We start from the raw sequence: 281,069 nt of genomic DNA, 5'->3' as shown, positions 1-281,069 counted from the left end.
CAACTTAAGCTCAGCTAGGTCTGGAGATGTTGCGTACCTAATTTGAACTTGATCGGGCGAACGCTGTGGGAGGAGTTAATTTTAGGCGGGAAAAATCTAAACCAAAATGGCCGACTTCCTGTTGGGTTGAGGTCATGAGGTCAAGAGGCTTTTTTGCATATGTGGGTATAATACATATGTGTACCGAATTTTGTGAGCATAGGACAAAGTTAGCAAAATTCCCTATGGGCATTTTTGGACTTTGTAGGGGGCGCTATTCCGCCATTCTGCGTCGACCATGTGCGACCACCCAAAAATATCGAATTTCGGATGAGGCCGGACGTCCGTGCAAAAGTATAAGCATTTTCGCATTTGGGAAAGGGGCGAAATTGGGGCAAGAAATGTCGGAAGAATAATAATAATAATAATAATAATAATTTCAATAGGGCTTTCGCCAGGCGACTTGCAGTCGCCGCTCGGGCCATAATTAGAGCTCAAAGAAGCCAAATTTAAATGCCTTCAATGGTGTCTCCTGCTGTGTTGATGTGTATATGACAATAAAAGGTCTTGAATCTTGACTTTTGACTGAAATACATATTTCACAACACAGAACACATCATCTGATCACTAAGGAAATTTAATAAAATGTTAAACCTATGTATCAAAAACCAAGTAGCCTCAAGCACTCATCTAAAAACTGAAAATACACAGTCTACTTACTTTACAATTATCACAATCGTCTGGGAAGACTCAACATATTGCCTCTTTTTGTTTAAATGTATAACTAGATGCCCAGTAAACAGCCCAGTAGACATCTTGAGCTCAAGTCACTAGCAAAATATTAGTTTTGATCATTTGGTATCGAGAATCATCTATTACACAATCACTGTTAAAGTCAAGCCCACAGTCGAACAGCTTCCCAAATCTATCTGCCTTGCCCTCGTCTTTGCCCAGGCAGAGACTGGAGGGGGTGAGGGTATAACATAAATAGAAGGAAACTGAAATCCCTGCTCAAGTTATATATAAGATCAGGTCTACAAATTATGTGCTGAAGTTCTCACGGAAATATTGAGGGTGGGCCTAGGTGAGTTTTCTAACTAGAGCTAAAAAAACAAACTTGCAAGACCAAATCGGAGAAAAAATGTATCTGTCTGATACAATCACCAAGACTGGACTAAGATGAGGCCTGGTTGAGTTAAGAGTACATAAATAGTACATAGTATGTAAGTAGCTATTACAGCTATTACATTATTTAACTAGCAGTAACCCATGTTCCCACAGTAGTGCATTGCATTTCCATCTTCAGATAAATATTGACAAATCATTAAATTATATTATTCAATTCAATTCAATTAAATATGTATGATTTTTATACATTCATCTGTATAAGCATATACTGCATATAGCCTAGTGCTGAGAATCTAAGAGGAAAAAATCCCAATACAATCCCACATGCATACAAAAAATAAACAAAAACTCAGAACCATCTGCAGAGCACACAAACATACACGTGGGTATACTTCTGATTCTGATGCAAATCATTGTCCTATAGGAAAATTGATCTTGTAACCCAAGACATATTCCACATGCGGACACTTGTGCCACACCAATCACACACATCAAATTATATCAGTTAATTTCCACTGAATTCTAAGAGTCGAAGAGCTTGAGTCACTTAAAAAATCAAAAATAAATAAATAAATTAAAAGTAATATATTTGACTCCTCCTCAGTAGAAAACAGCATTGCATAATTTGAATTTTTTCCATGTATAAGCTCCAATGTAAACACTGAAAAATGTAAATATTTCTCTGCCTATTTACTTAGTTAATTCATGTGATTGGCTCTTGATTTTTTTCTTCTTGTCTGTGCTGGTTGATAGAAGAACGGTTGGGCTTAAGATATAGCTGCAGCTGAGCTCTCATGCTGTGGACACATTGAGCCTTTCTCTCCATGATCTCCTCCAGCTTGTGGACGTACTCCCCAAATGCCTGTAAGACAGACAGACAGACAGACAGTGAGGACAGACACATTTTGTTTTAAAAATTTGATAATCCTTTACTTACAGAAGCATTTCAAGAAAGTTCATTTTAATTGAAATAATTAATTATAATTGTATTAATTTAAAATGAACAGGAGGAGGATGCATTAACAATTCAGCAAATGACTGGATTGGATTTATTCTGACCATATCAGGTTGTTGGTACAGAAGTGTCCCCTCTTTACGATATAAAGCTTCCATCTCTTCCAGCTGCTCCCAGTGGGCCTGGACAACACGCCATCTAGATTATTAGTTGTTGTAGTAATAGTAGTTGTTGAGCATCAGTAAAATGTATGTAAATGTAAAGTATCACTTTAATTAAGATGCTTGTATTATTGAAGAAGTACTTACTGGGCATGATCCAAGTCTTCCAGTGTAGACAGATGGATTATGGGTCCAATTTTCTGATTACAGGTTCTCTTTTGACTATTTGATTCTGTAAGTCTACTACTTTGGAGTGAGATGCTTGAGCTGTTGGGATGATCTGAACGTACTGACTGACACTGGTTTGGCACTGAGCTCACTGACTGTGGTAAAAAAACTGAAGAGGCAGGTTTAGTGTTCATTTTTATGGCACCGCTGTGTGGACCGGGTGAACCAGTATTCCCAGAGTGCTGGAAAAAGGGTGAGTTACGCTGAATCACAGGAGTTTGCATAGAGGCACGTGGAGAGGCTTTAAGTGGAGATTCAGAGGCTTTGTGTGGCTGTGTTTGGGATTTCCGACTGTTCTCTTGGTCTTCTGTGGAGGTCAGCATAACCTCAGGGATAGCAGGCTCCATCACACCTGGACAGGATTAAAAAACTGTTCACATACCCATTTTTAGTCATTAATTTGTAAACACACACAGGACACACACTTACCTATTCCACAGTAACTATCTTTTCTTTGCTTAGTGTGATTAGCCGCTGTCATGATGTCAGAGGTGGTTGGTAGCTCCAAAAGAGACAAACGAAATTTGACATCTTCGTCTTTCAGAACTTTCCCCTCCATCTCTGTACACGTGAGACGCTCTTTTTCCACTTCCCTTTCGTAACCTTCCCTCTCATTCTCAAGTGGGCAGAATGAGTTGTTGCTTTGTTCACCTTGAAGAAATGAGGCTGTGGAAGCCTGTTGATCCACGTCAAGCAGTGACATGCTGAGGGGGTCCATAATGTAGCTTAGAGAAGTTTCCTCTTTAGGTAAAACTGACATTTTGGCTTTGACCTCTGTTTGGTTATGTACCTGAACACCGGTCAGATTTTCAGATAATTTGTTAAGGGGCTCGACAGGTGTTTTACTTCCATTCTGTGTGATGAAAGTAGCGAGATGTAGTGTGGCCAATCGACCATTTGAAAAGTTATTAGCAGCAAAACGTGGTTCCGTCTCTCTGCTGCTGCTGCTTAATGGTGCTCCTTGATGGGCATTTTGCAATGGTGGATGCATGATGTTGGTGGTGTGTTTTGACACCAGGGAGAGATCACAGAATTTTTTTGGGGTCAGGTGTGCATTAGTATGTTCACAGGCTGGGGAAAGGGGTCGTTCCGCTGGAGCTCGCTGATGGGGTGACTCCTCAGGAGGGTAATTGAAGAAGCTCTCATTAGTGCTGTGGGCAGACACTAAACCATAGCCATCCCTCTCCTCAGTGCTCCACACTGAGGCGTCCATTCCTTCCTGTCCCACTTCTCTCCTATCTTCTGAATCACAGTTGTTAGACACTTCTTCCTCTACATGAGGCACCATTGCACCTGCCATCCGGTCTGCCAGTTCTGTCTCTGTTGTTGCCACCCAAGCCCACCTCATCTCTCCTCTTTCCATCCCAGCTGGCCTTGTATCTTCTCTCCTGAATCTTACCTCCTCTTTACCTGTTGATTCCAGTGACCTCCTCTTCTCACTGTTACCTCTGTCTTGACCAAATCTTGCCTCTGGTCCTTCCCAAGATTCTCTCCGATCACCACTTGAGTCACCATGGCCATCCTCAACTTTAGTTTCATTGTAGTTTGGAGAGATTTCAGTTTGTAAGTGAGTCTGTCCACCTCCACAGGGAAAAAGCAACTGTTCTCTGTTACTAGCTGCTTTAACCTCAACCCTGGCTCTGTATGTATGTAAAACCTCCTCCAAACCATGACGCATTTGGGGAGAAATTGAGACGTAGGAAGAGTTTCCGAGAGAAGAAGAGGAAGAGGCCGGGACAAAAGAAGAGAGAGAGGGCTGGTTAGAGGAAGACAGACTTGTAGAGGGTGAGAAGACATCAACAGAGGAAGAGGTGGATGAAGGTAAAAACTGCTGCAGCTGCTGGTGATACTGTCTCAGATGCCTCTCCTTGTCCTTATCCCTTTCTTTAACCTTCTGAAAATCTCTTCCACTTGTCCTCTCCACTTCAACATATGTGTCTCTCTTGCTTTTCTCTTGTCCCCTATGTTCTCTCCATCTCCTCTCCTCCTCCCCTCTTCCCCCTTTCAAAGTTATTTGCTGTTTCCCTTTCCCTCTGTGGTAGAAACCAGTTTCCCTCTGAGTAAAAGACAAATGACCGTCATGGGCTACCCTCTCGCTCGGCACCACCAACGAGTGCTGCTGTCCATCTTTTGGTTGTCCCAACACCAGCCCTGCTGCTGTGTTTTGGTCGCCAACTGAGTAAACGTCAGTTCTTCCATACCTCTCTTCACCTGCTCTCCTCCTATCATCCCTCTCACCTGCTCTCTCCCTTTTCTGCCTCTTATCACCTATTCCAAGCGAACCTCTCACTGGTGTAATCTCTTCAAGTCCAATCCCATTTCTTGCCCTTGGACTTGTTTCCTCTCCCCATCTACTGTTCTTGGGTGTTGAGCAGAGAATTGTCGCAGGTGAGGTGGGGCCAAAAGCGTCTCTTTGTCTTCCTAACTTTGGCTTTTTAGGTGGGCTTTTTCCTCGGGTGCCAACACTGCTGCTTCCGCTGCTGCTGTTGTTGTTGGACAGGTTACGTTTGGGGGAGGGTATTGTCTTGCCTCTTCTTCCTCCTCTTAATCTTTGCTGTCCCCTCAACTCCTTCACACTATGGATAATAAAGTACACACATCATCTCAAATAGCAGTCTGATCATGCTCTCTACAGGCCCTGACAAGACTATGAAAAGAAAAAAAACGTTTTTGTCGTACTGTACACCTGCATTGGTTCAGTTGTTGACGCTAGGAGTAAGATGAAAATAGAGACTTGGCATATTTAAAGCTGAATTCAGAGCAGAACCACCTGCAACTGGATCAGTTGTTGACGCTAGTAGTAAGATGAAAATAGAAACTTGGCATATTTAAAGCTGAATTCAGAGCAGAACCAATAGCATTCAGTAGTCTGTAAAAGTTCCAGTAACTAATTACCATCATGTCCCATTACATTTACACATACACTACTGCACACATACTTACCGGTCGGCATATCTCAGAGTATTAAGTGTGTGTTCTGTTGCTAAGTGACCCGGAGAAATGTTGGCAATCATACATGTCATTGAGTCACCAACAAACGAGTCTTTCAAGACCTAGAATGAAAACACAGGAGAGTGAGTGTTGATCAAACATTTGCACGTGTGCACACTTGTATCATTAGTGCACACAAGAACCAAAGAAAAAATAATTTTATCTTATTTAGTCTTAGTACCTGAGTAAGTTTGCTTTGTCTGAAAGGAGTGTGCGACTGCTCTTGATCAAGGGACCTGATACATTCTTTAAGCTAAGAAAAAAGTTAGATAAATTAGAAAGCATGTGAAATGTGACTATATTCTGTCAAATGTATTTGATTTTAGCATGTGTATGTGTGTGCAGCTTACAGCCAGCAGACTCTGGTTGATCTCAGCTCCTTCCATACGACTTTGTCTGTCTGGTTCTTTGGTATCTGATGCCCTCTCACTTCCTGCCAAGTCCACAAACCATATTCTACACACACAAACACAGATACACACCGTTCTTAGTTCAGTGATTTTATCAAATATACTAAGCAATAACACACAGTAGTGTCTGTGTCAGAAAAGACAAGACATTCAGGATGTGTACACACCATAATAAGCTCACAATGTAAAAACAGATCAAATCTCATCACTCACCTGCCAGTTATCTGCTGGTTTGGGCCTCTGAGCTGAATCTGAAGCAAGGCATGGGAACGAGAGGAGAGTGGATTCACTCCACTCATCCCCTGAGTGCGCTCCTCTGTGCCCTGTGTAATCACCTTGAAGGGCAATGACAAAGTAAGATGAGGGAGACAAGGGAGAGACAGACTGAGATTTAGACAGAGGTCCAGAGATATGCCATACTTTATAGTAAAAATCAAAGTATTTAAGGTACTCAAGAGTCTGCTGGTGCAACTGTGAGAATGCAAGCACAGAATTACCCCACATGAGGTAGTGTTGAAATTAAACTTACATGCATATATATATTTATTACTGCATTCTACTGAATACTTAAGTACAACAAAAATAAATTCAAATGTATTAGAGATAAGGTTTCATTCTAGGAATTATCTGCAAATGTTCAAACTCAAATAAGAAAAAAGAAGATTTTTTTGTCCTCTGCCACAACTTTAATAGCCAGCTATGATACTTAATTTCTTTTTTTCCAAACTGCAGATATCTCACTTTGGAATTAAAGTCTTCATATTTACCATAAGTGCTACAAAAGTGCCAATCAGAACACCAGCTCTGGACCACAAAGCATGGACATGAGGCCATTTTTAAAGAAAGAGTCAAACCTCCAGCAGTGAGCTGACTGAGTTCACTCTGACATGACGCAGCCCTGCAATGTGAACCACCTTCTGGCCATCTTCCCTGGCAAATAACCTGCAGAATCAAATATTCAAATATTAAGAAAGAGGACATTATAGTTTATATTGAGGATAATGTTACCAAATAATAAATTATTATGAGAACACTTGGGGATAAAGGAAATAAATTACTAAGATACAAAACAACTTCCCTAACTTTCTAAATTTCAAGTATGAAGTATAAAGTGGTGGTGATATAACAACTGACAATATAATGAGGAATAACTTAACATTTCAAACTAATTGCCTGTAAAATACATTATTTATATGTTGTTTTTTTCAATTACTATAGAATTATTATATCATCTCCTCCTCAACAATTATTAGGATGCTTTAACACAACACACCTTTTCCTGTGGTCCAACAGGTCATACAGCTGACCACAGTAGATTTCAAAGAAACTGACATACACCAGCAAGGGTGAGGGTGTGTGTGTGGTGGTTAGGTGAGCAAAAATGTCCTGAACCGCCAGTGCATACAATCCAGGTCTCCCAGACGATGAGCCCAACATGGTGTGAGTCTTTCCTGCACCTGTCTGGCCATATGCAAAGCAGGTGGCCTGGCCTCTATGGACACACACACAACATCAAATATAGATAGTTAGCAGTACAGCTCTGTGCAAACACAAGTCAGCATGTACTTCATGCCCTAATACACACATTAATACACATACATACATACATAAGCATGCACATTTAACCAGTCACTGTGTTATACTATAATGTCATTGCTGTGAAATATGTAATGGTTAAGTAGACAGTGTTGATAGTCATTCACAGCATTACATTTTTTCTCATTAATAATATGAATAACAATAATAATAATACAGTAGGTGTTCCTCGAAACAAGTCCATTCTGGTTTTAGAGATCCCTTCGTAACCCACTTCCAAAGTAAGAAATACATAATTCTTATTTTGTGCAAAAACACATTTTTAAGTTTGGCTGGAGTTAATGTAAGGCTTCATCAGTCTGTGTTAGATAAATAAAATGATTACTCTTAAAAGTTATTGTCTTTTGGTGCGAAAATCCTTCTTAACATTTCCACAGACGCTGAGCTGTGATGGAGCGATAGTAATATGTGGGAATTTAGTATTAAAAAAGCAAATTAACTAACTTTAGCAGATACCCACTTGATTTGTCTAACTCAGATGGTCGCAGCCTTATATTAGCTTCACCTGAAGTTTAGAATGTGTTTTTACCCCCCATCTTTAACATTAGTATTGCATTAAGAAGGTATCGCTTCACAGCCAGTATGGACAACAATTACTGCAACCAAAGGCATACAATGTACATATGGGCATGTGACTGTTTTTTTAAGACAGAAAAAATGCAATATCCTGTGTTATTCTTTAAATGAAACAGACTAAGTTGTTGCATTATTAGTTGCACCTGTGCTCGTCTTGCTATGATGAGCCAAAATATCATAAGTGTGTCCAAGATGGGGGAAACATCAATCAAGCACATAAACACAACAGCTTTGATCGGATTTCTGCTGATTGTACTGTGTATGCTTATCTGGATTCTGTTAGAAAGGATGGTAGTGACAGCATACACACATCTATACTGTAACTAAATCACTTCTACCCTACCCATTGAGCATGTGCTGCACCAGAGGATATGCTGTTCGCTGATACACATCCTCGTTAGAGCTCTCCTCCCCAAAAACCTGGTCAAAGTAGAATCTGTGCTGTAGGGAGAAGATGTGAAATAAACCAAAAAAATCAGATAAATGTCATATTCATCTGGTAAAGTGACCTTCCAACCTTAGATGGTCCTACACTGTGCATATTGGGGATAGCTTGAGAATGACATGACTCCTCTGAACATATTATATCTACCTGTAGTATGTACTGTGAGAGATCCACAGCTTCTTTGCTCTCATGAACAATCACACACTCTCCTCCAGGAGTTGTCACAACGTCGGCCTCTCCTCTCCTGCTCTCTGCACGTGTCAGAGGTCTTTTTCTCACGCACACACTGATCCGCTTTTCCCCTGCTTGCCTGCAACACACACAAACACAAACACACACATGTAAATCATCGACCAGGAGACAATATTTATATAGAAACTTTATGCAAACTTCAACCTATAAAGAGAAAGAATTATTTTTAAAAAACACCACAATTATTAAACAGGTGTACATATATAGGATAAATTATATTATGTCTTTCATGTTTTTTTAATTTAATATACTGTGACTGTCTTCACTAAGGTACTAATATCCAAGGAGGGAGCTGTATGGACAATATAAACCACTGCCACTTACTTTGTGTTTGAAGTAGAAGGGGGACTCCGTAATGGTAGGCCGTAGTTGTAGCCAGCTGTTCTTTTTGATTCATAAACAGGTGTTGGCTTAACCATGTGTTCAAAAGCCCAATTAATACCTGTAAAGAGTTTTCCCTTCCTGCAGATTACTTTCCTATCTTTGTGCCCGACTGTTTTTATGTCAAAACTCTTTGATGCAACTGTTGCAGGCCTGGGTATTGGTTTGTGAAATGAGTCATACTTTGGTGACAATCTAGTGTGGAAGTTATGTATAGAACTTCCCCCTGTGACGTTTGGATTGATGTTTCCTCCTGTGTGATGGTCAGATGGTCGATTCCGGACATCTGGCCTGTGGTCGTTGTACCTCCTTTGGCAGCCACATACCACAGCACTTGCAGAGTGAAGCTCGCATTGCACAGGTATGGAGGCTGAGGCTTTGCCGTGGACCGGGGCATCATTTCTGTTATAAGTTGCAGAAATATGAGCAGTGCCTATAGGACGAGGATTTGGCTTCTGCTGATGATCAATACTTTCACAACTGAAATCAAGTCGTCTGCGTACACTTGATGGTTTGGAAAGAGTGGCTGCATTCAGCTTACACACAGCAGCACCCTTCTCATCCTCATCCTCATCCTCATCTATAGTTTCATCACAATCTTCATAACCATCATACGTAAAACTACCATCCGCAACAGCGTTGTCTACATCACCACCATTAGCATCATAATCATCATCATCATCCTCCTTATCAAATCCAAGGCTCTCCAGGTCAAGAGTTTTGACCAACTGGATCAATTGGAAGAGTCGAGTCCTGTCCTCCATGGTGCGGATTCCCAGGATCGGGTAGTCCTCCATGGTCAGTGCTGAAAGGTGAGCCGCACGACGGACGCCTATGGAGGTAAAACTGAAAGGACAGGAGGCAGAGGGTGACAGATAGTCAAAGGAGGAGACGTGTGAGTTTGGATGTCCTGTGAGTGTGTGTGTGCGTGTGTGTGTGTGTGTGTGTGTGTGCTTACCGTGCATAATGACCCTGTAGCCCAATTGCTCGCAGACACTCATACAGGCAAAGTGTCATTTCCTCCACTTCCCTTTCTCTCTCTCTGTCTTTCACCTGTCTCCACCTACTCTGGGAGAAGCAGTCTCTCTATCAGTTGGTCACATAAAGCGCATACATGCAAGAAATGAATGCACAACTATAGTGTAATTCTACGAGGAAAGGCTAAACCAGAATTTTTTTAAATCAAACTTGAATCCACTCTACACAAGCTTCTTATTTCCAAGTGAGTGTGTCCTTGCTGTTTTCCCTTCCTCTGTGATATCTATCAGAGACTAACGGCCAAAGGTTGGTCACTGTGTCACTACTACCACACTGCACTGCTGTGGCAGTAAGCAAAGCATAGGACACTGGTATGATGCTGAAATTTGACACTCAGCCAGGATGGATCAGGGAGCAGCACAGTGAAGTCATGTCCCACATTTCTGTTTCGAAGCAAATATGATAAATATAGCGTACATAGGCATGCAACTGTTGCTTCTTTGGATTCTACAGCAGATTGACTGACAGCTGCAGTGGCCCTGCCCTGGAATTCAAGTGAGAGTCTCTTCATATACACACAATGATGGAGCTGATAATTATTAGGAAACAATGCACTGCTTTAACTCATCTTGATGTTAGAGGTCTACATTCCCTCCAGGCTGAGCCACAGTCCCTAACAGTGTGCACGTGTGGGATTTTATGCTGCAAATTGAATTACATGAAGACAGCCTGCAGCACAGTTGGTTGGGCTGTTGGTTGAACAAACCCACACCCGAAAATTAACAAATTACCTGCAGGTTAAAGTTAAGTTTTCCAAAAAGGTAAGAGCTGAAACAGTGGCGGACTTCACCATTAGGAAAGATGCCAATGGTCCTCAACTGAAGGGGCCTGAAAAGCTATAAATGGATTATGATTTTTAGATATGAAAAATATTGAATTGTGTCACTATTTTAACTCATTGTGCCCCAATGTAACTTACAAAAGGCCCACAAAGCCCCCATATATGCAACTATAGCCTATACTTCTTGTTCAGAGGAAAACACTGTGCCATTAAATTTACCTGACAGCAATGTTAGTGGTTACATTGCAGAGTTGCAGATATCACTCAAAATACGATATATTCATTTAGCTATCCAGCATGATATAAAATAGAAAGAACAGCTCCAGCCTGAACAGAGGATAAGTCAATTTAAGTATAGGCTGTTGGGCTGATAAATCCTCTCTTTCACTCTTCACTTTTAAAATTTGAATGCAAGACTTTTAAAGTACTTTTACTGTGTGGTATTAATCAATTTACAATTAATAGTTACAAATTGTATTGTAGAAAAAAAGTTTTGAGTAGCCTACTTTTTTCTTCTGCCACTGCCAATTACCAACACTCCTAGTTACAGATAAGATGGAAATAAAGCCAGACAGTGTTTGTCTGCAGGTCCACAAATCAATAAATCCGCCGCTGAGCAGTAAACCTACCAGTTGAACTCCAGTGGGACTTCATAGTAAGAAAAGGACGAACACGGCGGTTTAACAAAACAAAATGAACTGAAATGAAATGCATTAATTTTTCACAGAGTTGCTCGCTGGAGTAGTATCACTATTTCCGTACACAGAGTCCGTCTCCATGGCAACGAAACAGGTTAGAGTGGGAGTTGCAGGTTCAGGACTGTCAGACCCACTGCTGCCAAAACACCAAGAAATACTGACCAGACTCCTTTACTGCTTATAGACGGACAGCCGGTGACAAAACGCTCAGTTCAGCACGAAGGAGAGGATAGTGTTAATCCCTCAGGGAGCTTAATGTCCACCAACAAACCCACTAAGACAAAAAGCCTTTAAAACATTTGTCCCACTGGTTTTGCATGGAGAGCTTAGAAATGAGACCACTGTATTATATTGTACAGACTGTTGTATTGTATGGATACAAACATGCTTTGTACAATACATTGATTACAATTTTTTTTAAATGATGTAAGCTTTCAGTCAGAAATCAGCATAGAGTAGATAGATTATTAAATATTAAACAATTTCATAAACAATAAGATACCTAGGAAAAATAGAAATATTTACATTAGAATGTTCAAATTGTATAAAGATGGATATTTAATTAAATTATTCATTTAATTATTCTGTCATTCAAACATAAGTTTTTAAAATAAATTGTACCCCTTAGCATCTAGCCCTACCATAATCCATGACACAGGATGGTATATTACCATGACTGTATATTATATATAACTGAATACTGAGTACACTTTGGCACAGCTTCTGTATGCATTTTTTTTTTTAAGAAAAAAAAAGTTAAAGTCCCCCTCCACTCTATAGATTTTGGCATTTTTAAGGGAGGGAGAAGATGGAAATGCCATTTAAAATATTTTTAACACCATAATTAGCCTGTTTTTTCTGGGGGGGAAGAGGGGAGGGGGGCCCTATTCGACATCGATTATCGTTCGAAGAAGAGTATAGATTAATGTCTGTAGGTGATCTTTAAGCAGTAAAGGAAAAGGAGGGGACGGAATCTCGTTCCTCGGTGCGTGTTTCAGTGCGGACAACAGTGGACGTAACACACAACATTACTGTAGCTCTTCCCATATCTCTTCCTCATACCGTAGCTTCCAGGGCCAAATCATGGCTTGCCTGTAACGCTGACTGAGTTTGGTTTGATTTGAATCATTTGTAACATCCAGATGAACACAGGCAGTCAGTTTGATGCAGACAAAGTGATACAACATTAGCGAAATATCTCAGCTACATTTAGCATCATCAGCAAGTTGTCAGGATACCAGACTCATCCCGTGAAAGATCACCATGGCAACTGGCTACACAACTTGGACATGACTTTCAGGGTCAGAGATGTGACCAGACTACATAAAAGGTAGGCTGATCTAAGATTTTAAGTGGAGAGGTAATTATGAGCGTGCAGGAGCTGAATGAAAGAGGAACTCCTCCTCCTGTGTGAAGTACTGATGATGGTGATGTTTTGATTTCATGCTGTCTTTATTTGTCTTTATTATCATCATGTGCAGAATATTGATTGGATGCATTAAGAGACGCAGTTTGTAAATTACCAGAATGCATTTTCCTTTACTCCTTTGCCTCACTTTTTTAGATGATCATCCATGCAGCATGCCATGTGTATCTAAAAGTGGAGGAAATTTAATAATCTGTTGTTGAAAACATCTGGGACACTTAAGAGCAACATCCAGCTCAATCTGTATCAGTGCATTCCTGGCCCAGTGACACTGATATAAAATGATTATCAGTTGGGATGGGAAAATCACAATCTAGCAAATACTGTTCTGTAGGTTTTAAATAAGATTGTTAACCTACAAGAATAATTTCCTTCACTTAATTCTTAAGTCACTTAACTTAATTAATTTCCCAATGTAGTTCCAAGTTTTTTTTAAAGTTGTGTGGATATGAGGAAATTGGAGGAAAAGTGACCAAACCTGTACCTCTTCATGTGTATTGTGGTCTTTCATAGGAAGGTGAATTAAGTCTAATAGGTCTGCATACAAATATACATCTATTTTGCTATTAATGATGTTGAAGTATAATCTTCTTCAATACCAGGAAACCTGCTGTAAGAAGTGATCAACATGTCCTCTGAGGAGGAGACTTCTCAGACTTCCTCCTCTTCCTCATCTCCCCCTCCCTCCTCCTCACCACTCCCTGCCTCCCACTTCATCGGGAAGAAGGAGGACATTGTCAAATCCGGCCGTGTGACCAAGCTGTTGAATGGATGCAGAGATGTATTGGTCCTGTACCACATGGGGAAGCTTCATGCAATGGACATGCGCTGTTACCGTAAGCTCTCTCTGTGTGTGTGTGTGTGTGTGTGTGTGTGTGTGTGTGTGTGTGGTGTTTGTGTGTGTGCGAAAGTGTGTGTCTGTGTGCGTGCGTTTGTGCATGTGTGTGTGTGTGTGTGTGTGTGTGTGTATTTTGGCATAATCAAAAAACCATAGAGCTGCAACAATTAGTCGATTAATTGATTATCTGTAAACTAAAAAATTAATAATTGGTAATTAAAATAATTATCCCTTACAGCCCTAATAATTGTGATTCTAAACGCTGTCCTAATACTTTTGTTTTGTTTTTTGTTTTTTCTGTTGGACGTTAGGGAAAACGATGACATTCCCATTTCTTGTAGCTGTAGAAAATTTACTCTCTGTAATGGATGTTTGAAAGACTGATTAAGAAACATGGCTGTGATGTTTTCGTACTGACAGATGCAGGTGGTGCAATAGAAAATGGAGACATTGAGGTGAGCTGCTGTTTACTTCAGATTTTTGGATAAGATGACAAAAGAAGACTTTCTTCTGTAGGAATCCTGTGACTGCCACTGAAACTTCTGTTATATTATCTTTGTCCTTCATGCTGTGACACCGACAGGAGTTTAACGGCCGGCAGTGCATCGTGTGTCCGTGGCACAAGTACAAGATCACACTGGCAGAAGGGGAAGGGCTTTACCAAGCTGTGGATGATCCTACAGCCAAACCACTGAGAACACACTGGCACTCCAAGGGTGTCAAACAAAGGATTCACAAGGTGACAGAGGTCAACGGGGATGTATACGTAACGCTGAATGACTCCAGTGAGGCCATTGAGTCAGACCACTACCAGACTGAGAGATACAGGACTGTCTTTCTAAAGGCTCAGCCAAAACCCAAGCCCAAGAAATAACCAAACACTCAAACATTTAGAGTTATTTGATTAATTAACCAAAAATATTGATTGCTGATAATTGTGATCTTACTCCGATGACACAGTTTGTTTTCATAAGGCCAGAACTCAGGGCATTACTGCAGGCATGGAGCAGGCCAGCAGGTATACATTTTATACAATTCTGGCATTACTGAAATTATTCTAAAATATTTTTGTTTTTCTACAGAATATTCAGGTTTAAATGATTAAATAATGTACAAATATGCTGTTCATTTTTGTATAAATTATGATTTTTTTTTTTACCTCCCATCATCCTGGTAAATTATATTTGGAATATTATTATGTTGCTTCTGAACATAATGTAACACAAGTTAAAGAGAATAACACCACAACTGTCTACTGTAAAAGTAGTAAGTAAAAACAATGAACTGATTAATCAATCAAGAGAGAATTCTGCCAAACTATGTTTACAGTCTTTTAATCATTTTAAGACATTGATCAGGGAAGGGATCTTTTTCCAGCTCCTGGTGTGAGGTGTGAAATGTGAGATTTAATCCTGTTCTCTTTATTTTATTATCAATTAAAGGTTGTTGAGTTTGAGCTGGACAAAATTAATTTGAAGACGATACTTCAGAAGAAGACATTATGATGGTAATGTCTCATACTTTTTGACATTTTATAAACAAATTAAGAAAAATAAGTGTCAGATGGAGCCGTAATTTAAAAACATCATATTTAATTACAGCAGTATTTATGTTTTTAATCGGTAGAATACAAAACATGAACACAAAGACAATACTAACCCAAACAGGTGGAATCTGATTATTTAGTTATTTTTTTACCTTTTTTTTTAATAAAAAAAAAACAAAAAACTTTTTACATGTTCTTCATATGTGCCACCCTTCCTGTGACTGGGATAGTATCTGTGTGAAATTGTAATAAATATTTCTTTCATTTCAAAGACAGAGACAAAAAAAATGTAAAATTCAGATCAAACATTCCTGCTAATGTTCAGAAACATCACTTTCTAACGATGGAAGGAGTTGGGATACTGGAGACATGTTGAATATCCAGACCAAAACTACATCCATGTGTGTGAACTGCTGTTACACACTCCTACAGCAGGTGGCGACACTGAGACTAACGTTAGTTTGTGGTCCGCCAGTAACGAAGAAGATTCCGGTCGGTGGTTGCCAAACTCTCGCGAGGTTTATTTCAAGTGATTATTTTTATCCAAACCGTGATCTTTCCCTAACCCTGACCAAATGTGTTTGTGCCTAAACCTAGCCAGACCTTAACCACAACGATGCCACATCATAAAACATTATTTTTCTAGTTAATGACAAACAAGAAACACCGCGTACAGGTCTCGCGAGAGTTTGTCGGATGCTGTATGCTGTGGATAATAGAAACATGAGTAAGTCAACAGTTAGCTGAAGTAAACTCGTGAATCTCGCTGGTTTTACAAAACTTTACGATGTCAGAGTATCTTGAGTAAAAGCCAGTTCACAAAGTAGTGTAAAGTTTCAGATGAAATATGGAAGCGAACAGAAGATAAACCTCCAGCCTTCAGTGTGTGGTCTCTGCTCGTTTCACATTGACGTTAGTAAGTCCTGTCGGGATGGCATCAGGTATGTCTTTGTCTTAAATCATGAGATATAGTTTTATTCACAGTGTGCACGTCAATGGCAGAGCTGCCAATATGTTCTTAAAATGTGTCCAATGTGTGTGCAGAGGATGAAATCAATCTCCTGGTGGTCGTCGTGGATGTGAACCCGATATGGTGGGGACAGCAAGCTCAACGTGAGCCAGAGGTAGTCCTGTTCACTTACAGGTTATTGTGTCTGACTCTTGGATGGTTTCTAATTGCTACCCTCTTCTCTACGCACAGTTCACCCTGTCCAAGTGTCTGGATGCAGTCATGGTGATGGGTAACTCCCACATGGCCATGAACAGGACGAACAAACTGGCTGTCATCGCTAGCCACTGTCAAGACAGGTAATTTCATAGTTCAGCTTCCAGGAAACTGAACTTAAAAGCCCCTTCCACTCAAAAATATATGTTTCTTCTTGATCCTGCAGTTGGATGTTTGGGTTTCACAGTGCTGAATGATATATATTTAGTTTGACACTAGAAAGCTGTTTTCACATCCATGAGCTGATTAAGGAAAGTTTCTCTGTGCTCACCTTAAATCTGAGACGTGTACGAAGACAATTTGTGACACAAAAACTGAGAATTGAGGACTTTTCAGTGAAGTAGGTGACATTTTGTATCTAGCAAAATGAACATTTGTGAAAAAGATTTGTAGATTTTAGATAGAAATATAATTTTAAGAATTTTGTACAAGGTTGAACTTTTTTCAGGAAGAAATCATGTAAGAGAAATTATTATACAAAGTTACAGTTTTACACGTCTTAAACATGTCTGGACAGGGCACCCTGATGTTTTTGGTTTGTGACTCATCATAAAAGAGTGTCTGGTTGGGGACCCTCGTCATATTTCAGCTGAGAGTGATTTCCTTTTTAAACTCCTCAGATGTTTTAACGTTAATATGTCAAAAGATTAATTATTTCACAAAAAAACGAAAAGATCCGGTCCTTAGTCCAAAAAATGAATACATATACTTAAATATATTTGTATGGAAGAACTTTTTTCTTCTTTCCTGTTCCATTAATGAACGACATGCCAGATTTATCTTGTGACCATTTGAAGGGGACCTGACCCTGAGGTTGGGAACCCCTGGACAACTGAATGCAGGACTTTTACTTGCAGTGGAGTATTTTTTCATCATTGTACTGGTGTCTCTACTTAAGGAAAGGATCTGAATACGTCTTCCAATGCTGTCAGTGTCCAGGATTGATTGTCTTCCTGAATCTAATATTTTGTAAGTTATGTTATATTTTTACGTCACTGCTTACATGCAAATCTCTCCCATTTACCTGGTTTCAGTCAGTTTCTGTATCCCAGTAAGAGCTGGAGAGGCGGGGACGGTGGGGAGGATGCATCCTCCAGTGGGGATGGAAAGTATGAACTTCTGTCAGTTGCCAACAACCTCATTGCAGAGGAGATGAGGAACATTATGTCAAAAAGTAGGTACAGGTCAATTTTTATGTGGGTAAAATGAACACAGGATATATTGTGAAGATTTTACTGCCCTATCATCAATAATACTTTTCACAACTCTTGAAATAAGCTTTCTCAACATACTGATAGCAAATCAAGTTGGAATAAAACTACTTAATTGCTGTCTTAGTAGTGACTGTATTGTATTTTTAGCTTTATTTTTGATTTATTTTACACTGTTGGTTATTCCTTGAAGTGAATTATGCCTCATATGTCATTACAGCTGAAGTGAGGGGAAATTCGACGGATACTTTGTTGGCTGGATCCCTCGCCAAAGCTCTCTGCTGTATCCTTTCAATAAAAATAGCAAATAACAGTTTTACCATATATAGCATGTACAAGCTTAGAATAAGTAAAGATACTAATAGTAGGATGTATTCACAATAATTAATGACTGCAGTAACATTAGAAGGACAAACTAAACAGACATTATGTTGCAGGAGCAAATGTTTCGCTTATTCTTACATGTACAGTTTCATATAGTCATCTACAGTTTGTAATATTTAGAGCGTCTCGACGTGTTGTATCCAGCTTTATATGATGAAGTTTATATACTGTAGTTGTTGAGAAATGGGGTGCACTTGATCTGTTTGTACTAAATGTGTTGGATGATGCGAATGCTATTCTGTTAGTAAAACTTTCTCCGAGTGGGTAATGGATTTTTTATTTTTCTTTTGCAAGGTTAGTTCAAATAAATGACTGCAGATTTTTTCTTTTGTCTGAACGAAGTAATGAGTGCAGCAGATCACTGAGCTGTTTTCCAAATTTCCCTTTAACTTTCAATATTCAGATATTCACAGGGTCTCAAAGGACATGGAAGGTAATTTTGTTAATATTTAGCTTAATATTGCTCTTCGATAAGTACTGTTGTTTTCTTTTCAATGCATATTAATTTATTCTTTTTCTTTTCTAGTTGGACGGGAGATAAAATCAAGAATACTGGTAATCTCTAAATGGTCTAATTTTATGAGTGTTTTGCTTTTATTCACGTGATTTTAAACACCATCCGTATTTCATTTTACTGGATAGGTGATAAAAGCGGCAGAGGATTGTGCCCTCCAATACATGAACTTCATGAATGTGATTTTTGCAGCCCAGAAGCAGGTAAATCATGTGTTTTTTCCACTTTTCTTTCACCTGTACAGTATGTTTAGTTTTTTGTTTGTTTTCTAAATCACCGTTTTCTGTTTTACAGAACATCCTGATAGATGCCTGCGTGCTGGATTCAGAATCGGGTCTCCTGCAGCAGGTACATTTTACAGCATGTACAGCTTTGATGTCCTACTCTGTATGTACCCATGTGTTTTACATCCAGCTGTTTTTTGTTTTTTTTCCAGGCTTGCGATATAACAGGAGGATTGTACCTGAAGATACCAAAGAAGATCGCCCTGGCACAATATCTTTTGGTGAGAGTGCAGCAAATCAAACATGGCTGAGATTATTGTATCTTAATGTTGTAACTGTTGTCACAGTGACGGTGATGATTGTGTTTTCTGAACAGTGGGTGTTCCTGCCCGATTCTGACCAGCGTTCACAGCTGTTGCTGCCACCGCCTGTGCACGTGGACTACAGAGCGGCATGCTTCTGCCATCGTAACCTCATCGAAATAGGTTATGTCTGCTCAGTTTGTTTGTCAAGTAAGCGCTCAGATCCCAAAAAAATCTTCATATTACTCTCAAAAGATGCATTTATGTTTTGTGGTGACACTATCTTGTCTTCTCTTCAAAGTATTCTGCAACTTCAGCCCCATCTGTACAACTTGCGAGTGAGTTTTAAAAAAAAGACTAAATCCCAAAGTTTCTCTGAACACTGTTGGTATACTTCTGAAATTTTACCATGTTTTTTTCTTCACAGGACTGTTTTCAAAATCCCACTACCACATATGGTCAAGGCCAAAAAGAAAAAACTCAAGACATCTACATGATTTCTGCAGAGATTATACCAACGTAGTTCTTTTCCTCTCTTGTGTTACAGATTATACCATTTTTGTTAGGCAGAGATTTGTAACATATTTCATTTACATCCTTTGAGGCAATTGGACCAAATGCTACTACTGAACTGATGTCACATTTATACCTGTTATTCTGGTATTTTGTTTTTATAGAAACAATCGTGTCTTCCTGAGTAATTTGATCAAAAGAATATGCAAATATTTAACATATAAAACATAAACATTTGGTCTGATTTCATAACATTTGTTTGCATGTCTTAATTGATGTGACTGAATTCACATTATATTAACAACTGGCAAACACTGACTTTTAGCAGGCTATGATGTTGAGTAATGAAGAGTCCCCACTTGAAAGAAACATATTTTGTACATTTTTTAAAAATAAAACTTTTTGAAATGTGTTTGGAAAATGTAACAAATGACATTTTTAGACATGTTGGTCATATACAGCTTTTTGGCATATCAGCTTAGCAGACAGGTCTACATAATGTAGATAGAAGTTCAAATTCTCTCTTCAGGCAATCATTGATGTGTAGAAGTGGGAATATTTTACTTAATGAGTACAGTGAGTCGTATGTGAAAGAATCATTCACTCAAAACAAATATTTTAATTGCATGTCACATGAACATCAAGTGAATCAATTATTTTCCAAAGTTTCCAGTGACTTATGTGTCTGTTTTTTCGTGCTACTCTTGAACCAAAATTACCAATTGCGCACAATATGTAGAAAAACTCATTCATTGCAACAACATTGGCGAAGTACATTCATGCTTCAACAATTAAAGTTGATTGTTTCAACAAGTAGGAATCTATTCAGCATATCCAGTAGAAAGGTTAGTACACTCAGCACGACTTCTGTAACAGAAGTGCTCCGACACTTTTTCATATATCCCAAACTAAAGACTGCCCCTGTATGAAGGAAATAGTTGTAGTTTTGATTAAGATATTGAAATTTCTGCAGTGTGTACAAAGTCAGTTAATTTCTTTGAAGCCATCAAGAGAAAACAAAAGTGGGAAAGGGCTTTCCCAATGCTGTGCAGAGTCATGGCGATCATCGAGGGATTGGAACAATGTTGCATCTGAAAAAGAAGAACGAGAGACTTGTGACTGATTTGAACCACTCTATACCTGCCTCCAACAATAGACAGCAATCTGAACCCTGCATTTTAAAGGTGTAGGAGTATTTTAGCAGTATCATGGCAACTTGTCGAAGTAATTCATGTGCACTGAGAGAAACGTTTACTCTGCTTTACTTGTAGCTTCTAAGCAATTTTGTTCCTGAAGGCTTCACAACTTTCTATGCATCTAAATACCAGCTACTCTATTAGACCTTCAACTGATGAATCTGTGCTAATCCAAACGTGTGACTGATTCTGTTGATGGCACTCACCCCAGCAGACCTCTGCCAGACCATCGCTGTGGAGTCAAGCTCATCTGAGCTCTCTGACCATCCCGGATCAATGCGACACGCAATGGTTTCTGTAGAAAGAAATGGCATTACAGAGATAGAAGGCACATAAGGCTGGGCAATATGATTATAGGAACATCCCTCGACGGCCAGAAGACCTTCAAACCACAAGAAAAAAATCTTTGCTGTTATGGAAAAATCTTAAAATAAATAAAGAGGAGCCAATTTTTAGCTGTAATCTCAAGGATTTTATTAGTCATTCTGGAAGATTTCTGTGTTAATTTAGACAACAAACTATCAGAAAAAAATAATAAAAACCACAACACATAAAATGCCCAATCAAAAAAGCAGCTGTGGATGACTTCATTAGCTTACCCCTTCACTGTGTTGTACCACAGAGGCAATGTTCTGCAGGTTCTGAAAGTTGTCTGTGTTCACAGAACCAAACTCAATTAGTTCATCTCCAACTCGCAGGCCCTTTGGAGAGAAACACAGCAGAAACTACGATCACAAGACAGAAACAGCTACTCTCTAAGTCTTAATGTCAAAATAGTTGAAGTTGGTCATATCTGGATATGAGAGCGTAGTTCACACCACTCACAGCTCCACAGGCGGGTGATCCTTGTGTGACAGTATCCACCCGTGCGAAGGGAGAAGGCAGGGTGACCTGCTGCTCCATCGCCTCTTCCTGGGCTTCGGCCTCATCCTGTTCATGCTTGGCTTTCTCTCGAGCATGCAACCCGTGTAGGGCTTCCTCTATTTCCAGCATGATGGCCTTGTGATCATTCTGCAGGCCTGAAAGACACAATCAAGCCATTACCTTAAAAATGTGTGGATTGAGACAAATTATGAAAAAGGTTATTCTCAAACTGAGAAATGCTGCAACACAGCTGCAACAATTAGACATCTTGTCAATCGACAGAAACTTAATAGCAAAAAGTCTAATAACTGATTTATGGTTTAACTTATTATTTACAGATCCCCTCCAGACATGTTTAAAGAAACAAAAATACCCCAAAATATATAAAATGATTGGAATAATAATTTGTCTGATAATGGTTTATACACAAAAAAGTTCAATACACACACATTAGTTAAAGATCATTAAAATCTACCCCTTATATGTATACTATAAAATAGGCAAAGTAATTGTATGTATCATAAATAATAAGTTTAACTGAAAATCAGAGGGTAGAGCGTTTGTCCCGACAGGACACGGCTCCTCCAGTTCACATGTGGATGTGTCCTTGCGCAAGGTACTTAACCCCAAATTGCTCCCGTGAATCAATGTGTGTGAATGGTTACTCTCCCTCTTGAGCAGGTTGGCACCCTGTATGGTAGCCCCTGTCATCAAAAACGCTTTGAGTGGTCAAAAAGACTAGAAAAGTGCTATATAAGTACAGTCCATTTACCAAATATTGTTGATTTCTACTGAACACTGTATTTTTTGCTGTTTTGTGTCATGTTACAGATGTAAACAAGGGATAGAAAATGAAGAGAATAAGCAGCATATACATTATAAATGAGTCAAGTTCCAGCTCTACACTGATAATTAACATACATAAAAATGATATCATTATCAATTAAAATATACTTATAGTCAATACTTGGCCAGTGGTGTGGAATGGCACCGTCCTGTATTTCCCAGTCAAGTATGTTTTACAGTATATTTACTATAAGATGCAGGAATTACCTTAAAGTTGTTTTATCTCAACATTTACAGTACTGTATATTGGTGTGGATATGGTAGATATTACCATTGATGGATAAACTATAGTGTAACTAACAGAAACAAAACCATAATCCTCATTATTTGCCTCAATGATCCTGGAACAAGGACTGGAAAATGTGCCCCCAAAACATCCTCTCACACAAACTGGTCACAGAAAACACCAGAAACAACAAATACTGTACTGTTACTAACAGGAAATGTTGTGTCTCGCTGCCCTGATCTGGTATAAGTTAACATCTGCTCTGGGGAAGCCCTCTGCGTCAACCAGGGGACCTTCAACTCCGACACCTTGCTGTAAACGTCATGTAAACACACAGTTAGTGACTGTAAGTTAGCCTCTGGTTAGCTTAGCGCTGCATGTGTCGCTTACTGGTTATCTGACAAACTTACGTCTTCCAAAACGTCGTAATACGCCTTTATCTGCTCTTCAATGTCATCTTTCTTTTTAATGAGGGTTTTTACATCCTCCATCGTTGTTTCCGAGTTTCCAGCACTGTTCTGACTGTTATCCCCTGTCATCCTCATGTTTGCACATCCGGTTGGTGTTTATGGTGTAACGGTGAATTATGTCACCCCGGCTGATTTAGGGCCTAATGGAGAATCTTCTTCTTCTTTCTCTATCACTTTAACTGCAGTTTTGTCGTATCTACGGGCTCTACTGCCACCAAGTGGTCGATAAAAGAAGACACCATCCTTTAAGAAATGTCAATGTCATGCAGTCACCAAATAATTCACAGCCCTTCTTTTGATTTTAAGATGGTCTTTTTTCGAGCCAAGCAGTTTTGGCTTTTGTTAACTCTTTCCCCTTCTGCATGTCACATTTACACATTTAAAGTTAAGTATGTCTTAAAACAATAGTCAGGTTCCCAAATGAAAAAAAGTTTTTCTTGCCATAATCATTCCTCCTGGTCATACTGACCGGTTCTTCATATTGCACTTATAAGGTAAGTGAAAATCTACAAGCCTCTTTATGTGCAAAAAAAAATATTTAAAAGTATGAAGCTAATATGAAGCTTCTGTTGTCCAAATTGTTAAATAAAATAGTTATATTTCAACATTAGTCTTTTTAGTGCCAGAGTCCCTTTTTTTGTTGAAATCACTGAAACACAAAGAGGGTATTTAATGCTAAATAGACTAAATGTGGCAGATATCCACTTGATATGACTAACTCACACTGCTGAAGTCTCATATAAGCTTTACATAAACTTTTAAATGCATTTTAGGCCAACATTTAAAAAAAGGATTTTGATGGGGATCTTTTCATAGCCGGTAAGAGCAGGAGGAATGATTACAGTGAGGGAAACCTATTTCAGGGTTCATTAGAGCACCTGATTGTTGTTTTAAGAGACTTACAAAAATGTGAACCTAACCTTTAAGTAAAACAATTACAGGCTGTGTTCCGAGTATTAAATTCATCCATGGAAAAAAACAACAAACCCATGTATAAAAGTAACTATTACTGAATTACTTACTTATTACTTAAGCAGTGGAAGAGCACTCCCAGTATAAAATCATTATAAGAATATTCACTGTTACAAAGCAGGAGTGACCAACCAAACTTTTACATTCCAATATTAAATATGATCATTCGTTCCTGTCTCCTGAAAATTAATGAAAAAAAAACACAAACACACAATATTAAATCATATATTTAATCTTTAATATAATATTGAATACAATCTTTTATCATAACATAAACTCCTTTAATTTCTTCAAAGATGTCAATAAAACATGTACCTACTCCACACTAATACAGGTGGTAAAATAAATACAATTGTTTTGCACCAGTTATTTCCTCCTCATACAGACAGTGAAGGCAACGTAGAACTCAAAAAACCTGATTTAACTAAATACACCCTGTGACTTGTAGTGGTCTAAGTGGATCAACTGCGATCTAACACTTTCTCCCCTAGCATATGTATTCATTTCACAGCAGTTTATTTAAAGGCACATTGACATACACTAAAAGAAAAAGCTTTTAAATAAGCACCCTTAAAGTGTTAGACAATATCTTTAAGTGCTGTGTAACCTGAGTGCTTAAATATGACTTCTGATCAATATTTGTGCATACATTACTGTTAATTGGAATGTGTGTGTAATGACCTTCATCCTCAAATAGGAAACAAGTGCAAATTATTATGTTAAAGCCATTAAAAGCCCCCATGCTATCAATGGAAAAAGTGTCCTTTATCAATATTTCCTTCATGTTCAAATGGCTTACAAATTCCCAGCTTTCTATGGTTAAAACTTGTGTGAATGTGGCACTGGAATACACATGTGTTTCTTCTGCAACCTATAAACGTTAGTGCTGAGGATTTTAAAAAGTCAAGTACCAGATTAGATGTTTCTTTTTAAATAGCTAACATTCTGTAACTTCAGGACCTGCATGTTTATCTGAAAGCAGCAGCACCATCTGGTCTTCAGTGTCATCCCCCTGTTGCTCTGTGTCATGAGATGAAGATGAGTGCTCTGAGTGCTCTGCTTGAGCGGTTATCTCCTTCTGCACCAGAGCAAACTGGGCTGTGGCCTCATCCAGTTGGGAATTAACTGTTTGCACCCACTTTTGTAGCTGCACATTGAGAGCATCCACTCCTTGATCCAGCTTCTCTTGTCTGCCCTGCAGCTCCTCTAATAGGTGTTGTGTTTCAGTGGTAACTTTCAGCCTCTTGCTTCGTGCAAAGGGAGCTGGCTGACGCAGCATGTAGCCGTCAAACTCTTCTGGACTGAGGTTGAGTGCTGGTCCATCCAGTTTCTCAATGAAGGCCACTGCACAAGACTAAAACAGAGGACAGTGGCATGAGTGCATCATTGTTTTATTGTATGCCAAACAAGTAAATTTAACTACACTTGCAATGAACTGACCAAATTTGTGAAATAGTAGCCGCTCTCTCCCGCCATTAGACTGTGAGGGAGACCAAAACGAATCACATATTGCATGTTGGAGTGTAGACGAGGCGGATTGGCCTTCAGCACCACATAAATCAGGCCTGACAGGAAGTCATCAGCATTAGCGGGCTCACTGCTGGAGCTGGAGAGCGCTTCGAAGACATGCTGACTACATTTGGACACACATGCCAGTTTGTCCTGAGGCGCTCGTTTGGCATCCATCTCAATTATGGCTGTTGAAAAAAATAGGTGTTACAAACAAGCAAGAAATTTGACTTAATTTCCCTCATGAGATGAAATAGAGAAATACTGAATCACCTGTTATAGCTGGAAGAAAGGGGTCACCTGTAACTGTGGTGTTTTTTTCAGGAAAGGGTACACTCAGCATCTGCGGAGTAACCCAGTTTAATGAACTGCAAAGAAAAAGACATCAGTCAGCGTCCATCAGGAGTTTCCATCAGAGGTTTCAATTTAAAGCAACACTGGTAACTTGGACATGAATCTCACCGTATCCTCCTCTGAAGAGCCAGGTCTTTCTGTTCATCGTCACAGCTGTCATGACAGAAAACCCATTTATGCAACCGTGTCATTATCAACTTCTCCACGTGCTCCATTATCTGAGTGACCTGTGCCTCGGAAAAACCTAAATATAAAAACAATTCAAAAGTCATTTCATATTCTTGTACTGGTAGAATAAATGGCCCGAGAAGTGCTGAACCGATGTGTACTCACTGCTAAAATATTCAGCGAAGGACTGGTAGAAATCCTGCACAAGATCTGACTGTTTCTGTACCGGCAGATCCTGTAAAGATAATGAGACTCTAATCAGAGTAGCTCTGCCATGCAAGATCAAAGAGATGTTATGAAAACGGTCATTGAATAACCTTATTAAACTCTATTAAACAGATATATACATGGTAAGCCTCCATTGTTTTGAGGAAAGCTGTACATCGGGACTGCAAGCGCTGGGAGGGTGGGCTCCGAAGTATCTTCAGGAAACCAGTAAAGTCTCCAGGCTCAAGGCTCTGGAAGGCTTTTAACACATTTGCATGGCTTTCAGAAGACTCTAGAGGGGGGAAAGAAGTTAAGTGTTGATTATCAACATCACAGACAACCAGGGCCAATCTCTGGCAGCAGAAGCTCCATGTTGGTTGTAGTTGGGGTTAGGCTTAGAGTTTTGTTATTTTTCCCAATTACCAGCTAGTTAATGTTGCTCTGTTTTTAAGGCTTTGTTATCTTTTCTCTGTCAAGAACGTTTTGCTCTTAATATGCCTGGAATCTGACCCAAATTTGGTAAAATAGCTGATGAGATTTTTACTCTAAGGCACAAAAAACATTCCAAATACCAATGGGCCATCAGAAACTATTGCATTAAGAAACACTCTAAAAAGATAACTTTTTCAATGAATGTATTTGAGAGCACAGAATCAAAGCACACAGAACTACCACAAGTACCTTGACGTTTGGGAGGTGATGGGCTACCCCAAAAGAGCCTCCTCATAGTGTTAATTCGACGGCTCTTTTCTGTACTTTTCTTCTCCTCAAATTTGGAGAAGGTGAGAGGAGTTCCATCATTGCTTGGTCTGCGAGAAACAACAACATTAGATATTCAAAACTAAACCCTGTTTTAACCTGAAAGACTAAACACACCAGACCACCATGGTAATATATCAAACCATGGTCAAAATGTCATTATACCTGGAAAAAAATGTTAAAACCTAAACACTTTGAGTGATTGCTAAACTGTGTGTTCACAGTTGGCTACAAGACGCCAATTCTGCCTTTGTCTGGGGTGCTCGTGCAGTGTGTGGTGGCTGACTGTCGTATATTGCACCTTTAAATGTCTGTATGAGTGTGACTGTGCCCAAATCCATGAAAAAATGCCTTTTCTGTATTTCTCTATGCATTTGGTTGTTTTTAGAATAGCTAGACTGCTTAAATCTGCATTCCTGCCTGTCATTGGTAGTGATGTGATACCATGATGCACTATTTTCAAATGGTCTTCTGTGGATCCTCTTTGAATTTTGTAAAATATATCGCTGTTTTCTTTTTCCTTCTTTTGTCCGTCATTGATTCTTTTAATAATGTAAAGTGCATTGAGACACCCTGGTGTGATTTTGCCCTTCAATAAACTTCGACTTACCTTGAACTTGTATCTTGTCTCTCGGCTCCATCTGGACGGGCTCTCTCTCTCCAGCACTTGGAGCAGAAACCTTGCCATGCAGGGTTTCCATAATACCCACAGGCGTTCTTGCAGAGCAGCTCCTCCTGAGAAACTCTGATTCCTCTTTGCTTGTCTGTCCACATTGTAGAGCTCTTATTATATTACTCCCAACTGTTGGATATAACATTAATATATCAGGACAGAGAAAGAAAAATCAGTTTTCAGTGCAACTCTAACTCTGATTCAATGTATGAGTGTTCAAAGGAAACCATGTCTGTCTTGTGTTTGTGGCTGCAGGAAACTAAGTCTCACGTGCTTGGTGTTCGCTACTGAAAAGCCTGGTTGTCCTAAACATGGCACATAACCTCAGGCATCTTTACTTGGCTATAGTCATACATCACACAGACATCAGACTTGCACCACACAGTGCTTCACATTAAAACCCAGAATACTCCTCTCAAATACTCTTGAGCTTCATGATTTCAAAAAGTGTGGCCTTTAAGAGGATGAAAGCTGCTGAAGTTGTGTCTCTGAGTCAACGCTACGTATTTAGCCAAATGTTATTTAACTTGTCCATCAATGTATGTGCAGAGTTTGACACTTGGAGTCCGTTTTCACATTAATCTGCTGTAGAAGGAAAGTGTCTCTGAGCTCACTTTAAATCAGAGTTTAAAGTGTGTATGTGTGAGCATTATTTAGGGACTAGTTTGGAGCCAATAATGATTCAATATGCAACTTCATGAAACTCCAGCATTCATAAACAACAATCAACTTTTCAGTGAAGAAGACATCTTTTATCCAGCAGTTACATTTTTGAACTGAAAAATATTGTAGATTCATAGTTACTGGATTTCTCAATGAAAGAGAAGATACAATTAGGGATGTGTAGGTAATTTAACTTTTAATTTAAAAAAACAAAACATATTATTAATATTATAATAACTAATATGTATTCCAAGAAGAATATTTTTTTAAATACAGGAGGGTATCTTTAAATTTAAGATATCATCAACATTGTTTGAAGGAAAACTGTAGTGTTTAACAAAACACTACAGTGTTTTTGTCATTATGTTTTCCATGCAATGTTTCTGTAATGTGTCTTTCTTGTTCTGTACACACATCTATTGCATAGCATATATGTCTGTGCTGGGGGAAGCAGCCCTCCTCTGTTACTCTTCTTGAAGTTTCGTCCATTTTTTCCCCGCTTTGGTGACTTTGTACTCCTTCAAATCGAAGGTCTAAAGGACAGAGGATGTTGTATTGCTGTATAGACTGTAAAACCCTCCTTAGGCAGATAATTTGTGATACTGGGCTACACAAATAAAACTGCTTTGACTGCAGTTTAGATAGTTTATGTATGTATTCTTATAAAATGACAAGTGCTTACGTAAATTGTATATCGACTCACAGTTACATCAACACAACTTTAACCCTCACATACTGTTCATATTCAGACTCTTCACCGTATCCCCTTTTAATTATTCTCTACCAAATTCTTGCACAACAAATCACTCATGAATACGTCATCAGTCATATATATTAAGCAAGATTAATCCTTAATGAGGCTTTCAGTGACATGAGAAAGTTTATTATTCATTTTTTACACTAATCGTTTATGGAGAAAAAACATGAACTATATTAAATGTGAAGAATGCAACAGTATGTTTTGGAATTTTTGAATAAATATGGGTCAAAACCTCTAAAAATAAGATGTATCAGATGCACTCAAATATATTCAGGAGAAGACATCAAATTTCAGGCTAAAATTAAGAAGTATTTATAGTGCATTTACTGCTTTCAAATGTAAAAATTGGTCAAATTTGACCCTGAACAGTATGTGAGAGTGCTTGTTTCTTTCTACTCCTTATCCTTCATTACAGGTTTTATGTTGATAGCCAGTAAGGTAATAAAATAAAAGGAGAAGCTGAGCTCACAGGTAAGATATGCTCACAGGTTTATGAGAGCTCAGCGTTGGCTAATTACCGCTGTTAGCTACTTAATAGTTTAGTCAGCTGAGCGGATTGGAGACAGCAACCGCCGCTAAAGTAAGCTATCTTATTTCGGTTTAATGTATTAACTTTTCGACTTATGTCGGAGTTTAACAGGTAATTTTCATATGGATGATAAAAGCGTCTCCTCACCTGTCAGCTGGTGAAATCATAACTTGCCGCTTCCTTATCGATGTGCTATTTTTCCTCTTTCTGCTGTCTTAATCGTCACAAACTCCTCCCTACGACAATCCTTCACACGTCGCTAAATGAGATGTAGTGAAAAAAGAAAGCGCGGAGGTGAAAATGTGAGACAAACTATAAAAAAACATTAAAGGTTGACGACATGAAGTCCAGTCAGCTGCCGAGATCAGCTGCTGTCAAAGCTGTGCAACCGGAAAAACCTTCCGTTCACGAAATCCTTCTTTTCCCTCCTCTTTTAGTGTTAATGTCATAATGGCCCATTACTGTCACCTACTGGACTGGAGTATCTTCCAGAAAAAAATAATGCTCTCTTTTATTCCTGTTACTCTTAACAGGGGCGGATCTAGGAATTGACACCGGTCTGGGACTAAGCCCAGAGCACCCAGATCCAGGGACAATTTTTATTTATTTTTGGATGGTTCACATGTGCATAATTTAATTGTACTGCATTGTATCAGTACTGCAAACATTAGTGGTAGTAGTTAGTAGTAGTAGTTTGGTCCTTATTAACTATTTTCCAAAGAGAATGCACATATAAATAAATAGATAACAATAAGGCACTACATCAAAAGGAATAAAATATTACATAATTGTTTTTAACTATATTTCACTCAGTAGCACTGCCTCAACTTCAGATGTTTCATTCTTAATCACATTTCTGAAAAACTCACTCAGATTTAATCAGCAGCTGGTTGAAGTTACTGGGGAAAAAAATAGATTCTGGCTTTTGAGAAAAGATTCGGGGCTGCAGTCCCAAAAGCCCCCCACCCCCACCCCAGTTCTGCCCCTGACTCTTAAGGAATTATTTAGAAGAGTGCGTAGTTGTCATGATGTCTTTTCGTCATTGTGTCTCTCACCACTTAATACTGATATTAATTCCCTTATTTCTTTATGATATCTGTTGTAATTACACGTTTGTCAGTCTGGTTTATTACAGTGTGTACACATTGCAGCAGGGTGCTTGTATTTCCTGTTAAAGTTGGAACCAGTTAGTGATGTTTCCAAAGACAAGGTGTTGTCCAAAAGTATCCTGGCAAAATGTAAGCCAATTTAATAGAACAATAGAACTGCCTGTGTTACTTGTTACTGCCCAGGAAGTGCTCAATAAAAGTACTTTAGTTTATAGCCTGCTGTACTTTAGTATTGATTACTAAAACAAATTTAGAACTACTCGACTCATCGCCCAATGCATTATATTTAATGGGATCTTTATATCTTAACATGTTAAATCTCTTTTTTTTTCAAGTGCAGCCAAATCATTAAATCTATTTAAAAGATCCTTCGCTCCTACAGCCATCATGCTGTCTAATTCTTCAATTATTTACAGGAGAGCTAACAGACTAATTGAATTTCCCCTCGGGGATAAATAAAGTAATTTTCAATTTGAATTTGAATTTGAATGATCATCTATGCTTTTAGTTTGAAAATCCTGATGGTCCTCCAATAGCAACAGTAACTAGGCAACGGCACGCTTCAGCAGCAGAAGCTACAGAAGTCGTGTTTTTTTTCATTCAGAATAGATAATAATTTAAGATTAAAAAGATGATTTTTACACCAAAACGTACAGTTTGTACACTCTTTAATGTGGAGAAGTAGATAATAGCTGCATTGTGGTCGTTTGTTTTCGGTTGTTTTAACGCTATTTGTCAACTTCCTTAGCCTACTCTTACAGGCTGCACCTTTGGCCTTTAGCGGTGAGTTCAAGCGGGCCAAGTGGTGTACAATCAACCCGCAGGTATGATTAATGATGAAGAGGAGGAAATGAGTCAGATGGAGAGCACAAAGGTCAGAGAAGATGGTCAGAAAAGTGACTCTGATAGACTGAAACTGACGGGAGAGTCTCAAGTCTACACTGCAACCAGAGAAACACTTTTCCCAAAGAAGGCAGCTCACACTAGAGCACATGCACTGGCAAGTAGATGCTGTTGAATGTGTGTATATGTACACTTGCAATCAAGAGGGTTTTAATGAGAAATGTTCACCTCAAACAAGAAGTCCTATGATTAAATTAAGATTCATTGACTCATGAAAGCACTGCCAATTTGCTCTGCACGCAGTCTCTAGAGTGGGTCTTCGGGATGAATCCTGCTCTTCCTGTCTTCAGTCTGCAAGACCACGATCAGCTGGTGGTCCTCTATGCTGGAGCTCATGTTGGGATCATATACAATCACACCTCAAACTCTCAGCACATACTTCAGGTCAGTTTTCGACTTCTTGTGGAATATGAAGTTTAAAAAAAAAAGACAGTGTCCTTTCCGTGCTATGAATGATCTGGGCAGCTATGGATAATTTTTGATAGTATTGTCATATGCAGGTTGCACTGTTGGTTATAAATATACTCTTCAATACTGTCAGGGTCACTCCAGCTCCATTTCATGCATGTGTGTGAGTGAAGACAGACGCTGGATTGCAACAGCAGATCACGGCCCGGAAAGCACAGTGATGATATGGGATTCCTACTCTGGGTAGTTCTTGATTCGATATGTATGAATATTTTCACATATCAATTTTTGCTCCTGACGGTAACCACATGTATGATGAATATTCCAGTATTCCTGTGCACACATTGTTCGATTGCCACCCTGAGGGGGGTGTCATTGTGATGGCATTTTCAAAGGACACAAAATATCTGGTATCCATCGGGGGTGGAGAAGTTCAAGTGAGGATGACAGCATCATTTTATTTCTGTTGTTTTGTGTCTTGTCTAGATTGTGAAACGTACAGATTAGGATACAAACAGAGAACAAATTATGATTTCCACTAGCAGCACTTTCTGTTCTTGTACCATTGATGATAAATAGGGAACACATGTTCACAGGACTCACTCTGATTTTGAAATAGTGATACTTTTTTCTCTAAAATGAAGGTACAGAGTGTAATACCAGCAAATGCTGTGTGACTTTCCTTCATTTGAATGAAGATGACATGACAAATGACATTATATTATTAGAGTTAGGGTTGAAACACAACTTTACATTAAATATTTATACCAAATGGTCAATGTGTTTTACTAGATATGACAAAGTTCACAAAAACAACTTAGATAAATTCTGTGAAACTAAACATTTGACAATCTTGTCTTTCTTGAGTAACTTTTCCATCTATTCATGTCTTACATTATATAGAGTATACTGTATATGAGTAGATTTTGCAGTGATCAGAATGATTTCTTTGCAGCATGTGAGTGTTTGGGATTGGACAAACGACACAGAAAAGCCTTTGTGGTTTACTGAACTCAATCCTGAACATGGTTTTCAAGTAAGTCGAATTTGTTTTCTTTTTTTTCAACCTTACTTTACGGATATGACACTCAGGTGATCAAATGTTCAAACGCTGCATTGTTTTTTTCAGGATTATATCATTTTTAATCAAAATGATAGCACGCAGCTGCTCAGCAACAGTAAAAGCCAAGTTTTACTTTACAGCACCGTAAGTGCCACTGGTCCTTTTTTATTGAAGTCGTAATTCAGTATTTCAGTAAAATGCTTTTTTACTTTATATGTTGCAATAATCATTTGGTGTGTTTTTAGGCCCAGGGAAGTTTGCAGTACTTTCCCCTGAAGATTAACAAGGTAAAGATGACCATCAAGATCAAGATTTTGGAGGAGATGTCAGAGATGTTTCTGTCTATTATGGCAATGAGTGTTTTGATAAATATTTTTACACTTACATATTTATTGTTTACCACTGCAGTTCTATAACACAGCCCCCTCTGGAATTAGTGCAGCTGAATTACCTCGCCCTTCTCCTGGCCATTCTCACACTGCCGACATAGGTGGCGGGTCATTCAGCCAGTCCGTTTTTCACTGGAAAGAGCCTGAGGTCCTAACAGCCACCGCAGCAGGTGGCATTGTGGTGTGGCAATTGATGAAAGACTTGGCTGCGAACAAAAGCCTGACCAAAGATAAAGTCCAGGTCATTTCCCTCCAGGAAGAACCAATCACTGTGCTCACCGTAACTGACAGGTAGCCAGAGCCAGAAATATTAAACGTTGTTATCTTTTGTTGTCTTTTATTTACTTTGCATGTGTTTTGTTTGATGTCACAGCTGTATCGTAACTGGCGACACCCGAGGACATATCAACTTTTACGACGGAAACTTCATGCTTCTGACTTGGTACAGAGATTTCAACCTTGATGCTATTGTTTCCATTTCCTTTTCCAAAGAGTGCACAGAAGGATATCTGGAGGATTGTACTGTCGAGGAAAAACCATCAATTATCAGGTAAAAGAATTACACTTGTTTTGCTTGTGAAAAAACAAGTAACCTAGAAAACTGCATTTTAGCCAAGCTGACCTTTCTGTTTCTACAGGAACTTTGTTGTGTCAACAGCCAGCTCCACAGTAGTACATGTAAATGCTCAGAAAGGTGTCCCTCAGATCCTGATGTGTGAGAATTGTGAGCCTCTACATGCAGTGGCCTGCCACCCCAAAAAGCCAGATGTGGTCATGGGAAATCAAAGTGGCATTTTAAAAGTGTGGGACTATAACCAAAAACTGACCATCTGCAGCAGAGCCTTTGAAACAGAGAAACAGATTCAGTGTGTCACGTTTGACCCTCAAGGTGAGTCAGTATTCTCAGCCCTCAACACGGTATCAAACAAACACATTTATTTGTTGTTTTTGCAACAAACAAGTTTGAGTTGTCGGCTAAAACTGCATTTAGCTAGTTTAACCCAACTGCTGCATGAATGTGGAATTTGTTATTACATCATGTACTGTAAAGAGCCCCCTTTTTGTATCTGAACAGGTCTGTACCTGGCTGTCGGCTTTGGCAGTGGAGCTGTTCACATACTGGATTCAACAACTTTACAAAGTCATCCAGAAGAATGTTTCCATTACACTAAAGACGCCATCCAACACATCACTTTCTCCTCAGACTCAAACTATCTCGCTACTGCGGTGAGCAAATTCTGGGTGTGGTTTGACCAGATTTGATTGACAGTGACACACGACCCATTAATAGTCTTCGGATCCTGATCAAATGTTGCTAAATTCTGATTGGTGGAAGGACATACGTGACATACATGAGCTCCACCCATTGCAAACTAGTAAGAAGAGCACAGAGAAAAATAGAAATACAGACATGTAGGATCCCATTACTCATAGTAACAAGAGGACTGAGGAAATCTTTTCAGGGCTTTAAAGCTGTGATTATCGGGGGATGAGCAGTGACGTATACATACAAAGAGATTTTGTGACATTAATGCAGTAAATCTTAATTATTACCAACAGCACTGATCATTTTTCGTCTTTGTGTGTCCAAGTATCAAGTTCATTCAGCACTAAATAGGTTTGATGCTATGATTACGGATTGCAAATCTACTTCTACGCTTGAACATTTTCACAACTTCCAGTATGACGTGTACCTTTTCTTTCATTGTTCTGACCTAATTGTTAGGATGCCGGAAAAGCAGTGACGGTGTTCCGCTTGCAGACTAATGAGGACTCATTGCCTCGTTGGACATATCTGGGCAGGTACCGCTCCCACTACAAACCCATCAAAGACCTTCTTTTCGGGGTGCACTTGGACAGCACCCAACCCAGACTTCTTTCTCTGGGCATGGACCGCCGACTGGTTAGTCTGTTTGTCAACATTGTGGGCCTCTGGACTAGTTTGGTGTTTTGTAATGTTGTTTATTATACCAGATATTTAGCACCCACCTCTCTCTGCACGTGTGGGACTGAATAATAGGTGGAGTATGACCTGGAAAAGAGTGAAGTTAACCAGCTCCTCATTTTAAGTTCGGAGCGTGTTGAGCAAAGCGCTGTGCCAACGTGCATGGCCTGGTATCCACCCCTCACTGCAGAGCAATTTCTTCTCATTGCGTCAGATCAATACAAGATGAAACTTTTAAACAGCACTACCAAGATGTGCAGGTATGTGAAATACTGTAACAAGATTATATTTTTTGTGAAATGTATTCTTCTTACAGTTATTATTGTGTTTAAAACAGAAAGACTCTCCTTGGCCCAACATATGGAACTCCCATTAAGAAAGTAGCGGTTCTTCCTGTTTCTGAAGACCGTGAGACAAGCTCGTATTACATGGCGTTTATCACAGACGACAAGGTCAGAGCTAGAGTTTCTTTGTAATCTTTTATAAAATAAGCTGCTTTATAAATATCAAAATGAAGCTCTGTGTTTCAAAGTACTAATTAATTACTCGTTATTTAGATAACTTGGTAATCCTACTCCATTAGACAGGCCCCTGGACTATCTTGAAATGTAGTCCTTTTTTGAGCATGTTGGTGTTTTGGTACAACAGAATCAGATCAGTGACATTACCACTAAGAGTGTGTTGTACTTCCTGCAGGTGGGCCTCCAGATTCTGCCTCTGGATGGGAACCCTTACAAGTCCAACGCTTTGATCTGCCATCCGTACGGGGTGTCTGCGTTTGCCTGCTCCTATGACGGCCAATTTGTTTTTACGGCAGGTGGATCTGACTGCACTGTCCTGTCATGGGAAACAAGCTTCAAGTAAGTTGTAATGGTACCAACCTGAGGACTGGAGGAAATGCATGAGAGATGAAATCACATTTCATTGAGTCAATCCTTGTTCTTGGTATGATACCTGCAGTGCGTTGGAGGCAGTGGCATCCTTGGGAGGAAAGGACATGGCACCCTTTTACACTCTTTTAGAGGAAGGCAGAGATGGCAAGTTCTACAGAGTGAGTTCATGTGGCACAAATCTAAAACTCAGTAGAGAACTAGAAATAGTGGGTGGGTTTACTGTTTTGTACAAGGGATGCTTTTGTGGAAAGATATAACAACCAACATATGAAATATTTTCTGTGTGACAGTATTGTTTATTTTCACATATTTACTGTATTTTTGGATTAAAGAAGCCCACAGGATTAAGATGAAGCTTTTCCGTCCTTAGGAGATGGAGGACTTCTTCTATTACTGCCAGATCCGTCATCAAGGCATCGACTCAATGGAGAAACGACAAGTGTCTACCAAAATTCCTCTAACAGAGGTTCCCTCCTTCATGAGGGCGTTGGCTTACTTCCCTACTGAACAAGAAGTACAATAAATGTCATTTTATCTGGCATTAAAACATTGCAGAAATTATGATTTTACACCTCAGGACTGTGATAACAGATCACTGTATTGTTTTTTTTACTAGATTGAAGACATGCAAAATGAGGTCAAGTTCAGCAAATACGCTGAAACAGGAAAATATGTGACTGACATTGACCTGGAGGAGTTTATCAGGCTGTATGTCAACCACCGGCCAGCCTTCGGAATCTCCAGCTATGAGCTTAGGCAAGCTTTTCACGTCCTCTGTGACCGCAATAATTCACGTCAGCACGTTCTGCAGAGACATGAGCTGCTGGAGCTTCTACAGGTTCGAGGTATGTTTCAGGCTTCTCAGTCAGACAAGGTTTAGTCAGCTGGGATTTCTAATTTTTCCACATTCATTTTTTTTTTCTCTGTTATTTTTATACTTCATTGTCAGCTTGTCACAAAGTTCAACTTGTGAAGCATTTTAATGTGGTCTTTGACAGGGGAACCCATGACAGAGGATGAAGTGGCCGAATGCTTCACTTCACTTCTTGGCCTCAGCGAAGCAAAAGAAGAAAGGGAAAGTTCTGACATCTATAAAACTGAAAGTATGTATCAGAAAAACTCGAGAATTCACATATCTGCTTCATAAACATCATTACTTTTCGATGTGTGTGTATGTGTGTGTGTGTGTCCAGGTTCGGAATATTCTCTAGAGAGTGCGATCCCAGATGAGATCTCAGTGGAGACATTTACAGGTTACATCCTGGGCTTTCCATTGTCAGCACAGCAGGGCGGCAGGTCCTCCTCTCCAGAGTGAACAATGAACTGACTACTCAACTCTGCTGAGCTGAGTTGTGTTGGCAATAAGCGTTTGACTCACAGAGATGCTGTAATTTTATGTCCCTGCAGGTGAAATATTACGAATGAAGTGGCACGATTCAATAAAATGCTACATCCATGTCTTCAGGTGTGCTCCATCTTACATATAAAATGCAGTCATTTAAACCGCTTACACATACAGAATATTTGTAGATGAACAAATCAAACGGTAAATACACAAGTTGCATACAATACACTAGTGGTAGGCAAATAGCAGCCCGTGGACAAAATCTGTCCCTCCAGCAAAAATATATTGGCCCCCTGATGGAAGCTGAAGTTTTTGCTCTCATAGTTTACATCAGTATCATCTTTATCCTGTATTGAGTTTCTATATTTTTCATTGTATGGACAGCTAATCAATAGCAGTGTGGACTGAGTTCAGATGTCAGTACGGTTGCACCTCAATGCACTGTGCTGTGTTGTTTTTCCCCTCTTGGTATTTATATGTTTTTATCAATTTTTTTTTTTTAGATATTTGAGAATAATAAGTTGTCTCAGACTTTTAGATCCTACTGTATATCTTCATCCTTTCATGTTGCTCTGCTGTGGGCTGGGAGGAACTTTTTTTTTTTAAGCATGCAAGTAAACAAGAAACTGACAATATACTAAATGTTAAATGATAATGTTGAGAGTGGGTCGACCTGTCGCTGCAGGTTTATTTTGAGTCCTGTGGTGGGTGGGGCTCCAGCTGACCAATCAGAGACACTTTCACACAGGAACTTCCTGCTCCGGACAGAGCAGCTTGCTGGGACGGGCTTCAGCAGTTTTTTTTTGTCAGCTGGTCCCTGCGAGTACGTCAACTACCTAACAAGACAACAACAAGTACACTTGGGCCATTAATTACGATCAGCCCCTTTCAGATGGGTGCGCAGAGGGCTCCGACTCCGCGGCAGCACCCTGACAAACTCAAACCAGCAGTCTTTGTGCAAGCCTCATGAAAGGGACAGTTTGATTGTCCTAGCTCGCTGGCTAACATTAGCTACTCGTCTGCTGAGTTAACGACCGGGGAGATGTCTTTTCGGCCAAAATACCGTCGCCCACCGGCGAGCATAAAGCAGGGGCATGACGACGACTCTGACACGGAGGAGCCTCACCTGGGTCCGAGGAGGACGGACGGGCTGGAGACTCAGATCATACACAGCGGACATTTCATGGTGTCGTCGCCCCACATCGAGCACCCCCCGAAGAAAGGCTACGACTTCGACACCGTCAATAAGCAGACATGTCAAACTTATCATTTTGGCAAGGCGAGCATGTCGCACTTCTCCATCGATGCTTCATTGACCAAACTCTTTGAGTGCATGACCCTCGCGTACAGGTAAGTTACAGGTTAACACACCTCACAGCCCCCCTTCATTTTTCACTTTATCTCTTCCCTTTGTTCAATAGCCAAATCTATTCTACAGAATCGATACTGTCTATTCAGATCATTAGTGTCAGAAATGGGACAAACTGCTGTGAAATTAGAGTCACGAGTCTGCTCTCCATGCGACTTCCTGCTTTATCACATGTATGATTTGTTTAGTGTTAGTGGTTGAAGAAGTAGTCCCTATCCCCTGTACTTAAACTCAACTATCAACACAGTAATAACACTATATTACAAGTCAAGTGCTGTATTTATAAGTATGATCAAAAGGGGCCCTGTCTTTATTACATATGATACATACATGCTGTTAATAATCAATGTAAAAGCAGCATTTTGCTGTTGCAGCTGTACAAATTGGTTTTAATTATAACTACTTTATCTAAAGTTTGGTCCAGTGGTTACTAACCTAGGGGTTGGGGCATTTCTGCTTCAGAAATCTTTAGAGCCACTACAATTAATCGACTAATCAAGCCAACTATTTTGATAATCAATTAATCATTTTGATTCTTTTTGTTTTAAATTCCAGCTTCTCAAATGTGAATATTTTGCTGGTTTCTTTAGTCGTCTTTGAACGTAAACTGAACATGTTTGTGTTGATGACTGTTGATCAGAAAAAAACACGACATGTCATCTTGAGCTTTGGGAAACCTTTTTCTTACACTTTATAGACCAAACAACCAATCAGATAATCAAGTAAATAATCAACAGATTAATCGATAATGAAAATGATTGTTAGTTGCAGCTTTACAGACCTCTGTTCATTATTTTGGACCTTTGTCTAATCTTCACACCATTTGTGGAACTGCAAACTACTCATAACTCACAAAAAGGTTGGAAACAGGTTTAAAAGTACAGTATTTCCCCCGTGGTTTCATTAAATTGTTTTTATTTTTTCTCTTTTAAATGCCAATTACTTTGTGATATGTGCATTTTGCTGCTTTGTGAAGCACTTTGAAACTTGTTCATGTGGTACTCTATTGAGACATTATGAGCTCTGAGGACAGGAGGACCAGATGAACTCACATCACATTGTCACTGCCCTTGAATACAAGCTCTTTGTTCTGAGCTGGAGTGGAAAAATCTCAATCAGAAATCAGGGACAACAAACAGTAATCTTTCAGTGGTACTGAGCCAACATAAACCACCCAACAAGGAGTGCTTTAACTTGTCGAATCTGCCATGGTCTGTGCAAGCCTGAAAATTTAACAGGCAGATCTGACACCGTTCTTTCTTTCATTCTTGAGTGATGAATACGTTTTGTGTGTTGAGGGAACATCGCTCCAGGCTTGTTCAGTAACTTTTGAAAAACACGGCCATGATACATAGATGACATAATATTCTTGCTGAGCCGCTGTAGGTCAGGTGGTAGAGCAGGTCTGTGGTTAATGACAGGGTGGGTGCAGGTTGATTCCTTAGCAAATAAATATGTAAATACATTCTACAGGTTGACAATGAGTTCTTGTTCCCTGGATATCCGCTGACTTCATCTCTGAGTGAAGGTGAAGGGTGAGAGCAGATGGGTGTAGTGATATCTTTCTTTCTCTAGACCAGCCGTTTTCAGAACATGAGTGTTTGTAAAAGAGCTGTCATATATTCCATTTCCCATATTTACACTTCATTATTTCTGAGACTCGGGATATCTGAATGATTATCAAATTATCAAATCCACTGGACCAAATTATTGGATCCACTGGATTTACTTATTTGTCAAAATAAATGTCAAATTACCAACGCTCAAAGAAATGTTTTCAAAACTTTTACTTAATGGGCTACACAACAGCATTAACAAAGTATTTATTCTTTATGTAAAACAGAGAGAAACAAGAAATACTGTGCAGTTTTAACTTTAAAAAAATCATAGTTGGATTTGATTAATTCTGTAGATCTGGAAGTTTCAGCACTACACATGGCCCATAGTTCAACATAATGTCACCACCTAACATGCCACCATTATCCTATTTATGGTATAAATGTCTTGTATTCTCCAGACTATACCACTCGTAAAGGGTAAGTTCAAAATTTTCTTAAAACAACAGTCAGGTGATCATATCCACTCACTGTTCATACTGAACATTAAATGATGCCTTCATAATGTAATTAAAGCCACCAAGCAAAAAGGGATTTAAAAGCACATCTGGAGCTAATATGAGTCTTCAGCCATCTGAGTTAGTCAAATAAAGTGACTATCTTCCACATTTGCAGTCTTTTAGTAAAAAAAAAAAATCCTTCTCTGAGTCATACGGACAGTGTTTCCCCGTTCTGCTGCAGTGAAAGTATAGTAACAAAAAGAGGGACTCTAGCACTAAAACATTTAAATATATTTAATTGATTTGACTAATTTGGATGACTGAAGTTTCATGTAAACATTTAAATAGATTTTTGCATGGAAGGAGGACTGTAGATTTTGTCCCCCATCACCTACATTCACTTACTTCATAATGCACTTACACATATTGATATGTTTAGACAGATTTAAAAGGATTGTAATTGTTAAGCTATGAACCAAAAGGTGCAAGTTTGCTGTTGATGCTAGCCAGACATCAAGAGGCAGGCTGAAACAAACCATGCTGGGCTCACATTCCCTGTGGTTCTCTGTTTACAGCTGAAGTGTCACTGTAGCGTTGGTGGGGAGCCAGCTGCTCAGAGGATTCCCTCTGACTTTGCAAATGGCACCAACTTGGACTGATCCAAGAGCCTTATAATAGAACAGGAAAGTACTACTATCAGTTACTGCTGTTGTCATTCATCCAGAGTGGAGAACTGATTGTATTTATTTGTTTCCCCTATAAAACTACCTATCTAGTCCTTTAAACAGCTTACACATTCAGAAAGTAAGCACAGGGGAAAAAACAGCAAAAGACAGGAAGGACAGACTGTAAAGAAGACAGGAAAGATGGAAAGAGGAGAAACTGTGAGCTAACCCCTTTGGATTGTGATAAACATGACCTGACCACAACAGAGTGGGAAGAAAGATTAGACTTCCCCCTTGATGGTCATAATTATCCATTCCTCTGATGTCGCCTTGTTTCACATGTAGCAGGACAGGTGTGTGTTTTTCAATGGTATGTTATTTGACTTGAGATTGACCTTGACCGGCTCCTTCTTGTTTTCCTTGCTTACTGTATTTCTTGATGTGCCCACGTTGATCAAGGTGACCTGTACCTTTTTGTTTTCCCTTTTTTGGTTATATTATGTGTTGTATAAACTTATTTTTTCAGGATAGAATTGCCTCTCCTCATGTCAAGGGATCTCACCAATTCAGTCAGTAAAATAAAACAAACTTATTCTGAGCAAAAATAGTTAATTTTTTATTATTTATACTTTTATGTCATTTGTATTTATATATAATTTGTACAATTAAGACTTGGTATCAGTTTGTGTTAGTATGTCAAAATCAAGGTGACATTTTAAACACGTGTTATTAAAGCTTGGCCAAATAATTGATAATAAAATAGAAATGGTGTCGTGTTACAGTGAGAGGTGTTGATTTTATTTAGGATGTGGGGATCCTTCCCTTCAACATGTTCCCTCTCTAACACTTTCATTTTTTTCTTGTAGATCAGACAGCTTTTTATCTCTTTCCTTTTTCTTATGTGATGTGTAGGCAATAAGCTTTCCTCTGATCACTGATTTAGCAGCATCCCACAAAACACTTGGCGATACTTCCCCATTATTGTTGTTATCCATGTAATCTTTAAATTCCTTCTGTACATAGTTCTTACATTTGTTATCATTCAAGATACTTGTATTAAGTCGCCAAAACGTGTTTTTCTTTTTATTGTCTAGCTGCAGGGTTAGATAAATAGGCGAATGGTCAGAGACATCTCGAATCCCTATACTGCATTCCTTGAGTCTGTGTCTCTCTGAGTGAAAAGATAGTCAATTCTTGAGTGCACTCTGTGACTTGCTGAATAAAATGTGTACTGTCTTTCTGTTGAGTGGAGCTCCCTCCATACATCAATCATCCTGAATTACTCTAGTGTTGGGAGCAGGTCTCTTTAATGTGTTAGAGGAGTTAGCTTACATTGTAGCTGGGTATGGAATCAGTTTTTGATCCTAAACGAGTAAGGATGTCAGCAACAGACTCCTTCTGCTGATAATGCAAAGAAGATCACTATGATGGTAAATTGACTGCATTTATATATAGCACCTTTCTAGTCCTCCAACCACCCAAAACTCTTTGCACTACATGCTAACAGTCACCCACTCACACACACTGATGGCACGGTCTCCAGGATCAATTTGATCTACATGTATCTGACTTGTTTCTCATTTGAAATTGTTTCACCGTTTTATTGTCTTTTCAGTGGCAAGTTGGTATCTCCCAAATGGAAAAACTTCAAAGGGCTAAAGCTGCTTTGGAGAGACAAGATCCGCCTCAACAACGCCATATGGAGAGCCTGGTATATGCAGTGTAAGAGTCCCATGCTGTCCTTTGTTTGATATCCATATTCTCAGAGTGTAAGCTGTGTTGTTTAGTAGTTTGTTTAGCGTGACTCCAATTTAACACTACCTTGTCCACCTACATCTTCCCTTCTTCAGGACCAGGCACATACTGGCACAGTGCTGGTCACTTGCAGCAGTAGTAAATGATTGTTTACATGCCATAAGCAGTTTTGTGACAGTGACTGATGGTATTTTTCATTCATGTCACACAAACTGGGTCAAGCTTTCCACGAGCTATGAGCTGAGTTACGACCGCTCACCTAAAGCCATTCACATTGTTGTAGTCTGTAGACGTGATGGAAACAATTGAATATCTACTGTAGGATTTGCAAAAGTAAGACAACAAAAGTGAAATAAATCACCTTTATAAAAAATTTAAAAAAAAAAAAAAAAAAAAAAAAGCAATGTTTGTGTTGTAAATGTCATGTATGAAAAAAATTGTATTTTGTTTTATTGTATTTTTTTTTTAATTTAAGTGTGAATGACTTTGAGGTTTTTTTTATTCTTAGATGTGGAGAAAAGGGAGAATCCTGTTTGTCATTTTGTGACCCCCCTCGATGGACATATCGACTCAGACGTTAATCGTCCTGCTGAGGTAAACATAGAAAAATACCATCATTATGTGGATTTGAAAACAGAAACACTGAGTTTTTGTTGTCTCTCTTGTAACCAAACTCCTACCATGAATCATTTTTTATGTCCAGTTTCTGATACGACATTTAGACCGACACAGTGACACAGGTCCAACACCTGTACAGACGCAGGTCAGACACTGCTTCGCTTTGGTGATCTACCGCTGCTGCCTGGATTTGAAACCAATTAAATGATAGCAGTGTTTAAATGTAGTTTAACCAACCAGTCCACACCTTTACTAGAAAAGATTAAACAGCTCTTATCCATCAGATTTACTTGTCTTTCTTTAACATCTGAAGAAAAATGTGAGAGAGAAAAGAAAGTGCACATGCGTGAGCGATGGAAAGAGTGTGCAGATGTACAGACAGAGAGGTGAAGATGAAACTTTACTTTTATCTGGTAATTATTCAGTCATTGTAGGTTTATCACTGCACGCTGAAGTCTCTGCTAACAGTGAGAAGCACTCTCAACATGTGTTCGAGTTACGTTATACGCATACTCGTCTGCTGTCTGAAAGAGGTATCAGACACATGTTTGGTCATCAAATGATTAAGTTTCCCTCGTTTCTTTCTTTTGGCCTTCTGTGCGTCTTTGTTCGACTTTGGTGTATTTCACATTTCCCTTCCTTCTTCTGCAGGCTGTTGCCACAGAGGGAAAATGCTGGAAAAGAAGAATTGAAATTGTCATAAGAGAATATCATAAGTGGAGGACATACTTTAAGAAAAGGGTAGAGTATAGTGCATTATTTCATAAATATGTTTTATACTGCACATTTCTAAGATGTACCCTGTTCGTTTGATCATATAATATGTTATTCACTATTTTGCAGTTACAGAAGCACAAGGATGATGACCTCTCAAGCTTGCTTAAGGTAAACAAAGTGAAAATGCATCATGCTCAACCCACCATAGTGCTGTTAGTGTCAACATTACTATCAACTTCTGATAATCAATCAGATGTTGATTCAAATGGACTCAGCTCATGCCAACATTCACTCTATTAACACTTTTTAACTTGATTTTTGACCGCTTGCATCTAATTTAGTTTCTAACTGACAGACACATAATAAATATTAATAAGGTGTTTTAGTAAGACTAGTGCATGTGTTGTCATATCATTCAAGTTTTGGTTTTGCTGCCATCATTTGAGTTTATTGCCATCCCATGTTGGCTGTACTCAAAACTGCATGCATTTTATGTCATTAACTGGCTTGGTTGCTTGCATTTTGAACACTCAAAGGGGCCAGAGGAGCAGTTATCGCTGTTTGGGGAAGTCTCTCCAGACATGCTCCGTGTCTCCTTTTATCAGGATGAAGAGATTGTTGCACGCCGCGTGCCTCGTAGACATAATGAAACACCCGCCCCTATGGAGATGGACCCCCTCTTTGACATGGACGTTCTGATGTCTGAGTTTTCAGACACATTGTTCTCCACATTGGCCTCGCACCAGCCCATACCCTGGCCCAATCCGAGGGAGATTGGTGAGAAAATCATTGGCTGTCTATTTTATGAAATCAGTAGACACATTTTAATTAAGTATTTTCCACTCACTTAAAGCTTGATCTAATAATGTTTTTTAATTGAAATCTTACTTTTCTGTTGTGTATGAATCTTCAGCTATGCTGGAAGCTGATTCACTGTCATATATCTGTCAAAATGCTCGCATGTCTTCCCCCTGCCATCCCTACTTCTGCCTCTTTACCTTCCACAGCTCATGCAGGGAACGCAGACATGATCCAACCAGGACTCATCCCCTTACAACCCAACCTGGACTTCATGGACTCATTTGATCCACTGCAAGGTAACAGTAAGGCATCACCAGTAGCTGCAGTAGCACTGCACACACACTAATGGTGCACATGTTACGGGAGTCAAGCCCACATGTTCTAGTAACTCTGCTACAGCTGTTGGCTTGTGCCTAACACAACAGTAGTGTGGTTTATACTAACCTCTAGCTAACATAGAGACTCTTGTTTCAGACTTATTTCACAGCCTCCGTCAGCCCGTCTTCCCCTCTGTTTCCCCCACTGCATCATCTGTCACCCCTCTACCCAGCAGCAGCTCTCAGTCACAGGTAAACACCGAGCTCAGGCTCAGCCCCTAACACACACCACCATGCGGAGAGTTTGTTGTTTTCCAGAGATTTAAGACTCATCTTTTTTTCTTTTGTCAGTTGTGAGGATTTCCACCACATCATCTACCATCTTTCTGTCTAAATGTAGTTACACAATTTTTTTTTTTTTACATAAAATAATATTACTAAACTATATTTGCATAGCACCTTGCTGCTCAAACTTGCTTAACATTGAAGCGATATCCTTTTCAAAATCAAACACTCATAATACGGTTAAATATTCCTCTTCTGTTTCACATTGTCTTCCTCTATCAACCTCATCCAGAAGTAATTAATTGAGCCACGTTTTGCTGAAAGTGTGTTTCAGAGTTTCTTCTAAGTCCATAAACACAGGACATAGTCCTCGACAGACTAGTAGGTACAAATTGTTTATTTTGGAGCCCTCATTAGGAAATATTTTGGCACCATGTTATCTTAATTATGGGGAGATATTTACACTTTAAAATCTTATTAAATCTGTACTTCATTTCACTGGAAGCCATTACAGGAACTGAAGAACAGGAGTGGTGTGACCTCCTCTGTTTGCTTCAGTTGAAACTGCATCATTATCTTCTGTATGAGTTGTAACAATGTCGTTTTTATTCTATAAAACCTCTTGAAAACTATGCAGACATATTCTAAAAAGAAATGCACGTTGTATCTGTTGAATGGAAAGACTATAAAAAGAGAACAGATATGCAGCTAGTTAGATAAACATGTTCACAGTTTTGTCACATTCATTAAAGAGTCACATTAGGAAAACGTGTTTTTTCATGTGTGCAAGTTGGTTTCTTTTGTAAAATAAGTTTTAATCAATGTCCAATTAATCCACATTGGGCAGCCATATTTGAAGGAATAGTGTATCCATCTTTTTAATCGTTATTGCTGATGAATAAATTATTTTGAAGAATTTCCAGCTAATATAAACTTATGTAGAACTGCCTCTCCGCTGTTAATGGTCCATTTTCCACCAGAAGAAAGAAAGGACTAAGTGAGTTTGTTCCCTTTTCCTTTGTCATCCCTCAGCAGGCCCAGTTAATGTCTTCCATGCAGCTCACAAGCAACCACATCTCCCCTCCTGGCCCCTTGCCCATCCCCTCTCCCATGGCCAGTCAAAACAGTGGAACAGGTGGTGGTGGTGGTGATGCTGCCTATGTACAAAACTACATGCCTCTGTTTTCTGGGCACGTGGCGGCCAGTGATCAAGCAGTAGTTTCCTCAGTCCCTCAGACATTATCCCATGATCCGCTGGCACAGTGCCTCCCAGGTCAGAACATGGTCTCAGCAGCACCCATGGTTCCCTCACCCTTGGACAACACAGCAGCTCTGGATGAGACTGTAGCACCATCTGTGATCACACACACAGCATCCTCCATTGTCACACCCAGCTCTGCTGCCACCACCTTCACCCACGGCTCAGATTATAACTCCATATCCGCACAGCCTCCTCCACCTCCTCCGTCCCAACTCCAGTCCTTAGCTCCACTGCCTGCCAGCTCTGTCCAGCACCCTCAGACGTTTGTCCTGCCTCGCCCCTTTCAGACATCCAGTGCCAACAAAAACCGCCCTATGCAAAGGATTGCTCCTGCTAACCCCGTCTCCTCCTCCCACCTCATCCTCACAGGTCTGTTGTTTCTGTTTTCCACATCAAACTATTGATTCAGCTTTTTTTCTCCTTTTTTTTTTATTGTGCATTTAACACCTTTTGACCTTGCAGTGGAGCTGTGTCACTTTTTACCACAAGATAGCACTCAAGCCTTTCTTATATACAAGTCAAATAGTCAAGCTGATTTCCCAAGATGTTGAGGACAAACACACACATCTGAGTCACTGTAGCTTATACTAGTGCTGATGTATGTGGCAAACACAGCAATGAAGATTTCTAATAGAAATGCTCTTATTGTGCTTTTAAGGTTTTTTTCTTCATTAAATACAATATTTAATTTTGTTCAACAAGTTAGTGAGTTAAAATGTCCGTATTTCTGAACCTCAAAACAGTTATTATACTACTTCTTTTATATAGCATAAAGCTAATGTTAGGTTGACACAATCTACAACAATTGGTTGAATATTCTACCTAAATGTTACCATAACATCTTATCTTTGTAAATCTCATATAACCTGGCCTCAAGATGTTACAGAGTGCAATTTTTGACCTGGTCCTAAAGATGAATCATGTCAGAGTTTCCCACTGAGCTTATTCGCTTCATAAATGAAAACCAAAGAGGAAGAAATCGCACTGAAGACGTGGCTGATGTGTCAAACATGACAACTCACACATGGATGCACATCAAACTCCGAATGCTGCCCCTCACTGTCAATGTTCACCTTCTCAGCCCCTTTCCCAGGTCATGGTAATGCTGTGATAGTTACACCAACGGCGATAAAAGCAGAAGTGGGCCCGAACAGAATGGTGATAACTCCGCATCTGGCAGGGGTATGTTCTCAGCTCAGCCAGTGTCTCTTCTTCTTACATACAGTCTTTCAGCCATAGTGGGTCTTGAAATAACCAAACTGCAAGTAGAAAATTACATCACAGCAACTTTTAGATTTCAACGTAAGTATAAGTTGTTTTTAGGGCTGCAGCTAACTATGATTATTTTCATTATCAATTAATCTGTTGATTATCTTCTTATTTAATCCATTAGTTGATTGATTGATAACATTTCATAAAATGGTGAAATATGTCAATTACTGCTTCCCAAAGGCCAAGATGACCTCCTCAAATGTCTTATTTTATCACATCCAACAGTCCACAATCCAAAGATGTTTAGTTTACTTTAAAATACGAAAGACAATGTGAAATTATTTTCTTAAAAAAATGATTCCAAATGATTAATAGATTATCAAAATAGTTTAATTAAGTAATTGTTGCAGTTCTAGTTCTTTTTTTGTTTTAATATGAGAAATTAAAAGACAAGAAATTAAACTTCTTGCTGCAAACCTCAGGTCAAGAGTCAGTCGATCTTTAAAACCTTTTTTTTCTTTTTTCTTGTGTCAGTCTTCTGGATTTCACGTCATGTCTCAGACGCAGAAGTCTCCCCAGCCGATTGTCCCCAAAGAAAAGCGCAAAAACCAGAAACCCTCCTCGAGCGTCGGTGAGAGTTCACACTACCTAGATGGAGCCTCATTACTACAAAATCCACCACTTCTTCACATGTTTTTGTTTTTCCTCCTCAGGTCACAATCAGTCAGGATCGAGTCAAGGGTCACCGTGTGCATTAGATCAAGTTCCTAGTCCCCAGTCACTGATCAGCAGCAGTAGTACACCTCTGGTAAAGAATGAGCAAAATCAGGTTTGTGTCTGTGCGTGTGCGTGCGTGTGTTCATACTGTTTAACATCACTCCATTTCTTTTTTTTATACATGCTATACATGAGGCATATACGCTCATCTGCCACCTTATTTCGGTACACCTTGCTAATACGAGGTTGGATCCTCCTTTGCCTTCAAAACTGCTTTAATTATTCTTGGATTTGATTCAACAAGGTGCTGGAAGCATTCCCCAGAGATGTTGGTCCATATTGATATGATAGCATCAAGCAGCTGCTCCAGATTTGTTGGCTGTGAATCTCTTGTTCCAACACATCCCAAAGGTGCTCTAATACAGTGGTTCCCAAACTTTTTCTTGAGGGACCCATATTTTTACCATTGTAAACTTTGGTGTGATAGCAGATGTTATCCCAGAGAGACTGGATGCAGAAATCAAAACATATATTGGTTATACTGCCTATTTTTAAATCCAATTTTAAATGTAGTTTATAAATACATTTTAGTTGAGTTGAGTAGGCTATATATTATGTTATATCTGTGACAGAATTAAAGATCAAAAGAACGGCATTATAAGAAGGTGGAAGCCATTTGATAGTTACTGAACTTAGGAGTGGCATTTTTGTCAGTTACTGGCTCTTGTGTCTCAACAGCAGCTGTGAGATCAGTGGCCATTATCATTCTCATTTTTCTGTTTCCTATTATGATCTATCATTCATTTTATCAAACTCTTTACCGCAATAATTTTCATCATTATGAGTCTGCCCATAATTTGCGCGGATTTCACTGATAAATTAATAAATGACTATTCTTGGCTTTTTTACTCACAAAGCTCTTATTGCCCTTACAGCAACGTAACGAGTTTACTTGTTGTGTCAACTCTCCACTTGTTAGTCTCTCTGCTGCGCTGCACACACAAGGATGACTGCAGGCCTGCTGCCTCTTCTCTCTTATGCTTCACATTTCTCCATCAGCTCCCTGTTTACGTTGCTAGCTAACCTCAGTGTATAGCCTACTGCAGGAGGGATGTTCACATTACACACATCCTTATCCTCGTGATATATTTAACACATTAAAATTATTACACCCCTTAAAATCAAGAGGACCTCACGAACCCCAGTGGATCTTTGACACCCCCCTCCCCCCCGGAGTCACTGCTCTAATGGATTGAGATTTGCTGGCTGTGGAGGCCATTTCAGCACAGTGATGTCATTTTCATGTTTACAAAACCAGTTGGCCATTCACCTTTGACGCCTGCCATCAACAAAGCATTTTCGCCCAGAGAACTGCCACTTTAAATGTTCTCTTTTTTTGGACCATTCTCTGTAAGCCCTACATATGATGTGCTTGAAAATCCCAGTAGATCATCAGTTTCTGAAATATTCAAACCAGTCCATCTGGCATCAACAAACAGGCCACGTTCAAAGTCACTTAAATCCCCCTTCTTCCCCATTTTGTTGCTTGATTTCAACTTCGGAAGATCGTCTTGACCATGTCTACATGCCTAGATGCCATGAGTTGCTGCCACATGATTGGCTGGTTAAATATTTGTGTAAACAAACAGTTGAACAGGGGGGTATTCCAGAAAGGAGGCTCAGCAAACTCTGAGTCTAACCCTGAATTCTGAGTTGACTTACTCTGAGTACCCAGTTCCAGAACAGCTGATCTGAAAAAGAGAAAAAAAGATCGAGTTACGTCACCTCACTGGAAGTGGCGATCCTCCTGCAGGCTTGTGGCGAATATGATCATATATTTCACTAAAAGTAACACAGCTGCAGACGCTAAGGAAAGAGAAGCAGCATGGGAGAAAATTGCTGCCCGAGTCAGTGCTAAGGTTTGAATGCACTTCTACACTGACTTAACATTCCTCACTTAAAATTGTAGCATACAGGTGAAAAAGTGGTGTTACATAATTGGAAGCAGCTAAAAATGAAATACAAAAACATAATTCAGAAAAGTAAGGCACAATTTGCTTGGCCATGATTGTACCTCACTTCGATTTTTATTCATAATTGACGAAGGCTAATAAACAAAGTAAGTTCTGTTACTATGGTGACTGACTCTGAGTTTCAGTTACCTCTCTTTCTGGAACGGATAACACAGACTTTCCCTCATTTCAGGGTTAACTTACTCTGAGTTTTCACATAACCCGCTTTCTGGAATACCCCCCAGGTGTACATACTAAACTGGCAGATGAGTGTAAACAGAAAGCTACAAGAAAGGTTTAAATATGACAGATCAAATTAATGCCTGGACAAATGTAAACCCCCAAATGTGATAACTTATGACATGTAATATTTCCACCACTGTTGTGTAACAGAGCCGGAGATCAACGCACATATCTGCTGAGCAGAAGAGACGATCAAACATAAACATTGGCTTTAAAACACTCTGCAACCTGGTTCCCACACTTAAGTCCCAATCAAATGTAAGTCTGCCTACCAGTGTTTCTTCATAAAACATCACTATTTATTGCTTTTTTTGTTCAAAACATTCCCCTTATATTTCATATCCATGTGCATTTAGATCAGTAATGCAGTCACATTACAGAAGACAGTAGAGCACATTGGGAAGCTCCAGCAGGAAAGGCAGCAGATGCAGGAAGAGGTCAAGAGACTGCGAGAAGAGATAGAGGAGCTCAACACCTCCATAAAGTACGGCAACACACTATATTCTCTTATCACTCTGCTGATACACAGAAGATGCACAGACACTTGCTGCATTATATCTCAACTGTTTCTTTTTTCTGTCACTGTTTAATCACAGCCTGTGTCAGGAACAGCTGCCTGCAACAGGAGTGCCCAGCACACGGCATCGCTTTGATCACATGCAAGAGAAGTTCAATGAATATATCAAGAGCCGCACTCTCCAGAACTGGAAGTTCTGGATCGTATCCTTCAATGCAAGAGCTTTGACTGAAAACAGCGTCAGTGTTAAAACAACACAAGTGGCTTTGTTGTTAAAGATACAGGCTGAGTGACAGATCCTTGAGTTGGATGCTTATCACATGTCAATATGCTGACAGGATGCATTTTACAACTGCAGCTTTACACAGCATCCTGCATAGTAATAGTACAGAGTATTGCATAAACATCCTTCTTTGATGTGGGATGTGTCTCTGATCAGCACATTAAGATAGGACTGAAGCATAATAACATCCTGTCATTAGACTTCATAGAAAGCAGAAGCTACACAACTGAAGCATTTTTAAAGCTTTCCCTCTGCTCTCAAGTAAAGTCAAGCTACTGTTAGTTCAGACTGTAAAGACAGACTTATTCAAACAATTCACTTGCCACAATGCCTAAAGGATTTAAACATGAACATAAAACTAATTTTCCACTGTGAGAATTTTACCAGTCACACTGTTGGTTATCTGACAAATTATATATATAAAGTAGAAGCAGAATATCTCGCATTTGTCTACACACAGAGCAACTCCTGCAATCAGCAATGTTTTAGTAGCCATGTGTTCAGTCAGTTAGCCTAGAGTTCAAAATTCAAGCTGTTATGTAATGCCTTTGTCCCGCTCTGTGTAACTAATCCTTGACAGTCGTCCACTCCAGTTCAGCATCATTATCAAGCCTCTCTTTGAATCATTCAACGGGATGGTGTTAACAACGAGCAGAGCAGAGCTGTGTCAGACCACACTGCAATGGTTCGATCGCCACTGTTCCCTCCCAGTGCTCAGACCCAGTAAGTAAAAACACTTTTTCTTTTACACATCCAGTACAAACACACACACACACCGGTGGCACACAGGTGTTGAACGTCATCAGCCTATTTACTATGAGGTTGCAACAGAAAGGATCAGTAGTTGAGGATCCTCTACACATAGCAGAAGAAGGAAATTCTGTCCTGAGTGACTGTCCCCTCTTATCTGTCACTATCTTTTCACTAGCTTTTCTTCTTTCATAAGCGAAAGCATGACATGACAGGAAATTCAAGTCTCTACTGTTTTTTTTGGTTTTTAAAAAAAAATAATACATGAAATTACCCTACCTTCAATCTTATAGGTAAGAACTTCATCGACAACACTTTCCAGTTTCTTATTCATCTCCTACTTGGTAAAAAAAAAAAACGCTGTTTTTCCAGACTTGGTATGATGCACTTGGTGGCTCAGATAATGTTGATTGACGTCAAAAGACTTTTATCTTTCGGTCACAATTATAGCAGTTCCTAGAAGGTTGAGACTGCCACTGTCGCTGCAAATTCAAATAATTTGTCAAAGTGTCCTGTAGTCATATCATCAGTTGTGAGGCAGTTGTTCAAATTCCCCTGAGGCATTGTTCTCAGCATCATACACACGGTCATTATGCATTCTGGAAAACCATGTTATTTTTTTCCACTTTTAAATTTTTTCTAGTCTGCTAAAACTATGCTGTTTAATACCTTTTTACTAACGTACTACCTTTTTTTTCCAATGACAATGAGAAAATGTCTGTATCATTTGAAAGGTATCACTCCTATTGACAAAATCACAGGGAATGATCACAGGATTCAGTTTGTCTTTCAACTCATCGTGTTGGTTTTAAGGCTCTGCCTCGATTCTGGTTCTAGCAGGCAACTATTTTCAAAGAAGCTGCTCCGGTAAACCGACTGTATGCTTCCTGTTCAGCAGCCAATGTCAGACAGAAATAGTTAGTGAAGCATTTAGCGGCTAAATAGCCAGATATTTCCATCAGCAGTTGGTGGACAACAAAATAGAGCTAAAAGGAGAGTGAATATTGAACTTACATTTGCCAGGTGACCAGAAATGTCAAAAAATTCCTGAAGCTGCCCTGTATTTGCTGGATGGTGGTTGTTTGCTCACACGTTCATCATATCAGCTTAATTTAAAATAAATTACTGGAGGTTTAATGCAATAAAGTAGTAAAGTTTCTCGTTTTCTTTTCATTGAATGGGAATAAGGTCCAGAGCTGGGCTTATTTTTAAAACATCTTTCTTGATGGTGCATTCAGGAGCTTGTAGGAGGGTAGAAAAAGAGCTGTGTTATGTTTTATAATAAGTCCATGCCGCTTTCACATAAGTCCTACTGCCCACCCAGACAGTACAAGTAGTTGAGATGTTGTACTAAACTCCAAAATTACAATCGACTTGAAAAACTGTGAGTCAGGTACTGTGCAGGCCGACTGTGTAGCTGTTAACTTTACAATGCTGTGTTGTACAGTCAGGTAATGGTCAAAAAACTGTGCTTCACTGTTTTTCAGTGGTGCTGAGTACGCTCCGTCAGCTGAGCACAACCACGTCCATTCTTAGTGACCCGTCCCTGCTACCTGAAGAAGCCATCCAGGCTGTCACGTACACAGACTCATAGCCTCGCTTGCAGAGGAGGTGGGGTGTTCTGAGAGCCTCCGCACCAACATCATCATGAACCTTCCAACAGCAATCGTCCAAATGACATATCACTACTCTACCTTATAGCTATTCAACAAGGTTGCTACATCTTCTACGGATCCACAACTTCCTCGGGGATAATAAGTGAAAGAAATGCAGGCTACAACTGGCTTACATTCACTTTGTATGTACGAGTGTCATGCATTTGTTCTGTTCCACACTGATTCTTTGGGATTGATGCACACTGAGAGCCCTTCCTTTGATTTTAGAAGCTTTTTATCATATTATATTGGAATGACATCAACAATGCAACCCTAGGTGATAAACTTGTGAATTCTTTATTGAAAGGTGGCACTTGTTTGCTTTTTGAACAACAGTATGTATTTCAATTGAAATTACTTTTATAATACAAAAACACGACTGTGTTGAAAAAGGGAAATATTGAGTAATTGATCATTTTGTGTCCTCTCTCAGATGTATATAAGTGTACGGACATGATGCTTTTTATCACCAGGAGATGAATGTGGGATTTTTAGGACTATAGCTAGCAGTATAGTGGTCTTTATTGTATTTTCCACCCCTCATTTACTCAGGTGATTGCTATTTTTGCCAGTGAACAATAGTGGTTTCCTGGTGGCCTTCTGTCCATGCCGAACACCTTCCTTCATTCTTGGCTTGCTCTGCCCATTTCTAGTGAGTTTGACTGCAAATTGTACTAGAAAGCAGTCATCGTTGTTACACACATTGGTTTCTACTGGGCAGGTCGCAGCAGCATGGAGCGATTTTACTTACAGCCCTCATAGGGAGCATAACTGAAAAAAGCAGTACAGATTATTCACATGTACGGTGTTAAAAGATCTTAGCTGAATGCACAGTAGCTGTAGGAGTATTTTCTGTTCTTTGTTGGTCACTCAGGGCTGCGCTGGTGAGCGTATTTATTTACCATTCAGCTAATAACAAATCAAGTCAGGATCCTTCTCAGCAGGAAAACATGTTGGCTGTAACATCACATAGTTTGATTTACTAATGTTTCTGGGGGGGGTTTTCTGCTGGTGGTTACATTAATTTACAGTGTGTGGTGATAGATGCAGAAGAAAATACACTGAAACAGACCAAAAGCCATATATGATTGTGTTACTGACATCATCTGTCAAGTGCTTGAGAATTAGACTCTTGTCAGCCTTAAGGTCAAAGAAGTGCCGGTGATCTCTGCAGGCTGATTAGTCTTTGTCTTTTTCTTTTTTGTTTTAAATTCATGGTTCAGCACTCCTCAGTCAGACATGGATTTTGTGACCTGTGTTTTTACTTTCTGTTCTGCAGCGCAACTGAGTTTACTCTTTGACTTTTACGGGAGAAAAAGGAACCATTGATAGTTGTTATTTGATAAATGAGCAGCGTTTTGTGTGCCGTCATGGTGGTTTTTTACTTTTTCTACAAGATATAAAAATCATTTTATCACTTAAGAGTTACCTGTGCACGTAAAACTGCTCAATTTGAAGTAAGGTGGGGATGGCAGTCATAAGAAATTTTACACTTGTAGCCTATTTGTATTGTTGACTTAAAATAGGCCAATGTGATGGATGATGCATGAAGTTCAGAGGTCATATTCACCCAAAATGATGTTACAGCTACTGTAAGATAATGAAAATCCAGCTCTGAATGCAGCAGCAAGGATGATTTTATGATTATGATTTTTTCCCCCCTTTAAACTGAAAATTGAGACATGATTTAACTTATGAAAGACAGCCCTCTGTTCCACTCCAGCTTGGCATTTGTGTGGTGATTGTGTTGTTTGTTTGTTTTTTCCTCATCCAGATTTTAAAGTGTTATTGTCATACCAGGTTGGATTTCTAACTTGTTTGCAGTTTTCTGTTAAGGCGTTTTGTTCTGGATGGTTGTACAGAATATCATTGCAGATTGGATCTGCTCCCCCCAAATTTAGTGTTGTGTTTAATTTGTGTTAAAAAAAGTAAAGATATTTTCTTATGCTGCATCTGAGTGTTTTTTTTCCTCTAAAGTTCCCAAATGTCTTTATGCAACAAACTTCATGATTGCCTTAAATGGTTGTGAAACATAATAAAAAGAACACAAATGAAAAGTGTGACTTCTTATGTAATGAATCACTTTTTTTCTACTTTCTAAATATATAATTATCATATGCAGTATGCAGCACTGTAAAAGGTTTCCCCATATAGATATTTTATATCTGGATAATTTTGGTATTTATGGAAATAACAACCCTAAATACAAAAGTTAGATACAATCAAAAATACTAAAAAGTAAATTGTAAAGAGTAGAAACAATTTTTAATATATAAATATTAATTAAATAAAGAATCCAATTATCACAAATTATAACATATTGCTAATCAAAAAACACAGGAATAAAAGTAAATTGCACAAATCCTGTATCACATAAATACACAAGTAGAACAACCTATAAATTGTGTTATAATTTGGTAGTGTGACTCATTTTACTTTTTGCATCATTAGGCTTCCATAGCTGCACTAGATTCCTCCACACCCCTACTAATAATTAATATCACTTGCTTCTCAGATACTGATAATTATTGTACTCTAAAGTATCTTCCACTCTCACCCAATTCTCTCACCCATGTAAAACTGGGTTACAGTAATGTGTTGGGTTTTTTTAAAAATAACTTACTACAAAATGTGTGAAACCAGTGAATACAACATCCACTGAAATTAAAACTCTGCTTTGCTGAGCTGTTGTTCCAGAAGCTGCAGGAGACGCTTGGCATACTCATAGCTGCACATGTCCTGCTCAGATGGGGGAATATTGCAGTCTTGTTTGGCTTTGGAGCCGCCGATCACGTTCTCCATATCCCACATCATCTGGCTGATTAACTTCAGATCATCCTTCAGCTGCAGGTTCAGCTTGGACACCTTCAGCATGAGGCAACGGAAGGATGAGAGCTGGTAGGCGGTGAGGGGCTGCCGCTCTGGCCCGACCAGCTCCGTGGTGTTCAGGGGAAGGCAGGACGAGGTTTCAGGGATCTCTCTAGATGTAGTCTGCAGGACAGAGACTTGATCAGTAGGTGTCCACATCAATGAGTAATGGTGTACAGTAGCTACATTTACTTAGGTTGAGTGTTTCCATGTTATGATATACTTTACTCCATTTGTGGTTACTTTGTAAAGTCAGATTTTATAAACAAAACGTCATTGCTTTATAAAATATGAGTCAATGAACTCCACCCTAACCAAATAATAAGTAATAATACATTTCATTTGTACCACACTTTTCATTCATAATGAAGTGCTGCAGGATAAATAACATATATAATAAGTGTTAAGATGAAAAAGCCTTCCTGAATAGAGTCTTTTGGAAAAGAGTCTGTGCTGCCTTCATTACTTGTTAATGCATAAATAATAATGATCAAATAATAGAATGATTCAAGCTTGATTTCACTTTTGATGTTTAAGGACATTTTGTCACTAACTCGTCTGCACTTTTAATAAAATACACTATGATTGCAGCACTGTTAATTGTAATTAAGTCTCTGGTGTGCATATGCTACTTTTACTCAAGTAAATGATCTAAATAAGTCTTCCACCAATGAAGGCACCTGGGTGACTCAAGAGCACCATTAAAAAGCCAAAATCCTGACTGTAAAAATGATGATGCTCCCTAAAGTGGCAAAGTAAAACCAGACCCAGATTGTGTAAAAGATAAATAATCATAAACTAATTCCTCCCCAAAAAGTACCCTCGACTAATCAACAATCAAAGCATTAAAAAAGATTTTAGAGAGCACTAAATGCAAACTTTTCCCTCCTGATCTAATGAGCTAATCATTAATAAATAGATTTAATGAAGCGCCGGAAAGCTTACCAAGTTTCTCACTGCCCTTGTTGTCTCGTCGAGCAACTCCTGTCTGGATTCATTTAACACACTGCTTCTTTTAGATCTGCAGGCTGCTTGTGCAATGGGCAGGCACAAAAAGAGGAGGACTACAGCAGTGACATGAAGGGAGGTAACCATACAGGGGAGATGAATTAGATTAGGACAGAGAGAGAGAGAGAGAGAGAGCCATTGCCATTGCTAAGAGAGAAAGAGAATCTCCTGTAAATATTTGAATGATTACATCTGAAAACATATTGTATTTTAGTATTTTAGTTTTGATAATTGCATATATTATTTATTTCCAATCATCTGTCAATTTTAAGAATTTTCTGTGCTGTTTGGTAATATAGGTATCAATAAAGCTTAGTTGAATTTGAATTTGAAATTGAGAGAGAGAGTGAGACAGAGAGAGAGATGACAGAGATGAGAGGCCAGAGCAGCAGACATCACTGTATAAAGTTTTAGTGTTGTGTGCTAATTTAGCCCACAGAAGAATACTTACCAGCAAGACAATCCATGACAGCTGGGCGTTTTCTTTTAGTTCTTTTAGTCTGCAACAGGCTGTCTGATGTGACCCTTTCTCTGATCCATGTTTCAAGGGTCACTTTTATTTGAGGACTCCCAAGATAATATCAGTTCTATTATTTCCCTGTGGGTGAGCTACGTAGCTGTCACAGAATCATTTTGGAGGTCCCCTCTTAGCAATGTGTGACTTAAACCTACACGTCCCGTAAATCATAAATCTGATTAAATCTTCACAACTCAAATAGGTGTCAAAATCCAACACTTAGGCGGCTTCATATGATTTTATCTTTTGTGATAACTCATATTGCCTGCATAAGAAAAATAAATTACTGCTGTGTGTATTTACTCATGGTGTCAATATGGCCAAAATAGTATTTGGCTATATGATGATTTAGTAAACATAATAAACCATCATAAGTAGTAGTTTTGACAATGTAAATATGAAAATGTGTACAGGTGCCTCCACTTTCTATGAGCTCACATTAATATAAATGTATTAGTACAAATCATCCATAATTTCCTTTTCCCCCCGCAGATGAAGACACTATCAATTTTAAATAACAACAAACATAATGTTTGTTTCTGGTAAATGTAAATGTTGACTTACTTTGCACAAATCACAAGTTCGACAACAAAATAATATGATTTTTTCCCAAACAATATGAGTTGTTTCCTTTTACATTGCATCGATAACAAGTCATTTTTATATCAAATATTTGCTCTGGATTATATTTTGTCCAGTTTTATTAATTTACTCAAACATACCTCACATCTTGTGTTCTTGCAGTAAAATAATAAACATTGACAGAATCCAAGTTTTAAAAGAAAGCTACTGTAAGTGGTTTGAAAGGGATTGTTTTAATTACTGCTGGTTTATGTGAAAAGTATAATATCTCTGAATGGAAGAAACAATGAAGAAGAACATCATTTAATATACACTACCGGTCAAAAGTTTTAGAACACCCCAATTTCTATTGAAAAAATGTTTTCAAGCTTACCATCATGGTCTTTTTTCCTAAGGTAGTTCTGGCATAGCTTGGACTTGTGTTTTGGGTCATTATCTTGCTGTAGGATGAACCATACCAGAGGGTTCTGCATGGCGCTGCAGAATGCTGTGGTAGCCGACCCTGGATCCAGAAGAACAGCCTCAGACCATCATGCTTCCTCCTCCATGTTTGACAGTTAATGTCTTACACTGAGGAACCATCCTTTTGCCTACTCGACGGCGTACAAAACTCCTGCGTGATGAACAGAATATTTTAAATGTTGATTCATCAGTCCATAACACCTTCTTCCAGTCTTCAGTAGTCCATTGGTGGTGTTTCATGGCCCAGGCAAGCCTCTTCTTCTTATTCTGACGTCTTAGCAATGGCTTTCTCTCGACCTGTCAAACCTGCAGCTCGTAGTCTTCTCTTCACAGCTGAAACTGAGACTTACTTACTACGACCACAATGAAGCTGTGCTTGAAGCTGTTGTCCTGTGAGCCGCCTATCACATGAGCTGTTAATTCTCAGAAACTTGTCTTCTGACTCTGTTGTGGCTTTGGGTCTGCCAGACCTCTTCCTTTCAGAGTTTCACCCAGTTTCTGAGTAAAACTGTACTCACTGACACCTTGACTTTCTTCGCAATTTCTCTGTAGGAAAGACCTACATTTTTAAGGGTTTTTGTATAATTTTCAGTTTTGGGTAACCTACCTTTTTTTTAACCTCTGGCAGTTCACCACTTACCTTTGTACCATTTCAAGCTATTCATTGGACTTGAACTGCTTGAATTTTGTTCCAAACAATATGAGTTGTTTCCTTTTACATTGCATCGATAACAAGTCATTTTTATATCAAATATTTGCTCTGGATTATATTTTGTCGTCCAGTTTTATTCATTTACTCAAACATACCTCACATCTTGTGTTCTTGCAGTAAAATAATAAACATTGACAGAATCCAAGTTTTAAAAGAAAGCTACTGTAAGTGGTTTGAAAGGGATTTTTTTAATTATTGCTGGTTTATGTGAAAGTATAATATCTCAGAATGGAAGAAACAATTAGGAAGAACATAATTTAATATAAATAAAAATAAATACTTGAAATTGTATAAATAAATGTAGAAACCCTTAAATAAAAGACAAATAAATAAATAAATACATAAGTAAATAAATAAATAGTTGTCAAAAGCAGTTTTTTTCTTGTTAGTTTTTTTTAGCCACAGAAGGCTTCTGTGCCTAAGAAGCTCTTCACCCATCGCCTGGTGAAGTAAAGGATTTTGAGGCCGATGACTTTCCTTTCATAGTCGTCTGAAGTTGTGACATTTCTGTGGTAACATCTTGTTTGCTGACTCATGACCATCCGCCGAAGAACCGCATTGAAGTGTTGATAAAACACATTGGTGTTCTTGATGATTTCCTCATTGTGATTCAGAGCCAGACTCTTGACGATATCCGGGAGATGGTTGTTCAGGTAGTCAGAGATGGAGCAGAAGGAGGCCTGGATATCTTCAGCATCATCGCATTTCATGGTCACATTTATTCCCTCAATGGGCTGTAAACTGCCTGAACTGTATTTCACCGGTGGTTGACTGTTAAAGATGTGCTCAACCTAGAGAGAGGAGGTCAAAGTCATTGATCCACGTCAGATCGTAGGCTGCCATCTATTTTCGAACTGTTATATCACATTAATTGGCTTTTACTTATGAATACATATTATATGAAATTAAATTTTCAAGTATGATGTGTTTACTTACATAAGCCTTTTCTGCTTGCCATAAATTACACCGTGGTAACACCATTGCTTCCCTTATTTTATTACAAGATCCAAATGGTATGGAGGTCACAAAGGAGATGTGCATCATCACAATAGAGGAAAGCAAGAGCTCTACAAAAAAATGATACATCAAAAAATATGATGCGGTCATCTGCACAACACGTCGACCAGAAGCATGTTCCATCCTGGCTGGAGTCAACACAACAGAGAACACTTTTTATACTGACAGAGAATAATGATGACATTGTTGCTATAAAGCTCACATTTTAATGAGCTTGCATTCAAACTTTTCAGGCAGCCACCATTAGGAAGCAATGCGTTGGTAACAAAGTTAAATGTCCAATTCACATATTTTCAGTAATTCCTGAAGTGAAAACATACTTATTTTTGTAATTGTTATTACACAGAGACGCTGAGAGTCACTTCAACAGATTTTCTTAATTTCTTCACTCTTTTTAGACTAAAGAATAATACAAAATGATATAACTTTCTTTTAAAAGTGGCTTACCTTTACCCAGAGACATGGTTGCTTTTTGTTTGTTTGCTGCAGAGTTAATGCCCCTAGACTAGCATTCGCTGTGCTTATATTTATTTTTTTTGGGTGGTGGATGACGCTTTTGTGGCTTTATCGTCCACAAAAATCTATCATCCACAAAATCTATTTTCCAGTTGTAGGGCACCCTGTACCACAATATACGTTTATTGTAGGAGGCCAACTGCCATCTTATGTTTATCACTGATAAACGCAGAATTTTGAAACCACGTTACAGATTGCAGATCAGATTTACTCTGGAAAGTACTGCAATGATGCCATCAAATACTCTTGAGAGTGTAATATTGAACACACAGATTATCTTACCGTTCTATGCCCATACCGTTCTATCTTGCATTTCCAGTGACCTGTAAAGACATTACTCATGTCTAAATGTTGCTGTTGTGTCATGTGGATGTGATTGCTGCTTCTAAAATGTTTAAATAACTTTCAATTAAAAGAATATAAAAGATGCTAAGGCAGACTACAAGAGGAAGCTAGAGAGCCACCTCTCGGACAACAACCCACAACAGGTATGGCAGGGCATACAGAGCATCACCAACTACAGAGGCCATGAGGTGACATCCAGTAACCCAAGTGTGTCACTAGCAGAGGAGCTGAACAGCTTTTTTGCATGCTTCGAGACACAACAGCACACAGCCTCTCCATCGCAGCCTGCACCAGGCCCAGCCCCCCCTCACTGTTGTGTAGCATGATGTGAGAAGGGCGCTCAGGGCAGTGAACCCCAGGAAAGCTACAGGCCCAGATTGGCATGCTGGGGAAGGTGCTCAGGAGGAACAATCTGGATGGTAAGCTGCTGGATACCTTCTACAGATGCTGCATCGAGAGCCTGCTGACATACTGCATATCAGTGTGGTACGGCAGCTGCACTGAGGCAGACAGGAAAAGGCTGCAAAGGGTGGTAAAGTCGGCTCAGAAAATCATTGGCCGCCCTCTCCCCTCCATGAGTGACATTTACAACACACAATGCCTGAACAGGGCGAGAATTATCACCATGGACACTACACACCCCAGTCACCAACTGTTTGACCTCCTGCCCTCGGGGAGGTGATACAGATGTATCAAATCAAGGACAAACAGACTCAAAAACAGCTTCTTCCCCCAAAGCCATAACCTTGCTGAACACAAACATGTACTAACCCTCTGTTGCTGCAACCTCAATATTCATTTATTTATTATTTATATTATTACACTGTTTTTACTCAGGTTTTATTCAACTGTACAATTGTATGTGTGAATGGACTGAATGCGGTTTATGTATGTTTTCATGTGCACTTTAAGGCATTGCCTCTATGTTGTACTACCTGTATAATGACAATAAATTTGATTCTGATTTTGATTCTGAATTAACTTTACACTGTGTTTACACCTCTGAGAGACTTTTGCCATAGATAACACACCGCAGGACATTTCCTCCACAATGTGCGAGAGGCTTTAGATTCAGTGAAAATCAACAATTGTTCTCGTACTACTGCAGCTGAGCAGGGAAATACTGTTCATTGAGACACAAAGTGTGATATTTTTACAAAAAAGTATGTGACTCTGGAAGATATCCACTTTATTTGACGAACTCAGACGGCCAAAATGTTTGCTTAAAACAAGGACACTGGATTTTTGCCCTCCACACTGTAAGCTTATTTAGATGGAATTATTTGAATGGTCAGTATTAACAGGAGGAATCATTGTAGCGAGGAAAACATCTTTCAATGTTTATATGGGCACCTGACTAACTAGAAAAATTGTGAACCTGTCCTTTAAGGGCTGCACTATCTTCAGTTTATCTGGTCAGTCAGACATTACAGAGTGGCAGCACAAAAAAAGTTTTTGTGTTATTAGAAGTTGTTGAAAACACATTGATTGTCGAGGATTTACAGTGATGAGTCAATCCCTGCTGCAAAAGTCTGGTAAGAGTTACTGAAATCGGGGGTTTTACAATTATATTGTAAAATTGTTAATCCAATGTAGAGTAGCTTATCTCAAAGTACAGTGTTACTGTCTCGTGTTGCATCCACAGTACCACAGGTCACAGGTTTCATGTGGCATTGCCCACAAAGACACCATTTCTCTGATGCGTCCCCACAACTGAAACAGCTGTTGCCAGGCAACTGACAACCATTTGTAAACAAACACCAAGGGCCTTTTCCCCCCTGCCAGGCTGACTGAAGAAAAACTGACCATACATGCATGACATACACTAGATATTGTTGACAGACATGAGTTCAAACACACTTTCTGCTGTGTTGGAAAAGCATATTCGTCGTCTGTGTCTGAATGACTTTCCTTGTGGACATGGCAGCTGGGTGAGTTCATTTAAGGTTGCAGTGTCTACTAGATAATCTTAAATTGTAAATATAATGTATGTTAAGTGGTTTAAAGCATCACCTCTCATTACTGCAGAGCTTTTTTTAAAATTACATTAATAAACATAGTGCTTTTGTGTTTAGAGAAAGACGAAAGACAGTACAGATGGAGCAGATACAGAGGGCACAGACGTCCTCCTGGATCTGCTGAGCTGCCCTCACTCTCCATGGAGGCATGATGATGACCATGAGTCATGGAGCCCACAAGCTCCAGCCCTGAGACAACTGGCTGTGGTCACACCTGAGTCTCTGCACAGTGACTTTGTTTACAATTACTTCAGCACACTGCGCATCGTAGACAAGGGTGTGAGTGTACAGATTTTTCGTTCCTACGTCCAAATGTTGAACTTTTTAATTTGATTCTCTACTCTCACCTGACCGAATTCCAAGCGTTTTGCTATAACTCTAACATAAACTCTCTGATTTAATTATAACATCCCCAAAATATTACTCATTATAATCACCATCCTCAATGTCCCCAAAAAAAAAAATCAAATCAAATCAAAAAAATCTAATATTACATATTAAAGACTGAAAGTGTTTTTTGTTATAATCCCACAAGTAGATCACATTTTCATTTTTTCTGGGTCTCCTCTGGTAGCTGGGTAGCTCTAATGCCAAATTATGGCTCTGCACCTAAACTTCAATAAATGAGTGCTGCTTTCTTAAAATTGCATTTTTTATATAACATAATTTTACTGGAGTTACAGCACATGGGAAATAAAAAAAATAAAAAAAGAAAGCTAAAGATTGCTTTCAACCAAAGATCCTTATGGCTTCAAATTGACAAGGACCTTATCAAAAGCCTCCTCTATGTCGAGGTTGACCATTCTCACAGGGAGATTCTGTTTACGAGTCTGTGTTGTCTGTTTGAATTGGATTTAAAGTTCACCATACATCCTCAATTCCAATATCCAATATCTAACATCAAATATACATATATTTTTTGAGAATTTTTTCATCAGAAGTGCGTCATAACTAATATTATGACCACATATGGTTTCTGTATTTGTTACCTTATATTCATCAAGAAACTCAAATGAACTAACTAAATCATTGTCTTATTACATAATTAATTAAATTTTCCTCCCTTTACTTCGAGGTTTGATTGAGGAAACTTGTATTTGAGCTTTTGTCATTGTGTTCAGGTGTCGGTCATCGACGATGGCCTGTTGAAGTTCTCAAAGTTGCAGGAGTTGGTACTGAGTGCCAACAAAATCTATGATGTCCCTGCAGAAAAACTTCCCAGCACTTTGAAGGTGAGTCACAGTCCTGCATCAGCTTTACATAAAGGTTTATCAGATTAAATGAAATTTTTCAAAAGCTTGTCATTAAAGGGTAATTCAAAATTGAATCATGAACAGTAGGAAACACCGCTATGACACAGATGATGCTGTGATACAGTGATGATGAACTGTTTGATGGCAAATATGTTCCTTTCAAAGGTTTTGGAGCTACGTGCCAACCAATTGCGTGCACTCAACAGTTTAACCAATCGCCCGTCTCCTCAACTGCAGTACCTCGGCATCGGCTCAAACAGCCTGGGTTCTAACGAAGACGTCACTCATCTTACAGGAAGACACTGGTTAGTTCAGGCACACATGCACAGGAAGTCTTTTTAACATGGTAAACCAAAACCAGATCAGACGAAAACTCGAATTTGCAGTTGTGCAATTTTTATGGTTTTTTAAGGCAAGACAGTAACATCACACAAATTGCAATGTTTTGTTGCAGATTTTTTTTACATAATTTTACACATTTTACAGATCTGAAGGCAGTTTGTCTATTTTTCAATGCTGACATTTACTGATGCAACAGGAGGGTCAGATAGGGATGAAACAGTGATGACTGCAGTCGTCACATCACCTTTTGGCAAGGCTGGATTAGTACCCCCAAGGGCCCCTGGGCACTGAAGCTCATGTCCCCAAAACAACATTCATTTTATTCCGATTCGATAACGCTGCTGTCTGGTGTCTGGAACCCTATAACTCCATATTTTGCTTTGGACATACTTGGTTTCTGACAGTGACCATAATTATCAACATCAAGAGAGTGGGTCAAGCCTTGTGTCATATTTCTGTAGAGCCTGACAAAAAAAACTAAAAAAGCGCACACTTTTTTTGCCCCATCATTGAGGGCCCCTTTCTACTCAAGAGCCGCTGGGCATTTGCCCACATTGCCCGTATGTTAGATCCGGCCATACCTTTTGATCTCACCCGTACTAAATGTGGTTTCTGCTCTGCATTAACATTAAAAATACTATAGATACTATATACTAGATATGAGATTATACATCTTTTTTTATTTTAATGAGGACAAAATAATTTGAGTTCTTTGATGAATATAAGATATAAAGTGATAGATACAGAAACCATATGTGGTCATAATGTTAGTGAGCCAAGATGTCTTTCTTAAGCTTTCCTTCTTTATCATCAATAAGAAAATAACTGTAAATTAACACACAGTTTTACACATGAAATCGTCAACATTTTATTCTTCACAAGTAGTGTGACTCAGCCTGTGTAATGTCTTCTGTGACTCAGGAGGGAGCTTCCCAAATTTAAAAAAAGAAAAAGAAAAGTGATGTTGAGGTTGACATCTAACAAAAATAACAAGCAAAAGAAGATGTGTGCATTCTCATCATGAGAAATGTAGGGGTTTTTGGAGAATTATACATACTGAGGGACTAAAATTCATGATATCTCAACCTCTACTACTTCAATTTTGGCCATATTAAAATAAAAATTCTCCTGTCAGTAAGCCTACATCTAATAATTAGGGCCCGAGCGGCGACTGCAAGTCGCCTGGCGAAAGCCCTATTGAAATTGTAATGTTTATTATTATTATTAGGGCCCGAGCGGCGACTGCAAGTCGCCTGGCGAAAGCCCTATTGAAATTGTAATGTTTATTATTATTATTATTATTCTTCCGACATTTCTTGCCCCAATTTCGCCCTTTTCCCAAATGCGAAAATGCTTATACTTTTGCACGGACGTCCGGCCTCATCCGAAATTCGATATTTTTGGGTGGTCGCACATGGTCCACGCAGAATGGCGGAATAGCGCCCCCTACAAAGTCCAAAAATGCCCATAGGGAATTTTGCTAACTTTGTCCTATGCTCACAAAATTCGGTACACATATGTATTATACCCACATATGCAAAAAAGCCTCTTGACCTCATGACCTCAACCCAACAGGAAGTCGGCCATTTTGGTTTAGATTTTTCCCGCCTAAAATTAACTCCTCCCACAGCGTTCGCCCGATCAAATTCAAATTAGGTACGCAACATCTCCAGACCTAGCTGAGCTTAAGTTGTGCTCTGCGCATCCGTAGGTCAAAGGGCGTGTCTGCCAGGGCTCAACTAACTTTGGCGTGCTCGCCATGTACATACGAGTGGCTCTCACGCCCACATACTTCATCCAATCAGCTTCAAACTTGCTGGACATGATGATGGCTCCGCCCTGAACGTCCCGATACATTAACTTCCCACGTAACTCATAGCGCCCCCTGGTGGTAACAGGAAGTGAACTTAAATTCATGAAAAATACATAGTTGACCCCATCAACTTCATTCCACTTCTAAAACATGCAGAACCAGTTGGTGAAGCTACATTATGAAGACTGTGAAGCTACGAGTAATGGCGTCCGTGTGGCGACGTGGCGACCATCAATTCCTCGCCATGAAAATACGTTTGGCTTTTTGATGGCTTTATTGAACTCGTATCATCATGAAAATTGGTACACAGGTCCAGGGTGCCGACCTCAACGTCTCCATTCGCTCATAGGCGATCTCACTCGTGTCGCCCCCTAGTGGAAACAGGAAGTGCCATATTTTACATCATCATTGTGCGATTTCCACAAAACTTCACATGTGTAATCACTGTCCCACCCTGAACGCAACCGCTTGTGTTTTGTTACACTCTACTGCCCCCTGGTGGATGAACCATCAACCTCTCATAACTCCTTCATGCTTTGTCCAATTCACTCCAAACTTCACATGACTGATGAGTGGCCGCCCTGAACACACCAGACCACACCAGACCATATGTGTAACTACCTGTGACTGCCCCCTACTGGATGAATGAAACATTGCATTTTTGGCCTCCTTCCAGGTTTTTTCTCACTTTCTGCTTCACGCCACAGCCCCGCCATGCCAAATATCAATGAATGCTATTTGCACCCCAGTACAATTAGAAGTGGATGCTATTTGTACCCCAGTACAATTAGAAGTGGATGCTATTTGTACCCCAGTACAATTAGGAGTGCATGCTACTGGACTGAGTGTCGGAGGGGAGCGTCTGGTGATGTGGAAGACTCCCGTATCCCACCGGGACAGCGGGATAAATGTACGTCGCTGTTCTATTCTGTATATTATATAATAATTTCTATCCGGTGAGATCTATCACTTCCCAGCGTGAAAAAATGTCCCGTGTGACGTATGAGCGTGAGAGCAGCTTGAAATGCTTGTCTAACGGCCAAGGCCTGAGACTTCAGAGGTCTGAAATCCAGGGTATCCACGGCAACCATAGACTTATCTGTCAAGATTTGATTTCCATCATATAACAACCTGAAGGTTGTAAATTCAGATATTTTCGGGTTGTATGCATTTACTTAACACAGTTATGAAAATGCAGCAGAGTTTTTCCGCTGAAAACATTATCAATATATAACTGCTGCTGCAAAGACTCGAACCTGAGTCCCCTGCACTAATGACGGACACGTTGCCCATTCACTTCGGTTCTACGTAGTGACGTCACAGCCACGTTTTGCTATTACGGAAAATAGATATTGGTGACAAATTATTTCTAACTGACAAACTGATGCTTGTATGCATTCACTGAGGAAAGATTATGAAAATATAATACAACTTTCCCGCCAAAAATATCTTAAGAAAAAACATTAGAGATGAAACCTTTCTAAATTCGCCCTTTTCTGTTGGCGTGGAAGATGAATGTCCGCTATGTTTTCACGTTGTTATACGTCTAGGGTGCAAATAGTTCAGCAGTGTGGCCGAGGCTATTTGTACCAGGGGTGCAAATTGACACTCCGATTTCTTTTTTAATTAGAACATTTTAAATTGTTGTTGATTCAACAGTCGTTCGGCTAGTCAATTAACCAACTAATCTCTTCAGCTCTACTTGTGAGTTATCAAACTATGTGGGAGTGGAATACAAAAGATAACCCTAACCCTAATCCTATCCAACCCTAACCCTAACCCTAACTCTGCAGTTGCTCATAACATAAGAGCAGCTCTTTTTTTTAACATATATTTTTGCTTTGTTGTCTGTAGGTTTATTTGTACATAAAAAGATAGAATCCATCATCATTATTGTTTCTTCAGAAGTTATCAGATTTTCATTCTGCTGTCCGGTAAAACCAGTGACTCCCTCTGACCTCAGGCCGCAGCTGATATGTCTGGATCTGAGCAACTGTGAGTTTCAGTCCCAGGAAGCCCTCCTGAACGCTTTGAGCACACTCCCGTGCCTCAGGACATTGGTGCTGGAGGGAAACCCCCTCACTCTTGTGCCCTCCTACCCAGGCTTTACTGTGGACAGTCTCCCACAGCTCTCTTGTCTGGATGCCTCATGGATCTCCCCCAAGGAGAGACATCGTTTTAGAGGCTTGGCCAAGATGAGTGGTGAGACTTCAGACTGTCATTTAGTATTTCTAAATCCTCTGAACCTGGGCTCCTGTAGCTCAAAGGAAGCAGTTTTTCCCCTTTTTATTCACATTATGAGTTTATAGTTTACAATATCAGGATTTTTTTCCTTTTGTACAGATCTGATAGCGGACTGGGCATCAGCCACAGTGAGCATGGGCAGGATGAGAGGAATCCCAGACCCAATGATGAGTGTGGATGAAAACGCTCCTGACTTTCCTGTCATCACCTACAGCTATTTTGTCACATATGTGTTCTTGAGTCATCAAAGACCTGTTAACCAGGTAACATAAGGGAGGATAGGGTTGGTAGTCACACCGTTTACTTTTTTGAATCCCTAAAAAACTTAATACTTAATAGATTCCCTTTCAATGTGCAAAGGAAGTCCTACGTGTCAGGTAGGAATAAAATTACTTTACTCTCATTAAACTTATTCTGGTGTGAAGATGTGAACTTTCAAATACGTCTCACGACCATCCCCAATCGTGGTGTTGGTAGTCACACACCATAGGGTTTGTCGTCCTAATGTTATTTTAAAGGGAACAAATAAAAAATGGAGGCAATCTTAAAAATGAATTTAAAAGTTTGATTTTCATGTTGAATGTTTATAAATGTGACAACCAACCCCGAAGAGAATGTGACGTGTTTTGCTGCTGTTTAACTGAAGGAAATTTATCTTGAAATAAATCGATACCATGTAGTATCGAAACATCTCCCGTCAATGCAATCGATCCTTTTTGCACCCAGAGCTAGAAAATATGACTATTTCTATGGACTTGCCCACAGCCAATTAACGTAAGCGTTCTTCAATTTAATGCAGCATGTGATAGGCCCATTGCAGTTCAGCAGCCAAGATGCCACCTAAACACTCTAAAGTGTGGCCACACCACCTGTTATGCCACATAAAAGCAAGTGCACAAAATGTGTAATGGGCTTCGAATGAAGTACTCAATCAGTATCGGTATCACTTTAAGGGAACCCTGATTGGTACTGTTATCGTAATTTTTTAAAGGTTCCCCAGCCGTAGCGCCCTCTAAGGAGCGACATCTAATGACCAACAACCAACCCTGTTCTCCCTTATCTCTGTTTTTGGCATGGTGTTGTCTCTTTTCAGTTTTATTTTGTAAATGATTATAATATCATCTGCATGTCTGAACCTGTAAAACACTTAAAGGTTAGGTTCACATTCCAAGTCTGTCTTAAAGAAATGCTCACATGCTCATTTGTACACCTCAAGAGTGATTTGTCACTGCAATTGTTCCTCATGTTTGTACTGGCCACCATGAAGCCATGAAGATATTTCTTCATGGCCAGAGACACGTTCAGAGGTCACATAAATTATCCAAAAAACTATTAACCCAGGAATTAATGCATTGGAAAAAAACAGTATAGTGAGAAAAAGAGATGATCATTTAAAAAAAATAATGGGAAAATAATATCCAGAAAACTGAAAACAGAACTGAGTAAACTGTTCAGATATGAACACATTTGCCCATCTTTTAAATCCACATCTTTTTTTAATTCTTTTTTTTTTGTGGTGCTGTTCACAGAAAGTCAACAGCGAGTCTAAATTAGACTCAGCAGCCACAGAAGATGTCTCCAGTGATGTTGAGTTGCAGTCAAACGAGAACTGTGAAAGAGAAACGTCTGCATCAGAAACTCGAGACTTGGTGGTATATCTTGAGGAAACCCGCCCGGATATTGCACAAGGTAATCACACTTTCCCTAATTTGACCTGCACTGAGTTCAGGGCTGGAATAGATAGATTAAAAGCTACTGCCGTTGTGGTGTAAAAGAATCTGAAAACAATGTCGAGTGTGATGTCTGGATTAATTCAATGCAGTAATCTGTCGTGTACAACTGAGATAAACTTTTCCTTATCAGTTTCTGCAGAATTTATACAACCACACGCCTTCAGAGAAATGCACGGTCAGAACAGCCAGTGGAAGGGCTGAATGACTAATAATAATGATGATAATTCTACATTTAATTTGTACCAGACTTTTCATTCATTGTGAAACTGTGTGTAACAATATTATTAACATAGAATGCAACACATAAAGAAAATAGTAAGAGTTAAGGTGAAAAGTCTTTCCTGGATATAAAGGTATTTAGGGTCCATGATGACCTCAGATAGTTAGGAAGGCTGTTCCACAAGTGTGGTGCATCAGAGGAGAGGACTCACACTGGTGTTCCAGAGGAGCAAACTGCTGGCAGATCTGAGGATGGAGGTGAAGGTTTTTGGTGTGATAAATTCCTGTAGGTGGGAAGGTGCATATCCGTTGATGGATGTGTATGTGAGTAGCAGGACTTTGTAATGAAGCCTGAATGAGCCAGGGAGCCAGATTGGTGTTGTATGTTTGTGCCTTCACACTCAAATCAGGCTACCAAATCAAACCTAATACCCAGATTAGTGAGTGAGGAGAAATGGGGTACTGGCTGTCAAAGGTGAGATGGGGTATGAGGGGGATGACTGAATCTGGCGCCAATAATAATAATAAGGAGAGCTTCTGTTTTGCTGCTGTTTAACTGAAGGAAATGTGTACTCATTCAGGCCTTTATCTCCTTAAGACATGTGCTGGGGCTAGACGTGGCTGCAGGAGGGCTAGACGGATCATTTATTCAGCACTATCATGTGCCAAACACTTTGCTTAACTCATTACTCCATCTGTGGTTTGTTTGTGTATATTCTCTCAACAGATATGTTTCTGATGTGGCAGAAGCCTGAAATATATTTTCCTGTTTCTTTGATATTTCCTTTTCTAGAGTCGAGACACAGCACATCAAAGCTACCGTGGTCAGAGTGCATGGACTTCAGTGACACACAAACATTCATTGTTAGCGATCTGCAGAGCTTTAAGAAATTCCTCAATCAAGGATTTTACCTTAGGATAGTGGAGGAAAAGGTAACAGAAGCATTTTTTTGAGTGGGGAAAGGTCTGGAAGCAAAACAAAAAAAAAACGCCATTTTTAAAAAACATTTGACATCTACCATAGGTCCTGTCATGGCCTGCAGCTGCTGAGGACGTCCCAGTGGCCAAACCCAACAAAAATGTCAAAGAGAAGAAAGGGGGGAAAGGGAAAGAAGTGAGCTTATCATGTTGTTCTCACATAATTCTTTCATGAGCTGGTGGCAAAAAGGCTGAGGAGAGGCCCAGAACATTTTTAAATAATGAGTTAATGGACTTATAGTAATATGCAGATATGCAGTAATATCATATCATTACATTCATTGCTATAATTGAGCTCATTTATTTGTAACCTGTTAATTGTTTAGCTGTTAAATTTTTAAGTCTTTCACCTGTCGATCTTGTGTCTGGTCTTGTTTGGACTCACCAGAGCCTGTCATATCTGCTTTGTGTCAGTGTTGAAAATCTGCATCAAAACATAATCATCTCCTGTGTGTAATATCTTTAGTCTCCAGTCAAATCTGGCTCCACCAAAGACAAATCTAAAGACAAAAAGAAGAAATCTGTACCAGAGCTGGTCCACGATGCCCCCATCAGGAGAATCCTCGGCTCTGTCCACGTCGCCCTGCAAAGCCTAGTAAAAGGGGGTCAAAAGGTGGATGTTCTGTGTGACTTTGGTACACTGCACACGGAGCCCGAGGTGGATGCTACGCCAACACTTGAAAAGGCAAGTTTGAAGGTGTCCACTCAGCCACAGTGTTGCTGAGAGCATTTCAGTGGGATTTCTGTTCAGGAACAGGAAAAACTGATAGCAACCTATGAGACAACCAACAGTAACTTCTCAAACTGACATGGGGACTTGTTTCATGTAAGATATGTTTTTCCTCTTGAAGACAATCAAAGAAGACAAGAAGAAGGAGGAAAAGGAATCAAAGCGGATAGGAGGCAGCAGTACTGGACAGAAGAGCACAGCAGCTTCAAAAGGTTATTTAGATCATCTACTGAGTAAAGAGATTAATGGGAAAATGATTTTGACAGAAATAAATAAGGTAAAATAAAACTAGAATTGTATTATACTGAGGCTGGCCTCATTATACAGAACATGTGGTCTGTATGTAGTAGGGAACATTATTGAAGAAGACCTAAAGTGGGTGGCACTATTTTTTTTAAATTTCTGCATCATCTAATGCAAAAAAAAAAGATACAAAATCAGAAATACTTTTTTGATCCTCGAGCGGAACTACTTTATATTACAGTTGCTCATATTTTAGAAGAGAAATATATATAAGCATAGAGAAATTATGAGAAAAATAAGAAAATCAAATATGTCAAATATACAATATGATACCACCACATAAAGACGAAATACATCACGTAGGACAATAAACAGGCAACATTGAACAAAGGTAGCAATAAACAACAGGTAAAAAAAAAGGCAATCACATCTGAAGGCAGTATAATATAGGAGGAAAGCACAGCACTATAATAAACATCAATGCAGTTGTATGATACAACATCAACATATTCACGGACACCAACATTACCACAAACCTCAATTCATCCACCAATATAATCCTCAACATCCTCAACATATGTGCATTATACTACAATATATACGAGTGTAAATAATAAGGCTAAAATAAAATGGGATCTATAAATGTGTTAAAAAGCAAGAATAGTATGACTACATATATTAGTTGAAATATAGAGTATAAATGCAGTATTAATGTAGTATGAATATAAATATACAACAGAGTATTGCACAGTTAAATTATTGCCCAGAATGATGGTTTTGCTTTGATTGATCTGTCACTAACTTCCTGAACCCTGTTTGGTGTTGTGCTCTGCAGGCAAAGGAAAAGGAAGAAAGGAGCGCGAGCTGGATGTCCACATAGACGACACTGCGTCCATCCGACTGGAGCCAGTGACTGTGGAGTTGATTGTGGAGCTGGAGAAATGGCAGTCTGCATCTGAAGCCAAAAAGCTCTCACATTATATCTCCTGAAAGAAACCAACAACACTTTGTGTTTGATCTTAAAGCAAAAATGACCAGCTAAACGAGGCTTACTTACTTATTTTCAGTTTGACCTTTGACCTTTAAACTGACCTGACCAGGTTAGGTTTTCCAGGCTTCATTTAAACTCCAGATTAACCAGTGTCCTCTCCTGCATTCCTTTCATCATCCTAAATGTATCCCAGTCCGACATTGCCTCTAGTTAATACTACATTTTTATCGTTCTACAGTATCTGCACAGTATTCAAGCCAACATGTGCTTCTAAATGCATTGAGACGTTTAAGTTGTTTAAAATATGAAAAGACACCATTTTAATGTTCATACTATTTGCTTTCAGTCAGTGTTGGGGAGTAACTAGTTACATGTAACAGCGATATGTCATTTAATTACAAACTAATCCGTTACAGTTACTGAGCAAAAAATGTTGATGATTACAAAGGGGATTACATCTTTAAGATTTTGCTAAGGAGAGTTTTTTCCTCACTTTTAAAATATTTAACATGTTACTGAATACATAAAGTATTTTGCTGTTTTTAATTCTTTGAAAACAAAATATTTTTATATTTTGTAAATAAATCATGACGTGGGCGTATTTGGAGCTCACGTGGGCTTAAATTGTGTCACAGTACTAATTAAGCCCATGCCAGACTTTTGACTTTTTTCATAAAATCTCTTTATTTCATATTCCAACATCTACATGAACTAATGAAAACATTTTCAAATGAGGGATAAATCTTGCTTTATAAGAAATTAGATTTTGGTGGGCTTAATGCTTATGCTTACCCCAACAGTTGAAAACATTTGTTAAAAAAATTAGAAAAGTAATCAAAAAGTAATCAAATGTAATAAATTACATTACTTTGATGAAGTAATTGAAATAGTTACATTACTTATTACATTTCAAATAGGGTAACTAGTAATATATTACATTTCCAAAGTAACCTTCCCAATCCTGATTATAGATCAGTGGTTCTCTAAGTGGGGTTCAGGGGCTTTCCAGCTGTCCTTGATGGGGATCCAGGCAGTCCCCAGCAAAAAGAGGAGGAATTTATCTTCATTTAAATTCAATCCAAAAGTAACACAGATAGAATGAAATGGTCATGTTTCCTATACACTCCATGTTATAAAACATCTAAAAGCAAAAGTCTTATCAGATGGGAGTCTGTGGACCCTGCTTAGTTTATTTTGTGATGTAAATATAATTAGAGATAGAACTGACAAAATGGGGGGGAAATTAGGCCAACAACAAAAAGTGTTTGCACCACATGGAGGCTAATAGTAACCTGTACAAACCAAGCAGCATGACTTCTTGTCTTGCTGTATGTTAGTTTGCACAAAATTTATGATACAGAAATAAATTTGCTGACAGAAAATGACACCGTTACGAGCAGAGCCAATGTAAATGTGATAATACGTCATATGTTGTATCTGTGCTGATATGCGGCAGTGAACATCAGGTTTCGATTTACTTTGTCATTTTCATTGTGAATTAATCTGATCTGTGCTTGATGTCATGGAAATTGAGAATGCCATATGATTCACTGTCAACCAGATTGTGGTACAAATTTAATTGGTTTTAAAATTTGCAACAAACTGAAATACAACACATGAATGGGTTTGGGATGGGTTCTGTTCATCTCATCTGGAGGTCCTGTTTTAGAGCGGACCTCTAAAACTATAAATTAAAAATTATACATTATTTTATGTGACTCTGTGCTCATATGTTGCATGTTCTTGATAACTTTGCGTTTACTCGACCAACCATAAACTGACCGATACACATTAATACTTGGAGCAGGCAGCGGCAGAGTTGGGAACACTGGTTGGCTGGTATCTGTGTAAAATATGATGAAGGTGTAGTATGTAGCCTGTTGATTGTACATGAAGGCAACAGAGTACAATCCTGATGCACACATTGTGTAATGAGCTGAATCCAACTAAACAATCAACACAGATGTTTGATATTTATACATAAATTTCATTTATTTTATACAGATATTCAAAACATTTGAAATGCCTAAGTATTTCGTTGTTTCATACAGAAATGATTACGTAATTTCAAAGAAACTTTCTGGAAAGGCCATTTCACTGGAACTGAGGGCTTACAGTAAGTGTGAAGTGCTTTACGTTTAACTGCTTCTTTCTTACCTTTTATCCAGCAATCCCACCATGAAGGCCATAAAAAAGTTCCCATTAAAGCCAAACAGCACAAGGTTTCAGTGCTCCACTCCAGGCAAGAGTGGGCAAATCTCTCCCCTGCGATTACCCTTCACAAAATTACACACATACTATCAAACCGTTAAAGAGTACATAGTATTTCCAGGCATAAAAAAATAAACTATAGCTCACCAATTTTTTGCGCAAACTGACATTTGTTTTTCAATCAAGTAATTTACAGTTTCAAATAAACACCTTTTATGATACTATATTATCTTTGTAACCCTCCTCGACAAGCTGTGCAAACAATGTTATGATATTGATAAATTAAATGATCTGAAGAAGACTGATGATACGTCCACCTACAGTATTTTCTCATACACACAAACCCAGGATATCACACATTTCCTGCGAAGTCACTTACAAATACAAACTTTTTATTCTTCCTCTGGATGTCTGAATATTTTGGAGAGAAATTCTGAGGAGAACATCCTCCTATAAGAGCGCTTAAGGGCTGGCATGGACGATAAAGACGCTTGAAACAAAACGAGCACACAAAATGCACACATACAAACAGAAACCCCAAAAAGCACAGCGTCATCTGACATGATGTGCAAATACAGTGATTGTGTGAACGAGAGGGTTGGAAAGGCTTCAAAAGGTCTGGTCGTCATTACAGGAATCGGTCCAGTGGCCAAAGACCTCGCAGATGTCGCAGTAGGGCCGCTCTTCGCCCTTACTGCCGTGGTAGGTGGTGTGTGGGGGGGAGTCGGGCATCTGCATTTGTGTGGGACAGTCCTCTGTGTCGTGGAGGTCGAAGCAGTCGCAGATGTCGCAGAACAGCCTTGGGGGAGCCTTCTTCTTCGAGGGCTCCTTGTCGAGACTACAAACAAACAAACAAATAAATAAATAAATAGAAAGCAGCAGGCAACGCAGTAGGTGAACTTAGACTGCACGACAACAATAATCCTGTAGGGTTACTGCATGTCATGCTGTGTCTGAAATAAAATTCTTGGTCACAAGCTGTGTCAGACTGTATCAATCTGAGGCTGTCAGATTGGGAGCTGAACGCAAAGTCAATCCTAGTGTTACAACGTAAAGTATGTGAAAGCAGAGGTGCGTTATCAGCTCGCATCATTCAACTTTGCTGCTCTGAAAATACAAAATCACACTAAATTATTTTTCATTTCATCTCCATCATTTTAACTTTTGTGTGTCATGGATGTAATCAAGAGAGTGAGTGCATTTTTAAACTATATTTAAAAAAAATTGTACCTATGAATCACCACGCTGGTCTGTGTGTTCTGTGTCATTTCATGCCGCATTCTGATTGGTGTTTGTGGACCCATGTCTACAAACACATATACGTAGCAGCAATCCTGGTCAATGAGTGACCTGGGTGTTTTGTCTAATATTTGTGGAAGTTTTCATTGTTTATTGTATTTTGTATGTGTTTGCTGCTGGCTGTACCACAATTTGCTCCTCTGGGATAATAAAGCTGACCTTGTCCTTGTCCTTGACCCCCATTGTGAGCATTTCATCCTAAATTTCTGACGCTGTCATAATTTTGCCTGAGGCGGTCATTTGTTGCCATAGCTCCACATGGCTCATTGCTGCATGTGCCACAGTGAGATCTAGGATTACAGTTTTGGATTGACGACCAAAAGTTTTGTCATGTTTCTCTCACGATTGTTGACTTCTGTCTCAGACAACTTAAAGTTCAAAGTCTGTAAGAGGGCCTTCAAGACGAAGTCTGCCGCGTAAGGGACTCACCTATCGTAGTTATCCAGCTCGCCTGGATTATTCCCGTTGAGAGCGGCAGCTGCCATTTTCTCCAATTTGTCCTTGAGTTCCTCATTCTTCCTCTGAAGGTCAACAATGACTGAATTCAGGAACTCGATCTGTAAGAGTAACACAAAAAGTATCATCAATGCGGTCGTTGGCGAACGATCACGCATCAACATTTATTTTTATTAACTGACAGTGTCGTCCCTTTGAGTGTTATTCATTGTGTTGTTTTGAAGCCTCGGCACTATGACAGCAACCAAAGCAAATATAAACTGTGCTTTGCCATGTCCTCAAATAATACAATCTGTTAACCATGAAGGTGAATCACCACAGTGAGATGTCAGCCAAAGCAAAATCCTCAGAATGAGTCACTAGAAACGTCTGTAAAATACCGACAAATGAGTAAAAAGTATTCCTTTACAGATCTGAAGTCTGTTAAGCATCTATGATAAGTGTACCTGACATTTTAGTGCAATTTACTGAAATCCTATATTCTCAAATCAGGCCTCTTTAGTTTAGTTTTGACACCAACTATCATGAGTTCCCACTCGACGACACATAACAGCCACAGTGATAGACAAACATGCACAAGTGAAGCTGATGAAAAACATTAACAAACCGCTGCCTGATGGTTGTGTAGCATTGCCAACATCAGAGACAGGGTAGAGGAGAGGAGTTGGGATTTAAACAAGAGAAGGAAAAAAAAATTGAGATTCAAATTAGGACCCACCTACTGCCAGACAGACACATTCAAGTCATCACTGACACAGAAATTACAGTATAACATTTTATAATCAACAGAGGCAGAAAGTGATTGTGCTAAGTGAAGGTTGTGAGACTGATGACACATGATATCATCCCACTGTGAAATTGCTCAACACAACTGATGCGTGTGAGAACTGAAATGTAAGATGTCAAAAAAATGCTTTTAAAGGAAGATTCAAATCAATTTAGACTCATTTCACCTCTGTAAAAACATTATACTGTTAACACCTATATGAATCAACAGCAAACTGTGTTACTCGGAGTACAGTGCTAGATCAGTATGTTTGATAATGTCTCAGTAAGCAGCACAGTCATTTCACAAACAGCATTCAGTAAGGCTGTTTCTGTACGACTGCCCAAATATGAAGGAAGTGTCTGTGAGTCAAAGCAAATTTTAAAGCAGAAAGTTGCATGGGCCAGGGTAAGGAAGCAGCTTTACACTGAACGTATGAACGGCAAGAAAACCCAACAAGAAACAACCAGAAACAACCCTGACCTATAACTGGTTTTATTCAGATTGAGAGCAAATATGCACCCACCTGACTCTCTGCAGTCTCCTTATCCTCTCTTAGTTGGTCCAAAACTGCATCACCTGGAAACAACATCAAGTACAAGATTATATGAATGTCTAAATATCTGTTTAATTGGACTTTCTGAGGTCGGTGCTACCATAACAATAGCTGCGGTCACAGATTGAGCCCGTTGTTACCTAAGGACTTGCTGATGGCGTCAGGCCCTGCAGCATGGTCCTTCTCCAGTTTCTGAAGACGCTCCTGTAGATGAGCCTTGTCCTGCTCCAAGGCCTGAATTGTACCCTGCAATGTCATAGCTGAGGCATTTTTCTCACGCAGTGCAGTCAGCTGTGAGGAAAAAGACATCAGTGGGTAACCGGGTCACTCAGAGAAACAAGGTCACATGGGTAATCTGGGAATGCATTTAATGCTAATCTATGGTATCTCTGGTACAATTTGAACATTCACTAGCCATTTGGACGATAGACAAAAAAGTTTTTTTGAACCCCGTACTGTACTGCACGAGCAGAAATTCAAGCCAGGTGGTAATTTAATCTGTAAATCAAGATCTGAGTGTACACAGACCTCAGTGTGTGACCGAATTAAAACTAGTTTAAGATGATGAAAGGATGGCTGGTGTCTTAAACATAAAAGAAGAAATGTGTCACTAGGTTTGTTGCTGTATGAGTTACCTGAATTTCCCTAATGTGGATGAATACAGTATCTATCTATTTATCTATAATCAGGAGGTCACAATCAGAGTCAAAGTTGCACTGTCAGGTTTCGCAGGATTTAATGACATCCTGTTACTGTTCAAAATAAGAAATGTCTTGACAAAGTCCTTTTAGAGTACTATGGAGAGCAAACGATGCTAAAATCTACATATGGGCTTTCCAGACATATGAAATGCTATGGGTGGGAAACACCTCTTACACATTATATCATATTACATATTACATATTACACTCATATTATATCACTCATGCTGACTGGAAAGAAACGGCGTGATCATATCAGTCCTGTCCTTGCATCTTTGCACTGGTTGCCTGTTCATTTTAGGATCCAGTTCAAGGTTTTATTAATTGTTTTTAAGTGTTTAAATGGTCTGGCACCATCTTATTTATCAGAGCTTGTACAGCCTCACAGTACTTCCAGAGCACTTAGGTCGGCAAACCAGCTGCTCCTGGCAGTACCTCGGTCCAGACTTTGTACTCGTGGGGACAGAGCCTTCTCAGTGGCGGCCCCAAAGCTGTGGAACAGCCTACCTATCCAGGTTAGAGCTGCACAGTCTGTTGAGCACTTTAAGACACTGCTGAAAACCCATCTTTTCTCCTTGGCGTTCAGCCAGAGCTAGGCGAGAATCCTTGGCTTTTATTTTATTTTATTGTATTTTTATCTTTACTTTTACTCTTTTTTTAAATTGAGCTCTTATTATTCCTTTACTGTTTTATTTATTATTATATTTGTGTATGATTATATTGTATTTTAATAACTATACAGCACTTTGGTTCAACTGAGGTTGTTTTTAAATGTGCTTTATAAATAAAGTTTGACTTGACTCAGAATCTGTTAAATTACCAGAAGAAAACAGCATTGAGATTTTGACCTGAGGGTGCATCTCAATCTTTCTGTGCACTCAGCATCTGCTGGCTGGGCAGCGTTCATATTGTGCACTCTCTCCAGTTTTAACAAAAAGCTGCCATACATGCTGACAGTGCGGGTACCATCATGCATTTGAGTCTTACCTCACTCCTCATGTTTTCCACCTCCTGGTCCTTCTCTGAGATTAAGGCACTGTTTTTATGGATGGACTGTTGGAGGGCGGCCTTCTCCTTGTCCAACTGCTCCTTCAAGGTGCTCTCACTGTAAGATAAACAATACTGACTCAGCCTCAGAAGTAAAGTGTGCAATCCAGGATGAGAAAAACTGACACTAATTTACCAAAATGTTTCTCAAAAGATTTCCAATAAATAATTATATAATATAAAACATGCCGAATCAGCAGTGAAAGCACATATTAAAAGGTTTAGCAAGTGGGTAAAATGTATGTGTGCCTTTCCTTAATGTTTCTTATCATCTGCCACCATAGTTAATAAATGAGTGCTATTACAGGCTGTTGACATACAGCACATAATGTTAATCGTGGAAAGTACCTGAAAGCATTATTTGGCAGGCTTTGAAGGAATAGAAAAGTATTACATATTTTACTTAATTATTTGTCACACAGGTGAAAGAATGAATCAGTTTTTGTTCTCTGTGCTTATTCAGACAACAGGATTTAAAAAAAAAACCTCACACAGTAGTGGTGGATTTTCCAGATTTCTGAGGAACTGCCTGAATCATAAAATGATACTTTATTCTCTTACCTTTGCTTCAACTCTTCCAACTGTTTTTTGAGTTTTGAGCGCTCATCCTTGATCTAGAAAAAAAAAGAAGTTTAAATTCAATCATGTTCAGCAGATTAATAGCTCATAATCAAAATATTCAGATGCTTTTTAAGTAAAGTTTTGCACCTTCACAAGATCACTCTGGCCTTTGTGTTTGCTGTCGAGGTCCTGGGTCAGCTTGTTGTTCTCATCCTGCATCTTCTGCAGCGACTGCGACTTCACAGAAACTGCTTCTTTAAGCTTCTCACTGAGTTCACACACACAAATGTTAGAATCATTTAACAAATTCAGAGTTATGGTAACACTCTGATGACTTCATGCTATTTAGTTATTAACAGCTAAAACTGAGGAAGACTCACATTTCCTGACACAGACTCTTGGTCCTCTCAGTTTCTGTGCAAAGCTGCTCTTTGGATACATTCAGATCATCTTGGTGCTGGGAATTCTCTTTTTTCAATGCGTCGAGCTAAATGAATAGACATATTTACAATTTCAAGACATTCACCCAAGTTTCCACTTTATTCTGTTTCTCTCTCTCTCTCCATCTCTTACCTGTGTCTCCATCTCCTGCTTGGAATGCCGCAGCTCCTCCAGCAGAGCCTGGGCTTCAGTTTTCTCCTGCAGCAAACTGGATTTCTCTTTTGTCAGCTGCTCGAGAACTTCAGCAGTCTTGCCTGAAGCCTCTGAAGCCTAAACCGTGTATGAGCAGGAATATTTGTTAAGAGTTGTTTTATATTAAGAGCAGTAACTGGTTGGTGGACATCAACACCTGATGACCTCAAACAACCAGAATAAGACATTTGCAGGTCATTTTATGAAGCTATTCATAATGCATCATTTGACCACAACCAATGATCTAATTTTAACGTTACTTAATAAATTAAGTGCATGCCTGATGAATTAACCATCTTAATTATTGATAATCAATTATCCAAATTTCAGTTCTTTTAATTTTCAAGTACATTCCTATTAAGAAATAACAACTATTCAACTAAAGAGGAAATTATTAGTACGTAGTCTACAATACTCTACAACCTGTGGCCTCAGAACGGATACAGATAAGGATTTCCCATTCGCTTATGCAACAAGTCAGATAAGAAACAAAGGGTTAAGCTGTCTATGTAGGACTTTCTCAAATCATACCACTGCCGAAATGAATCTTAAATGATGATAGTAACAATCTGTTGCTATGTAAACGCTAGCTTGTGTCAAGATATTTCTTATTTCTGTTCATACTATTTTTGAAGGGTAATTTGCAGGCTGTTCAAAGAGATTTTGCATGACGTCAAACCCAAAAACCTCAAAATTGAACCAAATGAAATACAGATTGGAGGAGTAATTTCTAATAATTTTTGTTTCCACTTGCCATCGTAAAACTAAACTAACAGCAATGTGTTGAGAAATTCCCACATCTAGCTTTTTTAAGTCTGTTCATCATTCAACATTCAAATGAAATATAAAACACCATCAGATGGTGTTAGTGCCTCATGTTAGATCACGTTATAAGCCCACAGGAGAGCAAGTAAAGGCTGGGAACTAAAAGGTAGTCATCAGCGGTTAGTAAATGGAAGATGAAAGTTAGGCACAAAAATAAAAGTAAAGGGGAAAGGAAGACGAACGTGCAAGCATGCAGTGAGAAGGTGACATAGCCCCAGCCACTCTACAATGTGTGTCAGTGATTACTATTGGAGGAATACCTCAAGCTGCTTAGAAATAGCTTTGTTTAGTTGGGACTCGAGCTGCCTGACTCGCTGGGTAGCTTCATCTCTCTCCACCTGCAGGGCACCCTTCTGAGCTGTTAACTGTGAGACGCTGGAGGAAATCTCTTCTTTCACGACGGCAGAAGCTGATACCTCTGCGACAGCACTCTTGTACTGCTTTTCCAAATGTTCTTTATCAGTTTTTAGGGTCTTCACATCAACCTCTAGTTGTTGCTGGCTAGCCTTTAACTTCTCTAAATCTCCAAGGAGGTTCGACTTCTCTGCGAGCCAATTTTCTCGGCCAGTGTTGAGAGAAGAAACGTCTTGTTCTAATTTACCCTGTCCAGCTAAAAGATCGTCCTTCTCTGTGGTCAGGACGGTCATTTGTTTGCCCATCTCCTCAAGTTTAGATAATAGTTGTTCTTTATCTTCGGACAGCCGACTGGTTTCTTGCTCTCGCTGCTTCAATTGTGCGCCAAGTGCGTCCATATTTACCACAAAAGACTTGTTTTTCTCATCGGCATTCTTGAGGTTCGAAGAAATCTCCTCATTTTCTTGTTTAAGTTTGGACAATGTGTTTTGCAGATCTTCAATTTGCTTGGAGAGAACGTCCTTGTCAGAAATAACTTTATTCATTTCACTAGACTCAGCCTGTAGCTGGCTCTGAAGAAGGACCTTGGCCTCCAACACTGACTCACTCTGGCATTTTAAGTTCTGGAGCTCCTGAAGCAGCTTCTTATTCTCTGTCTGCAAGTACTGCATGTTTTTGTCAGATTCAGCCTGCAATGATTGCAAACGCTGACTATCTTTTGTAAGTTTATCTACCTGTTGAACAAGTTCTAAATTAGCTTTCTCAAAATCCATGTTTAGTTTACTTTGCTCTTGAACAAGCTCACTCTTTCCTTTTTCAAGAATTTTAATATCAGAGTTATGCTTTTGCAGTTCATTTTGTAGATCAGCCTTTTCTCGTTTTAAAGAGTTCATCTCGGCTTCAACTACGTCTTTCTGGCTTTTTGTTTCCTCTAGAATTGCTGTTAAATTAGACTTCTCTTGAATAAGGTCGGCATTAGATCTGGAGTAACTGTCCAACTGGTCTTTAGTTGTTCGGATATCGCTAGCTAGCTTATCTCGCTCAAGAGAAAGAGCATTTTTCTCAGAAGTGGCTTTCGTGTGCTTATCTTCTAACTCTCCCTTCTCCCCCACCAAACGCTCATAATCCATCCTCTGCTGTTCTAGTGCCGATTCCAGACTCATCTTTTCTTTTCGTATAGCATGGAGAGCCATCTCAGTTTCAGAACTCTGCTGCCGAAAAGCTTGCTTCTCTTGCTCAAAAGATGACAACATGTCTTTTAGTTTCTCATTGGACTGAGACAGCTGTTCTGTTGAGACTTTAAGCTTCTCCTTTAATTCTTCTATTTCTTTGATGAGCTCCTCTTTCTCATTACAGACCTTTCTTTGATTCGCGAGTAAGTCATCTTTCTCCTGCAGAAGGTGAAGCCTCTCAGAATCAGTCACCTGATTGCTCGTCTTGAACTCGTCCAGCATCTTGGCCAGGCTCAGTTTTGAGGCTTTAAGTTCTTCACATTCACGGACTGAACTCTCCAAGTCTTTCTTGGTGACACTGAGCTTATTCTGGAGCTCCTCCTTCACTGTCTCAAGGCTCTTTTTATCCGAGATGGCAGCATTGATTTCAGAGGACATTTCAGCCTGGTCTTTAGTTAACGTCTCTGTGAGGGTCTGCAGCTGGGTATTCTTCATCGTGAGATCTTCTTTCTCCAAGTTCAACGATTTAAGTTTGGCCTGCAACTCAGCATTTTTTGCATCAAGAGACTTTTTGGCATTTCTTGCAGCGTCTCTCTCTAAAATTAAATTGTCCTTCTCACATGTGAGCTTAGACTTGCTTTCATTGAGGTCCTCTTCAAGCCTGTTCTTTTCTATGCAGGAATTTTCATAATCCTTGAGTAGTTGCTTCTTTTTAGCCTCAATCTGCTGGATGTCCTGCTTGTGCTTGAGAAGCATGTCATTCTGCTCTGCATTATGTCTCTGAAGCTCCTCAATTTGGGCCTTGTGTTCGCCTTTAGCATGCTTCAGGTTTTTGTTTTCATTCTGCACATCCTGAAGATCCGTTTTAAGCTTCTCCAGCTCCTTGTTCAATGAGGTTTTTTCTTCACCTGAATGCTTGTTTTTGGTGAGTAGTTCCTCTTGATGTTTTGAAAGCTTATCTCTGGTTACTAGCAGTTCTTCATTCTGGACTAAAAGCTCCTTGTGACTTGTCTCAAGAGCAAAAAGCTTGCTCTGCACATCTGAGAGCTGTTTCTCCAGTTTGCATTTCTCAGCTTTAATATCCTCACTTTCCTTACACATGTGCTCCAGATCTATATTTTGCTTTTCCAGTTTTTTGGACAAATGTTCAACCTCATGCTTGTAGGAGTCAAGCTCAGCAGAAAGACACTGGGAAAATAAAGTTGAAAGAAAAAAAAGGAGGGGAATATATATACAGGGAAAAGTAAGAATGAATCCAAAATAAACCAAGCAGATATGGTCATAGGTGATATGCAACTGGAAAGATTGAGCTGAAGAGGCATTAAAATGGCAAAAGGTTACACCACAAGCTTACACCACAATGACTGAGGACATTTTCACTTCAGCTCTTACTTGACTTAGATAAAAGTGTTAATTACATTAATAACAATTTTGGCTGGCATATGAACAAAGAAAGTGGCTGCTGGCTGTCAGAGTGTATGATGTAGTGGCAGATTGACTGTATGTCATGGTGAAAAGAAGACAATAACCTGCAGCGTCGTATATACTGTTATTGTGGGGAATCACATTGTAAAAGTTTTTCTCTATGTATTGTTGTAGGACACACTCTACTTAGTCTCAATAGGTAACTGAACATCTGTAACACTGATTTTATCCAACTTTAATCTTTAAATTGTAAATTACTTTACATTTAATCCACGACAAACTGGATAAACTACATTTTTACTATTAAGGATGTCATCATCTTTTCCAATAACCATTTATCATCTCAAATTTAATTCCAAGAGATACATTTATCAGGTGCACCCCTGCAAGCTTGTAATCCACGACACATTAGCCCTAATGTCAGGGGGAAATGAACTATTTTTCACAAATAATCTATATTATGGTAACTAAGAGTGAAAATGTTGCAAATGTACAGAAACCACTGATGTTACATAAAGACAAAAGAGGTTACCCAGTTACATATGATCAGGTATAACTTTTTTTAAAGCTTGATTTCACATTTTGTTTTTGTGTACAAACTGAAGTTTTTGACATCCGGCTAGTTTAGGTTAGAGATTGAATTTTTTGGTATTAGCTTCTCGTCTACAAAAAGCATGGGTGATGATCTTATATGAGCAAATATTAGTAAAATCAGGAGTACATAAAATAACATTTTACATCAAATTTGAAAAACATGTACCTCTGCAGGTTTATTCTCACCTGAACCTGTTCCTTGTATGGCTGCAGCTCAGACACCTGCTTCTGCAGCTCCTGGGTTTTGTCCTTGGAGGCCGACAGTTCCTGCTTAAACTTGTCAACCTGACCCTGCAGCACCTCAAGTTCCTTCCCATGAAGCTCTGAGGCCTGGGAGAGAGCTTTCTCCTGTGAGGTCTTCAGTTCCTCAGTCAGAGTCTCACCCTTTTGCACAGTCTTCTCCTAGAAAAGGAGAGTCACCAAGTGATAAAAAGACACACTTCCTCTGATGTATAAACCCTGTCTGACCCATCTTAATGTCAATAAAACTATTTCTCTGAATTAGACATATGATTCTAATACATAAACCAATTATTTGTGACTACCTTATGCTACTAACCAAGGCAGCGATCTTCTCCTGAAGGCTACTTATTTGAGACTGATGTGTATCTCTGGTCTCTTTCAGCTCCTGGTTCTTGCGGGATGTATCCTGTTGAAGTTTTTCGTTCAAGTCCGCCACCTTCTCCTTCTCCTCTGCAAGGTGACTCTGGAGCTCCTCAAGCCTCCTGAGCGATAATGGAAAAAAAGAGTGACAGGTTAGATACTTAAAAACAAGTAGATCACAGAATATAATAAAACAAAAGCAACGGATGTGTAAAAGTGATTATAAAACATAAATAAGTGCAGTAATTAAGTTATAAAAGGAGTAGAGTATAACAAAGTGTGGTACCTTGCTTTCTGCATGAGGTCTTCATTCATTTTGGTAAGCTGCACTGAACTATCACCAGATGCCTTCATCATGTCTGAAATATCATTTTCCAACTTGCTTTTGTCATTTGCAAGCTGTTCAAGCTTTTCATCTGCAGCCTTCAGCTTCCTCTCCAGCCCTTAGTAAAGTCAAGTAAAGTGTGTTCATGGTCATGAGATGACAGCAATTTTCTTACAGAACATTTAGCACATAGAAGACTGCAGTTCTCACCATTAAGCTGACTTCTAAGAGACTCTGATTCTGTGGTCAGCGATGTGCACTGCTCTTCCTTCTTACTGAGCTTCTCAAGAGTTTCTGCAAAAAGAAAAATGCTACACATTACAGCCTAAAAGTCAAAAATTCTAGGAGATGATGGGACAAAATGGTAGGAAAAATGTTTTACTTATTGAAAAAAGAATAATTGCTGAAATTATTTACCTTGCATTGTTTTTCCTGATTTAGTCTGCTCCTCTGTGCTTTCGGACAACTTTTGTTTCTGTAGGAGAAAAAAAACTTTTTGTTAAAGTCTAAAGACGATTGCTTAATGTTTCCATAGGTTGTACAGTGTTTGCATCATATGTAGTGATGTTTGAGACCAACAGACACATCAACAGATATGTGCTTAAATTAGAGTCATTGTAGATCCTGTGTATAACTATCTGTGTTGGACGATAAGTAACAAAGAATTGCAGTAGAGAAATGTTTAAAAGATAAGTTTAAAGTAAGTTAAGTCATTACTTTATAATCTAGTTTGTAAAATGTTTTGCTCAGTGCATCCTTGACACAATCTACTGAAAAAACTGATTGATGAAATAGTCATCAAATGTTAATGTTGACCTGACCTTGTCCACTTCTGAAATTAAGTAATAAGCCTCACCAGGCCTCCAAGCTCCTGCTCAAGGGAATCCTTCTCCTGCTTTACAGTGGTCAAACTCTGCTGTAGGGAGACGACTTCTTGCTGTTGACCCTCCAACAGAGAGTTCAATTCACCAACCTACAGCACATATCAAGTAAAAAAGTACAAAAGAGCAAAAGCAAACAGCAAAGAAATTTGGGTAAACACATCAAAACAAAACATTAACAAAACAAAAAACAATGGCAAAGAATTATTGTCTGAAAATGCAAAACACCATTCTGATAAAAACATGAGACACAATCAAATGTGGTATTACAATAGTCAGAGAGAGAATAAGAACCCACCTCGGTACCCTGTGAGTTTTCATGGCTCTGAACCTCCTCTAACTGAGTCTTCAGGGTCACAAACTCCTGGTTACTTTGTGCCACTTGGCTGCGCAGAGCCACCAGTTCTACCATCTGCTCTTTGGTTTTTTCATCCTTGTCTTGGGCCTGTTGTGCCAACGTTGCTTGTTTCTCCTCAAGCTCTTTAACCATCATTTCAGCAGCATGAAGCTTTCCGAGGACATCCTCCATCTCCACAAGATGTTGCTCCTCAGCTCTTTCAACACTGGACCGTAGTGACTCCTCCAGTCGCTCCTTGTCGTCAGTCAAAGAAGAAAATTGTGCCTTCAGTGCCTGCGTTTCCTGAATCCAAGCTTTAGTGTCAGATTCATGTTTGGCACCGGCCTCCTCTAGAGCCAACTGGTGATCCAACTTCAGCCTCTCGAGTGCACTTTTGGTTTCTACAAGCTCTGTTGCCTGCTCACCTGCGCCCTGACTGAAGGACAGCTTCAGCTCCTCCATGGCTTGCCGATGAGAGAAAATGGCAGACTCCAACTTGGAACGCCACTGTTCAATAGTTTCAGTGTTCTCTTTCTCAGCCTGGCTTAAGCGCATCTGCAGCTGCTCGTTATCACCGGAGAGCCTAATGGATGAGGCCTGAAGCTGGGCAACTGCCTCACTGTGGGTCTTCTCTTGAGTCTCCAGCTTTTCCTTGTATTTCACCAGCTCTTCTTGTTGCTTAGTGTCTTGGGAAGCCAACTGATCCCTCAGAGAGTTTATCTCTTCCAGAAGGGGGGACAGATTAGAGTTTGAGTCCTCAGAACCCTGCTGGGTCCCAAGACGTAGCTGCAGGTCAGCTACCTCTCTGGTTCGCAGGGAAAGGTCCTTCTCAAGCTCCATAATTCGGGATCTTTCTGACACAGTAGCAACCTTTAAAAGCAGAAATCTTATATTCAAAATTGTGTCCCAATCTGACATAACTGAACCAGAGACTTAAGAATACTTGGACTGATATAGAGCCAATCAAAAACTAAATGGTAAACTGTGCTGCAACAATAGATAAAGCACTTGGTAATGGTAAAACTTACAAAAACTCAAGTAATGTATTAGGACAGAAGAACTGTTCAATTTGATTGCTTAATGAGAGGAGATGGTTTCCAAAAAAGGCATTATACTGAACTCTTGTGGCTATAAAGGGTATGATTAAATAATGGACGTGAACACTGAAAGCATGTATGGAGCTGTAGGAGTGTATAAGACATTTTCCACCATTCATTTACCTATAACTAATTAAAAAAAACCTATGGAGCACTGACATGTTTGTACTAATTTACAGCAATTAAGTTCTCAAAGATTAATCTTTTTTTGCTGTTTTGACTTATTCACGGTAATTAACTGTTAAGACAGAAGAATCTTTCAATAAATATTATCATTTTCTTGATAAATGATTTGTCAAAACAGCAAATCAGCCTATTGAAACTTAAGAACTATATTTTTTACTGATACCCCTTATGACTACTCTAGGGGAACACAAAATAAGCAGGGACACCAAATAAGAAGGACAAATGGATGCTGGGAAGGATTGGGGAAGTAGAACAAAGGATAACCGAGAAAAGGATTAGCTGGGGACGAGGGAAAAGTTTGTCTGTCTGGTTAAGCAGTGATACCAGTAAAGCAAGAGTGAGTTCAGGTTGGGTAACTTATTGGAAAAATGCGCAATTAAGGGAGCTGTCGGGCAAGACAGCTGAAAGTTGCATGTGGTTGTTTTCTGACAGTGATGAAAGAATATTATTCTTCTAAATGTAAAACTATTTGAAACAGCTCAATTTAAAGGTTGAGGTGAGGTTAACATTTCAGGAGAATTTCAGGAGAAAAACGGTTACAAAATCATTCTCTAGCTCAATTTAATCTAATTTTATTGATGATGGAATATTTGATTTCATTTCTTTATTGTAAAAGGAGGAGTATATTTTTTCATGTGAAGCCAGAAAATGCATTTGTGGGGTTCATTTACCACCAGCCAATACAAAGCAAAGCTTCAGTTACTACTCGGGACTTCTCTGCACCCTTTTCGGCTACTATCCCCGCCCAAGCCCCCTTTACCAACGCAGCATGCTGCAGAGCAGAATTCATTACCCTAGTGTCTTCTAACTCTCTTTGGAGTTTCTCAGCTTTGGTCTTTTCAAAGAGCAGGCTCTGTTCAAGCTCCTTAATGTGGACATGCTCCAGTCTGGTCTGCGTCTGTTAGTAAACAAGGGGGAGAGGAAGAGAACACACCAGTGCCACCATCACATGCTAGCCCAACGCAGACAGAGAGGGAAGGAGACAGGAGAGAGGATGGAGGGGTTTGGACCATGATGATAGTGTTGTGTGTGTGTGTGTGTGTGTGTGTGTGTGTGTGTGTGTGTGTGTGTGTGTGTGTGTATATAGGTGTGTCTTTGTGTATGAGTTTATGGGGATGGGGGTTGGGGTGGGAGGGTATTGAGGGGATGGGTAAGTAGAGATGGGAAGACACCCCATGCAGAACTTTCAGGCTGCGTCATAAACAGTTGCACACAGGGATTCTTGTGAAAGATCGGTGGGAAATACAAGACAAGCAGCAATAGAGGGGGGACACGTGTTATGGATGTGCAGAATGAGTATGTTGATGGAGGCAGTTTAGAGATAAACATGCAAAATTGACACCTGGTGAACAAAGCATATTGATTGTTATGATACACAGAAAATGTGATAATGTGTGTCAAGCCAGCAAGAAAATTAAGTAGAAATGACTTCATCACATCATGTAGAGAAAGCAGTGCTGATTGTTTCCTGACACACATACTTCATTCTGTAACATAAAGTCAGTGCATTAAATCATACAAAAGATATTTAATGTTGTACAATTTCCATTTTGATGTAACAACAAAGAATGAAAGAATTTAATTAAAAAAGACTTAATTTTATTTAAACTGTGAATCTTTGTTGTCCTTTTCGGATCTATTACACAGGACTTACTTAGGGACAGTAATGTCATACTGGTGACCTCATGTAGCCTGTAGCATTATCAATACCCACACTGCGTTTTCTCTTTAGTGATAAGGCCATTCACACTGTATAATGTAAGTACTGTATCAGAAACCACCAGTTATCAGACCACCATGTGCAGGATTTGTGACCAACTTAACAAAAATCAATCAGTAACACAGAAGCATGTGTGGCTCAAGAAACAGAAAGTTCCCTTTTTACTTCTTGGTAGTGTGTGCTATGAATAAGGGTTTTATGACAATTTATGACAAACTTCCTGGCACAGTTTTGTGTCCTAGTCTTACATATTGCCAAAAGTATTTTGTTTGTTATGAAAGTTTCATTTTAAAAAGGGGAATTCCACCAATTTTAAACATTTAGCAAGCAACATGTGTCAGGTTTGTCCACATTAGGTAGACACAATGTGACAAACGTAACCATTATGTCTAAACTGAATAATACTACCTATAAAAAGTGATGAATTAAGCATGATGGAAGTAATTATAAAACTATAACAAACACATTTTAGGGCTCACTGTATATTTTCTGGAAACTGTGAATATGTGTTTACTCAGACACTGTAACATTAAAAATAAGAGACTTTTAGCTTATTGTTACCTGAGTGTGCTATTCTAAAAATTACATTTGAGTTATTGTTAAGTTAAGTGATATTCCCCCTGTAGTTGACGTGGGCGGACTACATTCAGGTATGTGATAGGGAGGTGGAATGACAGGGGAGCATCTCCAGTGGTTCCATGCTGAGCACTGGACCGACATGAAAGACGAGGACGAGAAGGAAGAAGAAGCAATAATGTCACATCACTGAACAGGGAGGCACTGAGGGTTATAGCACAACAGTACACCTTCAACAGCTTGAAGTCAACAAAGTATTTTTGAGTTTGACCTGTTTGGAGTGTTGTTTGTTGGTGTATTTCAAGCTGCATGCACGTTTTTAATATATCCACAGCTGTGAGTAAGTAATAAACTGTTAGTATACAAGCTTTTGAAAAAAAGATAAAGGGGTATTCTAACCCTGTATTTTAAAGACCTATTTTGAGATTGGATGCCTTCAGGGTAATTGAGACGGCCCCCTGTGAAGCACTGTGGAATAAATGACAAATCCTTTGATCAGATATGTACACAGATACCACTGAGCCCCAGTATTTTGCATATCTTACTTGGGATGAGAACCTGACTCACTTGAGAAAAAGACAATGAATAATCGCAGCCTACTGTATTACATTATTATGTGAGGGAAGAAGCAAAATACTGACACTTTCTTAACAGTCCCCTTAGCTTTTATAATAATCTATGACAATAAAATCTTGTCATATGAAGTAAAGATTAAACACATTATGTTCATAATATAGTGTTTCATTAGGCTAACACTAGTACAACAACATTAATATGTCATTCAACCAGACAGTTTTAGTTATCTCAGGGATATCAGGCCTGGGTACTTCTACATTTGTGGTTTGGACATAGCCTGGCTTTGTCATGTAAGCCAGAGCTTTCATGCACCATTGTGTGCATTTGACAACTCATCGCCCTAATGCAAAATGAAGCCTGAATCAAACAGTCCATGCAAACATATCTACTGAGACTGTAGAGTCTGTATCTTCTACTGATAACACGAACGAAAGAGAATGCAAATGCTACATCATTGCTGGACTCAACTGTAGCTCTGTGACGAGGAATGCTCATTAACAAGTGACACGAGCTCAGAAGAGAAACTGATGTAAACAAAGAAGTCTAATTCATTTTAAAGTCACTGATAAAAACAAGGTTAATGTGAAGTGAATGTCTGACATAGAACCAGGGTGCAGGGCGTTTGCGGCACCTGTATCCACATTTAATATTTAAATCAATGTAACAAATGTTACACACACCTGCCAACTTTTTGTTTCAACAGAAATATGCAATGTCTGATTTGCAGTCTGCTTTGACTTTATTTATGATCAATGTTTTGTTTTTCAAATGTTAATTTAATAAAATGTGTTATATGTATGATAATAATGTAGCTCTGTGTTGTGTATTTACCTCCAGGTCTCCTTTGGTAATACAAGCTTCTTCTACACGGAACTGAAGGTCCTCCACCTTCCTGTTCAACAGAGGAAAAAGTGTCATGTTTGTTTTTTTTTGGTTCAACTTAACTGGGGAACAAACGACCTTTACACTATAATATTCAACAGAAGCGTTAAGCCACCTGAGGCACACCACTTTTCTTACAACTTTATAAGACTAATTGTACAGCATTGTAATCTTAGCTGCCACTTTATCATTTACGGTCTCAACAAACCGATGAGCTGGAACGAACACAACAGTTACTGGCATATTGTCAGGGGTGACTTTGTGTCTTTGTCCTTACCTACGCTCCTCCTCAAGTTGATTCAGCAGCTCTACTTTATCTTTGTCTGCAGCTTCTACCAAGGCACGTAACTGATCCATCTTAGACTCCATCTTTAACAAAAAGGTCAGACATTGGACAAAATTGTCTATTTAAAGAGAATAAACTTGCAACTAAGCAGAAGAGATGAGGTTACACTTCAATAAATAAAACATTAAAAAAAATAAAAAGGCGTGGGGGTTGTTATTATTTATAGTTATCAGAATTATATTTTTCGCCTCAGCAATCACAAGATCAGCTCTAGTGTTATTTTTATGTGACATCTGTATAAATGTGTTGCATATACTAATATAATTGATTATTAAGCTTGACTAGTGAAACCAAAAGATCAAGTTTTCACTCAATGTAAATGATTCTAAATGTAAACACTGCAAATTACACTGGAAATGATTCAGTCAACTTCCACTTTATGATCAACAGGAGGCTCATGAGTGATATTAATGAACCAGTGGGTGAGCTGACCTGCTCCTGGTCATCCCTGAGCAGGGTAATTTCTTGCTGCATATCTCCAGCATGGCTAGTAGCCTTGGCAACCTCAGCTTTCTCCATGTCCCTCTCTGCCATAAGTTGCTCAATGTGCTGTTGCTTCTCCTTCAGCGCTTCCTGCAGGGCTGTGGTGCCTGAAATCTTACGATTATACCGTGATGATGTCTCTGTTAGCTATGGACAGAAAGAAGAGGGGTATAGTCTGTAAGGCTTCACATTAAAAGACAGATGACTCACAGCCCTGTCTAGGGAACTGTGACAAAGTGTGTTCATATCTCACCAGGCCTGTGCGGCTAGGCTTGGCGCTGACAGAGGAGGCCACAGAGCTCATGGTACTGATGGAGGAGGCACTGGGGCTTCGCTTCAGCCCTGATGGTGTAGCAACTACTTTCCGAACCGTTGTCTTTGCTTTGGCTGGTGTGGTGGAAGGGAAGCCAATTCGTGTGACTTTGTGCACTGGAGCAAATAATCCATACTTGGGTTGACACTGAAAATATCTGGGGACAGATAATTGAATACAATTATACTACTGGAAGTCATGTGGCTGACAGGTTGAAAAACTTTCCTTGTAGTTAGTTACAGATCTGGTGGTGTTTGTACCTTGTGCCTGCCACTGCCCCATCATTCTTTCCTAAGGGCTCATCAAGTTCCACACCACACCACTCGCCTTTGGCGAAATCTGTTTCTCCGAGGAAACGTACCACTCCTGCCTTTGTACCACCAACCTGAGAAGAAACAGCTAAATATTAGCCAGTATTCAATCCCCTAAACAGATAAGAGAGGCCTACGTAGTAATCAGCTTTGCGTGGTAATAAAACCACGCAAAGATAATTCCATCAAAGCAACAGAAACAAACATGTGCTGGCCTCAAACTGGATGAGACCAAACTGTTAACATGTGAAAATCAACATCTTTTTTTCTTACAATTACTTAAAAGCACAGCTGTTTACATAGTACTAAATATGGTAATGGTGAGCACATTTCCTCTGCAGCCCAATAGTGAGTGACACTTCCTCATTACATAATGTTTTACACAGCCTCCCAACGAAGGAAAGGGAGAAAAAAAGGGAATTTGTCAGGAGGGGTGAGCAAAGTGAGTAATGAGACTCATGTTGATACTAATTTTGTCACCTAAGTAGCAAAGGCTGGATTATGTGTCACTGTCACTGTGTTGAAAGTGTCTTCCTTTTGAGATAACATAAAGCTTACCAGTACACGGTCACCCATTTTCAGTTCCCTTTCCCCTTTTTTGACTGATCCGGTCTCTGAGAGGTTGGACACAGATTCACTGTTTGTGCGTGCGAGGTTGGAAGATGGTGTCACTGGTGTAGTTGGTGTAGCTGGTGTAGCTGGTGTAGTGGACGAAGCCTTCTTGGCTGTGGTAGTTGAGGGTAACGTTGATTTTTTGGCGGGAGTATGGGAGGCCACGCTACTAACTGAAGGGGTGGGTGAGGAAGCGCGGGATGGCGGTGCCGTTTGAGTTCCATTGGCCTCCCCTTCTGTGCGAGACAACTTGGATGGGCGAGTAAATATTCCTCGCAGGGCTTCGCACTGAAAGTAGCGCACACCTGCCACTGAGCCATCATTCTTCCCAATCGGCTCATCTAGAACAATCCCTGCCCACTGTCCAGGGGCAAACTGTGCCTCTCCCAAAAACTGTATGTAGCCTGGCTTATTCCCGTTCACCCATACTCTCTCCCCGACCTGGAAGTCCTCCCCGGCGCTCTGTCCATCTCCTCCACTGGCACTTGCAGCTGATTTGTCGGCCGCAGCAGCTTTAGCTTTAGAAAGGGAAAGAGAACGAGACTTTTTAAAAATCCATTGTGGTAACTGAGTCGTATGAGGAAGACAAATGTTTGGCAAAACATTGAAATATTGTGGTATTCAATTCTATGAGTTTAATCTTTCCTGTTTAAATGTCTTTAATATTAAACCTATGAAATAAATAATTATAATTAGAGTTACCTAACCTTGAATTTAGAAGATTGTGACAAAACAGTGACAATACGACGGCTAGTATGACACATCCAGGCTAAATAAAAATGTCTTTAACACTATTCCCATGCAATTTTGAGGGTTGTTGTTTCCTGAAACTGGCTCATTTAGTATCAAATTCACTAGAGGACAATGAATTAAGACTGGGTGTAGACAGGGTTTCACATGGTGTACAGCATCGTGTTTGATCTTAGTAAGACTGAATTAAAGTGACACAGTTATGAGAGCTAGGTGGCAATTTAATTTGACTGTTTATCATGTTTCCATATAATTGTAACGTGTCATATTTCCCTTATTGATAAATTCACAGATCACCATTCTAAAACATAAATACTATCTGAAAAAAATATCTTAAATACTTGAGATAAGATATATATTTAGATATATCGCATCACCCAATATAGTTGTAATAATCTGTCTCGCCGTTTCTGTCATCAGATGACATAATGATGCATTACTCACGAGGAGTTTAATTAACCTTGGTTTGTCACATCCACAGCAGTTTGTGTTAGACATGACCTTTTCTTTTCAGCGATACATTTTCAGCTCGACATTACCAAAACAAGAGGTTCCTAATTTCAAGGAATGTGAGAACTATGTTTTCATATCAGTTGTTAATACAAATCAAATTTAGCTAGCAAGCAGGGGTGTAACGAAATAAAAGCAGAAGCAACTCCGTCCGCTACAGAGTGCCGACGGGGAAAAACAAGCTGAAAAATGTAGACATGGAGAGAATCTCACCTGTACTGGGGTTGGTCTTGGGTGCTCCGGTCCCAGGCCTGGCTATCTTGCTGGGACCTTTGATCCCGCTGGACTTGGCTGTGCTCATGTTTCCTCCTGTGTTCTGTGAGACCCACAAGGCTTATGTCCGTCAGTGGGTGCAGACTGACCCCAGACCATCAAAACAACTGGTTGCAGCTCTGTGACAGCAAAGTTGTTCTCTCCGCACCAGAAAATAAATAAAAAACTAACTAAAAATATTAAACAAAAACAAAACAAAAACCAGGAAAAGGGAGGAGGGAGAAAAAAGTGGTGCTCACAAAAAGGACCCTGTGTGGAGAAAGTGACAGAAAAAAGAGAAAAAAACATTACTTGACTTCATTAATCTGCTTTGGGTGCCACTGACAGCAATAATTCAGCGAACTAATAAATAGCGAGCACAGATATGTCTTGAAGGCGTGCTCTTTGACTTTGTTCGGGGTGCTGTGTTAATGGAGACATTTTGTTTCTGTTATGACAACAAGCTCCTCAGCACAGACCGGTTCACCGTCAGACCTAAAAATACCCTGTCAAAGGCCAGACGATATGCAGTCATGCTACTGCCATCATGAACTTCTGAAGAGTTCATCATCTGCGACCTTGTCCACACACACACACAGACAAGCTCTCTCTCAATATAAAATTGTGACATATAAAAATCATGCAAGTCTGGTTGGAAGCTTTTTCTAAAACGGGATTACTGCAGAAACACGACGACCACCAGCAGGAGCAGATTATCCTGTTTGTAGATAATCTCACCACAGATTGGCTGAACGCACGATTTAAACACGGTCCTCTTCCTGTTGTTTGTAGGCTGACAATATGACTGACCTTGAGTTTCAGGCTAAGGGACTTACAGGTTTTTATTAGAGGCTGCATCAGACAAACAGGACCTCTGCAGAGCAGGTGCAAAGAAACACTACGACACAAAATCTGATGCTTGATTGAGCAACTTTACCACGGCAGGCAGACTACAGACAACCCAGAGCGAGGGTGATCCACTTTGTCAACATGATCCTACAAATAGTGGTTATCAGGAGGGCCTGGAAATATCATGTGTGTGATTATAAAGAAGGCTGAAAAGTCTCAATCATGAAGTCATATTGTAATCTTACATTTGGCAGTATGTGATTAACACAGACATAAATAATATGGAAACTACATACATTCAGTATTAATGAATTGTATTATTTATCATATTTAGGACAGATTTAGGACAGATTTAGGGTCAATGATTTGTGCAAATCAAATATATATTTGTAATTTGCTTCAGCTCCTCAGTTTTGGAATAAAAAGGGTAAATTAATGTAACTGTTAATTATGACCATAGACCGTATAAATAACATATAGGAAACGTCGGAGATAGTAAAAAAAAAAAAAAAAAGTTTCATTTGAACAATCAGTGTTAAAGAAATGAAGGATCCTGAGGCAAACAAACAATATGTTTTGAATGTTCTGAGCTGGATTAGATTTAAGTCCATAAAATGTCCTTCAATGTGAGAGAAACCTATAAAACGTTGCCTCCTCACTTCTCCGACATTAAACTCTTTTGAGTCAGTTTAAAGTCAGCCAAGATGCTTGACCTTAGTCGGGGTATGAATCTAATATAGAGCATGTTCAACGGCGCCACACAAACATACCTTCCATTTCTGAAAAGGCCTTAGAGCTACGGCACGTAAGCTCACCAAACAACCGAGAGGACACGCTCTCTCCCTCTCACTCTCTCCAAGATATTTCTCAGCAGAGAGAAAGAAGGGTGGCCGTCAGTGGGCTGCGACCTAGTTTAAAAGCCGTGCTCCAGTTTTCACCCACAGTGCCTTTGAATGACACTGATTGGTGCCCTCGGGTCAGGGAACATCTAGAGTGGGAAAGTACTGTGATGGGTGGACGCCTTCAGGGTGGAAGTTAAAGTCACAGATAAAGAGGCTGTATGAGAAGTGATGTGTAAATCTTCAACTTTAAAAATGTCACAGATGTTATCAACATTTAGGCTCATGGGGTTTTAATCGACCCTTAAGTGTTATATGATGAAAAATATTAAGCGTGAATTGGCGCGTTCTTACAGAAAACATGTTTGAAAATCACGTTGCTGTACTGCGACCGTCTTGTGAGTATTAACTGAGGATGTTTCAGCTTTGACTGGCGAGCTGATGCAGTCAGCTGAAAATGATCCACTTAGTCTGGAGACTTTCCCACTGCAGTAATGTTAATCTTTTGCCACTGACTCTCACCCTAATCTGTAGCTAGGAAGAAGGCCAAATACCAATGTTTAGCATGAGGGTAAGAACATTTAATCTAGTGCTGCATCAAAAAGTAAAATTCTGGACTAGAATAAACTTATCCAGTGCTCAGCTACGCCATGTAGTCCGACTCGTTTTTTTCTGCTGTGAATAAACAAATTGTAGCCTAAAAAACAGAACTGAGATTCAGCTTACTTCTCAAATAACAGCAGAGAAATAATTAACTTCCATGTGTAGTGACTGATTTCTGCAGCAAAGTTTTTCCGAGCAACATGTAGGAACAGTCCTGAAACAGTCCTAATGAAGATGAGCTTCATCTTTGTCATCAAGTGCATTTGCAAACAACTGCATGCAAAATAAATCAGTATCAGTCTGTAGACAGATGTAGCTGACTTAGAGGATAACTTGCTGACTAAAGTAGTGCACAAAACACTTATAATGAAAGAGAGACGTAAGCTGACTTTGCAGTAACAGCAGAAACTCTCCGTCCATTTCAGCCTCCCAAATATTTGTTAACTGATGATACAGTGTCAGTGATTACACAAGACGGTGCGTTTTCATTCCACATTGTCTTTCAGAGGCTAATATTAGCTGCTGGCATCAAGAGTACTGAACCAAATGTGAATAGGTTTCCTTTGAATGTTTTTACAGCAGGTCCAGCTGTGACTGACGGTCTATATGTGAAGCCTTGGTGAATCCTTCTCAATCTCTGCCCCACACCAGTAGCAAGCAGGACGTTTTTTTATGGGATCTGTGAGGCTGTAACAATACCTTCACAACCTAGTGGGAGGAAGAGGTACACCTTTACATCTTGAGAAGTTTGAATTCACTGATTTATCCTACACTCCTTTCCTCTTGCTTCTGACATCACAGCGCCAAGGAGAGCTGTGCTTCTTCCTTCATGAGGAAACATCTGCTGGGATGATTACGTAGGCTCCCGCTAGCACCAACGGAGGAAGGTGGAGAAAAGCACCAACTGGACACTAACAAACACATAATATGATCCAGCAGAATCCTGCGTCCTCTGTGTCTATGAATACAGTTTAGTGTGTTTTAAAGTTAACAAACCTCACACATTTAACCCAGAGGCATTATATGTCCACACCTACCCTGTCCTACACTGATCTATCAAATTTGAGACATATCTGAGTAAAATTAACCCTCACATACTGATCTACACCCTCGCATTATGTTCCCGGTCTAAGAATTCTCTCATAAAAAGTGTCTATACCAAATTTTGAACCACAGATCTATTTAGAAAGCATCAATAGTCGATCTGACTGATCAATAAATGAGTGATTAAACCTTGATTAATGTTTCAGAGAGCAGAGAGAGTGTATTTTTTGGGGTTTTACACCACTCATTTTTGGAGAGAAACACCTACTATCAAACAATATCATGTCCTATTTTACCTAAGATATGAAAATATAACATAGCAATAATGATTTAAATGTATTTTATGAAGAATTGTATTGAACTGTGGGGTTTATTGTATAACTATTAGAGCCATCTGTCTTCACTACTACATCATAAAAAGAAATCCTCATAACTACTATCTTATTAAAACTATTAACTATTCAATTAACTAAAAGCCATGTCACTAGATAAGGGTCAAATTTGACCTTTGACCTAGAACAGCCTCAATGGACAAACATTTGTAGCAGCTATACTGAAGTATAACATTTTAAAATATTTTCATTTTTGTGCATCACATTTCTGGGAAAAGACATTTGGGATGTTTTTACAGCTGTCAAATGTCAAAACAGTCTGACTCAGCCAGTATGTAAGGGTTATGATCATAATGGTTTCCAATGAAGTGATGATTTAAAAATCCAGACTTCCGAGAATTATGTATATTGGTTTTAATCAACTAATAGAACTTATGTGTGATAAAAAAAGATCAAAGATTTAGGTTAAATATCTATAAAATGATCTGTCTTAGCAAGGAAATGCAAGCCTTACTTAGTCTAAGTCCTATCCCAATGTTTCAAGTAGTAATGACTGCAATCCAACAAGGTTTAGTCATATCAATCTGTCCAAACAAGCTACACTGCTTCTTGTCTAGAAACAGAAAGGCTACTGAAAGCCTGGGTCACGCCTTGAAACCGCAAAAGTGTCTAACGCAGAGGCTCCAGTATTACACACTTGCTTCAGACATGTTGCACCGTGTGTCCGTGTAATTGAGTAATTAATGAAGTTACACAGGAGAAGGAGGGGAGGTGGGTCTTGTCCAGTGAAATGGCCTCCTAATGTCACCCCGCCCTCACCTCTATCGGTAGCTAGCGGATTGAGAGCTGTCGATGAGGTGGCACATCTGGCAAGAGTAACATTAGATACTGAGAAAAAGACCACGATGTCAGCTAACTTACCTTACCAGCTAGGTCTACCTCTCTTCTGACACATAACCCCCGTTAATAGACGAGCTTACGAATGACATGTGGAACGAGTTAATATAACTCACTGACCGAGTGTCTTTAAGCAGAGTGGTTGAAGCGGATTCCACAAGTCCAAAAGTCTCCGCAATGTCACCGGAGCTCCAGCAGGGCACACTGCTGCTACAAGTTGAGAGTCAGCACATAAAAATGTAACAGATAAGCTCGATCACCTGTAAAGATAGCCTGCCGTATAATGTTCAACAAATACTGGGATGTCACCTCTCCGGCTTAAATGAATCCCGGCCCGCATATCACGATAAGAATAGACGTGATTAGTTGCTAAGTAACGTTAGCAGTGAGGCCCGAGCCGGTGGACCGGGAGGAGGCTAGCTATAGCTCAACTAACCTCAACTCACTAGCGTCTACATTACCTGAACAACGTTCACCTCTCCTCTAATTCCCCTGGTTTACCCGCACATAAGAAGCAAAGCGAGTTTAAAAGGGAAGATACATGGCCTCAGCGTGCGTGAGTTAATACTGTACCTGTTATGTTCCTGGACGAGCCTACGTCTTGAGAGAAGAATATACAGCTAGCGGGCTAAGTGGAGGAACCACGACGACTGCTGCTCGGATCAGCCGCTGCAGGCTGACTGTCCAACGGCCGACAGGAACGTCAACGGTGGCTGTCCGACCAAACACGACGCGCTCAGTAAGGTGCAGCACCGCCCCTGAGCGCCGGTACAGCCCAACTACAGCCAAACACCGTGACAACTTTTACTGTCACAAGCAAGCTATCAAACTGGCGTCACTCAAAAGGGAGTCACATGATCAGTGGTGGAAGAAGTATTCACGTTTTATTTCAGGGAAGGAACTAGTACAGTAATGTAAAAAAATACAATAAAAACAAACTCCATTACAAAGTAAAAGTCCTGCATGAAATAATATACTCTAATAAAAGTGTAGTAAAATGTAGTTAAAGTAAAAGTAGTGGTTTGGTCAATCTGACTGATATATTATTATATATGGCATCATCAAGATTATCAATACTGAGGCATCAGTGTGTAAGCAGCGTGTTACTCTTGTAGAGGTGGAGCCAGTTTAGGGCAGTGTTTCCCAATCTAGGGGTCGGGCCCCTCAAATGGGTCACCAGATAAATCTGCGTCTGAAAGATCTGTGTTGATAAAATGATCAATTTTATCTTTATTCCTTCACTCCTTATTGCTACTAATTTTCTTGTGTGTATTATTGATGTTATTCATGCTATATTTGTGTCCCATGGTTTTACGTTTTATGTTGTTCTGTAATATGTGAATTGTTTAATGAAGTTAAATGTTAATGCTAATTTTGTAATATTTGTAATATAATAACAAATAATTCAGTTATGTCAAGTAACACAGCTAACTCTGGTAAAGTATATCAAATGGTAAGACTTGTTTAATACTGTACATGGTCCCAATAAACAAAATACTCCATACCAATGAACCATTTTTGCTGAAAATAAATACCAATGTTGTTGTAAAACTCCAGGAGATCACTTGACAACACTTTCCAATGCTGTGAAGGTACTTCCAGAGTCCTCAGAGACTCGTATAACCCTCTGGATGAAAATATATTCCTTTCACTTCAAAGTAAAAAAAAAAAGAAAGAAAAGCTAATCAATTTTTAAGTTGTTTCCATTTCCTGATTGAAATAGTTCCTCAATTTGTACAGTGAAAATAAATTAAACATTTTATGATTCTTATTTGTCTATATAATGTTGCATTGTATTGTTTTACTGTATATTTTCATACAAAATGACTTAAAAGAACAAGCAAGGATAAGTCATTTCTGTCTGCCTGGATGGGAAATATAGACACAATTCAGGAAACTGAATCTGAATTTAGTAATTAGACCTTTGACTCAGATTTCAGGATTCTGAGAATCTATTCAGAATATAAAAGTGGACTTCAAAATCCTGAAACAAAGACTGTGAGGTAAACTTCAATCCCAGAGGAATAAAATGATGTAATAACAGAATAACACATGACTTTGAAAGGGATTAAAGAATTAATTCATTTTTCAAAGTCATTCTTCGAAGTTCACATATGCTCTTTTGTGAACTACATAGTGAAACATACAGTATGTGCTTGTGAGTGAACAAAGTATTTGCATAAGTATGTATGAAGGAATGTGTGTGTATAAAATATGCATGTACATTTATGGAAATAATTTTGTATAAATGCAATAGAAATTCTGTGTTTGTCTCAGTGTTGATGTGTACTGTATAAACTAATAGTAAACACGACTGATTGACACAATATTCAAAATGTTGGGGAATTCTACTATCTTTGAAAAAGTATTATATATTTTGCTATAAATATTCTCAATAATATATGAAAAATAACCAGACATACCAATTATAATGCCTCCATTACAGAAATCCTATTTAAAGTTTATTATTAGTTTACTTTACTATTAGTACCCTATTTTCTGCTAAAAGGAAACACACCAAGCAATCGTGCTATTAAAAGTCAAGCAATGACTGGCAAATACTCAGTAGCTAGAGGCACTATGCTAACATATTGCTTCTTTAGAGTTTGTTATTTGAACATTTTATGTTTTATGTCAGTAGATCAGTTTGAAAGAAGCAAATGAAATCTATTTCAGCTCTGATAAGAATCGGTTTGATCAATGGTATAATTAAGAAGGGGAATAAAAGGAACAAAATGTGAAACATTGTAGGGCAGAGTTTCAATTATATACAATTTCATTCAAAATATGCATCATTAGGATGTACTATAATCAGCAGGTGAGCTAATTTTAGCAACAAAATCTCAACTTGTTCACGGAGCTCTGCTATAAATGGATAAGCATCAAATACATAACATCATAGCTCACATCTGTGCTGTCAGGACATAGCGAAATGTCTCTATAATACAAAGACTTAAAGAGATCTAGCCATGGCTGCTAGATGAAATAAAGCACTGAAGCAAAGACAAGATGTTTACTTAAGAATGTTGGTTCAATTCAAGTGGGACAAAAATAGAAAAAAAGCCATTTAAAACATCATGATATGAAAATCAATGCAGGTCAGGACATGACCATTGACAATTTTTACAATAAAAAGCATTACTGCGACAGATGGGTCAAACCCTACAAACAATTGGGGTTGCAGCGTCCCTCACTTCCCTTGCCAAATTGTATGTTTACAGATCAAATGTATATACAGAATTGACATTCAACTTCGTACAAAATAATGAAATAAAAAACATGCTCGATAAGATGGTCATGAAAATGAAAATAGAAATTTTAGCTTAAAAAATGTCAAGGTATCTTTGTGTTATAATACACAAAGTAAACTTATTTTTTCTTGGACAAATTTCGAGGTGAACACTTGAGTAAGTCTCTGATCTTAAGGTATGTCCCTGTAGCCTCAGCAACTTCCGTATATTCTGGTGTATCTTCAAAAGGAACGATGCCAGCTGCAAAATTGCTCCGATGAGGAACAGCTGTTACTTTATCCACATTCTTAGGAGAGGCACCCTCTCCAGTCCCTCCAGCAGGTAAATCTGGATAAGGGCTCTGTGGGTTGTCTTCCTGGCATTTCATTGGCTCAGGGCTCTGTGGGCTGTCCTCCTGGGATTTGACTGGACCAGGACTCTGAGGGCTATCATCTTGGGCTTTGACTGGACCAGGACTCTGAGGGCTATCATCTTGGGCTTTGACTGGACCAGGACTCTGAGGGCTATCATCTTGGGCTTTGACTGGACCAGGACTCCGAGGGCTATCATCTTGGGCTTTGACTGGACCAGGACTCTGAGGGCTATCATCTTGGGCTTTGACTGGACCAGGACTCTGAGGGCTATCATCTTGGGCTTTGACTGGACCAGGACTCTGAGGGTTATTATCTTGGGCTTTGACTGGTTCAGGGCTTTGCAGGCTGTCCTCCTCGGCTTTGACAGGTCCCGGGGTCTCAGAGCAAACCTCTAGAACTTCAGGTTCCCTCTGATTTTCACTGGTATTGCATGTTTCTGCTGGTCCTGTTGTGTCCATTGCTTCTTCAACCTCTTCCGTTTCTGTGTCGACGTGCACAGGTGTGGACACGCTTGATGAACTGGGTACTGGTGTTCCCATCGCAGGTGTGTCACAGTCACTATTGGTAGCTGTATCAGCATTTTCAAGAGCTGCCCAGATCAGCCGCTGCTGCTCCTCCAGTTCCTCCAGAGTCAGTTCATCCTCCGTTCCCTCCACAGTCTCATCAACCACTACCCAGTTTTGCCCTCGCAAAGCTGGAGAGCCATTGGTGGGTGTGGGAGGAGGAGTACCTTTAGGGAGAGGTGGAGGAGTGGGAGTAGCAGGAGGAGTGCCATGGGGTAAAGGAGGAGGTGAACTGAAACAAGGAGAGCCAGGGGGCAGCGGTGGTTGGAACTGGAAGTCACCTGCACCTTGATAAGGTGTTCCTGGATCTGCAGCAAGACACAAATAAAGTAATTCAAAGACATGACACCAACAAAGAGGCAACTGGTTTGAGTGTTACTGTGTTTTATTCTGTATTTCACCTATGAATTAAAACATCTTTTATTCATAGGTGGTTTCAGGGAAACCTTGTGTTAATATATGTATGAAGTCATATGAACAAAAAAATGTAAATCAAAATCAGAATCACTATTGCTGCTTTTCACTGCAGTAGTAAAGCATTACTTTGTGTTCTGGTAACTTGTGAAGGACATTTAAGACGCACCATAATGTGCCCTCTAAACAAATGTGTTACCTGATTCAATAGTTACCTGATTCAATATCCATATCAGAGCTCCTGTCTGAGCTCCGATCAGGGCTGGACCTCGTCTTCTTCCTTAGCTGTGGAGATGAGTCAGATTCATGCCGCCTCTTGTTGCAGGTGGCTCCAGGCTGTTGAGGGTGGAAGAATGACATGTGGAATGAGAATAATTAAAGACGTTGTCCATGCGTATACATTACACAAAATGTCTTCATCATAATCAACAAACTGATTAAGACTGGGAATGTAAAAATCCAGAGGCTGCAATGACGGACAGAAGTGTTAAGTTTGGTCAATGGTCTAAAATGGCTGCATGTGGACAGCACAGTTTACTAATCGATTACCATGGTTTATTCATTTGTCTGTATGTTTCATCAATCTTATACCACTGTTTTATAATTCACACAGATTTCCACATGAATCTTTTTTCCATGACCCCTGGAATGCTACAGAACATATTAAAAGGTACAGAAATCACTGCCATGTTTACTACAGGATTATAGTAGCTCTACAGCTGTTTTTGAAAACATGTATTTCATTGTAAGCCAGAGTGGTATCATGGAGAGTCAGTATAGATAGGATAAATACTACTCAAGGTAATGCAGATAGAGGTGTACACAAGTGTTGAGTTATGAGAAGAAGGTGTGGCACGTTATTTATCATCATTACCGCAGCAAAGTTGTTGGACAGGTAGGCTGCGTAGTTTTGCTTCATGTGGTTGCTCTGCATTGGGATAGAACCAAACTGCATGAATTCCTGGATGTCAGGGAAAAAAAAAAGGGTGAGACATGCAACTGTTTTGTAGATGCCCTGCAACCAAAAAGGCAGCAAAATGCCATTATAATACTGATTCTTCATGACAAACAAGATAGCTCAACATGACTCCATACCACAGTGAGTGCATGAACCTGTGCACATCTAATATGTTAACTTATTTTGCTCTACTGTCCTGTCTGAGGGGAAACCATTTGCATTGTGCATCACATCACTGTGCGTCTGTATTTCTGCTATATGGAAGAAAGCCATTATATTTCTGTAAACATGGTATGCACAATGCCTGTGCATAATTAAAATAAGTATACACATATAAATAGAAAATGCTGGTGAAATCACATCACACCACAACAAAATATCCATTTTCTGTTTCTCTTATTTTTGAGAAAAATCAGTGATACAATTGATACACTGAAAAGATGTTATGTTATAGGACTTACGTCTTTCATTTTGTTTGGTGCTGGTACATTGAAGCCTGGGAAATCTATTAGTTTGGAAACATCATATGTGACGTTTTGTGTGTTGGTATTTTCACCTTCTTTTGAAACTACAGAAGAGGAAAAAAAAGAAAAATTGTATGTTTTGCAGTAGCTTTCCCAAAGTAAATCAATGCAAACAGATATTTTCTTAAAATTTGATTTAAAACATACCGTTCCCATCATACAGTGCTAAACCAGAGTTTTCCATCTCTGCCTCTTTGAGCCAACCTGGTGGGTATCCCAGCTGCCTCATGCGATATATCAGAGGAGGGAGGGTGTTGCCATCAATTCCCAGTGCTGACAACAGCTCCTCACTTTTCAGAAGCACAACACAGAAGAAAATACTCAGGGATAATATTAAAAAAGATAATACATCTGATAAAATGATAGTCATGTCTGTCGTGTACAAAATAACAATCCTGCCTCATGACTCCAGGCTTGTATTTGGAGAATCGCTCCTCCACTTCATCAGCATGGTATCGCTGGTTACTCTGCATGCCCTGGTTGCTATTCTGATTAAACTCCTTTCTTCTTTCATTAATGGCAGCCATGTCTTTAGGCTAGGAAAGAAACAATGCATAAATGTTGTAAGTCAAATATGGATTTATATTTAACTTGGGTTCATTCTATATAAATGTTTATTCATTGTTACCTTGGGACAGTCTCTAATTTGATGGCTGCTTGAGCCACAGTTGAAACACATAGATTTAGGTCTGCAATGAACAGATCAGTGATGGACTCATTATTTAGTACTTTGGCACACAGCTACTGGACAAAGTAAGTCAGAAACAGCAGATGGAAAACATATAAATCTTCATTAAAAATCCCAGTCATACCTTTTGTCCTTCATTTCTATCTCCTGTCCCTCTGTGCCAATGACTTGGTTGAAAACCTGGTGATAGCTTTGCAAAAATTCAGGAAATTAAATCATGTTTGTGCATAATACATCAGCAAAAGCATTACCTTGTCTGCTTCAACACCATGACAGAAGTTGGCTATTTTAATGAGCACAGTTGAAATGTGAATATCCTTCCAACATGAAATCTGTGAATTTATCTATCATAAAGATACGCTGGAACTTCCCATCCATCTGTCAGCTGGGGGTTTTCATTTTGCAGAGGTTGTCCAAGTTTATCAACACTGAATGTCGTGAAATACAAAACACTTCCAACTACCTAGAAAAGAATAACAAGAAAAATGTTTATTAAATTTTAAAGTATCATGAAGGCTATTACTCCCATATTCTTTATCATGCCAACATGAAACCCCCCAAATTTAACAGTAAATACTCACTTTAAAGGCTTCCGTTGTTGTTCTTATACTACTGGAAGACGACTTCTCCAAATCTTCCTCCAGAGCTAACGCTGAATTCTTCATAGAGGGTAAAACTGGTTATAAGCAAAGTCAATTGTAATGATAGTCATTGCAATAACATATGTTTTGAGACACATACCTGGGGTTTCAGGTGAGAGGAGGGACTCTTCTTTTGATTGACCGGTTTCTGGTGCTTCAAAATCACATTGCAGATGTTATCTTCAATTTCTTGACGACACTGCCTGAAGCGGGAAGACATTTATTGTCATTATTGAGTATCAAAACTTTGTGTTTTATTGATCAATCTGCACACACAAGGAGGTCAATTTGATCTGATTAGCCCCAATATTGCAAATGTCAACTTGACATATGACAACACTAATCACTCAAACCAAAAGTGAGCACATAAGCGGATATTTGCTGAGAAAAGATAGCTTACTTTGATATAAAGTTGTTTGAATAAAGGATTTGAAGAACTGGCCCGTCGAAGTTGACATCTTCCACCGTGATGCCGCTGTAATGACAGGAGGAAACGACAGTCAGTCACCGGCTCATCAGATTTAACATGTAATGCGCGCTAATGTGTCTAATTACCTTGGTCGTGTCAGGATGTTAAGTTTTCTTCTCAAACCTTTATGTGGTCAGTGAGTTAAGGGATTAAATAGTTTAAAAAATATGAGATTAGTAGACATTAGCAGGATGTACATTTTCTGTTTTGGTTGACGACAACAGCTAGCAAAGGTTAGCCAAGGAGCTAACAGAGGTAAGGATATTCTCCTCGGTTAGTCTCTGGATGTGGTCGTCGTACTCCTCCAGCTGGCTCTGGGGCAGGCCTTTCTCCTCCTCGTCTTCTTCATTATCTGTGAAGCGAATATGCGACGGGACCGACGGTGCGGAGTCATCTAGCTGCTGAAAGAGCTCAGTATCTCCGAAATCTACTTCAGCCATTTTTACTTTGCGGACCAAGACGCTGGTTCAGAGGTCAAAGTAGCCACTCTCTGCGTTCATTGGTCCACGCCAAGTCACATGTCATGACAAACGCGATGGTGTTTTTATCTCACAGTTTTGCCTCACAGGTTTAATACGTTTGATAAACGCAGAAGGCTGTCTTGTGCTGCTTTAAAGACTACAGAGAGAGGCTTGTTTTACATAAAGTCCGCCTCCACTCAAAAGTATGTTTTTCTTCTCTTTCAAAGCATCAGCCATCAGACTGTACAACACAACAGCTCCCAGTACCTCTTTTTCCCTGTGATATCCAGTAGAAAAAGGAAGTATGGTGATGTTTTTGTGTGATGTTTTAAAGTGAGTATGCAATTTCATCTAATTTACCTAAAATATTAAGTAAAGAATTTAAGTTAAACTGAATCAGAATCTGATTTATTTGTCAAATGGCAAGTACAAGAAATTCAATGTGGTCCAGATGCCAACAGAATGTGCAATAAATGTGAACATTAAACAATAAACATAAACACAAACATAAACAGTGAAAGAATGAGTGAATGACTGAAAATAAAAACTATAAATGTGTGCAAAGCAGAATATAAATAGACATATAAGTACCAATGTACATATAAATATAAATTTGAGTGTAATTTAACTATGTGTGTGTTAACATGATATATGAACAGTTAATACTTTATTTTTTAAAACAACAACAAAAAAACATCCACACATTGCAGACAAACACATTCAGTGCCATATGTAGAATGAGAACTAGAATAAATGTAATGGAGTAAAAATAACAATATATCCCCCTGAAATATAGTGGAAGGTCGCAAAAAAACAAAACATATACAAGTACTTCAAAAAATATACTCAGTACTTGACTCGAGTACATCCATTACTGTCGATATCCAATTGTCAGCAACAAAAAGATTAGTTCAGCTTTAGGCCAGTTTTGACATCTTTGGTCTGTAAGACAGCGTTGAGGGACAAAAACGCCCATCTAACCTGTTTCTCTTTGAGTTATCGACTTGGGTTTGTTGTTGACTTCTTTACTTTCGTCTGCTGTATTTTCCACCACGAAAGGACTGGACATTTGCTTCCAGCCAGCGATGTCAAGTGTCTCAACTACCCACCTAACCTTACCGCAGTGGGACGGAGGCTCACGGAAAATTCGCTATATTTACCTGGTAAATGTGACTTCATTCAGGCTCACAGAGTGTCCCGACATGGTGAGTGTTGAAGCGTTAATGCAAGCTTAAATATCTTTAAACGTAGACGAACACAGTAGATTTGTTTATATAGTTGCGTTACTAACAACTATTGAAACAGTGAGTGGGTGCTATATCGGCCATATCATCATCATTAGCAGCAGCATCACATGGCCACAGCTAGGAAAGACCAAACACCATCTATAATGTGTCCCATACAGTTTATTTTTAATTGTATATCCAAAAAAAATATCAAACAGCATATAAATATGTTAAATATGTTGCCGACAATAACAGAAACATGTGGAAACAATTATTTTGCTAAGGTTTTTACTTGCCTCATTAACTCAGCTACTAAATGTTTATCACACACATAATAAAAACTTTACTTTATGTATTGTACATTAATGCCAGTTAAAAACAGTGGGCTTCTTTTTTTAAATATAAAATGATTTCCTTTTCTTAATTCATCTCCATATTTAAATGCAAGACTTCACAAGGTGGCTTCACATATGTCATATCTGTTTCTGTTTCAGGGTCCAGTGGCTCCTCTCTATTTAGGAGCTGATCTTTTCTCTAATACTGACATCCGTACAGAGAACCATCCCAGATATCATGCCAAGTTTGCCAAGAAGGGACTGGCCACAAAAATACATTTTTCCTCAGGTAAGAGATAATAGAACCATAAAGACATAAAACTGACTTAACATAGTTTACACCAATGCACACAAACACAGGCACCCATACTAAACCATGTTGTGCTCCTGTTGGTTTGTTGCAGCTTTCAGATTTCATGGGCTGAAGGTACCGACTGCAAGTAACAGCCTCTGGTTCTACAGCGTTCAAGGACTTTTTCGAGTTGCCTTTGAAATGTACAATAAGCAGGAGCAGCTTGCTGTGCTGGAGAATTTCCAGGTATTCATTCAGATCATAAATGTCTCTACATGATGTAACTGCTTTATTTTATATTTACCCCCAATATAATTTTCTCTCCTCTGTAGGATGTCTGGAAATCGCAGATTAATGACAGCCATCTGAAAATGAGTTACAGTCTCAGTGTGCAGCTGGATGTCGCTGTGTCCAGCAGCCTATGCAATACAGAACCAAGGATTGAAATCTCATCACAACCTCAGCATTGCAAGATTGGCCAGGAAATGGTGGATGTATGCAGCAGTGACACAGGTGATACATCAGCAGATCATGATTATTGCTGTTCTCCAAAGCAGAGCTTGCAAACTGAGCAGAGCCAACTGCTTTTACCAATGGTGAGACAAAAACTGCAGAACTTGGGTGACAAATTCTCCTCTGAGACTCAAAGCTTCACAGAGCAGCAGCTGGAGACTACCTTGCTCCTTTTGGAGAACATTGTTCGGTACGTTCATGGGAAACTAGAAGAAAAGGATGTGACAGAAGCTGTGTTGGCACTGTTAAAGACCAAAGACTGGGGATGTGTGTATTCAAGCTCCATGCTTAATTGTATCGGACGATGGCTTGGCCAGCAGTTTAATGCAGCCAATGGCAGCATCAGCCAGAAAGTGGAGGGCTTTAAAATTCAGCATATTGAGCATATCAGTGACTTGCCACCTGCTGAGGAACTAGCCACAGAGCTATTCCCTGAAGCCATGCGGACACTGCTGCTTCACTGGATGGGTTTAAGTGAAGAATCCACCCTTGAGAAAAGACGTAGCGAATACCCAATACTGCTCCTTATCCTTGAGTTTGCCAACCACAACCTCATCACTGGTGTGGCTCATGTGCTTTATTCCAGTCTTATATGCAAATAAGAGTTTTTCCTCTTGAATGTCTCCATGTAGACCCACAATATTACCAAACTACTAGTATTCTAATAAATGTATATTTTTGTATGTGATTTGTGCTTCTTTATTTAGGACATATTTTCTGCTGAACATAGTATTATTAACAACAGCTACAGCTGCATGATAACTGTATCACTCTGTTGGCTTTCAGTGGAATTTGATTGTGACAATATCATTTGGTGTTACTTCTTTACACATTCGTTATTTAATGAGTTGAAGCAGTTTTAATTCCATGTGATTTTGCCCTTACTTGTTATATTTGTGCTTTGAAAAATATCATGTAAATTTCAACCCAGCCCAAGATCAAACTTATGTTAGCCAAATGTAAAAACCCACACATATATTACATGAAATACAAACTGAGGTAATATAGGATAACACCTCATTCAACACAAACTAATTTATTTCAAGAACATGAAATATGCGATTACTCCTTTCAGGTCTGTCTTTATCCGTGGCAGTCCTGAAGACAATATGTATTACACCCCGCTGTTTTGTTTTTCCCAGTCAGGAGAAATGAAAATGAGGGATTCAGATAATGCTACATTGACTTCAGGTGCCTTTTGCTAAATGGATGTAAACAGTGTTCACTTGAACCACATATTCAATTCATGTTCAAAACAATCACATATATATATATTTATGAGTTTTTAAAAAAGCTACCACATTACTCAAACAAATATCTAATTTCAACCAGCATCAGCCAGTCACACTGATGCTTCCTTTTTCAAAGATGTACAGATTAATAAACACTGAGACAAACTCAGCACCTTGCTATTTACATTATAATGTACCAATATGCGAGATGTTTGTCTATAAATAAATTACAGATTCAGAGCAACATCCATGCAAGCTTAAGGGCTAGCGATGAGTTGGTAGTCCTATATGATCAGGTAAGTGGCAAAGACAGCCATGGGTTTTGCACTAGATCGAATCCATCCCCCGCGAAAATGAGGTGGTGAAACCGAGGCCCATTCCCCTCTGGGTGTGTGTCTGAGATCTAGCCATCTCGTACTGAACGTCAAGATTCCTGAACATCTCCTCCTGCTTTTGAAGAGTCTTCAAGCCATCATCATTGAGTGGTTTCGAAGGTTCCCCCTCCTCTTCTCCCTGAAAAGGACAGCAAAGTTACAGGTTGGAAAACTGTTTAACAGAAGTTTTCAAATACATTTTGGTTAAGTAATAAAATTGAATAAATGTACGTACTTTAATACCCATTAATTTGCGAAATTTGACATTTTGGTCCTTGTTTCCAAAGTTTAGCTTCTCCCACAACTCAGCTGTCTGGGACTTGTCCTTAAAAGTTAAAAACAGAATGATAAGCTTCATGTAACAATAAAACATTTATACAGACCGTTCAAGGAAATATTATTTTGTAGTGTCCATCATTTTTATAAGCTTGTTAGACAACTTGCATACATAGCACTTGTGGATAAATAAAAAATATCGGTAGACTTAAATCTTACCCCTTCCTTCTTTCCCTGCCATAGCATTTTCCTCTTTTTCTCCTGCTCTGCAAACTTCGAGGGGTTTACAGCAGATGGGTTATAGTAGCTGGGCACAGCAATGCCCGTCTCCGCCAATGTTTTTGCTTGAAGGGCTGCCATCTGTGCTGCCATGGCGATCTGAGGCGTGACCTGCGTCCCAGAGGCCAGGAGGGCTGCCACATTAAGAGCAGGGTTTGTGGCGGCAGCAGCTGCAGCTGCTGCAATAGGGGCAGTCACTGCAAGCAAAGTACACAGATCAGCACAAGTCTGTAAGAATCTTGACTCAAATTATGAAGACTTTAAAACTTGGCACAACAATCACTTCTCACCTGCAGCAATCTCCTGCTGTTGCTGTTGCTGTTTCTCCAACATTTCTTTTTCCTTCTGTTCCTGTAGTTTCTTTGCTCTCTCCAGCCTGGAAAAAAGAAGACTGAAAAAACTCAGTTGGTTTAAGAATCACAAACTGCTCACTGCTGTGTACCTAAAGATGTGAGGACCTAAAACGAACTTGCCATTGAAAAATGTTAATCACAGTCTAACATCTACCATAGACTTAGATCAGCCATAGACTGCATTTTTTGAGCATTTTTTTTTTTACCTTCATTCAATAGAGAACAGCAGAGATTTTAAAGGAAATGAGGGGCACCATGCAACAAAGAGGCCTGGGATGTTATTATTACATAGTCAATCTTCTAAGTCACATCACCAAATCACATTTTTCCTTGTTTTACTAACTTGACAATGTCTATTAAATAAAATAAAAATAGAAAAAACACCTTTGTAGCGGCAATCATGTTGATGTAGTAAGAGCCACTAACATTGACCAAAATCATCCAGGACAGAATGACCTTGAAACCTGTTGCCTTACCTCCTGGCCAAAGCTTCTTGTGCATCCATAGCTGTGTTTCGGCCCCGGAAGGCAGGTGGATTAACAGACCTGCTTTGACTCTTTCTACGCACTTTCTCACTCCTCTTCTTTCGCTCCCTGGTGAAACAACCAGAAGAATTACATGTCAGTGACATGGAGAATGGTAAACATGGGGACTACAGTCCAAAAACATGTAATTTTTATATTCAATGAAACCTACCTGCTCTTGCTGCGACTTCTGCTGTGATGTCTGTGTTTGGACTTTGAACGTGAGCGAGACCTGGCCTTCTTCTTCCTGTCCCGGCTGTGTGATTGCGATCGTCGTTTGTCCCTACTCCTGCTGCGATGCCGCCTGAAAGTAACAAGATCCATCAACGTGAACAAATGAAACTGTTGAACCACTGCTGTAATTTACCTTGAAATATATTCAGAATAGATTATCTACTATATATCAAAAAAATATTTTGCTTTATGTAATGAAACCAAAAGTTCTACAATAATATTTAATGCTCAATAAGTTTATTTATAGGGCTTCACTTATTCAAACAAAATAATCCATCTCATACTACCAGACCCTCAATAATAACAACTTTTCTTCTGTGTCATTAAATGAGTTAGCAGACCTACTAACAATAGACTACACTGACCAGACTAACCTCTCTCGCGAGTGTGATCTGGACAAGCTCCGACCTCTGGAGGACTTCTTGTCTTTGCGTCTGGACCGCTCCTCTCCATTCTCTGCCGAAAGTCTCTCTTGCTCTTGCTGCTCGTCTGTTTTTTTGTGAGATTTTGATGGCTTCTCAGAGTCCCTCTTTCGTGCCTGTTTTAAGAAGAAGTTGTCTCTTTCAGGAAAATAGTGCAACAAAAAGAGTTAGTACCATGGCTTACAGCAGAGGGTATGTAATAAATTTGACAAGTTGAAAAAAAGCCCTTGTCATTTCAAATCCATTTCTGTAACATTTACAAAATGTCATCCTCAGAAAGGATTGCAAGTGTGGCCATTTGTGTAAAATGGACTACTTTGTCTGAACTCATGTCAATATAATTACAGCAATTAATCAAACCAGCCTGTTGGGAACCTCTCACATCTTTTATCAGTGAGCATGCAAACCTTAAGATCTGATTTTCAGGGGAGAAAAAATTAAATGTGGTTCATCAATACATCATTATTCAACAACAACAACAACAACAACGACAACGTCACCTAAATTCATCGATATCAACCGCACTGAAAGGTGGAAGTAGGGATGGGCATTCAACTTATTTTTTATAGCTTTAAGTCATCCAAATCACACGACACACAATGACATATTATCATGGAAAACGCAGAATAACTTCGTAAATTAGAAATTATGCATGTGTATGTATATAATGTTTATTTTGCAAGGTTTAACTTCCTTATGTAATCTCTTATGTCAAATTGTCAAAAGACTTGCACCATGTTTATCTCATGTGAGCAGTTTGGAATGGCTCTTCATGAACATGAAATGACATATTACTTAACAGAAGGGCAGAAGCTGTTACTCTTTATACAGATAAATTTGTCTGACAGGCGAAACTGCATAATAACAGAGTATAAAAAACACCATTCTGTTTAAATTAATTGAATGCTTAATTTGATTAATTATGCCCATCCCTAGCTGCAAGAGTTAATTCCATCTTTTCTACTAATAGTGTGAGACAAATAGGAGTTTGAATGGTAGATAGTTACCTGTCCCAGTAGTAGACATATTATTTTGCTATGTCAGCAGGGTCTTCTGTTCAGTCTCTTCGTGCATTAGCACGCTGAGTATGATTTATTGTAGAAATGTTATCATGTGAACTATACACAGGATTTAACAAAAAATAAAAGAAAAAAAAATCTACTCTTCACCATATAAAATGGTTGCAAATAATGACAGATATCCAAGGAGGAAAGCTTCCTTTGAGACATGTCAACATGGGGGGAGGAGGGACAAAAAAGGTCCCTTTCCATGTGAGTAAGCCCATGTCCATTTATTTATTTTGTTCTTAACTTACTTTAATATATTTAACTTGATTATAATATACTCACCGCGACCCAAAGCTAACAATAAGTATAACTTATGACCTTCAAAATCACATCACACATGTGTTTCTAATCATAGCAATGAATTGATCAATTACCTCTTTACTCCTGCTGCGACTCCGTCTGTATTTTCTGTCACCTGGAAACAGGAGAAAGAAAAGTGCTCTGAATATAAGTTTCATAATGACCTACTCAGCAAACTCATTAGAAAAAACAATGACAGGAAAAGCATGGCAAGAATGCAATAAAAGCTACCTAATTTAGTAATTTATGCAATTAGTGGACCAGATTCTGTTGATTGACTCTTTCCTGTGCGCACATTAAACATGCACTGTTTACAGTAACATGAGTAACATGAGTACAGACTGTGCTCAGTAATTGTAGTTTTACATTATCATGCATCTCATGAGTGCTACTGAATACTAACGTTTTCTGTCCCTGGAGCGCGACCTTGACCGTGAATGGTGGTGTTTGGAGCTTCTGGGAGATCTGGATGACTCCATGCTGTGTTTTTTTCTGTGATGAACTGGAGAGGCTGTTCTGGTCAGGTCGGCAGAGTCGTCACTAGCCTGGAAAAAAACAAAAACAATCATGGATATGCGGAGACAGCAGCAACAAATCAGTGTGGGTTCAGTATGCTCAAGTAGTTGTATGAACTCTCAAAGGCAGTGTGACCTATCTCTGGACATTAGACCATAATCCATGAGTACACCTTTATATAGAAATGAGATGTATGTTTGGTTGTACGACTTGATGCTGACAGTTCATGATTACAGCTAGGGAACCCACACATATAAGCCCCCTACCGCTTCTAATACACACTTAAAGTACAAGTTCTTTCTATATAGCATTAAATAATACTAACTTTTGCACATAGACCACTTGTCAACACAGTAAACTTACTTAAGCAGTTAATCTAAATAAAAAAGCTTTTTAGTAAGGATGGATTGCAGTATAATACATCCTCATACAAGGCACATTGTTTTTTCCCCTAATGGTAAATATCACTGCCTTGTCACTACATTTAAACTTCATCATTAAACTTCCATTTCACTTTAAATGTTATGGTATAAATTTGACATCCTTGCATCGTTGTTCAAAATCAAGTCAGATGGAAAGACTACTGTAATCATTTAGTGCATTTAGTTAATGGGTCACTGGTTGTTGTCAAAACAAGCTAAAAACAGCACCTTCAAACCTGAGAATGAGAAAATGACTGCCTTTTCTCAAAATGTTTCTTCCCATCTGCAGCTGGCCTTATCAACAAGACCCAGGACCCCCTGTGACCCAGCATCATCCCACCCCTGGACAATACATGTTATATTTCTGTAAAATCTCATAATCTTATATTTGCGCATCTGTGATTTTTGTCAAATATGGCACATTACATTAACGCAACTTATATTACTATAACTACTATTATTAATTGCACACTGTTTTTATTGTTTACACCTTGTACAGTTGAGTCAATATTATATATAATTTCAATATTTTGTGCACTTTATTTTATTCTCTTTAATTTAAAACTTAAACCTGTAGCAGCTCTTCTCACCTTTCCTCTCTACACTTTTAATATTATTTAGGATTAGTTGATTTTGTGTATATTTTAACTGTTATAGACCACAACTCCGAGGCAAAATTCTCACATGTGCAAACCTACCTGGCTATAAACCTGGCTCTGACTCTGATTCTTGTTCAACAAATTAAACCGACCTTTACAGGTCCTCACAAAGCTGATCTTCTTCTGCAGATGTGTATTTTATGTGACCATGTCTTTTAGTCAAAATACACAAACCCGTGGATTTAATGAGGGTCATGACCGTGTTTCGTCGACAAAAATGTTGACACGGAGTATTAACGAAACGCACGACAAAGAAAATAAAAGCCAGTTAGTCAATAAATTATGTGAATATGCTTAATCCAACTACGTTCGTCATTCATACTAATCAGGGCATGTTTAGCTCTGAGCTATGTGCTCTGCAGCTAATCTAACTAGCATTGATGCTAGCCGCCATCTTTAAGAAAACGGATCTCTATAAATAATCGTTAGCTTACAATTACGTCGCTCAGATGATGCTGCGTTCGAGTATATCTTGATTGTGGCTATACAATGGTACTCACCGACATAGTTCTGATGCAGACTGTATATGTTACACGGCTATTTGAGTTGACTGTGCAAATGTTCACGGAGAGGTAGCTAGCTGCTAACCAGCCGTTGTCTAGCTCAGCAGCTAAATTGAGCCGGGTTGCCAGGTTTCACCTCTTAAATCCCCTAGACTCAGGCAACAAATGTACATTGAACCCAGATTGAAACTTCATAACAAGCGGCAGAGATAGGCTATCTGTCAAAAATAATTACGAGATAGTCACTTTTACAACTGGAGTGATGGCGAAATTTGATATGCTTGAATAAGAGGAATGACACTGATATATTTTTTTTGAACTCCGTTCAATAATCTGAATACTCTTTTAAAAAAATGCTACTCTTAAAATTGTATAATTAGTAACAAGTGCAAAGCAAAAAGCACCCTAATCTTTAACTGCACTGCTAAACGTAGCAATACACCCTCAACAGACGGAAATACATCCAACCTGGCAACCCCAAAAGGCTCTCCGAACATCTCTCCCATAGCTCCTCCTGAGTGTTATATTTCACCCGAAGCACTGTCTGTCAGGCAACACCCACTCCGAAACTGTGCAGATCACAAAAGCTTTGTTGATTAAACGGTTATTTATAGATTAATTCAAGATAGATACTCTTTTTTGGTATTTAAATTCTGCCAATTCTGGTGAGGGGGGTAGGTTTTGGACGTAACCTGACAAAGACGTTTCACCTGCAAGGCTAAACTCAGGGAGATTTACTGAACTAAATTTTTGCTGTAACAGACAGCAACCCGCCAAATTACAAAGCTAATGCTCTTGAGTTTGCGATGTTATTTCTCTGTGTTGAGTCTGTCGGATAATCTCAGTAAACAGGTGAGGTAACCTACTAGCACCTTTATCTAGTGTTATATTGTTTCCCCTCAAGTGTTCATAGATAACAACAGAAGTTCATCTTTAAAATGTTGCTGCTTTTCTGACTCCCATCTGAAGTAACTCACTACTAGCATTAGCGTTAACATTGCAGAAAGGTAATAACAAGGTTAGCTAGTTTTATCTAATTTCTGCTAAGCAACTCATACATGAACAATGCGCAGATCAAGAGTAAATGGTCACATTTCCTTTAATGTTACTTTTAGCTCCTCGAAAATGGCGATGTGGAGCGACGTTGAACTTCTGACCAACGAAGATACAAACACTGTCCGTTTCTGCGATGTGTCAAATGAGGACAATGGTAACGTCAGTGGCTTGTATCAGGTGGATACACTGGCCAAAATCTCCACTGCTAATGAGGTAATAATGAGTCAGTATGTACAGTAACCTTCCTAAATATAATGTGACTTAAAATTGAACCTGCTGCTTTATTCATTTGCATCCAGGAGTGTTTGGCTTAGTGCCATAGGAAACTTTGACCTGTGATCTATGATGGAAATGCTGTTTCTTACAGGTGCAGACAGATCCCCATCTGTCCTCCTCCAGCGGTTCAAACTGGAGCATTGTTGTTGTTGACAAGACGGTCATCTTGTTTGACCAGAGCTATCAGACCGTCCTGCTGCTTCTTAACTTTGGTACCCCCCCCCCAATGTTATGTTCCTGCTTCATGCTGTTTCTTATTTATCTGATGTCAGCTTGTGCCCTCTGAGACCAAATCAGGACATGTTTATGTGACACTGATGCAAACTGCTCTCTCCTAAGTGTACTCCTAACTGCATCCTTTTGGAGATACTGTGGTTGAAGATTGAGTCACATGTAGACCTGCAATGATTAGTCGATTAAGCAATTAGTTGCCAACTACTTTGATAGTTGATTAATCATTTGGAGTCATTCTTAATGAAAAAAATGTCTTAATTCATTCTAGCTTCTGAAATGGGAATATTTAGTTATTTAAAACAGCTTACTGCTGTTATTCAGACAGCAGAGCTGCTTTTAGATATTTGGTTATTTGGTCCAGCGCCTGCTTTCCTACTCCAGATGTGTGTGTCTACCACAACATTTTTAGTTATCTATAATAGTAAACTCAATATCTTTTGGTTATTGACTGTTGGTTTGGACAGAAGAAGTCATTTGATGACACCATCTTGACTTCAAGGATCAGTGATTGACATTCGTTACCATTTTCTGACATTTTATAGATCAAAAGAGTAATCTATTAATTGAGAAAATAACCAACAGATTAATTGACATACCAGATTTCACCATGCCTCTTCTATCATTGCAATTTGACCTGTCACAGCACTAACTACTGTAGGTTAATACTAACATTTATCTTTCAGAAACTGATGTAGATGCCTTTGATGTATGCCTGGATGGACAGTTTTTGGTGGTCTGTGAAAGAAATGGAAACCTCCATCTGATCTATGTTGCGGAAAAGAGAATCCTTCTCACCAGGGTACGAATGTTTTTTAAATATGCGTGAGGCATACCAGATTGTAGGATTAGAATAGACTCTGTATACCTTTGCGTCTGACCTTTTTTTGCTGTACTGTACCTGATTTCATTTTTAATACTTGAAAAATAATACCCAACAAGAGGTGATGGCACCAGCTGTAATACTTTGTCTTTTTCCCAGGTCAGTTTGAGTTGCATGATGTGTTTCACTGGTATTTGCAGGCTTTGGTAGAGAAACCAGCAAGTGGAGATGAGAAAACATATCGATATCTCATCATAGAGGAGGACAAGACATCCTCAGGTAAAATCAAAAAATGAAGGGCACTTGGAACATGAATGAATGAATGAATGAATTCTCTAGGAGTTACGCATAGTCATGTTTTTTGATATTTTTGTTTTTTAACAGGGATGTACCATATGTTCCTTCTCATAAAGGATGGCTTTTTCCACATTACAAACCTTGCTTTGGCAAAGATTGAGACAGGTACAAAAATATTATACAAAGTGGATTTCAGGTTTTTGTCGGAGCCACTTTTTTGACCAAATGTAACCCTCCTTTCTTTCTTTTCTCAACCAAGCAATTGAAAAAATGGATGTGGCAGCTTTGAAAGACGTAAGTTATGCAATCTTCTTTCCATGCAATTGCAAATGTATTTTATTCAACAACAGAAATATAATCAAAGTTTTCCTTCATTCAGCTCCAGTCTCTCATCAAGACTGACTTCTGCTCCACCAAGGATTACCATGACGAGGGTTGCAGCACAGCAGTCATGTTCAATCTGGGCCCTGAAATCCATTTAATAATTGGGGTCAGTTACTCTGAGAGAAGTGTAATTTATTTATTTATTGGTACAGTTTTGATACATTGGTTATATATGAATGCATATGTAAAGAATAAAATAATAGTGAAAGTCTGATATAAGTCAGAATAAAAGTCAGAGTTTACCAGAATAGTGTAGCTGCTCTATCGTAACCACATTAGTCATTATATCCACACTACTGAGGATTATTTTTTGGTCATTGTGTGAAAGCACAAATTGTCATCCCTATAATATACTCACAATATCAATATCAAGGTATTTAGTCAAAAATATTGTGATATTTTATTCTGTTCATATGCTGTAACTATGCTGAATAAGAATGTACAAATTTCTTATCTTCAATATTTATAATAAATTATGTGTTTGTCTAAATACCTGTAGATTCTTGCAGGTTCAAAGTTTCTTTAATGTTAGTTGTTTTCCTCAGAACTGATTTGGGCAAACCTAGGATGTTTCACGATAAAATTGAATACTTAATTAAAATTAAGCTTTCTAATTATTTATGTAAATAAAATCTTGCGTTTCTTCACATGATGCTATTTTTCACATTTTCATTTTCACAGGGCGATAGAGAAAATGTCATAACTCACTGGATGATGGACCCTCATCAGTCCAAGATGTGCCTCACTCAATCAGTCAATGACAGCTTAATACCAGGTGAGCTTTTGCTTCACGTTCAGAACATGCTGTAGCTAAACACATTATTAATGAGCCTTTGCAAGATGGTGCATATTTATCATCATTTACTGTATGTAGTATAAGCATTTAACTTTTTCATCAATGTTCTGTATGGGCTTATGTTTTTGGACATCATTATTTATAGGAAAGTAGTATTCAGTAAAACACAAAAACAGACAAATTGAAACAGTTGCAAAACAAGTAAAGAAATGCCTCCTAAGAAAAAATGTGGTTGGAACATAAATACAATTTTTATGTCTCCCTAAAAGGTGTGAAGAAGATGGTGGTGGTGGAAAATCTTTTGTATATTCTGGACACTGAGGTGAGTTCACTGGTGGCACTTAACCGTTTGATCTTAAAGTGTCTGAGATTTAAATATGGATCACTTTTTTCGTTCTCAGGATGTCCTGAGTCTTTGGGACCTGCATTTCCTCGTCATGATTCACTGTTGGCCGGATCTTGCCTTTCATGACTTTGAACTCACCACAGAATGTGGCTCTGCCTCCATGGTGGTGTATGTATTCATGTTTTATCACACACTGTATACATGCAGTGCAAAGGGATGTGCCTCATTTCAAACACTGTTGAAAATCTAAACTAATCTGTGTGAATTACAGCCAAGACAAGGGCAGCATGAAGATGATTACACTGACAAAGCAAGACAGCAGTCAGGTATCATTACAACTCCTTTTTGAAGAAACTATAAAAACAATTATTTTCAGGTATGGTCTAAACTCAGTATTGCTAAATATGTTTTTAATTTTTCAGTTCAAGTCACTTCAGATACGATGTCTGCCCTCCATGACTGTTTGCTACTCTCTGGATGTCTCTTCAGTCTCCTCTCTTGTCCAGACAAAAATAAATATGGTGAATAATCGTCAATAATTGAATATTTATTGAAATTTTACATGTGCTAATTTTAGTTGTTAAATTTCTGCACATTTAAATCAGCTGTCATGTGCTCTGATTGCAGGATACTATTTATTTAGTTGAGGGGATTTGTGAGAACCCAGAGAGGTAAGATTTGGTCTCTAAGCTTACTGTGGTGTCCAGTCAGTATTTAAGTGATAGAGTGAATGTTTTAAAATATTTAATTTGTGTTTTTTCCCCCCCCTGTTTTTCATCAAATAGTCGTGGAGAGCCTGTGTCTTCTGTTGTTGTCAGATGCTTCACAGAGGCTTTGCCTGAGAACAGGTAGCTCATTTTAAATGCACACATTCCTGCACTGATTTGTAATGGTTTGTGTGTCTTCTTAGTCTGTGACTTAATTCACTTTTCACTGTTCCCAGACTTAGCAGACTTCTTCACAAACACATGTTTGAAGAGGCTGAAAAGTTTGCCATCACATTTGAGCTTGATTTAGAGGTAAGTGTTTGTCTTCAAAAGATAACTGACCTCATTTGACTGTTATGAGCTGGAAGATTGTCAGTGGATAATAAAACAGAAGTTTAGCTGTTATTTTTGCTACTTAACCAGAGAAGAAGAATTTTAGAGCAGACGAGTATAATCATTCAACAATCATGTAGCTGGTAAAGGAACTGATTTGCAGTTAAAACTAACAATCTTGCTTTTTGTTCAGCTTGTTTACAAGGTGAAGCTTGAGTTTGTGCTGGAACAGCTGGCCTCTGCATCAGTGGGTGGCTATGGGCAGAATGTGTTGTCTGAAATTGTGGAAGAGGCCAAGATCAACCTGATGAAGATCACGGTGAGTGTCACAGTGCTGTTTTTTTCAAAAGAGAGTTAGAAAAGCTCAAAGATCAGAGGCTGAGGGAGGCAATCTTTAGTTTTGTAGAGCATTTAGTGTCATTTAAATTTACTGCTGCAAAATGTTTGATGAAAGTTGATTTCTTGATTTGCTCATATGAAAACCTAATTATCATAAAGTTTATATAATCATAATGTTTCTTAGGATGGGCAGTATGTGGTGGAGTATTGCCTCAAAGCTCCGTGGCCGACCTTTGAGACAGCTGAGAAGATGCTCAGCCACGCTGCCACACGTTACTCTTCCTTACAGATCCAGGAGGCTTTAGCCAGGCTGGCAACATTCTGCAGCCTTCATGGCCTGGAAAATTTCAAGTAACTTCAAAATCACTGTATTTGTTGTATGACAGTCAATTTGCCATGTTTTGATATATTCATTTTGTACCCATTATGTATGTGAATGTGATTTTAGCATATTACTTTGTCATCCATAGTGGCATTGCCTGGATTGAGTTTCTGAACAGCACCGACAATTTAGGAGATATTCTGACCCACCTAAGAGACGGAGACTTTAAGGGAGCACAACTCCTTTGGCTCAGATATGAGGTGATAAACGGCTTCATGACATTTAATAATAACTTGTGTTTTAATGCAGTAATGTATTTACACATAAATTAAATACTATCATTAACAACAATGAGACGAACAATTTCTGTGAGAAATATTGTGGCATGAAGGTCACTTGTGATGTTGTTTACTGCTGGGTTTTATGACAGGGTCAGATTTCAGAAGAGTTTGATGAGAGCAGGTTTGAAGCTGTGCTCAACACCATCCCAGAGGACCTGCCATCTCAACAGCTCTGTCCTTGGTTGAAGACAGTTTTTGTTCCCTTTGTGAGGAGAGTGCTTCCAACGGGACAGGTAGGTTACATTTTCAAGCATAAAATACTGTCACCTCAACATATCGTGCCCTGCTTTTAGTAATAACAGTTCTGTCTATGGGCCCTCAGAAAATCCTGTCGAGATGGCTTGAGCAGAGAGCAAGGAATCTGGAGTTAACAGAAAAGGTATAAAATAAAATGAAGAAAACTTGTCATGTAATGTGTATGTTAAGTAAAACTCATGCACTACATGGCAGCAGAAATAACCCTGATGAAAATGTATTGATTTGAAGTTCTAAAGGATTTTGATGACAAGTATTGCAAGCATGACTCACAATAATAATTAGTAATATAATGACAAAATAGATACATAATAGAAAAAGTCTCAATGGGGGAAAGCACAGTTAACCTAATGATTATGAATGTAATGTGGGTTTTTTTTCAGGGTGCTTGGCCTCAGAACGGTTTGGACTTAGCAGTGCTTGGATTGCCCTCTTTGTGGACATGGATGAAATCTGTAAGTTAGTGTTTGTGCCTGAACAATAATTATCTACCTGTGGGTGTGAATTGTTACATAATCATTATGAAATTATGTGATCCATGAATCTTTTTTATTCATTTATTTATTTATATTTTTTTAAGGATGATAATTATGGCACAGAAGAGGTGGAGAATCTAAAGTCTCTAGTGTCCAACCTCCATCAGTTGCTGGACCTCCACAGGAAATACAACTGCAAACTGTCACTTTCAGTCTTTGAGAAGGTTTGTTTTTATTTATCGGTGATGTATTCTGATTACACTTTAGCCAAGAACATGCCTCAGATATCTCCTGTAGGAAATGAACATTTTATATTCTCAGATACCATAAATTCACACGTTACTCAGTTGCTGACATTACCGTTAACTGTGTGGGGTTGGATGAAAAGCAATGATTGGAATTATGCAGAAACATAGATAATGCTTCTCTGTGCCTGTAGAGGTCAGTCGATAAGTGGAGAGATGAAACTGTATTATAGACATTTATTGTTTATATGTTATTTCTTTTCTTTTTAAAAAAAATACTTTTTCTGGCATAGACACCTTTTATTAGCAGTAGAGAGACAGGAAATCACGGGAGAGAGGGGGGGTGACATGCAGCAAAGGTCCTCCGGCCGGGATTCGAACCGGGGTCTGCTGCGGATGTGGCATGCGCCCTAACCGCTCGACCACCCGTGCGCCATGTTTATATGTTATTTCATTATATTAAAAAAAAAACTCAAAAACCTTTCTAGTAAGATGGAGTTCTAGCCTTGACTCACATCATATATACATGGAGACACCATTTTAATGAGAAGTGTTTACCCATGGCACATTTTATTGTTCCTGTGTTAATAATTTCTCTTTGTCATGAATTTGAAAGGGAAGTGTACGCAGTGTAGCGTTCTTCATGTTGGATAAAGTGCCGGCTCCGGAGCTGATTGCTGCCACAGTACAGAGCAGCATCCTGCCGTATGCTGAGGAGCACGAGATTCCTTTTGATGAGCTTCTTCTACAGTATATCAAGGTAAAACTCTGCTTCAGTCAAGGGTAAACATTTCATTTTCCAGACGCCTGATGATGTTTAATGTTTCTCTTCTCATTCTGATCTTCACTAGGATCTGCTGGAGCGCTGTAGCTCTCAGACCACAACGCTTTTCACAGAATGGGAAGCCAAAACAGTGGCAGTGCTCGGCTGCATGACCGATACTGACGTAAGTTTCATGAAAACACTTTTTACATTACGTTACACCAGAGGTTTATGAACACGTTTTTTGCAAAAAAGCTAGTCAATAAGATGCCAAAAACAGTAGAGTCTGGATTAGTGAAATCCTGCTTTATTGTATTTCCTGGCAGCTGATGGTGGATGCTGTGCTGGAGATCATGCAGAAAGCTGTCGTGCCCTGGACTAAAGAGGTGGAAAACCTGGTTCAGCAGTACCTAGAGATGGGTGGGCCGAAGTATGTTTATATCATCCTCACCTTGAAATAATTTACATTAACATAACAACATTTGTGTCTATATGATTGATTTTTTTTTTCTACATAATTCATTCCCCAGACAAGAGCTCATAAAAGAGAGCTACCGTCTGATGGAAATCAGGAAGCTTCTCAGGGGCTACGGGATCCGCAACTTCAATCTCTCTAACAGCACTCAAATTCTGGTAAGATCTGATTTTATCAATTATGTGACGTATAACTTCTGTTGTGCCTGCGTATAAACTCTCTGAGTCATGTCTATCGTCCTCAGACACTGATTAGATACATCCTGAAGCAAGACCTGCCAATGTCCCTGGAGGACTCTCTGACACTGGCTGAAGCATATAAACTTCCAACCTCGCAAATAAATTACTTGTATCTCATCCAGCTGATAGGCCAAGGAAAGGTAAGCTTATCCAACCAGAAATTATAAATAAAGAAATTCTAATTTAGTATTTAGTATCTTTGTGTATCTGCAACATATTGGTAGAAAGCATTTTGTGCTGCTTGCAGACAGAGGCGTGCATGACCGTCCTGAAGAAGCTGTCCTCTGCAGAAGCAGAGTGTGTGATCGAACGCATCACATCCTGGGCAATGCTGCAGCTGGAGGACAAAGATCACATATCTGATGAGGTGAGGAGAGAGAGGGTAATTTATTTTTTTTAAACTGCATCTTAGGTACATGTATTCAAGACTTAGTTGAGTGGATGCAATTTCATGACCACTGAAGTCATATTTTGTAGCATTTTAAGATGTTTTTAAGAATTAGAGCTTCAGAAAATTAGTGGTTGGTACTGCTGAGCACTAGATGCCATTTCAACATTGCATTTTCGCTGTAGCTCACACATATTTGATTTGATATACTAGAATTTTCCCTTCTGATGTACTGATGCTGTAATTGCATATTTACACGCCTATTAGTAGACCTTACATGAAATTAAAAGGATTGTATGTGCATGTCAATCAATCTACGCTTCAAGGTAGGAATGTAAAAAGTTGAACAGCATTGTTGTGAGGATGCTGTTCATTCTGGCATGTTTTACAATCTAAATTTCTTAATGTTCTCAATAGCACAAGAAACACCAGATGGTCATAGCTCAGGTGATGGTGGAGGCGCTGAAATACATGCATATTATCCAAAAACGTAAGTACTCTGTTCACTCAGTTCTGAAAGCTCTCACATTTTCTAAACCACGTCAGCAAACATCCACACTGCTGAGGTTCTCCTCTCAGCTCCAGCTCTTTACGTGACTAAGCTTTGACGTGTCGGATGCTTCAGGGAAAGAAGGAAAGAAATGTTATAAACGTGCACATGAACTCTTCCCAGTGTGATACCTGGTTTCCTCTCCTCTGCAGATGATGCTCTTAAAAGCATGGAGTGTGAGAGCAACCTCATCATGTTCAGAGCCATTGCCCACCTTCAGGTGAGCGTTGTTTAGGGAATTTTTTTTTTTTTTTTTTTTGTCTCATCTGATAAGCTTTTTAACCTGCTGTTTCTTTGTCGCTTTCTTCAGGAGGACTTTGATGTTTTCTTTACCCCCTCCAACTATGAGGATCCAAACTTTCGAAAACAGATCCAGGAGCATCACATCACCGCCTATGAGAACACACACGACCGCCGTTCATCAAAGAAGAAGGCCACAGCCACTCCGGTTGTTGCTAATGATGCAGATGGCAAAACCAAGACCATCTCCACAGAAGCTGGCTTGCGTCGCTTAGGAAGACAGCTGCAGCGCACTGAACAGGAGCTCTGGTCTGACTTGGCCCTGCGAGCTATAGGGGTGGGCAAAGTGGACAAGGCCCTCAAGATCCTCAGGTTTGCATGTGTGGATTCTGCAGCGTGCTCTTTAAAGTGTGTTGAGGCGCTTGGAGAACCTCACATTTTGTTTGTTGTCTTTTCTTCATGTGTTCAGTGAGCTGTATGAACACCACTGTAACACCAGCACAGGGAAAGTTTTGTTCACTGCTGCCAAGACGTTGTGCCAGATGCTGGAGGCAGATGTGCCCATGGTGCTTCCTGAGGACATGGACTTGCCAGCAGTCATCCACAATCTTGCAAGCCAGGCCATCACTGTGTGTCACTCAGGTAACGAACACATGTTAACAATCAACAATGTGTGACAACAGTTTATATTGGCGAAATTAGCTGTCATGTTTATTAGCACTGGATTTATAACAGATAGATATTAAATTATATGTTTCTGATCTCTCTTAACTTGCTGTGATCTTGAAAAATGAATAGGTTTACAATAATGGTAAATACACTTAATTGAATTCTTTCTGAGGGTCAAATGAGAAGATTGATGTCACTCTGATGTCTGTGTGTTAATACTGTAGTTAGAGCCAGAAGGTGGTTAGACCAGTGAAGCATAAACACTGGAAACAGGGAGAAACTGCAAGCCCAGTCTGTCCAATGTTCAATAATGCACCTCCCAGCATTAGATGAATTTGACAAATGAGTTACAAAGTGGCAATTGGGAGTTTACGTGATGGAAGTATTGATTGGTTGGTATTTTTGAACTTTGGCTAATCATCTCACCTCTCTAGTTCCAGGGGAAGAAAGCAAATAAACCCATATGTTTTAAGTACACAGACGATTCACCAACAGTACAACTGCAGGACAGACACAAAATATTTTCACTTACTTATCTAGTCTTACTGAAGACGTTGGCTGCAGTAAGACCAGACAAAAGACTTAGCAAAAACACTCCAGGAATACAAATCAGAAAATGCTTGAAGGCTACTTAATTGAAATTAGACTTTTTTTCTTTTCTTTTTAGGACAACTGAGCTCCAAAAATGTTGCACCCTGGTGGATGATTATTGCTCCAGAGTTTTTGTAACATGTAAAGTCTCTGAAATGTATATTTGAAAACTGTTACAGATCTGCTGCTGGACTGTGTGGAGCTTTGCAAGTGCACACGGATAGCTATGGATGTGTATCATCAGTGTCAGTTATCAGATAACTATGGCTTTACAGTCAAGGTCAGTATGTTATCTTATCATTTTCCATAGAATGATACTTGTTTTACTTATTTTTGTCTAGTTTGTAGTAGTAAAAAAGTTTTTTTTTATAAAACCCAAGCGTCTCTTCTTAGAATTACATTTAATTAATGCATTCTATTTATAATGATATGAAATTATCCAAATGGCCTAATAAAAATTAAAAAAAATCTAAATTGTGTAATTTTACAGGATTTGAGCTTGGATACAGAAAAAGATCCATATTCTCAGTGGAGCTTTCAGGATGTTTTTAATGAAGATTGCATAGTTCTGGATCCACTGTCTGTGCTCCCAGTCCAGTACGAAATTACCAACTGCCTGTTGCCCATTTCTAGAGGTCAGAAAATGCTCAAATGATCTATTAAATATATATTTCATTTCATCACTAAAGTCAGCAGCGAATTGTTTTGAAAATGTATTCCCAATCTTGCAGATACCAAACTGCACTCACTGGACTGTTCCTGCCTTTCACACTGCTCATTTGAAGACGGTAGGTGTTTACTTTGATATTCACCCCGCCCCCCCTTTTTTTCTTTCAGTTATAGTTTTGAAGGTTTACCATGTGTCCTACCTGGCCCACATGCAGGTTCAAACTACCTTCAGCCCCTGCTGGGTCCACTGGCCAACATGTTACAGATGTTACAGGAGTGCAGTCAGCTGGAGCTGGCCCTCAGAGTGCTGGTCAACTCATACGGCAGCTCCCTGCAGCATATCACCTCTAATGTAATGGACATAAAGCTCAGTGTACAGGTACGGCTAAAACATCAGCAACATTGCCATATGTGTTTCTGGGACAATTATACTATTATTACAGCTTTAGCTACTTGCCAGAAAGACATTTTTAATGTTTGTACCGAAATCTTTAACTTTTCTTTCAGCTTTACGATCCGCAAGAGCTTAAGAAGTACAATATATGTATGAATAATCTCCAAAAGACAACTATTTCATGTCTGAATGCTGTCGCTGTGGCTCTTTTGAACAAGGTGGGTCAGATGTCATTAAGGGGTATCTACATATTTACAAAATTTTAACATATATGTAAAATAAATGTGCCTCACTTTTCTGTGGCCTGCAGGTGTTCAACTGGAGGGTGGTCGATTGTGATTTGGCTATTGGACTCTGTACACTCCTCTCCAAAGCAGAAGTCTTCAAAATACTGTGGAAGGTTATTGACAACACCTGGCAAAACTATGACAAAATTTTGGTAGGTCATATGAGCCAAATTTTTTTGTCTTGTTTTTGATACTGGAAATGAAAGAGAATGAACCAGGCAAAAGTGAAAACACTGGTAATGGAAAGTCATGATTGATATAAAGGTTGAATCACTGATATCATTTCTTAGAGATTAAATCTATGGGATCATCTCTGTTTACATGATCTATTACTGAAGGGATCCCTTAAATTATGTTTTGAAGCCATATTGAAGGGCGCTGGCCGGGTAAAGACCGTTTAATGTCCGGTCCAACTGATTGAGACATTTGTGTTCAAGGTTGTGTTTCAAGGTACTTGAAACTGTGTATACCTACTGTAGTGACTGTTGGATCCAGCTTGGAATAATAACCATTTTACCAAACATCAAGCAGTTCTATCATAAAAAAAATAAATATAACATATACATTTGCATGTGAATTAACACATGTGAATAAGCACATCTCAGTCATTTTATCTTTCACGATCACCCAAGTGGGGCGGCTGTGGTTCAGGAGGTAGAGCCATCGTCCACCAATTGGATGATCGGCGGTTCGATTCCCGGCTCCTCCAGTCCTCATGTCGATGTGTCCTGTGGCAAGACACTTAACCCCAAATTGCTCCTGTTGCTGCGCCAATGTTGTGTGAATGTGTATGAATGGTTAGTTTCCTCCTGATGAGCAGGTTGGCACCCTGCGTGGTAGCCCCTGTCATCAGTGTATGAATGTGTGTGAATGGGTGAATGAGACGTAGTGTAAAAGCACTTTGAGTGGTCATAATGACTAGAAAAGCAGTATATAAGTACAGTACATTTACCATTTACCATGGTGTCTTGATTATTTCAGGCTGTGGCCAGGATTGGAGCCAATCTCTGCTGCTTGTACAATGAAGCAGAAGAACAACAGAAGTTTCTCTCTGTCATCACAGATGCTGAATGGGGCATCAAGCTCAGCAAATTAGAGGTAATGCGATACTTAAACATAGGTGGCAAAGGTCATTCTGGTCGGAATAAATTTGTTTATATAAAATTAGTCGTTATACTTTGTATTTCAAGTTTCTGCCTGTCGTTCACATATCTTGACATTCACTGTGTGTACCTCTGCTCTGTCCCAGATATCCATCCAGCCAGTGTTCCGCCAGCGGCCTGAGATGAAGAGCAGTCTGATCCCTGTTCTGGTGAAGAACAGGATGATTACACCAGGCATTATCCTTGAGTACTGCAGGTCAGTTTCTTCCGTCAGCTGGGTCCATACTGTGCTTAATTGTTCCCCACAGTGTGCGCTATTGTGTCTCTACATGTGCTAAAAATCCTCCACTTTCACCTGTAGAACGTTTGGTCTAGATTATGACGGCGTGATTAACCAGTACATTACCAACTTACTGCTGCTCCAAGACGACGAGGAAGATGCAGGTGACCTGGGAACAGGCCAGGAGGAGGGGCAGCCTCTGTGTCACACAGATGCACTAGAGCGAGTCCTGCAGATCATCCCCTTGTTACACAGCGCAAGCGAGCTCACCAGCAGTCTCTGTCCTGCCATGTTCAAGGTTTGTTTTATGGGTGACACAAAATGACAGATGGAGTTTTTTAAAATCAGTACCTCAGTAATGTGTGTGCTCAATGTCAATTATTTTTTTAATACTATTAGTGAGTGAAACAACTGTCAATGTCTTGTAGAATAGAATGTGCTTAATTAATGGTCATTTAAAAAAATAAAAAAGCATCATCCACATGCTTATTAAATGGGAACTTTTAGATGACAGCTGTCCAAATATTTACTTCTAGTTGCCAAATCAATCACTTGCTTTTTTTCTTAGAATCACTGGCATACAGTACCACAATAGCAACTCTAAACCGCAGTTAACTGTGAGTGTATAGTTGGGGGGGGGGGTTGTTTTAGATCACACGTCTGATTGAGGTAATTATCTGACCTCACATAGCTCAGCCCTTACAACTATGAGAGGATCGAAGTTGTGCTGAAGATCATACAGGCTGCAGATGAGAATGTGACCACCTTCTCTGTTAGTCAGGTAAATTTGTTTTAATTATAAAATTAATAATTAATAATTCCATGTCTTCATCTATTATGTAGTCTAGCAGCCACTGTCCTCTTATCCGTAGGCAATGGGCCTCCTTCAGCACCTGAAGTCCTACAAGAGAGTCTCTCCCCCCTCAGATGTGGAGAACACCTATCTTCTGGAAAACAGCCTGCTGCCAAACCCGCTGTCCAACAGCAGGCTGCCCTTTCACCTGCTTATGCAGACTCAGCATTACTGGAAGATTATCTGTGAGTCAGCCACTGTAGTTGTCTTAATTTCAATATTCTGATAGATTTTTCCTGTTTTGGATAACTGTTGGTATCATCTTAAAGAATCTAACTGCTCTCATCTCTCAGTGGAAAACCTTATTATAGTTTTAAGTATCTCAAGTGGGTGATTTAAGTTTTGCCGAAACTTTAAAGACCTTATACACAGTTTTACCATCCAGGCCACCTTCTTCATGAAGCTTCAGTTGGAAAAATCTGTCTTTTTCTTTTGTAATTTTCTTTTATTTTTAACCATCTTTTATTTATAACATTTTATTTATTGATATGATTCATAAATGAAATCCAGTGCAAATCCTGAGACAACTGATATTCTCCTGTGTGTAGGTCCAGAGCTCAGTGAGGAGACCTTCCCTACACTTCTTCTGATTAGCAAACTGATGAAGGTATAGCACAATCATCTAAAAAAAATAAATACATATATATATATCCACACACATATAATCACTAAAATGTGTTTATCGAGATTTGGATTATTAAAATCTTTCTGTCTCTTACCAGGTGAGCCTTGACAAGTTATACATGTCAGCGGCAAACCATGTGTTTGAGAGAAAGATGAAGCCTCTAATCCTGGAGCAAAGGAAAAAGGGTCAGGGTCACGGCTACAATAAGGAAACTTTCAAGGTGGCCAAGACCATGATGAAGTACATTCAGTGTATCCAGAGCCCAGAGTGGGCGGCTGCCACGGCCCACAAGATCACCCAGGAGCTTCCACCAGGTCTGACCTGCAGATTAAACACTACTATTACACTGCGTGCAAGGTGTGTTTGCATGTATGCACTAGGGCTGGGTAAAAAAATCGATTTAATCGATTTCATTTAAATTTTGAATTATCGATTCACAGGGCATGAGATCGATTTTTCCCCATGAAGTCTTTTTTTTAATTTTTTTATAAAGCTTTATTGGTTGGCATCAATTACAGAAACAATATGTTTTGAAACAGCAGTAGTAATATGAAAATAGGGAAACAAACAGATATACAACGCCAAGGTTTACTTTAATAAACAATGCCTTATTGCAATTTGCAGTGATGGAATGTTGTAGTTCAATTACACTTTCACTTGCAATTCCTTTCTAATTTCAAAATTGCACTTTTGAGACTTGAGACAGTTTTGTTTACAGCTCAAGTTTAAACTGTCCAATATACAAGTTTGCACTTAAAACCTGTTGTTTAATGTGAAAAGAAAAAATAAAGTACATTTGTATTTTGTAACACAGTTGAGCCATTTTCATTATTTAAGAGCAGATTGGATTGAATTGAATTGAATTGAATCGAATCGAATCGTGATTAATCGATTCAGAACCTTATGAATCGAAATCGAATCGATTTAGGAAATTGGCCACGATACCCAGCCCTAATATGCACTGAACTGTTTCCTGTTGTCTACAGGCTATGAGAAGACACAGTCACTTAGGTTCTGTTTGGCTCTTGGAGATGCTTGGCTGGAGGATCCGAACCTTGACGTCAGTATTCCGGCAGAAAAATACATTGTTAGACTTAAAAGGTCCTTATCTGGTTAGGTATTCAGTCACCGGTTTGGGTTTAATCTACTTTCTTCCTCCCGAGCAGGAGGGAGCACGAGCCAGAGGTGAGACTTTCCTTTCCAAGATGAAGCTGCAGTTCCAGCGTTCGGCTACTGAGAATACCTTGATAGCTAATCAGCTGAACAGCCCAGAGCATCTGAAACTGACTGGGCTGCCGGCCAGACTCTTGGTGGCCCTGTATGAGCACAGCAGTGTGGAACAGCGATACAAGGACTCAGGGGGTCAAACCTTTCCTGGTAAGCATACTTTACCTCAGCTGAAGTAAACTGACCCTTTCTATCCTGCCTCAACATGTAAGATGAAACTGTTTCATGTGCTGAATATTGACTTTTTTAATTGGATCATTTTTCTCAGACATACACGCTGCGATCAAGGAAATAGCCACCATCAACAATGTGGATCTTCTGAAAATCCGTAACATGATGTTGGAAAAATGGATCTGCAAAACAGGTCCTGCTGTGACCAAGGTCTGTCAGCATGAGTGTTGTTTTATTTTAATCCATTAACCTCAGTTTCTGTTTATCTCATCTTAATCTGCTCACATTGTGTTTTATCACATTTTGGACGCAAAATTAATTCTGTATTATAACAAAACTTTTTTTTTCCAAAATGAAGGATATAGGTAATCAGGAGTGTGTCAGCAACATTGAGGAGGACCCAGACTTAATGAGGTAGGAGACATCACAGTTACTTTTAGCTGCATGCTGTGTTATCTTTAAGATTACATTTTCTATATAAAGACAGCACACACACCTTCCCTATTTAACACGTAAACATCATAACAAGAGAATAAGGGGGGGAATCCTAAAAGTTGCCATCATAAAATGGCCTGGCTATACCAGTTCACTGATTCAGTTGAAAGATTTGCTGCATTTTAAGTTAATGAAGCCGAATTATTTGATCATGAAGGCACACTTATTTTTTACATATAAAACCAGAGAACAGTTTGTGGTATTTAACCTTACCTGTACTATAGCTAAGACTGATGCATTATCTATCACTATCTGCACTATCAGACAAATAAAGTCTTATATATATGAATTTACTTACAGTGAATCAGTATAATTCATTAGTAATTTGTTTGGTAATGAGTCCACAGCAAATAATATGTTGTCTATGCTCTCTCTTGAAGATCTCTACATTTGAAAACTATCCAGTTTGGCATTTTTAACAAAAGACACTCACTGCTCTGAGTGCCATTGTAAAAAAACAGGAGGAGAAGATGAAACACAGCAATGAACTGCTTTATGTCTGATACACCATCCAAAGAGTCTGTGTTGTTCTGGCACAGTTGTTAAAAATGACAACAGATTTTGTTTTTTTTTATTTTCTCATTGTTGTTTGACTGTCACAATGATTAGAGAGCGAAACTGTTGCTGTCCCTCACTATGTGTTGTTTATGTGATGCCCTCAGGGTGGTGTACATGCTGCAGTGTTGCCCAATGGACGACGTTTTCCGCCTTCTAAACCCCATCCTATCTTCTGAAACCTGGGTGAGTGACACAAAATTAAAATCAAAAGGGACTTGGTGGCAGAGAAAGCAACAGAATTCTGTCTGTATTCCCTCCTTTAGTTACTAAGCAGTTCTGGGCCTCGTCTGACCTTCTGTCATCGGACTCGAGCGCTGCTTTGTCTCGTCCGCCTCGCAGATGCGGCCACTCTGGAGTCCCAGTTACAAATCCCCAGGACCAAAATTCAGTAAGAGGCCATTAAACCAGTTTAATAATGCTGATGGAGTTGAAATAACTTTAAAGGGGTGTGAGATGCGTTAATGCTTCTGTGTTTTATATTCCCATACAGTTATTACCTGAAGTGCTACATCTTTGTCTCTCAGCTGGAGGCCTTAAACATCCCCTACACATTGCAGTCTTTCCTCAGTAGTCCTAAAGAGGGTTTGGTGAAAGGCTTGTGGAAGAATCACAGTCATGAGCCACAGGTACTTTCTAACTGAAAGTCCATTACTTCATTTCAGCGTCACCATAACCTAACACTCATTACATGAGCTGCATCTTTTGTCCTTCCAGGCTGTGCGGTTGGTGGCAGACCTGTGTTTGGAGTACCAGGTCTACGACCCTCAGCTGTGGAACAGTCTGCTTCAGAAGCTGCTGGGCTTCAACCTGGTGAGGACGGGGACATTATTATACAGTCAAATGCTGTTCATTATCCTTGATATAATAAGTTAAGATAGTTCATTTGTGTCTTTTTTTTTGATCAAGGTCTTTTTATTTAGTTTTACAAAATACAGTATACAAGTTAACAGCAAAACTCCCCCCACCCGTCTTTTTGAAGTGAAACTCATGCATGTTTTTTTCTGTTCCTCAGATCAGTCACCTCCAGAAGGTTTTAGAGGCAGTGGTGGCTGTGCCCGCTCTGTGGGAGGTGGTTTTGAGTTCATTGTGTTTATTTTAAGAATTGAAAATACTCAGGAAATTCGAATGAGTGTTCAAAAATAAAAAAAACATCCTAGCATCACTGCTGCAAAATGAGTTGATCATAAAGTAGATGAGTGATTTTTAAAAAAAATGGTTTTATTCTTAATTTTTATATATGTTTCTCCCCAGATTGCTAGTTTCTCCAGGACCTGGAGGAGTATGATACTGGCACCTTTTGTCTCAGGTATAACACTTAAAATGTTGAAAAGCTCAAAATACACACAAAATATTTGTGTTTTTGTGTTACCAGATGTTTATTATACATTGCTCAAATCTTTTTAATACTCATTCATTTTTAAACATGATCAATACTTTAATATTCAGGCAACATGATCATTCAAAACCCTTTTTACTCATTCAGGCTGTAAAAAGACCAAATGATTGTTCTTTTACATGTTTCTCTGCCAGGGTTAAAAGTCTTCTAATCTTGTTCGCATTGAATTGACTTGCAATAACTGAAACTATATTTTTTTCTGTATAGTATAATATATATAATAAATAACAATATACATTTGCTGTGAAGTTGAAGTCCAGTTTTAAGAGTTTTGGATAGAAGCACAAGAGAACAAAACAAACTCATATGAAGCCTCATAAGTTTGATATTTGACTTGTGTGCACTGTTCAGTCTGTCTTCAATGTTCCTGACTGTCCAATCTGCTTTCTTGGTCACAGCATCTCTGCCTTTGAGTCCTGATCAACAAGCAACACTCTACAGGACCTTTGTTTTGCTCCTAAAGTACGCATTATTCATATTTAAACTTTTACCACCCACTGCTACATCTGGAATAACTTTCAGACTTCTGGAAAACTATGGGCTTCATGCAAAAAACATTCACACCAACAGTTAAATAAGCCCACAAACTAGTGATTTAAAAAAAACTTGTTGCATTCACTGAGTTTCTCATACAACTTCCTATCGTACAAGTTATGTACAGGAGAGAAACACTAGTCTGATTTTAGTGTAATGCCCTAAATTGAATTGATTTGACGTTTAAATAGGCTGTGTTACAGATATCAATTAAGAAAAATACCCCAAAAAATACATAACTAGAAGAAAATGAATGAAATTTCTGTTCACCAAATCCTCACCATGACTTGCCAATTTACTGAGAAGTTTCTCGTCTTTTTAAAGTTTCATGATTTTGTTGGCATGGAAACTTTTCCGTAGTAGTTGGTAAACTGTCATTTTTACATCTTACGGCCTTCACGCAGATCACTGTCAGGGGGATAATCCTCCATCATCTGCTATCCAGGTTAATATTTTCTCGTTTAGTGTCTCTGGTTATCCCATATCCTCCTGTCATAGGTCAATATTATTAACCTGCACTCTGGTTTGATTGACTGAATTTGTCAGGCCAGTGACGACCTGAATTATGTGACATATTCTCTCAATGTTGATTCCTTTTCTTTCCAAGGTGCCCTTTCCTGTTGAATCTGGACCTGATAGGAATTGCCAATCGCTTCGCACAGTTCAACCTGCCCGCCTTCGCCCTGGGAACCCTCCTTCTCATTCCCTGTGCCAATAAAAAGGCTCAGCAGATCCAGGTGAATACAGCCTGTGAGAAGTGAAGGAACCGTTTGTAAGATCAACATCTTTTAGTGTCTGATTTTAATCGCATTGTCTCGGTCATGTGTCTTTCTGCTGTTTTTAGGGCTTTCTGTCTGTCTGTAACCCAGTCGCTGTGCTGGAGCAGGTGGATGAGCTTATGAACACTGGCGAACTGGCTGGTATCCCCTCACAGGTTAGATGTGAATGCTCATTAATTTTGAATGCTTGCATGTTACCAAGTGAAAGTGGGAAGAAGTGAAAGTTAAAAAGAAACTGTTAAACAGGAAACTGAAATGTCTGATGGTGTGAAGATGTTACTACCCGTTAACCTGGAAGTACTGTATCTGATATGTGCTGCAAAGAGTTTGAATCTCATGAAGCAAATTGTAAGAATGCTGCTGTTGTTGTCATTGTTGCAGCTGCAGCTTTTCATGCTTGTATGTTTACGTTTCTTTATATTACAACTATATTGTATATTGTATTACATAACATGACATTACTTTGTATTATTACCTTTGTGACTTCTTAGATCGGGGAGACTGTATTAACTTTCATCAGCCAAAATGGACAGTACCAGAAATTGTTGAAGACAAAACACTTCAAGCATCTGAAGCAGCTCATGGTGTTGAATGGCCAACCTAACCAGGTCAAAGACTTGGTGGATTACCTGATCAGGCAGAACTGGTACGATTTTTGTTGTTGCTGAGTCAAAGCGCTTCACATCAAAAAGACATAAAAATTAAAATAAAAACATGAAAGTCCCTTTTCACATCGGACACAGACTCACCACTGTCATAAACCTCTTTGAGCTTATCTCAAACCATCTTTCCACAGGTTAAATGTCACATTGGGTCTGTGGCCACAGAAAGAAACCACCCATATTGGTATTGTGAATGTTAAAAAAGCACATACCACTGTTTACCATAGTTTTTTCAAGCCTGCCAACTACTGACCTCAGCACTTAACATAATATGTAAAAATAAAAACATCTTGATATAAAGTGAAGAGAGAAGAATTTAACTTTCTTTTATTCATTAATATTTAGTAAGCTGGTGTCCATGATATCTTTCAGTACCATAATTTTGCGGCATAATTACCAAAGGCTGCATCCTTGATTTTATTTCAGCTGTTGCTCCAATACACCAGCAGTGTTCTTGAAGGCAAGTAGTTAATAAGGGAGTTAACCAAGTAGCTTGGTCCAAGCACATTAAAGACTTTCTACATAAGGAGGAGGACCTTTAAAGTTAATTCTCAAGCTTGTCATCCCCATCAGATATCACTTGTGAGAATGAAGCCACATCCAATGAGTCAGTCCATTAAGACAAACATTAACCAAAGAGTTCAATTGTTGAGATAACTCATCGTTGAGTCAAAAAAGTGCCTGTTGAGACCGTGATCAGGAACTCGAATTATGTTATGTATGAAGGGATATATCTGATACAGCCCTAACCCACAAAGAACTCACTGTATGATGTATGACGATCTGTATAAATGTATGATTTGAGTTCTTCACGTCGGTTTGTTTTTTATGTGCTCTGCAGTCAGGATGATGCTGACTCGTTCGCTCGTGAGTACCTGAAACACAGAGAGCATCGACGAGGTAAAACACTGACAAACGGCTCACCTTCACCGAGCTGCCTGAAGGTAACTGAAGCTGATATCCTGGACAAGTTTAATGGAGAATAAACACAGAGAGATAAACATAATTTATCAACCTCGTCTTTGATGGAAGTAAAATATTTAATGTTTTGTGTTTTTTACTTCAGCCTGTGTACCTTTTTCTACTTCAACATTGATTTGATTAATAATTACTGTAATTGAAATGTAAAAGACTTTAAAATCTACTTTCTTTTTTTCCCCCAGGAATTTCTCAACATGCAAAATTAAGTTTCCAGATGAACTGACACTCTTCCTGCAGCTTTATTTCTGTAATCTCACTTGGTTGTTCTGGGCTGACATGCAATATTTGCACTTAACATCTATCTTTCAGTTGTTTATGTAATATTTGAATAAATATGAATGTTTTTCATTATTAAATATTGTCTAAGGATTTCTTGAAAAAAAACCTAAATCCCTAACAAAAGTTATTTTTCTATTTATTACTATTCCACTTTTCTATTATTACACCATGCTTGTTAATAATTAAGTCAAGATCATTATATTTGCTGGCTAACATGCAGGTTTTTAGGTTTAGATAAGATATAAATAAACAGGCACCAATCTGTAGTCGTAGTTAATGTGTCACTTCTAATTTTCTTGGCTGGCTCTCTGCAGGTTTTGAAACCACAGTGAGAGCTGTCATCAGGTTTCAGGTTATACTACTGTCCTTCCATAAGACGACAGCAGCACACACACAGCAGTATGAATGGATCTCAACATTTTGGTGCACACAGTAATTAAGCGTTTACATCTTCCAGGAGGTCTGAGATGAGGACTTGATTTTCTCAGTGGAGGGCCATTACTGTCTTCATACATGTGCCAGTGAAGAGGCAGGCAACAGTTGTGGAACATAAAACAATGCAAAATTAAGCATATAAGAGTCCTAACAGTCAGGTGTCGAAATTACACCAGTTCATAATGGATATTGGATCCATTCATAATGCACTTAAAGTTTAAGTAACGGGAGATGAAATACACTAGCCTCCCTCTGCAAAAATGTGTTTAAAAGTTTATCTGAAGCTAATATAAACGCTTCCAAATTAATCAAATCAACAATCTTTTTAACTCAAAATTGGTATTACCATGTTAAAATCCTTTAAATTGCATCTATTCACTCATCAACAGTTATGTAAATATTTTTAAATTTAGAAGTTTAACTGAAATCAATTCTCAGTGTTTATTCGCCAAAGCCTTCAAGTCTCCACATAACACTTGTGTAAGTGGCATATTAGACCAGGATTGTCTTCCAAACAGCTGCGATGCCCATTGCTCATAGGTCGATTCCTTGAAATCAGATTTTCAATGAGCTCAGAGAAACTTTCACATCCAGCTTAAAACACAAGAAAGTATTCACCTGTTTTCCATGTCACATGATTCTACAACTCAACTGTCATTCATAAATGAAGTTAGATGAAGATGGGCTTTTTTCACCTTGAATTAAAGGCTGCACTGTCTGTGATCCAACAGCTGGATGTCCTCTACCTAATACATGCTGTTTCTGTAACCCACAGACCACATAAAAGAAGAAATTAACCACAAAATGTTTAAGAAATTAAACATTCTCATATTTCTGAAGTGTAAATGTAAGGAACAAGGAGATATATTGGGTTTTTTTTTTTATAGTAACAAGGCCCTCGTGCACAAAAGGTCATAAATATGAAAAGAGTGATTAATGCCATAGACTTCAATGACAACAAAACAGTGGATGTTTGTAAGTTTCATTTTGGTGTCTGGATGAAACATTAACAACATAAATTGTTTCACAGTGAAGCAATGATATGTTTTTGCAAAAGCAATATTTAGAAAGGTGCATATAGAAAGGTAGAAGTAGCATCTTTTCACAAAATATTTCGCTTTATAATAGTATATATTTCACAAAAGCAATTAAAAGTGCAGTTAATATACACTTGATAACTACTGCATAAGAGAAGTGAATATAACATTGCTGTAGCACTTACATGACATCTTTAACAGAAATGTGCCACTTTTTATCAAATTTTAGCTACAGAGCTGCACACTCATCCTGTGGCTTTTTGATCATAGCTGGCTGAGCGACTGAGAGCCTGTTTCTTTGGTTTTCTTCTCAGCACTTTCAATAGCTTCTGTTTGGGACAGATTAAGAGCTTTCCTGCAGATTTTCTTGAAGACAGGGCTGGAGAAGTAGTAGACCACAGGATCCAGCGCGCTGTTGAGATAGGTCATGCTGATGGTGATGTAAAATGCAGAGGTCAGGTCCTCCAGGGCTGGGCAGACTTCAGATTCATGGAGGGTGTTGACTGCCTGTTGGGTCCTGATCCAAATCAGCAGTTGTGTGATGTTGCTCGGGAGGAAGCAAACAATAAAGAGCACCACCACGACTATGAGGAAGTACAGAGCCTTCTTGATCTTTGCATGCTGCACCAGCTGTCTCCCTCTCAGGTGGCCAATAATGCGTACTGTGCAGTAGAGAATCACAAGCAAAGGTATATAGAAGGAAAACACAAACTCAAATTTATGCCAGGTGAGATTATGGTTAGTGTCAACCATGAAGCTCTCGCAGTAGGTCGTGTTGATGTGTTTCAAAGACAAGAGATGAGCATTCATGGAAATGGTGAGCAACCACAGTGCAACTGCTCCACCCATGGCTTTGGAGACACTCAAATAGTTGATGGGATGATGGGGATGCACCACACGCATGTACCTGTCCAGAGCGATAGCCATCAAGAAGAAGGCACTTCCACGGCGGTTCATTGCCAACATGAAGAGGCAGATGTTGCAGAGAGTATCTCCAAACATCCACTTGATCCCAGAGATGTAGTAGCTGGCACGGAAAGGCAAAGCAAAATTGAGCAGAAAGTCAGCCATTGCCAGGTTGAAGAGTAACACTGTGCTGCTCTTCCAGGGCTTCAGGTGGAAGAAGAAGATCCAGAGAGCTACACCATTGCAGAGGATTCCCAAAATAAACTCTGTTACCAATAGAGGAGGGAGCACGCTCCTCAGCAGAGTTCCATTGAAATAGCATCGCATCTTGAACAACGTGATACCTCTCTGGCTGCAGATGAAGAAATTACCCCCTATGATGACTGTCGCACACTTCAAAGGGGAAAAATCTCACAAAAAAATGGTGGTTGCGGTTTTGGTATTTACAGGAAGCGTATAGGTTTTGCTTTTCATTGAATGTGTATATACACAAAATGAGTGACCTCTACTGGTTATAGATGCCAGGGTGTTGAATAATGATGTCAGAGGGGCCAGCAGGTATCAGCTCACTGGAAACCTATAAAATTGCATCCTTTAAGGACTGTATGATTGAGTTCTGAACTGTATTATAGGATCCTGCAAAAAAAAAAAAAAAAAATCCATTTAATTCAAGTCTTTCATCACCCATATAGGTGGGCCTTCCCAGACAATGTCTTTTGCAAGAAGACAGCGTCCTTATTTTATAGAAATTTTGTGAATACATCCTGTCCCAGTTACTGCACGTTTAATCTACTTTGCTTCCTTTTTCAACTATAATCATTATTAATCTGCAGCCAATTTTGAGTGGCACATTTTCAATTATGAACTGGAAAGTTTGTAGATTATCTACTGACAGAAGTCAATGTCAACATTTTGCTGTTGTTGAATTAAGGAAAACGCATCATTGTATTTTTTAATGTGTATATATGCTTTAATAAGAACATATTTTACTTTTTACAACAAAAAGGAAATAGTAAGGAATAGTAAAAAAAATAATTATTAATTAATAGTAAGAAAGTGCAGCAGCTGAAATAAACTGCACAAGATCTCATAGATGTGTGTCACTCACCACTTTTAGGACTCAGAACATGAGAACAACATTCTGTGGTTGTCGAATCATTGTTTGTCCTACATACTAATATTATCATGTGTGAAATGTGGTTATCCCTACTGCTCTCACCCACTAGTGAAGTCTGGTGGTGGCAGCATCATGCTGTGATCTCAGCAACAGGGACTGAAGGAACAATGAACAGAGACAGCTGTGGATGAAAAATCTACCGTGTGCATGGACTCAGACTCAGAGGAGAAAAACCTTTGACACACACCAATAAAAGAGCTGAAATGTGTTTAGGATAAGTGTTTGAATGTCCATGACATTCACACACTTATCACTGTGGAGAGACCTGAGTGTTTTGCTTCATCTAGCCTGAACACTTTTAGGGTGTCTTCTTGGGATCTGGGAAGCAGTGACTGACACATTTCACCATTTTTTTTCCACAATCGATTAATCGAGAAAAATAATTGACAGATTAATCAATGACAAATATAATCGTTAGTTGCAGCTTTTGTGATCTTTGGGGCAGAACTGGAGAAACTGTCCAAATCCAGCTCAATAGCCAAAACAAAACTACAAGAGTCGCCTCTGGTAGTTTTACAGGGGACTGAATAAAGCACCTGAACACTTATTACAATAAAATATATGTTCTTTTGTATGTATAAATTGGGTTTCATGGGTATCATATAAGATTAAAGTCTATAATGCAAACAAACACAAAAAAGTAAAGGTGTCCCAACAGTGTCTGACATCATTTGCAGAGATACGTTTGGTGTCACGGTTGTTATTGGTTCCCCCAGCAGTGAAAACCTAGCCTAGAAAAAGAAAACACACCATCTGCACAACCTAATCTTTCAGACAGCAGTGACACAGGTGCTGCATGGATGTAAGTAAAGCAAATGACTTCCTGTATACATGTCAGCTTTCACTAACAGCTTTCTTCTCCTTAATGAAACAAAACAGTTCAAACCTTCAACATTCACATTAGTGCGTGCATGTGGCATTGCAAAAAGGTTTTATTATTAGTTGCACTTTTTACAACGCATACTTTATGAATGTACTGAATGTGCATGCGTGCATATTGGTAAACTCTTGTTAGTGCACACAAGCATGAATGTCTGTGAATGCATGTGGATACATTTGTGTGTAGCTGTGTAGATGTAGATGATGGGAAGATATACGTACATATAAGTATATTATGTTTACTAATATTATTTCTTCCCCTTTTGTGTGGGTGTTTGGTAAAATGTGTTGTATAATAATCTTTAGCTGTGTCGACTGGTGTGTGAAAACTTTATGGGTTCATTCATTAACAGAATTTCAAACTCAGACTAACAGTATGTAAACCTCTGCTGCCGTCTAGTGGATACATTTGAAAATGCTACTTTTGTACTGTAAGACTTTGGTCATATTAGCATGTTTCCCTACGTCAGTTTGATTCAATTATCAGGGACGCTGTGGAGGTGGTGCTAATCTTTAACAGAAATGAGTTCAGAGTAGAGAAATGAGTAACTGTTCAGATGTGACGATGTTTGCAGCATTGTGTGAAAGACTGTGACTAATACAGAGTCATATGCATTGAAATAGGAGGGTGAGTGAACATGAGCAGTTGTAGGAGTGACCATTGACAAACACGTAATGAATGAAAAACTGTTTTTTTTTTTTATGCAGCACATCTCATTCAAAAAATAGTCATAGTGCTTTACAAAGTGATTTAAAAAATGTTAAAACAGAAACAAACAGCGCAATAAAGCAACTGTGAGGGAAAATATTCCATCTCTACTTTCTTATTATGATCCATAGGCCCACGTCCACATAACTTTTCTCACATGACTTATCAGTCATAACGTCACTATCAGTCATGATATTTTCACAGCTGTCACCCAATAATGCATCCATGGATGTGACTTGGGCTTTGCCAGTGCAGAGGCTGGTTGAGAATGTGTGTGCTGTTGAAACAGTGTGGAAAAATGTGAACGATCCAGTTTGGCCTGCAGGGCAAAAATTTCCTTTTGTTCCCTGTTCCTGTTGTCCTGCGATCAGCCCCTGTGTTTCCTTCACCTGCATACCTGGGAACAAAACATCACGCTGGCTGCTCTGCCTGCCATGATGAACATGAAATTCCAGTCTTACAGCCTTGAAGATGAGTGAAATGCAAACAGCGCCCTAAATCTACGGGACGAACATCTGAAGCAATGTTTTCTTTTTAACACACAGAAAACTGCAAAAACGCTGCTAAATGGGAAACATCACTGACATTAAAATAGCCAGCAAAAAACAAAAAACAAGAATGAATTAAAGCTTTCAGTATATATAACATAATGTGTGGAACAGATCATTTTCATGACTGAACTGATTATTTGCTGGAAGTTTTGGCTGACATTGTGAAATGAATGAAGTTGGTGGAAGCAGTGATAGAGACAAAGAAATCAAGTTTTTCCACATACCATGGGTCAAATGATTTGTCTGCCCAACTAGTTAAAAGGAAGAGACAGTAAACCCCTGAACCACTAAAGGACAGGTGTAGCCTCCTTGATAGAGAATAGAAATGATCATTTATTATTTGTGCATTATCATGTGTTGATTTCCTTTTACTGAGTCCAAATCTAAAACCATGGATCAGGTTTAAATAAATAAGTCGATGACTTGGATCGATAACCTATTGATAACTTTTTAAAGCTTTGAAGCAGCTACGACTCAATTTATCAAAAGCTCTTAGCAAACATATGAAGACATAAAAATATGCAGCAGCAGTTATAATAATAATAATACAACAGCTCTGCCATAAATTCTACTTGTATGAAACGTATACATTCTTAATTTTTGTTGACATTGTCAGAAAGGTGATAATTCTACTTATTAGTGAGGTTATAGTGGGTGCTGGTGTACTTTAGTGCATTATATTGAAAAATGTTACTAATATTTTGACCCCCATGTATGTTAATGGGTTAGGGTTAGGTTAGGGTTAAAAAATTAAAAAATTTGATGTCACTTTTTCTGTCAGTGATTTCAACCAGTGTCTGACTTTATTTCTATGTGCATTCTTTCTAGAAAATAGTTAATAAGGACCAAAATAAATTACTACTAATGTTTGCAGCAGTCATACAATGCAGTAAAATTAAATTCGGCACATGTGAACCATTTTTTTTTAAAAGAAAAGAGAAAAAAAAGGTCCTGGCTCTGTGTGCTCTGGGTTTAGCACCGGATCTTGTCAACTTCTAGATCCGCCCCTGTTGCTTGCATTCTTTATAGACCCAGTTGGGGTCAAATCTGCAACCATATTAGGCCAAATTAAATCATGTGGGCTCTAGGCGTAATAGAGATTGCTAGATTACTGTAGATGTGGTGAATCATAAACTGTATTAATGCCTAAAGTTGTAAAATTGAAGCAATCAGTATATGTGTCATTGCACACATCCTCTTGCGCACGCAGCTTCATTTCCTGTGCTGTGTCTGTTATTGTAAAAAAATAAAAATAAAAATAAAAACCCAGATGAAAACTCGGGATTAAAAGAAAATCACAAAAGGAAAAATTAATCCGCATGATTTTTAATGTCACTGAGATTACGTCACTGCTCACAGCGGAGGGAGACAGTGGGCCAAAAATCAAAATACAGAGCACAAATTATAATTATGATTTAAAACACTTTGACATACCTGCCTCGGATTGAACGTCTCTGGAAAAAATGACAGCATAGTTGGAGGGTGTCTGCAGCAGAGAGGACACGATGATGATGATGATTTTCTCCACCTATAGGGGGGAGGATCCGTCCACGTAACGTAAGGCAAACACACTCAGCTGCATTTGCTTTTCCTTCTTCAGCAGCGACGCATCCTCAGCAGTATAATGAAACTCGGACATGTCAGTTCCCGGAGTGTAGCTGGAAGAAGAAACCGCTGATATCAGCTCTCTTTTTGGACGGTGTGGTGGTTTGTTTTGGGGGGGAACGGTGGAGAATCATTGTTTTTTATCTGCCGCAACCGTCATTATCAAAACTAGAGGATGAACAGCATACGACAGGTGCCGACACTGGTGAAAAGCAGGCGGACTGAGGCCAACCTCGGAGCGGAGAGGGAACATTTTGACAAGCAGCAGGTAAAGAGAAAGAGTAAAAGGCAGTGTGCTTTTATTCAGGCCTGCTGTGGCTTTTCAGGTTGATTGAAGGTGTGTGTGTGTGTGTGTATGTGTGTGTGTCACAGTGGACCGCAAAGGCCACATTACCCAATTAACAAATTAACTGGGATTATTGAATGTTTCATCTGTGAATTAAATGCTTTGAAGTGCTGCACTTTATCGTAATGGTTTAAAAAAAAAAAGAAAAAAAGAAAGACAATTAGAGATAGTTAATGCACGAGACTGTATTGAGTGTCAGTGAATCATTATCAGTAGCAACTAGCGACTGTTTTCATTATCATTTAATCTGATGATTATTTAGTTGATTAATCGACTAGTTGTTTGCTCTATAAAATGGTGAAGCATGGTGACGTCCTCAAATGTCTTGTGTAGTCCACAGCCCCAAATATTTTTCAGCTTACTGTCATAGAAACCAGAAAAGAAGCTGAAAGAAGAAGAGTACTTTTAGTCTTTGTAGTTGGCAACTAATCAATCAATCAACTAATCATTGCTGTTGTAATGATCAGGTCCTGCCACTGCTACTTGAACTGCAGGTGTTTCACTGTAAAACAAGAAAACCGCAGGACAGACGTGTTTATTTCTCTTTCATGCCTTAGTGGCTTTCTCAAAGAGCAATATCATTTCACCTTTGACAAGAAGACCATGAGTTAACAGAGTCCATACAATGTACTAATCACACCATTCATTACTCACTGAGATCTGTTTATTGGTTTCATGCTGATCTAGTCCGTCCTGTTTGGCCACCTTTCCTCCCTTTCAGGCATTTCTTTCTGTGCTTTTAAACAGCCTCATCGTAACATGTGCCACAGAGGAAAGAGTTAAAGAGCTTTAACTTTCAGGCGCTGAAAGTGAAGTACATATGAAGGTTTCTTCATGCAAAAACAGGTGCTTTGTGGTTTCTTCTTCTGCATTTATAGGCCAAGTAAATCCTTCAGATAACAATCATACAGTACATGAGTAAACTAGCTTAATTTAGACAGTAGTTCATTCAGATTATTGTTGACTAATCTATTAAAGACAAACCAGCAGAGCGTTTTAAAGCTGCTCTTTCAAGTGACACACATAACCGGGTCTGACTCAGAAACATGAGATTCAAACAATGTTGAATAACTAAACTAACTGTGGAGCCGCCACCTGGGAGTTCAGTCTTATAGCAACTTGCTGTGTTTTGTTATCTATAATGGGCTGAGCTTTTCCTGCTCTGGGCGTATATTCCTCCGTCAAATGTTTTATTTGCTTTTGAGACATGTGAAGAAAGGTGGAGCTGAGGTGCTTGTCTGCTCCCTGTGGCCTTCCCCCTCACCAAACAGCTTAAATTAAAACAATTTTAATCTCTTATTATAATGTACAAAAGCAAAAATGGAAACATGTCACTTCCTCTCCGGTTGCGCGCTTGTTGAGCCCAACTTCACCTGTTTATTATTGCAGCATATGTGTTGATTTGAACAGCAAACATAGGCATTGTTACTGCACTTGTCCCATGCTGTGCAACAAATGTTCAACAAGGCAGGTTGTGTGTTACAGAAAAGTGCACAAACATTAAAAAGTATGTCTATAATTGGGCTGTTGATAATTTTAATGGTGAAAAATGTCAATCGCCATTTCCGAAAAGCCAACACTCAACCTAAAATGTCTTGTTTTGTCCTGATGAACATCCCACAACACAAATATATTCAGTTTTTCTGTCAAAGAGGACTAAATAAACTAGAAAATATTCACATTTAAGAAACTGGAATTAGAGATTTTTTCCTTCAAAATATTAATTTCATAGTTAGCAGCTAATCGATTAATCAGCTAATCATTGCAGCTCTTGCCTAAAACAACATATGTGGAATGAAGTGAAGGCAGTTCATTTAACTTCCTTTAACTCTTGTTAATGTGACTGAAGAGTTCAGTCTGCAGCCACTGAATGGGTCCACTGGACAACATGCAAATTTAAGGGGAGTTAAGAGGAAGAAACCTGAATCCTGATTGGCTTGAGTTTGAAATTTTGGTTAAACGCTTTTCCTACTACTCTACCTATCATCATATCTGCATTTTACTATTAGTAGTTAAGTGTGTAAATGGCACAGTGGTCAACAATTAGTTAGAAAATGCTCTTTTAATTGTAAATTGTAAGGCTGTTAGGCTGCTGTTTGTGGGAAGGAGTCTGTGTATTTCTCCATTAGATTCATATTTCTCAGTACTGCTGATTCATGCAGCTTACTGAAATTCCTCTGCTGCTCTTCACTCTCACTCTCCTGCGTTCTCTCTTCTTTCTGTTGACCTCGGTGCCAAGGTGAAATGTCTCACACAGCGTCCTGTGTGTTTGTGTATGTGTGTGTGTAGTGTTTGCTTTCCCTAGCTCCTGTTGCCCGAGTGAGCGCCCATGAGAGAGGGGAGGGGGATGGGAGCAGCAGAGGGTAAACACAGTTACTGACTGGGAGTAAAGAGAGATGGAATTAAAAGCACTTTGGTTATGATCGTGGGTTTCTCAGTTTAATGAAAATAACAATGTTGAGTTGTTGCTTATGTGGTGATATCTTAAGTCAGGGTCTGCCAACAGCTCACATTTCCTCACACACATCTTAAAATCTGCTCTGTTTGCGTTTTTTGTCTGCTTAAAACTGATTTGATTAATACCTACAAAGACATACTCAGTTACTGTGCACGATCTGCACAAGTCAAGCATTATTAAGTAAACATGTGTTCATGATGCCCATAATACCTTTGTATTGTCACTGAAAATAGACCACTGTTATGTAATGAAATCATAATTAGGGCTGATACTAATGAATTAATTATGAGTCTATTGATAATTTTCTCGATTATATGATTAGTTGTTTGGTTTATAAGATGTCAAGAAATAGTGAAAAAGTTCCCCAAAAGCCCAAGATCACAATCTCGAATATCTTCTTTTGTCTCGACCACCAGTCTACAAACTAAATATGTTACGTTTATTATCATAGAAGACTAAATAAAACAGAACATATTCACATTTGAGAGGCTGGAATCAGAGAATGTAACCCCCCCCCCCCCCCCCCACAAAAATAACTATTCGGATCTAAAACAGCTCTAATCCTTCTACTATATTTTAATGGTAGAAAATGCTTTGTGCTTTGGCTCACATTATAATTACATTAAACAGCTACGTATGTGCATCTTGTGAATCACGATCCAGCTCTGCAAACTGGCCAAATACAGTGTGGCTCCAAAAGGACAGTTTTTCTTTTGTTGATTATTTAACTGGAAGCCGTATACATAATTTAATTAGAGACATAATGTAATAAAACATGCACAGCCACTCAATTTGTTCTCGTTTTCAGTTAGTTTGTTCACTCTGCCTTTATTGGGATATTTCCGAAACTTGTACTCCGCTCCCCTCAGTGAGATGTTTATGATCAAGAATGTGAGTGTGAGTGTGTGTGTTTGTGTTTGTACTATAGCTGCTGCTGGTGTTGTTTGTGTTTCATAGGGTTTTAAATTAGGGTCTTAAATAAATCTCATGATCCTCTTGGTGGATCTAATGTGCAGTTATTTCCAGTTAATTCCACATGGAGCTGCAACAATTAGTCGATTAATCGATTCGTTGATTGTCAAAACATGAACTATCTGATAATCGTCATTTTTCAAGCAAAAATGCCAACATTTGATGGTTCCAGCTTCTTAAATGGTTTCCTTTTTCATTCAGTTAATTTAATGCCTTAACTAGGGCTCGGCGATTTGAACAAAATTGCGACAATATTGTAAGGAAGACTATTAGTACTTTACAAAATATTTGTACAATTAGGTTTTTGATAAATAATCATCAGTAATGTGGGTAAAATGACTAAATGGGTAAAAGCAAATAATAGAGCAGGAAAAGACAACGCTTATGTCATTTCATGATATTATGATATTCAAAATCTAAGATGATGTCCACTCTCATATCATGATATCAATATCATGTCAATATATTGCCCAGGTCTAACTTTAACATTTTAGACTGTTAGACAAAACAAGCAAATTGAAGACATCACAGTCGCCTCCGAGAAATGCAAATGCCATTTTTCTCCAGTGTTTTTAACATTCCACAGAATAAAACATTAACTGATTAATCGAGACATGAATTGGCAGATTAATCGATAATAAAACATAATCGTTAGTTGCAGCCCTATTGAGAGTGAAATCAACTGAAAATCTCAGCAGATGTGTCGTTTCTGGGCCATGAAGGTGTTTCAGATGAATCTGTTTTATTGATCTAGTTGGAGTGTTTTTGGAGTTATATAGTCTATACATTGTGACTTCATGTGCAGCTTCCTCCCTGTTAGGAGGGGCAAGAAGTTAAAAGGAGAACATAGGAAGATATCCAGTGTTGGCTCGTGTGAGGATTATTGCCTGTGTTGATGTGGGAGAGGCAGTGCGAGTTTAATCAGAAAGAGCACAAAGAAGCAGAAGTCAAGGAAAGGAGCAACAAAATGACGAGTTATTAATATAATTTAATAATCTTGTGAAGCCACGTGACCCGAGAAAGAATATTAAATTGACAAAGTTATAAAACAACAATTGGAAAAACATGTCCAGTTGTTGACTCAAAATTCACTCAAGGATATGTTGGCGTTAACCCTGAATCCTTTGTTGCTTTTACGACACACTGTCACTGATTTTAGCAGCAAGTTCAGGTTAATTGTCACCTGTGTTGCTACATGTAGCTTAATTTCAGCTAATAGTTGTGAGCCATATTACAGTCTGTGTGTGACCTTGTCGGCCAGATCCCTGGCAGCAGTCTGTTGTATTAAGCTGATAAGGACCTGCAATAAGTGCTGTCGCCTCGGGGCATTATGTCCAGTGAGAAGCAGTTCAGGTGTAGATCTGATGCATTGACTTCCTTAGCTGCACACACGCTCTGTCCAAGCACATGGACTCAATGCTGAAAACCAAAGAAGATAATCAGGTGAGTGGAGACGCCTCAAGGTTGGAGGTGTTCATTCAGCATGCAGTGTGTTTGTGTGTGTGTGTGTGTGTGTGTGTGTGTGTGTGTGTGTGTGTGTGTGTTTGGAGTACTACAGTAATGCTAGCTGGCAATAGACCTTATGGCAGGCTTCTGGGATTAGTCCAGGCTTTTCCTCCCTCTCACTTCTCCTCTCTGCTGGTGAGGAGATTTACTGACCGCTTGAACCAGATGCACTCACCTGTCGAGCAGCCACGCGTTCTACAGTGTGTGTGTGTGTGTGTGTGTGTGTGTGTGTGTGTGTGTGTGTGTGTGTGTGTGTGTGTGTGTGTGTGTGTGTGTGTGTGTGTGTGTGTGTGTGTGTGTGTGTGTGTGTGTGTGTGTGTGTGTGTGTGTGTGTGTGTGTGTGTGTGTGTGTGTTCCATCTGTAGGCTAGGACATTTACTGGCAATTAGAGAAGCTGACTTGTAATTAGAGCAGCAACGATTATTAGTTGATGTAATTGAGTAGTCGACCAACAGAAAATGAACTAGCAACTATTTGGGGTCTTTTTTATTAGTTGAAACATTTAGTTTTAGCCTTTCAAAAAGGGTAAGATGTGCTGCTTTTCATCCATCATCAGAGTAAACGTCTTTTGAGTTTTTGATTTTTAGTCGGACAAAAACAGACCTTTGATGAAGTCACCTTGATTCCGAAGAAAATGGGAACTATGATTTTTTATTTACTGTTTTCTGACCACATTTCTATTTTATAAACCAAACTTTGATCAGAAAAATCATTGTTAGATTAATCTGTTATGAAAAGTAGTAACTGAAGGCTCACCTGCTTGATCACCATGCAGCGAGTACCCATAGTGGCCTTGAGCAAGGACATGTAAGAGATATGTACACAGCGGTGATTCAAGGAGTGACACGGAAATCAGCTATTGTTTCCAAAACAGCACAGTAGCTGGTCGTCATGTGCTCATTATGAAAGTTACCTGTATGTTCACCCTCTGCCTCCTATCCTGCATCCATCCTCCTCCTTTCTGTCGCTCCCTCGCTGCTCTCTGACTGACAGCCATTCTGGATGTACTACACGAGTCTCCCTGCAGCCTCGCTGCTCAGCGGCCATCTGTTGAGGCCTCTGTGCCAGGCTCTGTGTGCCAGAGCAGGGCCCCCATCCAACCCAATCTTCTACCCCAGCTGTCTGCCTTCCTCCCCCAACAAACCCCTCATTGTCACACAGGCCTCCGTAATAGCCCACTGCACTTGCCCTGTGTAAACGGGGGACTAGCAGTTCATTTTGCGTCAGAGGGAGGCAGGGTCTGTCTCCTATTAACCAGTACACCCCTCTCTCACTCTAAACGCCAGTTTTCACCAACAGTAGCCCCTCTGTGCTTTGTTGTGAGCAACTCCCAGGTTTCTAACGTATTAAAGAAGCTTTTATAGGACTTTGTGGGATTAGGGGCTTTTGCCACTGATATGTGATTATGTTTTAAACTAAGATGGACGTGAATTTTTAAACCACGGTTTTAAACTCTTATTCACTGGCGTGTGCAACCCCGGAGGATGCATATTATAGTTTCATGTTTATGTTTAAAAAAACTTTTTTATACATAAAAATAATTGAGGAAAGATAAAACGGAGACTGAGATTAAAGTCATTGCTGCATTCATGTTTGAAACTGTGTTCTCATCTCTTATGTAATACTGTGATGATGAGGCTGGCCTACCAGCATCATACAGATACTACGGGCCTCAAAACAGATTTGTTAACATAACACCGGGGATATAACAAACAAGTGGCATTTATGTTAAATTTCTGTCTTGGTTTTCCCTGTTTTGGTGCAAACTGGCTACAGTTCCAAAATCAAAGCCAAGCATTTAAGGGTAAATATAAGAATATTATATATTTTTCCAAGCTGTCCTTATTTTATGAACTGAACCCAGCTATTTTTTAAATTTTTTTTAAAGATTTTGTCTGGCATAGACACTTTTATTTTAGTAGTAGACAGACAGGAAACATGGGAGAGAGAGGGGGGTGTGACATGCAGCAAAGGACCTCTGGCTAGGATTCGAACCGGGTTTGGCTGCTTTTATGGCATGCGCTCTAACCACTCGACCACCTGCGCGCCGAACCCAGCTAATTTTACAGAGAATAGCAGTTCCTCCCATATGCAAAACCTTGCAACATGGACAAATGGACGCAGGACTGTAGAGCGAGGTCATTCTCTGGCCAAGTGTTGATAACTTTTCATTGCACTCCCACTCAAACAAAACACGGCACTGAATTGTGTCTAAGGTGGGGCACAGTACACAAATGTCTAACCCTGATTTAGCTGTGGGTGGCGTCACAAGAGGCCGGGGTAATTGTGCTGTCTAGCCGCAGATTTGATCATTATGTTATTGTTATGTGTTTGAATGAATGATTCAGATCTCTCTTGTACATTCCTAAAAGGCAACACTGTAGTCACAATGCATATTTCAGGTCTGGTCACATGTCACACTCAAACTGCAACATGGATTTTTTTAGTAGATAATTGAATTGAATTTAAAAGACGGGAAGAGAGAAATATCTACAGTCTTCAGTGTTTCCATGTAAAGAATTTGGGCAGCCTACACACGTACAGTTGACCCCAATCTTAAAGACTTCTAAAAATACTTTTTATCGTTCTCAATTCAAACTGCTTTGCAAACTTTCTGCGCAGTATAGTTATTCCATTCTTGGCTTGCATCAAGTTCTGCCTTTCCTTTTTTTGCTTCCAAGTCACAGTTTTGTTTTTGGATCATGGTTATATTATAAGATATTGTTTTTAAAAAATTCAAAGGTGTTCTTGTTGGTGAAGATGTAGCAAGAGACTTTGCCAGGACAATCTTTGCCGTCAGCATTTATTATTATTATTATTATTATTATTATTTCTTCAACCCTGAATGACCATGATGTGAGTGCTGTTGTGTAAAATGACCACACTAAGCATATTTTGTGTGGTTTTGCGGGTGAGGTCTACCTGAGGTTCATTAGAATAGGTGAGTGTCCACTGAGATCCAGCCTTTGTGTTTCTCTTTCCCTCCCTTCCTGCTCCTTTGTCAGCAACACTTGTTTTACCTGCTGGACAGGTTGTAGAGGAGCTCGCTGTGCGTCCTTTGGTTCTGTGACACTGAGTCTCTCTCATGCTCATTTTCAGACGATGGAAGATGTTATCTTCTGATGCAAGTTTAGTCATGTTTGACTTGAGCTCACATGGGTAACAAATCATACAGAACAAATACTTTGTGCATTTATTTTAGGTAGTTTAGCAGCTCTAGATATTGAAGTTTGATACATATTTTTAAAAAGTTAGTGTATAGTAGGAGCAAAGAAACAAAGCAGATATTTATCATGATACAGCTTTTTTTTGGGTCACATTTATGTCAGACTAAGTTTAGGAAAGAGAGAAAAAAATTCATGCTGCTAGTTAATCCCAAATCACTCAAATTGTTTTCTGTTCAGTTAAAATCAGGCTAAGCATACGTGAGAGCCGAATGACCATCTGTGCAACACTGTGCACACAGTGCAGAGTCATTATTTCTCAGGTTCATTCCTGTCATTGCAGTTAAGCCTGTTATCATTTGTTTGACTTCTGATCTTTATTTAACTTCTCATGACTTATTTTTATTTGCCATGACGTCTGCTGTGAGCTTTAACACCTGAGGGCTGTGTGGGTGGAGACACAAGCTAAGACTATACAGCATGGGCTAATCAGATGTTTTTTCTCTCTTTTTTTACAGTCATAAATGGGTCTTTACTCTTCTATTTGTGCTTAATTTTTTGATTAACTCCTCCTCTCTTTTCTTCTCCTCTTTCTCTCCTCACAGCTGAGCAGCATCAGCAAAGCCATCAATTCCAGTGAGACGCCTGTGAAGGAGAAACATGCACGACGTATCCTTTAAAAAACCCCACAAACTATTAGTCTGTTCCCAGTTGGACTGGCATGTGCTATCTTGTCATATGTATGTTCATGAACCAAAAACATGCAGGTTAGGTCAATTGGTGATTTTAAATTGCCTGTAGGTGTGAATTTATGTCAGCTTCTATACTATATGTTAGCCCTGTGACTGACTGGCAACCTGACCAGGGGGTACCCCACCTCTTGCTCAATGTCAGACTTCAGCTCCCCTGCGACCCTCAACAGGATAAACTGTAAAGAAAATGGATCCGTGTCAGCACAGCACACTTGAGTAAAGTCATCATGAAACAGCATTTTGAAAGACTGTTGACTCCGGTAATTTAAAGTATTTCCTGTTTCGGCAGAGGTTTGGTGTAGAATCTAACAACAGGAGTTGTTAATTCAAAAGTCTAAACCAACAGGATTCCAGCACAACAAAATAGAATTTGAGCAATATCGGTCATTTATTGTTAAATGTTTCTCTTCATTACATGGAAACATAGCTGTCAAGGTTAATATGTCACTTTTTATATTCACTGTGACTTCGGTGTTAGAAATACAAAAAAGGCTTGTGGATAAATGGAGTAGTCCTGTGATAGTCTGTGCTTCTTTAACAATAACGACAACAGGAATCATCCTTGGGACTCACAGGGAGAAGGGGGCCTACACTTTCTGGTCCTATGCTCTGGGCTTCCCTCTGGCCAGCAGCTCCATCCTGAGCTGGAAGTTCTGCCACGTACTACACAAAGTCCTGCGGGACGGACACCGCAATGTAAGGCCCCTCTGTGACTTCCTATTATTACTTCTGACACCATGGAGATGTTAAAAGGGTTGATTGAAGATGAGTTTAACAATAAAACATGTGTATTTCTCTGAATATCTGCTTTCTTTTCTTATTCTGTAATGCCCGGTAATAAAAATATCCAAATAATTGACTTTTAATCCACATATAAAAGTGCTAAAGTTGAAATAAGAGTGTGATGTCTGAGTTGAAGTTGTTGCTAGTTGTTCAATTTAAGCCGTTACCTTCACAGGTGCTACAAGACTGCATGAGACATCACAGTAGTCTGGTTGAAATTGGAAAACTATGGGTAAGTCTGTTGTTAGTCATTGCACCTTTTTTATTACATCGTTTATTTATAAAGAATGGGGTAGAAACTCAACAAAACCGATTAAGATGGAGTTTTTTTTTTTTTTTTTTTTGTGATTTCCAGATGAACCTCCACGACCGATACGGACAGCTGGTGGCTCTGTATACCAAGCTGCTCTGCACCAAAATGGAGTTTCATGCAAAGGTAAGAGCACCCTCTGTCACATGTCGTCCCACAAGGTGTGTTGCCAAGATACATGTAGTGAGCGATTTCAAGATTCACACTATGAATGGGAACTGGCTCTAATTTGGCAAAAATGTGCCCCAACACAGCATTCAGAAATCCCACCGAACTTGGAGGTCACAGATGAAGTCCTGGAACGCTGTGCAGGAACAGACATAAATAATGTGTGAGTTTCCAAAAACTACAGTAAAATAACCTTTTTTTAAAAATTTCTTTTAAGGCTGTCAATTCTAATGAATCATGAGCTCCTGCTGCCGCCCACTGTGTTTCATAAAATAAATAGACAAGCCCTGCTGCTCTTTTCACTTCATAGGGACTTATCATCGTTGTTACTGAGTGGGGGCCTCCTTTCTATGTAACAAACGTATCAATTTCTCTCCTGTAGATTCCAGCTCACAGTGGAGGTGTTTGATTACTTGGATGCAGAGCTGAGGGTGGCTGAGACAGGTGAAAAAAAACACTCCTCCCACCTTTCCACCATCCTACTCTTTTAAGGAAGAGAAACCTGAGCTACAGTTCAGAGCTGCATCCTGCTGACATTATCTATTTATGCACAGAGGCCTATTAAAGAAAGGCTTAATGTCAGCAGCTCTTGTCCTGCCTGTTTTCACGTAGGCTGTAGTCAACTTTATTTTTAAAAATGTGATTTCATTCACATGGCCTAGTTTTAACTCATCACGTTCTCCTGTTTTGGCCTAAATTTGTTTTAATTGACGAGGAAATGCCTGCAATTAGAGGACATTAAGTTGATTTCCTCCAGTTTGGCTGTAAAGGATATGCTCCTCCCAGGCCTGCAGGGTGGAGGATCAGAATCACATCTCAACACCATAAACACATTTTGCAGATGTACCGTGAACAAACTGTGCTTGTAGATTTCCTCAAAAATGCATCCAAACTTAATGGCGCCCTTGTTTTGGATTATGTGCAGATGTTTCAGCGCTGCATTGAGTTATTAGCACAAAACCTCCTCATCTGTGTTTGGTGGTATCGCCCAAAGTGTGTGCTGCTGCTAATTTACCAATCAAGGAACAAGAGAACCAAATGTTGCAACAGTAACTGACTTTACTGGAAGAGTCTGAACTTTAATTAAAGTTACCGTTACAGGGCTTTCACCAGGGTCATTTACAGAAAAAGGCTAAAAGCACATCTCATTCAAGCATGAAACAAAGCCTTTACTAACTATCCAAAGAGGACGAGACATGAGCGTCTTTGTAAAGATCTCCAGCACAGAAATAGCACAACAAAATGTTCTGTAAATACTTATACATACTTAACATATATTCTTCTGTCTCTAATCTCTCTCTCTCTCTCTCTCTCTCTCTCTCTCTCTCTCTCTCTCCTCTCTCTCCTCTCTCTCTCTCTCTCTCTCTCTCTCTCTCTCTCTCTCTCTCTCTCTCTCTCTCTCTCTCTCTCTCTCTCTCTCTCTCTCTCTCTCTCTCTCTCTCTCTCAGTGATCCGACAACTCAACACATCCATCGCCATCTCCACTCTCTCATCAGGCCAGTGTAAACTGGCTCCACTCATCCAGGTTGTCCAGGATAGCAGTCACCTTTACCACTTCACCGTCAAGCTACTATTCAAGCTGCATGCTTGTAAGAACACTTATTACTCAGAAAACATACATACACATGCTGCAGAATCTATAAAAATGTGTTAATTATTCTGTACCGATGAAGCAAATTATGACTCTAATTTGAGATATTTATGTGTCTCACTTAAACACTTAAAACTGTTGTACCATGTTGTGGATTTTAGGTCTCCCTGCTGACACTTTACAAGGACACCGGGATCGTTTCCACGACCAGTTCCACAGGTAGGTCACTCCTCCACAGCCTCAAGCTACAAGTGAATGAGTGCGACTGATTGCATCAAAGAGGCACAGGTCATTATTTTACCAAAGGAAGTGTGCAACATAATCCGGCCTCACCCAGCAGCCACAGCACTATGAACTGATGCAAATGTGCCCATCACTGCCTGCCATCCCCCACCCTTCTTGGTGTCAGTTGATGTGGCCGCCACAGAAACGATGACATCTTTACTGCTGAGTTCAGAGAAGAGGCTCCAGCGTTGCTTCATATTCACATGATTAATATTGATCAGCGATTATACAGTTAAACAGATTTTATAAATTTTTTGGGAGAATTATGACACAATTTGTGTACCTGCCAATTGTGATACACTTTCAGGCCAACCATAATAAACCACTAGTTAAGTGTCAGCCAATACAACACTTACCACATGAATATAAGAAAGTTATAAGGTATCTTTTCCTTTGTCTTACAGCCTTAAGGGCTTCTTCAATAAAGCCAGAGACATGCTGTACTTCAAGAGACTGATCCAGATCCCCAAACTGCCTGATGTAAGAGCACCGAGAGATGGGGAGGGGTGCTGAGTCACAGCCTCCATTTTGGATGACAGAGACCTCAGCATAAATCTAATACTGCTGCTGATACAGTTTATCTACAAATTGAGAATATTGGCTTATTTTTACAAGTTTCTCAGTGTTTTGACGGTTTACTAAAAGGTTTTTTAAAACAAGACCATAAATAACCATTTTTTTCCAGACTTGGGTTTTAATCCATACCTACCTTTTTGTCCATCCCCTCGTCAGTCCCCACCTAACTTTCTGCACGCAGCTTCACTGGCCAAGCACGTGAAACCGGTGGTGGTCATCCCCAACGAGGATGAACCAGAGCAACAGGACGATGATGACGACGAGCCCGAGCCCGAGCCTCTAATCGAGGTCAGCGACGTCTCGACATCCAGCATACAGGCTCAGCCACTGGTATGTCAAAACAGTCACAAGTTCACACAGGTATCATGACTTACATAAACTTTATTTATCCATTCATTTACTTTTTTCACTCTTTTGTCAGCAAATGGACATATTTGATCAGGCGTTTGGACCTCCGAATGGAGGCTTTGATGACAGGTGGGCTTGATGTTATTTCTACCGTAACCTGTGATTTTTCAACAGATTATTTCGCCTCAGTACTTTGTCTGTGCCAGAACATTGAGACAGTTTGTATTCTTCTTTTTTTGTCCAACAGGGATCTCCAGATCGAGAGCCTGAAGCGGGACTTGGAGTTGTTGAGAGCAGAGCTGGAAAGAGTAAAAGCAGAGGTAAGGACAGATGTGGACGGACAATCTTTTGCTAAGGTTTCACACAGTATTCTCTGTGTATAGTAGAGGTGTGACTGTAGAGGGCATTATTATCTATGTGCAAAGGAATCTGGGTCAAATTTTGGGTGGATGCAAATGCTGCTCCTGACGTGTGGAATGTGGCAAGTAGCCTCTGAATGAGAAGTGACGACAGTGTCCAGTTGGGATTTTGACATCACGGATATGATTTTAGCTTGGAAATGTTTTTGCAAGTCATCCCTTCTTTACAGTGTTCCCATGTCTTTCTGTTGCTAAAAAAGCAGACACAGACTTAAATGATCAGAAGGTATTATCTGGGACAGTATCAAGTGATGAGATGTTGGAAAGTGTAAAACCAGTAGATATTTCCTGATGTGCAGCTCTCTCTTTTCCACTCATCAAGGCTCAGCGCTACATCACGCAGCTCAAGTCACAGATTAACAGTTTGGAGGCTGAGCTAGAAGAGCAGCGGGCACAGAAACAACGTGCTCTTCTGGAAAATGAACAGCTGCGCATGGAACTGGAGGCCACACGCCGCCGAAATGCAGAACATGAGAGCTTACAGAGCACCTTCGTTGAGGCAGACAGTAAGATATGCAATTAACAAACAAACATACAAATCATACAAACACACGGACATATAAAAAAAATCAGGATAACACTGTCCTCTCTGGTGTCTGTGCAGAAAGATCCCAGGCCACTGAGCAGCGGTACAACAAACTGAAGGAGAAGCACACTGAGCTTGTGGCCAGTCATGCTGAACTACTTAGGAAGGTACAGACAGACTACAGGCCAGACGAGTCCAGAGATGTTTGTTTTAAATTAAATGTCAGCACCTACTGTGTGGTAACACTAAATGCGTTTATGTCCTGACAGAGTGCAGACACTGTGAAGATGTTGTCTGTTACCCAGCAGACCCAGGAAGAGGTAGAGAGGACCAAACAGCAGCTGTCATTTGAGGTGGATCGGATAAAACAGGATGCTGACATGAAGGTTTGTTTTGTTTTTTTAAAAGAAAAGAAAAACAAATATAAAAAAAGAAACTTCAGGTCCTTACAGTGCAACATGTCTGTTAAATGCTGTTTTGTTGTCACTGTAGCTGGAAGAGCAGAAGTTTGAGATGGAGAGGCTGAAGAGAGAGCTGGAGGAGAAAATGGCAGAAGTGACGCACATCAATGCGTCTCTGCAGAGCAGCAAGATGGTGAATGTGAACCCTTAATGTTACAATGCAGCAATGACTTTGACGATGCTCAGCTCCATCGTTTAGTATTTAGAGTTATTGTCAGTTCTGTGTTGGGAGGCTGGAAGCATGTCAGACATTTCCGTATGGACTCTTCTTCTGACACTCACAGCCATCTGCCTCTTCTGACTTCCCTCTTGCCTCTCTCTCTTTTGCCAGACGTCGGAGGAAATGAACAGCTCAATGACATCTCTGCAGGCAGAGAAGGAGCGTCTGATGCGATCTGTGAGTGAGAAAGAGGCAGAGTTGTCGTCTCTGCGGCAGGCCGCGCAGGTGCAGCAGTCGTCACTTCAGCAGGAGCGAGAGAGGAGCAGCAGGGAGCTGGGAGAGCTGCAGGCCAAACTGCAGGAGAAGGTCAGTCAGGACAGCCGAGCACTGCTCATACAATACAAGCAGCAGACTCATCTCCTCTCAGGGCACTTAGATGAATTTTATTCAGCAGTGTTTTAGGTGTGCCTCCTCAAGACAAAGCACACAAGCTTTAACTGACCACACATTATTGATTAATCTGTTGATAATTTCCCCAACTACTCAGTATATTGATTTTGGCCATTAAAATGATCAAAAATAGATGAACAGTTTTGTCAGATGAACAGTCCAACATCCAAATATATTCAGTTTACTATCATTTACAACACAGAAAAGCTTCAAATTCTCAGATTTGAGAAGCTGCTAACACTGAATTTACATCATTTTTCCTTAAAAACGGATTGATTGAACTGAAGTTATTTTCTGATTAATTTTGTCGATGGACTAAGCGGTGCAGCTCTAGTCATGATTAGTTTTTTTGGATCATTCCAGGTTCATGCACAAATGTGTTTTAAAATATTAGCTTATCCTCAATAAACATAATATTCAAAATGTACAGTTTCTATGTGGTCATGAGTTTCTGTTAATCTTAACCTACAGGATTTTAAATTAGGATGTAAAATTCTCCCATTTTAGTCAAATTTTTGCTGTGCAATTTAGACCTACTATAGTAAAACTATGACGCACAATCACACCACATTTTATGACACATTCTCTACCATCTTCTTTAAAGGTTGTAAAGAAAAAGGCTTTGCTAATTTCTAACCTTATCACAGCAGCAGCGGGAGGGTCTTGTGGCTGAATGCTTGAGGAAAAGTGCCTCATGGTCTAATGTACATCAAGTGTCTTCATTGATTAATCTGACTCTATAGTGCACAGATAGTCATAAGAATAGTATAGCTTTATAAGCTGTTCATAAAAGCAGCTCAGCCTAAAAAAAGTATTTTTAAGAATAAGGTCAGTAGCTGGAACATGGCCATGGTCGGTGGGAATGTGGTCAATTATAGTTAAAGAAGAAAGCGGGCATGTTCAGCAACCCTTTTGGATGAATGAAGATTTGACCATAAAGCAGGATGTGCATGTACACAGGCAGATGCATTTACATGTGCAAATCTTCCATCCGGACTCCCTCCTCTCTCTTTTTCTTATATTTTACCCAAACAAGAAAGAGACAGCCTGCATTTCACTCATCTAAAAATGGCTGATTATTGACAGATATATCTGATGAGACCATACACTGATTTTATGCATGTATGTGTGTATGTTCTGCTGCTTGTGTATTTGTGTGTGTGTGTGGGCATGCATGTAGGCAAGTCAGGAGGAGCAGCTGAAGCAGAAGCTTTTGGAGGAGCAGTTTACTCTGCTGCAGGGAACTGTTGCTGAGGCTGAGAACATCATCCAAGATGCTGTTGCTAAGCTGGATGATCCCCTCCATGTACGCTGCACCAGCTCTCCAGGTCAGACCCCTAATCTAATGTAACAGAGATTAAAAACAAAAATGTGAGAACTGAATAAATAAAAGAAGCAAAACGGAGCGTTATGAGGTTCATGGCCCTAGCAGACGAATGGTTTATGCTATATTGTCTATTCTGGAGACTTTAACAAAGCTTATGTTGTTTTTTATTCCTCTGCTGTTGTGTGTTTATCCATCAAACACAGATTATCTTGTAAGTCGGGCGGAGGCCACGCTGACCTCCATCGATAAAATGAAAAAGGGCCATGCAGATTATCTGAGTAACATGGGAGGTACGTTTTCTCTGCTTCTGATTCAACATAATTCTGCTGACATCATGGCAGTGTGTATATTTGTTAATGTAGCATACTGCTCTCTTACTGTATGCTCTTGTAACCAGATGCTGGAGGGCTGCTGAGGGCTCTGACCCAGTTCTCCCACTCAGCTGCAGATACAATCATCAACGGCAGCGCCACTGCACACATGGCACCTACTGACCACGCAGACCGTAAGGAACATCTCACAATACTCGTTTTGACGTTGCATTGGTTCTATTTTTAGTCTCAGCTCAGTATGAGCAGCATTTGAATGGATGCTTTTAAGTTGATGGTGGATTACTGCTCATGTGCATCCTGCAGGATTGACAGAGAACTGCAGAAGCTGTGCCACTGACAGTCTGCAGTTCTTAAAGGACCTGAAGTCCAAGACTACCCTCCAGAGGGCAGACCCGGCCTCCATTCGCATAATTGTTCAAAAGATCCTGCACTTGGGCCAGGTGAGAGATAACACAGCATATCTGTAATGATTTCTATTAATAAATGTACTCTAAAACTGGCAGTCATTTTCAGGAATTTATCTCAAGATAAAAACAAAGCTGCATATAAATGTAGATTTGCTGGAAACAAAAACTCTAGTGATGGATAATACTACCAAGCATTTTTCTAAACCTACCACTATTTGTATCTGGGACAGTTAGGGTGAATATCTGTTAGAAATCCAACATCTGCAGGTGATAAGATGCTCTCACATCATTGGAAAGCTGAGATGAACTCTGTTACACCAATTATTATTTTTTTTATTGTTCGCTTCCCAGGAGGCAAAAATACATCTCCAAAATTCAATTTGTGCCTGGCTTTGACTTGATGCCAAAGAGTGTTGAATTATTGATAGATAAACTATTTTAGCTTCTCTAAAAAGTAAAAAAAAGAAGAAATCCTCAGGAAGCACATCCAACCTCCTCCTGAATTATGAACAGTGTAAATCCAACCATGTAAATCCAAATCTGGCAATATAATTTGTAATATATTGATAATGTTTTTTCATATTTTAAGATTTTGTTGGGTCGTTTTACTGAACATTTTTACATTTTCAGAAGTTTCATCTTATCTCGTCTTCTTCAAATATGGTTTCGGTCTTCAGCTCTAATTTCATGAGTCTTTTCCAGTATTGTTCAATACTTTTTTATTTCCATCATGACTAATACGTTTTCCTCTTAAATTCAGGAGCTGCGACCAAAAGGCATGGACGTTCGGCAGGACGAGCTGGGAGATATGGTGGATAAGGAAATGGCAGCAACATCAGCGGCTATTGAGGAGGCAGTCCGCAGGATTGATGTAAGTAGTGTAAATTATACTAATATTATATTTATTAAATTGATCTCTAAAAGTATACCTAGTGTAACTGAAAAATGTCTCATATGGTTGTGAATTTAGGAGATGATGAATCAGGCACGAAAGGACACATCAGGAATGAAACTGGAGGTTAATGAAAGGTTTGTTCTTTTCTTTGACTTTATCTGAATCAATTAAACACTAACTTATATGAGGATGTATCATCCATAAAAGTTTAATCAAAATCAGACCAAGATGAAGCCAACATGGCCTTTCAGATTTTAAAATCATAGCTTATAATTAAAACATCCTCATCTGGTCAATAAGCATAATTCCTAACATGCATCCTCTCTTCTAGTTGCCTCTTATCCTTCTGGTCATTCTTCACGCTTAAAGAAAAAGGACCACAACTTATGAATCACAGTATATATCCTGGTTTAACTCTATTATTTCACTATATTTTTCAGAATCCTTAACAGCTGCACAGACCTGATGAAGGTATGGTAGTTTGATGCTCTGTAAAAACCATGTTCTACCTCTACATATTTCCTATTTTTAATATCCTAATGAACTTTTTGTGTGTGTGTGGTTCTCTTCTGTTATTATTCTCTCTTCTTTAGGCCATCCGCATGCTGATCATCTCTTCCACAGACTTGCAAAAGGAGATTGTCGAGGGTGGGAGGGTGAGTTGCGCAGCTCTAATTTTGGATCCAAAAACTGGCAGATCAGTCTTGTTTTTATTCAACAGATTTTGTTTCTGACGTCAAACCAGGAGATGCTCCTCTCCATTCAGAAAAAAACAACCAGCAGGACTAACTGTACTGATGTTTTTCTTTTTAAGGGTGCAGCCACCATTAAGGAGTTCTACGCCAAGAACTCTCGCTGGACTGAGGGACTCATCTCTGCGGCCAAGGCTGTGGGATGGGGGGCAACAGAGATGGTGTAAGTTCTCAGTTATACAGGACTTTTCAGTTTGTATTATTTTCTATTTAAATGTGTCACATGAAGCATTTTCAATTGCAACAGCATCAAATCAATTGTGTTACTTAAGCTTGTAAGCTTAAATAAAATGCTTACCAACTGCTCAGACACAGTAAATATCTAGCAGTCTTGTTTCTGGGCCTAATTTGGGAAAATAATTCAAGGGAATCAGAAATTAAGCATATTTTGAGTTAATTTTGACTCTGGCACAAAATGTAAAATGCTGTGTTTAGGCTGGAAGGGGATGTCAGTATTCTTGATGGCCTTATTAGTTTATAGTTGTTATAACCATGTCTCTAAACAGACCTCGTAATGTTTTTTTGAGTGTTAAATATTTTATGAAGCATCTTAAATGACTCTGCAGCACATATATTAGCCAGTGTGCAGAACTATATATCCTCCTGCAGAGAGGAATGAAGTGGTGTGATTTCTTTACCTGCCTCCTCACAGGGAATCCGCTGATAAGGTGGTGCTGCACACAGGCAAATACGAAGAGTTGATCGTCTGCTCTCATGAAATAGCTGCTAGCACAGCTCAACTGGTGGCAGCCTCAAAGGTAATACTGAGTCTAATGTCCAAGAAAAATACATTGATTAACTACCTCTGTTTTACTGTAGAAATATACATTGTACACAAACTGCCACATTTTGAATATTACACACAACAATATTCCCCAGTATTCTAAAACGGGACTTGTGATTTCGGTATGTAAATTGTTTCATTTGGAGTCACTCAAGCTTTCTTCTCTGCACTCAGGTTAAGGCCGATCGCAACAGTAAGAGGCTGTCAGTCCTCCAGCAGGCTTCTCGCCTTGTGAATGAAATGGCAGCTAATGTAGTGGCCTCAACCAGGACAGGCCAGGAGCACCTGGAGGAAAAGGGTATGTACATCGGGATCTGTATACTAGACCTTCACATGACTGTCATGAGTGTCTGTCTAATCTTTGTGTTTTATCCAAACACTTCTCATGTGCAGATACCATGGACTTCTCTGGGATGTCCCTCATCAAGCTGAGAAAAGAAGAAATGGAGTCACAGGTAAGACACAGGCATGAGACTGAGAGGTTTACAGTGACTGATGTTTGACATTGTTGATACTAGTCATATAATGAGAATTAATATTATAACAATATTAAGCTCAGAAAAACACATTTTTGTAATGTGTGTTAGAATAGGTTTTATTGTTAATTGTGACTACAAAACTCTCTGTAGTCTCCAAAAAATGAGCCAACTAATTGAAGTTTATATCTTCAGCCATACATATATTCAAATAAAACACAATTTAACTGAAATAGATTGAATGTAAGCATGGGCTAAACAACTTTTGAACAACCTGGTAGGATGTCAGAAACAGTTTTGATAATTTTTACGTTCCGCCCCTCAGGTGAAGGTGCTGGAACTGGAAACTCATTTGGAGAATGAGCGTCTGCGTTTGGGCGAGCTGAGGAAGCAGCACTACAGTTTGGCCGGAGTCCCTCTAGACCAGATTTCTGAGGGGAACGGTGAAACCTCCTCGATGCCCCTTCATGCAACTATGTCACCAAAACCCACCAAGCCCGCACTCCTGAAGAAACCTGTGTTGGCGCAGAAGCCCAACATCCCACCCAAGGTGAGGACTATAAAGATAAAACAGTGTATTGCATATGAGAAAATAAATAAATACTTCTCTGATTCTTTTCTTCTGTATGTTGCAGTTTAAGTAAATGCCAGGGCAGAAGATGGGAATGCTTCACTACGGGATGGTTGGATTGACCAGAGAAAGATTGCTTTTTTGTGAACATAAGGTTCCTTTAAGTTGCATGCTGACAATCCTGCTTTTTCATTTTGCTTTTCAATGTTTTTTCTTCCTCTCTGTTTTATTTTTTATTTTTTCTTGCCAAAATGGACCAGAAGCCTGATTTTTGACCGTTGATGCCTGCAAAGGATATGCTGTCTTTGCCTCCTTTTTTAAAAAGATGCATACCACATAACCTTTTTTTATTTTAGTATTTGGCATCATGAACAAAAAAGGGGAATATTATATTTGTAGGCTCTGTGAAAGTATTTTTTCTGCATCTGTAGGATTTTAGATGATTAAACACTACTGCTGCTTTTAGAAAACAAACCTTTATACATAAATTAACAGCATATCTTGTTCTTGTATGTCAACAGTTTTGATCACGCTTAAGACAACCTTTTTGCACACTACTTTGGACCTTTTACAGAGCACATCACATTGTTCTTAATGTACACTGTATGCTATTTATGTTTTGTGTTTGGTGTCGAGGGAAACCGGGGAATCGCGCCATGTGCGTCCATGTTGCTGCACAAGTTTTACATACCTCTGGCTTTGCCTTCACGATGGACAGTGTTCCTCTTATGTGCAAAACAGCTTTCTTTCTCAACAGTACACAATTGTCTCGGAGGCCTTGAAATGTACTGTACTACTGAATTTAATAATACACTTAAAGACATACAGTCTGTATAGGAGTGTGCGACTCACCTAGTATCATTTATTATATATCTACATGCATCTCTTGAATGTCCCTTTATTGGAAGAGAAGCTGGATATTAAGGATACAGTCAGCAACATCTTGCTTGCACACAAATATCAGATGTAGGTGTCCTTAATGCTTCTTTTAGGTTGAATATGGATATTTAGGGTTGGTTTTATGTACAATCTGAAGGTGTTCAAGTCCTCTGGGAGTTTTTTCTTACAGGGTCCTAAAATGCATCTTTTTATGTTCTGTCCTTTCCTCTGTACGAAATGTCTTTATACACTCAAATCTATTAATATATTTTAGTAAAGATAATGGTGGTTCTCCTTGTAAGAAGTGTAAATGTCAAACAAATGAACAATAAATGTTTGATTTCATGTCCCATTGTGTTAATTCATTTTGCTCCAATCTTCTGAGGTATCATTTGTTCAATGATTTTTATCAGTTTCCAACATATAATCACATAAAGCACATTCAAGGCAAACCTTTGACCATTTTTCACTTATTATTCACTTTATTAATATATATTATCTATATTGTCCAAGGCAATACTACACCATACCATACTAAAACTATCTCATGCCAATGTTATGAACTAAAGTCAACTTAACAAAAGGAAACTCATGAATGATGTTTCAATGGTAGCTAAATTGTCTCAGGTTTTTACAGCCCTACCATAAACTTTAGTGTTAACAAACTAGCAATATGTTATTATGGCCTAAATTTGAATATCACACATTTTAAGAGTATTATTTAATTCCTATTTATTGGGACATCTATAGCCCAGGTTACTAATCCTGGGGTAAAGGGTATTCTAAGAGCTCCTATAATAAATGTAGGTTACAATTTGGGTGCTGGGATATTTTAAAATCTGATGGACACAGAAGGTAATGGTGATGCTCAGTATATCATGACATGCGCAGTAGGGTTTTCAAACAATGAGGGAGGGCTGTTACCTTCAGGAGCTGTTGTAAATACCTGATATAACGTTCATTAAAGCACAGGAGCATACATTCATAGAGTCGCAACAATGTATAACTGCATAATAATTATTATATCCTATTTTGTGCCATTCTATGACAACATTAAGCACTGACTTCGAGCAGTTATCCCTATCGCATATGCCTTATTTGTGTAGGTATCTGCCTGCCCATTTTGACCAAGTAGCAGAAATTGCCCTTTCATATAGCTTCTATAGTTATAATAGCTAGTTGACTTCTATGACTCAAACACAAGGCCATAGCTGCCTCTATTATTTATACACCTAACATAGCTGGGGTATATCACGGTGGTATTTACGGGATAACTGTTGGATTGGAAGTTAAATATATGAGTTTTCTGGGGGATCTTGAACGCATCATTAAAAGTAACACCGCTGCAGACGTTAGCGGAGTTTAAAGTGTCAACAAACCTAAAGGACAAGTTTGCTCCCTGTCCACACACGCCCCGGTTGGCTTGTTTAAACTAGTTTTTCTACATTAAATGTGAGCCAACTTGGAATTTCAGAAGAGACAGAGATATGTTGAATGTTGGAGGACTAAGTACAGCAGAGGACATACATGGAAACCTGCGTTATGTCAGCGCTGGACAGACCCGCGGCGGACCTGACGGTCATGGATGTGTACGACATCGCGGCGGTGCTCGCACAGGAGTTTGAGCGGATCATCGACAGGTTTGGCTGCGAGTCTCTAGTCGGGCTGGTGCCCAAAGTGGTGCGCGTCCTGGAGCTGCTGGAGACGATGGTGAGCCGTGGAGCCGCTGGACAGGAGGCCGAGGAGCTGCGGAGGGAGCTGGACAGACTGCGAAAGGAGCGGAGCGACAGATATGAACAGGAGAGGAAGCACCAGAAAGTGTGTGTGTGTGTGTGTGTGTGTGTGTGTGTGTGTGTGTGTGTGTGTGTGCCTCTATGTTTACCTGTGCATTTATTTGTGTGTAGGAATGTGGTCTGTCATTGGCTACTTTCGGAGACAACTTCAGACTTCGGACCAGTTAATTGGGAACAGAATATCTAGTTGGGGATAAAAGCGGAGTCCACAATTGGGAAAATGCATATTTCTGGGTCAGTGGTTAAGGTTAGGGTTTGAAACAAGGCCAGTAGTGGTTAGGGTTAGGTTAAGTCTCGAGGAAATTAATGTAAGACTAAGCAATGTCCCCAAAAGTAACTTTATGTTCACCTGTGTATGAATGTTTTCTGTGTCACTCTGCCTGCCACTGTGTATGTTTTGACCTTAGAAATATTTATTTGCCATGGTTGGCTGTACAATGATACACGTTTTTCCTCAAATGTGTTTATTTTTTATGGACAAAAGCGAAAAAGCAAAGCTGCAAATCAAAGCAGCCAGCAAGCAACCAAGATTAAATTCATGAATGAATTAACCCAGTTGTAGTATTTATAGTCATATATATAAAGTAGAAACTAATTACTATACCACACATTCACTTGTCCTTACATTACATTAGATTAATGTAGTATAGTAAGAACTGTGCAACATCCTACATAGCACTATTTCACACATTTATATGCTATCATAATATTTAAGGAACAGCTAATTACTTAACACTTAACATCATGGAATCTGGAGTCTGGATTTATGAAGCAGAAAAACAATTTATTCTCAAAAAGTATTTATTGGAAGTTAGCAAATAGCAGGATCGACAGTGAAAGTTCTGTTTTTCTACTTGTACCTTCTTGTTAAAAGAGACCGTAGTCTGCACAGACACTTTACTGTTGGTGTTTTTTTCCCTCCGATGTCTCTCACGCTCAGGAGTTGGAGCTGGTGGAGGATGTGTTGAGAGGGGAAGTCCAGGATCTACTATCCCAAATCACTCAGCTTCAGGCAGAGAACAAGAAGCTGTTAGTGAGCCTCTCCCTCAAAGAGTCTCCAATCACTGAGGAGGACCTGCAGAAACAGGAGGGTGGGTTGCCTAACTTTTTTAAAAATTTTACTTTATTTTTTCCTAAGGCTTCCTCAACTTTTGCTTTTTCTGGTGGAATAATGAATTGTTTTCTTCATCTACAATTTCACATCATCTTGTGATAGGAATACACCGATAACATACTGGATTGGTATCTCTGCCAATACTAACCTTATTACCAGATTGGGTATCTGCCATGAGGTGACCTATCCACAGTACTTGTAGTTTTTTGTCAATATCATTATTTAAAAAATCAGTGTTACTGCTATCAGTCACATTGTTTTAGTCACACTGGACTGCAGACTCATTGCACAGCATCCCTAGCCTCATGTCACCTTACATAAACCTGATCCCATTGAGTTCCTTACCGGGTGTCACCATAGATTTTAAATTAGGGAAAAGAGAAAACTGGTATTGGATCAGTTCGCGGTATCAGCAAATACCCAGAGTTGAGGTATCAGAATCAGCATCGGGACAGAAATAGTTGGATCAGTGCATTTCTACATGATAGGGCTTTTGTGATGTAGCCAAACTTAAGAGACAAACCCCACCCCATTAATATACATGAGGGGGGCAAAGTATAACAAACATTTTTCAATATAATACACTCCAGTACACCACCACCACCCACTACAAAATAACAATAATAAACATAAAGTTTAAATTATCACCTTTCTGACAATGTCAACAACAACTGAAAATGTATAAGCTTTGTAAAAGTAGAATTTAAAGCAGAGTTGTTGGATTGAATTAGGTTACACAGGTGTTCCTAATGAAGTGCTCGGTGAGTGTACATCACAGGAATGCACCCATGACAGTTAATCTAAATCTATTGTGAAAAATATTAAGTCTATCAAAGTATGAATACAAAAATATGTTAAGTATAGTTAAGTAAGTATAATACATGTCAAACACTACATGGTCTGTTGAAGTCTTACTATGCATGTTATCATGTTAAAATACTTTACAAGTCTTGTTTGGGCTGAAAGTTCCAGTTCACATCTGATCTGTAGATATGTGTTGCACTGATTAACCATCTGCTGTACGTTCTGCTTATTTGCACTGTGTTGTCACATGGGTTACACAGTATGCCGCTATCCTGTTGACATGAAAAGAGAGGCCGTGAAGAGAGGCAGTCAGGCTCTTGTAAAGGAGACTATTTTTGAAGCAGACCAAAATATAGCTCTTGTGTGAGACTTTCATGGTGGCTGCAGATATGCTTACTGTCAGGGCCACAGTACACACACACACACCCCCCCACACACACACACACACACACACACACACACACACACACACACACACACACACACACACACACACACACACACACACACACACACACACACACACACACAGCTTATAAAGAGGTCAATCCAAATAAATGGGTACTGCATAATATGATTACCATGTTTGTCTAGAAAAATGCTCAAGTCTGAAAGAGACCAGGTTTTTTAAAAGATTGGGTAAGTTTTATCCCCGTACCTACAAACGGTTTATACTTCACACAGGGTTTTCAATTTATCTCACTGTTGTCACCAGTTCAGTTTAGTTTATTTTCGTACAGTATGAAAACCAACTTGGAAAAATGTGTTAGGTGATACTTGTGTGCTTCTCTGTGATGCCTGCAGGGATGTCCGAGAGGGAAAGGCAGGTGATGAAGAAGTTGCAAGACTTGGTGGATAAGCAGAGGGATGAAATCCGGGCTAAAGACCATGAACTGACACTAAGAAACGAGGATGTTGAGGCGGTGAGAGAAAACATGCAATATATACATACTGACCCCTGGAAAACTATTACAGTTGTTCTCAGTCGCTTTGGTACATTTCTTGAATCAACATTTGCAAAACATTTGTAGGTCCATTTCTCAAAACAACTCGAACAACCTGCACCATACAATGGATTACCTGCAAACGCCTTTAGCTGTCTCAAACATGAACATGTCAGTGTCATATAAATGAGGGACTGACAGATAGTCAAAATGCTTAGCCACATTTTCAATATATCAGTGTATTCTTTAAGTATTTTCTGATATAAATTACAGCTAAGGATTGGATGACAATGACTGGAAATGTTCAAGGCTGCACTTTTACACATTACTGTTTTGTTTATTGTTTGCAAGAGATTGAACAGGATTCACACTTTCACTCTTTGAAAGAAAAAGACAAAACTGTTTTACAGCGCTGTAAACATAGGAAACACCACTTAGACCAAACTGTACATGCAGCACTGTCAGGGGAATTACAGCACAGTCTTTCTACACCTCTTGATGTTCCTGTCTGTCACGCTACACATTCTTATCCACATCAAAACGGATATCTTCCCTGGAAATTCAGTGCGGAAAAAATCTTTTGGAATGTGTTGTCCAGACTCGGCATGCGACTTCTGTGATGTCTTTATATGCTGCATTTATGGCAGACAGCAGGGTCATCTGAGTATGAGCTGGGTTAAGAAATGGGGAATGGGTGGGAGGATGGAAATCCACATTATCCCATATTACCACATACTGGTACTGGGATGAAACCCCTGTAGAGGGTGCCTAAGAAGGTGAGAAGATGCTGTGTGTTGTATGGCACTATAATGGGAATATGAGTTCACACACTCTGCTCTGAAATAGCACCACACGTAGTCATGTACTCTCCCTATTGGCCTGGCACATCGACAGTAGCTCTGTGGCTGATGATATTTCGACCACTCTTTCTGCCTTTTTTCAGGTTGAAAACAGCCTCATCCAGGTACATCAAGTTGTTATTTTATAAATTACATGTATTGTCATTTTGTACAAGATACAGTCGCATCAAATACATATTGCATGTTATTTGTATGTACAGTATATCATTATACAATGGTGTACTGTTCACTGTACGGTACAGTTACTGTAGGCACATACATGTTTTATCTGCACATACTGGCAATGGAGCTCCTTCACTCTGTCACCATTTCTTTCAAATGGTACATGGTACAGCTGTTTCTTTCATATCTGGTGTCTTTTCAGCACCCTGTCCATGTCCATAGTTTGAATGATTGAAGACACAGTTGTTCTCCCGGCATTCAGCTGCACTCTTCGACCAGCCTCGACCACTTTAAAGACACGTTGCACAATTGTATCCCTTATTTATTTAGGAACGTGCCTGTGACCTTGGTTTTTTCAAACTCTTCCTCTGTTTTGCTTCCCTAACCTTCTTCCACACAGCATTACTCCTCTTCTTCTTCCTGGCTGTTAACCCTGTCCATTTTCTTGTTGTTCTTCCATTGCCAGAAATTATATACATACACAGTGTTATGCTTTGTCTATATATGCTTGCAGTTTCAAGAGATGCACCTCTGAGCTATTTTAGAAAACTGGTTGATCATTGCTCCTTGATCATTCCTCCTTTCATCAGTGAAAGTCACAATTCATCTGAGAGCACACATTCACAAAAGAAACAGCAGACAATTGTACGTAATCATTTGCATGAATGTGCCAAAGCATTTGCAGTTCTTTCAAAAGAATGAGAAATTACTTTCATGAAATGCACAATGGACAAAATGATGTGAAGGTTGAACAAGCTGTTTTGAGAATTTCTATTCTGATCTGAGAAATGTACCAAAGCAACTGAGAAAAATGGTACCATTAGACAAAACATTAGTTTACACTTTACATACTGTGTGACTAGATTTGGTGAAAATGTAAAACAAATTCTTCCAACTGTAGCTCCAGATGCAGCAGCATCGGCTGATAAGGATAAACCAGGATCTTCGACACAGGATAGGAGTGATGGAGGGCCAGGGCAAAGCACTGATCCAGCAGCGGGCTGAGCTAGAGGTCACAGCTCAGGCACGGCAGCAGGAGCTGGGGTCTCTTCAGCTGGAGGTGACGAGGCTGAGAAAGGAGCTCCAAGAGTGGGAACTGGAGAGAGAGGTCGCTGAGATTGAAGAGAACTTTCCATCAAGATCTGGGATGTCATCACCTATATCTACACATATGACGGTAAGAAATTAAAGACAGTATCAGTATAGAATATATGAGTATCTTTAACAGGCTGAAAAACATGAATACTGTAAGAAAAATTCATCAAAGTTCATCAAGCTTGGTGTTTTTTTTAGTTTAAGTGGCTGTTTTGTGTCACAAATTCAGCCCCCTGCATCAGCAGCAGCAGCAGTAGCAGCAGCACCATCTAACTCCATCAGGCCAAATTCAGTGTGGGTGGAGTGTGAAGGGGACCCCGGCTTCTTGGCGAACTGCTGTGAGCCCGACAAGAGTGCCTCCTTTTCCTCAAGGTCAACAAACAGAGAAAATAATGAAGAAGAGGGCGGCCAAGCTGAGGACACACCAGCATTGTTACTGGTAACACCTACTTGACTCTCTCCTGTACACAGTCTGAGTGTGATTATAGCAGAGCTCCACTATAAGACTATTTATATTCAACACAAAGCGTTATCACTCTGTCCTGCTTGTATGTTATGTTATGTTATGTAAGCGTCTCTCACGTGTGACGTGTTTTCAATTTTCCAAAAAATATTTAGGTTATTTGAATCATTAGCAAGAGCCTTTGTCACATTTAGCGTATGATTTTCTGTATTCTTTCAGGAAATCAGCCAATATCTTCAGTTAAAGCTCCTCGGTTTACATTGTAAATGTGGTTTTGTTCACATTCAACGCTTGTCACCAGAATGCATATCATACCCTGTAAAACATTTGCAAAAACTTTTTTAATGTTGTGAAATCTGCTCTCTTTATTTCAGCTTGTGGTATTCTTCTCTTTATTTTTGTTGCTTTGCTGTCATCTGTGGTACATTTCTACCAACTGTTGGATTACAACCAACTCTTTACAGTTGGCAGAAATGTGTACCACTGTAACCCCAGTGTTCGTGAAGTGCACGTGCATCATTGTGTACATGCCTGATTATTAAAAGATATATAACATCATTAGCTGTAAAACTCCACAGGTTGTATTGTTTCAAGTAGTCAAAATAAAAAAAAGTGTTTTACCAATTACCAACAGAAATGCAGAGCTCTTAAGAAAGATTGTAGATTGATGCAGAATCACTGAGCTACCTATTTCATCATTGGTGTCAGGGTCATGGAAAGGGAGATGCTGAATCTGTGTTTTAATTGCAGAAGGCGTCATCTGATATGGAGGCGGAGGAGGAGGAGACAGACAGCCTGGAGCAGGACTTAGACAGACCTCGCTTCACCCTGCAGGAGCTGCGAGACGTGCTGCAGGAGAAAAATGAGCTCAAGGCCCAACTGTTCCTGTTGCAGGAGGAGCTGGCGTATTACAAAAGGTACATTTTTGTTTCCAAAACTAAGATTTGACCTAAATTTCACATAACACAGATGCAAAAATGAACAGTTTCCTCTTCCATCTGCCTCAGTGAGGAGTTTGAGGAGGACATCAGCTCTATAGTTTGTGCTCCATCTCCTCCACCATACTCTGCTTCAATCGATCAGCCTGAATCAGGAATTAGGCGCTTGTGAGTAATAAGTCTGACATGACCATTACACCCTTGACTTCATATACTTTTTAACCAAATCTCACTGCATCTTTTACATTTCTCCTGCAATCATCATATTGTATCTTACAAACTTCATCAGATAAACATACTTTACTGGTTTTACAGGAATCAATATTTAAACTAACAGCAGTTACCTTCATATTGTGTTATGTCATGCTGTTTGATTGAGCCATGATTAAACCCAATATAAAATATGAATTTTTACAAATTTAGGAAAACAGCTTACCTTGCCTTCACAGATCACAAAACAAACAACACTTCTGATGTTTATTGTGTCTTTTTTTTCCTAATCTGAATTTCTGTCTTGTCTCCATCTCATGTCACCACTCCCCATTTTCCATATACAGGATCTTCACTGCGATAATGCCGATGGTGGCAGCTGGTTTGATTTCAGATGATCCCACGTTGTTGCCAATCAGAAGACTTGTTTCCTTTGTATGACCTTATATTTAAATTGCGATTGCTTTGATGTTTTTTCCACACCTGTCAATTTCAATTTGTTTCTTTTAACACAATTTACTAATAGTATCTACATGAATTGGAGTATTGGAGGATTACTTGATTATTTTACCCCAAATCTGGATGATATTTATTAATTTAAACATAGTTCGTTTATTACTTGACTTTTAATATACATTTTTGCAAGCATTTTAACTAATTTGGTAAGCACTTTAAAGAGGCCTTAATGGTTGAAATATGGGACAGCTATCCATACCTGCACAGTCTTATTTGTACTTATGACCTCTCAGGTACTTGTGGCTTCATAAAAAGTCACCACCTGTTAGTGTGTCCCCTTACATATCAATACAAAAACTGGGATTCTTTGTTTCTTATGTTGCACATGCTGTTGTAATGTCAACCTAACTTAGAATTCAACATACACACTACATTACTAGAAGAGAAATAACACCACACACTACAAAGAATGAATTTAGTCTCAAACTCTTTGAAGTTCCTTAGCTGTCTGTCAATAACAATGTCATGTCTCAGAAATGGGTCCAGCTGCCATAAGACTCATTAAAGGTGATGTTTTAAATGTATCTGATGGTAAATTATTGTTATGGTCCTGCTGCAAGATGCAGTAAATGAGCTGGATAATCATGTGCATCTGTTTTCCATGAAGAACATGTACGAGATAATGTGTTTAATGTGAGCACAAAGTCCTCCCTCGAACTGATGAAAAGATGATGTTATGGTATACTTTCAGCTCTACAGTCTGGCACCACACCAAGAAATCTATTCCAACAACAATGAGTATTGTATAAACATACCATAATTACCAATATGTGCTAAGCTGCATCTGTAATTAATGTTAATTGAGAATAAAGTATTATTTTATTTTTCATCTGTGGCATGTAATTGTGTTGTTATCAAATATGGTTGTGACAAATTAGCTAGTAGAGGTCATGTTAAAGGATAGATTCACCATTTTTCAAGTGTGTCTTAAAACAACAGTCACATGTCCATATGCACACTGAAAGAGGTTTTCTTCGCTGCAATCATTCCTCCTGTTCATACTGGCTGTTAAAAGATCCCTTTCAAAAGTGCTTACACTTAAATGATGGGGGTCAAAATCGACTGTGTTCACAGTCATTTTGGAGAAAAATACATAAAAAAACTTATCATAAGCTTATATGAGACTTCAGCAGTCTGAGTTAGTCATATTAAATGGATATCTGCCACATTTACAGTCTTTTTAGCATCAAATTATCTCTTTTTTTCCCCAGGCAGTGTTTCCCTGTTGAACTTTGGTGGAAGTATAGTAACAAAAAGAGGAGCCTTTGACTTATTTGGGCAGCTGAAACTCTGTATTAACTTCGGATAAACTTTTTAATAACTTTTTTTAACAGAAGGAGTCTTGTGGATTTTGGCCCTTCTTAAGTTACATTGTAAGTGCATAATAAAGGGATCTTCAAATTGTCAGTATGCCGCCCATTGATTGGATGAAACACCACTGCTACATGTGCTCTCCAGTCTCTGTGTTAAAGCTTCTGGGTTTTTATCATTTCAAAATAAAAGCATGAATTTCAAAATAAAGTCAAAAATCGGCTGCAATTACAGCCAGTATGAACAGGGGGGGATGATTAAAATATGAAAAAACTATTTCAGTGCTAATTTAGGCACCTGACTGTTGTTTAAAGATACACTCAAAACATTGGGAACCAGTTTATTGTTCCTAAAAAAATGTCTAGTTTTTGCATTATCTCGAAATGTGAGACTCTAAAAAACATAATATTATAGAGCAAAAATAATTGACAGAAAAACCAGCAACGTAAAAATATCAAATCACGTGCTTTTTCACCTGATCCTTGCATGCCTTTTGGTCGTGGTGAAAGACGAAACTAAGAGCATTCACTCACACGCTTTAGTGTTCGCTTTTTGCGCGGTGAAAAACGAAGATTCTTTTGTGCGGTTCGAATGGTGAGTGAATTCTCTTGCGGCCCAGACGATCTTTGTGCTCACCTGTCGCTAGGATACTTTGCCCTCCTCTGCCGGCGGGCCAAACACGCTATTGGTGGATGAGTGATGAGGGAAGTGCTGCTCGTCTGGAAGTTGGTTACCTTCTGCCACAAAAAGTATTGTACTCAATACAAAAAAGAAAGGATTTGTTGTTAGTCGAGCGTTGTCGACTAGTTAACTTTATCGTGGTGGTGGTCGTTATGGAGTTTGGTGAGGAGTCGTCGCCAGCTTTGGCTTTCGAAAAGGACGCGTTTGAGCTGACTGTTGAAGATGTTTATGACATCTCATACGTCATCGGGCGAGATTTGTTGAAAATTAGCAGTAGTGGTGAAGAGGTGTCGGATTTGCAGTTCAGGATAGTCCGTGTTTTGGAAATGTTCGAGACGCTGGTCAATAAGTACAACTTGTCTCTAGAGGAGCTGAAAATGGAGCGAGACAACTTGAAGAGTGAGCTGGACAGGATCATCAAAGAGAGCTCATCCGGGCAGGGCACGGTGAGTCTGCCAGCACACACAAATAAAGTCTGATTTCATGTGTGGACATTTTAAAGATTTAAAGTTTTTGTTTGGTTGTCTGTCTGTCAATAAAGCAAACGGCAGGTCCAAACCAACTGGTGGTGGACCTGACAGACCCCAACAGACCACGCTTCACCATGCAAGAGCTGAAGGAGGTCCTGCAGGAGAGGAACCAGCTGAAGGCTCAGCTCATGGTGGCTCAGGAGGAGCTTCAGCTGTACAAGAGGTGAACAACTGACCGCTGAGTCCATTCAACGATATGATGTGATAGGAACCGTGAGCCGTGAGGTGCCCAAAATGAACATAGAAATAGTTTTTTTCTTGCTGAAATCATTCATTCTGTTCATGCTGTCCATTGGAAGATCCCTTCATAACTCACTTACAATGTAAATAATGGGTACCAAAATCTACGAGCCTCTTTCTGTGCAAAAATGTATTTAAAAGTTTAGCTAAATGAGTCAAATCAAGTAGATATCATTCATTGTTACACTTTTTAGTGCCAAATACCCTCTTTTTGTTTTCTATACTTCACCATAGCTCAACAGGGAAACACTGTCTGAGGAAACACATCGAGGGAGTTTTGATGCTATAAAGACTAAATGTGTCATATATCCACTTGATATGACTAATTCAGCCTACTGAAGCATCATACAAGCTTCGCGTCAACTTTTAAATTACTTTGTGGACACACTGCATTTTGTTCTCCATCACTAACATTGAAAGCACATTTGAAAGGGGTCTTTTAATAGTAAGTATGAACAGGAGGAATGATTACAGCAAGAAAAACATCTTTCAGTGTTCATATGCACACCTGACTGCTGTTTTAAGATAGAATTGAAACATTGTGAACCTATCCTTTAATTACATTACTTAAGTGTTTCTATTTCATAAGAATGAGGAACACTGTTCTGTATGTAGGCCACACCTGTGTGGCCACAGATATAAAAAAACTGACACTGCAGCTCTGTTGCATATCAGTACCCAACACACACACACACACACACACACACACACACACACACACACACACATATATATATATACACATATATATATATATATATATATATATATATATATATATATATATATATATATATATATATATATATATACACATACATACATACATACATACATACATACATACATACATACATACATACATACATACTGATATGTTTTAAACTGACTGACTCCACTTACCTGTTTGTACACATGCAGAATAAACATTTATAAGTCTTAACTTATATTCAGGCATAAGGCTGTTTTTCAAAAGGGCTTTTTAGACATGACAACTTCATGGTAATCAGCTCGCTTATAAAAAGACATTCTGTTGCTAATTCATCAAATGTAACATTATTCTGAAATAAATCACAACAATATCAACTTCAGATATTGGAAACATCAGTACCCTAGTTAACCAGATATCATGAAAACATCAGCAGTAGAAATAACTTGTAACAGCATTTCCTCATTAAAATGAAAATGAGCCGACATCCTCCTGACAACACTGATTCTAATGAGGAAATCAATTCTGTTTCATAAACATTTGTTTTATAATTGGGTTTTGATGTGCAACGCTTTTATATTAAACATTGTGTTTGACCGTGAAGTTGTGTATTCCTCTGCAGTGGGATTCTGCCACAGGCCGAACCAGCCATGGTGGAAGTGGAGCTGGACACACCAGCAGCTACAGAGCACAGTCCTCCTCAAATAAATGATGCAAAAGAGGAAAAAACAACCATAAGCAAACTGTGAGTACCAGCCTGGTTGTGGTTTGTTGAATATATGTGCAGAAAACAAACAAGTAATCTGAAGGAAATAATGTAAAGTGAGTGAAGGCGTGTGTTTAAGCTGTACACCAGTTTGTAGATGTGATGTGCACCTCAAATGGCAAACACGCAAAAACATTTGAAGCAGCAGCCACATGACCCTGTAGCGAGGGAGATAGCTCTCACGGCCTGTCTCCAGTCTCCTAATGATATACTTGTGACCAAATGAGTTCATGCTGATGCTGAGGACGTCTGTGTGAGCAGCGAATGAGAGGATTTGGAAACTGGCAGCGCATCTGCCAAACTGCTGCCGTCAGTAATTACAGTCTGCCATGACTCAGTGTTGTTTGCTTTTTTCTTGCACTGGATACATTTACTCATAGTTCATGAGGAACAAACCCCTCAAAACTAACTCTGGACCTCTTCTGTTTTTTAGGTTTTCATTCAGGCGAAAATAAGACAAACCACTGACAGGAACTGACCATGTAGAGGACAAACAGGATTTGTCGGCACAATTTTCTCAGCAGCAGTTAACCACTTTTTTATTGTCTGTTTTTTTACAATATGTATTTGTCAATCTAACAAGCACTGTATTTTAAACCAGTGATTTTTACCTAATATGCTAAATAGTGATACAGAGTTGCTGTAGCAAAACTATATACACTGTATCATGTTTGAAGACATCAAATGAACAGAACTGGCAAGTATTATGTAATTGGTATTGGTGATCATTTTGAATGAAAATTGAGTTATTTATAGTCTTGGAAAAGTACGTTTTTATGAATCTAAATGAAGTCTTAAAAGAAGCATTGTTGTTCTAATAATCTAAAGCACATTTTCCCTGCTTTCTCTCTCCCCTCAAAATGTTAAAGAACAATAAAATGGCTTCAACGTATTTGTACATTTTAGCATTTGTGAGGCTTATTTTTTTATTTCTGGGGCTGAATATTTAAAAGGTTTGTTTTTCACACTGATCTTACAAGTTCGACTTCTCATCTGATCTCATGTTGGCATTGACACATTTAGATTTAGGCGTTTTATTCTTGGGTATGATAACTGTTATTCAAATTGTGTTTAAAAGTCAGTGTGTAACGCCTATTGATTTATTTTTCCTCACACTGAAAACTAAGGAGTTTATGAATAGAGTACAGCAGCAAACAAAGATGATTAGAATTTGATTCAATCTGGTCTAAATGTGCTTCAAAACTCAGTACATCTAACATCATATTTAATTTTGAAGCTGCGGATTTACTAAATCAAATTGACTTTACTTAATTAACAAGATACCACTCAAACAACATTTAACATTTCAGAACCTGTGACTTCTGGCTTTAAATTGGTCATTGCTGTGATTGTGGGTGTTTAAGGTAGTCTGTCAATATTACAGCTGTCCTGCTGCAAAAAACAGTACATTTTTATATCTCAGGGATACAATAGAAGCTTAGCTGCAGGACAACATTCATTGTGTCAGTAGTCACATCATACTGACCTGAGTTTTGCTGTATTTCGGTTTAATGCAGTGTTATATTCACCAACTGTATGCTGCACTTTGGCATGACTGTAAATATGACAAGTGGGGGAGGACGTCATCTTACCGCGTTTATCATTATATGTATTTCACAGATTTTCACCATTAACCATGTCACAGCTGGAATGAAAACGTATCTGTTTTATTCCTCAATTTACAGCAAAAGGTAATAATTTACAATAGTGAAATCGAATTGTCAGAATTATATTTCATTACAAATGGAAACCCTCATGGATAATGTGTAACATCACTTATCCGGGAGAGATATTTCAAGTCTGAGGCATCGATGCTACAATTAGATAAGAAAAAAATAAAATCATGATAAAAACAACAGCTGCAAAAATACACTGAGTATAAGCTTCAGCCTTCATTTAAAACAAAAATCTTTTCTGAGGATCACTCATCAGTTGTATCTTTTATATAAAAACGGTCAAAACAGCAGTGAGTACCAATTCAACCTGAGACATGAAAACTTTGTTTAAGATTCAATATTTAAGCCAAGGATGAGCCGAGATCGAAGATTTACTCCGATCCCCGTAGTCGTACAGCAGCTCTTCATCTACTTCGACGTCTTTGGACGCCACTAAGATCAAGTGAGGGGTTCCATTGATGGCGTGAAGCCTCGTCTGGCAGTTGCCGGTCTTACTGTGGTTAATTAGCCTTCCAAGACGGGTTGTTTCTTTTGTGGCGTCCACACTGTAATGGTTAAACACATGAAGATTAAACTGTCACCACAAAAGACAGGTATCAGCACTAAGTCACAGTCAACAAATGACAGCTGAAACAAACAGGTTGCCACTAATTTGATTATTGATCATTTATTTCTTTTGACTGACAAGAAATAATAATTCATGTCTAAAGTCTGTCCATCTTTTACTTTTCATGTATTCCATTTTTCTCCCCTGGTCATTAAACAGCTCTGTGCCCTGCACTTAGAGGAGAAAGTCTCCAGAGAAAGTATGTTGTATTTTGTGAACTTGATAAACCTTTGTCAAAGCTTGAAGCAACAGAAAATATGAGGAAAAAAAGGTTGATAGATTCTCCCAGGTTGATAAACTGAACAAATAAAATGAATTAAGTAGTGATATTTAGACTTACCAATATGTCCTACACTGATACTGGAAGTAGTACATGTAACAGCCTGTCTGGGGATCCTGGGCATACTGGGCCTCCCTTTCTTTAGCCTCCGCCAGGTCCAGCAGTTCTCCGTGGTACTCTACCACAAACTCTCCTTTCTTGAAGCCATTCACAGCAAATACTCCCCTTCCTTTGCCCTCTATGTTTTTCACCTGTTAAAATTTTAAAATGTTAAGTTAAACTGATAACAACAAGTGAAAATACTCAACAAAAAACACTTTGGTATTTCTTCTGGTCAAAATTAACAACTACTGGGTACTGATCATAGGTTAAATTATAAAGAATATATATTAAGGGGAAAATATATTGTCGAATAAAAATCTCTATTGTACCGATCTGCCTTTGATGAATTCTGCTGTTAGTCAAAGGATTTTTTTGTACAATATTCAGAAATGTATTTATCATGATGAAGGTTAATGCTCAACTTCACAATGTCCCACTATGTTGTTGGTAATGTGCAGAAATTACGGTTGCCATTGAAATCCTCAAATGTTACCTGCAGTCCTTTTTCAATGCCGTTCTTGATCAGGTCTTCAATGTGTTTGAGCTCTTCATTCTGTTGACAGTTTGATTGATTGGATCAAATTAACACTTTAAATTATGGTAGATTAGAACACCTAAATTATGGAAACTTTATCAGACACACACAAAAAGGCAAAAACTTGTAAATATCCTAATTTAAGGTACAAAATGATGTCTATTAACTTGGTGGAAAATGCTAACTGTTAATAATTCAACCTGCCATAATAGTTAATTGATCACACAAACCTTCAACTCTTCCTTTGTTTTTCTGTTACTCCGTCTGATTGGATAATAATCTGTGACCTTTCTGTTTTGGGGAGCTTTATTCTCCGTCCTGAAAAGAGAAAACATTATCAAAATAATGAGATTATGGTTGTGTTTTTTTCCCATCACTGAGACAGACATGTTGAGTTTGTGGACCCACTTTTTCGCTCTGGGTTTACGACCAGTTCGATTCCGAGATTTGGGTGTTGAAACGTTGCCGCCTTTTGCAGACCCAGCCGTTGTGTGCGACATTGTTTCTTTTTGCTCCGGTTGGTCAGTGGCTTGTTTTCTGATCCCCTGACTGTGGCAAGCCACTTCAGCCCTCTTCTCTGTGGATTCACAGCTCTCAGATTTAATTTCATCAGGCATGTCTACAATGAGAAAGACAAAGATTCACCCTAAACATTTGGCCATAATCAAGAGTGTGAGGTTCCTTCAAAAAGAAAGGGTTAAATTGTGTCATAAGATAGTGGGTCAGTGAACACTGCTGCCATTCACACACAGGAATTTTCTTTCTGTGCTCCACGTGGATCTGCTGACCATACGGTAAGACTGGAGTCAAAAGCAATATGATTGGGAGATAACCTTCTTTTTCTTCTTTTTTACTTTATCATGTTATATTATGTATGCATTGTGCACTGTTATGCTTATGGTTGGACCCCAGGAAGAATAGCTTCAGCAAGTCTTCAGCTAATCACATGTAATAGAAATGAGCTAAAACAGCTGCATTTCTGACGAATCGATTCTGACAGCATAAACAGTGAATTAGGTACTCACCTTTTTTCACCTTGGACATGTCAAGATTAGCGGCATCAGATTCATTTCCTTCCTGGATCAGCATGCTCGAACTGTCACTCAGGGGGGATCTAGGTTTGCTTGGACTCCGTATAATCTGGAAAAATTGCTGCGTTTTGGATGCACAGTCCTGCAAACAATATTTACCTTGGTGAAAAAATGAAAAACCATATATCATTCACAAGAGTAATAGACAAAGCTAACCATGGTTACATCAGAATGCAAATCTGATGCATTTTTATGAGGCTGTGTTTACCACAGAGCCCAACCAATATATCAGTCTGCTGATATTGGCCTATCGCACATATTGGTATTGGTGTCTATTGTCTGATAAGCTCAGATATTTTTTCTTAAAAGTTAGGCAGCGTTTTATGTTTATTAGATTTTTTTTAGATTCAAATTTAATATATACACATTTTTTCTTAAAAAAACATTTTTATTTATATTTGTAATTATTAAATTTCCAGTGAAGTTTACTGTTTCAATACACTGATGTCACTGTATATGTTAAAGATTGTCAGTCAATATATCAATATCATCATTTTTTTTAAATTCAGCAATATCAGTTGCGGCTGCAAATATCCAGTATCTACGGTGGCCCTGAAGGGCAAACGACAACAACAAAAGGAAAAACACAACGCCATTAACAAAAACACAACGACAAAAAGGAAAACAATGCCATTAAACAAAACACAACAACATTAACTCCTAACGGAAAGGGTAGGTACCTGCTATGACAAGGATCATTGCTGATTGGACAAAAGCACGTCTGTCTTTTGAACAGGTGGGAAAGGCTGCTTTACGCCTCATATGTATGCCCTGCATCAAAATTTCCCATTCAAGCGTTTCTTTTTTCACAATGGCGTGCCCTTGTTTGGATATTAACGTGTTAGATGAAGAAGCTCTAATACCTAGAGGAGCTTTCTGTGCAGACTGCTGGGTCCCAAAGTTCAATAATATGAAAATAAAATATATATGAATATAAAATATAATATAACTTTGGAGACAGACCAAACAAGTTAACTCTGCTCAGTCAATCTCTTGTTGCATAAACAAACGAGGTTTAGATAATTCCTTCAAATGGCACATTGGTCACAGAAAACATGGTGAACAGATTACTAACTGATAGGAAATTTCATTTTTCTTCAAGCCAACTTCAATTTATATGTTTTTTGCTTCTTTGTAGTAAAAACAACAAATTTGACCAGTGGGAATGTATTAATAAAAGAGGAGTAAATATATAAAAATGATTTAAATACATTAAGTTAATTAATTAAAAAACTCGTAACCCATTGTAAGTGAACATTTTGAAGTACTGGTGTAGGTGTTGGTTAAATGAAATTTCCCAATGAAACTCTTTAATTCACAATCCTTAAAAGGATGGATTTACAAGTCATCAAGTCTGTCCTAAAAACAAAAGTCAACTGCACAAATGAACATTTCTGAAAAGGCCGTAAATGTGGCAGATAACTCGATATGAATAACAAACTGCTGAAGCATCATGCCAGGTTCAAATCAACTTTTAAATGTATTTTGCTCAAAATAGCTGCATGGACACATCATCACATCAAAAGAGCATTTGAAGAGGGTCTTTTAATACCCAGCATTAACAGGAGTAATGATTAGAGTGAGGAAACCTCTTTCTTCATTCATATAAGCATCTGACTGTTTTATGACAGATTTGAAACATTGTGAACTTATCCTTTAAGTTTCCAGTCTATAGACACCTATAGTTACAGTGAATATTTGGGTAAAATATAGGGCCAGACCAATACAGGATTTTAAGGGCCGATGCGGCTACAGATATAAGGGAACAAATATAAATACCGATATCGATATATTGGCAAAGAATGTTATGTACAGGATATATACATAATCAAACAATACGATAAACTTTATTAAGGGCCCAGTGGTGATTACTGTTTCATTGCACTGTTGTCATGGTATACAATTATAATTAGCTATGAACAAAAAATAAACATTTATATACATTAAACTTGAATTCATAATGGGTCAATATAGGCCGATAATATCGACTCACCGATATATCTGTCGGGCTCTAGTAAAATATACAACTAAGCTTTATAATTTTACTGGGGAAGTTTAAAGTTTCATAGCCTGTGGGCAGGTTTTCCCTGACAGGCTAAATTCTGGGTAAAAACAGAATATAATCAGAAGTTAGTTGTGAGGAGGTCCGTTGCTACGACGCCAGGCTGGAGCAGGACCTCTTATTAAAATATCAATAATTACTTAGTTTCCCCTTTTCCAAACAAAAGTTGCAAAGGTGTCATAACATACCTTGCTAGTTGTTGGTTTGTTTTCCTTTGTCTCCTTGCTTGAAGTGACTTTATGTTCAACAGCGTCCTCGGGCTTTTTGTCGGCTCCTTGCTTAAATGTCTTTCCTTTACAAACACGGGAATAAACATGTGTAAACAGTGTTAACCAGTTCACCCAACATGATACAAAAGTCGGACATTAGTGAGGAGTTTTATTTGTAAACTACGAAGAGCTAAAATTATTTTAAACAAAGTTGGTCCTCTAGTGTGCTATCATTGCGTTTTTAGCAGTTTTAACTAACTTAGTGAAATTTTTAAAAGCCTGCAACACGTACTGTACCTTTTGCCATCTCAGTTCCTCAAATACATGCCAAAGAAGAGGAAGAGTCGTTAAATATTGCTCTCGGGCTCCTCGTTGTGCTTATTTACTGTTTCAACACCAACAAATATCAGAAAAACTCTTTGCAAAGTAGAACTGTGAGGGTGGAAGATTTAAAAACCCATCTGCAGCTCTCATTGGCTGTTTCATCCAGTTGGGCGGGGAACAAGCATGAAAGTAGTTCTCTCATTGGCTGCAGCTCTGGCTCGTCACAAGCCAGTTATAAAATGCACAAATTGAATCTTTAGGTTTATTTCGCCCTGAGTGAAACCTCTCAGGCAAACATGTGCCACCCCAGCCTGTCCCACCAAATGATTAGATTATATTACTCACGGGAAACTAGGTGTTTATGTCTATAAAAACACTGTGCAAAAGCTGATATGGATGTTTTAAAGCGTGACTGAGTTGAGAGCAGTAATAATGATGAAATTAAAATAAATAAACATTTACTGCAATGTTTTATCATTTTAGTATCATCATTGATGAAAGGCAGGGTGTAGCCTGTAAAATACCTCCCTATGACAACAAAGTCCAATGCAAGTGGCCGATATTAGTGTCTGATCTGCCCTATTTATTTCAGGGATAATTAAGTTTTTGTTTTTTTGTTTTTTAATGTTTTGAGAGCTCAGATGAGACTGGTGGTGTGGCAGAGAGGAAGCAAACTGCATCGATATGTCTCCTTAAAAATAGTCTTGGTTGTAACTACTTTTTAACTGACTCATGTCCTATTTAAATATTGCCCATGAAATTATAAATGTAGAATATTTTGCTGACATATAGTGATATGTAAAAAAAAAAAAAAAAAAAAAAGTGCTGCAGACAAATGTTTTAGTCTGTGTATCTTTCAATCCATCGTTCTTTTCAGGAACAAGTATTGAAAAATTAAAAATCTCAAAAAAACCTTTGACCCAAATCTCAACCTAACCGTGAAAGCCTAGAAATATCTCGTTAAACGCAGTACAGTTTATTGCATATACAAGTGAACACAGTACATACTGCAGCTTTTACTTGAAGCCTATAACTGTTTTAATTATTTATTAGAGAACACTCTTCAGGCAATGAAAGATGCACTAACAGTGCAAAATATGTAGACATTTTATTAAATTTTTCCAGAATCTCATTCTGTAATAATTCAAGCTAATCATGTGGTGCACTATGCATCACATGATGTGCAAGATGCTACACAAATAAAGGCTAATTTGATTTTATAATGTTGACAGTGCATTTAAAGTTTTTGTGATACAGTATTTGCAGACATTAAATGCAGGGTCATTCATGTGTTCATTCATTTCATATTCAACACAAACATTTTAAACTGTGTCATTCCCAGTTTTAGATTCTGCAGCCAGTGCCTCTTTAAAAAGTCTTTTTCTCTCCAGGTTCTCGTTTGCCTTCCTCCTCTTCTCTTGTTTCCTCAGTTCAGACTCTTTCTTCTTCACAAGAATTTCACTCTCTTCTCCTTTATAGAAAACATCAAGTCTCTCTCTCATAATGTCCCGAGCACGCTTTCGATTTATATCCACTGATCTGGTTTGATGGCACTGCAAGAAAAATGGAGGAGATATTAAATTAGTATTGTTTGTGAATTACAAATTTTGGTTGACCAAAAAAAAACTCATCTTAAAGGATGAGTTCACAATTTTTCAAGACTGTCTTGAATCAATCAATCTTTATTTATATAGCGCCAAATCACAACAAAGTTATCTCAAGGCACTTTACACATAGAGCAGGTTCTAAACCGAACTCTTCAGGTTTTAATTTTAAAGAGACCCAACATTCCCACATGAACAAGCACTTAGCGACAATGGCAAGAAAAAACTCCCTTTTAACAGGAAGAAACCTCAGGCAGAACCAGGCTCAAAGTGGGCGGCCATCTGCCTCGACCGGTTGGGGTAGGGGGGAGAGAGAGCAAGAATAGGAGAGAGAGAGAAGCACATAGTTCATAAACATTGAAGCTATAAGGTCCGGGACTGGAATCTGTCATCCGGACGTCTACAGGCCCAGATTGCCTGTGAGACGAGAACGCACAGACAACTCCGGGGAAGAAGTGTAGGTTATTGAATGCATTAATAGTACATGAATGTTATTGGATATAGATGGATGGATAGAGAGAGAGAGAGGAGGAGAGAGGAGCTCAGTGCATCATGGAGGTAGGAGTCCCCCGGCAGTCTAAGCCTATAGCAGCATAAACTAGGAGCTGGCTAACTATAAGCTTTATCAAAAAGGAAAGTTTTAAGCCTACTCTTAAAAGTAGATAGGGTGTATGCCCTCCGGACCCAATCTGGGAGATGGTTCCACAGGAGAGGAGCCTGATAACTAAAGGCTCTGCCTCCCATTCTACTTTTAGAGATACTAGGTACCACAAGTAGGCCTGCGTTCTGGGAGCGCAGTGTTCTGGTAGGTACATAAGGTACTATAAGCTCTTTAAGATATGATGGAGCCTGACCATTAAGAGCTTTAAAAGTGGATTTTAAATTCTATTCTTGATTTTACGGGAAGCCAATGCAGTGAAGCTAAAATAGGAGTAATGTGATCTCTCTTTCTAGTTTTTGTCAGAACGCGTGCAGCTGCATTCTGTGTTGAAAACAACAGTCAGGCTCCCATATGAACATTGAAAGAGGTTTTTCTTGATGTAATAATTTGTCTTGTTCATACTGGTCATAATAGGATCCCTTCATAACTTATAATGCATTCAGTGATTATCATTTCCATTTTTTCTGAGCATTTTAAAAACCTGATGAACTGTAAAACTAAACTTTTAAGCAATTAAAAAGTCTGTCAGGGAAATTTGAACATCTACATTTCCATGACAACTGGGCATCAGGTGACAAGACAGAAAGCACCAGAATAGGTGAGGTCAAGAGTCAACAACGAAACTTTGAAATTGACTTTGGGTCCATTCACATAGATTGATAGAAACCAGTGGTGAGAAATAAACACATAAGAGACCAAGAACACGCTTAACCTTCACGACAATCCCAGTGGGGATGTGTTTGAGCACCACACAGTTGCTGGTTTTGTTGGTGGCTTGTCCTCCTGGTCCAGATCCTCTTACAAACTGCTCCTCAAACTCTTCCTCATTGAGGACCGGCAGGTCTATAAAATCCTTTTTGCCGGCTGCCAAAACACATGTGAGTCCAGTGGGGAGCGGTCTTAACATTGGAGAGATAGTGTGAAAGACACTGGGAGAGCCTTTCCATATGACCCGACTGAGGCTGTGCATGCAGCTGATGAGAGACATCTCTGTAGACTCTCAGTAACACAGCATTACATTACGTTACGCTTTATGTCACCAAGACAACATATCAATTCCCATATTTAAATGCTTATTTCCATGCAGATACAGCCTACTGCATTTTATTTATCCGCCTGTTCACGGTCACGTCAATGTGGTTATGTTTACGTTCCCTCTTTTTCGTCTTCTTCTGCGCCCCCCTCTGCTTCCTCGTGTGCAATACCAACTTTGATGTGCATACCGCCACCTACCGGAGTATGTGCAACAGGATGAAGTTTACATTAGTATAGTGATAAAATTAATTAAGCAATGAAATAGATAACACAAAAGTACTATATTCTATCAAACAATATGGTATTTATTAAATCTATTTTCTGTCTTGTCTTTACATTCAAACATATTATAACAGCTTTAAGATAAAAAAAAAAGAAAGAAAGATAACTAAAGTCTGACCAAAAGTTGGTTAGAAAGTTACAAGTGAAAAAATAGATGAGTAAGGTAGGCTAATCATTTTCATTTTATACAAACGGTACCACATCAGCAAAATATGAAACAAAAACATTAGTTGGATATATGCTGTGTAGCATTCAGAAACAACAGCAAATTATTGATACAAATGATAGGGTGTAGCATAAAATAAGTGCAAGGAGAGATGAGACATGAAATCAGCAACAGTTATCGCACCATATCTAGCAAAAGTTCCCTTACATTAGCCACCACGAGATACTGGTTATACCAGACTCAAACTGTGGCAGCAAAATCTCTGTTAGTACTGAAGTGAGGGTGTGTTTTATTGCTTATGAATTCAAGCTTATATTTTAGTGGAAAGAATGTGTAATTTCTTCTTTAAAATGTGACCTAGTCTTGTAGAAGTTTGGTACTTCTCATGTGTTTGATAAATTAAAACTAACATGTTATCATCAGGTGCGAATAAGACATAAAACCCTCTCCCGCTCTACTAAATAATCCAGTGCCTTAATCTGGATATTCACAGTTGCTTATGCACATACTCGTAGCAAAATGCTTGTATGTAAATTTGTGGTCAAAGGATCCCAAATTCTACTTTATGGTTATGTATAATGACTACTATACATATAAAATAGCAGTAGAAACTTATAATTCATTTACAATGAAGCAGTCAGGATGTTACTGTGTGTGCCAACATATTATAGCCAGTATTAATGTTTCCACATGTCATGCAGCCAAATGTGCAGCCCATGCGTACAGCATAATTGTTGTGCTGGTTAATCCCAGCTGTATGTCTAAAAATAGGATTAACAGTGATACTAGATATTGCCGTAGTTGATATTGTTGTTGTTTAAATGTATTATTTTCTTTAAATAAAATATAACTTGAAATTGATTGTAGTGACATGAGTGAAGTTTGACTAATTATACATTTCAACAACTAAGGGACACCAGAGAAGTGGATTATGCTGCAGACATAGTTTGAGAAATGTCTTCTTGGACAATTTGATACTTTTTCTGATTCCCAAACTCATCAATCAATTGTAAACACTGAATCCAAGTGGACTACAGCCTCCATGTTCCAGAAAGGAGAAAGGAGAAACTGTACAGGCACTTTTGTAGTCAGCAGGGATAAATTGTGTTTTGTAATCAAGAGACTTTCCAAATGGAGTGACAATATGAAGCTTCATTTTCACACTAACAAGATCAACAGAGTAATACTTACCACCTAACCTGACAGTGCAGAGGGTAATCTGTTTTCATTCCTGTTAATGTTATTTCTGTCTTTTGCAGGTCTCTGTTGTGGCTTCTGCAGGATTCCTTAAAGGGTTCAATTAATGTATTGAAATCATTGATGCCCATTTAATTCTATAAATATATGCATTGCAATATTGTTTTAATTTTTCATAGATCCCTGTTCTCTCCCTTGATAATGAATATAATTATAAATCAAGAAACTATGTAGGTCAATCTGAACAGACAATCTCTCTGATGACCTGTGATGACACCTCTTGATATTGCAGGTGGGGGAGGTTTCTAATTACTTTAACTTTATCTTTAGTACTGACATTGAAGATGACCCTCATTCTGGTACAATATAACACTGACTATGTTATGTGGATCTCACAAAAGACTCATGTTTCCAGTCCAAAATCTAGTGTAGCATGTAATATAATATCTATCTATCTATCTATCTATCTATCTATCTATCTATCTATCTATCTATCTATCTATCTATCTATCTATCTATCTATCTATCTATCTATCTATCTATCTATCTATCTATCTATCTATCTATCTATCTATCTATCTATCTATCTATCTATCTATCTATCTATTTATCTATCTATCTATCTATCTATGGTTATACTTGAGGAAATTGGTCACATTTTGATAGAGAGACCAAAGCAAAAATTAGTGTGCTGACAAATTATTTTTTCTCAGAATTCAAAGCTTTGAAATATTTGTAGTGAGATGATAAGTTGTGTGTATTCTGAGGCTTTAAGTTGCGGGAAAGGCTGTGAGTAAAAATCATTTCCTTGAAGTGCATAGGAAGTGAAACTAGTCAGAAGGCTCACTTTGCGCTATTTAGGGTGCATCAGCGTTTCTACCTTTTTTGGTGAAAAAGCAGCGGGGATGTTTCTCTACTAGACATAAAAATATGCTTTAATGTTGACATGAGACATACACCAATCAGCCTTAACGTTAAAATCAACTGCCTAATATTGTGTAAGTCTCCCTCATGCCACCAAAACAGCTCTGACCTGTCAATGCATGGACTTCACAAGACCTCTGAAGGTGTCCTCTGGTATCTGGCACCAATATGTTGGCAGCAGATGCTTTAAGTCCTGTAAATTGTGAGGTGGGGTCTCCATGGATAGGACTTGTTTTTCCAGAACCTCCCACAGACGCTCAATTGGATTTAGATCTGAGGAATTTGGAGACCAGAGCAAAACCTTGAACTCTTTGTCATGTTCCTCAAACCAGGTATTTGTTCTGGTCTGCTTGTTTAGATAGGAGGTACATGTTAATGTAACATCCACATGAATGGCAGGACTCAAGGTTTCTTAGCAGAACATCACCCTGCCTTCGCTGGCTTGCCTTGCCTTGCCATAGTGCATCCTGTTGCCACATGATATCAATCTCAGTAACTGATTTTTCACTTTATTCCTAATACATCCCAACCCTTCATAGGAACCATTTTAATGAGATAATCAATGTTATTCACTTCACTTGTCAGTGGTTTTAATGTTTTGGCTGATCAGTGTATTATAAAAACTATAGCCTATTAACTAGAATTTATGAGTGACTGGGGACAGTTGTTACTCTGCATTGTTTGTTGTGAAAATGCAATCGTAGACAGAGAATAATTTCATATTTTAGGTATATGCAGAACTTACAGTTGGTGTGGTGGTACATTAAAAGATTGGTAAATTATGACATTCAATAAATGATCTTACTGAAGCCCACAAACAGTAGTATAAATAAATAAATGTTTTTATCTTCAACTTATTTACTCTCCAGCTTAGTTCACACAAGGCAGCATTATGAAGGCAGCAACTATTGTCAAACAGAGGAGGTTAGTTGATGAACAGAAGATTAATGAGGATAAACTTAGTCAGGTTTTTCACTACATGTCAGATCAGTTTGCATACTGTCTGCTACATGCAGCTTTGTAATTGTTTAATGCATGCTAATGCATCTGTCTGCAGAAATGTGTAACCACTCCTGACAGGCCACCAGTTCAGACCATTTCCATTTGCCGTTTCCAGCAGGGGGCAGCCTACTATCGAAACTACGATCGAACTACAGCTGTGAGTCTAACTCCGTCAAGCTCACTGAAGGAAAGACTAACACTGGAAGTTAGGCGACCCATCTATCAGAATAAAATACACATTTTTTGGATTTCTGTGTAGTGTATACACTTCAGGTATTTGTTTCATTTGACCTCCTGATGGTCCTACATAAGAGCAACTGTATGGCTGGCGCAATCCCTATATCTTTGACCTGATATACATAGTTTATGGATATATTACATGACGTAGAAAATATTACACATTTAACTCTATAATACCCACTGTCCCCTATTATAAAGTGTTACAGATGATTCTGATTTGAGTGATTGTAACTAGGGCCCAATGATAAATGCGATTATCAAACACTTGTGACGAAGATATGCAAAGGAGACAGGACATTTTACAGTTTAAAAATAAACTTTATTAAAGGCCCAATGGTGATTACCGTTTCATTGCACTGATGTCATTTTATACAATATTTTTTTTAGCTCTGAAAAAACACACAGAACTAAAATAAGCATGTATATATTAAACTTGAATTAAGAAGACAGGTCAAATATACATAAAATACTGCTATATAACTTTAAAAGATAAAAAAAGGCACATGTCGGACAACATATTCACCAATACCGATATATCTATGATAGGTCAGTATCAGCTCATAATAAATCAAACACAGGCCATTTACACACTTGGAAGGGTTTTTGGGGTTAGGGTTAAGTTTGTTGTAATATGCAACCTCACCAGTAGAATCCACTAAATCCTACACACTGCACCTTTAAGTATATTTGTCACCTTATTGTAAAGTGTTACTGATTATTCTAATTTGAGTGATTATAACTTGTAACATCCCCAAGCACGGAGCAACAAGCAGACTCTTGTTTTGACATATTCAGCGGAAACCTCACTGTACTCAGTTAAACTTGACAGTATTTTGTATCGCGTCTGAAAAAAGGGGGCTGTGAAGTCTGAAGCCACAGATATAATCCCAAGAGGACGCATATAAAGCCAGCTGCGGACCCAACGGACTAGTTGTGTTGGTTCTGCTTTCTGGAGTGCGCGCTCCACACACTCGCGGTCACAACACACTGTACACGGATGTCCGCGCGGGCACGAAGCGTACGTGTGCACCCTCTGACGAAATTTACGTTAGGCGGACCCTGGCGGACCCTCGCGGACGCGGAAAGTATAATTTCAGCTGTACGAAGTGACAACTTACGATGGCGAGCCCTCTTCATGTGTCTGTGCCCCGCGCTTCCCGCCTCTCCGCACGGAGGCGACTGTCGCTGGGCTGAGCTCGGAGCCGTTTTCATTTCCCTCTCCCTGGACAAGCCGAGCCGAGCCGCCAAACTCCTGCGGGGGTTGCTTGACTATTCAAGGACATTTTAGCGTTACCATAGCTACCTTGGCCTTTTCCTGCCGATTGAGGAAACCCAGCGTGTGGTTGTCCGGCGCAATGATGTGGTCACATTTAGTAAACAAGAGCAGAAGCTGCGGTTGATATCATGTAACACACTCCTGACAGGCTGATGATGATATTTCTCTACGGATCATCTTTGCTTGTCGTACCCGCACCCCCTTCCTCCGCTGAAGGGCCAAAACAGACAGCCGGCGACGTAAAGGAAACCAGCTGCTGACTTCAGATGCGCTCAGTCTCAATTATGGCATCGTTCCTATAGACCTCATCAAGTCCACCGCGGTTTACTGGTGTAAGAGGTGACCCCCCCCCCCACCCCCCCACCCCAAAACGCTGAGAGAGGCGGATGAACTTTGATTTGCTGGAGTGCTGGAGCGCAGCGAGGCCAGAGGTGCATCAGCTCCAGGTATGTGATGAGCATTGCAAGCTATCAATTTGTCATTAACGTGCTGCCATGTTGCTAGGTAACTAACAGCCTGTGGGTTTACTTTAGTTCAAATTTAATCATCCCCCATTTTCACAGACGCAAAGTCACGTTTACTAAATTAAAATGTTACAGCGTCATTAAAGTCACCCTCCAGTCAGATATGTGTTTTTCCGTCTTCTGCATTCAGCTGGATGTTTGAGCCTGTTTGATGCCTGAGTAGAGTTTGACACTAGAAAGCTGTTTTCACATTTATCTTCTGAAAGTGGAAAGTCTGAGCTCATTAAAGATCCAGTTTTAAGGGCTGGGCTTAAGAGCAGGATTTGTGACATCACAAATAGTTTGGAGTCAGTTCTGGTCCAATATTCAATTTACAGAGATTTGATGTTGAAACATGAAGCCTCCAGCGCACAAACACTTTGAACTGACTCCAGCAGTTAAACTTCTGAAATGACAAGCATTTGTGTGTTCATAGATTCAGAATTTTTAATTTGTGAAAAAAACATGTCAGACACAAATTATTATTCAAAGTATAGCATTTTACATACATTTTAAAACATCTCTATCAAAATTTGTCACTGCATTTGTCTAGACTCACTTTATCTTCCTCCTTTGTCACTCAGAAGTGCAGCATATTTCTCTGCTCCAACGCCATGGTCCCTTTTGCTGTCACACAGGCACGCCTGTTAAGAACAGATGACATGTTACTCTTCCTGTCCTGGCTGTAAGCTGCTCTGGTGTTATTATACACTTTAAAATAGAAATCACTGGAGCGCACAAAGTGAATTGTGCACAAAGTGAACTTGTCCTGTTGGTGTCTGTGTTTTTCTCAGAGACATTTTCCAGTTTCTCAGGTGTGAGGATTTATTTAAGACTCAGCTTCACCACAGTATGTAGACGTACCGTGGTTTTGTTGGGTTTTGTAAGGTTTGCCATTTGAAGGAAAGAAAAGCTCAATTCTTAACACCCGAAGGTTGCTTTCTGCCTGGTTTAATCTGGATGCCACATGCTTGTTTTTCTGTGCCCTATGCCCGTCTCTACCTTAAGTTTGACTTTATGAGTCTCAGCATCAAGAGTCACTCCTCCTGACTCAGCCGGCCAGAGTGACTCATTGAGGCAGCGCTGAATTGGAGGCTGTGGCTGACTTTGCCCAGATGATTGCTCTACCAGGAGTGCAGGAGCTGTGACCATTTACATCCAGCATCAGTACATCTTTGAAGCAGGACTGCAATCCAAGACTAGTTTGGAGACTTACATGTGGTGCTTGTCATGAGTGCAAGATCTGACCTGTGCGTGGTTGTCAGACAAAAAAGAAATGCAGGAGACACATACCTAGATAAGGTATTGTGTCTTTTCTGGGCCTGAGGAATATTGTAGCGATGTGCTCTCACAGTGTAATTCCTCTTTAACGTGTTGAAACCTGCTTCCTGCCTACTAGAAGTCGTAACAGTTGTAGAGGTTGTTGCGTAATGCACTAAGCGTGAGCCACTCTGTGTGATCCTTAAGATCTCATTGGCTTTGTCATATGTTCCTCATGTCTGACCTGAAACATGAATAACTGCACCTGTAGCTGATATCAATGATTACCACGCTGAAGTGCTGTCAGTGACCAGCAGATATTTTCTCATGCCATTCATTTGTGTCATGAGGAACTGAACACATTGTTCTGATGTTGAGCTGCTCTGATGATTAAAGGGCCATCCGCATCAGCATCACTCATGACCCACGACTCAAATCTTCCTCGTTCCTGGAGATATCTGCTGAACCAGTTTTCTAAAGTAGCCCCCCCCACCCACCTCCCACCCAAACACACACAAACACACATGAGAGGGAGATGGTCCGGGCTTTGTTGACACAGCAAATGGGAAAATATTTAGAGAGGCTTTAAAGAAATGTGTCACTGTTTTCTGTCCCACTTTTTGCTGTCGCTGTTGTTTTTGAAGTGTAACTCTAACAGAAGCACCATCGTTTTCATTCCTTCCCAGTTAAATATTGATCTAACATACAAGCCGTATTCATGCTTTATGTGTTAAAATGTTTAGGAGGAATACACATCTTTTGACAAATCAAATTACTTGGGCAGGTTATGGCCAGTAAGATGAAATGCTTGTACTTTGTATTTAATTAAATAGTATTTTATGTTTACTGCTCACTTTCTGAACACAGAAGCCTGTTATGATGATAGTTTAACCTTTTTGGAACACATTAAAGTAAAATTTATATAACAGGCTTGTTGTTGTCATGTAGATTTTTCATGTTTGTCTTTTGGATTGTTTAAACTTCACAAATTGTTTTGGCAGCACTCTCTTATTTTAAATTGTAACCATTTTTTTTTTTTTTTTTTTACAAAGTCTTAATTTAAATTGGTTGTTTATTTGTGTAGTTTTATGTTTTTTAATTATTTACACCCACCGCAACATGTTGCCACGTAGTGTTTTTGAGTAACTTTGAGGTAACCTGAATAAAACTAGGTTGATGCTTACTGTAATTAGAATGAGTGATTCATGTGAATCCATTAAGACATAATTAGTAAAGTTAATTTAATACATTTTAAATATTAATTGAGTTTACATATTGCATGGGTTATTTCCTGGAAGATTAAAATTGTATCTTTGGGATTTCAAATGTATTCGCAGCTTTGTTGCTTGTTAAAGTTTGACACAGTTGTTTGAGTTTTGTGGTTCAACCATATGTGGACTTTAACATATTTTAATCATAATTAACATTTTTCTGTGGCAGGGCATTTCTTCCCTGAGGAGAGTTATGTTTTAATACATCTACAGTACATCAAGAAAGCTTTAAAAGACGAGACTATGAAAGCTGAGACAGTTTTCACTCTCAGGTGTTTCTTTTGACTCTAAAACAGCTGACAAACAGATCAGACTGCTAATGGACCTCAGAGTGGCGGCAGTCATGAATCAGTCAGTTGTGTTTTTACCTGAACACGCTCAAGTTTTTTTGTTGAAAGCAGCTCTGATGCTGTTTTTAAAGCCAATGCAAAAAACAAAGTGGAGACACCTGCTGTGACCTTTTTAAAAAAAAAAAAAAATATAGAATAGGGTAATAATTTCTACCTGCATCCAAATACTATGCTAATCTTTCCTCGTTTTTCTCCTTCCTAAGACTAAAATTACTCCACTAATACAACACTCAGTTGTACAATTACAGTAGTGCCTTGACAACCTCCTGATGGTCAGGGGGAAAATGCGGTGAGAATATGTAAATATATGCTGTATACGACTGTGACTGTGGAGTGGAAAATTCCTGACAGAGGAGCCTGAAGCTTGCGAGCGAGTGTCCCAGTCTCGTTTGAGTGTTCATAGCGCTACGTGGAATCTTGGTTTGTGGTTTTTTTCTTCTTCTCACACGTGTTATCACTCCTCTGTTTTCCTACCGCAGCCCCTCGGCCTTCTTATGCAAAATCATAAGTTAGAGATGCTTTAGTGTTTCCACGAGACTACAGGTGACAAAAAAACAAGTGTACAGTCCTTGAGTAATGACATTTTAGTTTAGGAAACAAAGGCAAGATGCACTTCCTGTCAGTTAAAGTTTGAATGACGTACGCAGCTGCTTACCACATCTTTTGGTTGTGTGTGTGTGTTATTTGAGCTGATTATCAGAGGAGATCACTGGTACAGGAAGTGCAGAGAAACATCAGGTACATACTCAGTAAACATGAGGCAAATTAAGCATTTAGAGGAGAGTTAACAAGGTCGTAAATACGGTTGGAGCTTCACCCACTGTAACACAGATGTTGATTAGTTTGTGTGATTTCTTCCTAACATGTAATTCACTTTAGTTAGTCTTGGCTCTTTGCTCAGACCAGACTGTGGACTATTTTGGTAGATTATTGCGTGTTTTTTCTCCTGCGTGTTGTATCCCACCCACCATTTACACACAGTCACTGTCACTCCCACCCAAGACAAGGTAAAGTCTAGTTGATAAGGTGTTAGTTTCAAAGACGGAGGAGCCGTTTAGCTCATAAACCGCGAAGAACTTAATTTTTTGTGCTTGATTTGTCATATTTGATGTGATTTGTTGCTTTAGTTTCCTGTGATTGCTTTGTTAAGATAATATTAAAGTCAGTTTATTCCACATCTTGGCATCTAAAATGGGAATACAGTTGTTTTAAAATGAGTGTGTGGGTATTAACCTGGACTCACAACAAGCCCTTCATGTTATCTTGGACTGTATAGTCTAAATATTTCTCCAGGAGCTGATAACTCACGGTAACAAAGACTCTTTGACGTCTTGTTGGTATCATTGCTTTGACATTCAACAGAGACAGTTTTTTATGGGCACTGACAGCACTAGAAGGGATTTTAACTTTTAACACCACGCTTTAATGAAATAAAGTGTTTAACCATTAACAGAGCAACTTTGTTAAATCTCCCTTAGTCATTATTTTTTGTTTATCAAAGGACACGACTCCGTTAGCTTGTTTGGTCAGCAGCGCTGGAGCAGGAAGCGGCTCAAGGTAAACAGTTGTTCAAGGTTGTTCTGAAAGAGCGTGAACATGACAGATTAGAATTCGTTCATTAGTGTTTGTTGTTTTTTCCCCCTAGAATACAGATACGATTAAACAACAGGACGGTTGATCAGATAATGAACAGCACGCAACTGTAATGGCTGGAATATTCCATTCAAATGAGTTATGTGGCTCTCCAGTACTCCTGCTGAAACAGGATTGGATAATGGTGATGGATAGATGAGGAACATTACTTCCTGTTTGTTTTGCACTGCATGCTGGAGGGCTCGTATGACACTTATGCAGTGCACACAGGCTCCAGGAGTAATTAAGGAATTTACATATTGAAAAGATAAAAGAAACCTTTTAATATCTGAAAGCTGTGCAGAATCCAGCATTTTATAATCTTAAAATAAGAAGTTGTGACTTAATTTGTTCAGTGTTTATTAGTGTGGGTGGAGTTTTTCCTCATCTGAGTCGGGGGTCTAACTGCTGTAAACAAATGTGACTTAACTGTGCCACCACATCAAATGTTGCTGTATCATTATTGGTAATAATATTGATCAATTGCAGCACATCTTTAAAATCAGGTATGCACTCTTGATTTCCGGCCCTACACATAACTTCCAGTCCTGTTGGTATGTCGGGTGTCGGATGATGTGAAGAGTGTGAAGTGTGAGTCGATATTCGTGGCTTTATAGATGAAATTAACTTGACTGGTATGAGTGATCAGGTAGTGACCCTTTTCTCTGGGAAATGGGATTGTATGTTTTGTAATCAGTATTTAGATTTTAGAGTCAGTGTTTGACAAACTTTGAAGTAAGATTGATTAATGTATCCCTGTTTAAGTGATCGAAAAGTTTCCCAGAAGAACTATATATAGTTTCACTACCCTGTTACATTTTTTTGGGAGTTGAAGATTATAATGGGCGCTTTTTACAATTGTTCAGGCACCCAAAGTGGTTTGAAGTACATCTCTTACAATTTATGATGTCCTCTCAGGGGAGCAGGGACACACTGCCAGCTGGTAGTGTCTGGAAAAAAAAAAATCTTTTAATTCATCTTGAGCTAACAATCAGGCTTCATGACAGTATTTTAAACGAGCCTCCGTCGTGCATCTGGGCGCCAGCAAAGCACCGAATGGAACATTGTGTTTCCTCCGCACCTCAAGCCTCACCGAGCCTGTCGTTCTCCTCCCAGCCCGCCCTCCCACCTCAGCTCCCTTAAACAAAGCAGGTGCTGCTAATGTTGGTGTTGAGCTGTTGACAGGAACAACGGGGGTACAACCTGTCCCCGCGCATCCCAGATGAGCCAGCTGATGAATGGCACATCATCGCTAATGCACAGACAGTGGCGTTGTCTGGGAAATGAGACGGAGAGGAAGGGTTCGCACAGGCCTGCATCGTGTCTCCTTCCCTTTGGATGACAGCTTTTTTTTCTCACTTGAGTTCCGTTTTGTGTGTGTGTGTGTGTGTGTGTGTGTGTGTGTGTGTGTGTGTGTGTGTGTGTGTGTGTGTGTGTGTGTGTGTGTGTGTGTGTGTGTGTGTGTGTGTGTGTGTGTGTGTGTGTGTGTGTGTGTGTGTGTGTGTGTGTGTGTGTGTGTGTGTGTGTGTGTGTGTGTGTGTGTGTGTGTGTGTGTGTGTGTGTGTGTGTGTCTTGTGCATGGCACGAGGTGAAACCGAAGCACCCTGACACACAGCCTCTCTACCAGGTTCTTGGCTTATAAGCAGAGAGATGCAACAATATCTTTTTCCACGAGGCCGTCGAGTCCCTCCAGTCGATGATGAATTAATCTAATCTGTTCTTTAGTTTGCTGTGAATCAGAAACGCTGCTTACACCTCCCACTCATTGAGGAAAGTGCTGCTTAGAGGACTTTATTTTTGATCTCTGTGCTATTTTGCTTTTCATCTGTGGTTTTTAATGATCTATTTCTCATTGTGTGTGCGTTTCCTGTCAGTATGGACCTTATATGTCATTTTATATTTGTTTGCATTTTGTTCTACCCCACCCCCAACCCTTGCAGTGCTCTCTGACTCATGAGGATCATGTAAAATGAAAGCGACAGCGCTGCTTCATGTCACTTTACCCACGCTTCCTTTACTTTTCCATTGGCCGCAGACACCTGATTTCTCAGCGGCTAAAAATAGACTCCTTGAGACCCTAATTCCCCCTCCCTCGCTGCCCCCTCAACCTCTTTCCCTGGTGCGCAGGCTTTTATTGGGAAGTCTCTCTGCACTATGCCCATTCTTTGCCGAAAGGTTTTCTGTATGCCAGACAAAGCCCTGAGAGAGAGAGAAAGATGTCAAAATCCTTTATGGTATAAGAGTGATCGAGAGTTTCTGCTTTTTCTAGACTCTGACCCTGATAGAAAACTCCCAAGGTGATAAAGCCTGGTCCTCCACAGAGCTGAAAACCTGACCTCAGAACCCATTGAAATGTTAGCCAAAGTCACAGGACTACGAGCATCTTTGAAAATGGCCTTTTATGGTCAGCATGAGGAAACAGCTTCTGTCTTTGGTCACTGACTTGAACACTTTTGGGAAGACCGCATTATTTGTGCAGCACAAGAGGGTTTGTGGTATTTCTCCAAAGGGCAGCAGACGGTCTCAGCTTTTCACAAGCAGCTTTCTTTTCACTGACAGTTAATTTGCCTCGATCCACGGCGTCCTCTGAACGAACACATGGCCTACTCACTGAACTGATGACTCAAATATCTTTTGAACCAGAAACACAAGGGGATAAGGGGTGATTTGGAGAAACATTAAAACAATCTTTCACCCCTTTCTCCACTAAAAGTTGGTACTTTTTCTCATAATTTTGGCTGGACTGCAGCAGTGGGAGCCAGCCAACAGACGTGAGAGCCTGTCACTGACTAACTGAGTGATGAAGTTATACTGGCGGCCAAAGCTACAGTTAATATCCCAGAATGCATTTCCCAACAACAAGCGGAGATTAAACCGTTGTAATTTTTGACTGTTCATACGTCCCTTTAACTTTTCATCTTTTTGAATAATGCCACGATTACCTACTGAAGGAGTGTCGTGTGATACATAAGAGGATCTGTGCACCGTCGCCAGTGTAACTTCCTGTCAGTTTCCACATGTTAGATGCGTCAAGTGTTTGTTTTTTGTTTTTTAAAGCACTTCTCTGTTCATGTTAAATAAAGCAAAATAACAACAAATACATTTACCAACACACATGAAACACATTAAACTGTGGTCATTTAGTATCAATGTTTAATTTAATAGTTACTGAATTAAAACATTTTGGGGGTTGGGTGCAATACATTGTAAGTATTTTTAATGTTTTTCTGATGTGAACAGCACTTTATAGCTACTGTATGAAAAGTGCTGTACATATAAATAAACTTAAACATACTTAAAAACAAACATTTAAAATGTGATGTCTGATGGTAACCAGGCGACGCACTAATTAAAAGCCCTAGTGTTTCATACACAGTCCAGACACAGACCAGGTTTTGACCGAGTCTTCTTGTTTCTGTTCTTCTGTCCTGCAAATTTTTTCAGGTCCCTAAGTCGCTAGTCAGATTCTGTTGTTCCCCGGTGGTGGAACGAATTACCAAACTCTGTTAGACCCACAGAAAAGACTAACGACCCAGCTCTTCAGTGAGCACCTTCAGCACTCCATGCTTTCCCTCTGTGCACCGCCTGCTGGCACCTACATTATATCGGATGCCACTTTAGGCACTTTAGGCAGGGTGTTGTATAAACTCTCAGATGTACGTCACTTTGGATAAAAGCATCTGCTAAATGAAGCTGTAAATGTAAATTGTACTGTTATAGAAGACTAAAGACACCAGAAAATATTCACATTTGAGGAGCTGGAGAATTTAGAGATCTCTTTCTTTAAAAAAAATGACTCAAAATAATTAATCGATCAATCAAAATAGTTGACGATTGATTTAATAGTTGACAACTAACCGATTACTCCGCTATTTTCTGCAGCTCTAAAACTGAATATGAGTTCACTGCTAGATCTTTGACAATGGAGCTATTGGTTGTATACTTTTAATATTAGAAAGATAAGTTACACCATAATTACATTGGGCATAGGGCGTTTTTTAACCTTCCAGGTGCTGCAGATAGCAGGTTTATCTTGTAGTTATGCTCAGCTGACACACAGTGTTGGCTTCTACACCAGCATGTAGCTCTGTGAAGACGATGTCGCTGTATTTAGACTTGAGGTTCAGCGAATGTGTATCACACCCACCTCCTGTTTTTTTTCCCCCCACGTTCTGCAATAAAAAGGTTTGTCACCTTCATATATCACAGGAGCATATACTTCGTTTGACTGTATAGAAGAATCAGCGAGTGTCGCAGGCTGCCGAGGAGGAGACAGAGAAGTGGAAATGAACCGTGCTGAGGAAGAACAGAGACTGAGAAAAGTGAAAGTGGAGACAGGAGAAACAAGAGAAAGAGCCCCGGTAGCGTCTGGTCTCTACTTTCCTCGTCACTCTGACTTTATCTTGGCAACCAATAAGGAAAGGGCCTTCTGTGTCTCCATGGTAACCCCCCTTGTTCAAGCAATGATGGAGAGGATAAAGGGGCAGGAAAGGGAATACATTTTGGCTTCAGGCAAAACATTTTTCTTCACAAGTTCTACAAAAAGTTTCCTAGCTGGTTGTCTGACTGCTGATGAAGTTTTGTTCAACTGTGGCAAGCTACAGTTAGACTAGACAGACAGAGCATTACGATTTCTTTTTTTTGATTATAAGTGTGATCTATACGTTACAAATGAACACAAAATGCTGCTGTTTGGAATCTAAAATCTTTTAAACTGAAGTTGTTGTATCTCTGCTGTTCATTAATATCTAACTTCAGTTTCCGGACGTCAGCAAAGCATTATGTGTGTAATAACACAGGTGACACAGGTTAGACTGACACTTAATTTAACATCCGGTGTACTTTTTTAAACGTCATCTAAATCACCTCTTTAAACATAGCAATACAGTTTAGAGATGTGATACATGTGAACCTATTTGGATTCTCACTTCAGTAAGAAGTTTTTTATGTAGTCGAAGCCACTTTGCACTATTGAAAAGAGATTGCTAGTGGCAGCAATGCTGGGGAGCCATTAGTTGTTGTTCCTTCGAGCCTTTGTGCCGAGCTTTCAGGCTGTCAGCGGCCAGCAGCACTCAGCAACAAGCTCCACATTAGCAGGAGGGCCTTGATTTTGATTTGAATCAGCATCTCGCAGCTACCAAACACTCACAGAGGGGTTGATGGTGACGTTTGACAGAGATTGTCTAAATCTACAAAAGTATTTCCTACCCTGTGGTCTGTGGGCTACATGAATAAGCGGACGAGATGGACAAAATGCTAGGGGTGGCGATACTTTTCCGTTTCTGTGTCTGCCCAAGTTACATAAGACTCTCTCTGTGTGCGCAGTTGATTTAGGCTTGTCTGAGCGCTGGGAGAGAATGACAGCGGAGCAGAGATCCTGATTTAACCTTGGCACGTAACTGATTAATCCAAGTGTAATTTGCATATAAGGTCATCTAATTTTGGAGTTCAGAGTGAAGCGTGGCGTTGATTAGAGATAGAGTTGGTATGTAACAGGCCCGTTTTGGAAAACGGTGGGCTGATGAGCACCACTGAGGCATGAGAAAACAATGGCTCCACTTATTAAAGCAGCTTAAAGTTCTCAGCAGACACTGGGCACCAGATTTATTTATGTAGATTTTTAATTACATGCTGTGGGGGTATCTAATCTCAAACTTTACTTATTTTCCACTGGTACAGAGCTGCAATTGCAGTGAGGTATCTAAAAATATGCTGTATTTATAGTTGGCTGGAAAGAATAAATAAATCTGCTGATACTTGCTGCAATATTTCAGCTTTTTTATAATCATTTATTGCTCTATGTGACAGTAAATAATTAAATGTGACATGCTTGACTTGTCTTTGGCCATAAATCCCAGCTTGTTTGGCGACTAAAACTCACAGTTAACGGATGATTAGCAATGTGTTTGTTCTGGTTATGAATCTCTTCTGCAAAGTTGTGCACAGCGCCGTGTCTGCGGTTCTCGTTGGTTCCCCGCCTGTGCAAACGAGGATCATTTTTAGAAGCAGCTCTTACTTGCAGGGCTGCTGTAGGAGGAAGAGGAACGGAGAGAAGGAGGAGGAACACAATGAAGGAGATGCTCACAGGGTGTCGAGTATTTTTAGCCTATTCCTCTCATTGCAATGATGAGTAAAGAACAAGGGCAGGTAGTGCATCCCACCTCCTTAGCTCACGGAGGAGCATGGGCCTGAGGGATAGGAGGAGTGTTGGCCTTGTTCTAGGGAGCTTCATGGGAGCTTACTGTATCTACAGTATGTGGCACAAGATGACGCACTACTATTTATTGCAATTTTCTTTTTTTCTTTTTTTAATCCGCTGCTTTGTACTGCACCATATCCCCCTGATGGCACATGGTGCTGCTGCTTGTGATTCTGGTTACTCATGTTGTTGCTGCGATTCTTTGTGATGTGCCGACTTCTAAATGTACAACATCCGATGTTACGAGATCACTTTATGTTCTTCCTACATGGTCTGTTTTGTTAACTGAGTTTAAATCGAGTCTGTCATGCAGGCTTAATAACGATCCCTCTTAATTAGAGCGTGACTGATACTGCTGTTTTGGGGCAGATGCAGATACCGATATTAGTGAGTTAAAAAAGTTCCAATATTGTTATATTGGCCGACAATCTCATACTTACAGAGTATATGATCCTTCAAATGTGGTTATCACACTTGTGACAAAGATATGTAACGGAGGCATGACTAACAAGAAACTTAATGGTATAAAATTACATCATTGGACTGAAACAGTAAAATTCAATGGGAATTTAATAATTAAGTTAACCATACTATTATCTGTCAACTATAGATAAATAAGCAACAAAAAAACATGTGGACATATATAATACATTTTGATTAAGAAAATAATCAAATATACATAAAATGCTGCCCATATAACTTTAAAAAATACATAATAATAATAATAAAATATGTCAGCACATCGATAACAATATATATCTGTGATAGGCCATAATATTGGCTGACTGATAAATCGATCGAGCTCTACTCTAAATGTTTTCTCCACTCGTGCTCCTCCTGTGCACTGTGACTACTTTTGTGAGTGTGGAGAAAAGATAAATGTTTGCTCTGGGTTTTGGTGCTTTATTGAAGTCAAACAAAGCAAATTGTGGTCTTTGTTAGGTAGCCTCCACCCTTAACTCACTGCATAGAAATATTATAGTCTCTGTTCAATGGAGTACAAACTCATCTTTTATAAAGGGTAAAATGTTTGATTAATATCAGTTGGATATCTCCCTGAGTCCCCTTTTTTACACCTTTCTAATACAGATACATTTATAGATGTCTGCAGGGAAGGATACGTATCCCTTTCTTCATTAGCACTAATGGGGGCAGGGTTTGTAAAGTGTAAATCTAATTTGTATTCAGTAATACGTGCCAAATATTCTATATTTATCTCATTTATACCCCTGATTAATGGTGCTTCATCTTTTGCCCCTATTAGATACTCCATGGGACAGAGTGTAATCTCTGTACAGTATATTTGTTTGAAACGTGCTGCCACTGTGGTCATTACAGGTGGATGGTAAACTATCCCGCTCTGGCCACAGCACACACACAGTGCAGCAAAAACAGCATTGTCTTAAGCCTTTTGACATTTTAACAGGATTGGCAGATAAGCCCATCAACTCGATCGAGGGTTCTCGTCTCAGGCCGGAGCCGTGTTTCCAGCCGTTGTCATAGCCGAAGTGGTTTCTGTTGTGTCAAGGCAACGTTGTGTGAAACTGATCTATAGTATTTTAGGCGGTCCGCGGGCTAACATTTTCCACTCGTATTTTAAAGAGGGTCTTGCCTCCGGTCAGTCATGAAGGGAACCCCTGCTGCCCCCTCCTCCTTAGGCTCCACTGGGATTCACCGCCTACTCTGTTGCTCCGCCTCAAATTGGTGCGCTCTAAAACAGAGCTAAATTTAAAGAAGCGCCACCGTTATGGCCTCAAGGAAAAAGCCTCCTGTGGGTCGACACCTCCCTCGCAGCGTTCAGCTTTGTGTTGACAGCATGGCCCAGCTGCTGCTCTCTGTCCTGTGGTCAACCTGTACGCTGTGCTTATAGCCTTCAGTCCTTTACTATATGTTGCATCTTCAAACAGAGTTAATGCCGTTTTCCTTTATTGTTGCACAGCCTGGGGTAACAAGGAAAATGGATCTCAGAGGGAAAAGGTAGATATAATGTTAAGGTAGAATGACAGATAATCCAGTCTTTGCTTTGTTGAGTGAGTAGGTTTCAGCTGTTTATGTCAGACTCTTATCCCTGTTAAGAGGTGAGCAGATGTCCACATCTTTGAGAGCCTGTGTGTTTTGTTTTTTTTATGCCGGCTCTAGCAGTCACACAGATGTAGCTGTGTTTACAGGCACTGTCTGAACGGCTCCTGTGGTTTTTTAAGTATCGTGTTATCTGGAAAGTTGCAGCAGATTGACTCTAATGATGATAGATTGTCCAACCCGAACTGTAGAAGACGCCTTCAGCTGATGTGATTCAGCTTTGAAATAGATTGAAAAGTGCATAAAATGTGATTTAAAACAAGTGTATTGTTGCCTGGAGTATTGCACAGTACCTCTAATGGATCAGCACTGGAGGCTTCAAGTCCCCACGTCCAACTGATAAGCAGCATACTGGACCGTGATTGGCTACAAACTAATCATGATGTCATGAGTCCTGCTCTACAAGGTACATGCCTCAAACTCAGGGTGGGAAACGTTCTTCTTTCAGCAGATTAATGTGAAAACAGCCTCCTAGTGTCAAAGTCTGCACACACATCAGTCTGCACAGTGAAGCTCAAACATCCAACTGAAGGAAGAAGAAGAAAAACACATTTTTGCGTGGTGAGAAAAGGTAAAATACACCACCCCACTCAAAGTATCTGATAGCTATCGATGGCTCGAGTTTTCGAAACAGGATCAGGAACATCGCAGGCTGCTTTGTGATGAGCGGTGTGGAGTGGCGTGTGCTGCTGTTGCGTCACTGCCTAAAGGGGGGCAGAGACTGTATTTTTAGAAGGGAATGAGCATATTCTCTGAACAAACAACGTCAAGCACTCTGCTTGCGTATGCTAGGATTATTGTGACCAGGCTATTTTTAAGCTCTGTGTGTGAGAGTGCTTTTTTCTGGGTCAAGCATGGTGCCAGTACTCTCTCGAGGCTGATGTTGGATTGTGCATTACAGGTCCTCTGCTGTGCACAGCATCTGCATCAGTCACAGAGAAAGGGTCCGAGAGAAACAGGTTTAAACCATCGGGGAGGTAACGGCATCTTTAGAGTAGGTGTGTGTTTTGGAAACATCTGTAAATGAGAGTAATGTACATATTGAATTTGTTGAAATCTGCGTATTCAGTGTAGAAGTCGACCGATACTGAATTTTTAAGGCCAAAATTATGATGGTTTGGAGCAGGATTATTTTATACTGTAGCTGCAACAGAGCTGCAGCATTGTCACCAATACTCGTAGAAGTAATGTTAAGTGTATCTGTAAATCAGAGTGGTTGTAACATTGCTCCTACATGTGGGTCTACAGTAGACACTACAGCCACATGAGCTGCAGAACGTGCTAACACAAGTTCAACAGGCTAACATGCAAACAGTAAAGCAATATGAATATAAAACGTACAAGTTCCAAGTTTGAAGTCGGTGTCAACCCATCCTCAAGGTTCAGTTTTGAAGTGAATCCTTGTTTGTACTGGTCCTCATCGAGCAAGCAGTCCAAAGTAAAATGGCTAGCACACATGTAAGAGCTGTCCAGTTGTTGTGGGGACATTTACGTCAATAAAATAATCTAAAATAAAGTTTGTCCGCCAAGTTTTCACTTCTTCAGGTGATGGGAGCACATGAAGACTTTTATGTAAATAAATAATACATTAATCTGTACACGTGGTGTTAAGTCTATTAAGGTTGGGTGTCTTCATCAAAAAGTGACACTACTAATAAACAGAAAAAATATGTAACAAACACATTTTTGTGGGAGTAACATTGGGTGTGTCCCATAGCCAGCAGAGGTGTGTTTGTCTTCCTCTCATAGAAAACAGCCAAAAATACAAAATGTAATTTGATATAAAATTCAATCATCAGTCATTTGATGACAGTTTGGGGTGATTAATGAAGAAAATATCAAATATTTTCTGGTTCCAGCTTCTAAATGTGAGTTATTACTGGTTTTCTCTGTTTTTAAATGATAAACTGAATGCCTTTCATTTTTCGCTGGTTTTTCAGACAAAATTGGTCATTTGAAGATGTCAGCTTGAGCTCTAAAGAATTGAGATGGACTTTGTCACTATTTTGTGACAATTCACAGACTAAACAATTAATTTAGAAAGACAATGAACAGACTAATGGATGGAATAATTGTTAGTTGCAGCCGCAGCAAAGAGCAAAACTGTCCTAATCCTGCACAGCGGTCAGGAACATAATTCACATGCATCACAAATCCCACAAATCCTGTGACTGTATGGCATCTCTCTGTTGTGCTGTCTGTCACTCTTTCTTATTCTCTAACGCTTCCTCTCCCTCTCTGTCTATCCTGCCCTCCCTTTACTCTACATACCTGGCCTCACTTCCTCGTTAGGACTTTGATTCACTCGGTGGTCGCTATCCGGCGGATAATATTCCACCCAGTAAGAGACCCTGTTTCACTGAGTCATGTCAAATTTCTGGCCAAGAGGAAATTCTCAGAAACACTCAGAGGCTTGTTGCAGCATCAGTTGCAGCCCTTCTACAAACTGTTGCCACATTGTTGAACTATGCCTCGAGTAGACTGAAGCTATGTTTCATCAACACTGTCAACAAGGATGAGCGCTGTGACCTTCCCCTCTAAAGCTTGCTTCTAACATCTAGAGGCCTCTCAAGCTACTGAGCCGCAGGCTTGTCTTCGGGCCTTTCCGCCTAGCCTAGTTTTGTCTTTCCCAAGAGTGCGGATATTTTCAGCAAAACGTGGTGTTCTGCTCCGATTTTGTCAATGTGTTGTTCTTCCGTGTAGAGCAAAGAGATTATATGAAAAATGTACAGAAGACAACATTACCCTGTTTTAACTAGTCTGTTAGTATGCACCTGCTCCAAGTTTAGAGGTTGGAAAAGTTGTTATTGTGGCTCTGCATCAGTAAGCTTATTAGTAGGTGAATGTGTCCTCAGTGGCGAGTTGCGGGGGCGAGCGTTCATTAGGTGGAGGACCAGGGGCCTTTAACGACACCAGGACCCTCACCAAAGCTGGCTTTTGTTCGCTGGATAAGTGACGCAGTGGGAATATTAGTGTGATTAGTGTGATTAGAGAAAATGACCGGATGCCAGAGTGAGGTCCTGTTGCTGCCACAGGTCAGGAACGAGTGAGTATTGGGGTTATGCAACGCTGCGTGGTTACATTTGGATCAGCAGAACGCAGGCGGTGCCAGGGTGGCGGTGTTGCCCCCTCTCTCACACACACTGTACAGTACAGTCTCTACAGCACTGTGACTAAGATCCAGTCCACTGTGCTTTCACCAGCCGGAGCCACAGTTTCTGAAAATACGCCTTTATTAAGTGACTTGGATACTTTTTTTAAACCTTTGTTGTTTTTACAGGTGAGGAATTCTTTTGCAAAATGTACTGAAGGATTTAGTTTGTAAAGGTGTCGATTGTTTTCCCTTCCAAGGACTGAAGTTACAATAAAGTGACTCTCTGTTTGTGCCGTCACTCATTTTGACAAAACCGTTCTTTCACTCGAGGATATCGCCCCTTCCTTATTGACTCCTCTTCAGTTAATGTGTCACCTTTGCCGACACCCGTGATATTTAATTTAGATAAACTCCCACCACAGCTCAGCGCAGTCATGATCCTGTTTTGTACTTGCTCTGCACCGAAGGGCTGCTCTTCCTTCAGCGGTCAAAGCAGACTTTTTGCAACTCACGCCACCCACACATGTGCGTATGTATAGCCTACACCTACCCCTATTGGCCCAGTGGTTTTGAAAACAATGCTTTGTGTAACTCTAAGGCTGCTATTTGTGAAACCTCAATCATGCAATCTTACAACGTTATGTAATGCTCCCCACTAGACTGTAATCCCTCTTATGCTGAGCGAGCCCCCCATGTGACCGCGCTGAAGGGTTGGGAGAGACAGGGTGACTGCTGGGACCGTCGGCAAGGCACGGGTGCTCTCTGTAGGCTCCGGTCACCCGCCCCACACACACACACACACACACACACACACACACACACAGAGCTGTAGCCTGTGTATAAGAAGAGAAGTTTATCCTGAGAAGTGCCTTACTCGGATCTGAGAAGCTGGAGCGCTCATGGTCTTTCCTCGGTGGCGAGGCTCGGACCAGACGTACAAGAACTACTGTATTTCGAGCACATGTTCTGAATGATACTCGAGCTATCGTCTCCTCTTCAGCAGCGTGTGAGCCACGAGAATGAATCTTTGTTTGGATATGTTATAGAGGAATTTGTTAGCTCTCTGAAATGAGTCTGCTTGCTGACATGAATGATTTTTGTTGCTGTTTTCTGCTTTCTAGTGATGGATGTTGACAGAGACCTTGTTTGAAGAGACATTTAGTATTTTCAGAGGTCCATCTTCAGCATGTTGTGACGATAACAAACGCTGCTGATTGGATGTAGTTATTTATTCTCTAAATATGTTCACCTCATTCTTGTGTTTATTCTTTCTCCCCAAAGGAACCATCAATGTGGACTTCAGCTGGTGATTTGACAAGTCACATATAGAGCCCCGGAGCCTCTCCTGTCCCCTCTCTCCTCCTCCCTTCCCTCTGCCCCTCCCTCCCCCTTTCCCTTGTCAATCTTCTCCCTGGTCCCCCTTTCCCCCCTCATCCAAGATTCACCATGCTCATCAAGGAGTACCGCATCCCCATGCCCATGAGTGTGGAGGAGTACCGCATCGCCCAGCTCTATATGATCCAGGTGAGGTCACAACTCAATAACCCCCCTCCCCCGCCCTCCTCCACACACACGCGCACACACACACACACACACACACACAGAGGAGATCTATAAACACAGGAGGTTTTTCAAGAGTGTGATCGCAGCGTGCCCAATTATGAAATGATTGGTCACACGGTGTCTGACGCTGGTGGAGAAAGGAACACAAAGAGCGCTTGTGTGTTGATAGATTATCCAATTTAAACTCTCTGAAGCTGGCTGTTTCCACTCGTCGTAGGCTTCATGTTTCTTAAGGAGGAAGGCGGAGATCTCACTGCAAACTTAGTGTGCAACACGTTCTGTGATGGAGATGAACGTACAGCGTTGTGTCTGCCAGACAGTTCATTTGTCTAGCCGTGCCTTTAGTTGGAAACTAAGGATCTGCTTTAGAGCTTTAGGATTTACAGGTACAAGCAGGACAGGCTGATTCATACTACTTGAGGTATCCTGTGGGGCAACATACTTTCTCTTCATGTGGTATGTTTATGTCATGGAGGATTTATATAAACCAGCGGTACTACCAGGTACACAGGAGAGGCATGGAGAGAAATCACTTTCACTCTCTATCATAAAACTCAGACATGTTGGTGCATTTTTCTGTTTTTAGGTTTTGAAGCACATGCTGATTCTGGCACTAAACATTCAGCCGTTGTGTTGGGATTAGCGCTGCAGGGTTATGTAATCTGTATCACAGAGTGGTTGTTTTAAGTTTGTTGAAGTTAGAGGTCTGTTTGATCAGGTTTAAGCATTTTATTGGGTTTAGTGTGCAGTTTGTTTCTGCTGTGATCTTTTACTGTGGTGGTTTACATTAGCCACCCTTCGAAGCCAGCACAAGAGAATATGTGAACCCTCTGTATTTACAAAAGTGTTAGCTAGCTTATACTCTTCATGGGAGCTTGAGCAGTCTCCTGAGACAAGATTCAAGCTGTTGACAGTTGCATTGAAAAGCCTCTTCTACAACTGTAACCTTCAACCCACATTATTGAGTGTGTATGTTGAAAAAAGTCTGGTATTAATATTACAACCAAAGCTACAGCTATGTAAAAGATTCAGAGAGCCAATCTTGTTTTGTCTACATACAGTTTGTCTGAAAACTAAGATAAGTTTATTAGTCCGTGCACGTGAAGTTTTGATTGTTTAGGTCTGTAAAAGAAGAGTTTTCTGTTTCTTGCCTGTTGTTCTTGTTTGTCTACATGTGCCCCCCCCCCACTCCACCTCCCCAGGGTACCAAACAGACAGGTAATCCAGTTGAGCTGTAGATGGTTGGAAACATGACTCAGCAGACATGCCCCAAAGCAAGCTGCCTATATCGAGACTGCACAAACTCGTCACTGCGCCACACTTCTGCACACACTTGTAGACACACACGTCACTCATGCAGTGTGGCGTGGGCGTAACTTGACTTATTAATAATATAAAACAAATAACTGCAGTATTTGTTTTGACCTGCGTCGCTCCCAAACCTGATTTTGTGAGACATGATATTGTGCAAAAACATATGTATACATATATGTTTATGACACACGTCTCACAACAAGCAGTTTATATGTGCACTTTCAAGCTTGTAGACAAAAGAAAAGGAGGAGGAATTCTTACATTAGTGACCCATAGTTACCTTTTCCCCTGACCTCACCCTCTCTTCACAGCCTCGTTGCTGTGAGGTTTCTGTCACTATGGCAACCATGACATCAGCAGCGTGCCGGTGGTCAGGTTTTTTTCAAGTGAGAGAGTGAATAAAAAGAGGAAATGGAGGACAAAAAGAGGCTGCAAAGGAGGGAGGGGAAAAAATGAGAGGGGGTGGAAGGAAAAGAGAGACAGAGAGAGAGAGCTGTATTCTGAATGGAGAGGGAACAACGATTTTGCTGGTGTATCTGTGGCTACCCTCGCTTCAGCGCGGTATGTTACCAGGGCAACTGCAGCATGTAGGCCTGCCTGCCTGCCTGCCTGCCTGCCTGCCTGCCTGCCTGCCTGCCTGCCTGCCTGCCTGCCTGCCTGCCTGCCTGCCTGCCTGCCTGCCTGCCTGCCTGCCTGCCTGCCTGCGATCCATCCCCAGTAAGCCTCAGAGATGAAGTCAGGCCCTCAGGACAGCCTGGCCATGTCTGCACCTCAGCAGGCAACGCCCCACCCCATCTCTCCTCTCACTCCTTCGCCCTCACGATGCCACCTTCTTATTCGATAGCTAATTGTAAATTCATTATCACCGCATAGGGACTTGCAGTAATATACGAGGCAAACGGGGAATGTGCGAGAAATGAAACATGGGGATTTCATTCACTCGCACACATCCATCATGCTCTGACTAAGCAGCTGTGTCTGTGGAGGGATGTGGAAGAAGCGGCATCCCAAACAGGAAACACACCTCGCTTACTTGATGGCAAAAGGAAAAAAATCCAGGATGTGACTCCTATCCTGTCGGAGCAGTCGGAAATGAGCACATAGGGCAGCCTTTCTTGGTGATAGCTATTATTTTCTAAGGATTTTATGGTTCAAATAAAGGTTGGCAAGAGAGAAAGAGAGTGTTATGTGAACTCTCAACACAGCGAGCACTTTGTCTTCATGTGCTGAGCCAAAAAAGATTTTACAGTAGAAAGGTGGAAATTTGAAAACACTAAACACTGTTTATGCTGCTTATTCCTCCAGATACTCTTAAAAAGTATAGTTTCTTAATTTCTGTACCCATTTGGGAACACTTAATATATGTTTTTAAATGTACAAAGCACACTGTTTTCATTAAGAATGTACATTATATTCAGCATTATCTCCTTCCTCATTTCCCCTTTTACCTTGAGTTAACAACTGAGCTCTGGTCAGTGTTTTGTCGTCTTCCTCCCGGTGAACTGGATTGAATCATCCGTCGCTCCAGGCAGGAAAGAAGGGACACTGCATTTGACGGACTACAGTCACCTGTCAGCAAGCTTATGAAAGGGGGGACAGTCCACCCTAAAACACAATGAAGCTTATTTACACCTTTCTTTTTTGCCATGGCTGCTGACTGTCCATCAAGATCATTTTGTCATGATTTGCAAAGACTGGCAGCTGTAATGCAAAGGTGGTACTCACACTGACTTTTTAAAAATTAGTTTCATTAAAAAAGCCAACTATGTTATTTATAATTGAACTGAAAGTGTCTTTACTGCTTTCTGTAAGGGAAAAATGAACACATGCTTATGGTGTTTTGGGGTGGACTGTCCCTTTTTAAATACCTTGCTTAAAGATTTTAATCTGTGAAAAACATCTTTGTTTGCATATTTATGTGTCTGTGTGTGTACAGCATGCTGTAAAATTGACATTCATGTCGGATATGCTCCATTATTGAGCCCTTGTCTCGTGTACAGCCAGTTTGACAGTGCTGTGGCGTCTGCGCTGTGTCTTTTAAACTGTGTCTGGGCTGTTGAGAGCAGAGCGGGTGGCTAATGAATGACCTGTCAGAGGTAATGAGGTCCGGTGTGCTGGACGCTTCATGGCTTCCTCCTCCCTACTCCACTAATTCACTGCCTTGCCTGCATTGCCTCTCCCCACTGGACTGACTGGAGAAATCTTTCTCACTATTATCCCAGGGATCCGCTAAATACTGCATTGGTTCCGCTTTTAAAACACACTTTGAGCTGTGCAGAAAAAAGGTTGGGCACACGCTGATAAGAGGAATGGAAAAGATGATACATCAGTAACCTCTGACATTTATGGTTCTCGCTCTTTGCTCTCTGCGTTTCTGACATCGTCAGCACTTGGACTATGCTCCACTCTCTTTTTTGATTTCACTAAAGCTCTACTCAACTGCATCTGCAGGCTCCTCCCAGCTTCTTCTCCTCTGTGCACCTGGAATGTAAATATGGGAAAGGTGTGGCTCCATTCGCTGGTTTTTGGGCTTTCTCATTTGCAATTCAAAGCTGTCAGGCTTTCAGGAAGTGTTTTTGTTACATGTGTTGTCTCGTGTTTGAGTTTGTTTTGAGTGACATCCAACTCATCAACTATTTCCTTTAATTTATTTGTTTCCGTTGCAATTTTAAACATATATGTTTCAGACTGACGGGAAAATGCGTATTCTTATCATCAAAGTTAACACTCTCTCCCTTCTCAGAGACTTGAGCACAAACACAAGCACCCTTGCAACACATTTCAACTTAATTTTATTCTTCTTCCTACAGAAAAAGAGCAGAGAAGAGAGCTGTGGCGAAGGAAGCGGGGTGGAGATCTTAGAAAATAAGCCCTACACAGATGGACCGGGTGGGACGGGCCAGTACACCCACAAGGTCTACCACATTGGCATGCACATTCCCAGCTGGTTCCGCTCCATCTTGCCCAAAGCGGCACTGAGGGTTGAAGAGGAGTCCTGGAACGCCTACCCTTACACCCGCACCAGGTGAGGTTTGGTCCTGTAGGAAGGCCGCCTCCACACCCCTTCAGAGCAGCAGTGCCAGTACATTAAACTCTGCCAAGGCTTCAAAAACCTTTAAATTAGTTATTTTGATAACAGAGAAGGCTGTGTGCGATAGTGTCTCTGGTGGGTGCAGGCTTTATGTAGAGGATGCAGACTAAAGTGGACCACTTGAGTTTATCACTGAAGAAACACTCATTCATTTTATTAAATGCTGCCCCCATTGTTTATACATTTATTTAACATTTGTAGTATGTTATGTGGAAATACATACAATATGAAGACAAAAAATCAGCTCACATTTGTTTAGAAGACAAATTATAATTCAACCCCTGCATATAAAGTATAATACATATAAAAAGTTTTGTAGTTTTAAGTCGTGCCTTAGCTACTGTCCCTCACTAAAAGCCAAGAGAAAACAAAGACATCAAAGCAGTTGTCAGAATATTCCCGGGCAGACCATCAGATCGGCGTCTGGCCAGCAGCGCTCCCAGGCTGTTAGATGTTGATGGCCCCTCATTCTCAGGGTGTCAGACTGTTTATCTGTGTGGGGCCTGACAAACACCGAGACGTGAAGGTGCTGAAAAGAGATGTGCCCTTGACTATACTGTCAGGATATTGATAGACTGCAAGTGCCTGTTGACACATCTATTCAACCAGTGACAGCTTTGCTGCAGATGCCTCAGATGCAACAGATGGGCATGGCTCACACATCATCTCTCCACAGCAGTGAGAGGGTGTTCTCGCTCTTGATAAAATAGTTCTGATCATGAGCCATTCAATTGAAAAGTAAAGACTCTGAATTACGGCAGTCAACCTATAATACAGTCATGCTCTGTTAGGACACTAAGGACTGCATGTTCTTACTTAATGATGCTACCTCTTGTCCCTCAGATACACTTGTCCCTTTGTTGAGAAGTTCTCCATTGACATTGAGACGTACTACAAACCAGACACCGGCAACCAAGCAGATGTCTTCAACATGTCTGCAGCAGAAAAGAGGCAAAGGACAATCGGTGAGAACATATGGTTTCAGTCCAGACTGCAGATCATTATCTACAGCGTAGCTGAAATAAAGAACCAAAACATCAAGTTATGACCTTTATTTAGCTACTTAGCATAGTTATTTTAAGTGTTATGTGTATGTGGCTGTCGTCTGATGGTGTCTTGATAGCTGTCCTCTGGTGTCTCAATCATGAGCAGCTGGTGAGGCCCACTTGTGGCAATTTGGCAGTACTGCATCTGTTTTTTTCTGTTGTTGGTTTGCTGTTTATCTATTGAAGATGAAGCTGTATGGTTTGTATGTATGTATGGCATGTAACAACACTTTTGATTGTAATCATTTCAATCAATTGCTTATTGTTATATTTGTCAGTTTTGCTACCCCACTCGCTTACATACACATGAAATTAGAGACATTGAAACCAGTTGTAATATCTGTCATCATCTCTGTCATGAAATCAAAACACTGAGTAGTCATTCCTTTCTAAATTTGAATTTTCTTTGGCAGACCCAATCGACATAGTGACAGATCCCATTCCCCCACATGAGTACAAAGCAGAGGAGGACACGCAGCTCTACAAGTCAGTCAAGACTCAGAGGGGTCCTCTGCGGGATGACTGGATAGAGGAGTACAATAATAACCCCGGGAAGCACCCTATCATGTGTGCCTACAAACTGTGCAAGGTGGAGTTCCGCTACTGGGGCATGCAGTCGAAGATTGAACGATTCATCCATGACGTTGGTGAGTATGCGGTCATACGCGGTTTGTCATGTTACAGGGCGCATTTAGCTTTGCCTTTACTGACAGCATAATTTGAGGGGAGTTTATATCTAAGTGGTAGAAACCTCATGATTTTCAGTTGTGGGTCGGTGATCTATATCGTCTCTCTCCAGGACTGAGAAAGGTGATGGCGCGAGCCCACCGGCAGGCCTGGTGCTGGCAGGATGAGTGGTACGGTTTGACCATGGAGGACATCAGGCAGCTGGAGCTGGAAACCCAGTTGGCCCTGGCCACGAAGATGGCTCAGTTCAGCCAAGCGGAGGAGGCCACCGAGGCCAATGGAGGTGCCCTGTCTCCAGACAAAGAACAAGAGGCTAAAGAGGCGATCAACTCCATCGAAGCTGAGGAGGTGGTTGTTGTCAGCTCAGGAGGAGAGACTCTCCAGCCACGAGGCGTACTCACCAAGCAGTGGTCCACCTCATCACGGTCCTCCCGCTCATCCAAGAGAGGAGGTGAGGAGCCATCTTCACCTGTTTGTCCGTGTCACCTTAGTGTATGCACGTGTTTGAGGCTGGTGTGAAAGGTTTCAGACAGGCCTGCATTTCATCCCTGTGCTGTTTTCAGCCTCCATGCTGCTTTCTTTACACAACATCACACCCTGAAGTATTATTTGTTGACTCCTTTTTACTTTAAGGGTTGTAGTCTCCTGACACCAGCAACAACTGCTCCACAAGTAAACACAGCCAGTCGAGATGTTTGACTGTTCACAGTGGAAGCTTGTATGTCAAGATTTCAACAAGGTCAAATTTGTGAAAAGCCAATGTAGCACTTCTCTTTAATCTATGCCCAGTATCAAACACATCCACTACTGACCTAAAAGACTGTTTAACATTTCTAGTTTAAGTCAAAAAGTGCAAAAAAAAAAAACTGAATTCATGTGAGTTATAATGGATATAAAGGTAATAAGTGTCAGAGTAGAGCGAAGTATCAAAACATCCTGCAGCATAATCCATTCAGCAGTCCATCTGTATGCTTAGTGTGTCCCATCAGTTCTACATCATCTACACAACAGAACTGGCTTTGTATTTTTTTCGTAGTTCAGCGTACACACTGAAAGGCGCTCCCAAGCTGAATGAATCAGCTCTGAGCTCAGATTGTCGAATTGGTGTTAATAAAGTCAAAAACCTTGGGAACAGCTTTTAGTATGCGCACTCAGTTTTTCCTCAACGCTTTGCTTTTCTGTCCAGCGCCTGACGTTAAGTGGAATGTTTTTACTCTATTCAACAATGTTTACTCACTCCTCCACATTTGCTTCACTGTACGGTTTACCTCGCTTCACCCCTACAACTCCCTGGATCTCACCTGGGTTATTTTTAGCCGCAGCTTTGACATCACAACATCGCATGCTCTGATACACCCATCTCCAGTATCACCCCTACCTCAAAGCTGTGCTCACTGTAGCTGCCACCTGGACCCTGACTCTGATCCAGCATGCCTTGTTTCACCCCTGTAACTCCCCCCTGTGGTTCCTCCTGGGCTATTTTTAGCAACAGTGCTGACATCACAGACCAGAGGCTGACGCTCTTCACAGTGACCCACCCTCCTCTCCACCACTGCTGTTTACTTCTGAGCGCTGACAGCTACAGCTGTGCCCCCCTCTCACCAGCCTGCCCCCACCTCTTCCTCCGCACTAATGATATATGAAGCATAGACTGAGGATACGTGATGACAAAAGGCCTGCTTTTAGTATCGCCATTTTCCTTTGCCGGCATTTGGCTCATGTACTCGTAGCAATGTCTGTAATACATTGGGCCTCACTTTTCACACACTCCCCTGACCACCAAGCAGTCCATCTGCGATGAAGTAATGCATCACAGAGACTGTTACATGTTTATATAACACTGTGTGTGTGTGTGTGTGTGTGTGTGTGTGTGTGTGTGTGTGTGTGTGTGTGTGTGTGTGTGTGTGTGTGTGTGTGTGTGTGTGTGTGTGTGTGTGTGTGTGTGTGTGTGTGTGTGTGTGTGTGTGTGTCGGGGGAGATTGTGCAATATTTCTTTGTCATAGAGAATGTGTGTGTGTGTGCGTTAAAATGGAAAGAGAGAGGCTGAAACACATGTCCCAAAATAACAGTGAATGTTTTGTTCATGTGCGGTCTTTCAGTGAGCCCATCACGTCACAGCATCTCTGAGTGGAGGATGCAGAGCATAGCAAGAGACTCAGAAGACAGCTCGGACGAGGAGTTCTTCGACGCGCATGGTAAACACAGTTTAAATTTTAGTCTGTGGTGGGATCAATAAATATGTGTTCATTTTTGCCAAACCTGCCTTCTCCCCTCTCCCTTGACTCTGCATGCATCTCTTTAACCACAGATCAGTTCTTAAGCTTCCCAGATACCCAGCATGCTTTGGGGCTGCAGTTGAAATAGGCGGGTGTGATGCAACACCCCCACTCTCTGCCGGATGAGTTTGACCAAGGACTCAGGCGAGGTGGCTCACTCTGACGCCACAGTTCACACATGACAATCGTCCCTGCCCACCAGTCCCTCACTCACCAAACCACTCCAGCTCTCACATTACCTTTATTGTCATTGACAGGCACACACACACACACACACACACACACAATTCTTTACAATTCATGGTACACCCAAGCAATAACACCCCCCCCCCCCCCCCCCCCCCCCCCCCCCCCCCCCCCCCCCCCCCCCCCCCCCCCCCCCCCCCCCCCCCCCCCCCCCCCCCCCCCCCCCCCCCCAAAAAAAAAATAATCCACCAGTGTTTGTTTGGTGAGATTGTTTCATAACGTTCAGATAAGTCCAGATAAGAAAACAAGAATAAAATTGTGCATATTGCTACTATTTATTATACTGATGATGATTTAGTGGCACTTGTTTGTTTTCACCGGTTTCAAGTTCAATAAATCTCTGCTCGAGGTGTTGTTGTTGTGAGTAATTGGAAAGTGATGCATCTGATAATTGATTGCATATTGCAGTATTCATGTTTGTATGGATTAATTATTTTGTGTCGGGTGCATGAGGTCAAAGCAGAATACATTTAATTTGATAAGCTGATTAAACTCCTTACTACACTGTCATATCATTTAAATTAGTCCACGTAACCTTCTGTCACTAATGGTTTATACAGTGATTACTGCTGCGCTTCTCCAGCACCCATCTCAGTTATTTATGATTTACACATTTTCCCTCCACTGCAGAGATATCAAATTATGGTAAATAAACAAAGCTGGTGTGTCAAAGTAAATTTAGGTGCAGTGTTTATGAACATAATTGTGTACTTTGGTTGCTTGATGCATCACATGGTGGAAGCACACAAATTAAACATGGAAACAGATGTACTTGGCTCAGATTGCCTGTGATATTAGATGTGCTTTTAAGTATGTTGTGGTTATGGTTCGCTTGCAGTGATCATCAAATACAAACACTTGAGGAGCATGTCCACATTGATTTTTTAAAACTGTTAGTTTACCTTGTTCTATGTGCCAGATAATGATCTTTTTAGTGCAGATGAATAAATGAAAGCTTTAAGAAGAGAAATCATAGATAGCATATGATGCGTGTCTGGTTTGCTAAGTTTAATTAATGAGATGTCTGACTCTACAAATGATGGTACACTTAACTTGTCTGAAGCTATTAGGTAAAGGCTTTGCTTAATTTTTATCCAGTGAAATTCTGGATTGTTGTACATGTTTTCTAAATAAAGGAAACCAATGTGACTGAGAAAAGAACTGAAAAAGCAATACAACTTAAAGGACAAAGTCGCTTGATGTTGATCTGTTTGTGGGACACGTCATTTATCCTGAGAAATTCGTCAAGTTTATGACTGAATCCTTTTAGTTAGATGTTCAAAGCAGTCACACTCTGGTGTTTGTGTTCCTGAGACACCGGCTGCAACCCCCTGGCAGTGTGTTTGCAAAGCATGTCACTGAGAAATGAAATGACAAAACAGTTGTTATTTATTCTTAGTATTACAGGAGTTAATGGAATTACATCTCCATACGCACATTACATTTGCAGCCTTAAGTGAACATGAGGTGGTTGACAGTTCCTCAGAAAATATGTCCCAGGAGAGAATTTATTGGATAAAAAATATTATCTTATTAATCCTGAGAGCTTTCTTTATAAATCCTAGATTAATGAACACAGTCTGTCAGACATTTGGATAAATTTAAAAGACTCATTTAAAACTTATTAGTGGATTATGGTGCAGTAAATAGATTTGTTTTCTTTTTTTGGAAATTCGTCCTTTATATTTGTAAATGCTATTTGAGAGTACAAAATAAAATGATGTATCAAATATAAATAAGCATGAAGGTGGAGTTAGTGACAGTTCTATTACTATTAATTGAATAATGTAATTTACTCATTTATTTAATATAATATATGTTTAAAAAAGGCTGGTTAACTTTCAGTTACAGTATATTCAGAAAGCATTTTTCCACATTCTGTTGTTTTGCAGCCTGATGCTAAAATCATTTAAATTCATTGTTTCCTTATGAATCTAAACTCAATACCCCATAATGACAAAGCACAAACAGAATTTTAGAAATGTTTGCAAATTTGTAAAAAAAAATCCCAAGAGCACACTGGCATCCATAATCCTCAAATAGAAGAAGTTGAGAACAACCAGAACTCTTCCTAGAGCTGGCCTCTCGGACCAACTGAGCAATCGGGGGAGAAAGGACTTGGTAAGAGAAGTGACCAAGAATCTGATGGTCACTCTGGCTGAGTACCTAAAGGACTCAGACTGTGAGAAACAAGATTCTGGTGTGATGAAACCAAGATCGAACTTTTTGGCCTCAATTCTGTGCATTATCTCTGGTGGAAACCAGGCACTGCTCGTCACCTGCCCAATACTGTCCTAATACCTTTCAGTGACGGGGACTGCATGAAATGCAGACAATCTCCAAATCTAGGACTGCAAAGCTTTTCTCTTCATACCCAAGACTTGAGTAATGTATGCTGCTATACTTGAGGCCCAAGGTGCTTCAACTAAGTACTGAGTAAAGGGTCTTAATACTTATGTCTGTGTGATATTTCAGTTTTTCCTCTTTTTTTGTGATGATATCAGATTTTTTTCCGGCATAGACACCTTTTATTGACAGTAATGACACAGGAAATCACGGGAGAGGGGTGTGTGACATGCAGCAAAGGTCCGCCGGCCGGGACTCAAACCGGGGTCCACTGCCTACATGGCATGTGCTCTTAACCACTCGACCGTCTGCGCGACATTTGATTATATTTTTATTTGAAAAAGATGTAATTTCAGTGTACAGAATTTCTACATTTTTCATAGCACTCTTTTCCAGTTTTTTTTCCTTTTTACATGTATCTGTATATGTAGAGGAAAATAATCTGGAGGCCGCAGTCCTCATGAGCTGTAGGTCAGTCCTTGGAGACCTTACAGTCCATCTCCTTCTCTTCCAGAGATGTGTATTAGTTTTTCTTTTTTGATACATTTGCAAAAAATTTTGAAATTCTATTTTCGTTTGTCTGTATGGGGTATTGAGTGTAAATTGATGAGTTACAAATTAATTTAAATGATTTTAGCATCAGGCTGCAACATGTCAAAATGGGGAAAAAATTAAGGGGTCTGAATGTATAATTATATAACTGAACAATATAACCCTGTTGTTTACTGTGAATTGCTTGTATCAGTGGCATAATATGTTAATGATTTGTCTTGTGTCGCCCCTGCAGAGGACCTCTCAGACGGCGAGGAGGTCTTTCCAAAGGAGATGACCAAGTGGAACTCCAATGACCTCATGGACAAGATTGAAGCTGCAGACACAGAAGAAACTCCTGGTATGATGGAGACTATGAGCAGTCTACTATGGACAATCACACTGCTGTAATATTTTATGTTAATGATCACTGGGGCCTCTGTGTGCCTTTGTGTTCGCAGGTGAGCTGTTCAAGGAAATGACGGTGGATTATAAGAGAGAAACCAGTGAAGAAAGACTAGACGAGGTATGTGTGTCAGACAAGTGTGTTTCCACACAAAACGCACTCCTAGCCAGCCGTCTGTGACTCTGAACTGTGTCTGAGATAAATTTACAGAAGAACTATCTAAAGCAATGCCCTTCAGTATCAAAAACGTCTGTCATATTTTAAGTCAAAAATGTGTTTTTCTTCTTCTGTTGGATGTTTGAGCTTCACTGTACTGAATAATGTGAGTTTGAAACTAGAAGGCTGTTTCCACAATCACCTGCTGAAGGTGGAAAGTTTGTGTGTTCAGTTTGCAAATGCGTTCCTACGGGCATGATGATTTCACACAAATAGTTTGGAGCCAATCTGGAACCAGTTTTCAACTTTACACAAGTGGAATGTATAAACCTCCTTCAGTGCTCATACACTGAAAATTGACTTTTTAGTGAAGATATCTTGTGTCTAGCAGTTAGTTTTGAAATGAAAAATATTTGCATATTCAAAGATTCTGGATTTTTTTGGCAAGAAGGTTATTTAACTTTGTTTCTGGAAAAAAAACATTAGACACAAATTATTATTCAAAGCAAATTCTTTTTATGGCTTAAAACATAGCTGAAGTGGATCTTTAATTTAACTTTTAACAGTTAAAAAACACACTCAGAGGTGTGGAGACAGGCCTTTTGTCCCTGAGCCTCTCTGTCCTCTTGTGTTCAGATGCGTGGCTCTGTTAGCGGCCAAGCAGATAGCTCTCCCATTCCCACCATCATGGTAACAAGGCACCAGTCAGTAAGTAAACATTTTGGCCCCAGGTCACTGTGGGTTATAGTAGCTCCACAGAGACCTCAGAACTTACTGCTCCTGCCCTTTTTCCTGCTGTTGCCCAAACCCAAATCCATGTGTACACCTCAACCTCACCATCCTGTGTTCGACTCCTTTGTACTTGTAGCTGTTATGTGAGTGCTTTTTCAAGAAAGTGTGAAGTTATTCGACAAAACTGTACATCATGTTGTTCTATTTAAAGGCATACTATGCAGGATTTTCCTAAGAAAAACCAATGTATGGACTCATACAAAAAATCCCTCTTAACCATCATTCACGACTCACTAGAAGTGTGTGTGGCTACAGAGACTCTGTCCTCTGCCTGTATTTTCTTATTGTGTTGTGTTCAGGACATTTCTGAGTATCAACCTGTGTGTGGATCTGTAGCCGGGACTCATAGTGTAATGACCAGGTCACTGTTTCCGTCTCTCTGTCCTGCTCTGCTCTGTTCTATAGATATATAAAGAGCTGCAGGTCTGTGTGTCTGCTTAACCTAGGGCGGGGCTGAGCTACACACACACTTGCAGAGCAGAAAGACCACAGTGCACAGGGTGACGTGCATTTAGACAAAATCTGGCACTGCAGCAAGTTCCTTCAGGGTGTGCAGCGGTTTGGGCGTTTTTCTTTGTGCTTTAGAACGATAGCGTTTTTATTTCTCTGATACACAGCTTTGTTCTCACCAGTGCCACTCCCTATCTTCACTCACTCTCTAGCTCATTTGACCATAGCTGCTCTTTCTCTCTCTCCCTCTCACTCGCTCGGGAGGAGGGGCCAACTTTGAATGGTGTTGACAAATGGTAACCGGCAAATCCTGCATAATATGCCTTTTAATGTCACATGTGCTCAGGAAGCATTGTCGTTGTTTGCTGTAGTTGAACACTTATCCAGGTGTTTCCCTTCGTGGTTCTCTGCCTGTCTCTGGTTGTGAAAAGAAGTGTGTTTGTTGTGTGGTCTGTATTTGAAGAAATGGACGCAGATAGTCACAAATCAGAGACAAGAAACGATGTCTGATGCCAAAAGAATTATTGTTTATTTTTATTTTTTCCTCTGTAAGCACTTTGTCGTCTACTAATAAAGAGATTTCTTCTGATTTCCTTCAGTAAATGTAGTTTTTTATTAAAATTAAAATGTTCTGGTCTCAGGAGAGCTCATCCCAGCAGTGTCTGCAGCCGTCCAAGATCCATGTGCTGATCTTGGTTCTGCACGGAGGGAACATCCTGGACACAGGCGGAGGGGACCAGAACAGCAAGCAGGCCGATGTCAACACGATCAGTACGGCTTTTGACACAGTCATGCGTGTTCATTACCCCGCTGCGCTAGGACGCATCGCCATCCGCTTGGTACCCTGCCCTGCCATCTGTGCCGAGGCCTTCTCCCTGGTGTCCAAGTAAGAGGACACACATGCAGACATTTTGTGTTGTGTTGTGGTTATTGATTGTAGGTCCCTGTTCATTGGGTGTTTGCTTATGATGGAAAAGATCCAGGTTCGGCTCACGACCGTTGTCCCCCCCTCCTGTGTTTATTTCTTCAAGCTCCTCTGGGGATTTTCTTGTCTTTTATATTTTGCAATTTAATATAGTTCATTTGTGTCTTTTGTGACAGTCTGAGCCCATACAGCTACGATGAGAGCTGTCTGTCCAGCAGCCAGGACCACATCCCGCTGGCAGCTCTGCCCCTGCTGGCCACCTCTGCTCCGCAGTATCAGGAGGCCGTGGCGACAGTCATTGTCAGAGCAAACCAGGTGTACACCGACTTCATTAAGTCTCTGGATGGAGCTGCTTTCTCTGGCCAGGTTGGTTGTTGCGCTCTGAAGTCACTAGTATTCTTAGATAACTTTACTGGTTTTTTGGTTTCATGCTTTGTTCTTGTGATATTTTGTTTGATGATAGTTCTTTTAAGGCTTATGTAATACAAAAAATCATGTATCACACAAAAATATGAAATAATAAAAAACAACAACAACATTGAATTGCTTTGACTTTCTTTGAAATTATTTTTATTCAAATTGTATTTATTTATCCATTCTATTATATTATATATGACTGAATTAACTTTATTTCTCATCCTTGACCTCGACAGGTTTGCCTCATTGGGGACTGTGTCGGAGGAATTTTAGGGTTTGATGCACTGTGCAGTAGCAATCAGACAGTCAATGAAAGTCAAAACAGCAGCCGTAGAGGCAGTGTCATCAGCGTTCAGGTAAGAGACTAAATATGCGATATGGTGAAAACAGAACAGGATTTATTAAATATGTAAATATGTATTATATATTGTGAAGTAGCAAGTCTTAAGTTTCAGCTTTTAATATAATTTGCGGCCAAACTTTCCGAAGTTGATGATTACAAAGAATTTCGGCACTTTAAGCTGTTTTCCTCTCCTTCATTAAAGGTCATAAAAAGTCATACAGTATATGGACTCTTTCTAAATTGCTAAAGCTTTCATAACACATAATCCTGGGTCACCCCTGCAGGACCAGGACCTCCTCTCTCCAGGCATCATTGTCAATAGCGGGCACGGGTCAGCATCTCCGACCCTGGAGGGCAGCCGCCACCTCAGCCGCAGTAACATTGACATCCCTCGCACCAGTGCAGGTGACGACACCAAAAGACAACTGCCACGCAAGAGAAGTGACTCCTCAACCTACGAACTGGACACCATAAAACAGCACCAGGCCTTCCTGTCCAGGTGTGTTTTGTGTGTGTGTGTGCAAAATGATTCATGCTGATAACAAAAACCCTCAACACGAAGATAAAAGCTACTCAGTGCAGTGTCCTCTCAGAGTATGATTTATTTTTAGTTCAGCATGAGGAAATGACTTTGTGTCGTCCTTCCAGCTTACACTCCAGTGTGTTGCGGAGTGACGCAGCCTCACGCAGGTCGAGCAGCAGCACTATGCTGGATGGAGGCTCCCTGGGGAAGTTTGACTTTGAAGTGTCTGACTTTTTCTTGTTCGGCTCTCCGCTGGGTTTGGTGCTCGCCCTGAGAAAGACTGTCATTCCTATGCTGGATGGTAAGCTACTTTGTACAAAGTGATGTAATGCTTGTCATAATACCAACACCAGTCCCCTTAAAGTAACACCAATACCAATAAAGTTCTTCATTTGATACCTTTTTTTTATACTTCATTTGCTACCCATCATGTAAATGGAAGCATTCAGTCCCATAAAATGCCACCACTCCCCCCCATCCAAAGGATTTTTACACAAATACATTTTTAAAGTGTCCAAATTATTGAAATATTTTTGTACAAAACTGTACAATAAAGGGTTGTCAGAGCAGACTGTATGGGATGTAGCTGCTGTGGTAGTGGGCCAATCACACTTTGCATTAAATCAAAGAACGCTTACAGTGATTGGCTACAAGGAAAACCATACAAATAGCAATTTTTTTCTAAGTCGGGGTACAAAAAGGATCTAAGGCAGGCATAATTTATTGACTGAATTGATTGAATGATTGAATGTCTAATGACTGTAGACATTTAGATACTCTTTGGTACTGGACTATTTCGAGTACAAATACCCAGCTGTAGTATGATACATTAGTAGTATTAAAAATTACAGGTTAATTTTCCTGAGATTTGTCTCAGGAGGACATGCACTCTGTAGCATAGTGACCTGTTGAGGGCATACCTAAAAATATTAATTCTATGTCTGGTTGACATTAATGATGCTTAAAAGCTAGTAAACCTCACATTTTCATTATAGAAGATATCTAAAGAAATTTGCTTTTCCATCCGAGGACTGGATGTTCCCTTCTTCTCTCTTATGTCTTTGGTTCAATTTCCCCCCCTAGTGGCCCAGCTGCGGCCCGCCTGTCAGCAGGTTTATAACCTGTTCCACCCAGCCGATCCCTCCGCCTCCCGCCTGGAGCCTCTCCTGGAGAGGAAATTTCACCTCCTGCCTCCATTCAACGTGCCCCGTTACCAACGCTTCCCTCTGGGAGATGGAAACTCAGCTCTACTGGGTGAGCCCCCTGTACCAATGACGTAGAGAGGTGTCATTAATAAAAATAAATAAATCAGTAAACATTTAATCATTCACATGCACAGACACAAATGCAATATTCTCTGGATTGTTTGATTTTTTCTTTGTAACGAACATCAGCTGACAGTTCAGACACTGTCAGATCTGATGGTAACCAGCTGTCCTGTTTTTCATGGGTGCATGCCACAGACCACACTTGCCTTAAAGATGCCTATGTAGCACGCCGAAAGTTCCTTCACACACAGAGTAAACATTGTCTGAAAGAAAAATGAAACATTTTTCTACTGTTTGTGCTTCAACGTCTTTTGTGAAGCAGTTTACTCATCTGAATGTGGTCATAGTCCTGCTGGTGGTTTCTGTTTGGACTGGTCATTATAGTGGAGTAACCCTTAGAGCCTCAGCCTGCCCCTTTTCACAAAATCATTTTTAGGATTCACCAAGAAAAAGGACACAGAAAATGAAGGACACAATTAAGGAACCAGGGCTTATTGAAAGGGTACATGATGGTTAATAAGCATTAAGTTGTGCCTTAATGATGGCAGACTGAGGTTTTGATTTATGATTAATGTCCTAAAAGTGATAGCTTTACCCTCAGGTCTGCATTGTGTAACTAATTGACTGATTTTCAGTACCAAGATGAATTTAAGATGATTTTTGAGTTTAAGAAAGTACCAGAGATTTCATGCAGACTGAAGGGCTTTCAAATCCTAGAACAGTGTGGTCTGACAGTATATGACTGACAAACAAAGTGGGCTTGACTAAGGGCTTGACTCTGCTTTCTTGTCTCATGTTCAGATGTTCTTGCTTCATATGTTTTTGTGTCTTCCTTGTCCTCTTTCCTTCTTCCTCTCTCGGCCTCCTGTCCCCATATCTGCATACCCGGCTCTCTACCTCCGAAACCCCTCCCCTTTCCCTTGACCTCTGCCCCCTCCACCTCCCTCTGTAGTGGAGACAGTCCAGAGCAACGCTCAGCTGCTACTTGACAGCGGGCCTCCCCTGTATCTTCGCTGTCAGGAGACCATCAGTGAGACCTGCATCCCTGTGCCTGTGCTAAACTGGCAGGAGGGCTCCCTCAAAGCCACACCCGCCACTATGGAGTGTGTGTAGCCTCTCCCATTCACCTGCACCTGTCCTGATCCTTGTTCACTGTGTTTCTGTTGTCTTGTTTGTTTCATCCTTCTCGCTGTCAAATCTAAGATGGTCAGATTTGTATCTACCATGTGTCCTCTTTAAGTATTTCCATCGCTATTGTAGCTTTAATTACTTTGTGTATGTGGTTTAATTTTTTTTACATTTTGTAGATTTAAAAAAAAAAAAGTAGAGTCTCAACAATTTCTGGTCATAAATAGAAATAATAATAGTTGTAACAGAAACAAAATGCCATGGAAATACTTTGGGAAATCAGATGCGCATCTCTAGTGGTGTTTTGTTGTTGTCGTCACATATTTACATTGTGTCCAGTGTTTGGAGGACGCAAGCATTTGTGTTTGTGCTGTGGTTTATAAGCGGGGTTTCAGTGTGTCTGCATCACTTCCATAGTGTCTGACAAGAGATGGAAAGATTATCGATGTCCTTAGAGGGCATTTCTATGACCGTGTGAGTTTCAGAGAGATGTGAACATTGTGGTGCTTGTGATGTTGTGTTTGCGCAGTGTGCTGTGCTGTACTTGGAGCTCTTTTATACATCCTGAATATACCGTAAACTATTGTATGCTTCTCTTTGTGATGATGGTCAGAGGTCTTATAAAATCTCCAGCACTATTCCATTATATTTGCAAAGATAAAGGACCTTTATCTGATACTACTTTGCTATTAGATGAAAAGTGGATGTGACTAACAGATGTGGACATTTGTGATTTTACGTTCACTAAGTGTTTCATGTATTCATAAGCCCGTGTTTCCACGTGGTCGGTTCTAGAAATCTAACCTTGGCCATCATGAGGCCACCTTGTGGTTTCACAAGTCCTCTGAAACCACGGTGCCTGCCGTCATGTTTCTCCGCTGCCACCCTAACCCGCATCCCCCTTCCCGTCATCACTGTGAGTTCCCCTTACCTGTGTCTCTGTCTAATGGGATCTCCTTGTTTCGACTTAATAGCGGATGTTGTTCAGTCTCATGGTGGTGTCTTCATGGACAGTTCGTACCCCTCATCCCCTGTAACGGGCCCCCTCTCCCGGGGCCAGCGGAGGGCCAGTGAGGTCAGCATTGCCAGCCAGGTCTCAGGAATGGCAGACAGTTACACTGCCACCAACATAGCCAACAGTAAGTGTTCTCAATACCAACAAGTCTCTCTTTCTCTCTTCCTCGCACTCACACACACACACTGGTTCCACAGCAGTTATCCTCTCTCTCTCTCTCTTTCTTTCAGCCTAACTTCTGTCCTTTCCCTCTTTCCCACTCTCCTCCCTAATCTTTTCTCTCTCAACTACTTTTCTCTGACTCTACATACACCCTGCACTGCAGCTGGAGCAGTCTATAGTAAGCCAGGTAGACATTATGAATACCCCGCTCCTTTTACTACCTTTTCTTAGCGAGACGCAACACCTGCATTGTAAAGAGAGAGTGTTTTCTCCACATCTTGCTGAAGTCCCAAATAGAGCAAGCAGAGTCCTGAAGAAGAGCGAGCTTAGCGCCACTGTTCACTGTCTGTCTTACTCTTATCCACTGTCTAAATGTAAATGCAATGAACGAGTGCTGCATTTATCTGATGTTGCAATGCATGTAGACACCTGCCTCCCTCAGCCATTTCCTGCATCGTCCCACTACCTATTGCAACGTTTGCTGAGATGACCGGTACTCTGTTGTGTTTTATGTGAGATTGTCTTCCAACACCCCCTCCCCTCCTCCTCCTCCTCCTCCTCTCACTTTTTCACTTCTGTTACCAGAGCATGTATCTTGTCTTCATATACGCTGCTGTTTTAGCACCTACAGTACAACCACGGAGACTCACATAAACTAATTACATGAGATTTCTGCTGTGACACTGCTGTGACACCTGAACTAACTTCTTATAACACATTTTTTTTCTGTTTTAGGCAGCTTATTGACACCGGAAGCAGCATCCCTCCATGATCTGTTTTTAACTGTCACATACCAACATGCATCAGTATGTCATATGGTTGTTTTCTCTTTTTGTTTTCTCCCTGTAGCCATATCATGCCAAATTAACCAATCCAAAAAGTTCAGCCTTTTGTCCCAACTCGCCCTATCGTCACAAAACAAATTCTTCCTGAAAAGTCCTCCTAAAAGCCGTAAGAAAGCAGTGGCTAACCAGGCTGCAGGATTTCCCGCTGCAAATCTAGTGGCAGAGCTGGACTCTGAGGCAGAAACATGTGATGGTCTAAGTCCCACTGGCCAGTATGAGAACTGCCTGTCAGCGGGGCTGGACTCTGCTATATGTGATCTGATCTCACTGGACTCCCAGGCTGAAGTAGAGCAAGGTATTTTTTAACGTGAGGCTACAGCTCTTCTCTGTCCACTGTCCTGTTCTGTGTCCCAATCCAAAAAATTTGAAGCTGGGTGTTTAAGAAGCCTCCTTTTCTACCCTTTGCTTGTATTTTCAACTGATGAGGAATGATGAATAAATCCAGCCCCTTCTTTCCAAATCCATCCAATCTTTTTTTCATTCACATACTAACACAAATAACCATCCTCAGTTTATATAATCATTTAATCAGGTCTAATGATTGTTTTCTTCCTTCTGCTGTGTTATTTCAGCACTTGATTTTCCTGTTAATAACGATCACAAACTACGTCTTCTCCTTCCTGTAGCTGAAGATCTGCTGGGATCGGTGATGGTTGCGGTTAAAGATTGAAATTGCCTCTTTTTTTGCTTTAGGGGTGTAGCACCTTTGCGTGGCTTCACATAACCTCACACTGACTCTTATAGTTTCATCTTATGTCTGTGCACCCTATTCACTCCATCCTCATCGCAGTTGCAGCACGTTGGTGGGGCACTAAGCGACTGGACTTTGCCCTCTACTGCCCCGATGCTCTGACCGCTTTCCCAACAGTGGCTCTACCACACCTCTTCCACGCATCCTACTGGGAGTCCACTGATGTTGTGTCTTTTCTCCTGAGACAGGTGAGTCAATATTATCACACCTGCCACTGTTAATGTCTGCTTGTACGCAGCCTCGGCTGTCAGTCGTCTATCCATTGAAACTGAGGGTGAGTGATCCATATGTCTGCTGTAGGTCATGAGGCACGAAAACTCAAGCATCCTAGAGCTCGATGGGAAAGAAGTGTCTGAATTCACTCCCTCCAAGCCTCGGGAGAAGTGGCTCCGCAAGAGGACTCATGTGAAGATCAGGGTAGGGATCAGAGGTTTCAGGGCGCTTTGGAGCTCAGTCTGCGAAAATCAAAACTTCCTGAGTTTACCCTCTTCTTTGTAATAAAATCTCATCAAATATTTAAATGCTTAAAATAAATCTTGAAAAAAGAAACCCCAAGAATCAGTTACTTGTGTTTTTTTCATTCATTTCTTTGGCTCATTTGACAGAACGTGACTGCCAACCACCGTGTAAATGACGCTGTGTTCACAGAAGACAGTCAGCAGGTCGTGATGGGTCGCTTCATGTACGGCCCTCTGGACATGGTCACTTTGACCGGGGAAAAGGTAAACACTCTGTCACACAGACTGATGTCAGTGCTGCCTTTGTGATTAGTGTTTGTGTTTGTATTCAATGTTTATTGTCTAATTCTGTTCAGGTTGACCTTCACATCATGACCCAGCCTCCATCAGGAGAATGGGTGTGCTTCAGCACAGAGGTAACCAACAGTAGTGGCCGTGTGTCTTTTACCATCCCAGAGGACAAGCGTCTGGGCATCGGAGTCTACCCAGTCAAAATGGTTGTCAGGTGAGTTCCTGTCTCAGACTCTGACAGTGTTAGTTATTTTCCTGAGTGATTCAAGATTATAAGAACATTGTTTCTTCTTCTTTTTTTTGCTCAATATGTTTGTTAAGTTTTTTCCAAGGCATTATGGTAACATACAAAAGGATTAAACTTGAGAGTAAAAAATAAAGGTAAAATAATAAAAAATAAAATATAAATAAATAAATAAATAAATAAAGCAAAAAACAAAAACTAAGAATGGCTGCCAAGTCTTGTAGAACTTCTTGAGATTGTCCGTCATGTCATATTGGATTTTCTCCATGTGCAATACAGAGGTAAGTTCTATTAGCCACGTCTTGAAGAGGGACACTGCTTCTGACTTCCAGAACATTAAAATCAGTCTCTTTGCAATTATCATTCCATACATAATGATGTTCTGTACAGGAAGGCTATGAGTCAGTAGAGACAGTGAATAGCCAAACAGTGCCACCTCTGGCTCAAGCTTAAACACACAGTTATACATTTCAGAGAACCATTTGAATACTTCACACCAGAAGACTCAAAATTAGGCACATTTTGGCAGATATAGTTCCTGACTTGTTGATATCTAAAGAGGTGTGTTGATGGAAGGGAAAATTTGTCTTTTAACTGAATAAATGAGGCAAACTGTTTGTCGATGTACAGAACTTCTAAAAGTACTATGCCCTTTAGCCTCCAACTGTAAAAAGTTGCATCTGAAAGTGAAGGAGGAAATGAGAGTTGAGAATGATTTGGTTATTCACCTTTGTTTTTTCAGGCAGTCTAGGACATTGTAGCTTACACATGTATTGAAAAACTAGTCAACACTCAGGTGGCCTAGTTTACATTTAGTTTAGTTTAGTTTTTTAGCTTACTTTTATTGTGTTTCGGTTTCGCCAAGGTGAATTTCAAGAAAAAAACATTTTTCATCTGGTCTTTGTTTCTCCATCTTTCTTACTCTTCTTGTTCTGTGGACTCTCCAGAGGTGACCACACATTTGCTGACAGCTACCTCACGGTTATCCCTCGAGGCACAGAGTTTGTGGTATTTAGCATTGATGGGTCATTTGCTGCCAGTGTGTCAATCATGGGCAGTGACCCTAAAGTGCGGGCAGGAGCTGTGGACGTCGTCAGGTAACTCACTCTTCTTGTGTTGTTTTCTTGTATTTGAAACAGTCACTGTGTTTGTGCTGCTAAATCACTGACTGCATGGTTCTTGATTGTATTGTCTCTTTTTTCGTCTCGTTACAGGCACTGGCAGGATTTAGGCTATTTGATCATCTATGTAACGGGACGTCCAGACATGCAGAAGCAGCGGGTAGTGGCTTGGTTGTCTCAGCACAACTTCCCTCATGGCATTGTCTCCTTCTGTGATGGTCTCGTCCATGACCCGCTCAGACACAAAGCCAACTTCCTCAAGTCCTTGACAGAGGTCAGTGAGGGGGTCTGTATGTTGTTTTATATATGTTGTAGGCCATGTCCAGTCTGAATCTTTTTAGAGAGACTACATTTTTAGGGGTAAAAACTAAAACAACAGTGCTATCCTGGTATTGTTGTGAGAGAAATATTAACTCAGTTGTTCAGAAAAATACAATGCTCTTCTTCATTTGAATGATTGCAGGCTCACTTGAAGATTTTTGCTGGCTACGGATCAACCAAAGACATCTCCGTCTACACCGCCATCGGCCTACCTCCCTCCCAAATATACATTGTCGGTAGACCCTCCAAGAAGATGCAGCACCAGTGTCAGGTACTGTTTGATTATTTTATGCACATCTTAAAGGATAAGGCTGGTGATTTTCTGTATTTTTCTTATTGTCAAGAATGTAATGTGCAGAGCCAAACCAACAATGAAGTCATCCTACTAGTATTGGACAGTACAGTGGTTACTTCTGGTTGTTTAGAAATGGCTCCAAAGTGTAAATATATAGAAAAGGTAGTAACCCTCAGGCATGAAGTTCCTAATACGGCAGACACTAGTGCACATGTGCACATGCGAAAATGTGGTTCAGTTTAAAGAGCTTTTGTAGTTTGTTCTGCTACTTAACACAACCTCTTGACTTTTTACTGCATCATAAGTATCTCAAAGAACTTCAGTACAAAGTCAAGAGGTTGTGTTATGTAGGACAACAATCTAGCAAAGCTCTCTAAACGGAACCACATTACTATCTTATCTATTTTTTACTCTTTTGATCCGTTTCTAAACGAGCTACAGTAATCAAACTTTTCATTGATGAAGGAACGTGTCACCCAGTGCAGCAGCGGTGTGGCTCACTGACAACAGAGGTCTACAGCACCGAGGAATACGATACATTAGCCTTTGGATATACACACAATACATGTAAACAGGATGAGTTCCTTGCTGGTTTGGCTCTGCATGTGAGATTTGTTGACACTAAGAAACATTTTAAAAATCACCAAATCCTTTTAAGAAACTTCTTAACACTTTACAATCCCCTAATCTCCACAAAAGTGATTTAATGTTTGACATCTGTCTGTTACTCCTACTCAGCCAATCAGGGATTCATTTAACTGAATAAAACAACATGAATGAACTTAATCAGGACATGAAAATGTTGTATTTATTTCCAGCTGACAGTATGTTTCTGCCCCGTTCCTCTCCTCAGTTCATCACAGAGGGATATGCAGCTCATTTGTCTCAGCTGGAGTACAACCATCGCTCTCGGCCAGCCAAGTCCACCAGTGCACGCATGGTGCTCCGTAAAGGCAGCTTCGGCTTGGGTGCAAACGGCGACTTCCTGAGGAAAAGGAACCACCTGCTGCGCACCATCTCCTCCCAGCCAGCCCCCAGCTCCCCAACAGGCAACATCCACAAACCAAGACCAGAGCGCACGCAGAGCCAATCAGACAGCGAACGGCTGGAGCGGGAGCGGCTGGAGCGCACTCACAGCCATACCCAGGGAGCGACCCAGCGCAGCATGAGCATCACGGCGAGCTGCTGGGGCCGCAGCAGCAGCACAAAGCTGGAACCAGGAGTTTTCAGCCCCAAGTGAGATTGGAGAGACATTGTGAAATACCTTCTGAGGAGTGACAGGTGACACAAGTTAATGCAAAGAGTGAAAAACAGTTTGCTTGCACCAGATGGGTAAATACCACAATGAAAACAACAGGTGCTACAAACCACTCTTCATGAAAACAACACCAGTCACACTCAACATTTATGGACAGAGTCTACGGCTACATTTAGTTTAAAACACAAAACTTAACAGGCATTTTAAGATGCATTTTCCCAAAGCAGGAACATGCAAACACAACACAGACAGACGTAGCTAATATTGTATGTTGTACTGTTTCTTACTGTTTATTAAATATTTATCAGTCTTGAATACAAGTCAGTTAGTCGGTTTTCCTCTTACAGTAGGCTTCTAGATTGGATCGGTTACACATATAAGAACCCCCATACTGTATGCGTCAGTGAACAAAACAAAGTGGTTACAGTAAGCCTTTTATCAGGTCCATGTGCTGATACTGCACTGTAACTGACTACTGTGGCCACATCAAGCACAACTATTACTATAAACATAAACTTTTTTGTGTAATAGATTTCAAGCTATACGTCCTGTTTGCGTGATAATCTGATGTTCAAGGTTTTTTTAAAGATGATTATTATTTTTTGCTTTTTTTGCTTTTATTGCATAGTGGGCAGTGAAGAGGCAGACAGGAAACAATGGGAAAGCGATGGGTATGACATGCAGCAACAGCTGGAATCAAACCAGGGACGTTGTAGTAATGTGGTGTGTGCAGTAACCATTTGGCCACCAGACCGCACCCGGATAATCTAGTCTGAGAGCAGAATGAAAATCAGGTAAAACTGGATTGAATGTGTTCGTTTTCAGGGTGCGGCCAAACAAACAGAAACATTTAGCCAAAAATGAATCTTGTCAACATTTTTTAGGAAAATCATTGTAATTTATCAGTAATATAAATCAAAGTTAGGGTGATTTATAAACCAACTTGAAGCGATTTGATCAAGAACTCGTACTGCTTTTAGCTTTTCTCAAAAGAGCAATGACAACATTTTGCTAACATTTTCAAGCTGATTACCAAACCACACAGTTCAGTTTTGCTTCTTTTCTAGTCTTCCCTCAGGCCAAAGAACCATCCAAATATCCCATCAAGGAAAAAATTTCCCTTTAACTATGGTTGCAGCTGAAACTGGTTTTTATAGCATTTCACCACATCTCACCAGACTGCGCTGCTGCACCTTCCTGAATGAGTAACGTATGATGCCACTTTAGGGAAAACTCCTGCTACTGTACGGTTAATGTGCCAAAGTAAAAAGTACAGAGACTGATATGCTGTACGTGAACAGAGAGGACACGATTTGGGTCTCCTGTGTAAAAATGGAGTAGAGCATGTAAGTATGTAGTTGAATGCCTTAATAAGGTTTATGTATATAATTGTTATATTACAGTGCAGATCTGGTATCTGGTCCAGTGAAGACCAGCTTCAAGTGTCTTCTTTACTCCGGGGTTAAACACCACCTCATTCAGGATACACTTTATTGATTAATGATGATTATTACTGTTATTTAAGATTATAGATATTTTAAAAATGTATTTTAATGTATTTTTTATGTATGTTTTAAGATTACTTTAGCTACATTGTGTTTTGTTTTTGTTTTTTTCCTCCTTCAAACTTCAGTTGCAGCAGCCAAAACTTGAGAGGTCTTTGCCTGGCACAGTATTGTATTTTTATTATTGTATCACGCAGATCACCAGAATTGTATCAACAGAACTGCTATCTTGTGTCATATATTGTACGTTTGTTATATCTATTTTGGAAGTTTGGGATATGGCTTCTCTCTGGTTATCCCTACGCTGTAAATGAGGTGTTGAATGGGCTCATAGATAATCCTTGTTAAGTTAAGGTCTCTTTCTCTGTTTTTCTGCACCTTTTAGAGGAAGAAAAAAAAATCAGCAAATTGTAAATTCTGTACAATAAGCTGTCAGAAGTAGGAACACACAGCTAAGACTTGCTTTATGCTGTTGGCCAGCTATTTCTGAAATGGGTAAAACTTTGTGGTTTATTCATTCAAATGATGTGTCTTTGTCCCTCGAGTAGGCATGTACAGAGCTGACTGCAATGGACCAATATGGGCTCAAACGGAAGGGGAAACGTGCAATATTTTACTCAACCGCACCACCAGATCAAACAGACTGTTGAGGAAATGTCACAGTGCATTGACAATCAGTTCAAACAGGCACATATTCTACAGACATCAAATTTGCAGAGCGTACCTGAACGCGTCACGGCACTCAACAAACATTTGTAAAGTATCTAAAAGTTGAGACTTGTCATGAGAAAAGAAGTGCCACGGACCTGATAACGGATAATAGTACAGTAGGTTTCCTCCTGTGGATAGACATGCTCAGTCTTAACTGTTTTTCAATGTTTCCATTCCAGCACATGCAGGTCTAGTAGAATCCACTCAACAGTTAAAAGTGACCCAGAAATTTACACGTCAGCCCTGCAATAAATCCTACCTTAATGAAGGTTTTTGATGTTGTTTTTGTTGAAACTGTTACAGAGAAGCGTTGATTTAACTTAACAGTCACTTTGGAGGCTGGAGTTTCTGGTGCTGTTGAACTGTACTGTGTTATATGGAGAGGTGTTTCTAATATTGTGTCCTCCTCATTTTATATCAATGAGGGTAGACTAAATATTAGACAACTGAGTGTACGTGCTCATGCAAAGGTACCTATAATTCTCATTTTCAGTACTTTCTATCCTGTTGAAGGAAGGAGTTATCCACACTGTACTACTGTCCCTCTGCAGTTTGACTTTAAACATTTGAAATCGATGACTCTTTAAGGAAAGATGCTAATTAAAGTATAGCTCTTGGGAAAAAAATGCTGTAAAGTTGGCAACTACTGAACCCTGTCCCCTCCTCTGAGATCTGAATTGCCTAAATATTAAAAAAAAAAATCCATCCAGTAAAGAATGTAAAGACGAGGTGGTGCAGTTATCTGTGAAGTTCGGATACCTCTGGGCAGACACTCGCTTAAATTCTGCTTCTGACACACGCGTTACCAGAGGCCTTACATTTCCCCTTTTCTGCCTTAAATTGACCATTGTGTTGCGAGGCCTAGAATGAACTCTGCTCACGCCTGAAATGACTGTTTGCTGTTTGGAAATAGGAAAAGGCCATAATATTTTTTAAACGGCTTTGGTTTCTTTTCACTTTAAGGGAAATGTGCAAAGGAAAACATGAGGCCACTCATCACCGTCTCAAGCTCTGTCCCCTGGGTTAATGCAGCTGTTATGTCAACAGTCAGCATTTATATGCCATTGTGTGTGTCTATTTATATAATAAATATATATATATCTACACACATTCAACATACCTTGGAAAAAAATTCATTGTACAGGGTGTGTATCTTGTAGGTTTTTGGATAACTTCATTTTATCCATTCACTTGTGTTTTTATGTACAGTGTATAAAGAACATATAAAGAACTACTAAGTAATTGTGGCCTTTTTTTCCATTATCTAAATCGGAATGCTGTCATGAAAACTAACACAGAAACAAAGAGAAAATGCAATCATTGGCGATTTCATTGCAAATAACCTGTTTATTTTTTCTGGGATCAGTTCACTTGAATGCAGATTTAATTAGAGCTCCAAACAGAAACAAAGTGTGATGTGAAAGTGAGAAGACACCTGTGAGTGGGTGTTGTGTACAGAGCCAAAATATTACAAAAAAAAGGCTGGAAGGATACTGAAGACTTAAATTAGCTTCTTCATTTGTTTCATATAAAGCAGATGCAAAATGTACTCATTTCAAATGAAGAAGCTGTTTGAGTGGTTGGATTGTTTGCAGTCAAAACATCAGACATCATCTGGACATAATAAATATGCATCAATCAACGCATACACCAGGTGATGAATGCTGAGCTGCTCCTTTAAAAAGATCTCCATTAACACATTCAAATCCACCACCAACTACTCTGCATCTCCTCTGTGATGAACTAGATTTAATAAGGCAAATAAACAGGAGATGATGGCTTTCATATAGATTCAACTCATTAGTGTGCACCAAGAGTAAACACCCCCTGTTTTTTTGTACATTCTCTGCTGTACAGTTCAATCACAGGCAACAGAATCATTCATATAAAATGCACAGTAAATATGCATTTTTGGCAAATATTTTCAAATGGCTTCATTTGATGTCACGGATTTTCAGCAGTCTGAGCAGGCTCTTCTTGAGTTGGTAGTCTCAGTTTATGAAGTTGTCCTCCTGGAGGCGATCACCGCCACTTCTACCTGTTCAGTCCAAGTTTTTTCTGGAAGGAGCTCCCGTCTCCCTTGGTGGCTTGCTGCAGGATGAACAAGAGCTCACAGTTACATACAAGGTTACAGTGTATATTTCACTAAAATGATAATAGTTTCTCTTGTTACCTTGTTGATGTCTTTGTGTTTTTCCCGGCTGACAATCTCCTCAATGATCTCCCCCTCTCCTCTCACCAGTCTGGAAGAAAACGGGGGAAAAGTGCTCATTTAAAAGACTTTTTTCCCTTTTTTTTAAAGTAGGGTTGTTAATTGATGAAAATATTTATTGCAAAATTTTTATTTTTTTTCTGAAAGTACTTTAAAATAATATTTTTCAAGTTTTTAATACTCCCATCAACATGAGAGAGGACACATATGCTTGCTTTATGCAAATGTATGTTTATTATTATTGAAACAATCCAGAACAATGAAATACTGCATGCTCCAAAAATCTGCTATCAGTTAGGAACTAGTTACATTCACTCACCCGTTCACACACACACACACACCTTTGGCGAGCTGTATGTTTGGTATTTGAGACTCTGCTTGTTATCCAAAATTTTACTTTTGAATCGCTTCCTTATTTCCAAACTACAGGCCGGGACAAGGGTCGACAGAACGTGCACGCGTTCATTGCACATTAAATAAATGTACGCTGTTGAAATGAATTTGCCTTAAAGCGCTATTAATGCATTAACTTTGACAGCTCTAAAAAAAAAAAAAAAAAAAAGTTGAGTCAGTGACAAACTGGGGTGAACATCCAAAAAGAAAACAATATGCAGGAGAGCTTATGTATGTAAAGTGTGATTTATGGGTAAAATAGATAAAAATATTTGTCCTTCAGGAGAAATTAGACTGAGATGGAAACAGGTAAAGCAGCTGAATGTTTGGGGATCCTGTAAATCTAAATACTGGTGGAACTGCTCCTTTAAACTCACGTGCAGTGGCCTGTAACCTGTGGCCTGTGTAAAAAGGGGTATGTGGCTCAGTCTTACCTGGTGCGTCCTGATTCAGGGTCTACCACCCTGCGGATTACACTCTGTCTGGCCTCGTACTCCTCTTTGGTGAGAGGCCTCTTAGTGGAGAGTCGCGCCTTCTGTTCATCTGTCATGACTGCAGAAGAAAACAACCGAATGAATTAAATACATATATCATCTGTCTGCTATAGCACTTACATTTATGAACAAAAATGTCTGTAAAGAAACAAAAATAATCAAACAATGTTCAATACTTATATTGTTATACGGCCAACATCTTATTTTTACTGTAAAACGATCAGATTACACACACACGTAGCTTTCTTTGTTGTAGGCTATTGTTGTGGTATATTATCGTATCAGTATATTATAAGGATATATTATCAGTATATTATCGATAAGTATATTATCAGTATATTATCGATAATAAGTATATTCTCAGTATATTACCGTATCAGTATATTATAAGGATATATTATCGGTATATTATCAGCCATATTAAAATACAGTAAATGTGAAGTCCCACCAGGCCCGAGCTCCATTGCTCCCTCATCACTCTGCCACACCTCCAGGTGAGATGAAGGTTTCTCTGCAGGAGGACAGGGTAACAACACTTCCTCTTTCTTCCTCTCCTCTTTCTTCTTCATTTTCTCCTTCTCCTTCTTCTTTTTCTTTTCCTTTTTCCGCTGTTTCTTCAGCTTCGCCTTCTTCTTCAGCTTTTTTTTCTTCGCTTTACTTTTCTTCCTCTTCGTGGTTTCATCGCTTGACGAGGAGGAGGAAGAAGACGAAGGAGAGGAGGTGGACGAGGAAGAGGGAGAAGAGGAGCTTCTTCTGCGCTTCTTTCTATGTGTTTTCACATCTGAAGTGGAGACACAGAAGTTAATCACCCATGCAGTAATGAGACATGTGTTGTTAATGCTGGTTAAATCAAACCTGACCTTTATGAGCTGCTTTCTTTGATCTACTCCTGCTACTGGAGGAGGACGACGACGATGAAGAAGAGGAGGAGCGTCTCCGTTTCTTCTTTTTGTCGTGTTTTTTCAGCCTGTCGGCTCTGTCCTGAGATCTGCTGCGGTCCATCACTGACACAAATACCCGGGGATAAAGATAAACCCACACACCATGCTACAAAGAAAGTGTGGCTGCTGAAGCCATTGCAAACATCAGTTGACGGAAGTGAGCCCGTCTCCGATTTCCTTCCGCCCGATTTTGGTTCCTAGTTCCTCCCTCAGCTGGTTTCAATCGTCCCAGCGACGGATAACTTTTTATAAATAAATGTTATTTAAGTAAAAACATAGTGTGTTACAAGAAAAGGCCTCGCCCTTGAAATTAAGCAAAACGGACAAAAATGATTATACAGAATCACCCTTTTCACGCATTTTTTACTTTATTGTCGGATTAAAGGATAGGTTCACATTTCTCAACAACAGTCAGGTATCCATATAAACACTTAACAGGTTTTCCTCGCTGTAATCATTCATCCTGTTCATACTGACTATTAAAAGATCCCCTTCAAATGTGCTTTCAGTGTGAATGATGGGTGACTAAATCCACACAGTCATTTTTTCACGAAAATGCATGTACAAGTATATCTGAAGCTAATAACCCACAGGCCACAAGAAGAAATCATCCAACTTTCAGATAAGCATTCTCATATTTTTTTGAACTGTAAATGTAAGGAACAAGGAGATACATTTTTTTTATTATATTGATAGTAACAAGGCCCTAATGTGCACATAAGGTCATAAGTATGAAAAGAGTCTGATTAATGCCATAGACTTCAATGACACAACAAAACAGTGGATGTTTGTAAGTTTCATGTTGGTGTCTGGATGAAACATTAACAACATAAATTATTTCACAGTTAAGCAATGATAGCCTATGTTTTTTGCAAAAACAGTATTTAGAAAGGTGCATATAGAAAGGTAGAAGTAGCATCTTTTCACAAAATATTTCGCTTTATAATCGTATATATTTCACAAAAGCAAATAAAAGGGCGGTTAACATACACTTGATAACTACTGCATAAGAGAAGTGAATATAACATCACTGTGGCTTTTTGATCACAGCTGGCTGAGCGACTGAGAGCCTGTTTCTTTGGTTTTCTTCTCAGCACTTTCAATAGCTTCTGTTTGGGACAGATTAAGAGCTTTCCTGCAGATTTTCTTGAAGACAGGGCTGGAGAAGTAGTAGACCACAGGATCCAGCGCGCTGTTGAGATAGGTCATGCTGATGGTGATGTAAAATGCAGAGGTCAGGTCCTCCAGGGCTGGGCAGACTTCAGATTCATGGAGGGTGTTGACTGCCTGTTGGGTCCTGATCCAAATCAGCAGTTGTGTGATGTTGCTCGGGAGGAAGCAAACAATAAAGAGCACCACCACCACTATGAGGAAGTACAGAGCCTTCTTGATCTTTGCATGCTGCGCCAGCTGTCTCCCTCTCAGGTGGCCAATAATGCGTACTGTGCAGTAGAGAATCACAAGCAAAGGTATATAGAAGGAAAACACAAACTCAAATTTATGCCAGGTGAGATTATGGTTAGTGTCAACCATGAAGCTCTCGCAGTAGGTCGTGTTGATGTGTTTCAAAGACAAGAGATGAGCATTCATGGAAATGGTGAGCAACCACAGTGCAACTGCTCCACCCATGGCTTTGGAGACACTCAAATAGTTGATGGGATGATGGGGATGCACCACACGCATGTACCTGTCCAGAGCGATAGCCATCAAGAAGAAGGCACTTCCACGGCGGTTCATTGCCAACATGAAGAGGCAGATGTTGCAGAGAGCATCTCCAAACATCCACTTGATCCCAGAGATGTAGTAGCTGGCACGGAAAGGCAAAGCAAAATTGAGCAGAAAGTCAGCCATTGCCAGGTTGAAGAGCAACACTGTGCTGCTCTTCCAGGGCTTCAGGTGGAAGCAGAAGATCCAGAGAGCTAAACCATTGCAGAGGATTCCCAAAATAAACTCTGTTACCAATAGAGGAGGGAGCACGCTCCTCAGCAGAGTTCCATTGAAATAGCATCGCATCTTGAACAAAGTGATACCTCTCTGGCTGCAGATGAAGAAATGACCCCCTTTGAGGACTGTTGGCACTCTTCAAAAGGAGACATCTCATAAAAATGGTGTTTGTGGTTTTCACATTTATGCATTTACAGGAAGTATGTGGGTGCTGCCTGTCATCAAATGCTAATGATATCTACTGGTCAAAGATGCAAGCAAGCTGCAAAGGGGTTGAATAATGAGATCAGAGGGGCCAACAAGTATCAGCTCACTGCAGACCTATACAAATTGCATCCTTTATTGCAAGAAGACAGCATGCTTATTTTGGAGAAATTTAATGAATAGATCCTGTCCCAGTTACTGCATGTTTAATCTACTTTTCATCAAAATCATCATTAATTTGCAGCCAATTTTGCGCTGCAGGTTTTAAATTATGAACTGGAAAGTTTGTAGATTGTCTGCTGACAGAAGTCAATGTCAACATTTTGCTGTTACAGAATTAAGGGAAATGCATCATTGTATTTTGTAATCTGTGTGTATGCTTTAATAAAAAGAATACACTTTACTTTTTACTACAAAAAGTACAGTTAAGGGGAACTGTAAGAAACTGCAGCAGCTGAAATAAGCTGCACAACATCTCACAGGTGGATGTCACTCACTACTTTTAGGCCTCAGAGCATGAGAGCAAAATTCTGTGGTCTAGAATATTTTTACCCTGAACTCGCAAGAGTTACTGATAAACACGGCCTCTGGCGAGAAATTAGTCAAAGTCAAAGGCAGACATTAACCGTTGATCAGCTCTCTGATCAGTCTTTTTAAACAATGGTCTTTTATACCTTTATGACCTAAATGATGAGCTTGGCCAGAAGGTACACATGTATCCACTTTGTGATCTCTTTAACCTTTTTTTGTCAACATGTGTACTCCCTTCATCTGGAAATCATCCATAATATTCCTCTTCATAAGGGAGGTGACCGTCATGATATTAATATTTACTATCCAATATCTATTATCAGCTAAAATAAACTACAGCTACAATTTTTGGAAACTAATTTTCAATAAGTTCAATTACATATTCAGGAGGAAAGTGTACTCTTTGCTTGAATCATTCACACTATAGAGCCAAAACCAATGACGAGGGATCACCAGCAGTCCAAAACTCAAATACAGTTCCCATTATAATTCCCGGTGAAAAGCAGAAAACCCTCACATTTTTGAAGCTGGAGCCAGATGATGTTTTTTGAATTTCACCTAGATGATTGACTTTGAAGATTAAAGGTAATTCATTATCAGAGTTGTGTTTGGTGTCTGTCTGATTTCTGTTGATCAACCAACTGAGCAATCTGCAATTTGTTTCAACATGTTCAAATGATGGCCATCACATTAGGCTGCAAAACAAACAAACCCAATATGATTAGCTTTAACTTACTGTGAATTTAGTCAAAATGAACAGTTTTTAATACTCTACTTTGTTTGAGACGCCCACAAGCCTAAAGGTTGGAAATGACTGGTTTATTATAAAACATACACATATTTTAATTTGTTTTTCATACATTTTGTATATTTTAAAATTCTGTAAATAAATTCTAACTTAAACTATATATGTTAAATAAAGGTAGTAAAGTAAAAAGTATATTTCATTTGGTACACTGAAGTACTAGTCTTTCGGAGCAATGACATAAATCCAAGTGGTGCATATTGCATGTGCCTGTATATCTCAAGTAAAAAACCCTACATATGTCATCCCTGTAGACCCAAGTTCCCATTCATAGCACTGAAAAAGATTTAATCAAGGGGAAGTTATCTACCCCTTAAGGGTTAGGGGCCCTTTAAGGTTAAATGAGAATGTTTAAATTACCTAAAAAGACCTCAGGGACTTATAAACAGATGCAAGTAGGAGAATCTGACCTTTTGTCTACCCCTGACAGTTCTAAGTGCATCAAATATTTGGCTCACATTATTCAATCTAATGTTGTTGTCCAAGTTCCAGTCATTTTAAAGTGGGTCAGTGAGTTAAAGGAATGGAGCCGTATTAATTGTTTGTTGATAAGGGTCTTGGAGAGAGAGAGGGAGAGAGAGAGGGAGAGAGAGAGAGAGAGAGAGAGAGAGAGAGAGAGAGAGAGAGAGAGAGAGAGAGAGAGAGAGAGAGAGAGAGACAGAGAGAGAGAGACAGAGAGAGAGAGAGAGAGAGAGAGAGAGAGAGAGAGAGAGAGAGAGAGAGAGATTATGATCCTGGATATGATTGGAAAACCAGGTATTGGTGTAGAATAAAATTGTCTGTTATAATGGAAATTTGAACATTTGAAAGGTGTCAAATTTGGTTGAGAGACCAAACTCTAACTAGCAATCTGTGAATGTCTTTACGTGTCAGTTACAGACAGTTGGATCACAAGGTGACGGTAGGAATGGTTTGTTATGTAACACCAGTGCAAAGAAGCTATAATTTATATTGATAGTGCCCCAGCTGCTCCAGAGAACTGAGCTATATTTGGAAAAAGGGCATCAAAGTCAATCTGACACTGTAGAGCGTGCAATATTATGGTCATTGTTGTAAAGGAAGAGACAGTTTGTGTGCACAGAAAGCATCAATGTGAGAACATACTTGTAATATTTATTTCAAAGTTTTTACAAAGGCAATTGTGAATCTTTAAAGCTTGTATGTTGATAAACATAGCTACTTGTTCCTGATGATGTTAGCCCTTATCACTCTTGGTACATAAGGCTAAACTAATAGAAAGTAACACAACAGACAGTCCTCCAATTGCTCAGCTTTGACTGCTTAAACCAGCATAGAGTTAAATACTGTGACCTGCTTCCTTTCATGTTTAAATATGATGTCATTGAAGCAATAAATAAAACCACCTTTCAAGATTCTTTAAAACCCCAAAAGCTCAAAGAAATACATTGCAAATGATAAATACTGAAAACCCTGTTACATAAGACATGCAGCTGCATTAGTGAATGTAACAGTCTAACATTTCTGGACTTGAAGGTTAAAGATGTCAGAGCTTTAAAGCTATCATCTTTCTAGTCCGTGTGCAAGGGAGCTCATCAGATTGCTCCAAGCTTTTAAAAAAAACGAAAAGAAAAAAGCGGGGAGTGGGGTAGTGTTTGGGGTGGGTGGAATGTGTCGCTGGGATTTGCTCTGCCCCATTAGGACACGGCCGCCATGCGGATCCTCTCTGGGGGATACAGCAGAACATTTTTAGCCGCTTTGATGGTGTTCTTCATGAGCATCGCCACAGTCATGGGTCCCACGCCTCCAGGCACTGGGGTGATGTAGCCTGCCTTCTGTCTCACGCCTGAGTATGGACAGAAACACTACAAAGTTATAGACACCCAAGTCACCAAGTATGTCCATGTAGAAATCATGTTCATTGTCCGGGTTTACCTTCAAAATCCACATCTCCAACCAGTCTGTCCTTCCCAGTGACGGGGTCCTGCACTCTATTTATTCCGACGTCAATTACAGCTGCACCTTCTTTGATCATGTCGGCTGTAATGAGTTTTGGAATCCCTGATAATTCAGTGAACACACAGTACAGTTAGAAAACTCAAATTTACTCAAGAAATACAAGATTTAAACTGTTGAATTATAGTCCGATGCAGGAAAATGAACAGTGACACAAACCTGCAGCAGCAACGATGATATCAGCTATTTTAGTGTGTTGGCAAAGTTGCTCCTTTGGAGTGTAACGGTGAGAAATGGTGACTGTGGCATCACCTGAAACAGAAAGTAAAGATACTATATATGTAATCCCCTCTATTTTGAAATGTGGAGAAACTCACATGCACACACACACACACACACACACACACACACACACACACACACACACACACACATTCAGTGATCTTACCTCCAGGTCTCTCGTGACGGCCGTCTGTATGCAGCAACATGGCAATGGGCATTCCCACATTCTTAGAGCGTCCTGCCACTACAACGTTCTTCCCAAGAGTAGGAATACCTGGAAGACAAGAATTCGGACATTTCATTTAGACCATTTGTCCTGCAGCTTTTCAACCCTATGAGGAAGGACGCGGTCACTCCTGTTACCTGTGCGTTTGATCATTTCCATAACTCCCCAGGGAGTGGCAGGCAGCATGGTGGACTGATCCAAGCACATGCGACCTACATTGACTACATGGAAGCCGTCCACGTCCTTGGTAGGGGACACTGCATTACAGACTGTGCGCTCATCAATGTGTTCTGTAAGGAAGCCAAGAGGAGATACAGTCAGGCCAACAAGATCTCAATGTTTTGAGTTTGTAAAAGCTCACAAATGCAACGTATTCAAGCACACATACTGCAGGTGTTCTGCCTTTAACAAATAGAATACATTATACCAGGAATAACATGCAGATGGGTAAATTGTGCTCTAATGACACAAAACAGCCACTCTACAAAGACATGACTCTGTGTACTCGTCAATCTTTCTATTACACTGTTCAGGTCTGTCTATACCTGGCAGAGGCAGCTGTACCAGCAGGCCATCCACACGGGGGTCTGTGTTGAGTTTGAAGATCAAGTCCAACAGCTCCTCCTCACTGATGTCTGAATGCTTGAGAATTGTCTCACTAGAGATTCCTGTGGGAGAGGATCAGCGAAACAACTCAAAACACAGGCGAGCATTTGTTCTTTTGTTTTTACACTCTAAATATGCTGCATTTATGCCTATGAGAACACGATGTGTGATTTTTCTTACCAACATCAGCTGCAGCTCGTGTCTTATTCAGGACGTAGGAGTGACTGGCTGGGTTTTCTCCAACGAGAATCACACTCAGATGGGGTCTTCTGTGACCAGCTAATACCCATTTCTCCACGTCGCCCCGGGCCTCCTCCCGAATCTGCCGTGCTAGTTTCTTTCCTGAGATGACCACTGCCTCTTGCCTGAGGGTTGATAAGCACAGACAGTAGAATCAGGTCAAGAAAAACTATAAACTATTAACAAGCTATGATTCTGCAGTAGAAATAAAACAAAAATAACCAATATAATGAACAATATAACAAACTCTCAACAAGCAACATTGATAAACATTTCATGTCCAAAAAGGAGAAGGAAGAAACAACAAGCTTGTCTAGTTCTACCCCTAATCATAAACTTTAAGATTCACATAGTCCAACTATCCGCCTCAGTGTCGACTAAACTGCTATGATCAACTTCTTCATACAGAAATCAAAACTGTGAAACAGAAAAACCCCACTAACGTCACCATTAGTGAGCGTTACATTCCCCTTCCTCATTTCTGTACCTTGCAGAGACTATTTTTTGTACATCTTATTTTCACTGTTTGATTTCTTCATCCAGATCATTCCAAAAAAGTCACCCCACAAACTGATATACACATACTTTTAAAAATGGTGTGAACACTTATTAATTAATTAAACTTTCCTCTGTAGTTATAACCCCCCCCCCCCCCCTCTGTCTAAGAACATGTTTGAATGTTACCAGGAAGTAAATTGTTTGTTGTTTGGAGCATTTTTTGTACAGTCTTAAATTCCACAAAAACCCTGAACTTAAAAGCATGTGAATTTTAGCAGCGTGTTACTGTAGTCATAATACTATGCATACTAAGTGTAAGTTGCTTTTGTGGGTGTTGCCCCATACCTTCACAGTGAACGATACAGAGTGTACAATGCTTTATGATCCTGAATGTGGCTTGTTTTTCCAGAGCCACAACACCAATTTTGCTTGCACATATTTTATATGAGGTTTCCAGCAAATATTGTGGTGCAATGTCACACACAGAAAATAAACATATACTTTTTCTCTGTTAACATAGGCTATCATCACTGGTATGAGAGTGGTTATTTTCCAGTTTTCAAACAATAGAAGTTTTGTTTTATTCAAATTAAATGATAATTTGCTTGTGTCAAATCATATTTTCAATTTACTCATTTCACTCGTGACCATCTTCAAAAGCTTCTGAAAATTTCCACCAGAACAGAAAATATTGTTGTTGTCCACAAATAAAACAAATTTCAATATCCTTGATACCCTATGTAGGTCATTTATATACAAAATAAACAATTCGGGGCCTAATACTTACCCCTGTGCAACTCCACAGGTAATATCTTATCACCTTCTTATATACGTTTTCAATCAATTAATACTTATTATCTATGCAACTTCTTCTAGTAACTTCATGAATGCCAGAGATGTTTATTTGTATCCATACTGACTATCTGTATGAAGCAAAAATGAATTTAAATCAAAATTGTAGCAGTAATTTAACATTATTTCTACACAGTGACTTGAATAGTCCTCACAGTATTAATCTAAGGCCACACATCTACTGGACATGGCCTCGTGATTGTCCATGAACAGGGGCTTCTGACACCAGAAACTTGTAATCAATCTCAGCCTTTCAGCCTGGACAAGTACCAATTCTAGCCTCTAAAATTAGACACAGCATGATCCCACCTGACTGGGCCACATGTTTTATGAACACTTGTCCTGTGGTGTCACATTATGTTCAATCACAAACTCACTGTTACTTGGAGAGAAGAACAAGAATATGTGCCTGAATTTGTACAACCTCATGGTTAAAACTGACGTACAGAATGATTCACTGTATGACTATATAACCTGTTGGGACTTCATCCAAATTTAAAAAATGCCACCTCTTATGTAACAACAAACACAGAAAACAGTATCTAATATCTGAGGAGTAATGAGCCATCAACAGTGATGTAACCATCCTTTTATTCTGCCAAAACTAATTAAACTTCACAGGAAAGTATCACATCTTTGGGGGAAATGGAGTGAGACCAAGGGGCCAGTGTACCAGGTCCCAGAGAAAATGAGTCGAGATCAGGGGGAGGCAAACTGCTCTTTACCCTATTACAAATACAGAGCTGGTCTGCTGAGAGGAATAGCTCTCTTTTTAAATGCATGAGCTCAGCAGTAGCCCACATTAAGTGGGACCCACCACATCCTAAATGATCAGAAACATTTTTTTTCTTGTATGTGTTACTTTTGATGTATGCATTTTAATGTAAAGCAAGTTAAGTTTATGTGTAATACAATGTTATATACACACACACACACACACACACACACACACACACACACACACACACACACACACACACACACACACACACACACACACACACACACACACACACACACACACACACACACACACACAATTGCTAGTTTGTGGTTGATTCAAATTATGTTTTTAAAAAATAAAATTCAATTGATCAGTACTAAAAGTTATATCTATGTTGTAATAACTCATGTACATGACATGGCAGGAGTTTTAAATAGTCCATCTTGTACATCTGGAGCTGCTGATCATGTGCAAGGGCCACGTGAGGTTTGTATTTTTTAGGCGTGTGTAGAAAATTAGTTAATTATGTTTCTCAGTCATGCTGCACTCAGCACATTTCCAATAAATACCTGCACGGGATGCTGCTGCACATTTGCTATCAATGTAGTGGCTCGTCCTCGCATATACGTTTTCTGCAGCATATTTGCTATTGTTACTCGATCTGGTGTCATTCAGGAGAGAATGGCTACTATACATATGCATGTCTCCTCCTTGTGTGGAAACCAACACCTCGGTCTCCATCCGAAACCTGGCTCCTTGAGCCACAGGGTGCAAGCACTCAGAACGATTTCATCAGCCAGCCGCCCGCTGCAATGTTACCGGCATGACGCTAGGGGCGCACCAAAATGTGACTAACTGCGGACATTCAGTACGATACAATATAATAAACCTCACCACTAAACGCACCACTTCATTCATTTACCAAGAATATTGGAGGAACCGGCAAAAGAGACGTATATGCTACAAACATACAAAGCTGCTCATTTAAGGAGAGATAATGCGCCCAACATGGCATGAAGTGATCTCTGATGAGGTCGTGGTCGTACTCACCTCGAGGCGGACGTGTGCAGTTTACAAACTTGATGCTGGGTGTGTTGGCACAGTTTCCTGAGAGTCCTGACCGCTGCCATTTGTCCGGCTGAAAGGAGAGAGGAGACACTACGGCTGGTTACGAAACACACACAATCACTACCCGGGCTGACAGAGGGACGTCTGTGAGCGAGGAAGAGGAGCAGAGAGGCTTTATAGCCCTTCCCCCTTCACGTCTGCGTCACTGCTATCTGCTGGCACACCTCTACTGCACAGATAACACCGAGACTGAGCTGTCAATCAGCTGTCCTGTCCTGATCTGTCCTCCCACTGCACAGATGACTTTGAGGATGAGCAGTAACTAAGCTGTCCTGTTAGCAGCAGCATGACAGTTTGTACATCAAAACTCAATTAAGAGATCCTCAGGAACCTACTTACTATAATTGAATGCATGTAAGAATGTGAATTCCTCACATTCTTGAGGTCAAAGTAATAAAAATACTCCATTAAGCTTTACATTCAACATTTCAAGTTGTTAGCAAAATATACTTTATCAGAAGTGAAGCTGTTCCAGAGTTTGAGCATTTTAAGCACTTTAATTTTGAAGGAGCATTTTTTAATTCTCTGTATAGGCTATACTGTTGATTAATTTACTGTATAATACACTGTTGCACTGATGTGTATGTTAAGCAACTTCTGAGTTAGTTATTCTTGCATGAACATAACTTACAGAGGAAATAATGTGCCACTGGACTGCCATTTTTGTCACTGTCTATTTAAAAAGATAATTTTGCAATAAAATTTTAATTTCCATTGACTGCGACTGCACATGTGATATTTTCTGATTAAGGAACTTATTAATCAATATTTCTGAGCTTGCTTCATGAATACTAAGTTTGGACTTTTGGTTTTCATTCAACGGATACTTTTCAAGCTCACTTTGCTACTTCTGCATGAACTAATCTTTCAGCCTCTGTTCAACAAGTAGTTTCAACCAGTTGAGATAAAAAAAAGTTAGAGATAGTTTGAGATTTAAAAACCCCCACAGTCATCGAATATCTCCTTGTCCTCCCACCACCTCTTCAACCTCCTCCCCTCTGTAAGACCCCACAAGTCTTTATTAACCAGTACCACTCCATTCAAAAACAGCTTCTTTACCACAGCGGTCAGAACTTTTCTACCAATCTAATCTAACAACAAATTAAAGCCAAAAAAAACAGCATTCAAAACAATAGTCTATGTAATAGTCTGTGGTGTCTGTATGCTTTTTTTATATCTTTATTTTTCTTTTACATTGGAACTGAGCTACCACACTGTATCACTGACACTATTGTGTGGCATTATAAAGTATTTATCTTCTTTTTAACCTGAACTGGTGATACAAATATGCCTAAATTATCCAGGATAAGCAAATAGTTGCCGATATTCAACTGAGTTCAGTTTCTGTACCTTCTATCAGCCTCCCGCAGAAGCTATTAATACTCTTTTGACCTGAAGAACAAAGTGGGAAACTTCCCAGCACCCCATAGACCAAGGGTGTCAAACATACATCCCGTGGGCCAGAACCAGCATGCCAGGGGGTCCAATCTGGCCCACAGGATAACTTTGCAAAGTTTGAAAATTGTAACCCTAATTATTGTTTTTCCCTCATTTTTCTATATATAACATGTTACTGAATACTTAAATTGCTGTTTTTAATTCTTTGAAAACAATATTTTTTTTATATTTTGTAAATAAATCATGAGGCAGGCTTATTTTGAACACACATGTGCTTAAATGGTGTCACAGTACTAATTAAGCCCATGCCAGACTTTTTTCATAACATATCTTTAATTTATATTCCAAAATGTACATGAACTAATGAATACATTTTCAAATGAAAGATAAATCTTACTTTATAAGAAATTATCTCCCTTATACATCATGTCAGTATCAATGAAAAACACCTAGACTTGGATTTAGGTGAGTTTAATGGGCACACTTACCCCAACAGTTGAAAACATTCAGTAAAAATGTAGAAGGCTTTAAGTACCTGGTGTGTTGTAGTAACTCGGTGCAGCCGGGAGGGGGCGACAGTGTGCCGGCCGTGCTGCTACAGTGAGCCGATAGAGGAAGAACCGCTGGGTGCAGTTCTTCATGTTAGCCGAAACCATATTGTTAGCAGACAGCACTGACAAGTGGCTCCTACTGTGTGGCCGTTAAACACATATCTGCTTATTAAACCAGTGTGAGGAGTTATAATCGAGGTTCTCCGACGAACTGCTACGCCAAGATGAGCTTCCTGTTGTAAGTAAAGCCATCCGTCTCTTGTCTCCGCAAGTTGCAGCTTGCGGTTAATGTTAGCTACGAAGTTCCACCAGGGGAAGTAACTGGGGTTAAAATAAGACACCGTGACTCAAAACAAGTCAGCGAACCGCATTGCTATCACAATTTATCAAACTTAATCTTCTAACATTTCGTTTTCACTCTTCGTTGCAATATTATATGTCAACTGCCCATATTAGGCTTTAGTTTGCTAGCAACTTGAACTTTTAAACTACGTGCTAACTGGGCTAGCTTGATGGTTAGCACACTCTTCCGTCTAGTCAGATAACACTAGACACGTTAGTCACACACCTTTGATGCCTTGTTGTCGAGCAATGTAGCTAATTAATTTATTAAGTTGTTTACAGTGACCCTGTGACGCTGTCACATTTCCTGTGTATTGCACAAAGTATGTAAACCACATTAACTTTGGGTTAGATGACAGATTTTACAATCATGCTTCTGTCACACTAAAAATCAGCCCAAACAAGCCTTAAGGTTTTAACGTTGGCATGACAAATGTGGCAGCAGTTATACATCGCTCATATCATTTCAACCTGACCTTCATCATAATGTTTTCCGGAAAGGATCCTCACACATGAAGGCCCAACAGGAGCATCTTCTCCTACACAAGCCTTTTAAAAACTGCCACAGCGTTGCCCCCTGTACTGACAGCTGCTCCATTGTGTCTTTGCAGTGGCAGTCGCTCATCCAAGACCTTCAAGCCCAAGAAGAACATCCCAGAGGGCTCCCATCAGTATGAGCTGCTGAAGCATGCTGAGGCGACTCTGGGCAGCGGGAACCTGAGACAGGCTGTCATGCTGCCCGAGGGAGAGGATCTCAATGAGTGGATCGCTGTCAACAGTGAGTGAATGAATACAATAAACATATACAGTACCAGTCAGAAAGTCTGGACACACCTTCAGTACCAGTGAAAAGTATAATTGTACAATATAATTGTATAATTGAACAATTCATTGTACAATAAAACATTTCAACTAAGGTTGAACATTTACATCTCAAAGTGAACACTAGTAGGGTCATACAGACACACATGAGTAAGAAATTGGTAAATTATTGGTTAGACCATTAAGATTGTTTAGTAGCAGCAGAAAATACAGGACAACCAAAATATGAATTGTTTTGAGATGTTACTATTTTAAAGATTGTGAGGACATGAAAAGGCATACACACAGAATATGCAGAAATGAGGGCATTGTTGCTCGTATTCACATCACCACTTGTTCAGGAGGTCACACGTATGGTGACACTCTGGTTGAAAAAAAACCCCTAGATGCCCTCATTCAGTATATTTATTTTTGGCTGTAGGAAATATTTACCAAAACTACAGGTCACTAACTTCCCACCTAGTAAAATATAAAGACCAGTATGATTATTAAGGTCTATTTAGTATTAGTTCATTATCATTGTCGGCAACTTTTCTAGACAAAATTATAAGTCACCTTTGTTTTCAGCCGTGGATTTCTTCAACCAGATCAACATGCTGTACGGCACCATCACCGAGTTCTGCACTGAGACCAGCTGCTCTGTGATGTCTGCCGGACCAAGGTAATAATAAACTGTCCTTTTATTGCAAGCAGGATAACTGATGTAAGTGTTGGAAAAGACACTACAGTATTTTTTTTTCAAATTTAGATTCAGCTACACCAAACTATACGAAGTGGGGTTTTTTTTTAAGTCTGCATTGTTGACTATGCTGGTACACGTGGTGTTTTGTTTACCTAGACCAAACAGCTTTATGTGCCAAATTGAAACTGGAGTGGAAAAACCAAGCCCAACCCAACCAGCACAAACTGACACAGTGCTGGCACCATCACCAGTGCTGTCATATGTGTTTATATGTCTCCTGGCAACAAGCCTTAGTGAAAAGATCACTGAAAGATCAGTGAAGGTAGAGGATAAAATAAATGGCAGCAGAATTTAGAGAAATCCTGGAAGAAAATCTGCAGTCTGCTATAGAACAACAACCAAGACGACTAATTGACTGCACATTCAACACAACCCTAAACCTGTACATAACATTTAATATAACATGTAAGCTACATTTTTGCTCCGCTGTGGAGCTTCAAAATGTTCAAATGCTGGAAAATGTGTCATTTGAGCAGTTCCACTGAGACGAGGGAAACATTTTGGCTGATGTATGCGTTTATGTAATATTTGGAAAGAAGGAACTTTACACAGTTTGGCAGTGACACAAGATGTGACACACAAAGCCTGAATGCTTAAAAGAACTTTATGAACATGAACAATGGAAGATTTGTGATTTTACTGCATAGTGCTACAGGACTTCATAATACACATTTTTGAAGGCTATTTCCACAGAACATGCCACTTATTAGGGATTGTGTGTAAATGTATTAATGAGCTATGACAGACAGCACTGACCAGCTGATGATTGTTTTATGACTTTAGGAACTTGTACTGGGATTTATGCCTCACTGAAAATAAGTTTATGGCGTCAATCACAAAGGTGAAGATACATTTTGTCACAATTTTTGGGATATTATATGCTTTTACCAGAGAGCAGACACTAAAGAGTTGACAGTAAATGAATGGAGACAGAGATAAGGAATGACATGCTTGATTTTTACTTGACTTTTAGTTATATGCGTAACTGGGTCATCATGTTCCCAGATGTAAAATGCTGCCAAGTAGAGAAAGAAAATAATAATAAGCCTCTGTAGATAAAAGCTTGTATTTAATTAGAAGAACCAACATGAACTGAATGTTGTGAACTCAACCTGATTGACTATGGGTGTAGTATGTTTCTATGAGATCACATTTAAGTCAAAATAACCTTCATAATGTGATATAGTTGATGAAACATGTGTATTGACAATCTCGTCTGTGGATCAGATTTTGTAAAGTTGAGACTGTTAAAAAAACAAAAAACAAAAAAAAACAACTTGAAATTTAACATCTGAATGTCACAAGAGGAAAACAGGAATTAAACTTTGCATGCAGTCCCTGTAGACACTATTTAGCTCGAATCTAGATTAGGCACTTCCTCTATCCTCTCCCCTGCCAAGACTCTGAGGTCAGTCTGTAATCAGGAGGAAGAGACGGGGGTTCACTTCCTGTTGACATAGCCGCCATGAAGAATATGACTGTAGATACATTTGCATGTCTTCCCCCTGTTCTTTTTTTAGCTTATCTTCTACCATATGATGTTTTCGCTTGGTGGAAGATGAGTGCGTGTTAGTTTTCATGTTCATGTCTTTAATACTTCTCTGCTATAATGTTTTCATCAGGTTAATAGTACCAAACATGCTGACTCCAACATTTGTTCTCTCTCTGTAGATATGAGTACCACTGGGCTGATGGCACCAACATTAAGAAGCCTATCAAATGCTCTGCTCCCAAGTACATAGACTACCTGATGACCTGGGTTCAGGATCAGCTGGATGATGAGACACTTTTTCCCTCCAAGATTGGTGAGTTCAGATTTTTGCCAGTAAGGAATTTCATATTCAGCAGTTTTATAATTAAATCTTCTTTTTGGTGATACTGGTTTTAGTTTCACCCTTGTAGATGTGTATTATCTCCATAAAGTGTAGTAAACAGGAAGTAGCAACACCAACAAATAGGTGGCCAATCAACTCCTTGCACCCGTTTTTATCTTTTATCTAGTAACTGTAAGATTGTTGGTCTTGATCTATATTGATGATTAATTTTACTTGGACTGTACTTTTCATTTTACAGCATAAGTATCACATCATCAGTTGTGACAATAGGAGTGTAAAATATTTATTCACAGTATGTTCAAATCAGGTTCTTGAGCTTATTGGGCTTTTATTGGCTGTCCAGCATATTGTCAGCATATTGAATTTGAAATAAAACAAGAGTCGTAGCCCTTTTGTACACAGTCCTCTAATTTTAGAACAATGCAGCATTAATATGAACAGTGTAATGCTCTTGACTGTCCATGTCAGTCACCTGAGTTTAGTCCAGCTGATCATGTGTATCACATGCTTACATACAGACTTGAGAGAAGTGACACTGACTGCAGTCTATTTTGACTTCAAAGTATTCACTACTAACTGTTAAGCCTTGTGACTTAAGTTTATTTTAACTGACTTTATTTAATTTGGTCTCTTGTGCTGTCCTACTTATGTGAATGTCACACTGTCTTATTGAAACTGAAAGGCAGTGCTGTAAATCTCATTGTCACTATTTCATTTCAAACCCAATTTAGCGATGCATGGGAAATGCAACAAAAACATGTCACTGTTCTACTATGTACTGACAGCAGTATAACTCCACTCTGCAGAATTCTTACATTTCCATTTATAACTCTTTTTTTTTTTATGGAGGGATTTTTTGCTGCTGTCTAGAAATTTAATCAGGAAAATAAACAAAAAGTGCAGCACTTTAAGCCTCCCTCTGAGGCCGAGAGATTTGGTTCTTTTCTTGACATCATCATTTTCCACCATTTCTGTCCCGCAGGAGTTCCCTTCCCCAAGAACTTCATGTCTGTGGCCAAAACCATCCTGAAGCGTCTGTTCAGGGTTTACGCTCACATCTACCACCAACATTTTGACTCTGTGATGCAGCTGCAGGAGGAAGCCCACCTCAACACCTCCTTCAAGCATTTCATTTTCTTTGTTCAGGTGAGCTAAGCCTGCCACAGTGTAAAGTTTTTTTCCATTTATGCTCTGCCAGCTGCACATGTTGTTGTGCTCATAAAAAACACCAAAGTTATTTCTCTCTCTGGCAATCTGCCTACTGAGGAACTAGTAACAATTCTGTAACACTTTCTACATGGCTCAACAATGTGAAATCAAGCACACTGGTGAAAGCATCCACAAAATAAAAAACAATGTATGATGAGCAAACCAGTCGGACAAGAAGAAGGAATGAAGCTATAAATGCTGCGCCTTGATCATAGAGATGATTTTGAAGCAGCAGACATGACTCTGAAGCTACAATACTATTGATAAAATGGCTCAATGCTGTAATTAGACAGCTGCTCTCACACTATGCTGCAGAGAGGCAGTAACACAACAGTTAAGCAGATATTGGTGCAAATAATCTCGTCTCATTGTACATAATGTTCTGCAATGTTTAGTCTGTCTATGTATGATGGAAAATTTAATGCAGCCATGTGGCTTTTTCTGAATTAGTCCTGTCATGTTTGAACACACTCAGTTTGGGTCTTTACCAAAATAGAGACCTTTTGAAAGACAGAAAGCCGTCGCAAAAACGAACAGATTCAATTTAATCCATTTTCCAGATTATATGTCTGAAGTTTCCTTAAGAGATTTACAGGTGTGGTGTGATAAATGATTTTGTCTAAAATGACTAGTTAAACCATGCTAAAGCTATCGCTGCTTCTATTCAGTTTTTACCAAACACAGAGACTCTGTATGGGAACATACAGCATACAAAACTATTTTGCTAATAAAAATTGAGCTGTGCGGCTAAACTGATAGTAATGTTTTTTTTTCTCTTGTAGGAGTTCAACCTTATCGACCGGCGAGAGCTTGCTCCCCTGCAGGACTTGATCGAGAAGCTTGGATCCAAGGACAGATAGACATTTCATCTCTCATTTTTTTTTAACAGTTTTTCTCCATTGTCCCTCTCTGTGACCTCTGCTACCTCTATGACTTCTAGTCTCAACACTTAAAATGTGTGCCTTCTTCTTTTCTCTTCTTTCACCTGAACATTTTTTGCTGTACTTTTCCTTTTATCCTTCCTGTTGTCTTTTATGCTGTCGTTGAGCCTTTTTTCATCATTGTCCTTCTAGATCATAAAAATAGTGTAGTGTAGTAAAAGTATTTTTTCACAGGACTGTGGTTAACGACTCTTTAAGAGCAACCTACTGAATTTTTTATTGGACCAAGGACATTTGGAAGTTAAAGTGAAAGCCAGCTTTTTTTTCTTCAAAAGTTGGTGCATAGTGTTTTTACATATTGATAGGCAATTTTATTTTTGTTAACTGTTAGCTATTTCAATTACAAAGACTGACCAAATATCCCAATCTTTTAAAAAAAATGTTCTGTTATTAGGGTACAATGAGAGTAACAAGAAGAAGAAATGTAGCGACATGAAACAGGTTTGGGGGTAGACTTTGCACCGGTGACAATGCAAGCTGAAGGCAGGCACAGAAATGCACCAACGTGTATCTGATATCCAACATATGGGAACATGATTTCGTTCACATGCTTTTTGACTAAGTAAAAATGCTAAGAGGCACATGGATGGATGATTGTGAGAGGCCTTTATTCTTGCCCCACAATAACGCCACCTTCGACTGCATTGTAGCTATTTCAGTTTGAGATGGTTAATTGAAATAGTAAGATGCAGGATATAGTGCTTACAGTGATATCTTTAATCTGCTTTATAGTTATTATGAATAGCTACTTGCCAGCAGCTTGCAAAATCATGACCCTATAAGGGAGTTGTATAGTAAAAGTCATCATGTCAACAGCAAAAATAGTCTAATGTGAATTTTTAGTTTTTACTGTCATAGTTCATTTCTGTGGTGCCGATAAATTGTGGAACTCTGGATGTTTGTTCCCTCAATGCTGGTACTTATTTTCTTTCTTTCTTTTTTTTTTAACTAAAGACTTTGCCCCCTGGTTTGGAAAATAGAGTCATATCTATTGCACCTGTGCATGAAAAGGATGAGTGTCCTGAGATGTATGTAGTTTTCCCACAGATGTCTTTATTAAGTCTTGGTGCATGTGTAATTATCGTGGTCACTTCCTGTGCTTAACTCAGGTTACAACAGCAGGGCTGTTTGTATTGCCATCCCTTTACAAACAAATGCAGCGAGTACTAATGCATGATTTATTTGGCAACGTTTGAGCGAGGGACATTGGTGCATATCCTACATCACGTTGGACCTAAATTCATGACAGACAATCATGTAACCAATCAGACAGAAGAGATGTTAGATTACTGAATGCATCACCAGGAACCAGCCAATGTGATGAGGTGCACTAGATTGTTCATTTAATTATTTTCCACTTTTTAAGACTGTTTTCACATCAAGGCGATGGTGTTCTTCAAAGCCTTTCAACAATGTGAAAAACAATCCTTTTATTTGCAATTTATTCACTTATGAGTCCCTTAAGTTGCTGGAGAAAAATCTCAAGCTTGCATCCGATTAGTCATCTGGAGGCCTGTTGATATATTTTGCAAGACCGGGTTATATTTTAGAGATTTTATTTTAATATACAACTAGTCCTTTCAATCTAGTCACATATTATAAAATGTATTCCTTTTTCTTACACTTTTGTTGTTAAACTTTTGGCATGGAGTTACATTTCAAATCACAGTGTAAAATAAAGTGTTGACTTTATACCTTTTGGATCAAAGAAGGAACAAGGGCTTTGAAATGAATTAAAAGTTTTATATATTTACATTAATGGTCAAATCATTGGGTGGTCATTTTGACTCGGAGAAGTCAATGTATGTACTGCGTCCAAACATTTGCTGTAAATAAGATCAGTGTTTTATCTGAACAAAACTGTGCCTTACGAAAATGTCTGATATGACAGTATTGGTAGATTTAAAACTCAATAAAAACCGAAAGGACAAGGCTGTGTGGATTTTTATTTTGTGTTTATTATACTGTATGTTTGCAGGATTGAACAGATCTAAGATTAGATTATTCAACAGCTAAATTTTGGTACTTAAATAAAAGTATAACTACCACTGATACAAAGTTTTATATTTGAGTGCTTAAGTAAATATAACTTTTTTTATTAAATGAAATACATATTATGCTGAAAAATAGAAAATAATGTGTATGGTAGGAGCTGTGAGTCCTCTATCCTAACTCCAGTCCTACAGCATCAAGAGATCATCATGAAACATTTTACAGAGCCACAATAATTGATTACATGTAAACTCTTTCAATTTTAAAACAAATGTTGAACACTACTAGAAATGCTTGTTTTATAATTGTTGTAAAACAAAGATAATAGAGAAGTCTCTCAACAGTTTATATAGTCCAATGCAAAGGCTTATGAATATTTTTGATGTTTTGTTTAGAACAGGGGTGTCAAATGTACGGCCCGTGGGCCAGAACCAGCCCACCAAGGGGTTCAATCTGGCCCATAGGATAACTTTGCAAAGTATGAAAATTGCAGAAAAGTAATTGCATTTTTCTGATGCTTCAGAGGTTTTTTCCACTCTGACCAGAATACAACTCTCTGAAAAAACACTGAATACTGGTCATATTTAAAATATTCATATATTGAACATTTTGCTGATTGGCAAAATGTTGTCAATCAGCAAAATATTCTGAGAAAACAAGAGACATAATGTTGAAATTGCACTATTTTTATTATTATTATCATTATTTTATTGTATGTATTTTTTAAATTTATTTATTTATTTTTTTTTTTTACAGTAAATAGATTTATTATAGTAAAGTTGTAACATATACAGTGTTTGGGAGTAACTTGTTACTTGTAATGGTGTTACATAATTTAATTACAAACTAATCTGTTACAGTTCCTGAGAAAAAATGCAAAATGCAATTAAATTACAATTGTGAAAATGTTGATGATTACAAAGAGGGTTACAACTGAAGTCAGGTTTTTAAGATTTTGCTCAGGAGGGTTTTTTCCTCATTTAAATTTTTTTTTTTTAACATGTTACTGAATACATAAATTGCTGTTTTTATTTCTGTGAAATCAACATTTTATGTATGTTTTAAATAAATTATGAAGCAGGCTTATTTTGAACACACATGGGCTTAAATGGTGTCACAGTACTAATTAATCCCATGCCATAACTTTTTTCATAAAATATCTTTATTTTATATTCCAAAATCAACATGAATTAATGAATACATTTTCAAGTAAGAGATAAATCTTGCTTTGTAAGAAATTATTTCCCTTATAAATCATGTCAGTATCCATGAAAAACACCTGAACTTAGATTTTGGTGGGTTTAATGGGTACACTTACCCTAACAGTGGAAAACATTTGTTAGAAAATTAGAAAAGTAATCAAATGTAATAAGTTACATTATTTTGATAAAGTAATTGAAATAGTAACATTACTTACTACATTTTAAATAGGGTAACTAGTAATCTGTAACCTATTACATTTCCAAAGTAACCTTCCCAACCCTGATCATATATTATTTGTAGGTTATTATGCAATGGTTTTACTGGTCTGACCCACTTGAGATCAAATTGGGCTGTATGTGGCCCTTGAACTAAAATGAGTTAAAATATAAGAACATATAAGGAGTCTTGTGATACTGTCCATGAAATGCAGTGGCTGTCGCCCGAGACACTTTTACAAGCGCACGAAGTTAATTCAGCCAATCACAGTAGAGCCTGCAGAGGAGGGCGAAATGAGTGATATTTCCCCGAGTTTGGACTGACAGCTAGCTTTACCCTCTGATATGTTGACATCTTACAAATTCAGATGACATTCCTAATCGTTCCGTTTATAATGGGTTAAAATGATTTATTGTCAAGATATGATTAGGTTTGATCGTGCAAATTGTTTATGAGGCGGAGCAGATAATGTACGTGGACACCCTGAGAGGCTAAACCCAGGGAGACAATGTAAGCGTAGCCTGTACTATTGACAGAGCGAGGAGGAAATAACTAACAATTTCACAGACTATCATCAAGTAGCTATTGCGTACGAGTTTTGTTATTGGTTACATATTATTTAGAGGTGAATTAGCTGACAAACATAGCCTCGCAGCGGCTGTGCCTGTTTCTGTCGGACCGGGCGGCCGGAGCCCCAAACTCGAGGTTACAGCAGCAGCAGCTTCATGAAAGCTAGCCTTAGTTTGTAAAGAGCAACTTTAGTTAGCGGCAGCGGAGTTAAAGCTGCCTGAAGGTTGCTCACAGCTCTGTTAACTTACATAGTGGGCTTCAGGCAACACGGTTAATATTGTTTAACCCTTTTTTTGAGGTGGGTAGAAAAATGCTAAATTAGGTTTTAAGATGGTTGTTTGAGGTTGACGTGGAGAGTGTCGCTGCTAAACCAGGCCATCGCTGTCGGCTAGCTCACTGTTAGCTGCCTGAAACACTGGGTGAGCAAAGAGCTGTCAACCTGTTTCACTTTCAGACGGCAGGAGTACCTTTAATGGTTACAATTGTACATTCATACATGTAACTTTGATTATTTAAAGGCTTATTTTTTCAAGTATGCTCAAAAAACAAGTCAAATATTAAGTGTTACATGTACGAACAGCACCTGGTAACCTATTATGAACATCAGGAAATGTTTAATCAAACAGAGCTAGCTTTCTCTGGATATGTCTGCCTACCTCTGGGTTGTGTGACTAATAGCTAATATTACTGTGCACCCTGCCCACAGGCCTTGGTGAAGCCATGGCAGATGAAAATACACAGTTCTGTGGCAATTGGTAAGTATGAACAAATATATAATGGGCCTACATATATTTATTCAATATGGTTTATGTAATAGGGACAGATACATTATGCATGAACAGGCTTGAACAACTGTCTGATGCAATCACAGTGTTTATAGCTAATGCTAATTTGTAACACCTGTCCCTAGGAGGGCTTTTGTAAAAGTAAGAGATGAAAATATTTAAAAAATAAAAAGGAAAGGAGGAGATAAACCAAGTACATCAGCACAATAGATACAATATAGTACAGAATAAAAAGATAAGACAAACAAGGTCAAACACGATACACAGTACTATAAGATACACATTAAACTAGACATAAGTTGATGAATTAACCAGAATTCGGTGAGTCTCTTGAAAGCGGTGAAGTGTGCAGCAAATTTCATGTGTTCAAGTAGAGAGTTACATATTTTTGCTCGTTTCACAGTGAAAGCTTTCTGAGCAAAGGATGTTTTGCAGAATGAGACTTCACAGTTTCCACTTAAAGCTGCTGGTGATCAGTCATTTTGATATGGTGGTGAAAACACATTTTCCCCCAAATATCCTTTTTTTATAGCAAGCATGACATCCCAGAGGCAAATTTCACCACCCATGAGATCCACTGTCGAAGAAACATTGCACTGTGTGACGTGTGCCAGGAGCCGGTGCCCCGGTCAGATCTGCAGGAGCACAAGCAGCAGGAGCATACACAGGTAAAAATCTGAACGGCAGTACTAAAGACTTGAACTCTGCAACGGACATTTAATGTTTTAAACGTTAGGTGTAACACCAAATGTGTGTTATCTACATAGGCTGGGAATTTACTAGATAGTGCAGTCACCAATGACCTCCTCACCACACAGGAAACAGTTGAACAAAGAGAAATGTCAGACTAAAACTTTAAAAGTATTTCCCTTTTCATTTCAGATTACATGCAAGTGTGGTTTGAAGATTGAGAAGAATCATATTCAATTTCACCAGGTATTTCTGAAAAACTTCTTTCTGTCCTAATTTAATTCTCATAGTTAATCTTCATTAAATTCAGTAATTGTTCTTCTTCATGATGTCTCTTGCAGAGCTCTGAATGTTCTCAGCGGCTGGTCCCATGCCAGTACTGTCAACTGGAGCTTGTTTTCAGTCAGTCCAAAGAGCATGAGGAATATTGTGGTGCACGCACTGAGCCCTGCCCAAACTGCAAGTGCAATGTGATGTTGAAGGAACAAGCTGTACATCCAGTCCTATGTGGGAGTCTCACACCACCTCAAGAGAGGAACAACAGCCGAACAAGTCGCAGTCCAGTAGAACTGCAGTCTCCAGGAGCATGGTTTGAAGCCCACTCCATCAGAAACCTCCTGAGAGCCCAAGAGAAGGGCCCCAAGAATAACAACGTCAGTGCAGCAGAGCATCAGGCCTTTCCCCGGGCATTTGATCCCAGAGGTTATAACACTTCAAGGGGACATCAAGGTTCAGGAGACTGGAAGAATACTACCCCGATGAATACGTTTAGCCACTGTGAGTTATCAATGACTTTTCTTTTAAGAGCAAAATTGATGATAATTTTCTTTGAATGGGGGAGTTGGCCACTTGCTATAATTGCCATTTTTCATAATAACAGTTTATCTGTGTGTAATGTCAGAGGCGTCACTTAAAGTCATTGGTGAATTACAGAAAATTATCACCCAACTCTGCAGCTTCCCTCAGCTTTATGGAGCTTCATGATGAGTTTCAGCTCATTGTTAATCTGTCCAGTCCTGCAACTTTACTCTTTAATCTCACTCTCTCTCAGAGTGTTGTTTTTACGGCCGCAGCAGGCACCTGTTTTCAGAGGAAGAAGCTCTACAAACTCACTGCACGCTATGTGCTCAGTACCAAACAGCCAGAAGAACCAGATGTTTCTCTCAGGAGTTAATGGAGACCAGAAACAGAGCTAAAGGAGAGTGAATATTGGACTTGAATTCACTAAGTGGGCAGAAACACCACTCTAAATTAATGAAAATGTCGCTCCATAACTGTAGTATGTGTAATTTAGCAGCTTTTGCTAACAGGCTCAACATATCAGCTTGAAAGGTGATGATATGTCATGTTGTGTCCCTGTATAAATATAGCATCATAGAACAGTACTTTAAACGTCCAACTCTTTATTTCACTAAAATTGCATGGCACCGTCTTTGAACCCTGTTTAAAATCTGTCAAAATTTGAGTCTGTAAGCAAGCAAAAATATGACTGCAATTTTAAGTGTTACTGTCAACGTTTCCCTTTATGTATGACAATTTATGTGAAGTAAGTTTTGCAAGCAGCAGACATGCTGTAGAATTATCTTCAGTTTAGAGGGCTGGATCAATAAAAGGCTACGGTATTACCTTAAAAAAAATGTAGCTCAACATGTAGCTATACAATGTCACGTTTCTTGTGACTGAACTGATCGACTGGAGCCCAGTTGTGGTAATGTTGCTTACAACTATGGTTCTTTTCTAAAATGATCACCATCATGTTTTGTTTTTCTTATAGTTCTGGAGCAGAGTGATGTCCTGGGTCGCAGCAGTGCATGGCAGCAGAGCAGTCAGGGCCATGATGAGGATTCATCGGGCCTGGACTATATGTTGGCTCTCAGCCTGCAGAGTGATGGAGAATCGGTGGCTGGTGGTATGGAGGGCAGCCTGTGGAGTGACATCTGGGACCACAAGATTGAGAAGACGTCTAACACCTCTGTCAGTTCTCCACTCTCTCCGCCCAACAATAACTACCCAAACTTCACAACAAGCACGAGCACAAGTGCAGTCCAGGACTACGATCAAGCAGGTGACAGTAATGTTGATTAGAACACTTTTATATGTATATATTTTGATGCATTTTATGATTTCATTAGACAGTGATAGTAAAGAGATGACAGGAAACAAGGAGAGTGATATGGGAAATGACCTGCAACCAGTAAGCTACGGGGGGCACCTGATTAGAACATGTTAAAATGTTGTGTTGTCAGCTTATTAATGATCTAACATGTTTCTTTTACAGATACCATGCTGCCTTGTGAGTTTTGTGAGGAGCTGTTTCCTGAAGAGGACCTAATTTTGCATCAGGTTTGAGATGTAATTTTATCTTCCTGGTTGCATTGTGGCAACCTATGACACCAGATTAGAGGGCACACCAGCTTACTTTGGGCTCAACCCTAACTTATATTGAGTTTCGAGGTCAAAAAATCAAATAATCATACATTGGCATATATTCATTTACAATCTTAATACATACAGTTTTGGCTAGAATCTCTGAAATACATAGAGTTGTGATAAAGCTTTACTGAGGTTGGCTTGGATCTTAACGTATAGATAGCACACCTACTAACTAATCCGCTCTCTGGGAAATGGGCTCACCAGGCTGGACTACATTCACAATAACACGACAAGTAGCCTGATAAAGAGGTCGGTTATATTGTTGCTTTTGATAGAAATTAAGACTCATTGACTTAGGTTTTTACTGGACTTCATGTGACCAAAGTTGTTATTGTAGTTATCTTTACTGATACTGTTCATCTTAGTGTACAGAAAATACTTCTGGTGATAGAAAGTGAAGAGAAAAATGGGGCGTAAACAAAAATGAGCTGCTGCTGTGATTAAAGCACCAATAAATAATTAAACAGGCTTGTGATGTATTGCTAAAGGAGGCCAAGTAACTGATGGACATCTTATTTTCTGGAGCACTTGGAGAATTCAAGTCCATATGTAACATAAAGACACATACAGTATACTTTTCCCAGCTGACATGCTGCAAAATATTACTGGAGGAAAGGAGGGCAGACAGTTTGTGACTCCATCATATCTACACTGCACGAGAGCACTTGAAAAACAAAAAGTACAACCCATTTATAACCAGCAGATAAAATGCCTACTGAATTCAGCGCTTGCTGATGATTTGAAATATTTTATCTATTGTGAAATTCAATTTACTGTAATTAATAAAGTCTATCCTATTTAAAACCAGTCCACAGGCTGCCTCCCTTCCCACTAGGAGTCTAGTCAAACAGTTGAAAAACAAATTTATATCTGAACTAATCTAATCAGTGAGAAACGCTACGATCCAGTCAGATATCACATAGCGTGCAAACATTTTCATACCTCTCTCTGTTTGTTTTAGACTGTTCACAGTCCAGTTACAGCCTTTTCCTGTTTGAACATGTGGCCCTCATCTCCATCCAGCAGAGACATGATTTTCGATTTAAGCAGGATCAACATAGATTTCAATGTTTTGTTTAATTTTTGCTTCTTTGTTTCAGACTGGCTGCAGCCCCGCCTCCGCTTTTGCGTCTTTCAGCAAGCAGCCGTCATCTCCCCCTAAAGAGGACAGGATGAGTAGGAATGCTTCAGGTCTTGTGCGCAGCCTCCCTGACACACTTGCTTCCAACATCCCCACTTTCCCTCGGTCAGTGTCGCCGGCCTCCTACAGTCCTCCAGCCAGTCCACTAGAGGGCGACGTGGTCATTCCATGTGAGTTCTGTGGCGTTGCTCTGGAGGAGGCTGTTGTCTTCCACCATCAGGTATGTTACCAATCCAGTTAGACAGAATGTTAAAAATGATTGACATGAGTGACAGCAATACATTAAAGTATTGCACTTGAGGAAAGACAAATTAACCTTTTTTTTCGGTTTCTTGAAAAAATTGAACTACTGGCAGATAAACATAATCCAAGTATGTCTTCTGTAGAGATTTCCACATTATGAACTTGAAAACCAGCCTTTCGAGATCATCTCTGAATATGTGATCATTAATGTTGGAAATTAATGAAAAATAGTGCAGAGAAAAAAACAACACATATTTATAATTACTAGTATATTAGCGCTTATGTTTGTATTTTTTGCGTTTTACATTTAGGACAAATGCGACATGCGCCCTCAGACTGCCCATCCACTTAATAATATAACAAAAGCATCTGCTGTTAAGTCAGGTCCTGCTAAGGACACCTTTGGGCGGATGTCTCCAGATTTTCAGAGGAGGATAAAGCAACAAGGTAACGTATAGATTTTATTCTTGTATAAAAATTGGTAAAAAATAATGGATGAAAACAAATGCAGAAAGTAAGGAATGAAAGCATTGTACTGTTTATATTGGAAACATTTAGTAATTGTTACTTTATTAAATCATTTTATGTGATAGCTGTTTATTGGAGACTTTAGTAAACTGTGTCTTCCAGCAGCAGGAACTCTTTTGATGTGAAGGAACAAAATCTGGCAAAAAAACAAAACATACATAAACATCAGATAAAAACAAAATGCTTTCCTTTTGAGAATACTTGTGTACTATAGTCATCACCTCTCTGACACAGCGTCAGCAGACTTTGAACATACAAAATGAGTCAATTTTGGGGTGTGTTATGTGAAAGCATTATATTCCAGAGGTTTTGTTGTACACGGTTTTTCTCTGGTGACTGTGTATGTTTATGGCTGTTTTTTTTTTTTTACATGTGTGCACTTTAAGGGGACTTTTTGGGTGAGCCCCTTGGATTTGACCGAGATACACCGGCAGGACAAAACCTAAGGGAATGGCAGAAAGGCTACATTGGACTACCAAGTCAACGGAAGACATCCAACTATGATGTTTTTGCAAAAAACCGACCTCTGCATGGCAGGGACGCAGAGGGCGCTCACTCATCTTTCTGTGACACTGAGAAGTCTGGCTCTGAATCTCTTAAGGGGTAAAAAAAAAAAAAAAAAATTACTTTAGCTCTACTAATCAAGCTGTAATTTCTAAATCAATTGTTTGGTTTGTTACTAAACTATTCAGTTAATACTTTGAATTTGTTTGTCCACCAGACTACATCTACCAGAAAATAAAGAAGGGAGAGGAAACAGAAGGAATCCGATCACAAAGGTATATTTAACATTAACTTTCTAAATCTGTTGTTCAGTAAATGGTTAAAGAAAAATGCATGATGTATGACTTGCATGTGGTCAAATTGGAAATGCATTATTCAACTCGGCATTCAAAATATCAAGGTAAGAAAAGCATTACAGCAAGTATCACAGTAAAGTGAGATACTATCTGGGTGTTTCTTGGGCGTGTTCATAGTGGCATAAAGAAAACAATCTAGGTCATTGATTTATCAGAACAATCTGTTACAATGAACAAATATGAGTGATTTATAAATTAATAAACAGACATTTAGATTAGAAATATGAAGCTGAATAGGACTAGTTGGAGAAAAATAGTTTGTGGTCATTAATGGAAAAATTCAACATAAGATACAGTTTGCATTTGATTTTTCTGTAATATTGCTCAGCTCAGTTATAATTAGTCTGTTAAAAATGTTTTTACTCAGGTGCTCTGGTAGCTAAATCTTTACAGCACATTGCCATGTAACTGCAACGTCGCAAGTTCGAATATGCTTGGGGTCCCTTGTTACATATCATGCCCCTCTCTTTCCACATATTTTCCTGTCTGCCTCTCCACTGTCCACTGTCAAATAAAGGCACAAAAATGCCCCAAAAACACATCTTAACAAAAAAACAAAAAAAAGATGTTTTGCTTCTTGAATGGATTTTCTCTTCAAGGCCCGTCAGTATATTATTGTTTGGCACGGTTTTGTCATTACTCTGCGTCTGAAAGAATTTTCCATTGTATTTTTTCCTTTTTCAGTTACCCAAGAAGCAGAATGAAGAGCAGCAGGAAGAGTGAGAGCAGGCACATCTGGAGGAAAAAGATGCTTACCAAATCTCCTGCTATATATTCATTTATCTTTTTGCACACTTAAAAATGAAACATATACTATCTGATAAGTGCCTGTGTGAGTATTACTATCTTGCAGTTCATATTTTGATGAATATTACACTTAAAGTCTAAGTAATTTGGGTTATTCATACATATTCTGCTTTGTTTTATGAATCTATGTCTAACATACAGCTTAAGCAGATAAATTATAAAATGTACTTAATTTACACTAACTGTACAAGTCATATCGTGGCTCATTTTGGGGAAATCAGACACATGACTTTGGTCCATGTTCATTTGTTGGACTTAAATTTTATGTTGTTACTTCAGCCAAGGACATTTAGTCTCTGCTCCTGTTTTCAAATTCTTTCAGGGTCTCTCAGTATTCCTTTTGGTTTCTGCATCTTTACGTAGCCTAAAGCACTTTGATGGATTATTTTGTGAAAAAGGGCTTGAGGAACATATTTGATAAATTTATGCATCTTTGACCAAGAAAAAAAAAACTGTAATATTGAACATTTGTCTTTTTATACTGTCAGAACATTTGTCTTTAATACTTATCAGTAATATTTAGATTTTTGTAATCATATCTCTAGAGCTATTGTGCTATGTGATGTTATGATGAGATGGCTTTTAAAGCAGCGTCTCCTGTCCGATCCTCTTTTAAGTAGAATGAAATTTTGTTGTAATTCTTTGTGCTGTTCCCACAAATAGGATTTAAGACTGATACTGAGACATTTGATGTGTTTTTGTGTGTATCATAGGGTCCACTTTAGAAATGCTTGCAAACATAGGCAGCCATGTGCCACAGATAGTTGAGGGTCTGCAGATTATCCTCCTGACTAGAGACTATCCCACAACATTTTGCTGATCTGAACAAAAACCTCAACCAGAGAGGAGCAACTAATCAGTGAAACTCCTGGTGTGGTGTTTGGACTTTTAGCACTTAAGGCACATGGATGACTATCCCTATTGTAGAACAACTGTCTTTATCCTCCTTGTCTTGTGTGACTGTTAAATGTTTTCTTATGTTATTAAATGTTTAACATTCGTTGATTAATGGCTCTAGTTTTTATCCTGTCATTGTAGCTTCACCCATACAGAACATTTACCTACAATGATTAGTTACCCACAATAATTTACCAATCATGGCCAAAACCCTGGAAAAAAGTAAGGCTCAAAGGTCTGTTTTAAAACAGCCAGGTGACCATCTGATGAGCAACCCATGCTCAGTGCACTGTTATAGTTGGTGCCGAGTATGAGGGGTAATAAGTGCTATAGCTAAGCAGAAGAAGCTTTGATAACAGTACTGCTGTTTGTAATGTATTTAACATGGCAATGAAATATGGACTCAATATTTTAGTCAAACAAGATCAAGTAGAGAGTTTGTTGTGATTATCACAATCATAAATTATGGGTTTTTTTGTATTTTATTACAGGATTGCAGTCAGCTC

General features: G+C 39.5%; 24 protein-coding genes across 34 annotated transcripts; 13 read left to right on the top strand and 11 right to left on the bottom strand.

The window, feature by feature from the left end:
- The first annotated feature begins 12,722 nt into the window (after positions 1-12,722).
- Positions 12,723-15,548, top strand: LOC133979447 (Rieske domain-containing protein). Its single transcript, XM_062417958.1, has 4 exons — positions 12,723-12,949; positions 13,648-13,881; positions 14,304-14,338; positions 14,467-15,548. The coding sequence occupies exons 2-4, from the start codon at positions 13,674-13,676 to the stop codon at positions 14,755-14,757; spliced, it is 534 nt and encodes a 177-aa protein (XP_062273942.1). The 5' UTR covers positions 12,723-12,949; positions 13,648-13,673; the 3' UTR covers positions 14,758-15,548.
- A 442-nt stretch (positions 15,549-15,990) lies between these two features.
- Positions 15,991-20,169, top strand: gtf2h3 (general transcription factor IIH, polypeptide 3). The gene is made up of 13 exons (XM_062417401.1): positions 15,991-16,370; positions 16,474-16,553; positions 16,631-16,737; positions 17,689-17,828; positions 18,086-18,148; positions 18,653-18,682; positions 18,776-18,804; positions 18,892-18,966; positions 19,058-19,111; positions 19,200-19,268; positions 19,364-19,499; positions 19,591-19,627; positions 19,717-20,169. The coding sequence occupies exons 1-13, from the start codon at positions 16,361-16,363 to the stop codon at positions 19,784-19,786; spliced, it is 900 nt and encodes a 299-aa protein (XP_062273385.1). The 5' UTR covers positions 15,991-16,360; the 3' UTR covers positions 19,787-20,169.
- A 221-nt stretch (positions 20,170-20,390) lies between these two features.
- psmd9 (proteasome 26S subunit, non-ATPase 9) lies at positions 20,391-23,494 on the bottom strand. Its single transcript, XM_062417689.1, has 6 exons — positions 23,345-23,494; positions 23,147-23,246; positions 21,824-22,017; positions 21,598-21,699; positions 21,205-21,293; positions 20,391-20,893 (listed from the first exon to the last, which is right to left on the bottom strand). The coding sequence occupies exons 1-6, from the start codon at positions 23,477-23,479 to the stop codon at positions 20,866-20,868; spliced, it is 648 nt and encodes a 215-aa protein (XP_062273673.1). The 5' UTR covers positions 23,480-23,494; the 3' UTR covers positions 20,391-20,865.
- Positions 23,495-24,592: 1,098 nt separating this feature from the next.
- LOC133979110 (rab5 GDP/GTP exchange factor-like) lies at positions 24,593-30,387 on the bottom strand. Its single transcript, XM_062417550.1, has 9 exons — positions 30,146-30,387; positions 27,984-28,175; positions 27,296-27,423; positions 26,755-26,906; positions 26,573-26,642; positions 26,348-26,483; positions 26,159-26,253; positions 25,817-26,073; positions 24,593-25,730 (listed from the first exon to the last, which is right to left on the bottom strand). Exons 2-9 carry the CDS (start codon positions 28,145-28,147, stop codon positions 25,314-25,316), a joined length of 1,419 nt encoding a protein of 472 aa, XP_062273534.1. The 5' UTR covers positions 28,148-28,175; positions 30,146-30,387; the 3' UTR covers positions 24,593-25,313.
- A 1,546-nt stretch (positions 30,388-31,933) lies between these two features.
- cfap251 (cilia and flagella associated protein 251) lies at positions 31,934-38,023 on the top strand. Its single transcript, XM_062417854.1, has 20 exons — positions 31,934-32,107; positions 32,254-32,394; positions 32,552-32,661; positions 32,747-32,855; positions 33,374-33,454; positions 33,548-33,625; positions 33,727-33,768; positions 33,890-34,161; positions 34,244-34,420; positions 34,509-34,759; positions 34,946-35,097; positions 35,597-35,773; positions 35,891-36,075; positions 36,153-36,267; positions 36,512-36,675; positions 36,776-36,866; positions 37,079-37,222; positions 37,325-37,553; positions 37,707-37,811; positions 37,902-38,023. Exons 1-20 carry the CDS (start codon positions 31,934-31,936, stop codon positions 38,021-38,023), a joined length of 2,919 nt encoding a protein of 972 aa, XP_062273838.1.
- Positions 38,024-38,786: 763 nt separating this feature from the next.
- Positions 38,787-57,346, top strand: mlxip (MLX interacting protein). 4 transcript variants are annotated; one of them, XM_062417428.1, is made up of 17 exons: positions 38,787-39,403; positions 43,759-43,865; positions 44,407-44,492; positions 45,168-45,257; positions 45,360-45,401; positions 45,839-46,010; positions 46,241-46,330; positions 46,509-46,603; positions 47,669-48,266; positions 48,979-49,079; positions 49,644-49,740; positions 49,823-49,938; positions 52,232-52,339; positions 52,438-52,565; positions 52,678-52,801; positions 53,475-53,604; positions 55,119-57,346. In XM_062417428.1, exons 1-17 carry the CDS (start codon positions 39,096-39,098, stop codon positions 55,223-55,225), a joined length of 2,499 nt encoding a protein of 832 aa, XP_062273412.1. In that variant the 5' UTR covers positions 38,787-39,095; the 3' UTR covers positions 55,226-57,346. The 4 variants fall into 4 exon arrangements, with proteins under 4 accessions (XP_062273412.1, XP_062273409.1, XP_062273410.1 ...); XM_062417425.1 differs by having other exon boundaries at positions 45,770-46,010; positions 47,672-48,266; XM_062417426.1 differs by having other exon boundaries at positions 45,770-46,010; positions 49,823-49,917.
- Positions 57,347-65,157: 7,811 nt separating this feature from the next.
- LOC133979338 (leucine-rich repeat-containing protein 43-like) lies at positions 65,158-75,876 on the top strand. Its single transcript, XM_062417853.1, has 13 exons — positions 65,158-65,244; positions 65,389-65,610; positions 66,453-66,563; positions 66,750-66,889; positions 70,703-70,941; positions 71,083-71,246; positions 72,513-72,672; positions 73,729-73,868; positions 73,960-73,989; positions 74,026-74,049; positions 74,380-74,598; positions 74,765-74,855; positions 75,722-75,876. The coding sequence occupies exons 1-13, from the start codon at positions 65,158-65,160 to the stop codon at positions 75,874-75,876; spliced, it is 1,782 nt and encodes a 593-aa protein (XP_062273837.1).
- A 1,967-nt stretch (positions 75,877-77,843) lies between these two features.
- Positions 77,844-104,575, bottom strand: clip1a (CAP-GLY domain containing linker protein 1a). Of its 3 annotated transcripts, XM_062417023.1 has the most exons (26): positions 104,375-104,575; positions 99,199-99,507; positions 97,672-98,243; positions 97,063-97,187; positions 96,743-96,959; positions 96,439-96,636; positions 95,938-96,029; positions 95,610-95,670; positions 92,700-92,804; positions 90,585-91,493; positions 90,262-90,378; positions 89,823-89,880; positions 89,616-89,699; positions 89,367-89,523; positions 89,037-89,202; positions 88,664-88,879; positions 85,193-87,646; positions 84,048-84,185; positions 83,855-83,961; positions 83,622-83,742; positions 83,475-83,527; positions 82,854-82,971; positions 81,306-81,456; positions 81,136-81,188; positions 79,817-79,944; positions 77,844-78,926 (listed from the first exon to the last, which is right to left on the bottom strand). In XM_062417023.1, exons 2-26 carry the CDS (start codon positions 99,284-99,286, stop codon positions 78,698-78,700), a joined length of 6,717 nt encoding a protein of 2,238 aa, XP_062273007.1. In that variant the 5' UTR covers positions 99,287-99,507; positions 104,375-104,575; the 3' UTR covers positions 77,844-78,697. The 3 variants fall into 3 exon arrangements, with proteins under 3 accessions (XP_062273007.1, XP_062273009.1, XP_062273008.1); XM_062417025.1 differs by lacking the exon at positions 85,193-87,646; XM_062417024.1 differs by lacking the exon at positions 92,700-92,804.
- Positions 104,576-106,800: 2,225 nt separating this feature from the next.
- zcchc8 (zinc finger, CCHC domain containing 8) lies at positions 106,801-112,108 on the bottom strand. Its single transcript, XM_062418193.1, has 14 exons — positions 111,928-112,108; positions 111,749-111,791; positions 111,594-111,668; positions 111,294-111,396; positions 111,134-111,211; positions 110,912-111,015; positions 110,677-110,742; positions 110,493-110,553; positions 110,264-110,400; positions 110,012-110,154; positions 109,802-109,908; positions 109,257-109,343; positions 108,598-108,718; positions 106,801-108,276 (listed from the first exon to the last, which is right to left on the bottom strand). The coding sequence occupies exons 1-14, from the start codon at positions 112,100-112,102 to the stop codon at positions 107,171-107,173; spliced, it is 2,406 nt and encodes an 801-aa protein (XP_062274177.1). The 5' UTR covers positions 112,103-112,108; the 3' UTR covers positions 106,801-107,170.
- Positions 112,109-113,144: 1,036 nt separating this feature from the next.
- si:ch211-110p13.9 (uncharacterized protein LOC562347 homolog) lies at positions 113,145-115,121 on the top strand. Its single transcript, XM_062418149.1, has 4 exons — positions 113,145-113,328; positions 113,844-113,973; positions 114,089-114,222; positions 114,309-115,121. Exons 1-4 carry the CDS (start codon positions 113,209-113,211, stop codon positions 115,089-115,091), a joined length of 1,167 nt encoding a protein of 388 aa, XP_062274133.1. The 5' UTR covers positions 113,145-113,208; the 3' UTR covers positions 115,092-115,121.
- Positions 115,122-115,492: 371 nt separating this feature from the next.
- Positions 115,493-121,777, bottom strand: rsrc2 (arginine/serine-rich coiled-coil 2). 4 transcript variants are annotated; one of them, XM_062418039.1, is made up of 10 exons: positions 121,648-121,777; positions 119,954-120,095; positions 119,625-119,665; positions 118,136-118,299; positions 117,700-117,831; positions 117,480-117,596; positions 116,941-117,041; positions 116,585-116,847; positions 116,331-116,420; positions 115,493-116,234 (listed from the first exon to the last, which is right to left on the bottom strand). In XM_062418039.1, exons 1-10 carry the CDS (start codon positions 121,651-121,653, stop codon positions 116,049-116,051), a joined length of 1,242 nt encoding a protein of 413 aa, XP_062274023.1. In that variant the 5' UTR covers positions 121,654-121,777; the 3' UTR covers positions 115,493-116,048. The 4 variants fall into 4 exon arrangements, with proteins under 4 accessions (XP_062274023.1, XP_062274024.1, XP_062274025.1 ...); XM_062418040.1 differs by having other exon boundaries at positions 116,591-116,847; XM_062418041.1 differs by having other exon boundaries at positions 116,941-117,026.
- A 998-nt stretch (positions 121,778-122,775) lies between these two features.
- kntc1 (kinetochore associated 1) lies at positions 122,776-144,072 on the top strand. Its single transcript, XM_062417557.1, has 61 exons — positions 122,776-122,919; positions 123,074-123,194; positions 123,900-124,015; positions 124,237-124,315; positions 124,421-124,498; positions 124,593-124,627; positions 124,713-124,823; positions 125,399-125,492; positions 125,783-125,835; positions 125,915-126,027; positions 126,131-126,185; positions 126,282-126,380; positions 126,487-126,530; positions 126,645-126,707; positions 126,803-126,878; positions 127,093-127,218; positions 127,423-127,589; positions 127,709-127,820; positions 127,991-128,134; positions 128,224-128,280; positions 128,540-128,611; positions 128,737-128,856; positions 129,494-129,637; positions 129,729-129,824; positions 129,967-130,070; positions 130,171-130,273; positions 130,360-130,494; positions 130,602-130,721; positions 131,160-131,232; positions 131,445-131,512; positions 131,603-131,904; positions 132,002-132,174; positions 132,972-133,072; positions 133,283-133,427; positions 133,524-133,580; positions 133,677-133,840; positions 133,969-134,073; positions 134,166-134,294; positions 135,124-135,240; positions 135,392-135,501; positions 135,607-135,823; positions 136,217-136,306; positions 136,398-136,563; positions 136,927-136,985; positions 137,101-137,317; positions 137,990-138,063; positions 138,170-138,380; positions 138,499-138,611; positions 138,760-138,815; positions 139,559-139,637; positions 139,718-139,842; positions 139,945-140,080; positions 140,169-140,264; positions 140,467-140,523; positions 140,706-140,760; positions 141,249-141,312; positions 141,992-142,121; positions 142,229-142,318; positions 142,655-142,809; positions 143,667-143,769; positions 143,989-144,072. Exons 1-61 carry the CDS (start codon positions 122,776-122,778, stop codon positions 144,010-144,012), a joined length of 6,642 nt encoding a protein of 2,213 aa, XP_062273541.1. The 3' UTR covers positions 144,013-144,072.
- Positions 144,073-145,821: 1,749 nt separating this feature from the next.
- LOC133979620 (hydroxycarboxylic acid receptor 3-like) lies at positions 145,822-146,790 on the bottom strand. The gene has a single exon (XM_062418180.1). The coding sequence runs from the start codon at positions 146,788-146,790 to the stop codon at positions 145,822-145,824; it is 969 nt and encodes a 322-aa protein (XP_062274164.1).
- Positions 146,791-151,344: 4,554 nt separating this feature from the next.
- Positions 151,345-173,842, top strand: hip1rb (huntingtin interacting protein 1 related b). The gene is made up of 32 exons (XM_062417125.1): positions 151,345-151,652; positions 160,436-160,499; positions 161,136-161,278; positions 161,541-161,597; positions 161,721-161,801; positions 161,930-162,006; positions 162,226-162,287; positions 163,292-163,432; positions 163,596-163,653; positions 164,124-164,199; positions 164,452-164,625; positions 164,717-164,772; positions 164,891-164,963; positions 165,385-165,568; positions 165,667-165,755; positions 165,858-165,974; positions 166,081-166,182; positions 166,381-166,575; positions 167,840-167,987; positions 168,190-168,276; positions 168,384-168,491; positions 168,622-168,758; positions 169,486-169,596; positions 169,696-169,754; positions 170,061-170,091; positions 170,214-170,276; positions 170,435-170,535; positions 171,025-171,130; positions 171,331-171,454; positions 171,550-171,611; positions 171,958-172,182; positions 172,268-173,842. Exons 1-32 carry the CDS (start codon positions 151,560-151,562, stop codon positions 172,274-172,276), a joined length of 3,213 nt encoding a protein of 1,070 aa, XP_062273109.1. The 5' UTR covers positions 151,345-151,559; the 3' UTR covers positions 172,277-173,842.
- Positions 173,843-174,398: 556 nt separating this feature from the next.
- On the top strand, positions 174,399-182,810 carry LOC133978800 (RILP-like protein 1). The gene is made up of 8 exons (XM_062417126.1): positions 174,399-174,900; positions 175,816-175,966; positions 177,598-177,716; positions 179,661-179,936; positions 180,084-180,293; positions 181,068-181,234; positions 181,325-181,423; positions 181,813-182,810. The coding sequence occupies exons 1-8, from the start codon at positions 174,610-174,612 to the stop codon at positions 181,904-181,906; spliced, it is 1,407 nt and encodes a 468-aa protein (XP_062273110.1). The 5' UTR covers positions 174,399-174,609; the 3' UTR covers positions 181,907-182,810.
- Positions 182,811-184,099: 1,289 nt separating this feature from the next.
- On the top strand, positions 184,100-187,092 carry rilpl2 (Rab interacting lysosomal protein-like 2). The gene is made up of 4 exons (XM_062418108.1): positions 184,100-184,419; positions 184,515-184,666; positions 186,075-186,197; positions 186,652-187,092. Exons 1-4 carry the CDS (start codon positions 184,126-184,128, stop codon positions 186,671-186,673), a joined length of 591 nt encoding a protein of 196 aa, XP_062274092.1. The 5' UTR covers positions 184,100-184,125; the 3' UTR covers positions 186,674-187,092.
- Positions 187,093-188,006: 914 nt separating this feature from the next.
- Positions 188,007-193,175, bottom strand: kmt5ab (lysine methyltransferase 5Ab). Its single transcript, XM_062418030.1, has 8 exons — positions 193,078-193,175; positions 192,760-192,863; positions 190,444-190,591; positions 189,827-190,037; positions 189,649-189,736; positions 189,377-189,436; positions 188,842-189,032; positions 188,007-188,439 (listed from the first exon to the last, which is right to left on the bottom strand). Exons 1-8 carry the CDS (start codon positions 193,085-193,087, stop codon positions 188,229-188,231), a joined length of 1,023 nt encoding a protein of 340 aa, XP_062274014.1. The 5' UTR covers positions 193,088-193,175; the 3' UTR covers positions 188,007-188,228.
- Positions 193,176-194,134: 959 nt separating this feature from the next.
- mtrfr (mitochondrial translation release factor in rescue) lies at positions 194,135-196,526 on the bottom strand. Its single transcript, XM_062417832.1, has 2 exons — positions 196,082-196,526; positions 194,135-194,657 (listed from the first exon to the last, which is right to left on the bottom strand). Exons 1-2 carry the CDS (start codon positions 196,355-196,357, stop codon positions 194,427-194,429), a joined length of 507 nt encoding a protein of 168 aa, XP_062273816.1. The 5' UTR covers positions 196,358-196,526; the 3' UTR covers positions 194,135-194,426.
- A 4,616-nt stretch (positions 196,527-201,142) lies between these two features.
- LOC133978721 (membrane-associated phosphatidylinositol transfer protein 2-like) lies at positions 201,143-246,632 on the top strand. 3 transcript variants are annotated; one of them, XM_062417022.1, is made up of 26 exons: positions 201,143-201,937; positions 219,161-219,403; positions 223,567-223,781; positions 224,691-224,812; positions 225,307-225,540; positions 225,693-226,031; positions 227,680-227,775; positions 231,236-231,340; positions 231,441-231,505; positions 233,425-233,669; positions 233,885-234,074; positions 234,362-234,481; positions 234,753-234,967; positions 235,117-235,292; positions 236,075-236,245; positions 237,212-237,364; positions 238,362-238,526; positions 239,414-239,704; positions 240,200-240,348; positions 240,461-240,577; positions 240,766-240,882; positions 240,975-241,123; positions 242,101-242,250; positions 242,368-242,548; positions 242,738-242,866; positions 243,744-246,632. In XM_062417022.1, the coding sequence occupies exons 2-26, from the start codon at positions 219,326-219,328 to the stop codon at positions 244,128-244,130; spliced, it is 4,359 nt and encodes a 1,452-aa protein (XP_062273006.1). In that variant the 5' UTR covers positions 201,143-201,937; positions 219,161-219,325; the 3' UTR covers positions 244,131-246,632. The 3 variants fall into 3 exon arrangements, with proteins under 3 accessions (XP_062273006.1, XP_062273004.1, XP_062273005.1); XM_062417020.1 differs by lacking the exon at positions 237,212-237,364 and having other exon boundaries at positions 201,146-201,937; XM_062417021.1 differs by lacking the exons at positions 237,212-237,364; positions 239,414-239,704 and having other exon boundaries at positions 201,149-201,937.
- Positions 246,633-247,691: 1,059 nt separating this feature from the next.
- arl6ip4 (ADP-ribosylation factor-like 6 interacting protein 4) lies at positions 247,692-250,560 on the bottom strand. Its single transcript, XM_062417752.1, has 5 exons — positions 250,324-250,560; positions 249,912-250,244; positions 249,404-249,521; positions 248,538-248,607; positions 247,692-248,455 (listed from the first exon to the last, which is right to left on the bottom strand). Exons 1-5 carry the CDS (start codon positions 250,463-250,465, stop codon positions 248,399-248,401), a joined length of 720 nt encoding a protein of 239 aa, XP_062273736.1. The 5' UTR covers positions 250,466-250,560; the 3' UTR covers positions 247,692-248,398.
- An 888-nt stretch (positions 250,561-251,448) lies between these two features.
- On the bottom strand, positions 251,449-252,417 carry LOC133979605 (hydroxycarboxylic acid receptor 3-like). The gene has a single exon (XM_062418153.1). The coding sequence runs from the start codon at positions 252,415-252,417 to the stop codon at positions 251,449-251,451; it is 969 nt and encodes a 322-aa protein (XP_062274137.1).
- A 2,558-nt stretch (positions 252,418-254,975) lies between these two features.
- mthfd2 (methylenetetrahydrofolate dehydrogenase (NADP+ dependent) 2, methenyltetrahydrofolate cyclohydrolase) lies at positions 254,976-260,441 on the bottom strand. Its single transcript, XM_062417556.1, has 8 exons — positions 260,281-260,441; positions 257,097-257,281; positions 256,856-256,978; positions 256,448-256,600; positions 256,251-256,358; positions 256,022-256,114; positions 255,782-255,907; positions 254,976-255,692 (listed from the first exon to the last, which is right to left on the bottom strand). The coding sequence occupies exons 1-8, from the start codon at positions 260,358-260,360 to the stop codon at positions 255,544-255,546; spliced, it is 1,017 nt and encodes a 338-aa protein (XP_062273540.1). The 5' UTR covers positions 260,361-260,441; the 3' UTR covers positions 254,976-255,543.
- A 1,934-nt stretch (positions 260,442-262,375) lies between these two features.
- Positions 262,376-270,121, top strand: mob1a (MOB kinase activator 1A). Its single transcript, XM_062417651.1, has 6 exons — positions 262,376-262,545; positions 263,261-263,427; positions 264,039-264,132; positions 265,885-266,018; positions 267,031-267,194; positions 268,040-270,121. The coding sequence occupies exons 1-6, from the start codon at positions 262,532-262,534 to the stop codon at positions 268,115-268,117; spliced, it is 651 nt and encodes a 216-aa protein (XP_062273635.1). The 5' UTR covers positions 262,376-262,531; the 3' UTR covers positions 268,118-270,121.
- Positions 270,122-272,078: 1,957 nt separating this feature from the next.
- On the top strand, positions 272,079-280,666 carry trafd1 (TRAF-type zinc finger domain containing 1). Its single transcript, XM_062417983.1, has 12 exons — positions 272,079-272,598; positions 272,886-272,934; positions 273,497-273,632; positions 273,847-273,900; positions 273,996-274,431; positions 275,429-275,719; positions 275,933-275,997; positions 277,188-277,448; positions 277,783-277,918; positions 278,386-278,602; positions 278,721-278,778; positions 279,544-280,666. The coding sequence occupies exons 2-12, from the start codon at positions 272,900-272,902 to the stop codon at positions 279,580-279,582; spliced, it is 1,728 nt and encodes a 575-aa protein (XP_062273967.1). The 5' UTR covers positions 272,079-272,598; positions 272,886-272,899; the 3' UTR covers positions 279,583-280,666.
- Positions 280,667-281,069: the final 403 nt, after the last annotated feature.

The sequence above is a fragment of the Scomber scombrus genome, chromosome 4 (genome assembly GCF_963691925.1).
Source record: "Scomber scombrus chromosome 4, fScoSco1.1, whole genome shotgun sequence".
Lineage (NCBI taxonomy): Eukaryota > Metazoa > Chordata > Actinopteri > Scombriformes > Scombridae > Scomber > Scomber scombrus.
The sequence above is the reverse complement of the archived record's forward strand: the minus strand, read 5'-3'. Positions and strand labels throughout refer to the sequence as shown.

What these genes read in the sequence shown, in the direction of transcription:
- rsrc2 (XM_062418039.1), bottom strand. An exon ending in GTCGCAGCAGGAGTAAAGAG is followed by an intron (nt 118,300 to 119,624) that starts GTAATTGATCAA and finishes TTCTTAAAACAG; the next exon opens with GCACGAAAGAGGGACTCTGA. An exon ending in GAAAGAAGGAAGGGGTAAGA is followed by an intron (nt 116,421 to 116,584) that starts TTTAAGTCTACC and finishes TTAACTTTTAAG; the next exon opens with GACAAGTCCCAGACAGCTGA.
- LOC133979620 (XM_062418180.1), bottom strand. Translation starts at nt 146,790, where the DNA reads ATGCGATGCTATTTCAATGGAACTCTGCTGAGGAGCGTGCTCCCTCCT.
- mob1a (XM_062417651.1), top strand. An exon ending in GTGATGTCTGCCGGACCAAG is followed by an intron (nt 264,133 to 265,884) that starts GTAATAATAAAC and finishes CTCTCTCTGTAG; the next exon opens with ATATGAGTACCACTGGGCTG. An exon ending in ATTTCATTTTCTTTGTTCAG is followed by an intron (nt 267,195 to 268,039) that starts GTGAGCTAAGCC and finishes TTTCTCTTGTAG; the next exon opens with GAGTTCAACCTTATCGACCG.
- mtrfr (XM_062417832.1), bottom strand. Translation starts at nt 196,357, where the DNA reads ATGTCTCTCATCAGCTGCATGCACAGCCTCAGTCGGGTCATATGGAAA. An exon ending in CCACTGGGATTGTCGTGAAG is followed by an intron (nt 194,658 to 196,081) that starts GTTAAGCGTGTT and finishes TTTTTCTTGCAG; the next exon opens with TGCCATCAAACCAGATCAGT.
- arl6ip4 (XM_062417752.1), bottom strand. Translation starts at nt 250,465, where the DNA reads ATGGACCGCAGCAGATCTCAGGACAGAGCCGACAGGCTGAAAAAACAC. An exon ending in AAAGAAAGCAGCTCATAAAG is followed by an intron (nt 250,245 to 250,323) that starts GTCAGGTTTGAT and finishes TCTCCACTTCAG; the next exon opens with ATGTGAAAACACATAGAAAG. An exon ending in CCTGAATCAGGACGCACCAG is followed by an intron (nt 248,608 to 249,403) that starts GTAAGACTGAGC and finishes GTTTTCTTCCAG; the next exon opens with ACTGGTGAGAGGAGAGGGGG.
- mlxip (XM_062417424.1), top strand. Translation starts at nt 39,096, where the DNA reads ATGTCTTTTCGGCCAAAATACCGTCGCCCACCGGCGAGCATAAAGCAG. An exon ending in GAAACCCTCCTCGAGCGTCG is followed by an intron (nt 49,741 to 49,822) that starts GTGAGAGTTCAC and finishes TTTCCTCCTCAG; the next exon opens with GTCACAATCAGTCAGGATCG. An exon ending in AGAACTGGAAGTTCTGGATC is followed by an intron (nt 52,802 to 53,474) that starts GTATCCTTCAAT and finishes CGTCCACTCCAG; the next exon opens with TTCAGCATCATTATCAAGCC.
- zcchc8 (XM_062418193.1), bottom strand. Translation starts at nt 112,102, where the DNA reads ATGGCTGAAGTAGATTTCGGAGATACTGAGCTCTTTCAGCAGCTAGAT. An exon ending in ATAGAAATGAAGGACAAAAG is followed by an intron (nt 110,554 to 110,676) that starts GTATGACTGGGA and finishes TGTTCATTGCAG; the next exon opens with ACCTAAATCTATGTGTTTCA. An exon ending in CACCAAACAAAATGAAAGAC is followed by an intron (nt 109,344 to 109,801) that starts GTAAGTCCTATA and finishes CCTGACATCCAG; the next exon opens with GAATTCATGCAGTTTGGTTC.
- mthfd2 (XM_062417556.1), bottom strand. Translation starts at nt 260,360, where the DNA reads ATGGCAGCGGTCAGGACTCTCAGGAAACTGTGCCAACACACCCAGCAT. An exon ending in CTGCACACGTCCGCCTCGAG is followed by an intron (nt 257,282 to 260,280) that starts GTGAGTACGACC and finishes ATCAACCCTCAG; the next exon opens with GCAAGAGGCAGTGGTCATCT. An exon ending in CCGTCACGAGAGACCTGGAG is followed by an intron (nt 256,115 to 256,250) that starts GTAAGATCACTG and finishes TTTCTGTTTCAG; the next exon opens with GTGATGCCACAGTCACCATT.
- LOC133978721 (XM_062417022.1), top strand. Translation starts at nt 219,326, where the DNA reads ATGCTCATCAAGGAGTACCGCATCCCCATGCCCATGAGTGTGGAGGAG. An exon ending in CCGCTCATCCAAGAGAGGAG is followed by an intron (nt 226,032 to 227,679) that starts GTGAGGAGCCAT and finishes GCGGTCTTTCAG; the next exon opens with TGAGCCCATCACGTCACAGC. An exon ending in GGAGTTCTTCGACGCGCATG is followed by an intron (nt 227,776 to 231,235) that starts GTAAACACAGTT and finishes TCGCCCCTGCAG; the next exon opens with AGGACCTCTCAGACGGCGAG.
- rilpl2 (XM_062418108.1), top strand. Translation starts at nt 184,126, where the DNA reads ATGGAGTTTGGTGAGGAGTCGTCGCCAGCTTTGGCTTTCGAAAAGGAC. An exon ending in GCTCATCCGGGCAGGGCACG is followed by an intron (nt 184,420 to 184,514) that starts GTGAGTCTGCCA and finishes CTGTCAATAAAG; the next exon opens with CAAACGGCAGGTCCAAACCA. An exon ending in AAAACAACCATAAGCAAACT is followed by an intron (nt 186,198 to 186,651) that starts GTGAGTACCAGC and finishes TCTGTTTTTTAG; the next exon opens with GTTTTCATTCAGGCGAAAAT.
- gtf2h3 (XM_062417401.1), top strand. An exon ending in GGTCTCAAAGGACATGGAAG is followed by an intron (nt 18,683 to 18,775) that starts GTAATTTTGTTA and finishes TTTCTTTTCTAG; the next exon opens with TTGGACGGGAGATAAAATCA. An exon ending in AGATAAAATCAAGAATACTG is followed by an intron (nt 18,805 to 18,891) that starts GTAATCTCTAAA and finishes TTTACTGGATAG; the next exon opens with GTGATAAAAGCGGCAGAGGA.
- hip1rb (XM_062417125.1), top strand. Translation starts at nt 151,560, where the DNA reads ATGAACAGCATACGACAGGTGCCGACACTGGTGAAAAGCAGGCGGACT. An exon ending in GCTGAGGGTGGCTGAGACAG is followed by an intron (nt 162,288 to 163,291) that starts GTGAAAAAAAAC and finishes TCTCTCTCTCAG; the next exon opens with TGATCCGACAACTCAACACA. An exon ending in AACTGGTGGCAGCCTCAAAG is followed by an intron (nt 171,131 to 171,330) that starts GTAATACTGAGT and finishes CTCTGCACTCAG; the next exon opens with GTTAAGGCCGATCGCAACAG.
- LOC133979110 (XM_062417550.1), bottom strand. Translation starts at nt 28,147, where the DNA reads ATGTGGACAGACAAGCAAAGAGGAATCAGAGTTTCTCAGGAGGAGCTG. An exon ending in AGACAAGATACAAGTTCAAG is followed by an intron (nt 27,424 to 27,983) that starts GTAAGTCGAAGT and finishes TGTTTCTCGCAG; the next exon opens with ACCAAGCAATGATGGAACTC. An exon ending in ATCACCTCCCAAACGTCAAG is followed by an intron (nt 26,907 to 27,295) that starts GTACTTGTGGTA and finishes TCCCCCCTCTAG; the next exon opens with AGTCTTCTGAAAGCCATGCA.
- clip1a (XM_062417023.1), bottom strand. Translation starts at nt 99,286, where the DNA reads ATGAGCACAGCCAAGTCCAGCGGGATCAAAGGTCCCAGCAAGATAGCC. An exon ending in AAATGGGTGACCGTGTACTG is followed by an intron (nt 97,188 to 97,671) that starts GTAAGCTTTATG and finishes GTTTCTTCTCAG; the next exon opens with GTTGGTGGTACAAAGGCAGG. An exon ending in GAGCTGGATAACTACGATAG is followed by an intron (nt 78,927 to 79,816) that starts GTGAGTCCCTTA and finishes GTTTGTTTGTAG; the next exon opens with TCTCGACAAGGAGCCCTCGA.
- cfap251 (XM_062417854.1), top strand. Translation starts at nt 31,934, where the DNA reads ATGATTAATGATGAAGAGGAGGAAATGAGTCAGATGGAGAGCACAAAG. An exon ending in CAAACTATCTCGCTACTGCG is followed by an intron (nt 35,098 to 35,596) that starts GTGAGCAAATTC and finishes CCTAATTGTTAG; the next exon opens with GATGCCGGAAAAGCAGTGAC. An exon ending in AGCACTACCAAGATGTGCAG is followed by an intron (nt 36,076 to 36,152) that starts GTATGTGAAATA and finishes TGTTTAAAACAG; the next exon opens with AAAGACTCTCCTTGGCCCAA.
- si:ch211-110p13.9 (XM_062418149.1), top strand. Translation starts at nt 113,209, where the DNA reads ATGTCAAGTGTCTCAACTACCCACCTAACCTTACCGCAGTGGGACGGA. An exon ending in TCACAGAGTGTCCCGACATG is followed by an intron (nt 113,329 to 113,843) that starts GTGAGTGTTGAA and finishes TTTCTGTTTCAG; the next exon opens with GGTCCAGTGGCTCCTCTCTA. An exon ending in AAAAATACATTTTTCCTCAG is followed by an intron (nt 113,974 to 114,088) that starts GTAAGAGATAAT and finishes GGTTTGTTGCAG; the next exon opens with CTTTCAGATTTCATGGGCTG.
- LOC133978800 (XM_062417126.1), top strand. Translation starts at nt 174,610, where the DNA reads ATGGAAACCTGCGTTATGTCAGCGCTGGACAGACCCGCGGCGGACCTG. An exon ending in GAAACGAGGATGTTGAGGCG is followed by an intron (nt 177,717 to 179,660) that starts GTGAGAGAAAAC and finishes TTCCAACTGTAG; the next exon opens with CTCCAGATGCAGCAGCATCG. An exon ending in GAATCAGGAATTAGGCGCTT is followed by an intron (nt 181,424 to 181,812) that starts GTGAGTAATAAG and finishes TTCCATATACAG; the next exon opens with GATCTTCACTGCGATAATGC.
- trafd1 (XM_062417983.1), top strand. Translation starts at nt 272,900, where the DNA reads ATGGCAGATGAAAATACACAGTTCTGTGGCAATTG. An exon ending in ATCATATTCAATTTCACCAG is followed by an intron (nt 273,901 to 273,995) that starts GTATTTCTGAAA and finishes TGTCTCTTGCAG; the next exon opens with AGCTCTGAATGTTCTCAGCG. An exon ending in GAAGGAATCCGATCACAAAG is followed by an intron (nt 278,779 to 279,543) that starts GTATATTTAACA and finishes TTCCTTTTTCAG; the next exon opens with TTACCCAAGAAGCAGAATGA.
- kmt5ab (XM_062418030.1), bottom strand. An exon ending in GCATTGAAAAAGGACTGCAG is followed by an intron (nt 189,033 to 189,376) that starts GTAACATTTGAG and finishes AAATTTTAACAG; the next exon opens with GTGAAAAACATAGAGGGCAA. An exon ending in TATCAGTGTAGGACATATTG is followed by an intron (nt 188,440 to 188,841) that starts GTAAGTCTAAAT and finishes TAACCATTACAG; the next exon opens with TGTGGACGCCACAAAAGAAA.
- kntc1 (XM_062417557.1), top strand. Translation starts at nt 122,776, where the DNA reads ATGGCGATGTGGAGCGACGTTGAACTTCTGACCAACGAAGATACAAAC. An exon ending in GAGGCTTTGCCTGAGAACAG is followed by an intron (nt 126,708 to 126,802) that starts GTAGCTCATTTT and finishes CACTGTTCCCAG; the next exon opens with ACTTAGCAGACTTCTTCACA. An exon ending in GAGGACCCAGACTTAATGAG is followed by an intron (nt 138,816 to 139,558) that starts GTAGGAGACATC and finishes TGATGCCCTCAG; the next exon opens with GGTGGTGTACATGCTGCAGT.
- LOC133979605 (XM_062418153.1), bottom strand. Translation starts at nt 252,417, where the DNA reads ATGCGATGCTATTTCAATGGAACTCTGCTGAGGAGCGTGCTCCCTCCT.
- LOC133979338 (XM_062417853.1), top strand. Translation starts at nt 65,158, where the DNA reads ATGAGTTCAAACACACTTTCTGCTGTGTTGGAAAAGCATATTCGTCGT. An exon ending in AGGCTTGGCCAAGATGAGTG is followed by an intron (nt 70,942 to 71,082) that starts GTGAGACTTCAG and finishes CCTTTTGTACAG; the next exon opens with ATCTGATAGCGGACTGGGCA. An exon ending in AAGGGGGGAAAGGGAAAGAA is followed by an intron (nt 74,050 to 74,379) that starts GTGAGCTTATCA and finishes TAATATCTTTAG; the next exon opens with TCTCCAGTCAAATCTGGCTC.
- LOC133979447 (XM_062417958.1), top strand. Translation starts at nt 13,674, where the DNA reads ATGTCCTCTGAGGAGGAGACTTCTCAGACTTCCTCCTCTTCCTCATCT. An exon ending in AATGGACATGCGCTGTTACC is followed by an intron (nt 13,882 to 14,303) that starts GTAAGCTCTCTC and finishes TCGTACTGACAG; the next exon opens with ATGCAGGTGGTGCAATAGAA. An exon ending in TAGAAAATGGAGACATTGAG is followed by an intron (nt 14,339 to 14,466) that starts GTGAGCTGCTGT and finishes TGACACCGACAG; the next exon opens with GAGTTTAACGGCCGGCAGTG.
- psmd9 (XM_062417689.1), bottom strand. Translation starts at nt 23,479, where the DNA reads ATGAGGATGACAGGGGATAACAGTCAGAACAGTGCTGGAAACTCGGAA. An exon ending in GATCACCCGCCTGTGGAGCT is followed by an intron (nt 21,700 to 21,823) that starts GTGAGTGGTGTG and finishes TTCTCTCCAAAG; the next exon opens with GGCCTGCGAGTTGGAGATGA. An exon ending in TGGTACAACACAGTGAAGGG is followed by an intron (nt 21,294 to 21,597) that starts GTAAGCTAATGA and finishes TTCTTTCTACAG; the next exon opens with AAACCATTGCGTGTCGCATT.